Genomic DNA, 288,169 nt, shown 5'->3' on the forward strand with positions numbered 1-288,169 from the left:
CAGAACATTCAAACCTGAAACAAAAGGCATAAAAATGTGCAGAAATCAGGCCTTCAGTGTTCCTTCAGAACAACAAAGCTTCTCTAGGACTCATTTCCACATATAGGCTGTCCTGTATACGTGTGTGTTTTAAATCTCTCTGCTGCCCCCTGCTGTACAGAACATCGATGTGGTCTAGACTGAAAACTGTAACGTCAACTGTTGAAAAGCTTAGATTTCAATTTGCAGTGTTTTCTCTACTCATGAAAAAACAAACAAACAAACAAACAAACAAACAAACAAAGACAAAAGAAAAAACCCCATCTTTGACACATTTACTGTTTATTATAGGAAAACAAACCAAAGTGAGATAAAGTACAGAGTGAAAACCACTTGGGACCAGAGAACACCAAGCTTCCTCCTCCCTATATATTAATATAAACAGCTACTAGCCTATGTACAATATGTGTCTGAAACATACTGAAGATGGGAGCAAAGATTAAACAGTGTGGATGAGAAATTACTGTGAACACAACAGGGAAACAAAACAGAACATCTTGTTCAGAAAAATGTCCATAAATGCTGAATTCCTGTGTAAAAAAAAAAAAAAGGGAAAACAAACAGAAATAGCTATAAATTCAGATAGACAATTAATTATTAATAAAAATTACCACACCTAATCTGCATTCACACACTGAGATATTATAGACCAATTATACTGTACACTATCAAACTAAAAGATTTCTCAAATGGAACCAAAACAAAATACACAGGCTCACTGTAGCAAAGGACTCTGGGAGATTGAGTTTAGTGGTTTCCTTCTGTCCATCTTTCCTCTTGCCTTGAAAACAACAACAACAACAACAACAACAACAACAACAAAACCCAACTCCCTCTTTTGCTTAGTTAACATAATTTGGCACAACCGAGCAAATCCAGTTAACCACTTTAACCTCAACTAGCTCCCAGTGCTCAAGGGAATGTTGAAAAGACTCACTCAGTATCTCACTTTCTCTTAAACACTCGCACAAACACGCTGAAAGAAATGTAAGATACAGTACAGATAACAAAACACTACTGCAACAACAACAAAACACAGAAAAATGTACTCAAAAATCTACATGTTTGGTCTTTCTCCGTTCGCGCCATTTTTAATTTTATACGATTTGTTCTCAGGGAGGATTTAAAATACTGCAAATGTGTACTGCATACAAATAATACACACTGACATTAACTGAGTGACCTAAACAGTAAAAAAAAAAAAAGACATTAAATTATGCTTTACCACCTTTATACATTAGACAAGAACTCTGAAAACAGACACATCAGAAGTTTATTGAGTCATGTTAAAATGAATGGTGCAGGAAGCATGGGGGCAAAGCGGCTCTTGCTACTACTAACATGATAGCCACTATCAGCATCACTTGAGTTAGTTAGTCAAAAGGCTGCACCGTCCGCTACCATCCACAGACTGTAGAAAAGACAGAAAGAGTCTCTGTGTCTGAAAAATGAGGCACAGAACACAGAAGTACCTCAAACCTCCCATTTCCCAGAGGAAACTCCATTAGTGGCAAAAAGTCTGATTGTACAGAAGTCTATGAGAATCTCTCTTCAGCTAACTTCATTTGTGAAGTAAAGACTTTCCCAGGTAGTTTATAGTCTTATTCAATAGTTTCTAGTCTGACCTAATTCAGCACAAATTTTATTTTGTAAACTACGGTTCATTTAGAGTTAACTGGACTTAAAGCAGGGTATGCTTTGCTTATGCAAACGGGCCTTCCTTACGACCCATCCCTCAGTTTCATAGTCAGATCCATCCCTCCCTTGTCAGGTTGTGCAAAATACTCACTGGCTATGGTCACCTATCTATATGAATCTGTATGGCCTTATATCTGTAACTGCTCGCTTAAATCGTTGCACTGTCGACATGAACTTCCTTATCGGTTATACATTTTTAATCTTGCAAGAAGGAAGGTGAGGACTGATACTTGGATTAAAGTTAATGCCAACACTTTGAAGATGAGACAGAATCATGAAAATTCCAACGCTCGTATCGTTTGTCAGTTTTGGCTGAAGCTGAAATCATCGTGAAACATTTGGACATGAAACATTTATTGTTTTGGGTTTTTTTTGTTAAAAGTTTATTACTCCTAAGACATCCTGACAGAAGAACAATAAATCCAGTCTACAGTCTGCATCGATCCAGCATTAGTTCTGTAAACAAGACTCATCTGAATGCTATGCAAAACAAAGTCAGAATGAATGCATTGCTTTTTAAACATAAAAATCTTTATGGTTTTTTCAGTAAAGGTGCTGCAGTGATTGGATGCAGTGACTTCTCTGATGCATGAACCTGTTAAGTGGCCCCCATGTAAAACATACACTGATAGCTAACACTGATCTCCTGACCAGCGTGCCTTTGAATATGAACCGTGTAATCAGATCCTCTGAGCTGAAACATTAGTCTTTACACCTACATTTGATTAAATATAACTTCAGGAACAGGCTCCGCTACGGACAAACTAAACTAAAATGGTACAATCTGCCACAGGGTTATTCCACTACACAGGGTCAGAAAATGAACTATTATTGCAGGGCGCTCTTCGGTTAAATACCTGCTCAGTGTTGGAAGCACTTAAAACATTTTTTAGCAACAACCAGTGGTGACAGACAAATGGCTTTTTCCCAGTTTCCTGCTTTGCCTAGTTGGAAATCCAGCCTTGGTGTAAGGCCTCCATTTGCCCACAGTCTATCAGCTTTCACTCATCAGTGAACCTTGTTGTAACGCAGTAGTTTGGGAACTCACAGCCCCAAATGTAGATGGTACATTAAGTCAAGACAAAATGCCTTGTCTGGAGTTCAAATCCTAGCAAATTCAGACTACAGAAGACTAGACATATCAAATGGTGAGACATCTACATGTGCAGCAATGCAGTAAGTATTACTGCAGTTTATTTCTGTGAATAAAACCGACTACATGAAGCCAGAGAAGAGCTTAACACCTTCAGCTTTGTGAGTTCAAATAAGGAGATATGCAAGGTGCATTCATAAAGTTCCACAATGCCCATCAAAAATCAAAAAGGATACCTGTTTTAAATCTCCCCACAGAGATGGGCTGCCTAAGCAGGGCTCATAACTATCAGATTTGCATTTGTGTGTCACTGACGTGTGTGACCAATGAACCTGAATTTCATTTTGAGAGGACAAACCAAGTGCTGAGTGAAAATCCTGCTTTTTTAATGTTTTGCATGCTGGTGTGCACTAAACTCTGACCACGTGGTGCCCACGTTTAAATCAGATATGCTTTTTGATTTTTTTATCCACAAAATGTATATTTTGCAGGTCCCCAAAGACAAACACCGACAGGTTAAATGACACCTTGGTATTCGACACTTGGTTAATCTCCCTGTGACCAGCATCTGAGGGTCAGGCATCCATGACCTTTCCCTCTGGTACCGATTTTGCTACATATGCAAAGCACTTTGAATAAAATCAAAATAAATTTTGACCATCATGCCCATCTTCACAAAGATGCTTACAATTCTGTTTTTATTTTAAAACTGCATTTCAACATTTTTTTTGTCTCTTAGGGAACAAAAGTGGCATGATTCAGTTTTTTTCTCATGTGGCTTTAAGTTCTTTTTTTTCAGAATTTCCCACAGATACCCACCGACTGATTTTCAGTCTGTGAGCCACACAGGTTTCTTCAGCTTCTTGGCACCGCGACGTGAACCTCAGCTGACCAACATTCATATCCACAAAAAAAAAAGACCAACGATTGTGAAACTCCACAAAACAACAAAATTTTAAAATAGAATAAATCTAAAAAATAAAATCCTACACTAAAATCTGACCCTATAGCCCTAGCTCCAGTGTGGATTAATATATGAACATGAATAACTGAGAGACACAGACACAGTGCTTTACAATAATAATAATAACAATAATAATAATAATAATGATAATAATAATAAAAACCCACAGGGAAAGGAGAAACTACAAGGACTATCCAGTTTTTTGTAATCTCTAAAAGTCAAAGAGAAGGAAACAAATGGTTTAAGGCAACTTTTGGCACAAACAAGTCAAAAGGCTTGGGGTAAAGCGGCTGTAAAAAAACAGAAGAAGCTATGAAACTGCCAATGGTTTGTTCACTATGGACCAAAAGGTCTGAAGCTTGCCATATTTTCTCCTCTGAGCTGACTAGTCACGTCTCCCTCCATCATCACCTGGTCTTTCAGAAAAGGGAGTCGCTAGTGCCGTGAAGCAAACCAACAATCCCTCTGCACTGTAATTCCAGTCCTCTGTGCTTTTGTGTCAGTCTGTCTTCTTATAAGAGTCCCACCGCCACGGAAATCCCAACCAGCAGATCCCAGCAGCCTTGACTCACTGGTTGACGTGGGGCTTCAGGGCTTGGTAAAGTCCCTCGAAGGTGGGTCGGTCAGGGATATCGCGACTCCAGCAACGCATCATCAGCTCAAAGAGAGAAGGTGGGCAGAGTGGAGGGGCATAGAGGAAGATCTAGTGAGGGACACGGGAGAATTAAGAGTGATGACAGAGTCCAGTGATTTGTTAAAAAAGACAAATGTTGGTTTAGGTTTAGTAGCCCCTCAAATTTATCCTGCAGGCACTTACAAGGGTCCTGATTTCCAGGTTTGTAAAGACTGCTATGAGCTGTCTTGGATCCAGTTGCAATTAAATTAAATGTTTGCAGTTTTACTCTCAGGTGGGCAAAATGATTTAATCCAGTGACAGAAGGTAATAATCTGTGACTCTGTCCTGTGTTTCGCCTCACCTGTCTGCCCTGGTTCCTGAAGAACTCGCCAGTGTTCTCTATGACCTGTTCATCAGACAGCAGGCTGTAGGGCTGCTCCTTACACAGAGTGAAGATCTCCCACAGGGTGACTCCAAAGGCCCACACGTCACTGGCTGTGGTGAATTTACCCTGAGGAGAAAAATCACATCTGAAAGTTTAACACTCCAACTTTAAAATACTTTGTCTTATTTTCAGTGACTCTCTGAAGACAGCTGCTGATGAAATGTTGATTGCGATGCTTTGTGAGACTTACAAAAAAAATACGATACGATAAAAACGTAAAAGCTTCTGCTTTAGACCTGGTTTGGGTCCGCTTGGATCCATTGTTTTTTCGCTTAACTTTACAGCTGCAAAAGACATTAAACTTATGCAACCACATTCATGATGCAGAACAGGAAAGTTATTGAAAGAAAACACTGCAGCAAAAAAGATGTTTCATTGTTTTAGTGTGCAAACCGCTACTGGTGCTTCCTCTGGAGGGCAGGAAGCTTTTGAAGAACTCTTAGCTAAACTTCCTTTAGTGAAACAGTTTGCATTTGCATTTATGCATCTAGCAATTTTAAAGACAAGCAACTGTAAAGAGTTTGTTATTTGTTTTGTGGAAAACTGTTTTACTGCTTTCAGCCGTTGATTTTTAAAAAGGAAGATGTGAGGGGAACGTACATGTTTTTTATAAGTCGCTGAACTGATCTAGGCAAATGTCCCCAGGGTTTGAATACAATTACAAGCCTATATAAACTTCTGGAACTTTTAGCTCTTCTTCTTTTGAATATTAAAGACATTTATAGACTACCAGTCATTTGAAAAAGACTATTTATAGCATTGCATAGAGTCTGGCTTGGCTGGTAGTATGTGTGAAGTATTGGGGGTTAAAATAGGCTAAGTAGCATAATCAGCAATTTTTTTACTATTAGTATCATCATTATTATTATTTATTAGTCCTTTATTTATCCAGGTAAAAAATCTCATTGAGATTAAAAATCTCATTTCCAAGAGAGACCTGGCATCATAGCAACAAAAGTCAAAATACATGTACCACACAAGTGCATAACATTTAAAACAAATACAATATCCTGTACGAACATGTGAAAAACATACAATAATATCTGACCACCTATTTACCAGCAGATGTTTTCCCAGTTTGGAAAAAAAAGACCTAAGAACTACAACAGTGGGCTAAAATTCCTCCACAATTATATTAGACTAATAAAGTCATACAGCAAAAAAATGCTGTATGACTTTAAAGATGGTTCTTCAAGCTACTGAATCATGATTAGTGCTTACAGACAGAATCCTGTGAAAACGTATCAGCTTATCTCATATGACAGCAGCTCTCAGCTCTCTAATACAGAGGAAAGTATCATCAGGGTAACATTCATTCAAGTATCTGAAGATTTTGAATGCAGCAGCAGAATAACCGCAGAACTTCCACCAAAAAGTAACACATGACAGGGGTGTAAAGTTTAAAAGGAGCAAAATAAAGATCGCATCTTAAATCAACTCCCTTCGTCCAAACCTTACCAGCAAGATGCTCTCCCAGGCCATCCATCGTATAGGCAGCACCGCCCGGCCCTGGATACGGTAGTAGTCGCTGCTGTACAGGTTTCGGCTCATACCGAAGTCGGCAATCTTGATGGTGAGGCGGCGGTCCAGCAGGCAGTTTCTTGTGGCCAGGTCACGGTGCACAAAGTTCAGAGATGCCAAGTACTTCATCCCCGACGAGATCTGCACCGCCATATGGAGGAGGTCAGACAGGCTGAAGTGGAGAAGCAGAAAGCGATTCAAAGTGGTGAGAATCAAAAGTGCACTAACAAGATAGTTTAGAAACCTGACGCTCGATTGTTTTCATGTATGACCTGTGCGAACTGTGTGCATGGTTAACCTGACTGAAGGGATGTTGTTGGCATGTGTAAGAGTGCTCTCGATCTCCCGCTGCGACAGGAACATGTTGAGGTCTCCGTTCTCCATGTACTCAGTAACCATGCACAGTGGGTCGGACGACACACACACACACAGCAGTCGGATGATGTTGGGGTCATTCAGACGAGACATAATCTTTATTTCCTTCAGGAAGTCGTTCCTGATCGACGGACAGATAAAGGAGAGGAAGCATTTCCAGATCTGTTCTTCAACTCAAAGGAACCAACTACAGGTATGTATTTCTCAGTGTTACAGCGAAGCCTGATGCACAGATAGATCCTGCACATCCCTTAAAGCTCTTACACCAGTTTATCCTAATATATTCTCATCTACGGAGTCAAGTACTGCTCTCACTTCAAATAACATGGTCTGCATTTGTAGGTAGGAGGGCTTTCTCTGCAAAAAATAGTCAACCAGGAAATGCAGTTTGGAGCTTTCGGTCCTGCACGTTATTCATTTGACTAGTTATGGACTATATTTTTGTTTTTAGTGTATAAATAGTGAAACATTCTCATCATATGAACACATTAAAGCAATGAATACACTGATTTTAACCAATATATGCTCTCCAGGGGATGAACCTTTAACCACCTCAGCTCCAAATTTATATAGTTTGACATTGTCGCGATTCATATACACACTCATAAAGAGTACCTGGCTTGGCTGGTAGCGTCGGCCCTCAGCTGTTTAACAGCCACAAGCACAGAGTGACCGTCTCGGTCAGGGAGGGGCGAGCCTTCCCCAAGAAATTCTGGGAGTCCCTCCGCCTCACACAGGTGGACCTGCCAGGGAAGAAGATGAAATAGGGATGAAATAAGATTTTTCCAGGATAACTTTGAAGCCCACGAAACCTCCCACAAGCTCACCTCGCCAAACTGCCCCTCCCCCAGCTTCTCCCTGAAGATCAGCTGTTGCCGAGGAAACTCGGCAGCGGAGATGTCCTTCCTGGTGAGAGAGTCCACGGTGAGGGCGGGGACGGCGTACATGTTGCTGCCAGTGACGCCCTGCAGCCGCACGATGTCCGTCTCAGCGTAGTGTGGCGCATTGCTATGGAAACACTGGTGCGGCGTGCACTGGGTGATGTCTGGCTCAGCATAGCCACCTCCACATGCTGTTGGAAAGACAAGCGCTTGTTTAATTAATGTCTAATATAAATAAAAAATGAAGTGAAGCTTACTGAAAAGTACCAACAGCACAAGATTATAGTAAAAACATTAAATTACTGGTAATTTCTAGTTTTCTATCTAAAGTAAAAGCAGTACATCTTTATCATTTTACTAGTACCATTATTCTAATTGCTGACTGAAGTTTTACTAGTTTGAATTTGTTTTTTACAGAAGTTTTTTCAATCCAGGATATCCCAACCTCTCAGGGTTAGGTCCCCTCCAGTAGGTCATGAGAGGTCATAAGATGATTCATAGAAGGAAAAGAATTGAAAAATAAAAATAAAATAAAATTCCAAACTTCACTTGATTTCACTTAAGTATATGTGATCTGATTAACTGCATGAAGTCACACCTTTCAACTCTTACCACGAAGCCATCCTGATGTCATATGACAGGAAGTCAGCAGGAGGAGGTCATAGAGAGGATTACCAAGGAGGAGAGCTGGAAGAAGAGGAAACTTGGAAAAGAGGCGTAGAGAGCCGAGAGAAAAAGGAGAGAAGCACTGCAGAATAAGTATGAATGAGCATGCATGTTCAACTTCATCCGGGAAACTTAAATAGAGAGAAAAAGGAGAAAAAAAGAGCTTATTTAACACGTTCTGAAGTAAATAAACAGGAGAGAAACAGGTTGAGGAGCTGTTAATGAGTGACAGAAGATCAGAACTTTGATGGATGCTTGAAGTTTGTAGAGTTTGTTTGAAATTACTGACATCGCCACAAGGAGGCAGCAGACTCTCTTATTGAAAGGCTTTCGACCTTTTTTCCTCTACAGCTGTGATTAATCATGTCATATTGGATAGATCTGGAACATCTCTGAGGCATCAATGATTCTTAACACAAATTCCTACTACAAGCCTAAACACACGGTTATGAAGCGGTCACTCAAAGACAAACATCATGACGCAGCGCTCAAAGGACTTTCTGCTATTTCTCAACTTGTGTCTTTTTCACTAATTCTTAAATGAACGCCTGCATCGACTTCATCGTTGAAGGTGTTTACCAGATGCCTCTGCGCTCTGTGACAGCTCTGGAAGTTTGTTTCTCAGCACCGCTGGGTTCTGGTACTGAGGGTCCAACAGGAAAATTCTCTCATAGTGAGGGTCAGTGTTCACAGGGCCTGAGGAAAACAGCAGGAATCAGTCAAGGATAAGAATATCTCTCCTACAAACACGAAATTTAACACCTTAACTTTCACCAATTCTTTCTGCATGAATAATAATGGCAAACAAAGGCATGTTTTAAACGATACAAGTAAAAGAAGAGTACCAGTCGGGGCGCGTCCAGAGCGCGGGGGCACAGGTGGAGTCTGTAAAATGATGGTGTCACTGCAGGACGACAGCCGGACCGTCACCTCCTCATCAAGAATCCGACGTGGACCCTAGATTAGGATGGAAGAAAGAAAAAACATGGGGTCACAGATGCCTGTAAAGAGTCAGTCAGTTCATTCTTATTCGTTCTTTAATCTGATTTAATGCGTAATAGTCCTGATTTAGCCACAAACATAAGCTATAATCTTATTTCCTAAAAAGAAAAAGAAATGCCTCCCATCTCCCACGTGAGTTTGGGATCTAAACTGCAGCTTTTAACCTCTTTTTGAAAAATCAAAATAAATGTGTGAGGTGACTTAAAGACCATAAAATGGAACCAGGGACCTCCTGGTGGACATCTATTAGGAAATGGTTTGCATTTCAGCAGAGAATGCAGCTGTTTACAGGAACATTTTTTTAAAACCTAAAGCGATTAAGTGATTACAGCATGTTTAACACCAACGGACATGACAGGAAGTTAACAAAATAAAGGTACTTTATTAAGAAACCCCCACTTCCACTCAGAAAAACAAAGGTAATTCATTTATTTGTATCCTCACCTTCTCTAATACCTTGCAGACGTACTGACACCATAGGATGAGGAAGATGATGATGACCAACAAAAGGATGATGGTTACCAGGCAGCCAATAAGGATGGGTGTTTTCCCATCATCTGGTGTGGCACTAGCTGATGGAGCAGCGGCTGAGAAGACAGGTTAGAATACCATATACCAAAGATTTTATCATTTGTTTCTGCAAATACATTTGTTAGTGGTAGCTCCACTAAGTATGACAGAAATGCTAAAAAAAGATATACGTCCTCAAAAATTAAGAAAAAGGAAAAAAAAATGACCTGAGCACAAACTGACAAAACAGCGCCCTCTATCAGTCGCAGTTTTGAAGTGGCGACTTTAAAACGTGAAACAATTAATTGTCACACCTGTCTTCTGTGCAGGTGTTGTGATGGTGTCCTTAGTGGGTAGAGGAGATGTCATTTGGGTCAGGAATATGGTATCCACTGAAAAACAAAAAACAGGAAGTCACTTATTTTTCCTTCTTTTACTGTTCTGCACTTTTGTTTGCACGTGCGTGTTTGTTACCTGACTGAAAGGAAATCTCGCTAAACATCATCCAGACGTCAGCAAAGTAAAAGTGGCAGCGGAGGGATTTGGCAGTGCGGTGGTTCAGATCCACGGTGACGTAGCGAGCACTCGGATTCCGGTCATCCAGCACCGTCCTGAACTCCACAGGCTCCGCCTCCCATACAAAGTGGGGCTTAAACCAACAGGAGACCGAGGAGAAGATCTTCACATCGCGGGAGAACATGTTGTTGCTGTGGACCTGGATGGAGAATGAAAGTAAGAGTAAGTAGCAGAACATCTGCTATTGTTTGTAAAGCGTGAGGGAGTTCCACGGGGATCTAAAGCTCATTTATAATGGACTCAGACAAAGTGGCAATGATGGCACAGTAGGAGGAGATGCTAGCAGCTGCTGATGCGTGACTTAAAAGTAAACACATGACTCCACTGAACATTGCTGGAGCACTTGCTGACTGCGCTCCATATTACAGGAAGAGCAAATGCTGGATGGAAAGTAAGTTTGCAGTTAAATCAGTTACACAGTGATGAAGGAGAGCTGTAAGCAACTGGTTAAAAAGCTTGACCAGATATAAAGGTAGGCAGAAAATACTTTTCAATCTCTTTTATTATGTGACAATACTGTGCATGCTCCTGAAAACGTACAAAGTTAAGTTACTTTGTACGTTTTTACACACACACACACACACACACACACACACACACACACACACACACACACACACACACACACACACACACACACGTTTTCATATGTTAGTGAGGACATCTCATTGACATAATGCTTTCCCTAGCCTAACCATACCCTTACCCTAAGCTTAACCATCAAAAATGAATGCCTAACCCTGAGCCTAAACCTAACCATAACCTAATTGTAACACTGACACTAAAACCACATTTTGAATCTCCAAAATGCCTTCAAACTCGTGGGGACGGGCATTTTGTCCCCATAAGTGACTGCTGGCCCCCACAAGTATAGTAGCATGCAATTTACTGTCCTCACAAAGATGTTTAAACATGTCCCCTGCCATCAGCCTAGGCTGACGCTGACATGGTGCCGAGCAAACTAGAGAAACCCGACACTGGATCTGAACCAGAGGCAATTTCTAGGCTCTGAGTAAGTCTGGTAATTGCAAAAGCACATGTAAAAGTGCTGTCAACCACTACTGCTATGACAAAGTTTGTGGTGAGTTCATAGTACTGATGAGGTAGAGGAAGCAAAAATGAAAAACCTTCATCGAGGTGAAGTTTCTCTGCCTGTCGAACACGAACTCCATCTCCACGTATTCCAGCGAGTCGTTTTTCCAGCCCAGGTAGTCATAGCCAGGCCACACGCTGTACTCGTGGGTCCGTGTGAAGTCATCTTGGCCGATCACGCCGTCCGTCAGCTGACCCAGGCCGCCGAAAAGCTTCCTATCGGATGACAAAGCAGTCAGTAAACAGGAAACGCTGATATGTGATGTATGTACGAGTGCAGCAAAGAGAGACCCACCCCCTTTCGTGTACTCCATCATATGTGGAGTCATTGAGGTTGGCGATGGGATAACCCGGCGGTTGCATCCGCTGACCCTCTGGAGCGCTGTAGGATATCAGCCCATCTGAAACCAGGAGGAGTGGAAAGTTAAAGGTGCAATTCATCCCATTTCACTGTTATCTCACCACAATAAGATCCCACAGCTGCACTCAGAACAGCAAACTTTCAACCTTCATGACAACAGTGTGAGGATCGCACTCACATCATTCAAATTCCTGTTTTTGCTCGATATAAGGATCTGATAAACAGCAGTGTTTGTTAAATAAAAGTGTTGCTTGTGGATGAAAAACAGTTGTTTATGGACATTAAAAGCTTTTATGTTGACATGAAGAGGTTTACTTGTCTCTGAGGAAGCGTAAACAGTCTCTAATGGCAGTTGAGCTGACGAAAACGCACATTAACAAGGAAACTGTGTGTTTATGTGTCCTACCGTCCCATGAACAGCCGTACAGCTCCACTCTCATGCAGACGGTGGTGGACAGTCTGGTCACGGGGAGCAGCCGGACGTAGCGGGTGACTATCGGAGGGCGGAGGTCCTTTATGACAGAGGTGTAGGCGTCTTTGTTTCCCTCAATAATCTGTACACAGATATCAGGGATACAAAGAAGACCATCACACCAGGAGTACAGAAAGATTAAACCCCTGGAACATCTGTTCAATCAGTAGGTTAATAGTGTTGTTACAAGTTGTCATGTGACATGTTTTGACTTTATAGCCATCTTTATACAGTCCATTGATTTTCAGAGAATTGCTTGACAAACAGTGTCCTGACCAGGTGAGGCCTGTGCCCTCATTATTCAGTGACAAATGAACCAGACAAGAGATCTGGAGTTGATTCCAAGTGCTGAACTTGTGTTTGGAAGGTGTGCATTGGACCTCCCAAAGAGACATTGGTGCAAGTGAAGGAGGGATTTTTTTTAGGCTGAAAAACAAACAAACAATAAAGCTATTAAAGCAACACGTTCCCACTCCCAAAGTGTAACATTTTATGCTAGGTGACAAATAGTCGGTATATTACGATTTCAGCCACCTAACGCTATATTACGAGTTCGGAAAATGAGAACCGTTGGAACGAATCCACACATGTACGTTTATTTTACTTAAATTGCTTTGGAAAACACTATTTAACACGATTAAGGTGTCGGTTACGATTAGGGATAAGGTTAGGGTTAGGGCTGGAATACACGGCTGGAACATGTCTTACCGTGGGAGCTTCATTCTATTCGATTTCATCCACAATCCAGCGCGTAGCATAGGAACGCAGAAGGTCACCTTTCACATTCCCATGGAACACCTCAGGATTTGACAAATCGTCGGTATATTAGGCATTGGGAGTGAGAATGGGCTAATTAAAGAGATAGAAATGTTGCTATCTAGCCACTTTTATAGGTTTTGTGTTACTTTTGTTAAATCCCTTGATTTAGACCAGAAGGTGTGCATTTCAGTCACATTTTGATTGCTTGATTAAAATCCACTGTGATGGTGTCTAGAGGAAAATTTGTGCCTGACAATAGGGAGTTAAATATGCTGCAATATTAGAGAGAGAGCCCCAGTGAGCAAACAACCTGCTATGAGCAGCGCTTGGCAATAGAGACCACCGACAAAATCAAGATCAGGGAGGGGCAGCGACCAACGATTGGTGCATCTGATATCCCTGTGTTGGTGTTTTTTCTGCATCATCATAACAATGTGTGTCCAGGATCAACATTGAAAGTGACCAGTCACATTGTTGTGATGTCACAGCTTTGTATTATGGGGTAAAAAAGAAAAAAAAGGCTATGTTTATAAGAAACGCTCTGTTTTCTTTATTAATCTATACAATCGAATAAAAATATTATCAAGTTAGCTTCTGTTAGCCAAATTTAGTTTGCTCATGTAAGTTTGCTAGTGATACTTTTAAAATAATTAACTAACTTCTTGGCCAGTGCAAACTGAAAGCTGATTGGTCAGTTGCAACGTAGATCCTGGACCAACATTATTATAATGATGCAGGAAAATCTCTTTAAAAAGACAAGAAAAGCTATGCTAAACAAATACAAAACGCAAACACACCCTAAATGAGCAGAATTATCGAACAAAGTGACAAAAACCACAAAAATAATCACAAATAGATGCAAAAGGACGGTGAGGATGATGCCAAATTTATGTTCTCAAGAAAATAATATATATATTTTTTAATATTCACTTCTCTCACACAGTGCCCCTGCACAACTGCACGTGTAGAAATAAGCAGCCGAACATTCAAAGCAAAGAAGACAAGCTTGAGAGTTTCTGCTGACGGCATGCATCAGTTACTCCTCAGCGGATGTTTCCGGGCTTCATTTCCTAAAGTGAAAAAAAGCACCCTGAGAAATTTGGAATGTGAATCTTTGTGCTGCTGGGCACAAAATAACCAGAAATCTGCACAGACTCTGGGAAGTTCCCCATGTGAATGTGAGGGAGGAGCCTCAGATCAAAAACATGATTCTGGTGTTTTAAATTGTTCTAACAGTGTTGCGTAGCTGCGGGGATCTCGAATGCCAACAGGAAGCTGGCGTGTAAATGTAATTTCCTCTGATATGAATATGAATGACCAGAAGCAGCTTAGAGTGAAAAACGAGAGGAAAAAAATCCTGTTCGTTTCTTTTTTCTTCCTCTTTCTCCAGTCTTCCCTCCATCAGTCCTCACGTATTTCCTCCTATTCTTCCTTCGGCTCAGACCCTTCTCATGTCCCATTTTTCAGTCTGTTTCCTCTCTCCTCTCATTAAGTCCTTTTTGTAAGATATTTGGGTCACTCACCTCGTTCCCCTGCCGATTCCTCCAGGACTTCCACAGCTTGCCGTCCCTGCTGTAGTTTACGCGATACTCTCGGGCAAACTCATTCCCAGAGTTCCTGATATATCGTCCCTGAGTACCAATAACCGTCAGAAAGGTGAGTCTGCCGAGATCCACCTAAAAAGAAAATTCCAGCAAAAGGCTTTCGGTCAAATCTTGTAACATGCGAGTAACCTAAAAACTAAAGGCTGCATTTAAAGATAATATTGTATCATTAACGTGGGAAAATGGTTCACCCCAAAAGTATAGAGGCAAGCCGTCCACACATCTGGTTGTTAATCCTGCAATTTTAATGTCAAGAGGCATGCAGCTTCCAAATACGAGATGCATTTAAGTCAGAGATCTATAACAGGCTTCAAAGTTGGTTTTTATCGTGAGCTGAGTGTTTGCAGCGTCTCAGGATTTTTGTTGCATTTCTACAGAAATCGGCCCATAAAGAAAACTGTAAAAACTAAAGATGCTCTGTGTGCCTTTACTCAACAGTGTGCACACAAAAACCTCTGCAACATCACAAAATTATTTTCAGGTTTTAGATTTTTTAATTACTTTCCTCATTTTAACATATTAAACGTATGTCAATATACAGATATTAAAGCGACTTAAACAGAGGATTTTCCATACAGTCTTTGATGTCCACAGATGACTGTGACTCAGATTCTCTCCTTTGATATTTAAATACCTACAGCTTCACACTGCAGCATTCACACATGTGGCGCAGTATCGATACCACCAACTTTATTAAAAGATCGCTCAGTTCTGAAGGTAAGTATTTCTTTGTCTTCCACTCGTCCCACAAGTCAGCTGTTATACACAGATTTAGGTTTATATGCCAGTTTGTAATAACAGCCTTCTCTGGGTAACACATGAGCTTCTAGATTTATCCAAAGAATAACTTTGTAGACCACACACAGACTTCACCTTTAAATCAGAATGTACTGAATTTAGCTGCTTTGCAAAGCACTTAAATATTGTGTTACACTCTGAAACCTCAGATTCTGATCCACTGTGATCTTTTCACCCGTTCTCATGTTACACTGACTGTGCAGCGCCACTTTCTCCTGCATGCACGACACCTTCTTACTTATGGAGTAGAACTTCGCCACATAACAAATGCAGGTACCCGGACATGACTGAGCACGCTTCAGACACAAACCTCGAGGTACTGACTGACTGATGGCAGCGCTGCAGGACACCAGGCGCCGTCTCCCTCCTCACGATTCAACCTGCACACACACACACACACACACACACACACACACACACACACAAACACATAAACCACACTTGCACAAGTTTAACCAAAAGATGGAGTTCTAAAATCTTCTAATTTTTATTTGACTTCATTCTAAAGCATATTTAATCAATTTTTGTATCGCACAATTCCATTTCAGGTTTTTCTTTTTTTCTTTATTCAAGAGTTAAAAACAATAAAAGACACTTTTTTAAAACCAGTCGACTTAACCTTTAAGCCACACCTACCTGGCGTACTGTGGTCCTGTTGTTTCGTGCCATTGGCTGGATGCTTTGAGCGCATCATCTTTGATCCGTCGATCCTCCATGCCCAAGGGGTAGCGACAGTGTGCTGGAAAAACACATTCACAATTTTATTTTTATGTGTTTTGCAAGGACGGATTTTAGACCTTTACAAATGAAACATTTTATTGAGTTGTAACTGTTTAAATTGGCTCATTGCAGAGGACTGATTTAGATTTAAAATCAAGATGGGGTAAAGTGGGGTTTGTGTGTGTGTGCCTGTGTACCGGGATCAATCTGTCCGATGGCTGCTGTAGCTTGAAGGATCAGCAGCAAGAAGAGGTGCATGATGGTCCGCCGATCACACCAACACACACGCTACATCTCTGCGAGACACAGAAAAAAAACAACATGAACATCTGCAGCTGACAGCGAATGACGGCTCAGACAACAAGGGAATAAAGTGTTACAGTAAACCTTTTTTTGGAAACCCATCCCTCTATTTTCTTCATTTTATCCAATTCAGGGTTGTAGTCGGGCTGGAGCTTATTCCCCGGACAGGCCGCCAATCACATCGAGACAGACAACCATTTACACCTATAGCCAATTAAGAATACCCAGCTAACCTAACGAGGATGTCTTTTGACAGTGGGAGGAAGCCAAGAGTGCGTGTAAAGAACTCATTCCAAAACAGGAAAAGCGCTAACCACTGCAGCACCACGTTGACTTCTTTTGGGAAATATCTTTGCAATTTTTGCATGTTTTTAGGAAAATTATGAGGAAAGTTTCAGTAAACTGACCCATAAAATACAGCATTATTTTGTCTTTAAGTTGACATGCCAATTTGCACATATGCAAAGACCATTACTGCCATTGTAAAATAAAAAAGGTCCTATAAACACATAACTAGAATAGATGTTTAAGTCTTTGATTTTGCCCGCCATCGTCACCCACAGTTGAAAATCATAGTACATGAACGAATTTTTTACGTCTCCTGTGTGATGATGAATATTTGAAGAATTCTACTTTTGTTGATTTTTGCTGCTCCTATCCTTATTCCCTCCTTAAAATGATTTATTCCCTCTAATCCCATTTTATCCAGCAACATATTTTCATCTGTTTCTAATTTATCTACGTTTAAAGAATCATTCTACGGTTTACTATAAAATCTAAAGAGTCTTTCAGCTATCATATCCCTCATTTGAGGCTTGAATAGACGTGAATCCCTCATTCAAGCAGAACTCTGGAGATTTAGGTGTTCCATTGTGCACATTAAGAGTAATTTAACTGATTATCTGACATTAAAACATTGAAAACTGCAATTTCCTCCAAACAAAACAAAGAAAATCTTTGTTTTCGCTGTAGGAAGTCGACTGTCTCCAGCGGTCACTGTTTTACACAACTGCAGCAGGATGGATGGACGAGGAGGAGTCTGAATGACTCCTACCGTCATTTACGAGAGGACTGCGTGCGTGTGTGTGTGTGTGTGTGTGTGTGTGTGTGTGTGTGTGTGTGTGTGTTTGATTTCGCAACGTTATTGCTGTTGGAGCGGAGTAGTTTATAAACACTGGACGCAAACAGCATCCCACTCACAGAGGTTACGCAACACTAAAGAACACACACATACATACACACGCACACGAACACACCCCTATTGTTGCACACAAAGCATTTCAAGCATAAATACATAGACACATATAGAAAAACTACAACCGCTGTCTACTCGTATTGTCTTGTTCTCTACATTCACTCTGTGTAAAGTTCTCGGGGTCAGAACAGCTGGGCAGGCGAGAAAGACGGGGTGATAGAGAGACAGGAGGACAGAAAAAGAAAATAGACAGGAAAAAAGACAAAGAGAGGAAGAAAGAACGCAGACAGCGGTTTGAGGCCGAGGGCCGATAAGAAAATGAAGAAAAGGAGAGAAACACAAAGAGAGGAGGAGGAGGGAGGGAGGTGAGCAAGGTGGGGAGGACAACAATGGGTGGAAGGGAGAAGCAAAGAGAGAGAGGACAGCGTTAAAGTCAAACACGAACTTCCAGGTTTTTTAAACTCTTTTGGGATCAGAGCGGAATTTGACCCTGATGCTAACCCAGTAAAGGTGCACCACGGACCAGTTTATGTCCGACACTATTTTCACACACCGGCCTTTAAGGTGTCGCAGATAAATACAGCAAAATAAAACCAGTACTGGTACCAAAAAAGAAGATTAATTCATAACACACAGGAAAAGACCCAGGGAAACAGAGTTAACTATAAAAACAATTAAAAAAAGAACACTAAAAACCAATAAAAACCCTAAATTTTACACCTGTGCCTGAACTCGCGGGCCCAGTACCAAACAACTCACGGACTGGTACCGGTCCGTGGGCAGGGGGTTGGGGACCGCTGGTCTAGACCAAAATACTAAATTTTGCTCTACAAGGGCCTGATATCCACTTCCGAGGACACTATACTGCCACTGTTCTATCGAAATGTAAAGCGAATGTCCTCATATGTCAGTCTAATTTCTCTCAGAAACAAAAATCAGGTAAAAAGAAAAAAAAAATCTCGTAATTCTTTGTTTTTACATTCATCAGGTCCCAAGAGAAACTGAAAATGCATGCCATGAAAGAGTTCAGGTCTTAGGAGGTTAAAAGTAAAAAAGAAAGTAAACTCCATCTGCAGAACAATCACAGTGGCTCTGTCTGACTTGAGACCAGGGGGAGACACAAACTTCTCTTGATGGGGTTGCAGCACAGTTCTGGTACCAGACCTCACTTATAAAATATAGAAAAGTTACTGTAGTTAAGTTTAGTTTCTCCTTTTTTTGTCAAAGCCACAGGGAGCTTCAGATTCAAGACCCTCTGCTCTACAATGAAATGAAAAACACAAAGAAGAATCACGTCTGATGCGTCCAGTTTATGTCGTGATGACTTCAACAGGCAAAATCTGAAAGTGACCATGAATCAAAACCTTTGCTGTCTGTCCTTGTGGCAAACATCCAGCCCAGCGCTAACAGGAGTTAAAGACGGGAAGCCTTGCCATCTTGACATGGATGTGAATGTTTCGGTCTGTAGACACAACAGGCTGCAGCAGCTGATTGCAGCCCGCTTCAGACAGACTTGCATGTTTTTCTGCACATACTGACTGTTCTTAAATACCAGAGAATCCAGTCTGTTCCTGAAACAATCGTTCTCCCTCTCTCTCTCTCTCTCTCTTTTTCCCTAATGAAAAACTCCCTGCTCTGCCTTCAGGAAGTGAGTTCATTCACTTTAGCCGAGCTGAAGAAGAAGTGGTTCACGTTTGTTTTCTAGCAACGACTGGGGGAGAAGGAGGGAGCTTTATGTAATGCGTTGGCTGAACCTCAGATTCCTGCTCTGTTGCTCATCTCTACAGCAAAATCACATGACAAGAGAGTGAGAGAGAGGGGGGGAGAGAAAATAACAGAGAGAAAAAGACAGTAAAAGAGACAAAGAGAAGTCAAAGAGAAACAAAAAAGTAACCCTTGGAAGAATCTAATGAAGCCTGATACTGAACTGTTTTTGTAACAAATAAGTGATGAAAAAAATTCTGCTTCATTATAAGCAAATTATAAATAACTTCCTGGAGTATTTCTTGACCTCTCGAGCCACCATGACAAACAGACCATTTAGTTTTTTCAGGCTTGCTATAAATAAACCAGATTTCTGGAAATTAAATCGCCGTAAAACAACTTTGGGGCATCAAGCCTTGCAATTACATGCCTTACCAAAGTGTGCACATTATGTAACTAGGTCCTGCTCTCTAAACAACACAGGAGATTGTTTGTCAGTGTCTATGCATCATCCACGTCTTTGTTTAGATCTGAACTACTTTAAAGGTCTGTGTTCGCTTTAGACCACTGTTCTAGATGAGTGTGCAACATGAGAGCGATACAGTAAATGGGTCAATTGTGGACTTGGCAAAGGGCCTTTTGTGTTTTTTTCAAACTTCTCTGCTGCTGAGAGCAGCATAAATCAAGTTTAGGGTTAGCTCAAGCAGGCTACAAAGTCCAGAAAATCGCAGCAGATCAGCTGGGATCAGCCTACATTACCCGATCGCTTTACTGATACTGCTCTATGGATCCAATTGGCAAATCTCATCTAAATCGCTCTAGCATGTCCACAGTTGATGCAGATCTGCAGCCTGCTTTCAATGTCATGATCTGTTCAATTCATACCAAACCACATTCACTATCTATAAAATACTTTCGCCACTTTTACTTTTAAAGCAGCAACAGGGAGACACAAAAGAACCATCACAATTAAAAGATGACTTAAAATCACAGTCAGTATCTCACAATGGGACAAAGGCTAGGGAGCAAAGGTGTATTTTTAAATGAGATTTAAGTCTGCCTGGTGTGCAGTGGCAAATTGTGCCACAAATGAAAAAGCAACTGTCACGTCTGAGTTTTCTCTTCAGAATCAGCAAAAGTATCTGGTCTGCTGACCTGAGTGAACGAAGACATGTGGGTCCAGCAATTTACACAGATAAGAGACTTAAAAAATAAATTCAGTTTGATTCAGTTCAATTTCAAATAATATTTGAGTGGAGAGCCGACAACAATCATCTATGTGGATGAACATCCTTTTAAAGAGGAAGAAACCTCTGGCAGAACGAGGCTCGGGGAGGGGCAGCCATCTGTCTCGACCCGCTGGGGTTTGAGGGGAAAGAGACGGGAAAAAAACAGGAGCATAGAGAGATCACACACAACAAACAAAATGAAAAAAGAAAAACACTGCAGGAAAGAGCAGGCAAAAGTTAGTAACATGCAATAGCTGTACAATAAATGCAATGCCAGTGAAAAGAGGTGAGAGGAGAAGAAATGTTCAGTGCAACCTGGGAAAGTCCCCCAGCAGTCTGAGCCGACAGCAGCACAACTAAGTGATGGCTCAAGGTAACCTGATCCAGTCCTAACTATAAGCATTATCCAAAAAGAACATTTAAACCGCTCTTAACATTAGAGAGGGTGTGTGTCTCTGAGTGCACACTGGGAGCTGGTTCCACAGGAGAGGGGCTGGATTCTGCTTCCCATTCTTCTTTTGGAAACTCTAGGAGCCACAAGTTATTGATGCCTGACCTGTTCTGTAGAGGGGTCTTGCTGCTGCTTTTCCAGAGCAGAGCCTTACTGCCAAATATAAATTATTGCAGATGGAAATAACAACCTTCTTTTGACCAAAAACCTCCGAACTGTAAATCTGCAGCACTGACAGAAAGCACAAATGGGTTTAGCAGGTCTGTGTACCCACCTGAGTGTAATAGAAAACAGTGTCAGAGATCAAAACTGACACCATCACAAAGCCTAAAAAGAACATGATCGAAACTAGTGAAAGGAAATTTACGCATTTAAAAAACTGGATTCATTAAATAGTTTGATATTTTTTAAAAGCATTTCCGTTCTGCATCAATACAGAGATTATTGTGTAATAAATTAACACACAATATAGCTGAAGATAGTTTGCATCAAACAAGTATGTTATCATAAAAGAAAAGTACAGAAAGACTAGTTTTGTTCAGCGCACTCTGGTCTGTGGGGCATTTAATCAATAACTTTAAATCTTATTAAAATCAGAGTCACATTATATGGAAGCATACAAAACTGTCTTTGTTTCAATTATGCAGAACTTGCACTTTGAGATTCTTTGCCTAGCCCAGCTATGTGTGCTTTAAATGATTACATCACTGCTTAGTCACAGTCACTCTGACAAACCATTGTTTGAACATGGGTGTTTCCAGTGTAGAAACCATTGTGCAGGATGCCCAGGCTCATGTCCAGCTTATGTGCACTTTTGCATTACATGAAAAAAGACAATGTTATTTTGTAACAGATAAACTATAGATATATAGAAGAATAGCTATGTACTCAGACTATTTGCTGTTAGTACAAAAGTTCAGCATAAAAATATATTTAAAGTAGGGCTGCCACAAACGATTATTTTGATAATCGACTAGTCACCGATTATTTTTGCAATTAGTCGACTAATCAGATCATGCGTCCATTGGACGTAAAACGTACAGCTTATTGCACCAGCAGCATCTGCTCTTATATAACTACCATTAGCTTACAGCTTTAAGTGTTTAAGGTATGTGCTAACTAAACACAAAGACAAGACGATAGTTTATTAAATTTTTATGAAATTTGCAGATTGTTTCGGTGGAGTTTAATAAACTCAGCCGTCTGCTCCCTGCTATCTAAAATATAACAGGACACCGGAGTATATTCTCGACCATCTCACACTTCTGATAATCAGTTGTCTGCTTGACGTTTATTCAGCTGCGTAGAAACTATAACTTTAATCTCAAACCGATTTACTCAGGAACAAATAAAATACAAAAAAAAGCCAAACAATAACATTTGTAAGTTATCTAAGTGACTTATATATCATGTTTAACCTGAGTAGCGAAAGACGGCGGTGGGTTTGAAAACGATTTGCCGGGAGTCCGGTGTTCTCACGGCTCTAGTTAGCCTTGAACCCCGGCTAGCTATCGAGCTAGTGGGTAACAGACGTCTCCGAAAACGTCGGAGCGCTTTTTAAAATATGTGGTGTCTCGATAAACTGAGCAGATATTTGAGGTTTACACAGCTACATTCTCGTCTGAAAATATGTTAAACGTTTATTTTGTGACCGAGAAAGAATAATACAAGTAATACTAAAACTAACTAGCTGCCGCCATTGTTGGAAACTGAGCTGGGCCGCGCTATGAATTCTGGGACACAGTTTCTTCTTCTTCGGGATTTAACGGCAGCTGGTATCCTTGTACATGCTGTGCTGCCATCTTCTATTTCTGTCCGTTATTACACTCTTAAATCCTACTACTTATTGCTGCGTCTTTTGGGATCTTACAAAGCTTCAAATGACGCGTCGACTATTAAATTAGTTGTCGACGATTTTGATAGTCGACGTAATCGTGACTGGTCGACTAATCGTGGCAGCCCTAATTTAAAGTACTGCATTTTTCGCACTATAAGGTGCAGTTAAAATCCTTTAATTTTCCCAAAAATCGACAGTGCACCTTACAATCCCGTGCGCCTTATGTATGAATTCTGGTTGTGCTTACTGACCATGAACCGATCTTATGTGGTACACGGCACTCAAAAATCTGTCAAAAAATGTTTTAGTACAACTTTGGTAAGCTACGAAGCCGCACCGCTTGATGGATAGTCAGAGCATTACGGCTAGCGCTTCAGGTTCCAAAGTCAAACGAACATTGCGGCATCACTGAGAGTTAAAAACTTTCATCTGTAATAAAATGTTCAGCGTTGCTGCTTTACCAGGTGTAACAGTTACGTTTAACATCCATGGATCCATGAAAACAGAATTTATTAAATTTAACGGAGTTAGAAGTTAGTTAGCTCGCTAGTTTCTACCTAAACATGATATAGCATGTTCTGACAGAGATTTCTGAAAAAATTAAAATGTTAAACAGCTATGTTAAACACAGTGAAGCTAGAGGATGAATAGTAACTTTTTTCCACTCGATAAAAGTTAACAGACGAAAGCCAAATCAGTTCCACACCACTGAAGTTGCAGCATTTTTACAAACCAATTTTGGTTCATCTGTCATTCAACGATCCGCTTTCGCCCTTCTCATTCTCCGTCGTCGCCATGCTTCTTCTGCCATGTGCGTATGAAAACAAAGGCACTGCATATGCACTTTTTACCCATATTCTATTGCGATATTTAAATTTTTTTATCATTGCCTAATATTATACCGGTATTACTGTGAATGGTATGATATGACCCAGCCCTACATGAGGGTTCCCGATGTTTAGGGACAAATGCAATTGCATGGCAGGATGTTGTAAACGGACCAAACTTCAGTCAGGAGAACAACTGAGATAATCCATCCACAATACGAGGTTAGTCAATAATATACTGCAACAACATGGGAATAGAGCAGCTGCAAGAGAATTCAACATTAATGAATCAATGGTACAGAAGTGGAGGTGGGAGTTTGACTGACTGTTTTGTTTCGCTTAACCCTTTAAGATCTACCATAGAACCAAGTCCGCCAGAACTTATATTATATTTTTACATGCTGTAGTGCCATTTTTGGGAGCATTTCAAGTTGCTATACATCAATACAACCATTACAGCCTAAATTTTAATAATATGAATGCATCAAGTGCATAGTAATTACATAAATTGCAAAAAAGTGCAATAAACTACAAAAAAATTGAAAATCGTTTTTGTTTTTTTAACATATATTTCTAGTTAGAGAAATTTAAGAGGCTTATCCCTCAAAACTGTAAATATAAAAAAGTTGCACAAAATAGTTTCCCACCACAGGAAATTTATTTTGAGTGCCTTCATAGTTTTATTTTTGAAATACACCAATTTTTATACACTGCAGGAAAAACGAAAATAAATATTATAGTGCAAATTTGCAAAAAAGCAGCATATGCATCAAAATAAACTATTTCCAGCAGTGCAATTTTAGTTCTAAGCATCCCAGAAACGACACAGAAAGTCATAAAGTCAAACATAACTTTTAAAAACACCAGTATAAGCTCATGAGGCCCTGATGGTAAAAAACTACATTTCCGCAAAAATGATATCACTTCCGGTTTCGGGCAGGTCATGGCGGACATGCGATAGTTCGCGCTGACGTCTGTTCCAACGTAGGAAGTGTTATGAACAGCTGATCGGATCGGCAAAGTGTGTTTCTGGAATATTATGCTTTTGTTGCTGCAAGTGCTTTTTATGCAGTTTTTGCAAAGCTATATGTGGAAGGAAACTGTGACCTAGGACAAGCTGATGGCATAAGATGTAAGTACAACTTCTCTGGTTTCATATGCAAAAAAAATTATTGCGCTAGCTCACGTGGTTGCAGTGCTACCGGGATTTAAAAATAGTTACGCAAAACGGAGCATGCCCGCTCTGACCGTTTTTAAAGGGTTAATGCACCTTATAATCCATATAATCCTTATGTATGAAAAGAGACCCGTTCATCGACAGTGCGCCTTATGGTCCAAAAAATACGGTAACTAAAGTAAAAATATTATCCTCATTTCCAGTGGTTTTGGGCATTGGCATTTACAGTTCACACACTACACCATGATTTCTAAAGCCACAGTTCAGAAAAGTAGTAAACATTTTTAATGCAAACGTGACCAACAGGTGTTTAAAAAGGTTAGAATGTCAGCCACGTGGGAATGGGATTTTATAAAGTAACTGGAACCACCCAAAGGAAAAAGAAACGATCATCAGTTTAAACCAGTATGAAAAAGTTGACTGCCGCCAAAAATAGTCACAAAATACTAACAAACTACAATTATGTTCATAAATGGGCATGGCCATTAGAACGCATTCATACCTTTACTTTTACTTCAAGTACATTTTCCTTATTATACAGAGTAAACCGTCATTGTCCTTCTCTAATTCCCCTTACTTACCTCCTCTCTCCCTATTTTTCTTTTCCTCTCCCTCTGTCCCTCATTTCTCTCTCCTCCCTCCTCCCGTCAGAACAAACTGAAGCCAAAAGCCTCAACATTCCAAACATTCAACGCAACCCAGACCTCTCTCTCTCGCTCTCTTTCTGTCTTTCTCTCCTTCTGTGTCTCTCGCTCACACAAACACACAGGAATCCACATGCCTTTCTCCAAGGCTCTCTCTCTCGCTTACAGCTACACACAGGAATCTACATCTCTCTCTCTCTCTCTCTCTCTCTCTCTCTGGTTGATGGGGTGAATGAGACAGAGTTCACTGAGAGCAAAACTGAACAGACCCGCCGAGAACACAATAGAAACCATTAGTAACAAACACTGACCTAAAATTATCTGTCGTTATGCCTGACTTCACTTTAGGGAAAAGGGATCTTTGAGCAAGACTTTATTATAAACCAATCAAACACACACACACACACACACATATTCTAGGTGATACCACAATCCCACTCTTTTGTCAAGGACTATGGACACAATGTTTTAATTGTCTTTATGATGAGTTTCTGTAGTTTAAAGCCTTTAAATGCATAAATGTGTTAATTAAAAATGATTTTTTCAATTGTGATTGCTTCTATGAATCCCAGAGCCATGTTAGCTGGTCTGTATCACTCTCCATCGAATCACCATTCTAATGAACAAAAACATCTTTCTGTGTATTCTCACTAGCACTATATTATGTACCCATGTTCAACTGCTTGCTTATGCACATTTCTAATTTGCCAATTACATGGAACCAAGTCAATGCATTTAAGATCTGCTGAAGCTCAAACCAAGTATCAGACCGAGGAAAAAAACGTTTGGCAAGACTCTGAACGCAGCATGGTTGTTGGTTGGTGCTGCATATTTCAAAAACTTCTGATCTACTGGGATTTTCCCACACAACCATCTCTAAGGTATGCAAGAAAGTATCTCTGAATGTGCAACACATTGAACCTTAAAGCAGATGGGCTACATTAGCAGAAGACCACACCGTGTGCCACTTGGCACACACGGGTTCACAAAAACAGAAACAATGGAAGTAGAGACTGATGTATATACTGATATAGGATTTTAAGACCAATACTCATACCGATACTTGGTGATTCAAAAATCTGACATGTCGTTCAAAACACAAGTTGCCAGTAGGAAAGTTACCTGTGGAACATTAAAACTCATGACATGTCTGAAGGGCATTTCTCCTTTAGCTTTTAATTGGCCATTAAAATGCCAATACCATGTTGATATAGCAGTCAGGGTCTAAACAGAAGTTTGGAAAAAATGTTGCCTGGTCTGATGTTTCTCAATTTTTGCTGCGACATTCTGACATGGTCAAAATTTGGTGTAAACAACATGAAAGCATGAATTCATCTTCTCCTGCATCAACAGTATAATGGTTTGAGTGATACTTTCCATTTTTTAGCATCCTTTGGGTCCCTTAGTACCACTTTAGCATGGTATGAACACCACAGTCTGAGTATTCTTCTGATGGCTGCTTCAGCCAGGATAATGTGCCATGTCACAAAGCTTAAATCATCTCAAACTGGTTTCTTGAAATAAACCAGTGATTTGTAGTAGCTGGTAATCAAATGGCCTCCACAGTCACCAGATCTCCAGCAGAGCACCTTTGGGATGTATTGGAATGGGAGCTTTGCATCATGTATGTGCAACTGACAAATCTGTAGCAGCTGTGCGATGCTATCAAGTCAATATGAATCAAAATCTGCTGTAAAGCCTTTCTGTCACTGCAGCAATGTCTGCCTGATTATGCAACACAATAAATGAGGCTGCGCTCACACAATCATAGAGGCCTGTTGGGTCCAGATTGTAATGGAACACACCATCAAGTTGTTAGACGGTAAAGACTCCCAGCTGCTTATCAACAGAAACAACAGAGCAATTGGACGAGAAATAAAACTTCCATAATTAGACTCATGAAGAGATTCTCTTATCAAAACCGTACCACACGACCGAGAGCAGCCAAATTCAGATGTGTGCTCACCGTCAAAACATTTTGCGCCATCCTTCTTCCCAGTGTTTTCCTTCAAATAGCGCTGTAGACATATCGAAAGCCAAAAGAGGGTTTTTTCATCTGTTTGTGGGTTGTGATAAACATAGACTCATGGCCATCCATAAAACCCTCGCTTTAGGCTACATTCACAGAAAATCTGCCGCTTTTATTTTCTATCCACAGCAGTGTGAGTTAAGTTTGGTGATACTCAGGTCACAAGATGTCTAGACTTCAAGTTCAAACTGGGCTAAAACACACACACACACAAAAGAAGCTATACACAGCTTTCACAGTGCTGACCATGCTGTGCAAATCAACTGTAAAATCTGTGGAGTCCTTTCTTAAGTTCATTTCATACACAAGCACAGCTATGAGCAGAAACAGTGCCTGTTCAGTCTGTGCAAAACTTTGTGGTCATTTATTGTTGTCTGCTATAGACTGCTGTCTCTGTTCAGCGCTTTGAGGTCCATGTTTATGTTCTTTTATTAACTTTTCTCACGGAGTGAAACTGCTCTTGGGAGTCAGAAAAACGTTTAAGATGCAAATGTAACCCTGGAGCAGGTGATGGTTGCGAGGTCTGAACTCGAGCCGAGAAGCAGCTGGTTTAGAAAAAGCTGCTGGCATTTGAAGAATGTGAGGAGCGCTTGATTTAACATGTAAAGCTTTGAACTGACAGCAAAGACCAAAGCCAAGTTAAACACAATTAAATACACCGAAAAGTATGAATGGGGGACATGCTAAGCCTAAAACTGGGAAATTCCTGCTAACTCCAAATTTCAAAGACATATTTTACCCGATCTTAACTGATTTGCTAACATCACCTCTGGAAATGTTTGCATTCAAGAGTCACATAGTTTTAATTAGAGCTAAAAGGTGTGTGAAATGTGCAGCTGATGCCAGGAAATGAAAGCAAAGACCAAAATTGGGTCTTTTTTCTTATCTTTACTCATCTTGTGACATCTGGCATTTTCCTTCTAACTTCTGGGTTGAGAACCAAAGAGGTAACGAGTCCCAAAAAGAAAGGCCCATGCATGCAAGCCTCGAGATCTCCTCGCAAGACAAAATCCTCACAACCTGCAATAACAGATAAACTATTTTACCACTAATAGAAAACACTGTACAGTTACTTTTACTGGTATTGGGAATAAGCCCAACTGTATTTTAAACACATGTAGTATCCACCAAGAAATTGACGATAGATGCAGCCCTATGATTGGCAAATAGTCAAACCTTCTGCAAGACGCATTTTATTGACAATATTTGTAGTACATCTTCCTTTTTAACTGTTTCGTCTAGCATGGCTGAGTAACTGCTAAAACTTTCAGTGAGTAAACCATCACAGTTTTCAAACAATTACTCAGAACTGGCCTTGAAGCAGTTCTGAGTAAAAGATTACATAAAACTCTTCAATGTTTTGTTTTGCAAGTGTTGCTTCATTCACATCTTCTTTTTAATTGATTCAGTGCTGCTCTTCTGGAAATCAGATGGAGAATTTGTAACTACTCTGATATCAAAATGTCACTCAAGACTCTGTTGCTTAAGTCTGAATACAAACCCTGGAGACACGACAAAACACATGCAAGCAAGCACACACCTGGAGCCATTTAAAACACACTCAGGACCATACATCCTTAAAGCACTGCAGGTTTATACACATGCATGCACCTACATGCAAGCAGTACACACACAGATATACACACACAGGTATGCAGGGTATCATAATTCTGTCAGGAGTGGTTGGAGGTGGAGGGAGCAGACGACTCCTCTCTCTCAGGAGGCTCAGTGAAGTTATCACTGAGCAGACACAAGTTGACGCTGAAGAACTGTAAACTAAAATCTGTTTCTGACATCAAACAGCATTATTCACGACTCCTGTCACTTTAAAAACGGCCACTGTTTGGTTTTTGATACCCAACAGTTTACTGTTTGCACAAATTTCTACAGCACAGAGTACATTAACTTTAATGTGACGGTCCAGGCAGATGGCAGAACTAGGTCTCGTTTAGCACACGTGGACTACAGACATCCCAGGATGCACTTGGTGAGATGCAGAGTAAACCCAGTCTGTCACCAGATGATTACACAGACCACAGAGTTGCATGAGCTAAAGATCAACTGGCATATTCAAGGGCTGAAGTAAATCTGGCATTCATTTGCTTTATTTCATCCATTACTGGTGATAAAAACTCACCAGGGGCCTGTGCTAACAAGCAAATTCAACATACCCAGTACAGCCCTTCCTCGGTTGCTTTTACTGACCCTAACACTAAAAACCAGGTTTAGCAGTCACATGAAAGTGGTTAGGAACTCAGATAAATACAGATAAACCATTCAAGTCAAACTTAACCCTTCAAAAGAAAGAGGCCGTGTTGTCAGCACATAACCAGTCACAAACTTGTAGAGATCCATGTGTAGCAGCACGGCATTTAAAGCCAAGAAAGTAAGGTGTCACAAGAAAGAAAAACGCAGCCTATCTAAGATCTGACTTCAGTTTAACTGACACATTGCTTGTATTAAGGTAGCTATTCTCATGGAGTGCAAGACAATGTTCCCTTGTGTTCTTCAAGCTCCAGTTCCCGAGGTTTTAAACCAGCTGTGAGCAAGTACAAAAAAAAAAAAAAACAATTTGAAAAAGTCTGTAGGTTTACTTACTCATTTTAACTGTTCAGTCAACAGGGGAAAACTGCAATGAGTCAAGTTGTTCATGAGAATCTATACTCCTTATGGATGATTATCACGGAACGTAAGAGACTTCAGACATTCTTTAAAAACTACGTAATCTCTCACTACACAGGACGGGGATTTTCAGAAATGGTTGATGCTGTTTTCTGGAGAAGTGATGGGTCAGCAGGTGGTGGTTATTATGGGGATAAACCCTAGTAAGACTTGAATAAAAACTCAGGAGAACTCAGGAGAACTGAAAAAGAGTGACTTAACTGTTGAATATACTTATCTGCATATTTACCAGCCTGACTTGCATGCATGGGCAGGAGAGAAATTTCTTAATGAGCCAAAAAGCTATAAACCAACAGCTAACATCCCAAAGTGCATTCAGGGCATCTTTGGATTCAAACCAAACCCTTCTGCAAATCAACTAGTCAAATCCACTCAGCAGACTCATAAATGTGCAGTTCAACTCATCTTATAGACTTTTAGCAAAAGTACAGCAGCACTGATTTAGTACATTGTAAAAAAATGCACAAAAACAAGTTATTTTTTTATACATAAGTATAGGTATTGATTCTTTAATTTGATTACCAGAAGATGTAATACACCAAAATGGAGTGTACTAACAAACTACTAATTTACCTGTCTGATACTAAGGAGCAATACAGGAGCCTATGGCATGGTAATCAATTGGACTAATAGATTAGATCAACCATTACCAACCCACTTGTCACAAATCGGCTGCAAGAATCCAAACCAAAATCCAAAAAGGTGTCTCAGGGTGGGTCGTCAACAATTGGTCTAATTGATTAAATGGTAAATGGTAAATGGCCTGCATTTGTATAGCGCTTTTCTAGTCCATAGGACCCCAAAGCGCTTTACACTACATTCAGTCATTCACCCATTCACACACACATTCACACACTGGCGATAGCAAGCTACATTGTAGCCACATTGTAGCGACTTTAGAAAGAATTCTCATCAAGTTTGTGGTAACAGTCAGATAGATGCAACTACAAAAATCAAGATGCTACAAATAATTAAAATCAGTGTGCTCGACAAAATGCAAGGGACACTTACCTCATATTATCTGGATTTAATTAACAAAGCTACACAGGAAAGTTTAAAAGATCACTGAAGAGGGGAAGTCAGGAAAGGTCTGTCCTGATCGTAATCAGTCTCATAGTCACCATAAGGAGGGTGTGATACATCACTGAGGATTGTTCACCCTTTCCTCACCCCGCAGGACTAACAAAGGTGTCAATGATTTTACTGGAAGTAAACGGGTGGGAATATGACCGCTACATTAACCACAGCTGAAGCAAAACACATTCAGTAACTAGTGACTTCACATGATTCTCCAGCAAACTTTTCAGCGGCAAGTCGTTCATTTGGAAATTGAAGCTTGTAAAATAACAATGTTTTTATGTGGGTACTTTGCAGCAACAGTTAAACCAGCCATTGAGGGCTGTTATGAGAGAGTTACTTGAAAATGATTGAGCAAGAAATGGATCCCACACTGCAAGAAATATGAACAAAAGCTGTGAATGGGAGTGTCGGCGGTTGAAAAGTCCTTCTATAAGACTTCTAATAATGCAGAGTAGCTACACAGAGTATTTGAGAGTGCAGTGACAAGTTGTTTTTCTTATTTTAAAACCAGATAAGACTCAATCTCAGAGCAGACAGTGCACAAACCACCAGAGCATCCCTTTGGCAATTTACAGAAATGTAATTTTAATAAAGTTGTGATAGGCACGGACGATTTCAGTCAATATCATCTTCTCTCAGCAGCTGCCATGTTGGCCGTTCTTCTTCTGCTCTTCATGTGCCTTGCACAGATCCCCTCTAACAGATCCTCCTTGTGGTTTCTTAAGGGTTTAATGAGCTGCTGGCTGCAGCCTGGCTGGTGGAAACTCAATGCACTTAAACATGGGCTCCTTTAAACTTATCTGTAATCTGTTCCTTCGGCTCCAACCGCAGCTACTATCTGCACACGTTTCTCCAAAAACTATTGTGGAAGTTTCCTGTAAGTGTTTGTGTTTTTCAGTGCGTCTGTGGTGGGATTTCTATAAAAAGGCTTTACGTGAATGTCGTAATAATACCTGACGAGAAGGTCGAAGAATTTATGTGGTAACTTAATGACCTGAAGTTAAATTACTTTGGATAACTTTTTCTAAACTTGTGAAAGATTTAGTTGGGCGAAGGATGATATATCATATTATATATTATAGCATTATATAATATATAACATGCGAGATACAATCTAAAAAAAGGTCTACTTTTTCCTAGATTCCCACAGATAGATGGCTTTATTGGCTCCAGATTGAGCTGGATAGATTTTAGAAGAGATGCGACTCCAATGCCGTGCATATTGTAAGTCTGATGATCCTTTATGGGAAAGCCAGAGCGTTCATCGAGATTCTTGAAGATGGTTTGACGTCATCTTGTTAACGTTCAGCTCAAAGTCAGACTCAGAGTGCAGAGAGGCCAAAGCATTAAAACAAAGACTATTTGGCTGTAAAGTGACTATCCCCTGCTTTCTATCAACACATCGACGGTGTAGGTTACCACGCCAAGGTTTACAGACATCAGTGCATATGCAGATAAAAGAAAGTCTGAGCAGCATCTCTCTGCTTTCTCTTTAGCACTTTCCGCCAGTGGCTTGTTGCCACTCAGAGTCCAATTACACACTTCCCATCTGGGGACTCTCAGACAGTATCAATTCTTTCTCTGTAGCAAAACTGTAAACGCAAACATGCTACATCTTTTAGCATGAATGTGAATCGCTTTGGCTGAGCACCAATATCTTCTTTAAAAAAGGGAAATAAAAATTGAAAAGAGAGGGAAATGGTCATTACCAACAGATAGACCAAAACAGATACCCAGACTTGCTATTTAAATGTTCTTAACACCTTCTCACGTTTGACTGAAAACACAAGGTTTCATCACTTAAACAATGCAAACCGATGTAAGATCTTTACTTTGTAACAAGGCTCTGTACATGGGAAATATCTGCATTTTCGTACCTTTTTTCCTCTTTTTTGGTGCCCTTTGTTGACTCACAATGGAGCAAAGAATAATGAAGGTTAGTTTACTATTGCGCTCATAAGATGAGCTTGTCTTTGGTGGGTTTTTTTGACACCCAAGAAACAGTTTCTTCCTGTAAACAATTAGATTTGACGTTTGTCACAGTTTTACACAGAGCTAAGGTACAGACTTCTGCATCAATGCTCCCTCGGTGTTTTCCCACACTTCACTATATTAACAGCCACCCAAGTATACTTGGCAACTAATTTAAGCAGTTTCTTTGTATACAAAGGGAGAACAAATAAGTTTGAAAGTTCAGCTGCTGGTAAACAACTAGCCACGGTCTCACTGCACAGACATGCCTCTATGCCAAGCTCACCAAGATTGCAGAGCAAAACCGAGACTGTCGCCAGCTGTAGTACAAGACGGAGGAGTTGGAGAGACTCACTGGAGAGGCACCAGGTTACATTGCTATCTGTTACTTCACTGTCACAAAGAACGTGGCCAGTGTAACATTTGCAGAGTCCTTTCTGCTAGAAAAGAAATCTAAATCGGTGAAGAACGCCGCAACATCAATATTTCTTGAGAAATTTGGCTCTCGCCAAATATTTTCCCAGTTAACAGAGTTAATAAAGTTTTACATGTGGAGACTACAAAACTTTTGCAGGTCTTTGTCTCAGTTGACTTTTTTTCCACCTCCCCAAGAATCACCTCAGTATCATGTGATTTAAGGTGAAGGTTTAGGCATCATGAGCTTATGATGACAGCAGTAGCAGCGCAAGATCGGATCCTGCTTGCTATATTCTCGGCTGCTGCTACACTCAAACATGACCTATACTTCTTTAATAAGAGTAATATACTGCACAGTTGGTATAAGAATCATCAAGTTGAGCAGAGTGAAGCGTCTTTCATTGCTTTTCTTTGTGAGTGAGCTGAGGTGTCAGCTCTCACAGTGTGAGCCAAACACTGAGCTCCTGCTCTTGTGCAATCACTCTCTCCATGTAGCTCCAGGCTGCTCTCAGAGTCTCTTCAAGAAACAACAAATGAAATTTTTACCATCTCACGTCATAAACATGAAGCCACTTAAATACCTGCAGGGGTCGGATAGTCACTGACTCAACTCCAGGCTGATAGAAATAACCTTGTTCTTTGTTTGGGGGTGGGGTACTTCTCACTGTTAATTACTTTTTAGAGAAATCGCTTTATCTACAAAATGTCAGAAAACAGTGTCTCCATTTGTGTCTAAGTGTCCTAAAATATCAGTTCACTGTAATCTAAACAGCACGTTCTCTCATTAGAGAAGCTGGAAGCAGAGACTGCGTCACATTGTTGGTCGATAAGTAGTTTCCAAATAAACCACTTGTATTATTTACTGTTAGTCATAGATATTCACAAACTGGCAGTATTTAAATCCCTTTCTCACAGTGGGCTCAACTTAAGCCTGTATAATTTATAACATTTGTTGTAAGTCAGGCTGATGAAGTGAGTTTTGCTTTAAGTACCATAACTAACCAAGCTGTGTATTAAACGTTAGTGTCAAATGTTTGTGGTCACCTTCTTTGCAGTTTGCTGGTTATTTGTTGGTTTGCTGATCATTACACTGATTTGGGGACTTTTAAAGGGAGTCCGATTTTATGACTTTGCTCCCTTTCGAGAGCTTTTCAGCAGAATATTTCAGACAATAGAAAGTTTAGTTAGTATCAGTAAATGAAGGCATCGATAAATAGTCTGTATTTTAGGACTTTAGCATCAGTGTACCTAAAAAAATGCAAAGAAAAAGTTGCTTCATTAATATTTTGACACTAATTTTGGAAACTTGTGCAATGTGTCTGTGAGCTGAACAGCTATATTTTTCCACTACAAAGTAGGTTGGTGCTATAGGTTTTTACTTGCCTGTTTGTTAGAAGGATTACTCAAAAAGTCATGGATGGATTTCTTTCTTCTTCTTCAGAGGTGGGGTTTGGCCCAGCTTAGGGCAGATTAACTTTTGGACTTGTTCCAGATCTACACATTTTTGAAAGGTTCCTTTACTACTGAGAGATAAAGCAAATTTAATAACGGGACAAATCAAACTGAAAAAACAAAAACAAAAAACTGGGACACATCATCTTGATGAGCTCAAGAAAATCTCATAAACTACCTCCAGATCCTTCTGGACTCGGTTCATGCATGGTGTGGAGGGGATTTTCAGCCTTGCACCGCTCTCCTCTTTCTTGTATTCTGTACTCTCTTATTATTCCAAACATCGGCTGCTGGGGAAATGCATCTAAAGCTCACGCTTATCGAATTTCTAAATCTACATCAAACTAAACTGTCAACAGATGTTCTTTTGCTAAACCCTCAAATGTCTCTTTCTTAAGTTTAGATACTAACACATCCCCGGCAATAACACAGCTTAGATATTATGAAAGCCTGGAATTATTTACAGGCAGGGAACATATAAAATATGTGTCAGATGACTAAAAGAGAGCTGTTAACAACTTAAAAATTTGTAAGGAAAAAAGTTACAGCCATAACTGATGTGGAAACCATGTTTTTTCCATTACAACTGTGTCAATATTGTTCAAGAAGACTTTTGACCACTGTGCTGAGCCTGGCACCACTGGCTCAGTGTTTAAGACTGTCGCCTGACAGCAACAGGGTCCTGGGTTCAAACCAACCTGGGCAGGGCCTTTGAGTGGGCAGTATGCATGTTCTTCCTGTGGTTTTCTCTGGAAGCGCCAGTTTCTCCTGCCCTACTGCCATTGAAAAACATGTTGGGTTAATGCTGCCTGTGTGAGCCAGTAACACACCCACAAAACATGATTCTTAATATTAAAACCTCTTCCTGGTTAAAGGAATAAGATAACAGCGCAGTAAATAAGAACACCATGACCTTGATTTATTAATTTTCAACATTAAGTGGCAAAAATACTTGGTAAATGTAGTATCATCATCATTTTTGTCCACAACCTGCATGTTTTTGGTCATATTTGTCCATTTGTGTTTGCATTCTCCTTTTGCATATATTTACTTTTGAGCCACAGATGAAATTAAGGTTTGATGATGATCATAGCGATACGGAAAACAAACGTACTGGGGTTTGCACTTCAAGGTCTGCTGCTGTGAGCCATAAGTTCATCCTTGTAACGTGAGCTGACTCAGTGCTGAACATGAAAATAAACCAAACATGATCCCACTGCAGGTGAAGAGGTCAGCAGCAGCACGCACACATGGACCTGCATGCAAATACACTGTACATGCAAAGCTTATAATAACACAGCAGACTACAAACTTTTACACCAAAGTTCTGTAGACGCACCTCTGCATGCAGGACTCTCACAATGCAACCGAAAGTCCTGCTCTCTGATTGGCAAATCCTATGTGTGCTCACTTGAAGCAGTTAACAAGCTGTTCTAAATTAAACGGCAACAGTACCTGTCTGCTGTCTGACTGGTGACATTAACTTACTGTAAACTGCAAACACATGCAATGTCTTTGCACACAAACATGATAATGAGCTCTCTCTTTACACGATAACAACATAACCACAGCAGTTCACAGTAAAATATACAGAAGACCTCATTTACTCCTGTATTTAAGCTCTGTGATTTATGCTCACTTTGGTGTAAATACCTGGCTTTGATTAACTTTTCACTTTGGTGCTAAAAAAGGCTTCACAGCTTCTGCCATTAAAGGACTTTTCTAGCTCAGTAATGCATCTGCATATATATTATCAACAGAAATACAAACACAAACTAATGCACAGCGAGCTGTTCTGCACTTGTCTGCATCCTGCAATACTTTATTTCATTCAACACAAATCGTGCATCCCCATCAACAGCCTATAGAACTTTACCATTTACTTCACTGAAGGGTAAGGAGTCGTTAACTGGTGCTGCAGGGAGGCTGGTGCCAGAAGGTTTTTAGTATTTTTTTCACTATCATCAAGTTGTTTGCACCACTGGTTGGTATTTTGCATTAGACCAGTAACATATTTTAACCCTGGGGTCCCCTCACCCCTATAGAGTGTGCTAGTACAATTTATAAACATCTAGAACCAGATGAGGTCCAAACACGAATCTACAAGTGAGCCATGAAGTTGGTCAGTTTGTTTAAAAAAAGCTATCACAAAGAAGTCATCAGTCATCATCCAGGTTAAAACTCCTTCAGTCTGTGTGAAGCAACCTATTGTCAAATCATTGTGAATATTTGAAATCGCAACAACACAAAAAGATGTAATGAATCTAACCACATCAGAAGACAACAATCGAGCACCCCTACAGCGCATGGTGTTAAACATAATCTGGAAGAGGGATGATTGTGAAACAGGACAGAACTATACTTCTATCACCTTCTCTTTTAGGGAAAAAAAACATTTCTATACCTTGAAACTTGAAACACATCATGACCAACTGAACATCTAACCTTGTGGGCTTTTTCAATATCATACTTTTCATCTTCAAGTTTTACGTTAAACAGTTTAGTTTTGCCTTTGTCCTAAAAGATTAATAGTAATTCACTGACTATTTTATTTCCTGCACATTTTTCTACAGTATTCCCAGAATTTTCAAACTCCTCCTCTCTGTAAACCTAATCACACCTTTGTTTTCTGACATGTCTGTTGTTCGGACGGTAGGATTAGTAGGTCAATTAGTAAATATCTATTTGCAGCTGGTTGCATCATGTCTTGATTATTTTTCCTGCATCTTTCTCAATACAACAAAGAAGAGATATGATGTCCCATCTCATCTAGGCCTCAATATAAAGAATCTGATTTCTGCCCTGTTACCATCATGCACTTTCATCATCACGAGTTTTCCCGCAGCGTGGATCCTCCGCTCTCAGTCCTTTCAAACCCACAGAAAGTGTCAGCTGTTTTACCTGTCCGCAGTTTCCCTCCGGGTCCACACCAGCAGCGAGCCTCTCTCCGCTTCGATTCGTTTTTCTCAGAGTGCAGTCCGGCTTCTCTTGAGTTTGTTGTCGGAGACAGACGTAGGAGCTCACAGGATCATGGTGGACAAAACTACCTCCCGGATGCTTCACTTACGCGACTTTTTACTTTACTTCTTTTGCTCTTATTCTACTTTTAACGCAGCAGTTTGTTGAAAGAAGAAGACATACACCAAGGAGAGAGGGACAGAAAAAAAAAGTTTCTGTGTATTTACATCACATCCCGTTTCCGAAGAGGCGGAGGAGGAGGAGGAAGGCAATGAGCCCCCTGAGTGTCTGACATCTGAGCCTGGAGGACATGCGCACAAGAGCCCTATGAAAGGGACTGCGGAGGGAAGATAGGGCTTTTACATCAACGTGATGTAAAGTGCAACGTGTTATTATCATAGTACTTACACAGAGCTGCACTTTCAGCTAGTTGCTGTTGAATAGCGCCATATTTAGCGGCACAATGGCTACTAAATGTCGCTAAATATCCGAATTACGCTTAGTTCACTGTTCAATCGCACATTAAAAACCTTACAGATCCATTCATTCGATTTATTGGTTTTTAAACGCTTGAAAACAAATGAAGTTCAGCAACCAGTTAAAAAACTGCCTTAAATTACCACATGACATGCATTAGATTATAAGTACTTCATGGTTTTCTCCCCTAGTTACATACTTGAACATTGCTGGACTTACTGTTTGAAGAAAACATTTTAGTTTACACTAAATAAAGGATAATTCATAATTTAACAATTTTTACCTTAAAAACGTTTACTTTTCTGTTTATTTGAATTTAATATTCAGACTGGTAGTTGCAAGACTTTTGCTGATAAACGCCCCAATTTTAAACTTTCAAAAGTCTCAAATATGCTCTAATATTCTTGGAAGTCGTTCTTAATCAGGAGCATTTTACTAATGCACCTGGATTTTTGAAGTTAATATAAGCTATTAGCCCGATATTGAACGGTTTAGTGAAAGGGGACATACCATTGTTTACTTATTGTATTCAGTTGTTTTATAATTTTATTTATAGTTGCACCAACCGTGGAATGTGTGCTTTTTTTCAGTCTGACTGTTTTGGCTTTTATGGTCTTGTACTGCCTTCATGAGCTGAAACAGGGGATGTGCTGCGTGGGATGTTCCCTTCAGGATACTGTGGGCTTTGCTGTTACAGAGCTCCTGTAAGGACAGGAGTGCACAGCCGAGGACCTTCTGTGCTGTGCTGATGATGACATAGCCCAGAAGACCATCGACTTTGATCATCATGGATCCTGTTCCCAGTTTAATGAGAAAGGTTGTTACTCTCAACTCAAATGCTGTGTGGTTTGAAAGCATTAAAATGTCTGAAAAGAAATATCTAGACAGTCTCGTGAGAACAGCAAAGATCATTGTTGCCACCCTCTCTCCCATGCTGGAGATCTTTAACCACCACTACATCTGCAGGGCTTCCATCATCATCCAGGACACCCTCGCACCCTTATTAAAGCCTGTTTTCCTTCCTACCATCAGGGATAAGATATAGAAGACGAACCAAAACCAAAAACCTTGCGGTTCCTCAACAGGTTCATACCTCAAGCTGTGAAGCTGTGAGAATCTTGACCGTTCTTGCCCCCCATCTCTGTTCACAGAAGCATTTTATATCTGAGTGGACTCTGTGACCCACCTGTGCCTCACAACTTTGTAGCACTTAAAAAACAAAGTTGAATCTTTTTTTATGTTAAACATACTTTGCATAGTAAGTTGTTATCCTACATAAGGACTGTATTTTAACAAACATATGCAGTTATTCTAAAACCACTGTGTGTGTGTGTGTGTGTGTGTGTGTGTGTGTGTGTCTTTTAGCCAGCAGGTGGAAGCAGAGGCCTGCTTATCAGCATCAGCAAACGTACTGAACTTTTAAAATTCTCTGTTACAAGTGGAAGCCTCTCACTGGCAAATATTCTATTCAATCTTGAACAATACACACAGAAAAGGTCAAATGTGCACACATATCATGAAGCAGGAAAGAGAAACACACAATGGAAAAAATGAGTTAAAAATACAGTTAGAAAGATTTTTGTTGAAATGTTTCTTAAAGAAAATAAATATATAATTGGTAAAAATCTGTGTATCATGTGCTCGCAGGTATATGATGCATGTTTCCATAAAAAAATGACATCATTTACACTAAATCCAGCACACTGGGGAGCTAGGACATTATGTTTTTTCATCATCTTTGCATAAAAAAACTTCCATATAAACATTTAATTGTCAGCAAATAGTTTAATGTTATTCTGAGCTTTTTTGTTGAGTAATTTATTCAAGAATACAACATTTTTTTTTAGGTCTTTATAACTTATGGATACAAAAATCTTCTGTAGGTTATGTTTTATTCTCTGCTTGTCTTTCTTTAAGCAGCACATCCAGCTGGGGGAGCTGCTGCTTGTTTTTCATTATTTTCCTTAAACTCGTGTTTTGCATTACTTCACACATCACTTCCTCCCTGTGGGTCACCCGGTGTTGACAAGAGTTCCCTCAGTGTGGCGTGACGCAAGAGCTGTGTACACTACAACAAAGATGGCAATTAGAGGGGAATCCGCCACACACTCATTATTAGGGATGGGTATCGTTTAGGTTTTATCCGATACCGGTGCCAAATCGGTACTTTTGAAACGGTGCCGGTGCTTAAACGGTGCTCGAACCGGTGCTTAAAGAATGGAGAACACAAACTTTGTACAAAAACCTCTCATGTTCAGCTGGTTTTTTTTGTAAAAAGATAACAATGTTAGCCTTTTCTGCAGCTATGGGGCATATATGGTATGATTCTTGGCTGGAAGCAGTGCTTAAACAATGGAAAAAACACAAACTTTGTCCAAAAACCTCTCATGTTTAACTGTTTCCCACTTTTTCTTTGGTCATTTTAGCCTTTTTAGCCAGGGTGAAGGGAGTATCTGCCATCAAACAAGAAGACAGCCGCATGTAGCTATGATGATGTTTGCTAGTTCACCTTACATGCATTAATGTAATAACGTGGTTAGCCTACTCAACGTAAATTACACACGAACAACATGAAGCTACTCATGCAGAGAAGAACGGCTGCTGCTGCATCATCATCCGTCATCATTTCTGCTACACTGGCAGGGGTAGGGGCCAGCACTCTATTCTTCGGGTTTTTGGGGGATGTTGCTCCGGGTCCGATAACTGGCAACCCACCCGACGTGCACGGTGTGAGGTCTCGCAGCAAGCTATCAAATACGGCGCATTTCTCGGCTTTAAAAAAAAACGCTCTGCGTCGCCAGCTGTTTAATCGGATTCTTGGTGTTACCTCCTTTGACAGTATCGCAGTATCAGCTTAAAGCACTTGTTGCAGGCTGCTGAGTTTGCATATTTTGCTGTGAAGTACAGCCAGACTTTTGACCGCTTCGCCTTGGACATTTTTAATCTGTAGCTCTGCTCTAAAAGAACGCACGTACCTGGCCCCGCCTACTATCCTCGGAAACGTAAAATGATTGGCTAGAAGTGTATCACAGCTCAGGAAAAAAAAGCACCGAAATAAAGCACCGAAATGTGCGCTGCTTTTCGGTCTGGTTACTACAGTTTATGTCAGTTTATGTCAGAACCGACACCAGTACCCATCCCTACTCATTATCCTGTTTCTGTCACTTCAGGGGACGTTCGCTTACATTAAGGTGAATTCTCTTAACCTTATACCTAAACCTTACAGTCATGCATTTATAATATAATATATTAAATATTAAATGTAATGTCTACGTAACAAAAGTTTGTTATGTAGACATGGTTTTGTCTCTGTAATATGTCACAATGTGTGACAATGACTGTGAATTTTTTTTTTCTGATCAAATTCTTAATAAACTAGAAACTAAATTCTCCCCTCTTTTGGTCTTTACCATTAAATTGATTATATTTCCACCCAGTTCATAATAACAAGGTAATACATATTTAAATGCTTAAAACCCAAAACAAACCATGTAACTATGTAAATTCTTATTCAGAGGAAGTATTCACTGTTATGAGTGACAAAAACCCCACATTATTCACAGTTTCCTCATAGTGAAGCTCATCCTGATGACACGCAGAGTAAGGAGGGACCTCTTAGTCTCACATTCATGAGCTTCCTAGTCTATGTGAATTATGTTTCATTTCCAACATAAATCTGCTTGTTCTTATTTATGAGTAAAAAAACATTTCAATCCAACATATCACTAAAAATCACTGATTTTGTGACTTGGGTGCAACAACTGATCGATGACTCTTCCGGCTGTACAAGATAGAAGTGTATGAGAAAAGGGCTTTACTGCTCACTTGATCTACAACCCCAGCAAACACTTTCCTGATGATGTGCAGGAGGTTAAAGCAGGGTGTGATTTATGGAGGGTCTTTCTATGACTTCTTGTCTCAATGCAAGCCGATATATAATGAATGGGTCTCTCAGGGGCTAGTCCAAAAATGTACATTTGATTAGGAAAACATTCAGTTGTGTTTTTGATAGAAAGTTGTTATTTTGTTTTGGACATGCTCTCATGATTTGATGTGTGAGGCAACAGCTTCCAGTATTTCAATGCTTCTGCAGCTTCTTTTATGGGAATTTATGTTTAACTACAATTCCAACATTTGTTGCTGTTGCAATGTTATATGCATATAAAATATTGCAATTTTGATATTGTGTTTTGTCTTGCACTACCATATATCTACTTGTAAGAGTGGTAAATGGACTGATTCTTGTATAGAGCTTTTCTACTCTCCTGGAGTACTCAAAGCGCTGTATACAACATGCCTCATTCACCATTTACACCCACTCATACATGCACTTATAAACTCAAGTGCAATCTAACCACCCTTCACACTCTGATTAACGCATCGGAGAGCCACTTGTACTACTTAGTAGCTTACATGCAGACTGGGGAAGTCAAGGATCGAATCACCAACCTTCCAATCAGTAGCTGGTCTGCTCTACCCCTGCTCTACAGTTACGAAATAACAGCTTCCGCATATTTTCTTGGACCCATAGGCAAGAGACAGACTGAAACCGGAGTCCAGGTGATGACAAAAACTCCTGTAAGTCATCCACAGTGAGCAGGAAATGCCAAACAGCTGTTAATAACCACAACTTAGCAGAGCCGCCTTCATCTTACTGTCTAAACATTTACTTGCTCTGACTCATGCATGTAAACTTTCCCAAATCTGGTTGTAGGAGCAACTCGGTCCTCCATGCAGTAAAACATTATCGTCATTACTTGTTTGTTTCATCATGAGTTTACTCCTCCCCCTCAAATTTAAGAGTCCATCCAGTGCAAGTCATGCTAATGGCCTCAGCTCGGTCACACAGCTGCAGACAGGAAACACTCACAGTTTCCACAGATAAGACTGATGGGCATGTTTCCTGTACTTTCTAAAGCAAATTCATATTTGCTGCATTTTGGCTCTTTGGCTTGTTGTGTATCTTATTCTTATCACCATCTTGTTAGCCCAAAAAAAATTCCAGCAGCTATTTTTAATGTATGAGTCCCTTTATAATTGCGACAGCTTGGGAAAGTTACGTTTATATAGGCAAATCACTTCATTAAAGGTCAGAATCAGAAATAAAACAATTATTAATGAAATTAATTAAAACAAAAAGTTTTAATTAGAAGGTAATTTTTCACAGAACAAAATTAGTTTTGCGCTTTTTAAACGTTCTTTTGCTTATACATGAACTACAATGAATAAAAATACATTACAAGAAAGAAAAGGAAACAAAGTTAGTTGAGCTCTGTTTAACAACAACATTAGAAACTTGTTAAGTATGACCACATGCTGGTGTCATGCTCGTCAGGTTATCTAACAGATGGTCACAGTCCAGCTCGCTGTCGACTGACACAGTTCTTGTCCTTGTTTCTGGTCCTCGCACAAAGGCAGAATTCATGCTGGAGAGGAACAAATGTTCTCGTTAAATGTACAGTAAAAAAATCCAGTTTCTCAGTAAAACGGTGTATGAACCTAAAAGTGTTTGAATAAATAGACACCGTCAGAGGAGGAATACAAGATGTTTTGTCTAAATCTGCTTTTTCTTAAATGCACCGATTTGTTTTGTTTTCACTCTTTGCACTTTTTCTACATAAAAAAAGACCACCAATCATAGCAGCTTGAAATACAAATCTATGCTAAATGTTATCTGTCTGTAAGTCCTGGAACAAATTTGAGTATGTGGATATGTTCACGCTAATGATAAAATTCAAATTATTTGGACTCAAGTAGACCCTGCTCCTTTAATTCAGTCACATCAGCACAAACACAGCGATTTAAATTGGTCATCTATATCATTAAAACACTAAATGAGAGAAATGTTGATGGTACTTACGTGTACTTTTTACTATTGTAGGGTCGCTACCTTAAAATATAAAGCGCCTTAAAGTGATTGCTGTGTTATATAAATACATTTGAACTGAACTTTGACATGCACCAACCACATAAACTTTCCCAGAAACATCCTGATGGCAGCAGCTATCCCAGTAGTGAAGTTTGCATCGTCTAATGCTTTAAGAGGCCAATGCATTAACCCAGTCTTTAAGTTCCCAATATGCCAGTCTAACTAAGCATGCAGGAAAAACCCAATTGTCACAGATCACCCAACAGCTGATTCAAAAGAAGTCTTCAATTTCAGCAAGATATCAGTCAGTTTTTTATGTTATCCCTCAAGGCGCTTTATATTGTGAGGTAAGACTATAATATTAAAAGAAACCTCAGCAATCAGATCAGCCAAAGACAAGAGGATGCTGCCTATATGTTGAAGCTATTTCAGTGTTAGAAGAGGAAACACATGAAAGTGTCACACTGAAAGCAGTGTTTTATTTGCCTTAATGGAGATGTAAGTGGAAATTAAATACTGATTCATTCATGGTGACCTGATTAATTTACTCTACTGCTTACTTTCAATTAAATTCAGCTTACTCCAAATAACTGAAGATTACTGATTTTTTTTAAACATTGTTGAGTATCTTTCAATAAAACAAAATTCCAACTTTAAAAGTGAGACACAAAAAGCGTGATTACATTCACCTTTGGATTTTCCAAGATGCAGCCACCCACAAAGTGTCTATTTAAAAAAAAATCAGTTTAGTCACCCCCATATCTCCTGATAAAAACAAGGAGGAGGACAGAGTGCTTATTTTTGGGTTATCAGCCAGGAGACTCCGAGCAGTAGTCGTCACTAATGGATGCATGAAAGCTTCCTGTGGTTTCATTGACTGAATTACGACACACTCTTATCCTCGTGAAAACAAACTTATTGTGATTCATTCAGAAAAACAGAAGCAGAGTGGAGGAGGAGTAGGAGGTCAGACAAAAGCTATCTGGACACATTCCAGTTGGCTGCTGTCACACATGAAGCATGTGGCTTAATAACATCAGTTAATATCAAAAGCATAAGATGATCCATAAAACAATGTGATGGATTAGAAACCGAAAAACAAACAAACAAACAATAAGTTCAAACAAGAGTTCAAAACTTTTGCATAATCATAATTTTGAGTGGGTTTTATCTGTTTTGTAAAACTGATGTAATTCACTTTTTATACCTTTAGAACTTCTCCTCCTAATAACAGTTACGTTCACATGGTTAAAAAAAACACACCCTATTCTCATTTAGGTACAAAAGGTATTATAAAGATTAGATAAACTATTGTCCACAGCCTAATCCCATTGTCTGCCTATGCTAAGGCATGAGAAAGAAACTCTTAAATGACGCTACCTGTATGAATTAAACCCTAAACCTACGTATATCATTAACAATGAGAATACACTTTGCTTCATATCATGTGATGTCACTTTTATGACAGCTATCACGGCAGTCCTGATGAGCTTGACTCAACCACACTCTTAAATAGGGCGCTCTAAACGAGGCCATCAGCTGCAGCTGACGATGGCTGATGAGCGGCAGGTGTGGCAGCTTCCAGCGCAGGAACACTTCCGGGTTGCAATCCCTCTGCGACCCAAAACATCTGGGAGTACGAACGTAAATGAATACACACAGGGAGACAAGAGGAAAAAGGAGAGAGAGCATCCAAAGCACTGCACATGGAACATAAACATAAATACAGAAATACATGAGCCCTCGGTCCCTAGACACAGGCCATGGCAGACTGCTTGGTTTAAACATTTTCTAGGCTGTGTTGAGTAGATCAGAGACAAATGTAACAGAGGACTGTCAAAATGTCAAAAAAAGGGTAAATAAAAAACATCCAAAACATTCATCAGACACGAAAGGCCAAATAGCTTTGTTATTCTTACACTATAATAAGATCCACACGTGTGAAGAGAGATAAAATGGTAAAGAACACAATTAGAAAATGTGTGTCATTATGTGACCCTACAGTGCTAAAACAAATGGAAAATAAAATATTACCTTTGCAGGGGGATGATAAAATTAAAATACAGAAGTCATAAGAATAAATTATCAATGTTTGTACAAAGTGTGGTTCGGGTTAGCTAAGGAGATACATGCAGACGCATGCACTCTTAGAAAGGATGTTTAAAAAATGACACAAAACATGTGTTAATTAATCATTAATGAGTTAATTTAATGTATCATGTGTAAAAAAAAAACAGCGTAAATATTTAAAACGTGTAAAAAAGTCAACACACTTGATATGTTACACAGTTCGACATATTTTGTGTGTTATTTTTAAAAACCTAAAAAGCAGTTCAGTATTTATGTATTGGCCTGTTTTTAGTCAACTAAATTATACACGTGGTGGAAAATGAATCAAATTCTGTTCAGCAACATGAAATACTAGTGGCGGGAAGGTGGCGGTCTTTCTTCGCCTGGAATACTCTCAGACCCTACAGTAAGTATTCGTTACTAGCTTAGCTTAATGTAATGAAAATATGTCAGCTTTGTGGAAACTTGGAGTTTTTAGAAAGATTATTTTTATTTGAGAAGTTCTGAGTTTGAGCACAGTTAAGCTAAATAGCTAGCTAACCTTAAAATAGCAGTCGATGCTAACATACAATATCCTTCTCTAACATACAATATCCTAACTTTTACTCAACTTTTACCATTTTTGTGCATATGGTACTTTAAGTGTTTGTTTGAAATGCTTTGTAAAGCCTCTGGTGCAAATTTAATATTCAAATAGCACAGGGTTAACCTTGGAGTGGTTATATGTTAATTGCTGACTGGCAGGCTATTCTATACTTTTCTCTTGGCAAAACCGAGTAACCCACATTCCTGCAGGACTCTGTCTCTCTTTGTTGGCCCTGTGGCAGACTGGCAACCCTGTTCAGGGTGTGTCCCCTGCATCTCGTCCTGTGAAACTGGGACAGGCTCCAGCTCCACCACAACCCTGAATTGAATAAAGCGGTAGAAAGTGAATGAACAGATGGATCTGAGTCTGATCTGAACTGTAGTTTCATTTTGAAAGAAACCTGCCTGCTGATGAAACCCATCCCACGTTTGCTTCTAAGAACTGCACCAAAGAGTTTTTCTGTTTTATTGAGTTCTTTGAACTGAACGTCAGATATGTCTGAGCTTGTTTTTATCCTCCTGTCTCCTGAATTTCCCAACCTCCCCACCACTTCTGATGTTATGTCTCTGATCTGATTCCAGTAAGATCCAAATTTGTCTTCAGCTTGCTGACTCCAGCAAACATGCAATAATTATGTCAGTTTAAGCGAGTTACTTGTCTTCCTTGGAACCCTTAAAATCCCCCAAGAGGTCACTTACGTTAAAAATAAATTTGACAAAATTCAAGCCGAGCTTTAAATCTTAACTGGAAATGTAGAAGATAATATAATAAAGGTATTACAAATTGTTATTTACAGATTTACATTTCAACATTTCAACTTCTAAACGTGTATTTTACTATGATCCTTCCTTCTTAGTTTAAATAATTTCAAAGCTCTATGACAGTAATCCCTGCCTTGACTCTTACACTGTCAGTTTTTTTAAATTTTAAAATACACAAGATAGTAAAATAATCAAGGACAGTCATATAAAAAAATTAAATAACTGCAAAAAACAAAACAAAACATATAAGTAGGTTAGGATCTCAAAAACCCATGTATCAAATATGACACCCTTGTCAATAGGGAAACCTGGTCATTTCTATTATGAAATATTCACTAATAACTTGGGGGGAATTATCTCTGAAACAACATTAAATGGCATCCTCCGGATTTCCAAATGTTGTGGTTTTAAACCTTTGAACTTTTCCATTCAGCTGTCTGCTGTTGCTGGTGAATGAAATATGGTGCTCTACATGTCTGATCGTCTCACTGCCAACATTCCTCTGAGTGATGCTTTTTCAGAGGAGCAAAGTTCTTGAAACTTCACAAATAGTCTACCAGGAAGGATAGAAATCTTCATTGTGTTTACAGAAAGTCGTTTGAGCACATGACAGTTACAGCATGTCTAAAAATAGTTCATTGATGAGAGCCATGATGGTGGCAAAACATACACATAGGACTCTCAGTTGTAAAATTAATAATTTATTTGGCTTATTTTATAAATCAAATCAATACAATGGCAAATTTATAATTACAGGTAAAGAATACATTTGTAATAGAGGTTTATACTGCTACTATTACTACTACTACTAATAATAATAAGAAGAATTTGTTCTGAAATTGCAATGAACCCAAATGATGTCTGATACAAATACACATTTACTAGTTTTATTGGATAGTCATATTTTGGATTCACATCCAAATTCTACTATCATCAGAAGTTTGGAGAAAATATTATGATAGTTCAAAACATAGATAAACAGAAACAAATAAATGAAATAATACAGTGATTCACAAATAGACACTTGTTCAAAAGATTTTATTTTATTCCTGTTTTCATTTGTGCTTTTCTTTGTTCGCTAAAGGTGCGCTGGAGGTCAAAAAAAGAGAAGGAAGAGTTTCAGCTGTCTTTATTTCAAAATGTCCTTCCATTACAGAGGGAAGCTCATCTCTTACCTTGCAAGATTAGCGATTGCAGTATGGAACCACCCATTGCAATGAATACCTTAAGTAGTCTAAACATATTTTACATAACAATGAACTGAATAATGTTATCATAGCCATAGCAAGATCAGCGAGTCACATTTCAGCATTTTTCTCCTTACAATAGGTGCTGCCATATGACAGAAACACTGTAGTGCTCCCCACTGCTCTGAGAAAATGTTAACGTCATTGTTGGCATTTTCACCACTGCTTTTTTGGAGTTGCCAATGACCATATTTAGATAAAAAGCTTGACGGCTAAGCTAGCTGCTAATACTAGCAAACTTGGTTGGCAAGGCACATATCTGCTAATTAGTGCTAAGAAACAAACTAAGTGTGCACAGTTTGTTCCTCCTGTGCAGAGAGGGCTAGTCTCCGAGCACTCCAGCTTCCTGCCACAGTTCAAAGAGGTTAAATGATGATGTGAGGCATGGATAGACTGGCGACCTGTTCAGGGTGTATCGTGTCCTTTGACCTATGACATTTGTGAGAGGCTTTAACTCTCTGGATTGGATAAGTGACAATAAAAAAGATGGCTGGATTCATCATATTGCCTTCTCTTCACTGGCTCCCTGTTAAACCCAGAATCACATTTAAAATCATTCTCCTCACATACAAGGTCTTAAATAAACTCATCCTATGACTTTTGTTATATTAAAGACCTTAGAGCTCTTCGCTCTAAGACTGTTCGCTTCCTTGTGGTTCCTAGTGTGTTTAAGAGTAGAATGGGAGGCAGAGCCTTCAGATTTTAGGCCCTTCTTCTGTGGACCCAGCTCCCAGTTTGGATTTGGGAGACTGACACCCTCTCTTCATTTAAGATTAGGCTTAAAGTTTCCTTTTTGATAAAGAATATAGTTAGGGCTGGATCAAGAGACACTGAATCCTACGTTAGTTATGCTTCAATAGGCCTGGGCTGCTAATCGCTTCCCATGATGCACTGAATATTTCTTCACCTTTTTTCAATCACTATGTATTTATACACTCTCTAGTCTATCTTTTGTCCTGTCTTCCTCCCCTATGGCACTTTAAAAAAAAGGATTTATCACAATTTTTAAAAATTGAGTTTTATTATGGGAAATTTTTTTTATTAATTAATTAACTTATTTATTGATTGCTTTTTGGCATTGCTTTATTATGCAAATATTGCTTAGCACAGCTTGTCCAAAACAAATTTCCCATGTGGGATAATAAAGTTTGTTCTTAATCTTTTATAAATAAAATTTCATTGAATTAAATTGAACTGAACTGGTCGGATGGATGGACTAAAGTCATTTTTTGTTCTACATGTTAAACACGTGCATTTTAACATGAGGTTTTAGAAGACATGACCATTTTTGGTACTATACCCTACTGCAGTAGACTGTACATTAGCATGGACATTTTACAGCTAACATTATCATATGATTTGTAGGGATAGTATGAATATTATGATGTTAGGGTTTTGTAATTATTCTATTGATAACAGTGTGTTTTTTAAATTTTGTATTTAATGCACGTTATCTTCTTTGTACCTTTGTTATCAAATTCTGGTCACTTCTCTGTGGAAGAAAAGAAAGTCTGTACATGAAAAATTTTATGGCTGAAAACCGGAAAGAAATGGAGCAGATAAAAGGCTTGGATGTGACTCAGGTGTGTGAAAAGATGCATCAGTCTGACGTCATGCTTTTGGAACTGCAACTCCACAAGAAAGATATGGCAGGATAAAGGAATCGAACCACCTGGAAATGCATGATTCACCTGAGCAACTGAGAAAAGCTCTAAACTGGCACAGTTGTCAGTTCCCATCCCCTCTTATGTTTCTGACCTCAGTAAAAATATACAATAACAAAATTATACAGAGGAAATTAATAAAAATACAATGTTACTTCAAGGTAACATGCAGTATATTTTGTAACAACTTTAAATTAAATACAATTAACAATGAAACATCCCTCTTTTCTAAATGTGGATACATTTCTGACAAGTTTTCCTGGAGGAAGATCACAGAGCTGAACTGTGTGAGGAAGACAAAAAAAGAGTCATGTGCCCTGAATCACATGACTGATATTTTTATACAGCACATTTCTACGCTTTTATGTGAATTAAAGGCCATGGGGCTTTGCTTCAATATTACATTATTATTATTATTATTGATCATATAAGACTCAAAAATGACATTTAAAATGTGGGAAACACCGTTAGAGCGATATTTCTTTAAGGAGATGTAATGTCCTTTTTTTCTTTTCTTTTTTTAAATTCCAAGAGGCGTGACTCCCTTGTGCAACACACATGGGATATTCAGATGGACGAAGCTCAAGTTTCAGGATTCATAACCACGTTGCTAGGTATATCCTACTGTTGTGGTTACTCAGTTTTCAGTACCTAACAATGTATAATTGTGCATCCCAGTCAAAACCATGATGCTTTGGCAGATATCAAGACCAAGCCTGTTTGAGAGGGTGATAAAGCCTGCATAAAGAAGTGGGAGAGGTGGAATAGGTATTCCTAGCTCATTCTAATTCCTGCTGCATCGAATGTCATAGCTGCTAGAATCTCGCAGACACACCCAAGCTGTCCTTTGATGTCGGTGCAGTGACGCAATACTGAGACAATTCCGTCCCTCGTGTTGTTAAAGGATGGCATCACACGTTTTTTTCAACCACGTAAATTGGAGGCACATTAACTGAAGCATTTTAAATACTAAAGCACAACACACACATGAACTGGTCCTACAGAACAAAAAACAAACCAAAGAAAGCTGCTGTAATCCTGTGAAACCAGTCGCTGTTGCGTTCAGGTATGTTTCACTGAATGACATCAGGCTACACCCTCTTTTGTTGTTTCATAAATGCCGCCGCACCATCATGGTGGCACAGAATGTGCAGCATTGCTACCTCATGACTGAGGTATGATGGTGACATTTCAGATTGAAGATAAGATAAGATAAGATAGAACTTTATTAATCCCTCGGGTGGGTTCCTCTGGGAAATTCGACTTCCAAAAAAAGCACAGCAACGACCAAAGTTACAGTTACAGAACTGTTATATATATACACACACACACACACACACACACACACACACACACACACACACACACACACACACACACACACACACACACACACACATATATATATAAATACAGAGACAAATATAAATAAAATATACAAAGGGGATAAATAGAATAAATAGGAATAAAAAATAAAAATACAAGTGAATTGCACATTTCAAGTATTGAGTCTATTGCACTGTTGACTATTTACAAAAAGTATTGCACAAGGTATTGTACAGTGAGGTGAAGAGGCACTACAGCTTAGTTGTTCCCCCCTCCTTTGTCCTCCTGTTTCCCCTCCCTCTCCCCTCCAGAGAGGAGTTAAACAGTCTGATGGCGTGTGGGACAAAGGAGTTTTTAAGTCTGTTAGTTCTTGTCTTGGGGAGAAGCAACCTGTCACTGAACAGACTCTTCTGGTTGTTTATGGCCGTGTGCAGAGGATGCCTGGCATTGTCCATAATGTCCATCAGTTTCTTTAATGTCCTTTTCTCTGCCACTGTCACCAGAGTGTCCAGCTTCATGCCGACCACAGAGCCAGCCCTCCTGATCAGTTTCTCCAGCCTGGATGAGTCCCTCTTTGCTGTGCTGCTCCCCCAGCACACCACAGCATAGAAAAGTACTCCAGCAACCACCGACTGGTAAAACATCCTCAGGAGCTTCCTGCAGATGTTAAAAGACCTCAGCCTCCTGAGGAAGTACAGTCGGCTTTGGGCTTTTTTATACAGGTGCTCTGTGTTGCATGACCAGTCCAGTTTATTGTCCATCCACAGCCCGAGGTACTTGTACTTGTTGACCACCTCCACCTCCTCCCCCTCTATCTGAACTGGCAGTGGACCTGCTCTAGACCTCCCGAAGTCCACAACCAGTTCCTTGGTCTTTGAGGTGTTGAGTTGCAGGTGGTTTGTGTGACTCCATGCGACAAAGTTCCTCACCAGACTTCTGTACTCCTCTTCCTGATCATCCCAGATACACCCCATGATGGCTGTGTCGTCTGCAAACTTCTGAATATGGCATAATTCAGAGTTGTAGCAGAAGTCAGAGGTGTACAGGGTGAAGAGAAGAGGGGACAGCACAGTTCCCTGTGGTGCTCCTGTGCTGCTGACCACAGTGTCAGACGTGATGTCCTTCAGCCTGACGTACTGTGGTCTGTCGGTGAGGTAGTCGGAGATCCAAGCCACCAGGCAGGGGTCCACCTCCATCCTGTTCAGTTTTTCCTGAAGCATACAGGGCCGGATGGTATTAAAGGCACTGGAAAAGTCAAGAAACAGGATCCTGACCGTGCCTTTTCCCCCATCCAGGTGTGAGTGGGCTCTGTGTAGGAGGTACAGGATGGCATCCTCCACTCCGACACCCACCTTGTATGCAAACTTTAGTGGGTCCTGGGCATGTTGTACCTGTGGTCGGAGGAGGTTGAGGAAGAGCCGCTCTAGAGTCTTCATAAGATGTGACGTCAGTCATGGATGGGTGCAGATTAAATCTCTTGCCTGACTGGTCAGTTACACTGTCAAATGATATTGGTGAGAAAGTGGGAGGTGTGGGAAATATCAAATTAGCAACATCCCAAAGTTGTATGATTCTGCACCCTGCAGCCCCACCTAAACCAGGTGGAGCTGCATTTAAGTGCAGAGTCATACTTCCAGAGGCCTTTCAGATGGACTGTGGGTGTTCCCCACCTCGGAAATACCTCAAATTGTTTTCTAATCTTGGATTTATGCAGCTCTGAGGCAAAATTAGTTATGAGCTTTAAAAATAAACGAAGGATTTAAAGGAGCGGTTACTCAACATGAAGGATTGCTGCTTAAGAATACAATATCATCATGCATAAAACAGTAAAAGTTTTAACTAACAATGACAGAAATTTCTACTAGAAAGAAGAAAAGAAAAATACTTTTTGGATTTAATTTTTCTTCCTGAAATTTTAGAGTAAGCTCTATCATTGTGAGTTAGCCTGGTATTAGTTATTTTGGATCATATCTTTACAAAAGTAAAATTGAAAGAAGGAAAATTGTGAGAAATTATCTTGATGTTCTCCAGAAAATATCACAAACGAATCAGGATTCAGTTCAGAGCATAGTGTCAGGATATCTGCAGTAAGCTGAGACTGAAGAAGTCACTTGGATGAGGGACGAAATGTTTCTCCCACTGAAAACGCCGCGTCCAGATGAATAGAATCAACTTTTGGGGATAGTGTCAGGATAGTTTTCAGCCTCGGTGAAGATATTTGGTCTTTGTACATAAATACACTCTGTACATAAACAAGCTGTCATCCCTGCTGGACAGCATCTCCCACCCAATGCAGAAGACTCTGAGAGAACTTCAGCTGCAGGCTGCAGCACCCACGATATGGGACAGAGAGACTCCGCAGGTGATTCCTTCCATCTGCTGTCAGACTCCTCAACAAAATTGACCACACACATTCTACTGTATATAGTATTTTATTCTATTTTATATAGTATGTTATTCTTTTGATCTTATTCTAGTTTTCCTTATTTTTGCTGCTGTAACTTTGTATTGTCCACTTTCTGCTGCAACACAACAAATTTCCCACGTGTGGGACCTGCTGTATTATTCTTAATGCAGCAGGGTCAAATGTACTTGTTAAGCATAATAAATATCACCTAGTAAAACATCATCAAAATATAATTAAGAATACAGTTTATTTTTTTAGAGGCGTTTTCTGTTTCTTTTACCTGCAGCTAAATATAACTCGGAATAATTATGGAGGCCTTACTTGCATCAGTAACTATTTATAGCTGAGTGTTTCTTGTACCTGTGACATTTACAGGTGAGTGCTTTGAATGCCTGTGAGTCACTCTGGACAATAAACTGAGCCTTGATCACGACAAAGGTTGTGCAGTGACATAAACCCTGACAAAAAACCTGCGAACAAAGACTCACTGTGAAAAAGCAAAGCACTTTGTGTTGCTCCACACCTTCTCTGCTGTGGAAGTAATTTGCAACCCACTCTCCTCTATTGTCCCCCCTTCATAGTACGTTAACTCCCTCCAATAGCAAATTATCTGTGACACGCAAGTGAATGGAATTACAGACCTTGCCACACCTAACCCCCTAGATGTCATGCAAGCAATCATGCAGAGAGCACGTATACACCACTGAAGGCTCCAGGCACCCATCAATCCATTTTTAATACAAATAGGGCCTGGGCATGCCAGGGCCGCTGCCACCCCACCTCCTACACCCCTACAGCCAATTCCCATCATAACATCATTGAACAAAACACTGTAATGAAAGTATGTGTACTTTAGCATGTTCTTAGAAAGGGAAAAAGGTAAATTATAAGACAAAAATGTGTCCTGATCAGTGTTGGGCAAGTTACTTTGAAAAAGTAATTATTTATAGTTACTAGTTACTTCAAAAAAGTAACTGAGTTAGTAACTGAGTTACAAGATTCTAAAAGTAATTAACTACTTGAAAAGTAACTATTGTGTTACTTAAAAAAAAAAGTTTAACCCTCTGGGGTCCAGGTTATAATTTGCCATTTTTAACTACTTTTGATGTTTCCTCTACGTTTCACCTTTAAAAACTGTTTATTTGCCTTGTTTGGTATCATTCTTTTCAGCACAACCTCACGTGTCCTAATTTACAGTTATGTTTTCATTTTGACATACTGTATTAACACAATTGATCTAAAATCAGTCAAAAAACATAAAATCCGAGTAGAAAAAGTAATATTTTTTACTGTAACAACCACAAACATGTTTAATCATCATCATATTTCATAAATTTTATTCAAATATAAATTGTCAATTTTAAAATCATAGGCACAAGTTTTGCAAACAACAAAGTTATTTGCAGCCATTTACCTTTTACCCCAATCAGGTGTTCTGCATTCAATAAGATGCCGCACTCTAAAGATTTCTGTCCATTATAAAGGAGAACATCACAAGCCTGATACCTGCAGGTCTGACAGCAGCAGGTGTATCACTCCTATTTCTACCTGGAGACAGCAGTCACCTTATTGTTCTGACACACAACACAAAACTAGCCACAACACTACACACTAACTACACAAGACAACACATTAACTACACACTACAAACATGCTAAACGTCACAAATCTCAAAACTCGCTCTCTCTCTTTTTCTGCTCTCCCTCTCGTCGTCACTCCTAAAACTTCCCCCTCTTCCTAAACAACCGAATGTCATGTTGCCATATCAGTTTTTGATTGGTCGACATGGTGCATTTTTCCATCAACACGAACGGGCTGGTTTTTGTTTTGTTTTTTAATTTTTTGGTCATAAGCAGAGTGCTTGCTAGTGCTGTCCTTAGACAGTAAACGTGACGAAACTATTGAGGAAAAATATATATAAATATATATTGTTTATCATGACTCTGTTTTTATGTGGCCTATTGACACAATTCAAAAACTGGTATATATCACCTTGTTGCTTTGTCATCTTGAAGTGGTCATGTGATTGGCTTACCACGACTGCTATATTTTTCCTCAGTCAAACAGCAGCACTCATGCGATTGTTTTGCCCCCTTAGCTCCAGGTGTTGTGCCAAAAAGTGATTGTCGGGTAGAAAGTGATTGCCGTCCGCGGGAGCGCGCGCAGCTGCTTAAAGCTGTAGCGCCCAGATTACTTACAGATACTTCCGGCAACTGATATAAAATGCGGTAAGCTGAACACAGCTGCAACCGTCTGTTTGTTGAAAAATAGCAACGCGACCACATCGCATTTTCTTGTTAGTAACAGTAACGGCGTTGTAACAATAGAAATAGTAATTAGTTAGATTACTCGTTACTGAAAAAAGTAACGCCGCCGTTACTTGTAACGCCGCCGTTACTTGTAACGCCTTTATTCCCATCACTGGTCCTGATGTATTTGTATCATTTTACAAGTAGTATTTTTTGAAAGAATTATTAACCTCTTTGGTGTCTGGTCCCTTTTAAGTTTACTTGATGATATAACTCTCCCAAGCTCTCCACATAGAGAACTACTTTTGTTTTATACTGCTGGTGTTGGAGACACCTTTTGCAATAAAAGAAGTATTAAGGACTTTCCCTTACATGATGCTTCTTCACCCTAAGGCTGACCCATCGGGTGATATTGAAATCTACTTAGTAAGATTTTTCTTTCCGGTTGAAACGTCACTATTGACCAAAATTTGTTGAGAAATCCTGACTTGGTCTTCTGCTTCCGCTCTGATACAGCCGGGGAATCTCCCACTGAATGCTTGTCTTCCCTTTTTCTTCTTTACCCTACCCTGTCCTTTCCTCCACTCTTCTCTCTCTGTAAGATCTCAGTGCTCACCCTGCCCCTCCTTTCTGCTCCACTCCAGTACAAACCGGTACTTCCTACCACTGTGACTCATTGTGTTGGTATGGAGGGAAAAAAAGGGAAGTGTAGGAGGACAGCCTTCTTTTCTTTAACCCTTGTAATCACGCTCAGCTCCTTCCTTGAAGTAAACAGTAACTCATTTAGAGGGTGAAATTATGACACAAGTCAAGAAAAAATGGCAAAATGAACAAAATCAATACAAAAATAATATATTAGAGTTGCAGCAACTGATGCACAAGTTTACATTTATGTATATTAGGGCAGATTTCTTTGGGTATAATTTCTGTAATTGCTAAGTGGTTTCCATCAGGAAGACATTCTTCTTGGTGAAACCCATTGGACATTACAGGATATTACATAAATTTGGCGGGAAATGCTCTAAATAATGTAAAGTCTTAAGTGAATGGATCGTTTCAGCAGTATATCATGAAGCATCCTCAGACTGTGTGAAAGCTGTTGTTTTTAAGGGGGTATAGGTCTATTTTTTTCAACAGATTACATCTCAGGAGTATTTCACGAAGTGCCACGAGACTATGCTAAACAGCTGAAAACTCTCAAAACTTTAAACATGCTTTATCCTGCAAATAAAGATTTCCTGTAAAGATTTCTGTAAAAAAAGAAAAAGAAAGAAAAGACAAAAGTTTTCAAGCACGAGATGAAACGGTCTCGCTGACTGCCGCTGAAATAAGATGGATAAAGTGTGTTTGGTTGTTTATGGAGTGATCACGCAGTTAAGCAGAGTGCAGAGTTTCCACTGAGGCCAATGCTTCATCCACGTGTGTCATTGTATGTATTTGTATGTGTGTGTCTGTGCTGCTGTTTATTGCACATTTATTGCACGTGGGCTGTTGGCAAATGTGTGCGTGTGAGCGTCTGCTGAGATGTAAACAGTAGATTTTGTGGAGACATGCAATGCGATTGAGTTGTTATCTTATGTGGGTGAACCTCAGCAGATACGACCCATTAGTCAGACAGTCCCCAGTCAGAAGAACTGCAATAAGAACCACAGCAGGAGTAACAATACATCACGATGACTCAGCTGAAAATAACAAAACAGCTCTCAGTAGATCCGTTTACATGCAGTTCTTCCATATGTGCTCATTCAGCTGGTCATAGAGATGTCACACGTCATTTGCAAGCATCTCATGGAAAGTTTTAATCTACTTTTTGATATTTACTTTCAGGAATCTTTTCATTTTCGTCATTTCTTTCTTGCATCAATGCCTAAAACAAACTTTTTTTTTAGTTTTGAGACTTTGTTCGTTTTATAGATATTGCAGTACTAATGTTAATGCAATCGAACATTTCATAGGATATTTAAAAACTTTTAGGCTTTTAAAATGTATTGAATGCTGTACTGGGCTGTTGTGGTTGACAGGTGAGAAGGTGTGAATGCCAGCTGATGATTTATCTGTCAACTACACTTCTGTCTACATCTATGACACAAGCAGCTCTTAGAAACATGGTGAGGAGTTTGGTCATTCATGTAAGGAACAGACAATGGATGACAAGACAAAACTGTCTCTGTGCTGAATGTATGCCAATTACAAAACAACATTTAAGTAATGAACAATGGTTTATATAATGTTGATATTACGGTGCTTCTCACTGAAATGAAGTGCAACCAGCTCCTGGTTAAGGAAACTTTCTTTTTTACCATTTACTGTCTGAAGCGCCAGCTGTTAGTGTTTCTTTTTCCTCATATTACATTTTTAGTGACCGTTATTGTAGCTTGCTCTATATCGAACTGAAGGTTGTCATCTGGCCAAGAGCAGAGTGTTACTGCAGCTACAGGACTGCCTAACTGTCAACTGTCACAAATCTACAATTGTTTAATCCCAATGATCCTGAGCAGCTTGCGTCACGTTGTCAGAGATGTAGCTCAACTACCTACCACTTCAGGGAAATAAGTCACGCACTCAGACTCATTTATAAATGAACCTCGGGCACTGACTCCAGAGTGCACCTCGTTCTAGGCTATTATTTAGATTTGTCAGGTTTAAACAAATATAGAGAACAAAGAATTTAGTTTTATTTATTTAATGTTTAATAGATAACACTTAAAGTTGGACCATCCATCGTCCTTCATCATCAGTGACTTTAACGGTTTACCAACAGTTAAACAGGGGAAAGAGCTGCAACCAGTAAATGGCAAAACTTGATATGAAACTATGTCATAAGTCAGTGTCTTATCAGGCTGCAAGTTCAGACATAAAGTCATACTTTGGTGGGTAAACAGAACTCTTCTGACCTTGGCTCCACTTTTCCACAACTATTTTTAGAGCTCAGGTCAAAATTCTTCATACAAAAAAATCACAGAGTTATAGATGTTGGCACGGTTCTGTTATGGGAATCTTGTTTTCCTTGAAGGACCTTTAATGGAAAGACATTGAAGCCAAAGATCAGAGCAGGCATTAATGGCAATAGATATACTGAGACACAACACCAAGGAGCGGTGGCTTATAGATACACAGCAACTGTAGGCAGGCTAAAGCAGTTTATGTCGTACCTTATATACAAGTAGGGTGTATAGAAATATATCAGCTGGTGCTGAGATAAGCTGATCTGCTGGAATTTCAGTTAGAACTAATTTAGAAATGTTCAATAAATGCTGACCTCAGACGTCGAGCCTGTTTTGGAAGCAAATAACTGGAAAAACTTTGTCTTTTGAACAAACACAGGTCAACAGAGTGTAGACAACAAGCCAGAGGAAGCTTTGATTTAGATGATTACTGACACATGACATAATAATAAGTGTTTGTCTTTTCATCTACAGCACTGTGTAAACGTCACGAGCCACACCTCAAGTCCTTAATCTTTCTTTGCTTGCTTGTAATTACTTGATTTAGTCTTCAGGAATAGTTCTCCAGGCTTCCTAATGATATTCCAAAGTTCTTTTTTAACTGTTAGCTGCCTTTTGTTTTGTTCTCTGTCAAGAAGATCCCACACTGCTACAATAATGCTGATTTTCAGGTTTTGGGGAGTGTTCCACTGTGAGGGAGAAATGGGATGGGGTGACTCAAGACAGTACTGTATGGTTAGTATTGTAAGTTACCCCCTGACAAACACCATATACATTTTTAACAACAAGAAATAACCCCTGAACCTAAAAAAGCTAAACAAAACATTTTTTTTCAACAAGAAAAACTAAACTGAACTGGAACAAACCCGACCGGGAAAGTAACTGAGACCAAAGTTAGACTAAGACATTAAAAAACAAAAAAAAGAAACCTACATACTGGAAGAAACCAAACAAATTCTGGATCAATATCCTGCTCATCTGTAAAATCTTTCCTGCGATGTAACGTTTGCTTTGTAAAGGTGAATTATGAAGCAAAAGACTGACCACTGAAAAAGAGAACTAAGAAATTTGTGGGAACTTTCCACAGCAGCTCTGACTGGGTAAAACCGATGAGGCAGTGAGGTGTGGGCATGTTCACACTGGTCTGGTCTCCAAGCATCTTTTTATTATGCATTATGCAACATTTGAACACAGAGCTGCACATGAACAAATCTGGAGGAGAGGAGCCTTTGTTGCTTCTCATAGGTTACTTAGGAAATCATATATAACAAGTTGATAAAAAAAATGCAAACATCAGCAATTATTTCAGTTACATTAGAGAGATTTTTGGTTCAATTTAGGATCAAAGCGTTTGATAAAATTATTGTGAATATTTGGTACAGTCAGTGCAGAAGAAGAGCTTTATAATAATTTTGACAGACTGAATGTTGGCCTGTATGTTTCCATTTGTGGGAGGAGCTTTTTTTGGAAAATCTTAGCTGGGGAACCTCACTGGTCGAGACACTGGGAGATTATATTTCACTCTGGTTTGGTTCCACTGAGCAACTTCCAGGAAAGCTGACTGACCTCAGCTTTTACTGCTCTGAAACATTACATCAGAGGTTTGTTTTTTTTTTCTTTTTCCAAATAATCTGACCATCCCGTTAGAGGATCAGTGAGCAAATCCAAGTTTTTTTCATGTGCAAAACTAAAGAGTCTGAGTTATTGTAAAAAAAAATGGCTTTATTTCATCCATCCAGCCATAGTTTTTCTTAACAGCTTATCTAGTCAAAGATTACTTGAGTCCATCCCAGCTGTCATACGGTGAGGGAGGGTACACCCCGGAGAGATCACAGTTCATCCCAGGGCAAGCTTTGTTCCAAATAGCCAACATTTGTCTGAGCACAAGTGCCTTTGTGCATTAAAGTTGTAACTTACATGAACTGTAGAATAATGATGTTTAATTAAGTTAATAAAAGAGAAACTCAGCATGGCAAATACACATAGAAAGGCTTAATGGGAGGCTAAACTTTAAAACTGAAATCATAATCCTAAAGATATTTGTCAAAAAAGTGAATTAACTGCATCATTTCTAAACCAGGTCGGCTACAGTCTGGAAAACCATTGGCTGGTCTGCTAGCACATGGATTCTGGTCAATCAGGATTATGGATACTGGATCTGAATCTGAATTGTGGCTTGTTGATCTGTCCACTCATTATTGTTTCTAAATGCAAACAAACTAAAAAAGACTAATTATCTCTCCATTCATTTCATCCACTTTTACAGGTTCCAGGAGTAGCAACAGTAGTCTAGGTAGATCTCCTCTCTGTGTTGACACAGACGGATTCTTGGCCCAGCCAAGAGACGGAATTTCTCTAACATGTCACAGAGGTCTTCTCACATGATGTAATAGTGAAACATCCAGGAAACATCGTAGTCAGATCACCTCAGCTTTCTCCTTCTGATGTAGAGGAGCAGTGACTCTGAATGGCTAAGTTCCCCACCCATCCCTAAAGGAGAGCCTAGAAAGCCTTCAGAGAAAACTCAGTTACACTCCTCTTTTTCTTTTGGTTAACACCCATGGCTTGAGATGAAAGTAGGAACATAAACTGACCAGAAAATCAACTCTCTCTATATACCATGACAGTGGCAGAATGTCTATAGTTTTCAATCACCTACAGTTTCCTGTCTGTAATAAGACATATGAAATGTTACACTTGAAGGTAGGCAAAGGCATGAACATCCACCTGAGCTCAAGGGTTAGAATAAAATATTTACTGTTTGAGGCTCACCTTCATTAGATTCACTAGGTTCATGGACTATTATACCAAAGTTATGCCATTCTACTATGCAAACCTAACTTACTGATCAAAACCCCTTGGAACATAAAAACTCACTTTTCCAGAAATATCCACTTTGACTTTCACGGCTTGCTTTCCGTTTGACCAACAACCCTGAACCAGATCAGGCCGTACACTAAACAGGAAGTGAGTCATTGTTTTGCGTCTGTGACTGAACATCCTCGCAACTCTACTGTATATGTGATGTGTTTGGTTGACTTGGCTCGAGAAAGCAGTGTTTTTACTGTACATCCATAACAATTCTTCAGTAGATGTTTTTTTATCCGGTCTTGCAACAGACTTTTCTCAACTCGTGTAAAAACACAGATGGTGCAGCAGGTGCTGTGCAAAATACTGATCTGTTGGAGATAGAAGAAGCAACTTCATAGTTTACATGCTACACTCTCTGCTTCTTTAGACCACATAGGTTAAACATGGTACAGGCCTTTCATAATTTTTAATCTCTAAATGATTTTGAGAAGATTTTTGAGTCAGTGCTGTGGTCAGATGAAACCAAAACTGAGTATTTTGGCATCAGCTCTACCTGCCGTGTTTGGAGGAAGAGAAATGATGACTATGACCCAAAGAACACCATCCCCACAGTCAAGCACAGAGTTGGAGACATTATGATTGGGGCTTTTTATCTGCTAAGCGTATAGGAGGACTTTACCTCGGGTGATGGGCGAAGCTATGTATTGTAAAACCTTGGACGAGAAACTCCTTTCCTCAGCCAGAACACTGAAGATAGTTGGGTCTTCCAGAATGGCAATGACCCAAAACATGCCACCAACGCAACAAAAGATATGTTAGATAATTATCTCCACACTTTACAACTTTATAGAATTTGGGAACTGTATTTCTATGGCTAACACAGAGATGTGCCAAAAAAAAGAAAATGAGAAAAGGACAAGGACAAGAGAGAGTGATGGGACAAGAAGATAAATATATATTTTATATTAATACACAGAAAAACTGAAAAACTACTTGGGTTCAAACACATTTGTTGTACTTATCGTTATCTGATGCTTTAGTTTTGGATGTTAATACAGGCAGAAATCTGCTCTTTCACATATTGTTGAGTCAAAATGGTGATTAAATGTACAGTTCTTCAGATTGAGATTTATAACCAGAAATCAGATCTGTATTACATCTAGTACCTACATTATATCAACTGGCATGAACAACTATCTAACAATTCCAGAGTTAATGTGCTGGTTTATTTTCACACAACTGTTTAAAAAGGCCATTTGTTTCACAACTGGAATATTCTTACAGTGTCCTACAGATTCTCAGGGTCCTCCACCCCGTGCTTGTCATACTTGTCATATTACGATTTTTACCTGTGCCTTACAGTGTCAACATGGCAACCTCCAATATCAAACATCAACAGATCTTCCCCGGGTGCCTCCAGGCGATGGTTGCCCTAAGCCGGCGGAAGTAGCATGAAGTCATATAAAGTATAACATTATTGAAGCATATCATCAATAAGAATGAATAATCTCAACACTCTACTGTGTGTGCAACTGAAATGCGCAGCGGCATATTAATCATTACAATAACAAAGTACTGGGAAGGGTTTTCAGACACGACTCATTGTTGCTGTGATGTAACACGAAGCTGGAACCACTCATGACTCAGCAGCCTTCTGAAGGCTCGAGAGATAAAGCATGAAAAAAAGGGAAAGTGGGGAAAGGATTTTATTTTCCCCCTTAAAGTCTGCAGAAATCACTCTGGACTGAATCTAAAATCTCAAACACCCTTTAGTCTCTAACGTATCTGCCCATTAACAGAATTTTAGATGCAGCTGCTGAATGATAAACATGTCTTGCTCTAACTGTATCTGGTTCTGCAGACACACGAACATGAATGTGGCACCCATACTGTTGAAAGCCTTACAAATGTAAGCACACTGTGCTTACAAGTCATGTTCTTCCACACCATACTGGGAAAAGAATTCCTTTATGGTCCTTTGTCTCCTAATTCAGGCAATGACGCTCTTAGCGTCTTAGCATCTATAAAGTTAAAACCAAAGCAGCCTTTGTGTTTTAAAGTGTATATGTGCTGATTTTACTTTTTCCCTTTCGCTTATCCCAGAATCTGGATCACTGTTGACTCGATATTTCTGCATTTGTCTTGGAACTAAAAAAGAAGAAGATTTTCTACTGAGTGGTTGAATGCACTGCATCCCGTGAGTTTGTTATTCATATATAAAATGCAATGTGATAGAGCCTTAAAGGGTTTGAAAAATGACTGACTTTGATGTAGTTTTCAAACTCGATGGACGGAAATGGACTATGCAAATGATGCATATCTGCAGACTATGATCCTGTGCAGGCTGTAAGATATTCATCTTGTAAACTACACATGCAACATGTGTTTAGAGAAATAAAAATACCCAATAAACAGCATTTGGTGTGCTTCAGTAAAAAGGCAGGAAACAGGAACTTCTTTTAGACATTTTTTTATTAAAATTATTATTAAATAAATAGCAAATAATATAATAAATAACTAAATAAAACATATATACAACAATAACAACAACAGCAGTGTCAGTATCATATAATTGGCCTATAGTAGTGACAGTTTTCCTTGACAAAATTAAACATGTAAAACATTCACTTTGCCAGCAGGCCTATAATGCCGTTAGAGAAAAGTTCAAGTTTTTCTTAAAATCAAGTTTCAGTTTCTTGTCAGTATTCACAGTTCCTTGATTCTTTCGAGTGTTGTCTCATTTCTTGCTAATAGTCCTGCTTCGGCTTTGAGCGAGACTTGTTAGCCGGCGCATGGAGCTCCTTTCCCGGCTACACCGCGCAGGGCGCACCGCTCTTCTCCAAAAACTACTCAGGATCAGCTCCTGTTCGGTTCGGGTTAGGACCCAGTAGCCCTGTCTGGGGCGGTTTACAGTGAAACCAGTCCTGATAGTTTTAGTTGTCGCTGCCCAGCCTGTGGTAGACCAGCAGTGCCACCATGCTTTTCCCGGCGCTCTGCTCGAAGGACCGGCTGGTGTCTGTCTCTTGGCCGGGCTGGGAGCAGGTGGGCTTCGGGATTATCTGCTCGTTGGATGATCCGCCGTCCTCACAGCTGCTCGGTGTGGCTGACATCAGTTCGGGTTTGGCGCACAGGTCTGAGAGCTGGCAAGCCTGCTCCTCCGCTGACTGGAAGGAGAAACCCTGGTAGTCGCCGATCGGGCTCTCCGTGTTTCCCAGCGCCGTCTCTGTGCAAGGATCTTCGGTGTAGATCTGCCACAGCACCACAAGGCACAGGATGACCAGCCAGCGCTTGGCCTGGCTTTTCTCTGGAGGAGGAAGGTGCATGCGGACTTTAGCGGGGTACATGACCCGGGTGCAGCGCTTCTTCGGCCGGATGGGCACGTAGGAGCGCACGGCGGTTGCCTGAGCCGGTACCCGCTCAAAGGTAAAAACCTCCGGCTCCGTGCTTCGGCTCGTCATCCTGCATGAGGCGAATCTCTCCTGCTCAACAGTCAGAGTCGTGCTGTTTGACCGTGCGTACATTTTCTCGTAGTCTTGGGTCGCTTTCTCTAGGATTTGTTTGTTTCGCTTGTTCGTAGTTTGCTGCAAGTTAGATATACTCCAGGCGCCAAGACCTCGAATTTATACATTCGAAACGCAGGTTGTTCACTTTAACCACGCCTACATCGTTAGCCACTCCCTGTATTGCACAAGTGAGGAAAAAAAACCTTTTAAAAATTTTTTATATGTCGTATGTGCCAAGGCTCTGACCGAGCAGGCTGCGGATGGAAGCTGAATCATCAGGGCTTGGTAGAATGACTACATTCTACATTCCCCACATTAAAAGACTATTCAGTATTTGAACCAATCAAATGAGCGAATTTAATCTTAATTATATTTAAAATCACTTAAAATTATAATATGAATATAATGCTAAATATAAATGATCATTTAATTTGCGGATTTTTAAAATATTGGTTTAATGATAGACCACTAAACTGTCATATATTGTTGTTAGATATAAAATAAAAAGTTTTTTTTTCTCCCAGAATTAAAAAAAAAATCCCATATTTTCATCAACAAGGTCACACATTTTTGGTTGTTGGACACTTTATAAAAATTAACCTTCACATGGTACTCACATGACATCCTGAAATCTTTGGGGAGAGCCCCAAGGTTTCAGTTTACTCTAAACACTTTACGCTCTACAGTATGTTGTCAGCAACATGTGACAGTTATGTTAGTGGAAACTTCCTTCAAATAAACATCAGGATGTTATTGTTATTGAGCACTCAAACTCGAACCTGAGAAAGGGGAATGAATGGCTGAATGTGAAAATGTGAAAAATACTATTTAAATGTGTGCCATGTAGATTATGAAAAAAAAAGGGGAGGGGGGGGGGGGGGCAGATTAAGGGGGAAAAACAAATGCAACTTCCTTCCCACACCTTGAGTGACACACACACATTTCATGCCAAAGAGTGAAAACATATCCTGCTGTGATTAAAAGTAAACTGTAATTTACGTAAACGTAAATGCCACTTCTCTAACCTATACTTTGAAATAAAAATAAAAATGATTCACGTTCAGTCAGACAGTTCTTTTTTTTTCCTTAGGAAATCCTCCAATTCCCAAATTACAGTGTTACAGCTAAATGACTTCTCCAAATGCTGACCTGGAAACAGTGAGGCTGACTACAGTAACTTTGCTGTGGCAGCTTATTTGCATGCAGAAGAACAAGGATTCATACAAACTCAAAGTGAACAAATAACAACAAATAACAAAGATTTTGGCCTTTTGTTCTGTTTAGTTCCAGCTTAAATTTAAATTCAAGTGAAAGTTGAATGTGACAGAAAGGAAAACCAGAGACAGGCCACAAACCCCAGTTTGTGATCACTGTATTCACACATAACAATCACCAGTATGAGCAAAAATCCTTGTCTGTTGCTTTGCGTAATGCTATGCCCAGCATGCAGTTCACATGAACAAAAATCAATACAAACAAATACAAATATGTAGCCAAAGAGTCTGCCAGCACAGGACGGAGTACACAAACGTGAAATACAAAGGCCAGCATGCTTTTTTTCTCTCTCTGCACACTAGTTACACAGCGTTGTGCACTCCCCAAACTGGCCGGCTGGTGGGAGTGCACACGGGCTTTTTTAGGCCAAGTCAAACGTCCACGATAGCCTTGTGCTTGTGCAGACACTCCAAGCTTATGTCGGTGTCTTAACATAGGCCTTGGTTTCCAGCAGACTACTGCAGGCAAATCAGGGAGAGTGATTAGCAAACACAAATCTGCTGTGTTAGGCTCATCTCACTGGCATCCTTCTCTGAAGTAATCACACTACAACAGCTGAGTTCTGAACAAGCCCTGCTGCCACATGATCAAATCATCCTTTGATCTTGTGTTTTCTTCATGTGTTTGAGAGAACAGAAAAAAAAGTCAAATCAAAACTAGGATCGTAAGACATGTGAAAACGTGACTCGGAATTTTTATTCTACCCTGTGCTTCCCTATAACAGATATTGACGGAGGGGAGTTTTGATGTGTTTTCCAACATGTGATTTTTGTCACCCTGAGCTGTGGGTCATTGTGAGTGGTGAAATTATGTTATGCTGTTAGAGTAGTCCACACTCTGAGAGATAGATCTAGTGTGTAATTTTGTAAAAACTGTATTGTTGTTGTTGAGGCTGAGTTGTTCTGATTGCTGATTTGTGACTATATTTTGAGACTGTTAGAAATCTGGATATTAATACTATTAGCAGATATATTCTGTTTTTTCTTATGGCCAGTTCAGTAGGTACTCATGCTCAATTGTTTGTTAATGCAAATATCAAATCAGCCAGTCACATTTACCACATAGACATGGTGAAGACAACCAGCTGAACTGCTTGTCTACTGGAATTTTCACATACAACCATATCTTTGGTTTACAGAAAAAGGCTCATAAAAGAGAAAATATACAGTTTTTGTTTGAGGAAATGGTCAGAGGAGAATGGCCAGACTGCTTCCACCTCATAAGAGGCAGCATTAATTGAAATTGTATCCAATTCAGGATCAAAGGGAGGCTGGAGCTTATCCCAGCTGTCATAACGTGAGAGCGAGGGTACATCAGGTCACCAGTCTGTCCCAGAGCTGACACAGAGTGACAGGCAACCATTCATATTCACATTCACACCTATAGGTAGTTTAGGATAACCAGTTAACCTAACCCCGCTGACGGCATGTCTTTCAACTGTGAGAGGAAGCCAGAATATCAGAAAACCCACGCAAACATGGGGAGAACATGCAAACTCCACTATTGCCACTTCCTGTGAGGCAACAGTGCAAACCACCAGTGCCACTGACATAACAATTTGCACAATATTGCTAAAATTAGCAACACCCTGAAAAATCCTCTTTTGTTCCAAGACACTGCAGTGAGAGTACTAACTGGATGTAGAAAGCTTATTTCTACCATGTTAGTTTCTCTTCATTGGTTCCCTGTTAAATTCAGAATTACACTTAAAAATCATTCTCCTCACATACAGTACAGAGATCATCATATCATATCATAGGACCTTTTCATCCCAACAGAGCACTTTCCTCTCAGACTGCAGGTTGATTTGTGTTGAATGGGAGGCAGACACCCTTTATGATTAAGCTTAAAACTTTCCTTTTTAATGAAAGCATAGGGTTAGGGTTGGATCCCCTGCTGGAGGCTTTGTGTTTCTTCTGGAATGATTTCTTTTCGCCCCTTCCTGAGCCTGGTTCTGCTGAGTTTTTCGTTTCCCCTGTTGCCGAGTGCTTGCTTATAAGGGGTCATCTCATCGCTGGGGGTTCCTTCTAACATTGTAAGGTCTTTAACTGACATTGCGAAGTGTTATGATGTGACTATAGTTGTGAATTGGCATTAGATAAATTGAATTGAATTGAAATGGAACTGATTAAAATCTCTTATACAGCTAAGGTATGCAGAAGACAATCTCTGAATGCACAACATGTTGAACCTTGAAGCAGTTGGGTACAGCAGCAGAAGACCACACTCCTGTTAGCTAAGAACAGGAAACTGAGGCTGCAGTTTGAATGAAGCCTCAGTTTCCAAAAGTCAGGATTCAGCCTACCTTGTACCAACAGTTCAGGCTGCTTGGTCCTTAGTATCAGTTAAGCATTGTTTAAATACCGCAGCCTATTGTTGACCATGTCCACCTCTTTAATATCACAGTGAACCCATATTCAGCTGGCTGATTTCAGCAGGATAACATGCTATGACAGGAAGCTCATATCATGTATAACTAGTTCCTTGAACATGACAAAGAGTTCACTCTACTCAAATACATTGTACACAGTAATCAGATCTCAATCCATTAGAACAACTTTGGAATATAGAGCAACGGGATATTTGCATGATGGAGATAAATCTGCAGCAACTATGTGAAGCAGTCTTATCAATATGGACCAAAATCTTTGAGGAATGTTTCCAGCAGCTTATGATCTATGTCACAAAGAGTTAAGGTAGTTCTAAAGGCAAAAGGCAACCAACCCGGTACTAATAAGTCATCCAAATCAGCTTCATTTGCTCATTTCATTCAGGGTTTTTCAAGAAAGTCAAAAAAATAAAAGAAAAATGCTTGGTTTTTGAGTCAAAGTGTAATGTATAAAACTGTCTTAAATGGTCAATAGAAACTGTAAAAAAAAATCTAATAAAATAATTTTCTTTCTTTTTTCTTTTTTCATGCATAACTCATGCCTTTTCAAGTGAAAACGGTGTATATTTACGCCCTTTGTAAAGCCAACAATTCTCTGGAAGTGAATTGCATCAACCTGCAGTTTCACTGTACACTGCCAGATTATCTTTTAGCATAGCTGATCTGCCCTGTAGGGAATTCCACTTTCTTTCACAATCTAATCCAGAAAGATTCAGCTTGACAAAAAGTAAGGGTTTATAAAATTCAAATGTGAGCTGTTTCTTTTCTGTTTGTAGTTTCAGATTTGGCTTCTTGTATTTGAAACCTGCAACAAAATCTTTCCTACACTCTGGTTGAGTCTCAGTATTTTAATTTTAAAACTCCTGTAATTCCTGTCCACTGTTACAGAGGTTAGATGCTGATTTGTGCACAGACTGGGGCATTTAACATTAATCACCATGTTTTATTAATAAATTAAGGGAGAGTTTATATTTATAAGGCGTCAGCTTAGCTCTAATGCAGCCTGGAAAATGTATTTCGACCTCAAGGCTAAATCTGTTCTTCTGTTTTCAGGCTTTTCACCAGACTTTTAAACCTACCTGCAGATTAACCACCGATCTTGGCTGATGAAGGGCTTCAGCATGTTTGGAAACTGGACTCTTCAAACAAAGGGTATGTTCAACCACTAAAATGCTGCCAACTATGTCATAGGATGATTAGCCTGATGTGTTCAATCAATGAAACACCATTAACAGTTGTGCTTCAGCATAAAAAACAAAAAAAAAACAAACCTTTCTCATTGTCTTCCACAGAACAGTTTTAGATGAGCTTTAGCTATTCAGAACAACTACCGTATAAACACTTGGCATTCACAGCGTAGCTTACAGTTGCCAATCCATTTCTTGCCGAAAGTGTTTAATGAGGCTTTGTTCACGGCTCTGTGCAGGCCAGCTTTTCTACACAAAACCTAAAGTAGCTTGAAAGACCAAGGGGGGAATTGTTCTTACTAACTGGCACTATCAAAATGATGCAAAATGATGCAAAATTAGCAATTAGCAACGCTTGCTTACAATTTTAACTTTGAAACGTAATAAAACATATCACAATGGAAGAGGCTATAATCGTGTGTGCATAGACCTGACCGGGTTAGGATTTTGAGGAAGAGTGCAGCTTTCTAAGCAAATAGTGGTAAATAGGTCATGAGATCAACAGTAGCAGATTTTTACACCAAATGCAACCAATGCCACTGGGCTTGGAACCAACAGGGGTTGTACAGTAACAAGACAGTGAAAGCTGAGCTGAAAGTCAACAATAACAGGTAAGAAAGTCAAAACGCGATGGAATCATAGTGCCTTGCTATTTTGACTTTTCTCTTCTTTTTTCTTCTTACAGCGTGCAGCTGGATTTGAAACCACAATGTTTAGAAAACCTAAAAAGTGTGTCTGAGGTACTTCAAAGCACATGCATTCATTTAGGTACTTCAAGGTCATTTCACTCAGGGAGGTGAGGTTGACGATTCAAGGAAACAATCTCTTTGACTTATGATAATAATCATTGTTTGAAGGTTTCTTATTGTTTACAGCTAAACCGCCAACCATTTACAGGGGAAAAAAAGAAATCTCTTCCTCTACCTACTCCCAAGTACAGTTGGCAAAGGACTGAGAGAGATGACTTCGGCCTTTGTTTCACACGGCTGGTTTGTGATATAATGCAGAGATTATCTTTTTCGAAAGAAACTAGATGAGGTTTACGTGCATTTTGCACAGGATTTGACATTGCCTCAAAAATGAGGAAGAAACAAACTGACAACATAATGAAATGAATAACAAGAAGTATTGTGCAACTTTATTCCCATCTGTGTGTATTGTTTGAGCAGTTTTGGATATAGTTTTAGTATGACATTAGCAAACATCCATGGAGGATGTGCAAAAATACTTTAAATGGTGCAGATTTCTTTGCAGATTTAATTTTTATCTTCCTCATTTCCATCAATTTCTCCAGTCCACAGAGTCACAATAGGTATATTATTTCTTCTACTGCACAAGGAAGTAGTAGGTTAAGGCTGTGACACAGTTTGTGCACCATGTTGGCGTTTTGCTTTTATACTTTTTTATTTTTATTCACTCTTTGGGTAGATGTAGAAAGATTTTCAACCTTTTCCTGTTTTAAGACGACCACTAAAAATGCAAAAACTTACAAAAAGGTTGCTAAAGTATTACTCAAATGAGTCCTGCACAATTGTCCCTAACAAGGAACACAAAAAAGCTTTGCGTTTCTAACCTAACCCTTCTTGAATGTAACTGTAACTCTGGTTTTTCAGAATCACCCATTTTAATTAAATAACACTGAACAAAACTACATTTTTTTGTAAAAGATAGAAAGAAGAATTTGATTTATTTTCTGTCTCTGCTTTTAAATAAGCCAGAATACTAATTTTAAATGCCAAATCAAAATTTTCAAGGCCAGGGCATCGATACCACCAAAAATAAACAAAGAGAAGTTTATAGATCTATTTTGACTTATTTTGTCTTTAATTTAACAGACATGAACATTGCAGATTTGTGTAATCATCTTCAGTATAACGTGAACAGTCAGACCACAGTATGATTACGATTAGGTTAGCTCTGCTTTTCACAATCTGACATCGTAGTGATTTTTTCCTTGTTTTTTTTAACGGATTTCTTTGACGTTGTGTAACCTGCACATGCAAAGGACACCAATGGTGCCCTGTTACTTTGGTTATATCACTCATTGGCTTTATCTTATTTGAATTTGTCTGGCAGCCAAGATGCCTGTCCTGTGTTGTAGATAAAACAAAAGCAATGGAAAAACTTGTTATCATGTCTGCTCCCGAGCACACTAGGGCCACCTTTAAGCACCTGAAGATTGCACAACAAAAAAGACCATGGATGTGTTCCTCAGCCAGAGGACTTTGTTTGTTGTACTTACAGTAGGATGCAAAAGTTTGGGCAACCATTATTTTCCTGTATAAATCGTTGGTTGTTACAATAAAAAATGTCAGTTAAATATATCATATAGGAGACACACACAGTGATATTTGAGAAGTAAGATGAAGTTTATTGGATTTACAGAAAGTGTGCAAGAATTGTTTAAACAAAATCAGGCAGGTGCATAAATTTTGGCACTGTTGTCATTTTATTGATTCCAAAACATTTAGAACTAATTATTGGACCTAAAATTGGCTTGGTAACCTCAGTGACCCCTGACCTACATACACAGGTGAATCCAATAATGAGAAAGAGTATTTAAGGGGGACAATTGTAAGTTTCCCTCCTCTTTTAATTTTCTCTGAAGAGTAGCAACATGGGGGTCTCAAAACAACTCTCAAATGACCCGAAGACAAAGATTGTTCACCATCATGGTTTAGGGGAAGGATACAGAAAGCTCAGAGATTTAAGCTGTCTGTTTCCACAGTTAGGAATATATTGAGGAAATGGAAGACCACAGGCTCAGTTCAAGTTGAGGCTCGGAGTGGCAGACCAAGAAAAATCTCGGCTACACAGAAGCGACGAATGGTGAGAACAGTCAGTCGACCCACAGACCAGCACCAAAGACCTACAACATCATGTTGCAGCAGATGGAGTCACTGTGCATCGTTCATCCATTCGGCGCACTTTACACAAGTAGATGCTGTATGCGAGAGTGATGCAGAGGAAGCCTTTTCTCTGCCCACAGCACAAACAGAGCCTTTTGAGGTATGCTAAAGCAATTTTGGACAAGCCAGCTTCATTCTGGAATAAGGTGCTGTGGACTGATGAAACTAAAATTGAGTTATTTGGGCATAACAAGGGGCGTTATGCATGGAGGACAAAAACGCAGCATTCCAAGAAAAACACCTGCTACCTACAGTGAAATATGGTGGTGGCTCCATCATGCTGTGGGGCTGTGTAGCCAGTGCAGGGACTGGGAATCTTGTCAAAGTTGAGGGACACATGGATTCCACTCAGTATCAGCAGATTCTGGAGACCAATGTCCAGGAATCAGTGACAAAGCTGAAGCTGCGCCGGGGCTGGATCTTTCAACAAGACAACGACTCGAAAAACTGCTCTCGATCCACTAAGGCATTCATGCAGAGGAACAAGGCCATCTCAGTCCACAGACCTGAATATTATTGAAAATCTGTGGTGTGAGTTAAAGAGAGCTGTCCATGCTCGGAAGCCATCAAACCTGAATGAACTAGAGAAGTTTTGTAAAGAGGAATGGTCCAAAATACCTTCAACCACAATCCAGACTCTCATTGGAAGCTACAGGAAGCGTTTAGAGGCTGTAATTTCTGCAAAAGGTGGATCTACTAAATATCGATTTCATTTCCTTTTCTTTTCTTATCTTATCTTTTCTTTTTTTTTCTTTTTCTTTTCTTTTCTTTTCTTTTTTTTTTTTTTTGTGGTGCCCAAATTTATGCACCTGCCTGATTTTGTTTAAACAATTATTGCACACTTTCTGTAAATCCAATAAACTTCATTTCACTTCTCAAATATCACTGTGTGTGTTTCCTATATGATATATTTAACTGACTTTTATTTTTATTTTTATTGTAACAACCAACAATGTATACAGGAAAATAAGAACTATTAACAAGGTTGCCCAAACTTTTGCATCCCACTGTATATATGTACATTTTTTGTGCCTAATTTCTACACAAGGTGATAAAATCATTGACAGTACGTTTGACCAAGGATGTGAGTGGCTGCATCAGTGACAGACCTGACTGACTCTGCATGTCTGAACAATGGTACGGACACAGGCAACAGCTACTGGATCTGTAGGATCTGTAGCTGGATCCCCCACAAAACAGATACTTTAAACACTCGATGGCATGATAAAGCCAATGACCACAGAGGTAATCCCAGCCCAAGTGACCATCGCTGAGGGGGTGCCAGTGTAAATGCGAATGTTGTTTCTGGCTGATGGTCACACAGAGCCAAGAATTTGCCGTATACTGACTTGTGTCAGCATAACCGCCAGTGTGACAAAGATGATAATTCCCAAGCTGTGATAGACAAAGAGAGGATGATGATCATTGTGATGCATAGACTGTCTGAAGCAAGAGACTGTTTAACGATAATCATGCTGTGGTCTAAACTTTTACTGTATATGATGCTGAAGATCCTTTGGCCTTCTAGCTCATTTAGTAGCAGAATTATTACAGAATTAATTTAGCATTGGACATTTGGTAACATTCACAATGGCAACTGCACAGGCGTCATGGATAATGGCCTGTTTATGCAAAGTAGGTTGATTCTGTTCATCTGCATGTGACATTTTTAATGGGAGAAACATTTCACCACTTATCTAAGTGACTCTCTTAAAACGTTTCTCCCATTGAAAACGCTACGTCTAGATGAACAGAATCAACCTTTTGGGATGTACTTACCTGGATGATTTAGCATGCATCAAGATCTTTATACAAAGCACTTTTCAAAAATCAATAATTTGCCAAAAGAAATCCAATAAAAAGTAAAAAAAACAAAAACAAAAAAACTTAACATAATGAATATGGCTATCAGGTTTCAGCATTGGCTCTGAGTATGTCAGGACTAAAGGACATTTCTGACTCTCTTTTAAGATATTAACTAGCTTGCCATAGCAGGCCAATAGTTGGGTCTCTAACTAATCTAACATGTTTAGGACAAACTTTAACCCTAATGTTTATTGGATGTGAAAATAAGTGGTGAAAGTGAGAAGATTTTAGCAGCTAACCAGACCAAACAGGGAATGCAAAAGATACGTTTTTACAGTTAATCATCTCGGTCAAAATTAATATTTGATTGTGCCAGCACTTCTCTACTGTGTCCTAATGTAGACCATCACACTTTTAACTGATTTAATTATGTTGTTCAAAAAAGGTTTTACATGAGACATTTTAGATAGTGGCATCTTGGAAAAGACCATATTTAAATCTGGGTTAGAAACTTATGATAGATCCTGAAATATTCTTTATGAACCATCTCACTCTTCTTTTATTTAAAAGGGAAACAGACTGCTATTTCGTTTTTGTGTTTTTATGTTTTTACTCCACTATATTAAGCCCATGTGCTTTAATAGATGTACCTTGTCTTGCCTCGTCTTGCATACTGGCATTTTTTATTCCTGCATTTGCAAACTGTGTGGGCAGGAAACTATTTGCACCTACACTCCCAACAACTGCATTAAAGCTTCCATTCATTACTACCTGCACTTTCCACGTGCAGTATCAGCATACACGTGGCTGAAGCCAATTATCATCACAGATTCCCATCAGTATTACTTTGAAGTGGCTGTAACTTCCTCTTTGAAGCTGAAAAATGCCTGGATTCTCTTCACAGTATTCCTTTCATTGCAATTATGCAGTCATCACCCACATGAAACAAAGCAAGACTAAAAGAAATGTGAGAGTTGCTCAACTGTCAGCGAAATTGACAGTTGCACAACTCAGACATTTAGGTTGGTTGGCGATATGAGTTGTAAACGCCTTCATATTTAGGGTCAAGACATCTTGGAAACACAAAATTTTTGAAGGTACTTTATGAATTCATGCAGGAACTGCTAAATGGCACGGATAATGATATGGATTTTGATTGGGATATTTTCATAATTCAGTGCTCAAACATGCTGTCACATTTTCTCTCGGTTTCAGTCTCAGCAGACGTCTAAAACTTGTTCTGTACACTTCCTGCATGTTTGAAATACATTTGATTCCTTTGCTTTTGTTCAACTGTGATCTTTGGTTGGAAAAAATCAAAAGAACTTTATGCATCTTAGGCATCAAAAGCATTAGAAGCATCTGAAGCATTGATCTATCAGAAACCGAGAACACAATTAGTATTACGTCACACCGACATATTTGTACTTACTGCAACCTAAACCTGATTCTGCACTTTCATTTTCCAGTCAGTCCCAAAAATTCGACTATACTGGGATTAATATATAAGAGGAGCCTGTGCAAGAACTTACTGTTTTACCCATGTCTTGGTGATTTAATGTTAATTGATTGAAGGTGTATAAATATCTTTGGGAGTACAGATATCCACTTATAATTAAATTCTACTGAAGGGTGTATCTTGATTTTGCGCAATCGATTGAATTAGCAAGAGCCAATAGACAGCTGATGAATCTGTGTCCTTATTGCAAAATGCCTAAACACAAAGGCAAACACTCAGACAAGCAGTGGGAACCTTGACTGAATGTCTGGGTGAATAGAGGATAACATGGCTGAGAGATGTGTCACAACAAGTTTCACCTTTTTCATCAGCAGGGTGTGAGATTCCTAAACACATTCATGCTGTCAGAATCTTTTGGACCAGTCTTTCCAAATACGGCATGCGATGAGGCAAGCCACTGGTTGTCTGATGAACTGTTCACTAACAGCAAAATTGACTGAAATTAGACCTCATACAGAAATATCTTGGTGGCCAGTGGGCTGGTCCGGCTCTCTGCCCCATACTCAGTGTTCTGTGTCTGTGGGTTGGTGGGTTTATCCACAGAGGCATATTATGTTTAAGAGACATGCAGATCTTAAGGAGTTTGAATTGTAGACTGAGGCACAGTTTGAGAAAAAGTGTTTATTTCAGAAAACTCAGGTATTATGTCAGAGAAAATCCTGAAAAACTGTGAACCCGAGCACCCAAAGAGCCACTTTTATGTAGTTAGAATGGAAAAGTAAGATTAAAGTAACATCAAATTTGTTTAATAGGTACTACATGCAAGATCTGATCAAAAGTCTCCTGGACTCAACCCATACAACTCAACATTATTTCAATTTTGGCTGATCTCCCCTTCAAGGTCATCTTCTTGTGCACCGCTGAGCAGATCCCTCCATGGCTGCTGTTGTTTGTATCCTCCTTGAAAGTCCTGTTATTACCTCTTTTCTTTTAGCTGTGATCTTTACATTGGGTGTTAGCATTGTTTAGTGCTAAAAACCAACTTCAGATTCATCGTCTAGGATGCAACTGGAGTCCACTTGGAGTTTTGGTGTAACATCACTGAAGCGAGAACATCTAGCTGAAGCAGCCTGAAACCCTGTGCCGCTAACAAGAGTTCCCTTTCCTCTACTTCCAAAGCATGAAATTGAAGTTGAAGGATACACTCATTGACACAGGTACATTTCAGAGTCATAAAGAGCAGGACTTCTATGCTATCTGCTATATGCTTGTTCTGCTGTACTGTGGATTGTTTTTAGTCAGGTGTGATGTCATTTCCTGTCTTTTCAGTAAATTATGGTTTCCTCAGTGACTCTTTTTGAATACAGTGTCAAATAATCAAGTGAACTGAAACATCAAGAACACCCTGGTCAAGAAATGTATGATTAAAAATCATGAATGGTTGCTTACCTTTTTGTTTTTTAAAGTGAATATATTATCTCTAAATCAATCTTTCTCTATTCTTTCTCTGCGTCAGTATACAAGCCTAGTCACCAGTGTGATCAGTGATAAATAAATACAAACATACGGAAGTTCCTTTTTTCACAGTAAAAGTAAACTTGTCTTCATTCATCATGACTTCTTAAGCCAAAGTTGTGTAACAATTGTGTACGTGCAGTTTCATCACTGATACCAACTCAGATTCTCAAGAACTGAATGATTCATAGAACATCTAGAATTGATGGATGGATGAAGGGAGAGCAAATGCTCAGACGCACATCTTTTAAATACTCCAGGTAATCTGTCCAGATCTAGGTGATCAATTACACTGAATAACTTTGTGTACCAGGAACCCGAAAAGGCAACAAAAACAGACAAACTGGCAGAAACATGCAGCATGTCCAGCAAACGCATAGCCCACAGCTAAATCTCATCCACCTGTGGATGCTTCACTCTGTCTTGTTGCATTTGCAAGCCACACAAAATGTCTGCAAGGGTATCATCTGCCCTGAGCTGTACTTTAAAGTGGACATGAAACACCTTGGAGCCCTACTCTAAAAAGCTGTTCTATATTTAACAGTGCCAAAGGTTGCTGCTAATAGTGTAAGTATAGTGATTTATGTTAGCAAACTGGTAACAGGATCAATATCTTAGTGTAAATCAGGGACACTAAAACCAAAAACTACTAAGGGGGGGTCACTTTTGTACGGTCCCTGGCTGTATGTTAAAAAACAAAAAAATGATATACTGTCCACTTTCTCTCTCTCTTTTTTTAAATACTCACTCGCTGTCCTGAAATGGGAGAATACACCTTTTAACTGTAAATCTGGTTTCCAGGGCACTTTATAAATGAAGACTATATGGAGGGAAGCCTGTTTAAGTTAGGTGCACTGTTTCACCAGACCAAAAAGCTGAAGTCCATGATGTCTCCTCTGTGTTTAACCCTTCCCCGTTGGGTCGGGTGTAAAGGCTGAGCAGACCAGATGTTCACAGTGTGCAGTCAGCACTATTTTATGGATTAAAATATTCTCTTTGCTCAAGCACATCCAAACAGTTACAATATAACAAGTTAATACATGCACATCACATCGCAAACATACCTACTTACCTTCTTATCGCTTACTTAGCTTCTTACAGATGCATGATAGGAAATTCTTACTTCTATCAGCGGGTCTGCAGCGAAAACAAATTAATATCTGCAACAATCAGGAGCCCCTAGTGCCTTATTTTTTGTAAACTTTATTTCCTCATGTCTAGTTAGAGATTCTGATCTCACTAAGAGGAGTATCACCATGACAAATCACCAGATTAAAATGTGACTGTTCCTGCGCCTTACATGGCAGCTCCTTTTGTAAGCGTTTTCTTGTATTACGAGGTAAAAAAAAACAAAAACACAATTTTACTTTGTTTCTGACAACAAATAATACTCAATCTGTTAGTTCAACAGATTGAGTTGTAAATTTGCATAAAAATGCGCATGTCATTATTTTTAGTGAAATGCAATCCAACAATCATGTGAAGAGGTTTCATATTACACAGCAAATATGATCAAACACTTGGATAGAACAACTGTCTTTCAACAGTCAGTGACCTCCACCAGAGCCTGGCTTAGTGAGGAGGCGCATCTGCTGAGACCAGGTATGCAAAAGGTGAAGAGAAAAAAAGAGGAACATAGAGACCCAGGTCTTTCCTTGTAAGCAGACAAACAGGACAAACTGCCTGCAAGCTGAAAAAGCTAGATGACATACAAATAAGAAAAAGGCACAAAAACACCTGGGTTTTCCTAAGCTCAGCAGAGTCCTGTGCAGCTGTTTACACGGCATTGCAATCACAGAGCTAACAGAGATGTATCGTGTTTTTTCTTTTCTAAGATTTATATGTGCTAAATTGCTAACGTATGAAAGTTAAACCTCAACGATGGCTGACTAAAAACTTGAAAACGTGTTTTAAAGATCATTTCATTGTCTGCTCAGACTATGTGAGGTTGTGGAAAGCCAGACTCGGGTTAAATTTAAATAAACTTAAATGCTTTGAAGACAAAATCCCACAAAAGTTCCCATCTTCACTCAGGTCACTGAAGAAGCGATTACTTTATTCTATGTTTTTTTTTTATTACATTTGGTAGCCAGCTATGCAGTAAATGGGGTTTTGATCATTTTAGAAAGAGGTGAAAAAGTCGGAAAATATTGTTTCTCCGTAAGCTTCCTTTGACTCAGTAGTGTAACGTCTTTTCCACCCTGACAGTAACACTGCTGTGCAAAACCTCCCACATACTATTCAAATCGTCTGCTGCTCATGTTTTATTTCCGACTGAGATGACCACACAGCTCTGTCTGCTGTCTGAACTCTTTGACAGCGTTTACATATTTCCACTTTTACTGTAAAATATGACCCAGCGAAGCACAAAAGCTTTTTCTTCTTTAAACAGTTTTGTTTGCAGTGTCGACCACATGTTTCTTTTAATGTCTGCTCGTGCTTTCTCATTGTGTTTTCTTTGTTTCTGACCCTTTAAACCAGGAATCGTGGTCACTCTGCACACACATCATATTATCCGTCATTTTCTCCAGTCACATATCCGTCAGACTGACCATGTGGGTCACTGTGATGCAGTAATGCTGATCAAAGACGCTTCTAATTGACACTGCTCCCCCCGTTACTGGCGTGCTGCCATGTGAACTGGCCTACGTGCCGGACCGAGCAGCGTCCAGGCGACAGCTGCAGGGGGAGGAAGGGGTGCATTAGCACACAACCCCTTTTTACTGTAGCTCTAACAACAAAACGAATTCAAAGGATAAATCCAGCATATTTCAGCCTAGGCTGTTTCCCATGAATGGGTCTATTGTGACTACTGTACTGCTGACTTTGCAATCGTCACCTCCTGTCTAGAAATTTTGGGGATTCCAGCAACAGGGCATCCTACAGTTACCGACACTGCTTCTGTCATCACTTTTGTCTGCTTAATCCCATAAATCCATCTTTTCAGGGCAGCATCGTAGCACGAAGTAAAAATATTTGATCTTTCTTGTACAACTCACCCAACTATGGTCATCTTCTTTCTGAGGATTTGTGTATTGCAAGTTTGCTACGAAATTTAAATCTGTAAAGCAAGACAGAAAATTGCAAGAGAATGCATTTAGTGAAAAGCGTGCACATTGATGATAAACTTTATGAAAAAACACTTTAAAATGTAGTATGAAACAATCTCTCTGTTCCTTAAAGTGTTACGTTTGGACTGTTTTAAAGCCAAAAAGGAAGCATCAAATCTTTTTTGTGTGTTTGTTTGTTTGCTTTTTTCTCTTGATCTGATTGGATGAGCACGTGTGAGGGGGAGGAAAGAATGGGGCCGGGGGGCCTCAGCGAGCTCTGAGTAACCTGCTCTGACTCCGAGTAACCATCATTAACACAAATACCCAGACTCGTCTTAGCTAGAAAAACGATGGTGCTGTGTCACTCATTTTCCCCCCTTTTCCTGTAACTGCTGGACTAACATCAGCACCTGGAAAAATTCAGAGGTGTCTTAGGCAAAAGTTTGATCATACACAGTGACAAAAAGATTCCTTCTAGGAAAATGTAGCTAAATGTAGATGAATTTCTTACTGTCAGGAAACAAAGACAGTTCAGAAGAAATTATGACTGTAGTCGTTTTAAAATAGAGTTACTGACATCTTTGAAGAGATATAATATTATTTTGTAGTTGTATGAACAATCTTTCAGTTCTCCACAGCAGCTACCTGATTTTCCAGGAAAAACTGCACAAAGCTTTTCAATTGTATAACAGCTGTATATATATATGTATGTATGTACATATATAGATAGATAGATAGATAGATAGATAGATAGATAGATAGATAGATAGATAGATAGATAGATAGATAGATAGATAGATAGATTCCAAACCAACAGATCAAATGAGTTTCTCCTTTCGAAAGCTGCAGAGAATAGAAGCAGCCACTCTTCATCACCTTTATAAACCTTACAGCAGGGACAGCCGCTTCTAGAGCCTCTGCAAGATTGGTTAGCAAACCAGCTACTCAACTTCATCAACTGGAAAACTTCAGACAAGTTCGTTATCTACAGTGGAGTGAAAGAGGGCCACGTCTTTGCACCAACAGGACAAACTGGTACAAGGTATACCAACGAAAAGTGACAGACTAATGACAGACTATATCAAGATCGAGTACACGTATTCTCCTGTAAGACAGCGAAACCTGAACACTGATATGACAGAAACTGAAGTTCAGCACTTTTCATATGTGCTGCTGCAAGCATGTATTGAACATTACAGGGCAGAAAAAAATGCTTAACTACACCGGAGTGTAAGTATTCAGCACCCTGCTGAAACAGAGGTGTGCTGGCTCAGGCATGTACTGACAATGGATGATGGCTGTACTCCCAAGCATCTCCTCTATGGAGCTGGCATAGACAAAATGTTCCAAAGGCAAACCTCAGATATGGTGCAAAGATTTCTGCAAGGGAGATGTGAAGGTGATGTGCATCTGAACAACTTGGCCAATCAGCTAGGTAGGCAAAAGAGAAATAGTACACCACAGACACATCTCTACAGTAAAGCAGAAAACGGGACTCGAGTCTGTCTTTAAAGAGTCTGACTAGTTGGGACATGCTTTGGCAACCTGTTTATTTATTTATTATTTGGCTAACAGTGTGTCATGCTGATGTAATTTCCTATTATACAGAAATACAAAATTTGAATGACCGGCTGAATGAGGGAATATGAGAAGAAAATTTCATTTCGTTATGTTAAAATACCAATTACCCATTTGTATTGTTAGGTTTGATTACAGCCCCCTCATGATATTACAAGACCTTTTAGTAGAATCCTGCAGCTCTTCTTGGCTTTCTGACAAACTCAAATCTGCTTACTTATGATTTCCATCTTACCCTTTACTTACTATCAACATGGTTAATAGGATGGTTGCAGATAGCTTTCGTCAAAGGATTTCCCCAACAGGAAAAACATGAGAGTTTATGAGATAATCATGATTATTTCTGAAAAGAGTCATTCATACACAAACATGCAAAAAAAAACCCAGAATGAAAACCAGGAAGAGGAAAATATGTTTTGCATGCATCCTTAATAGAATTACTGTGTGCTTCTATTAGTTCTGGGCATTAATACACGCACAGGGACACAGGCATTAACATGTGGAAAACCCCAGAGCTGAAAAACGCGAAAAATAAAATAAAATGTGGCTTATCTAATGGCCATTTGAAGAAGGCTCCTGAGGTGAGTCAGTTGCTACATAATCTCATGTTAAAATGCTCCTTGTCTACTTTATAGTACAAATAAACATGTGTACAGCCGGGTACACAAATGCTTGTGGTCTTAATGGAGATTTTCTCCACTCACAACAAATGTCAGATATGTTAATTGAGAACCACACAATGAGAAAAGTTCAGTAAACTAAAGCCAAATCAAGGTTTAAAGTCAACAAATCGGAAATAGAGTCCAGCTTTTACAGAGAAGAGTTACCTACTGCATTTATTATTATCTCTAGTGTCTAAAAAAGCTTCCTGTTCTGATCTGATAACCTTTCTGTGTTTATATTCCTCGTACAATAGGGGTGTTTCCTTCTCTCGGTTAAGGTTGTCTGCCAGACAATGTGAGCAGTGTCATTGTTGGCTGATTGACAGCAAAATCTTCACACAGCCTATTTTTAGTTGACGAGCTTGCAAATTTTCCAAGCCGTGTCAAGTTTCTGTCGGTCACAGAGATTAAAAGTTGACAACACTTTCTTGTGTCACGGTGAACTGCCATGGGCCCAGTGCAAATGGTCTTGTACAATAATCTTTGCACACGTGTGCATTTTTGTTTTCTGTTGCATTTCATGTTAAACTGTTTTACGAGTGTCATTGGACTTTTTAAGCAACGTCTGCAAACTTTGGTAAACTAGATCCAATAAAATGATGTGTCCCACATGAAGTGGGGCATGTGGTCACCCTACTTTGCTGGGTTGGATCAGACTCTGTACACTGGAGTCACCTCCACTTCACATAATGTATATCCTGTCCACAAAAGATGTTCCAGTGGATGACTTCTGCATATTAGCTATTGCCTCCCTAATGTGTATGTGTGTGTCATATTCCATTTTTCCTGGAGCCATCTGTGATGAGTTGATCCAACCTTGCATTTCATTCCATCTTTAGTCTGAGAAAATTCCCTGGTGTAAATGTGAATGTGGGTGGTTATCTGTGTCTCTGTGTTAGCCCTATGATCGACTGATGACCTGTCCAGGGTGTATCTTGGAAAAAGATGGATATATGAGCAGATGAATGGACATTCCCTTCCCCCGGGCCTGCATGGTTATTTTATCTAGACTGGATCAGAGGAATGCCCTTCAGGATGCTCTCTTGGGGATTTCCACAAAAAATATGCAAATTTTAAAACACCAAAACCAGAAACCAGGCTCAGCATAGAGATAAGATGCTCCCAAATTTTGCAACCTTACTGAATAAATAGGGCACTGTGTGAACTCACTGTAATTATCACAGATTTTAATTTGTTTTTTTTTTTTTTTTGATCAAATGGGTAAATAGGGCAAAGGAGAATTGCAATGTTACAACAGTTTCCTTTACCGGAGTCTGACCAACTTACTAAGTGTATGTCATCTGTGCCTTAATGTGACACTGTGGGAACCAAATGAACAAAGACACAGTCATACACCTGTGCGCTCACCTGCACACACGTACACACCTACAGTAAATATTTTATTGCTCTTAAGACATCTGTGAATCATATATACACAACAGTCAACAAACACACACACACACACACTTCAATTCAATTCATTCCATTCAGTTTTATTTATATAGCACCAAATCACAACAGCAGTCGCCTCAAGGCGCTTTATATTGTACAGTAGATCGTACAATAATAGATACAGAGAAAAACCCAACAATCATATGACCCCCTATGTGCAAGCACTTTGGCGACAGCCGGAAGGAAACAAACACACACACACACACACACACACACACACACACACACACACACACACACACACATTCTTGGAATCCCTGACAGAAACCGACATTCCAGCTCATCAAACTGTCATCCTGCTCTGAGGTGACGCCATGTCTTCTTCTTCTTCTTTTTTAAAAGGCTTAAACTTTTAATCACCTCAGTAGTCACTCACAGTGCTATAGCTGAATCTATCACCTCAGCCTTTAGCCACATCTCTCTGTGTGCTTGTCTGTCTAAATATGGCTCTGTTTAGCTCAGTCATGCCAGCTGAGTGAGGTTTTACAGCTCCATTGAGGTCATAAGTTAGTGTGCTTTTAAAACACCTGTGACAAAAATGTCACATGTCAATGTTTAATGAGTCTATTGATAGTTACTAACAGCTTGCCATGTTCCTCTTTGTTTCTTCTTTGAGATTACGTCGCATGACCTCATCAATAAGCTTGAGTGTACAATTTGTGAAAGATTTTTTGTCCTCTCTGTAAACATCAAACACAAACACACTACGTAAGTGTATTCTATGATAGTTTATGATGCTTGTGAATTTATTATATGTATGCCCGATCTTATCTAAACAAAGCAAATTGTACTTTTACAATTTCACACAGAGCACTAGACCTGCTCTGCTTTTCCATGTCTTTCATCTATATACCGTTACAATGGTAGGTGTTCATACTCAACCTGAAGTTTCACACAACAAGGTCAGTGTATATACAAATACTCTGTACGAGCCAAAAGCTCATGCTTCAGATTACATGCCTGGTTTCAGACAGTTTTTGTCTTACTCTTCACATCACTGACAGGGGATGACCTTAATATGGGAATCTCAGTCACTTGAACACTATAACGTGAAAAAGGTATTTCAACAGGTGACCTTCTTTTACACTTGACAAAGCGATTGGACTCAATGTGTCTGTATTTCCTCAAGGGCTGTTTGGATATCTTACATTTTGTTCCTGTTAAAGGTGCCAAATAAAATCAGCAACAAAACACTTCTGCAGCAGTCACACAGGCACACTAACTCACTCAGCTCGGCTTGTTTACATGATTTATGGTATATTGTGGTAAATGCTGGCAGACTGGGGTAGACCTGCAGCACAGACTTGATGCGATTATTAGCTGCAGGGGGTTATAAATGCATTTGTGCACTGGTATACATGCTCCACGATCTGCTACTCCAAACCGACAGTGTGTTGACCTGCTGACGTGAGGTGATGCACATGCTCATATTGCTGAATGACACGATGAGCTCATGCACTCACTAATTTTATGAGATCATATGCAGAGACATGTAAAACAGCAAGACACAAATGCTAAATATTACGAGTCCATACTGACATCATCTTCTTGAGGCAGATGTCTTCTTTCTGTCGTTTCTTGAGGCCGTTTCTTCTGACTACTAATGTTTTGAATGTCTAGACTGAATGTGACGGTTTATGATGGTTTTCGTGTTATTTGTGCTGTTAAGTTATCATTAATTTCCCCAGTCACATAGAATCTCCTCTTGGAAAGAAGTTTAATATCATGAAATTACAATTCATTACCTTTTTTAAGCTAAATGATTAAACATAACACATTTGCTTTAATTAAATGGTAAATGGTCTGTATTTGTATAGCGCTTTACTTAGTCCCTGTGGACCCCAAAGAGCTTTACACTACATTCAGTCATCCACCCATTCACACACACATTCACACCAATTACGATTTTAAAACTGCTTTTTGCACAAAGCTTTGTACAAATATTTGCATTTACGCTCTTTATTTTATTTAATTTTAGCAGTTTTCTCTGTGCCACTGGTCAGTTTTTGTTTTTGTAGCATAATCTTCCAGTCTAAAGTTCAAAAGGTAATCCAAGTTAATGCAGAATATAAATTATATATAACGACATCAACACTGTATCAGAGAAATCAGCTGGTGTTACAACTCAACACAAGTAGACATACCGGGCATGTGCCAACACATCTACTTTCTCACAGTGATACCAGCCAGTCGCGTATTCCACCTGACAGTCTCAGACTTGTGTGTGTTTGTTATAGCAGCCTGCGTGGGCTGATTGAGGGATTACCCATGAGTCAGTGACTCAAAGACCCCTGTGCTCACAGTAAACACCCACACAGGCATTGCTCAGTTTACCTCACATAGCAGTTAGAGTGAAGATTGGTTTGAAAATGCCTCTTGCAACAATGATCAGTTTCGGAGCAGAGAACAGGTCAAACCAGAAACATGTCATCATACAAAGAGTTTTTACTGCACACCAGTGGTGAAACAAGCACTCACATACTTTTAGTCACATGCATTGAGTAAAAAATACATTATCTTTTAAGCATAACACTAACGGAAAAAGGTACTGTAAGGCATGGTCGTATTTATGGAGGCATTTGCATAAACAATTTATTCTTTATTTTAAAAAAGCAGATGATGCGTGTTAAAATGAGTGTAGCAAACAAATTACGGATGGTGCTGCTATATAAAAATACACTCTCTGAATAAATACATACTTTTTACCACAGGGTTACACACTCAGACAGAAATATTCACAAAATAGTTACAATTATTTGAAATGTTAAAATGTAAGCCTTTGACTGAACATTATTATTTACAATAGGTCATCCTGTGTCTTTGCCGGGCACTACTGATTTGCTTCAAGTCTTTGTGCCACATTGTACACCATGTAAGCTTAGGCCTTTCTCATTTCTGTTTCTCTTCTGGTGACATCTGTTTCATGCTTTCGTCCTTCTCCACATTTCCTTGTTTGTAATGTGGTCACACCAGTTTAACTTTGAGATCTGCCTGACACATCTTCAGTGGAAAATATTACCCTTCTTATCAGTTTTGACTGTACTCATCCACGTTTCACTGTCCCACATAACTGCTGTTGTCGAGCTGGAGTGTCATCTCAGTGGCGGTGACAGAACAGGTGGAGCACATTCTTTGGAAACCACCACTATCCATCCCCAATCAAACTAGCATGTAGAAATGTTTTCAAGAGGAAACCATCTCCACACAGTATTCGAACTTAACCTTGTCTGTGTGGCTATTCCTCTCTTTTACCCTTTTCTCATTCACTCTGTTCGCATTTAGTGACTTTGTCCTCCATCATGCCACCACACACTCCACCTGTGTCTCTGATCCTCGATCCACTGTTTGAATCCTCCAGGGCTCCTCCCCTGTCCATCCTTGGGATGTGCCTAGGCTCCCATCACCAGCCTCAAGTTGACACACTGCTGGATCTGGGCATTGGCTCTCAATTACTGTAAAATAAGTTTTTATTTCATATAAAGAGAGTATTGTATGTTAACACTTAATTATTGATCAAAAAATGAACAGTGTATTTGCCAATATCTTGTGAATCCACAGAATGACAATTTTAAATTCAAATTCAAAGAACAAAGTTCAACTAAAGTTCAACACTTTCTATAAATGCCTATTTAAATTCCCCTTATTTGTGGTTAAAACATGTATGGACATCTTGTATAAAATAGCCATTTAGCCATAAACCCATAACGACCCTTCGCCCAGACACGAGTAAGTGCTCTACACTAATTTTTACTGATCTGCATCAAATTCAGTCATAAAGGAGACTTTGTAGTGACTTCTGAAAGATAAAGACATTAATGTAATGATTCATTTATCAGTGCGTGTCAGTGTACTCAAACTAACCTGTGCAGGTGTGTGGCTCCTCTGTGTAGATCTGCAGGAAGACGAGCACAGACAGGAACAGAAGACAGCGACAGGCCTTGTCAGGAGCTTCCCTGAGTGGGGGCCTCCTGCTCTGAAAGGCTGGATACAGGACCCGACGGGGACGGCGAAACCGAGTTGGAGAGGGAGGTGGAGAAGAAGAGTAGGATGTTGTCAGGGTACTGGATTCTTCCAGAGGCCCCAGGGCAACAGGCACAGGTTTGCAGCAGGAAGAGAAAGGCATTGTCGACCCTTAAGCTTCTTCTTTGTCCTGCTAGTCTTATGTTTCAGCTTCTCTGTGCTTTGGTATTCTGATCTTAATACCTTTATATTATTATCAGGAAGTCTCTATTATAAACAGCTCCTGCTTCTCTTTGTCAGACTTCAGATAGTTTTTGCACGCAGCATATGCATCTGTTTTGCCCTATCTATCTTCATCACCAGTCTGGTTCTAGGTCTGAGTTTGAAGCACACACTCTTTAAATATGTGCAGAGTAGGTGTTGTCAGTCTGCCTTTGGCCAGTTGGACGCCACCCACCTCGGGAATTATTGTTGTTAGGAGTTAAGATTATTTTTGGATGCACGCAAACTCCTTTCCCCCCCAAGGAAGCTTTTCTGCCTCCTCCTCCCTACAAATCCCTGCTGTAGGGAAAATCCATGGTGCAGCTGCATTACCACCTCAAGTCAGAAGGCAAAGTTGAGGATTGCTGGCTCAGTTAAATACTCTCCATCATCACCATTCTGCCATGAAGTTTAATGAAATGTGTCTAACAGTGTCTTGTTGATAATACATTTGACTGGGGCCTTACACACGGAACATTTTTACTCACGGACTCAACAGGTCCACGTATAACGCCACAATTCCTTAGAAGGAACTTTATTTTTCAGAAGGATTTTTATCTTTGGTTTTTACATATCATCACTGGCGGATATGTTCCTTCGGCAGCACGAGCAAAACATCTTCTGGAGCTCCAACTAACTGATTTTTATCAAATAAAAGTACATTCAAGTCATGTTTTATGGTCAGCCTCTGCAATAAAGGTGAATGCCACAGAAAAAAGATGCACAGTAGACAAGCACACAATTCTAGAGCTCAAAGAGTAAAGCTACAGGTTTCCTCACCTCTCCTTGCGTGTGGGCTGAACTTGTGTCTTCCCTCTCTCCTCAGGCTTTGACCACAGAAATTTGCTGAAATTTCTGGAATGTATTCAGGGTGCTTTGATTAGCTTTTTGTCTGTATTTTTGCACGCGACACACAATATATCATCAAATGCATTACAGTAAAGCTGCAGAGTCATTTATCCCAAAGTGCTGCATGCAACAGGCAGTGAGTGGACACCGACTGTCATGCAGTGATTCCACTAATTTTGACATTATAAGTCGCATGCACTTGAAAGGCTGTTGTAAGAAAGACAGACTTTTTGCTTTTCTCTTCATTTACAGCTTCTTTGTGTGCTGTTAAAACTCGCAAACAGTTAAATCTCAAGTTGCCTCACAGAGCCTCAAATCCTTCAAACATTTCATAATCCATATGTTCTTATTTATCTGCTTCTCCAGTCAAGATTGTATTGATTACTGTGTTCTGTATTATGATGAATCAAACACATTCGCAAAGGCTCTTAAGTGATGACTTTGTATTTGCAGTTGACATGTATTAGATGTGCTGGTCTTCTGTCGGGTTCTTTTGATAAGCTGTAGTTAAACAAAAACATGTTTTGATGTTACTGTTATGGTTTTGAACTAATCGCTCATTTTGAACTAATCACAATTTTAAATGAACATTTTATATCATAAATTCTTAAAATTACTCAAACCATGACACATAATCAATCTCATATTTTGGAGCATTTATTGGAGTTTTAATCTGTTTATTTAGTATGTTAATTATATCTAGTTTGGGTTTAGTATGTCAAGTCAAAATCAATGTGTGGTCAACGCATCCTCAGTAGCATCCGTTGTTTCAACTTTCCAGTTTTAAAATCTCGAGAACACGCTATGCAATCAGAAGAAATATTTTCCAAGCTTGGAAAAAGGGTAAATCCGAGGAGCACGTGAGCGTAAGCTGTGATTCACTTAGGGAGTGTCAGTGGTTCAAGCCCTGACCAAAGGGAACAAATATTTCACTCAAGTATTGTCCTTTAGCCTATTTATATTAAGACTCATGTAATCTTTCTGTCCCCACCCAAAGCTCATGTTTGATCCACAAAGAAAGTGAAAAGGATATAAAAGACAAAAGAAGAAAAATACTGTTGAAATCCTTTTGCTGTGGTTGCAGTTAGTTGCATCAATTTTAGACTGACAATAAAAAGCAACAAAGATGTAAGATGTTAACACACTCAGCTGATCCCACAGACCACAACTGTTCAATGACTGTTAACATTAGGGTAAAATAATATAAAAATACATTTATAAATATTATTTTACAATAAACACTGTAATAAAACCAGCACCTGTATAGGTAGATAAAAAAATAAAACGTAACAGCTTTTGTCATCAGCATTGTTTAGTGCGCGCAGGAACGTAGCGTAAGACAAAGCTCATGTGCACGCGTTGTGCTTTGGAAGCATTAACGTCACTCTTTTGTTCACATAATATAGCAGGTAAAACATTCTACGGTGAATGGTTCACACGTCACACAGTTGTGTGAACACACACTACTGTGGCAAATTTAGTGTTTTTCTAAAAACAAGAAGCACTCTGAAAACACAAACCTCCACCAAAGCAGGTCAACTCTGGACAGTATTTACTTTTAAGCGACTAGTAGCCTACTACACTTTGTGTATATACATTTTATTTTCTTAGGTTTTTTTTTAAAGTGTACTTTGTACAGAAAAAATCCAATGAGGCTAGCATGCTAGATGTTGAAACATAATTGATAATAGGCATTGATTTGTTAATAGCTGGACATGAATAACTTGAGGTTGTGATATATTATTATAGGCAGCTTGTTCTCTTTCTCTTGAAAACACTTTCCTTAGAGATGTAACACATTTCAACGTGAATGTTAATCATCGCGTTCTCCTAGTTCAGATATAAACTTTTAGAGAAACCTTACTCAGCACTGTGCAAATGAAAGGAAATGATTCAGACTCTGTAGGACAGGTACTGGCATGGCTTTGCCGAGTCTGGTACACCATGCTCATCCTTCTGTCTTAAAATGAAACGGTAAATGGGTGGTGGTAATGGTAATGGTAAATTAATGTTAATTGCAAAGACTCCTTAGTTACATGTTTTGGAAAATTACATGTGGGTATAAAACAAAGAGAAAAGCAGAAACCAATATTATAAATGGCACGGAAAACTACAGACTGTATGAACTGTACAAACTATATGAAGACCTGGGTCTGAATCTACAATAATATAAAATCACATTAAATTGGACTTTCTATAGTTCTGTATTCATGTTCTGTTTCTTATGTTATATCATGGCTTTTTTGTTGTCTGAAAAAGGGCAAAATGTGATTTATTTGTATTTGAAGTTTAAAAGAAATAAACTAAAGGGACAGAGCCACAATAATTTTGATTTAAAAGTAATAGAATTGTGACACACAGCAGGATTAAACAATTTAGAAAATGGGATCTTTATCATAACCCAGTATCTAACAAGGCATAAATTTATTCATTCGTTGTTTGTCGGGTTTGTTTGTTTTGTTTTTTCAAATTACTGAAAGTGTCGTGATTCAAGGAGCTTTCTGCTTAAAAGAAACCAAACAAGTTCTGGTAAAAACTGTGTTCGTTTTTCCATCTAACTTTGTAACACTAAAATGCAAAAGAAGGATGATGTGTAGGAGATGCCCCCATCGTACGCTCAAATGCTCTTGCCCTCAAGGCTAAACCCACCGGAGGAGATTTAATGCCTCACATCCTTTACCACAAATACATCATTTTTATGATAAAGCACGCTTACTAGTGAATACTAAAACTCAGTTGCCTAATAGCATATTCTTCAGCGCAGGAACACACAGGCACGCATTCCAAAGATTCCACTCCATTCAGGTGGTTTACCTAGGAAAAGGGATCCTGGTGCGGTGGGATTACCAGAAAGTCTTTGTGTATCAGAGGGGATGCGATTGGCACAGACAACCAATACTTCCTCCCCTTCATTCTTATTTTAATCCTCCATGTTTGTCAGCAGCCCTAATGCTGTTTGATGCTTCAGACTCAGCTACACATCGTTTGTACTGGCATGGAGACGGAATACCTATCTCCTGGTTCATACCTGAGAGGAAAAGGCTCGGCCTTTGGGCTGCAGGAAACAAAAGGTTAAGGCAGGTTAGCGCTTGAAAATCAAAGTTATTACAGCCTAATGCTACAGACAAATATTTCCCTGAGCAGTAATCACAGGAGCTAACACCCTGCCCAAAGAATTCAGCTTCATTATTTAGCTTTTGTTTCGAAAGAGGGAAATTCCAGTTTCAATTCATCTAAATTGTGAAATGGGCCTCGTTCCAACTCTTCTTATAATTGGTTTAAAATGTAGGTGGATAATAACTTCATCCAACAAGATTATGGTTTGAATATCAGAACATTTCTACCTCCTCTAAATGAAACCCTCTCAATTTAGTGCCAAACTCGCAGCCTAACCAATTTACCTAACCAATTTACCTAACCAATTTACCTAACCAATTTGAGCTAAGTTTTATCCCTCAGACCACTGAAGCCATGTAAAACAAAGAGAGGCATCCAAAAAAAAAATAATTAAAAAGAACACACAGCCTACTTTGATCTTAAGGGGGGCTGGACCAGTGAAACTCTCCTTTCTGTAAATGTAAAGAAGTTTAACTATGCATTTAGTCCCTGAGATATCTTACAGTATGGTACACCTCAGTGTTTCTGCATGATAAATGTGTAAATTCAATTTAAAAGTTCTGTTTCTCATTGCCCAGTTGTTTATCTGCTACTTAATTACGTTGGTGTGATATGCATGGCCACGAAGGAGGTCTTTTTCGGTAGGAAACTTTATAAATCATATGCAAATACAGTTAAAATTCCAAGATTTATACCTTTACTCCTTTACATTTTCCAAAGCTGGAAATGTGAGTGGGCCAGATTGGAGTCTTTGCCAGGTCAACTTTGGTCCCGGGGTCTGTTTGATGGCCGTGGTCTGAACCCAACTGGTCCTCACAAAGATAACTGCAACATTATTACTGTGGTGTGATTAGGCAACATCTGTAAACATTGCATCCTTTTTATAAGCAGGGCATGTGAGAGATGCAACTGCATTACATTCATGCAAGGGCCTACTTTACATGTACTTTACAGAGTGCACCTCTATTTACAACATTTTCCTGCAGTGAATAACTTGAAAATATTGTAATTATTGTGGGAACATCTAAATGTTTCTGAGCTGAGATAAGCGAGCAGCATTCTAGTATCCTAACAACATCAGTGGCATTCAGGATGTTGTAAATGGTAAAGGTCAGGTGTAATTTGAGTTGGTAAGTGGTTTCTAAAGGTTTTGTTCTTCTTTGTCATGGCAGTTAAAAGGTATCCGTTTATATTTGTTCCAAAAGCACAACCTGTAATTTGAAGGCTAATAATAATAATCGCAGCACCAAGTGGAATTTATCAGTGAGCACACTGGGTTTCAATTGAACAGCCTGTCCGTATTTGACTTTATGGTGTTATGACAACTGATGAATGCTCCACCTCCACCACCGCCACCACCTGCCACTCTTTAAATTTGCAAACATCCACCACAATCCTCTAGAACAATTCCTAAAGGTTTTTTCGTTTAAAGTAATTTAATAAAATTCTACTTTAGAGAGTTAGATACCCATGGCCTCATGCTTTAGAGCAGTGTGATTGGATTTACTGACTAAAGGAAAATTAAACTGAAAACGTAAATGTTTGATGGCGCTGACTTTCCATCTGTTGCCAGGTAAAACTGTGTTACTACAGCAAGCAAATGAGCCAGTCTCATGCGCTTCATGTCTTTAAATCTCTTTGTGATATTGTCAGCCAGTCAACACAAAATATGAGACTAACTGGAGGAGGAGCAGAAGCTGATTGCTGTGTTCAGCAACACTTGGTGTGCTTTTAGGTTTAATTACCGGCTGCCATGACAACTGGGAAACAAACAGGTAGCATATTCACACACAGATTGGTAAAAACATTGTTTAAGCAGCTATTTCGATGTGTGCCTCTCCTGTGCTCAGCAGCCCGAGGCCTGCAGCAGATCACGTTCTCGTCTCTCATTCTTTTTATCTGTTGTTGCTGCAACTAGGACACAAACTCTAATGTTAATAGGACAGGGTTAAGGTTTAGGTGCTCTTACTGTGGCAAAGTTCAGGAGTAGTCAAGAATTAAAATATTGGTAATCAAAGGACAAGGAGAGAGGTATAAAGCTGGCTGTTGTAGCCAAAGATGGTTTGGGACCAGCAAATACCAGAAAACAAAAAATCTTTGCATAAACATGGAGACATAACTGTCACTGCAGACAGTCCTGGCTAAAGGTTTTAATATTGTGAGATATGACAAGGCATTACATGCAAGGATAATGAAGATTTTTGTATGTTTTCTGTACGTGCGTGTTTGCTCGACTCACATTAAATTTAATATGCAAATAATCAGTGATTATTTGCCAAGAGGAAGAACTCAAAAAGTTTTTTGCATCTTGCTGGAATAATTGATAACTTATAATTCATTGGAAAAAAAAAAGAATGAACCTTTTCTGAGAGTTTAATTTGTCTAAAGTTTCTATGAAATATCTTAGTGCTAGAGTTGTAGTTTTTCACAAAAGGAAAATATATTTTTAGAAAATGAACTCACGACTCGTGTCGTGAGAGCTGAATGTCTTAACCTCCACACCCTCACTTTCCACCACAAGCTGTTTTGTCTCTCTGCTCATGTCTTCCACCATCTAATCCTTTCTCAGTGAGGAAACATATCCATCTCACTTTTCGTGCAAAGAGCACATTATTTTATTTTGACAGCATCGTCCTCCCAGGGGCCGATGCAACAGAGAAAAACAGACAATAACACAGAGACAGCTGAGTTACAGTATGCCGGCCTCGGGCTGAATATCTGTGGGTGGTGGAGGTAGCGTGCAGGACACTTCACAGGTTATGACAATGTGCATAGGAGAAACCTCAGCAATGATTATGATTGACTGTACCTGAAGGTATGCAAACACAGGTGTATGCTGGGTTTGAACTCTGTTCGAGTCACACGCAGCTAACCAAACATTTTACTTTTATAAGGTCTGACTGAATATTGGAATTGATATTTTTACTTTGTGCCAAAAGAAAGATCGTGCTCAATCTTCAGAAACTGAAAACACATAATTAGTTCTAAATAATATAATTAGATATAATTAGTTTGCCCAGCTGTGGTTGTCATATTGTAACATAGCTACTGAGGTCTGTTATTTAATTAAGTAGTAAGTAGTAGTCTTCATATTAGGATTTTTATGAGACTTCACGCTTTGTTACATAGAAACTTGTAAACATCACATTCACTTTTTAAAATGTACGCCTACTGTTTCCTGCAAAAGACCAAGGATCAAGGTTATTATAGTTTACCAACTGAAATAATTTTGTAAACCTAACTAAAACAAAATCATATCACCCAAAAAATCAAATACCCTAAGTTTTAGTATTTGTTAATTTTGACTTCGGATGTCTACAAGCTTGCGAGTCAACTTCAAAAAACTAAATGAAGACTAAATATTTTCAAACAATAAAAACTACACTGGAAACATAACCTGAAACCAAGAAATTAAAGAAATTAAACTGAATCAAAGTCACAAATTCAAACAAGTGATATGAAAAAAAGAACAAAGTAAATGAGTCATTGAGATCAACTTGATTTTGTGAACTTTGTGTGTCTGTTTGAGACCAAACAGAGTAATTAGAGAAACATTTTGGTTTGGCAGCCACATGTTCAGGGAGCACCTCTATTTGCAGGTATTAATAGATCCGTGGGTTGGACGACTCTCATGGTGCGTCTTTTGTGTTGAGGGATTTTGTCAGAACTGAAGAAGAGGAAAAAAAAAAAATCTACGGACTGATAAAAACTTCTGAAGTCTTCATGTAACCTTTCATCAACCTCTGCTCTCTGTACAAAAGGTGAACAATGCAGTAAAACTGTCAAGGCTAAATTATATACACACATATTCAGTGGCAGTGAAGTGTTCATAACTCCTTCCTCTGTTGCGATGCATCTGCTGTGACTGCATAATTTGAAGGTGTAGTTACGCTTTAAAAGCCCACAAATGTAAGCCTGTTGATAGTCAGAGACCATGCATTTGTGTTCTTTACCTCACAAAGCAGTACTGAGCTTTTGTCATGGGGAGTAATGCGATCAAACCCAGAGCAGACTGACTGTCAGCCAACAGACAAGCATGTACAGCTCTGCAGCTTGAGAGGTGCTGTGTTTCCTCTGCATGTGCAAGGTGGCTCTGTAGACAGATAAGAAGCTCAGGAGCATGAAAACTAAGGGCAGTAAACAGTTATCAGTTACAGTGATTATAAGTGTCTATAAAACCATGCAATTAGTAATTAGGTGCTTCAGGATAATCCCAATACATGTAAACAATGATATAAATGACTAAACTAAACTAAAAAAACAAACTAAAATATAATATATAAAATAAATCAGTTATTATTATCACAATAACTGTATAACTGGGCATTGTTGCTAGAATTGCTAGATTTCCTTTCAGATAATTCATTAATCTCATTAATGTGACTACTAAATTTGTAAACTGAAAATCAACTTTGCAAATAAACAAACGAAAAACAAACTGAAGTCTTAAATGAACCATAACAACCAGCAGACTATATATACATTTGCATTTAGAGCAAATACATCAAGCGCTGAATATTTCAAGCGGTCCCTGAATGCAGCGTATCCTGGCAACAACTAACATCGTTTCTCTGTGCTATTTGAAAATGTGCTGTTAAAGGAGTGGAGATAAAACACAGCACCAACAAGTTTATCGTAAAAAAGGCGGAAAAATCAGCAACTATGGCAGATGAGACAGTTCCTGCTGACAGAGACAAGGCTTTATATTTGACACAAATTCAGTTCTTAGATAAGGAGCTGGAAAGGTAAGAAACCATTGCTCTATGTTGCTGCTCCTCTGTTGATAAACAAATCAGCTCTGTAGTTAAGGGATCTTTTTATCATTTGCGGATTTTAGCCAAAGTCAAGTCTTACCTTTGCAGGAACGATCTAGAAAGAGTGGTCCATGCTTTTATTACTTCACGGCTAGACTACTGCAATTCCCTCTATGCTGGCCTAGATCGTTCCTGTCTACATCGCCTTCAACTGGTGCAGAACGCTGCCGCTCGCCTGTTGACCGGTTCAAAAAAAAGAGACCACATCACTCCGGTTCTCTGCTCTCTCCACTGGCTCCCAGTTGCCTTTAGGATTGATTTTAAAATCTTATTGCTGGCTTTTAAGGTTTTAAATGGCACTGCACCTTCTTACCTGTCAGAACTCCTTAGTACTTATCGCCCCAGGAGATCTTTGAGGTCAGCCGACCTGATGCTTTTAGATGTTCCCAGGTATAAATTAAAGACAAAGGGAGAGAGGGCGTTTGCTGTGGCTGCACCCAGACTGTGGAACAGTTTACCTCCTCACGTCAGACTCTCCAAAAGCCTAGAAACTTTTAAAACCGCTCTTAAAACTCACCTCTTTTCATTGGCTTTTAGAAAGGTTTAATTTATTTGTTTTATATATTTTATTTTATTTTTATCAGCGAGGTGTTATTACGAAATTGTGTTCTATTGTATTTTTATCTGTATTTACTGTACAGCACTTTGGTCAGCCTTGGTTGTTTTTAAATGTGCTCTATAAATAAACTTGACTTGACTTGACTTGACTTGTTGGGTAAACGACTTTTAACATAACACAAAAATGGTAAATGGCCTGCATTTGTATAGCGCTTTTCTAGTCCATAGGACCCCAAAGCGCTTCACACTACATTCAGTCATTCACCCATTCACACACACATTCACACACTGGCGATAGCAAGCTACATTGTAGCCACAGCTGCCCTGGGGCGCACTGACAGAGGCGAGGCTGCCGGACACAGGCGCCACCGGGCCCTCTGACCACCACCAAAAATGTCCCAAAACTTTTAAACACGTGATTATAGAACAGCTTCATAGGTTACATGTATCTGTGTGTGCTTCATCAGCTTTTGGATCAAATGGCAGCTATGTTGTGACTGACTGTTTTTATCTTGAAGGTTTCTACAGTACCAGCTACTAATAACATGGTGCCTAACTGCTATGCAATTCTTCTTACATGTGATTTTAAAAAAATCTGAAAGACATTAAATTAAATTAAATAGTGACAACAAACAGCCTCAAATCCATAATTTAATTATGAAAGCTAAAAATTCTATTTACTGTAAAATATAGAAGAATAACTTTAGCTGACCTGGGTTTGAATCCTCCGTCTGAATCTGAGCCCGTAGTTTCCTTATGATCTTTACCTCAGGTGTAAAAAAGGAAGCAACATTACAATCCTTTTTCAGAATCAGAGTCAAGAACTTGAAACTTTCTTCAGTGTGGCAATGACATAGCATTTATGCATAAAATAACAAGAAAATTTTCTGTATCACCATCTGAATATGATTAGACCTACATGCAAATTCCAATGACAATACAACACATATTTCACAACAACAAAACTTAACAGCTACATTTGCTATAAATGCAGTCCATCAGCAGAGACTCTATATCTCTATACTGTAAATAAAAGAGTTAGTGAAAACGTGGCGCTTCCAGATGATTTTAAAGCAAAACTCTGAACATGACATGATCTGGACCAGGTTATCTGTTCAGCAAAAGTTACAATGGCAAAAAGATAACCATCTTTCAGACTCTAGGCTCAACTCACCTCCTTAACCTGTCAACCTCACCTCACCCCTCTGTAAGGACCAAGTAAATGTATTTCTTCCTCAATTATAAAATCTTAAAACTTCCTTTTTCACTATTCTGATGTACCAGCTACAGCAGTTTCAGCTCAGCATCTCATATTAGATTCATAAATTCTAAACCCATATGTCCTTTTTTGTACTGCAGGTGTCAGCTCAGATGTGACGAGCTGAAGAAACTGATAGATGACCTCAGAATTTGGTATGGAGCAATGGGGAGGGACAGGGACGATATATGTAATTACCTGACAGACTCCTCAAATGCAGTAGAGAAAAAGGTTGCGGAGCTGAGTAAGGTGTTGGAGCATCAGCAGCAAGCTGACAAAAAGGAAACCGATGAGCTCAAGCTGCATCTCAACCAGCAGAAGGAGGAGCTACAGAAGGAAGTGGACAGACTCAAGTCAAAGAGCACGTTGCAAAGTGAGATAGACGCTGAGTCAGATCATTTATTATTTTTCATCATCTTGTGTTCGGTTAAGTCAGCTGGTCTAAACATGGGGCAGAAGTTGGCCAGTCCATCACAGAGACGCACCACCACATGCCACATGCCCAATTTAGAATCAGCAGTTAACCTAAGATGTGTATCTTTGGGGTGGGGTGAAGGTGGATTAGCTGGACCCACACAGGTACAAGACGAGCACACAAGGCCCAGCCAGTCGGGAGTTTGAAACCAGGAACCTTCTCACTAAGAGGCAACAGTGCTAATGAGCTAGCTGCTGCACCACTGTGCACATTTATAGCCAGACCAGGAGAAAAATATATTAATTTGATTGTGGGTTGAACCTTAAAATTGCTGTTTTAAATTTTGTGTCTGCCTTTTTGAGAGATTTGCAAAAACATCATAACCACAGTGTCCAAACCATGATTTTTGCAAAACCGTTGTTGAGACTGTGTGAAGCTTACACTGGGATGTTTCTAGCTTCCTGTTTTCATTTGCACCTCCTTTCCACCACTCAGAGGAGAAGCTGGACCAGCAGCAGAAGGAGAGGGAGAGGATGACACAGCGACTGGCCTACGTGGAGTTTATTGAGAAGCAGCTATACACTACGAGGGAAGAATATGGAGCTGCCATCGCCAGACTGCAGAAACAATTGGATTTACAGGGGGCAAAGTAAGGTCTAGTGCAGAGTTAAATTCAAGCTACAGTTATAACTGCAGGAGGAGTTGTTCCCTCTGGATGCTGCGTCGACTTACTGACCCCTGTTCTCCAACAACAGAGTGTTTCAAGACTGTGAGAAACAAGTGTGGAGCTCCATCAAAAATAAAGTTTCAGCAATTGTTGAGGAGGAGAAGATTCAGCACGCAGAGGTGCTTAAAAAAGTCAAGGAGCTTACAGCAGAGAGCTTTAAACTCTTGAAAGAGAAATCCATCCTGCAATGCCAAGAGAGTGAACTCTGTCTTGAAGTACAAAACATGAAGAGGGACAGCCACGCAGCTAGCCAGGACATCATCCAACTCAAGGAGGTACGATGTCTGCATAGAAGGGACATAAATGTGCCTGCGTAATTCCTAGAGGTTGTGGTAGCTTGAATTGGTACATCTGCCTTCTGTTTAAAAAGTTGATGTTACATTGCTACATGCAACATACAAGTCTTATTGCTTTTTATTATTATGTAGAATGAGGCATGTGGGAAGATATGTATTGCCTTAAAATATTGTAACACTATTTTAACTGATAACTCGTTTTCATTCTTCATGTCTCCATATTTATCACCCGATTTACAGAAAGAAGATCACCTGTCGAAGAAGTGCCAGCAGCTCAAGGTTCAGCTGAATAACTACAGCCTCTTGCTGGCCAAGAAACAGGACCTGAGGTCTTTACTTCTTTACTTTTTATTTATTTCTGTTTCTCCAAGATTATTTTTTTAACTTCCTGATAGTAGCAACATACAAAAGCTTTAATAGAGACTTTAACAGAGACAGCTTCTCTACAGTCAGATGCTCTACCACTGAGCCACACCCACATTGGGTCAACTTTTATTCTGTGTTATAATTTCAGACAGCAGCTGAACTTGGATTCTGAAGTGTGCAGTCAAAAGAAAGCTGAGGCAGCTCAGCTGGAGGCTGAGCTCCAGGAGGAGATGAGTAGGAGGAGGCAACTCAAGGCAGACATGGAGAAAGCAGCAAACATTCTGAGACCTGCTGTGATGGTAAGAACACAGCCTGACAATAACTATGGCCTTTAGCCATTTGATTGCAGCCACAGCATATCATAATGTTTGTATGGGAGATAGTTCTGTGCTTGGTGGTCCAGTTTGATTGGTATTAATTGAAGACTGCTGGAAATCCTCCCTATGTTCTGCTATTGAGACAGGCATCCAAGAAACCAGGTATCCAGATATTCCACAACAGGTAAAACTCTGGCATGAAGGTATAAATGTTAATTCACAAATGATACAATGGCATCATAAGACATACACAACAATAACGATGGTATCGTGAAACAGTTATTCTGTGTGTGATACGTTAGATTAGGGGCAGGGAACTTCAGGCCTCGAGGGTTTTAGACATGTCCTTGATCCAACACAGCTCATTTAAATGGCTAAATGACCTCCCCAATATGTCTTGAAGTTCTCCAGATGCCTGATAATGAACTAATCTTTTGATTCAGATGTGAGTAAAATTCAGTAATTTGTTGCAAGTTTGTTTACTTCTATTCACATTAACCTCATTCATTTTAGGTGAAATTTTGAGCCACTGTATTGATTATTGTTTTGCAAGAGGCAAGATTTCATATAAATCTTTCACCTAACTAAGATGTAATTTGCCAACTACTGGTGAGTGCTTTGATTTTTTCTGAACACAAAAAGAAACTCAAAATTCTAACACTTTCACATTAGGTGGCCTAGGGTGAAGTGAACACTATTAACTGATTAGCCTTATTGTCTTTTAACGCTATAGTATTATGAGAACAAAATATTATTTTGTGACTTACCCGCTAATGTGTACACTGTCTCATCCACCGAGATAATGGTTTTGTTCTCTGTCCTCTGAAGGGCTTAGAGAAATTCTCTGAGGCTCAGGGGAAGATCCAGAAGCTGCGTGAGATCCTGGAAAGCAACACATCCCATGGAACAGAGTCCGCTCTTTATAATTCCCCAGAGAAGAGCAGTCGAGGGCAGAAACTGCAGACATCTGGCCCCAGAACAGTCAGGTGCTTGGAAACACTTTGCCCGGTTTGTGTATGTTAGTGTAATGAGTCGTGAAAATGGTGGCCTGATATCTGCTGAAAGCTGCCAGGTTCTTCATAGCAGTGAACTGGATCTTTGCCCGACTGAGGCCCATGAGAGCCAGATTATCTCCCAGTTGGCCTCAAAATAGTCAAAAAACAATGTACGCCTCTATAAATAAGCTTTTGCTTAGTTGCTGTGACTTTTGTTTTGGTTTCAAAAACACCATGATATGTTTTTTTCTCAAAAAGAAAAGATAAAGTGCTAAGGTAAAGTAGAAAATGATAACACGCAAAAAAATGTTAATTAATAACAACAGTCCTGTCATTCTATTTGTCCTCAGCCCAGAGACTTTGAACCTTGGCACAGATCCACTGTTTTTGTTGAGCCGCTACAGGCCGGGCGATCTTGGCTTCTTACCTCGACCCAGATGGAGGTACGTCTCTGGTGCAGGACATCAGTCCACCAGCAGCCAGCTGCCACTGGCTTACAGTGTATTAGATGGAGGAGTTGTACAGGGAGATGGCCACAGGTCGTTCAGTGGTGCTTTTAGGTAATCTCAGTCTCTCACTGAATGTGCTCCTGTGGCTAGCCAACATGTCATGGAGTGGGTGGGAGGTATTATTCAGCATTGTCTTTATCTTGGACAACATTCAACACCACCTTAAGGGAATCCAGCTCCATCCCCACAACATTACTGGCCAATCAGTTTATTGAGTCTTTTTTTGGTATCTGCGACACTGAACCTGCTCCCACAGCATGCAACAACATAGAGAATAGCACTAGCCACAACTCATAGAAAATCCTGAGCATTGTCAGACAGATGTCGAAGGACCTCAGCCGCCTCAGAAAATAGAGACGACTCATCATCATTGATCAGCAGGCAGCCGTTTGCTGAGAAAAAACTCTTACGAAAGGGAATAAAGTGGAGCATTAGGGAGTTCAACATCCTCAGTATGATTTTGGAGTGGGTAGAGGACAAAAACAGAAGTAAAAGGAGTGTGAGATTAATTAGGTTGTTGGTTGTGATGTCATTTCTCAATAATATTTTTGTGCCTCTAAGAATTAGAAGTGCTAAAAAAGAAACTGTGCGGTTGGATTTTGTTTCATTATGCTTCTTTATAAATCTCTCAGGAAACCCGGCTGTCACAAGGCATTGACCGCAGCCTCTGATGATAGGTCTAACCCATCTGACCTGGCTTCTCGGGACACTCATGCAGAAGCAGGACCCTCCACCTCATCAGTCTGCTGAACCCAAATCCAGCAAGAAAATAAAAAAACCTAGAATTCTGTTCCTGCATTTCCTCTAAATGCTGATGTATTTGTCTACAAACATACTGACTTGAGAGCACGTTTAAGCATTTAACACGTCCAAATCTGTATGTCAGGTCATGTCCACATAAAGAAAAACATCAGCGTTTAAAAATTTGTGTTCGTCTCAGGAATTATTAATGATTAAAGTTTTATTCCCACACGCGTCATAATCTGCACGGTATAGTCATCATCCAAATCTGGCAATTAAACCTCACTGTTGAAGTTTTAATCATACTGGTATGTATGTACGACAGCCCGCATAAGCTGATAGTTCAGACGACAACCTGTCTGTGCTCTTAAAAAATCTCACATGGTGTACACTGTTTAAGCTATTTTGGCCTGCATACATTTGCTGCGACCTCTGCATTCCTCCATTTATTTTTTTCGCCAAAGTGCGATTTCACGACTGGATAAAATGCACGCAGCCTCAGATTTCACTACAAAAAAATTCCTAGGTGACTCTGAGTGCACAGGAAAGCACATTGAACGGTCAGCAGCAGTGAGTGTTGGCGAGTGATGCAACATGACGTAGCAGCAGTGCTACAGCTGTATGTGTGAGTCTGTTGACTTAGGTCAAACAGGAAGTTGAGGCCAATCTGGAATACCCATACTCACACGCATACACACATACGTATACAAGTCACGAGGCTCCGATACACTTGTGGGTTTTACAAGCTTTTCTGCAGCACACATAGACATAATTAATAGCATAGACATCTGTTTTTAATAAACTGGCTCAACAGTGTTTTTCCTGCAGAGGGTGACTCTCCCCTCACAGTTACATTCACCACTCTGGATCCAAAAGCCAGAGAATTTTACACAGTATGAGTTTATTATGATTCACACACAGTTTTCATGGAAATAGACAGTCATAACTACAATAAAACAGAATTTAAAGTTCTTTAAAAAAAACTGGAAAATATATTTCTTCCGGTGCCCCCCGTGTGTGGCAGCCTGTTACAGTAGCTCTGCTCGTTCTGAGTTATCTTATATATATATAATGAGTAAAACCATACATTGCACAAATGTTTGCTTCTGTTACATCGGTGTATTTATGAATTTGTTTATTTTCTGACAGGGGTCAGAAACAACTTGCTTTAGCTTGAGTAAGGGCATAATTTTACTTTTTCTGGATTTCAAATCCAAGTTTTTCACTAATATTGAAACTACACTTGGCTTCAATATGACTGGCACAACCATACCCAAGCATGGATCTTGAACACTCCCAACAACAACAGGTAAAGGTGCCTCCGTGACTGATAAAAAAATAATGAGTAAACTGCCCAAATAAGCCGCATGTCTGTGCTTCACCACAGTTTTTCTTTAGCACAAACTCAGTGAAATTGAATTCTGTTTTATTATATAGCACCAAATCAAAGCAACCGTTGCCTCAAGAGAGTTTAGATTATAAGGTAAACACAGTACAATAATTCAGAGAAATTCCCTAGATTGAAACAATCCACTTTGAGCAAACACTTGGCGACAGTGGGAAGGAAAATCTCCCTTTTTATAGGAAGAAACTGCCTGCAGAACAAGGCTCAGGGAGGGTCAGCCATGTGCAGCGACTGGTTGGGTGGTGGGGGCTCTCACATTTTAATGAAGATTGTGCACGAGACGCAGGGGACTGTAGACATGAGGACAGTCACAACCATGCCTGGTGTCCATATGACCAGGAAGGGTTGTGCATTAATCATCAGATGATTAAGGGGACAAATTAGTTTAGAAATTATAATCAACATCTGACTATGTGGGTTTTTTCTCTGCAAGTCAGATCTGATCAAACCACAGGTTTACTCTTTAATAAAGCTGATTGTTCAGACTCTAAATGAAACGCTATCAGTGATACCCACTTTTCTTAACCTTAACTTTGAATCCTACTTATTTGGTAATAGTTAATAAAGCAAATCACGTTGCTGAAAACACTTCATTTAAGAAATTTCAAAACTAATTTAAGTGTTTATGCAATAGAACTCTGATGGATCCAATGCCAAATAATTAGCTAATTGTATCCAATTACACAGAATATTAACTATAACGTAACAAAAGCAGTTTTCTCCTTTGTGGAGCTCCCATTAGTGGCATCAGGCCTGTTCTTTCTGAGGAAAACCAGACTAGCTGACCATCCAGTCCCGCCCACGTGCCCACGTACACCATGGAATCCTGGGAAAGAGGCAAATCATCATGAGACAATGTGGATGTTCTTCCATCCTTCGTCAACAACAAGCCTTCTATCATACAAACAAAATGTGTGTGTGTGTGTGTGTGTGTGTGTGTGTGTGTGTGTGTGTGTGTGTGTGTGTGTGTGTGTGTGTTGGGCAGAAAAATGAAAGTGTTCTGAATGAGGTCAACGCACCAAAGAAATGTTGCCGTCCTCTCCTGTCCTCGCTTACAGAAAATGTCAGACTGTTCCAGGAGCTACTGAGTGAAATGGTTATTTCTTTTTTATATGGGTCTATATGAAGGCAAACAGTGCATTGTAAAAATATATAAGAGATTCATACACCTGGAAGAAAAGTGGGGATGAAAAGTTTTTTATTGTAATTTTATTTGTATAACTTTTTTTCTCTTTTTTGCACATTTATGTCTGCTGTACTTGTGTCTGAGGAATGAAAGAAAGAAGTTGGAAAAAATTAAATGTTGGATGCAAAATGTTACTACAAAGGTTCAGGTCCAGCTCCTCTCTACTACAAGCTACTACGAGATGTTACATTGGGAACAAAGCCTCATATCAGTTTTGTCTCTACAGCTTTTCTCTTAAAAGGTTTTCTATTTGGTTAAAATTGTGTCAACTTGAACCCAACCAAAAACCCTGGCCCTGAACCGACATGGACTGATGGTGACCTGGTTCACTTCCTCCTGCAGTTCCTTTGAAATTCCTTGAGAAAATTGTTACTGATGTCATCCCTCTTGGTTGGACAGTCATTAAGGAGGTGTTGAAATGTGCATCACAGCAGATTTTTCGTGTGGGTCTGATGAAATACGGGCAATCACTTATTATTACTTATTTTGTTTTGCTTCTCTGCTTGCGTGGTTTATTACCTTCTCTCCTTTCTGTCTTCCCCCATGTGACCCAAAAATCAATCTCAGTGCACTGTCATCAAGGATATCTCATTTCTAGGAAGCAAGAAAGAGGAACTAGGAGTGAAGATGCACAGACTTATCCTTCACAGAAGTCTACTTACTAAGACTTAGTCTTTTACTAAGAAATTACAACACAACAGGAACACATGATACATAAGAATACATAAGAATGATGCGTCACCTTCTGAATACAGTTAAAGATAAAACGTTTAAATGTTTAATTGACATTTCTTAAAGGTGATCGCTACAAAAGCATGGCTACTTAATTATACTTGTTGCTTCAGTTCCTCTCTCCTTGTGTCTCCGCATAAGGTAAGTAGGTAAAGAAAGGACTCGAGGTTGTAGAAACTGAGAAATGTGATGGGTCTCATTATATACCTCTGCATCATGCATTCTGAAGTGCATTCCAGCTCATCCTCACCACATTTCATGTTATTCCTTTTGTTGTTCTCTTTTTTGATAGTAAGTGCTTTGGATCACCATCATTCACCGTGTCAGGCCATGACACGTCACAGAAAAAGTGATAGCGACCTCTGCTGGTTCAGAGTAGCCCTTTGACCAAATGAGCTGATGCTGTAGAGCTCAGGGTAGCGAAAGGGCTTGGAGCACCAACCTGGATTTAGTTGATCTTATGTTTCCGGGATTTTTCCCCCTTTAGATCTTGCGAGACTGACAGGTGGACACTTCCCTCGGATACTTTGAGGCAAATCTGTGCAGGATGACTGGTCTCTATGGCTACAAGGTTGTTTCATTGTTCATGGTGTTTTTAAGGTGTGTGCACTGATATCAAGTACAAAATCACCTCTTAACACACCTGTGTACACCCACCCACACAATCATAAAGGACATATTAAAGACATTGCAGCCGACTCACCGTGAGAAACTATTTTGTTTCACATCACGTGTTTGAGTGGAGACTTTTCAAACAATCAACCCTGAGGACGTCCTGAGCAGGTTATTGCTTCAGATTTTTAAAGCTTTGTTTCAGCTTTAGGCCATTTCAACCATGAAAGTGTAGAGGTGGAAGAACTGTAAAGTTGATTTTTGCACTTGAACAACGTTTTTTAATGCTGTGAAGTCTGGATTATTTATTAATTATGTAGAATTTTATGTGATTCAGTCATGGCCAGTTCATCAACAACCACTAATTAAGCTAACATGCATGCCTTTGGACTGTGGGAGGAAGTCAAAGTACCTAAAGGAGGCACAGGGGAAAATACCACAGAAACTCGCTTCTTTCACACTGGGTTCATTTTTCAGCCCTGGAGGCACCCTTGTGGTTTGAAGTTACCTCTTTAATTCCAGCCCACACAGGTGATTCTCAAGAAATCATGTAAGGGGTTTACTTTTCAAATATTCCTCTGAAATGAGAGAGACATACATTTTTTTCCTCTTTCATTCTGAGATGAGTGGGAAAATTATATGACAAAGGAAACCAGAGGGGATGACTTCAAATGATTTAGGAGGAACTAGACAACAAATGAATCCTCAGGTGCATAGGACTTCTGTCTCCTCCTGGGGTCAAACAGAAGATCTCTAGCATGTTAGGCAAATGTGTAAACCGCCCCACTAATCTACTGAATGAGTAAGATTTGATTTCTCCTTTTTCCTAAATAAAAAATAATTTTGTGCAATTTATATATATTTTTAGTCTGTAAATAAGGCTGTGTGTACATGGTATCTTTGCCTCTGCACATTTAATCAGAGAATCTTTCCCAACCAGGTCATTTTCATCAGTGACCTGATCACTTTTGCACATATGTGGAAACCAACATATCAATGAAACATGTGACTCTTTCTCTCTTGTATGTGGCCAGATACATATTGTGTGTTAGTACTATGCCTTTTTACTATGCCTACTTTATAACTGACATATCTGTCCTGTAAGGTAGATTTCTGATCCAGGTGATGTGTAACAGCCTCTTTAGGCACAAATCTTACTTCATATGTTGGTGCTACAGCTCCACCTGCCGAATCCAACAGGTACAACAATAAAGTGGATTATTAGTATGGGTTAATTTTTATTCAAAATGTGCCAAATATAAAGGCGTAATAATTCAGATTTAAAATAAGAACTGAGAAGGCTTGATCCAGGATCACGCACATCAGATTGGTAGGTTTGATCGAAATCTCCCTCGCTAATTATCACTAAATAACAAACTAATAAAATATCAGACTTGCTAATCAAGAGCAGACAGTTACTTCCGATTACAAGTAGAGAATAATAAAACAGTTCACCCTTAGCAGAGTTATGAAAATGGAAACTGTCCAAAGAAGCCAAAATCGATTTTTGTACCAGAGCGTAAACATGTTTTTTTTGGGGGGGAAAGAGACTGGAATTCATTGTATCAAGTTATCATCGATCAAAAACTAAGCTAACATGCATGCCTTCGGAATGTGGGAGGTAAAGAAACCAGAGACAGCACAGAGGAAACATGCCAACTCTACACGGCGGTAATTTTTGGTCCTGGAAGCTCTGCAAGCAGGCGAACCTTATGGTTTGATGTTACCTTTTTAATTTCAGGCCACACAGATGATTCTGAGGAAATTGAGCAACATGGTGTAGGTTTACGTTTCAAATATTCCTCTTGAAATGATAACAACAGAAAAGTATACATCTGATCTTTCCGGCTGCCCAGTTTTCCAGCCACATAACTGACTACAGATAAATATATGAACTGCTCTATTTATAAGTGTTTAATACTTTGTTGCCCTGTTCAGAAGTCATCTTTTTTTGTAAAACAACCCTTTAGCAGTCGGTTATCCACATTACACTAACATCTGCATGGAGCAAGGCATTGCTGGAACTGTTCCTGGCTTTTTGATGCCGTAAAGTTGTGTCTTTAGTACTTTTATAATCTTACTGATCAGTCAAGTACTTTTAGCAAACCACATTTAACTACACGTACATACAATGCATACAATACATATTCATTTTTATTTATTTACACCTTAAGCACTTTACAGCTCACATCCGTGGAAAATTTAGCACCAGATACTAGTAAAACTAACATGCATCTTTCTGACTCTGGGACGAAGCCATCAGGAGGGACGTGGAAAACATGTCAACACCAGATAAAGGCTGTTTTTGGCACTTCCAGATCGGGTTGGATGGTTTATAGTTACCTTTTGAAATCCAGCCTACACACATGATTCTAATAAAATCTTTGAACATGGTGTGGATTTCAGCACATTTTAATATTAGAGCACATTTTAATATCATTTCAATATTTCCCAGAAAGCTTCAGTTTGTCAACCATATCACTTACTTCAAACATCACTTTGATGGACCATATAGACCAGGGAAGGGCAACTCCAGGCCTCGAGGGCAGGTGTCCTGCAGGTTTTAGATGTGTCCTTGATCCAGCACAGCGAGTTGCCCACCCCTGATATAGGCCCTACATTTTTTCTACATTAAAAAAAAAAATGTTCTGGGCATTCAGCCAGAGACGTGTAGCGGTTGATAGGCAACAGTTTAGTTTGGTTGTGACGCACTTTGACGTCACAACCAAGGGATATTATATCTCTCTACCTCTATCTTGCTATATATATATATATAGATATATATATAGATATATATATAGAGATATATATAGATATATATATAGAGATATATATATATAGAGATATATATATATATATAGAGATATATATATATATATATATAGAGATATATATATATATATAGAGATATATATATATATAGAGATATATATATATATAGAGAGATATATATATAGAGAGATATATATATAGAGAGAGATATATAGAGAGAGATATATATATATAGAGATATATATATATAGAGAGATATATATATAGAGAGATATATATATAGAGAGATATATATATATATAGAGAGAGATATATATATAGATATAGGTGTACATATATATAAATATACATCACTTGTAGGGCAATTGTTCAACAACATTACACCTGAGAAGTGGGATGAGTTTCTGTCAGGTTGCCCAGACGACGTCACCACAGAACAGCTCTCTAATTTTGTAGGAAACATGGTGGACCTGTGCTCGCAGTCGACAGCTGCAGATCTGAGGTCTTCCCAGGGCACCCCTGCACTCGACGTCTCCTCTGTCACTGCCACTGCTGGCAGAAAAACAGTCAAGCCAAGGCAGACGGCTCTTGAAATTGCATGTGGATGTTGGTTCAAGAATAAACTCAAAAACCTGTGGATGTGCTGCAGGCAACAGTCAAGTCCTGCCAGCCCCGTAGATGCAGTTGACCGTGCCACAGGATAGCCAATCAGTGTACCAACTTGGGAATTTCCTAAGGATTACGCCGTACACCTAGACATTTTGATGGTGTCATTTTACAGGCCAAAGAAAAAGCAGTGCTCCTCCCTGGTGAAACTTTCAAGGTACAAATGTTTGACAAACTCTGGCCTGAAGTAGAGTCTAAAGAAATGAAAATCACTGAAGACAATATCGAAAATGTATAAACAGATATAATTACAATAATCCATAATTATGTGGATATGCATATTATACAGTTTTTATTGAAATATAAGTCCTCCAGAAAGGCAGGAAAATCCCTGTAACTTACTTTAAAATGAAATATGTTCCCTAAAACGGTAGACAGAGCTACAGACCCAATGGCACCCTTAGCCAGTTAGCTAGCAGCTATGACCAGCACTACTTATACTCCCGAACGCTATCGTCTACACTGTATACCCAACTTACTGTTTTTGTTGTATCAGTCTGCGTCTCCCAATTAATTTCTGTTTCTCCTGCACCGCTTAGATGGCAAAAATGCGCGTGCTCTTTGCGAGCTCGTTCTAGCTCGTAACCAGCATCAAGGGTGATCATTGGTTAATGGTAGTCATGTGACTGATGCAAACCAGATCCTTATGTTCAGCAAAACTTTGATTAATAGTTAAATATTAATAATAATAATTAATAAATCCTGCGCTGTCATGTAACCGGCTCTCCGAACACACATGAGAACAAACTGATTTCAAGGGAAAAAAAAAAAAAAAAGAAAGCTCAAATTTTAAATTTTTTTTTTTTTTTTTAAATGCATTACCTCCTTAAGTCATTGTATGACAAGATGGATGGTGTCATAATATTTTAGTATACTTTTGAACTGAGGAGAATAAAGAGTATTTTACTTACCAATGTTGTGTACTAAACACAAATTAATTAAAAAAAGTTTCAATTTGAGTTTCAATTTAAAATTTGCCAAAATGTTTGAGCAAATGTTGTATTAGGTCATAATTGTAAGGTTAAGGATATAAAGAAGCACATTTAATGAGTTACAGTGAAAGGAATTGCCTGTAATATAAACAGAACTTTGGATTTTTCTATTGATGGAAAAATTCTGTTAATGATAAAAAAATATATATACTGTGAATAAATGGAATTTTCTGTTTTATAGCTGAAGGTAATGTCCATAAATAGTACAGAGTATACTGTAAATGTACAGAATTTTCCATTTTATCATTTATGGAAAAGTCTGTTAACTTCCTTAAACTGAACAAACAAACAATAAGAAAAATCATTCAAACTTCTGGGGTGTGTGAGCCGTTTTAGCAACACTTTGGTTCACTATTGCATGATGTAGAAGGCCTTGATTTTATTTAAGTTTTTGTTGAAATTCAAGCAATTCAAGTCTTTAAAAGTGTAAAAAGTGAGTTCAAGCGTGAATCAAAGTAAAATAAAATTTCTGGTCAAAAAAGAAAAACAACCACCAAAACCTCTATAGTTCCTGGGCTAAAACAATTCATCACTGAAATTATGTTCACTGCTCTCTTGGCAAACACACTGTGCTGCTGCACTTCTGATATATTAATGAGACAATACTCTATTTTTGGGAGGCTAATGGATAGAAAAGGTGAAAAGAAGAGAAGTAACAAAGGAAGACCGGCCAACAAGGACACAGTGGCTTCTTGTTTAGACATAAACTTTACTTTATATGATGCTATTGCTCCACCTGCCATAGCCAGCCAGCAGGTACCATCAGAGAGATTAATTTAATTTGAAAGTGGTTTTCCAAATAAGGTTGATACAGTCCAACCTTGATACAAACGCAAAAAACAAAAACCCAAGCAACATTTTGTATTTAAAATATAATAAATGCATAATAAGGACAATGACAAATTAAAAACAAAGAAATTTATTTTAGTATCACAAAAATTTTTTGCAAGCTTTCCCTAAACAGTTACATAAAATATATAAAATCATTTATTTTTCACTTCACCATTTATTCACAAAAGAACCTGAAAGACTTTCTCGTGCATTTTAAAAAAGAAAAAAAAAGAAAAGAAAAAAACCACACAACAAAAACAAACAAACACAAAACAGGAAAATAGGATGGTAAACTTTTAAATATATTCACGCTGTCAGTCATAAACAACTGTTCGAATCTGCAGTTAAAACTTGGTTTTTGGGTATACATTTTAGAAGGCATGGCTGGGGGGGGGGGAGCAGCAGCATTTTCATCTTTGATTTGCAAGTCAAAATAGTTTTACGACAGGTGTTGCTTGATGTCAGAGGTGTAGATTAATATAATATCAACTGGAGTGAGAATCTGCAGTATTAGAGCAAATATTTTGTATATTGGGGCAACATTCACCAGACATCCCACAGCTCAGCCGCTTGCTGAATGTAACAGAATATGACATGCAAACCCAAAGTTCACACATTTAAAGGCGATTTTACCCACATACCCCCGTTTTGCCTTTTCAAAAATGAGCTGCATATCCTTGGATAATTTATAACAGTTTAGTTCATAGTACTCACAGCATAGAAAAACAAATATGCATATTTAAAAAAAAAAAAAAAAAAAAAAAAAAAAAAAAAATTGTCAAAGAGGAGAAGAGTTAAGTGGATATTGATCTAAAACTAAATGGATAAGCCTTCAAGTCATTCCATTGTGGCTATGAAGAATTAAGCAGCAGATAACTCGAACCCTAGACATATTAAAGTAAAACTACGTGCATGGAAAACCCTACAGTGTTGATGCTGAAAACACAAAAATGATCCAGCATCTATGAAAATGCAATGTGCGCAAATTGCGGTTCAGGTGATTTGCATGAAACCCAAGCTGCAGCTCCAACTAAATGAAACCTGTTGTTAGCAATACACGTATGAATCAAACGTGCAACATTCACACTTCAGGTTTCACCCCTTTAAAGTGCTCAAAGTTTCCCGGGGGGGGGGGGGGGGAACTGTGCTGCAAAAATAAAACAACACACGTACACAGAGCAGAACAAGGAAGGAAGAAGGCAATAGCTTGTGGTAAGTTTAAAGAATCTCGTGGTTAAAGTCAGGCAACCAGACCAAAACTATAGTCTATAATAATGGCTTTAACTTATTAAATGATAGTAACAAAATTGCAAAACAATTCTTTTTAGCGGTTAAATGTAAGCCATGAAGACTTTAACATGCATTTTGAACCTGACAACCAGTTTTTGCTCTTAGTGCGTCATCCCTCATCTTTAATATAAAGCTTTTTTTAAAACATCAAACACAAAGATTTGCAAAAATGCTACAATGAAAATCAACTGGATCTACTTTCTTTCCCACTACTGTCCGTTCTTGACCATTTCATGGCTTGAACAACAAGATGTTATGTTAATCAAGTTATCAACAGCAAGCTGATCATGTAGAGCCTTTGGCACAGGGGAGGCAGATAAAAGTGCATTGATAGTTTGTAAAACTAAGGAATAAAACAAGAAAAGATACCTGGGCAGTTATTAGAAGCTGAAGTGTTATGTTCACGATTAAAAGTCCACCCTCTTCTAGCTTCTCAGTTGTCTTTATCCAGTTTCTGCAGTTTTGTATTTAAAAAGGAGCTCTTTGCTTTGAAGCTCATTGGCTAGTTATAAGCTGTTTAATCCAACACCGCCTCAAATAGTGATGTTTATTGCACATCTGGATCAGTCTTTAAATAGCAGCAGGAAAAGCTGTTGCTTTGTGTGATTAAGGAGAATTTTTTTTTACGTGACATGACACCAATTTTTATAAAAGACTTTGCAGGACAAGATGTCACTCAGTTAATTGCGGTAGGTGAGGAGGAAGATAATGACACCAGTCAGAAGCACCATCATCATCACCACAGATGTTAGGAGTAAGGCACGACACACCGGGTGTCTCGTCAGTCTGAACACAGTGCCGCGTGAATGACCGTGACCTTCTGCGTTCCCACTGGGAATGCCCACGTCCAGAGAGCGGTGGATGGATCTCAGAGACGTTAGCGACTGCCGAGGCCACCGACGTTGTCCGTCAGTAGACCTTAAAAACAAAAATTAAATAAATTCAAACTAAATGTTTTATGCATTTATTTAAATAATTTAGTTCTGCGCAGTTACCAGTGCAAAAATATTTAGAAAAAAACTACACAATCCATCTATACACACACCTTTTGCTGATTAATAACTGATATATTGCTCCGACCCAATTTCACAGCTCTACTATCACCAGTAAAATACATTTCAGATAAACAGCGCGACTTGTTGATTTCACTCCAAAACAACATTAAGATTAATATGAGTATTAAAATATTCCTGCTATTCAGTTTTTCCTTTGCAATACTGGGGAAATCTAGTAAGAAAATAGTTGAACTTTCAAAGAACCACTTGGACAAAAAGGCAAGAAGAAGGCTTTCACCCTCACTGACCTTTTGACCTCCAGCTTCCCTTTGCTGCGGAGGAAACGGATGCTGTAGACTCTCTGCATAGCAGCTGGAAGGTAAGACAAAACATCTGAGTCTGTGGCCAGTTTTGGCAGGCCGAGGGAAGGCAAGGGTGTAAAGCTGCGGCACAGCGGACACTGAATGGCGTTGGGCTCGGCCGACTTGACGTTCATGCGAGCCAGGCACTCCAGACAGAACGTATGCTTGCACTGCAGCATCTTGGGGCAGCGGAAGACATTGTTGAATTGACTGAAGCAGATGGCACACTCCAAGTCTGGACAGTTTTCCTCAGAGCACTGAGTTGGGAGGGGAATGGGATGGAGGTCTGTGGAGGGGATGATCACAGAGATCTGATATGAAGACGGGGTGCCAAACGCAGAGTAGGGATTTGCTGTGAAACCAGGTTCTGGGGTAGAGACTGAAGCTAGATCAGACTGAGACCTGGCTCCAACACTGAAGTCTGGATTTGAAGCTGGAAGCGGGAATGTAGAACTTGGCGATCGGACCAGGGTTTGGGGACCTTCTTGGTCTGATGAGGCCTCGTGTGGAGGAATGTTGTGGCCTGAAACTGTAGCAGAACTATTATCTGGGTGGATGACTGGAGAAGACTGATCGCACGATGGCGCTAAAGCCAATTCGTGGGGTGAACTTCGAGATGCTGCGGCACCACTCAAATGAGAATCAAGATATTCATTTCCGTAGGGATTCATGTCTCATGTGCTGACGCGCTGACAAGCTGACAACACAGGAACAACAAAGCTGCAACGAGATGAAGCTTGAGCCTTCAGCAGTAACCAGGGACAAGACGCATCAGTTATGGATTAACAGACTGGACAGAGGGATGCTGCTGCTCCCTAATCTTCAGATCATCACACCCTTTCCACACTCTAAAAAGGAAACACACTGTCAATAACCAAAACTACCACTATTAAATCTTATTGCCTCAATTGAATCTAAACACCGACATTAGCATTTCCCCTGTGTGAACCATTAAAATAAAGTTATTCCCAGTTTGATGCCAATGTTCCCTGCCCTACACTAATATCTTTTTAATATAATTTATAATAGAAATAACATTTGGACATTTTCTTCAGTGTGGTTCTACCAGCAGAGCAACAGCCAAGGTCAAAGTCAGATACCTGTAATATCGACTGGATATTTTGTAACATAGCAACCAGAGTGTCTCAGCTGACAAGATACTCCAGATTCCGAAGCACTCACAGCTGGAGTTTTTCAGCATGGTCAAAAAAATGTTTTTGTGTTAATGCACTCTTAGAAAAACCTCTTTAAATAAAAATTTAAAAAAAAAAAAAAAAAAAAAAAAAAACTCTTTAAAATTTTTTTTTTTTTTTTTTTCCTTTTCTTTAAAAAGGGACAGGGATAGCTCAGTAGGTAGAGTGGTGGCCCCATGATCAGAAGGTCGGGGGTTCAAATCCACTGAACGGCTACCCTGAGGTACCGTCCCTACACACTGCTCCCCGGGCGCCCAGTGGCTGCCCACTGCTTCACTGAGTGAATGGGTTAAATGCAGAGAGGAATTTCCCCACGGGGATCAATAAAGTATACATCATCATCATTATTATCATTATTATCATTATTATTATTATTATTATTATTATTATACTGAAAGACCAACTGTGACCCAAGAAGCGAGGTTAACACAATATTTATGTAAACACAGGTATCGAGGGGCATAAATGTGTACTGGATACTATTGTTTAAATACTGCAATCTGAAGAGGCAGAAGTAGCTTACGCATCATATTTATGGCTGTTGTGGGCACTTAACAATTTTGCTCACCTATATCAGTGCTGCTGCTGGTGAAGCAGACACAAGAGTGCTTCTCCTTAAAACATCAGATCTGCATAAAACTATATTCAACTATTTTAAAACTACCAATTTCCAAGGGCCTGTGCATAAAAAAATACGCCACTTTCTTAGAAACTGCAGAAAAGGACAAACTGACAGTTTGCGAATTCAAAATGCAACAAAAAGCACCAAAAAGCACAAAAGCTTTTCACTGAAGCCATTCCAGCTTTGCAGGCAAAGCACACTTCTACATTCACATTCATGCTGTCTCAAACACAAAGTCCACATACACTTCTCTACCAAACTTTTGACCACACGTTTGATCTTTAAGACCTCAGTCTGAAATTGATTGATTGACAGGTAATTTATTTCAACATGTGAACAATATACAAGTACATTTAGAAAAGAAATAAGAGAGAAAAAAATATACTATACAAATTACATACAAAAAACCATTCTGATTAATTTACATGTTGAAAGGGAGTGGGAAGAAGTATACACTTATTTAATCCCACCCCTTTGCCATAAATTATCAGTGAATATTTAGTCAGCTTCCTTACTGATATAATTTGTAATAAAAATAGTGAACAGATTTCTGATATACTATATACTATAATATCACATCATGAATTTTTTGTTTGTTTGTTTGTTTTTAAATAGAGACATTCACTTAATTTAAATATTTTCCTTTTCTTTATAGATCGAGAAGATCATATTTTTATAACTCTTTTTGAACAGTTTTATGTTTGGACATTGCTTTAATTCCATATTCAGTTTGTTCCATAGTTTCACTCCTTGAACAGAAACACAAAAGCCTTTTCTTGTAGTACGTACCTTCATTGTTTTGAAGTTACAAAAACCCCTTAAATTATAACTTCCTTCTTTCAAAAAAAAAAAAAAAAAAAACATACTCTGAATATTACCTGGCAGTTCTTTATTTTTTGCTTTGAATAGAATTTGTGCTGTTTGGAATTTCACTATATCGTCAATTTTCAATATTTCAGACTGCAAAAATAGTGAGTTTGTATGTTCCCTATAACCTGCATTGTGGATGATTCGAATTGCTTTTTTTTGAAGAGTAAAAAGTGAATGTAATGTGGTTTTATAGTTATTGCCCCAGACCTCTGCACAATAGCTTAAGTATGGTGAAACCAGTGAACAGTAGAGAATATGAAGTGATGTTCTGTCGAATACCTGTTTTGCCTTGTTTAGTACTGCAATGCTTCGTGATACTTTGGAATGAACATATCTTACGTGAGCTCTCCAGTTAAGTTTTTCATCTATTATTACCCCCAGAAATTTATTTTCACTGACTCTTTCAATATCAACACCATTTATTTGAATCTTTGCATTTGTATTTAAACTACTATTTCCAAATAACATCAGTTTAGATTTATTCAAATTTAATGATAATTTGTTTTTATCAAGCCAGAACTTCACTTTACTTATTTCATTAGTCATATCCTCCAATAAATTCTGCAGATCATCACCAGAGCAAAAAATGTTTGTATCGTCAGCAAAGAGAACCATTTTTAATACTTTGGACACTTTACAGATGTCGTTAATGTACAAGTTGAAGAATTTTGGACCCAAAACTGACCCTTGGGGTACACCACAAGCAATGTCCATACATAAGGAGCAACCACCATTTATTTTCACAAACTGCTTTCTGTCACTTAAATAACTCCGGACCCAATCTAAAACTACCCCTCTGACACCATAACGTTCCAGTTTTCTTATTAATATATCATGATCTATAGTGTCAAATGCCTTTGTCAAGTCTATGAATAACCCAGCCACATATTGCTTTTTGTCTATGGAATTTGTGATGTATTCTATTGAATCTAATAGTGCCGATGATGTTGATCTGCTTGATCTGAATCCGTACTGACTCTCAGTGAGTAGTTTATGTTTATCTATAAATTTTTCCAGTCTGTTTTTAAACAGTTTTTCAAGAACTTTTGAGAATTGAGGTAGTAAAGAGACAGGCCTGTAGTTTGTGAAATGGTGTTTGTTTCCAGATTTGTATAGAGGTATAACTTTTGCTATTTTCATTCTGTCTGGAAATCGACCAGTTTGAAATGATAAATTACAGATGTATGTAAATGGTTTTATAATAGCCTCAATGACTCTTTTAACCACTATCATATCAATATCATTACAATCCAAAGATTTGTGATTTTTACATTTTTTGACAATTTCAAGAACTTCATTTTCATCAACGGCTGTGAGAAACATTGACAGAAATCCATATTCTGTCAATCAGTGTATCGGGTTTTTCCTGTGCTTTCCCAGGATGAGTGATTGTTCTTGCTAAATTTGGTCCAGCAGTTACAAAGAATTCATTGAGACTATTTGCCACAACATCCATATTGTATTCTTCATGGTCATTACAAATGAAATACTTGGGATAGTTCTTTTGTCCAGTCCCACATTTTATAACACTGTTCAGGATTTCCCATAATCTTTTATTATTATTATTATTTCTATTTATATCTAATTGCTTCTTATAGTATTCCTTTTTACTAAATCTAAGTATATTAGTTAACCTATTTTTATATCTTTTGTATCTGATTTCAGCATCTTTAGTTCTCGTTCTTAAGAACTCTCTGTATAGAGCATTTTTCTTTATACATGCATTTTGCATGTATAAAGAAATTGACACAAATGACTTTAAAATATACATATAGGGTGCTCAAGGCACCTGGAATAGTTTTTAATTTTCAAAACTAAGGATTTCTAGCAGTCGACATTAAAAAACAAACAAAGAAAGCGCTTACCGGTACCACCTCCTGTGGTTCTCTCACATCAGCTCTGTATTAAACTGGCAACATGTTTCCACTGGTTTGCATAGCTTTACGTAAAACTGAATTACAGTCTGTGTTTTAATAAACAACATGGTGCTAGAGCCACGTTCCACAGAGTATCCAACTGCACAGGAATTTGCATTGTCCGGTTTATTTACAAAAGGCAAATGTCATGCAAAATAACACCGGCCTGCTCGCTGTGACAGTCTAAAGCACACTGAGCAGGAATCACCTCAGATGCTTTAACGTGTAACTGAACTCCAAAAACTTTTACATGAGTCATCCTCTATGAGGTTAGTATTTTTTCGTATTTACATAAAGACTGGCATTTCCTAAAAGAGTGGACACAAATATGAATGAGTCACAAAAGCCAGTCTGTGTGGCGTTTTTAAAATTACCCCCATAAGGAGTTCATCAATATGGATACATATAAATAATGTTGCGGCATTTCAGATGTTTTCTTATATTGCAGTAGGCCAAGTTTTCAAGATGGAAACGATGATCCACAACAAGGTGTTAGGTGAAGAGTTAAGTGGGGCATAAAGTTAGCTCGGAAAACCAAAACAAAACTTGAATCTTCATCAACAACAAAACCAACACATTACACTCTTTAACCATAAAGAGGATAAAACGATGACACCATTTACTTCATGTAAAACAGCTGGAGTGGGAATTAAAAGACAGCAAAGATCAGAAACGATCAGTTCTTTCGTCACAACTTTACACAACACAAAGCCGAATTCGACTTAAACCTTTCTCGATGTGTAAAACCTCTACGACAAGTCGTTCTGCCCAGTGTATGCGCTGGTGTATAAACAACAAACGTAAAATTGTTTGATTTATGAGTGAGGTGTGGTGAGCGTGCAGAGAAAACTGCTCTTACCGCTCATAATCATCGCTATTTGCAGCCTTTTCTTGCCCCACGCTTCACCATTATGAGTCGGTGCCTCGGATAAAACGACCCTTCGGGTTTAACTGTAACTGCCAAAGTTGGTTTTGACTTCTGTCCAGCTCAACTTCTCGCTTTCGTATTTGAATGAAAGGCGGAAACGGCTTTAGTCAAATCACCCACTGGCCCAACACTCCGGCTAGGCTGTTTAAAAGCTCATACACACCTGAACACAGTGATGCTGATTAAAGGATCAACGGAGAGGAGAAATTTTCCTCCTGGTTTCACACCAAGTTTCAGCTTACGCTCAAACCAATCACTTGGAAATCAGTGTATTTCATTTCCTCCATCGTTTCCAGGTATTCATTAAAGCGAGTTTTACTACCCACCTTCGTAAATGTCATCATCTTTATTCACTGTAATATTTAACTTTTGGGTGACAGCACAAAGACAGAGGGAGGAGAGGAGAGAGCAAAGAAAGACAGAGCAAAAAGAAGCGGGTAAGAGTCGACATGTAGTCAAATTCTCCAATTATTATAAAGCTGTAGCTTCTATTTCACCCACATTCAATTCTGATGATTTCACATAACTTAGCAGTGTTTTGTCCTGTTGTCAACTGTGGATCCCCCACTTGCTCTTATAATCATAAGATTATATTTTTGTTATTTTCTAGTTTGTAGCTGAGTGAGGAGGATGAAGAGAGGGAGAGGAGAGAGGTTGTACCAGGTGAGGAAGAATGAGGGAGGAAATACTGAAGCTAGCTGGAAAAACAAGAACTAGTTTTCACAATGTAGTTTTTCATGCGTTTCATGGATGCTTTGCGTGCTTTGCAGTAGCACACTTAAAAGAATGCCAATGGACACTGCAAACAGAGCATACTGATATGGATGGCAGCATTTAACAGGATTAACTATAAACAGGATGGCTGCCACTACATTGATGCCACGGACTACAAATCTGTTCTCCATGTGTGAAACTGTGGCACATGATGCTCTGTGCTTAGTCTGTGCAGTAAAGGGAGGGTTTGCATCAATTCAAAAACTTTAATATGAAACAACTCTGTTACCAGTTTGCTTCGTGTGCAGGTCTGTGGAGTGGCAGGGTGATTTTCCAGTGTCTGTACTGAATAATGTTACTTTAAGTGCTTGATAATTTAGTGGACTGCCTCTATGTGATCTCATCTCTCGTCTTATCTGCTTTGCCACAAATGGTTCTTTAAGTTTTTCCTCTGGTTTGACAACTAAAAGCTCCACCCTAAAACAGGTGGATTAGATTGAAATCTGATCATTCGCTATGAATTATTCTTAGACGCTAAAATATCCAACTAATTATGTTGCTTTTCAATGTAACATTGTGATATTTACCCAATTGAATTGAGGTTTGCAAATGTGAAAAGGGTTGATTACATAGTATTAATGACAAGGTACATAGTGTGTTTGGTGACTGACATAAGGAGAAGGATTCATGTAGTATCGCCCACTATCACAACTCATCTATTCTACTTTAAAACTTTTAGAGAAAAGATGTGAGGGCCACTTTTCAGATTCAATGTATAAAATCTATAGTGCTGCTGAATGTTATGGAACTGAGTGACACTGAATGACAATGAGGGGAACCATTATTTTGATTTAGAGAGGGGACTGTCCCTTTGAATGATGCTCTGCAGCTTTAGTTAACTACCTTTGTTTTGGGTTTTTTATTATAACGTCTCAGACAGTGTATGTTGGCAGGAGCTCTCTGTGGTAATTTATTAAAACAAATGGAAAACAGCAAGCAAAACCAGAAAGTAGGCAGAGATCAAGGTTCACAAAAATGTCATGACATCAGAACAGGTTAAAAAATCAGCAGGTTAAGGAACATTTGAGGCGGTTACGATAAAACGGTTGTTGTAGACTGAAAGACGAAAAACATCTTCTGCTTTTTCTTATGTTCCAATTATGTGCAAGTATAACTGCAGTGGAAGAAAACTCCAGCTATAGTGTCACTTTGCAGCATTTTTATTACTTACTATTAACTTACTGAGAAAGTAGTGCAACGTATTAATAACAAAAACAAGTAAAGAGTGTAACGATGAAGTATGTTGATCTTTCAAATCTTTTTATTGCAGTAAAAACGTTTTAAGGTACAAAACAACATGAAGGAGATATCAGAAAGAGCTTTATCTTTGATCAAACATTCTTAGTTGCATAAAATAAGAAAAGTAAGAAAATATCATTTTATCTGAATAATAAGGCAGCATGTGCGTTTTCTTTTGCTCCAATTTTTAGCAGGCTGATACAACACTTGAAGAAAGAGATGGTGATAAAGACAAATGCAGACATACATTACAACTTAAAGCAAATACATGAAATTCAAATGAAAGTGATTACCAAGCACGCGATCTGATAAATACAATGAGGTATAAATATTATTATTTATACAGCACAGTCCATAGGAATGATCTGAGCAGTGTTTTTAAACCTTGTTCGGTTTTAATGCACGAAAAAGACAAAAAACAAAACAGGTGCTCAGTGGCATGAAGACAAATGTGAAGCCAAATGTGTCCCTGAACGGATTAAAGGATTTCTTAATCAACTCTGTAGTGTGTGTACATTGTGATAAACCTCCCAAACACAGGTAGATGTTATCAAGTTTCTACAGCATGTCTTACTTGGATTAGGTTCTATACAGCCATCAGAGTCCACTTTCTTGTTCGATGAGGAACAGGTTCCCCTTTTGGTTTTGCTAGTTTAATGGCAGAGGAAAATCGGACATTAGTGAGGAGGCACAATCTGCCACAGAAGGTGTGTTTCAGACACACCGGGATGCCGGAACTCAATTCAGTCTGTTAGAAACAAGCTCCAGACAACATCTGGATGCATCAGCTGCTGTAACCAAAACGTAAATCAAAAGGAAGGAATATAAAGTTGCACTGCAGAAAATTGAAGACCACTTTGTGGAAACATAAAGAACAATCTGTCCTTTAATTTTTGGTAAAAAATAATAAGCCGGTAGACCGGAAACCTTTGGGTTGGTATCCCCGTGCTGTTCAAGTAGGATATGCCCTTTAACTTATTTACACTATGCTCCACATGTTGCACCATTTGATGACTACAGCACAGCCACATAAACATGAAAGGGTTTGTTAATGTATAACTGCAAAAGTTATTTTTGGTCCACTCTCTTATAATGAGATAAAGTTTGGGTTGATTTTGATTTATAAGATATTGACGTAAAAGCCTTGAACACCATTCCCACATTTGTCACCAAGCTGGGAATGTTTGGAGTCATTCAACCAAGGAGTCATACCTTCTCGTTAATTCTGTTTACACGCTGATGAATACTGATACAATGTCCAAAATATTTGTATGTACTTTTCACATATCTCTTCAATTATCTCGTGAGTTCCTCACATTTATTTTGCAATTTATCCTTAAAAGCAGCAGACTGGGATCATTGAACAGGTGTTTAATATCAATCAAATGTGGCAGAAATCAAAAACGGGCAGTGGGCTGTGGGGCTTCATAAGAAATTGACCTTTACTAATAATTTGTTTTAGGTAAGCAATAACTTACTTGAAGCAAAGAGTATACCTCATTATACTCCAGGATTTATTTTATTATTTAAATATCTAAACAGTTTGGATGTAAATAAAAAAAAAAGATATTTTTTGCCAAGTTTTCCCAAATTTGGCAAGTTTGGTGAAATGCTTTCAGCACACAAGAAAACAATAAACACAAATAAAAACAAACAAACCACAAAGTGTAAACCTGGAATATTATGGCCATATAAACATTATTATTGCTTTTTATTTTGGTGTATTATGGGGTATTAACAGTGGTGGGTAGTAACTAATTACATTTACTCAGTTACATTTACTTGAGTAACGTTTTGGAGGAAAAAAATGCTTTCAAGGAGTTTTTCTACACTGTACTTTTTACTTTTACTCGAGTAATAATATTATGAAGTCTTGTTACTCTTACTTGAGGAAGAAATTCTTGCTACTCTACTCAGTGTGAGTAACTTAATTTAATGAATAATAAACAATAATAAACAAAATAATAACCAAAAATGCACGAGACACAGACACAGACCTACAGTTTATGTCAAAGTGAGACTTCTTGTTTGTACATAAGGTTTGTTGTTTTAATGTTATTCTATCTGCTGAGCCTGTTGTGCCATTTGGAGAAGTAAAGTATCACCATGTATTGTTACTGGAAGTACTTTACCCAATTCTAGCAACATTTATATTACCTTCTCTAAATATTAGTTTCATAATGATTTTGAAAAGATTAGATTTATTATTTTGTAATTATGTTTTTATTTTTATATGTAGTATTTTTATTTTGCTTTTCAGTATTAAACTTCAGATTTTTGTCTGTCTGATTGGCTCATTTTTAAACATTAAATCAGATGTTATTATCAGTTACTCAGTACTCAAGTAGCCATTTTCACTAAATACTTTTTTACTCTTACTTGAGTAATTTCTTGGATGGCTACTTTTTACTTTTACTTGAGTAAAACTATGTTGAGGTAGTGCTACTATTACTTGAGTACAATGTTTGGCTACTCTACCCACCTCTGGGTATTCAGGGCGCTCAACTTTAATAAAATAAATAAACTCATTATGGGGCAGAGACCTCACAAATTTAAATTTTGTACAAATGTTGCTACAACGCCAACGACATTTCTCTCCATTGAAATGTTTTAATTCATTTTTGGATCAATAACAGTGTTTAAATAAGTCTCAACTGACTCTATCAACATACCAAAATCTACTTTCTGTGACTTTTTGGTTTTACCAAACCTTAAATTTAAGTGATGCGATTCCTCGACATTTCTCTTATAAATTTATGAGTTTTCTTCTCTGAGTATTACACCCCACTCCACCCCTGGGCCCTTAATATGGTATTGTATTAGAAGAAGCAGTTTATGATACGTTTGGTTATTCCCCACTGCCACTGTGACACAGCCAAAGTGCTGACCGCTTGTACAGCTTTCAAATTAAGAAAATAAAATGCTTTAAAAAGATTTTAAAAAGTCAATATCTTGTGCAACATGGCTTTGCTCGTTATTTCCTCTGCAAACACTGCTTTCCAGCTGGACTCCCAGGTGGACTGGGTAGCCTGTAAACATGATGACATATTGTTTCCTTTCCTATTTGAAGACAAAGCACCCGGTTGTTATCTATATTGACAGAAAGCTTTCATTAATCACCCTCTCATCCGCTGGCATCTTAAGAAGACGATTCATATACCCATCATAAGTGGCTACATTTGTTGCTGTAGTTCCCTTTGATGACACCATTTCAGAGAAAAATGTAAGGAGCTAAAGTCATGTACTCTTCAAACCTCGTCTTCTGTGTAGGTATGAAAAATCTTTGACATGAACTTCTCTGGAAAGCCCAAGCAAGCTCTTCATTGCAACAAATAGGACCTTTGAACACTTCTGGCTGCCAACATCATGTAGCTCTCCAGTCAGTAGTTAATTATTTGCTCCCAAATTTCTCCACAGAGTCCTAAATGTGCTGTCCATCAGGGAGCAGAATCTGTGATTGTCCTATACATCTGCAGGGAAGTCACCTCCACGTCTGGGACCTTGTTATTCTGAGGACGTCCCGTTGGGCTGTAACCGGCCGATCGTCCCATTGGACTGAAGCTAGTAGTGGTGCGGCCTGCGTGGGTGAAACCAGAAGATCGTGTCAGGGCAGGACGCCGCAGGAACCGACCCGATGTCACCAGGTCCCCATAGCCCTGTGCGTGCGAGAAGGCGTAGCCCGAACGGCGGGAGCTGGTGCGACGGATGCGGGCACGTCGAGTTGGTGGAGCAGGTGTTGCTTTTGCCTGCCTCACTTTGAACATAACCTAACATTTGGGGAGGAAATGAGACAGTTATAATGCAGGAGTGGGTGTTTTAAGGAAACATTTAGTTAAATAAGAAGCCAGAAGGTCCATCTTAAACATATTGTATATGTGAGAAAACCTTTAAAAAGACAAATCCTTTGAGAAACTCCTCAGAGAGCCGTGGGTTTGAATCTCAGGAGTAAACACATCTATCCAAATAAACTAGTTAAAGGATGAATCACGTCTTGTTTGTCTATCTTGTATCTCAGGTACACAGAATTCAGGTTGCACCCTCAAACTGCAATTCAACTCACTGACCCTTGATTCTCAATAAGCTCTGCTTTTTAACCTGTACTTGTTTTTGGCAAGTTAGCTGTTGAAGTACGATGAATTAGTTTCGAGTAGTTTTCTATGCCATGTTTCTAGATTACTTTGTTGTGAGTAAAACGTTACTGTAAAATGACCTTTTCCCTGTTTTTTGACACTTGTTTATTAGCAATAGTTTAAAAAGGACACTGAAGATGATTTCCTCAGAAACCGAAAGTCACACTGAGAGGAGGAAGCGTCTCACTGCCCTAAACCAGCTTCCCGGCAGATTCTTAAAAAGTCTAACACCTAAAAAAATGGAGGTGTGAGTTTCCCATGATAGTCAAGCACAGCAGGTAGAGCTGCATCTCCTCTGCTACCTTATCATTGATGGTGGGGCAGAGCTGAATCATCAGGAAACGGTTGGTAATGACGGGAAGGACACACAGGATGGAAGTGAGGAAGATCGTCAGCCAAACGTTGGGCTGGTTCAGGGAGTTTCGTGCTGTTCCTGAATAAACACACACATACATAAGGTTTGTATTATTACAGGTGTGAAGAGTTTTTATTTACAGTACTCCTGGCCCAGACTTTTATCCCTATATATGAATTCTGTTCTATTTTATGGATATCAAATTAACCTGTTAACCCTCAGAGCAATGAAAACATGAAGAATATTGGATTATTCTCCTAACAACAGATGAGTCATTAGAAAGGATAATTAGTATTCGTGGAGTCCACAAATAAAAAAAGGTAATAGGTGTAATAGCTCCACTTTACTAAAGGTTACAAATGTTCATGTTGAGGCAAAATAATCAAAACAAAAAGAAAATAACTTGGGGTAAATATCATTTTAAATGTTTAGACACACGTGAACATTTAGTAAGACCAGGCTGTCCTCACATCGAAATACTCATTTTAAGAGATTGTATTACAGGTGATGTGTTAGAGTGCAGTATCTCTGTTCTCAAATTTATCCTTTCCCCCCAAAGAGGTTTTTTAATTATCTCTTATAAATATCTTGTTATTAAAATCATTTTAAATAGTCTTAAAATTATTTTTCCTAGACAACAAGCCAGGTCGCCACAGATCATTGTGACCCAAAAAGGCTCCATTGCCTTGTCATTTCAGACCTCCTTAAATACTGACACCTCAGTATCAGAATCAGAATCAGAATCAGAATACTTTATTCATCCCGAGGGAAATTAGGGGTTACAGCAGGCAGCACGCTAATGGCGCATGCGCACTCACAAAGGAACCTTCTGACCAACTTTACACAAACATCACATTGGGGAGACATGTCAGAAAGGTAGGCTGATAGGAAAAAACAACGAAAATACACTACATGAGGTAAGAGGAGGAGAAAAAAAAACTCCACTCAGACTGAGCTCCTGGTGGGAGAACAGTTTGATAACAGAAAAAACACCTCAGCACAAAAGCACATGACTATCAATACACCATAGAAACACGAGACAAGCAACAGGGGCGGGTAAAGGGTAAGAGAGAGCCGGCGTAGACAGCGCATCCGGTCCTGCAGCATCTGCGCTGGTCCAGTTGACTGCTATCTTCCCCGGTAGGGCACAAGCATCGAAGGCGTTGGAAAGGGAGGGGGATGAGTGAGTGCTTGTCAGTGTAAGTGTGTGTGTGTGTGTGTCCAGAGTTCAGCGGAGACAGTGTCCTTCGCACTATCAGGCTAAGTAAACAGTCTGCCAGCCAACCCAGGTGGCCTTCATGGGACGGGAAGAATAGTCATCACACAGTCGTTATCAGGGAGTTGTTTTGGTGGGCTCCAGCCTTATATATAGAGGTATCTACTGTAAAACACCAGGGTGAAGCAGTGAAAGCTCTTAAGCTGGGCATGCACTGTGCGATTTTTTTCAGTCGCGTTATTCAGCTCAAACTGTACGATTGACTCGCAGGGGTTAGAAGTTCGTAGGTCACGATGCAGGGTCTCCCACTATACAGCCCGATGCTCTGATGCGACCTGAGTGCTCACACTGTGCGTCCATAAAATGAAGGTTATAACACAAAATCTGCCTCTTGCTCTCTGTCTTTCACTCACACAGACACGCACACCACCACCATCAACTCTGCTAAATTGCTAATGAAAAACATTAATCGGGCAGCTGTGATTGAGCAGCATTGTCCATCCAACTATTTTCATGGTTGTTGCGGTCGTGATAATTTTGTGAGGCCACATCGAAATAGCTCAGATGAGCTTGCCAAAGTTCTACAAGTTGTGCTTTCATCGCTTGTGTCCAGATCACACGCCGCACTGCCGTGCTGCGCCATCTTTTCACTTTCATTTCTGTGTTTGCGTGTGCGCAGTGTGAGAGGCTGCGGTGACACCCTCACGGCGGCAGACAGGATTTCAAACAGGTTGGATTTTCTTACGACCAAACGACTGATGATCGGGAGCTGGTCGTGAGGTGTTAATCACTTCTCGTTACCCCACGTATACTACACGATGCACGACACATGATGAAGGCGAAACTCGGGCCAATCACCAAAACGGTCGCACGACTGAAAAATCGGCTCAAAATGGGCCAGAAATGGCACAGTGCATGCCCAGCGTTAGAGGATTGTGTGTTACTTTAAACGGTGTCTCAGCTTTTCCCAGTCTAAAGACACTCAGACTGTCAAATATTGTTGCACATTGTGGTAGCCTAAAAAGAAAGGCCTTTAAATCAAGAAGGAGATTTTATGTAAAAAAAAGTAATGTTTCAACATTTTAAAGTATTAAAACAGAACTGTTTCAATTTAAGAAAAATTGAATGTTGATTTTGTATATAGAGAATAAGCGGGGAAAAAAAGAAGTATTTATCCCAAATTTTACAACTTTCCAAGACTATGTAGATCAATTTAGTGAGAAAAACAAACATGTTGAAAGCCACTACCACGTGACCTCATAAAGCAGACGTTCTGCAAAGATACCAAACACAATTCAAACACTGTTAGTCTTATTTGAATTACTTGAGATTAACTTTAGCCTCATATAAAAGAGTGAGCAGCCGGAGCAGACATGCAGTCAAAAAAACCACATTGTTACATTTATGGATTGGATACTCAAAGCTGTCAGAGATGGCAAGTTTGTCACTCACCTATGAAAGGGAAGGCTGATGGCAATATGGTGAACATGCCGTTACTGTACATGGTGAATGTGACAGCAAAGTACATCGCCAGGCTTCCCAACACGAAGAACGTGTTAACTGCCGTCCAGTAGGACATCTCAAACCCCAGCTATGGGCAAAGACAGCCAGCAGGTTCTATAGTTATATACGTTTTATAATAAACAAATAAACATCTGAAAAATTATGCAAAAGAAAGGTTTCTGGATACCTGGATGCTGACGGCAAACAGCAGACATGTCTGAGTGAGGAGGGCGAAGGACTGGTAGTCAGCGATGTCCTTCCCATCATCCCTCACTGTGTCATACATAGCAGCATAGGGGATAAAAAAGAGCACCAAGGAGCTGTAGCAGCTGTGGAGGGCGCATTTGAAGAAGGACTTCTTGCTGAAGTACAGGTTGAGTTGACCTGGAACATAGAGCTGAGGATGCTGGAAACTCCACACATCATTCACATCCTAACCAGCAGGGGGAGACAAAGACATTAGATCCTTTTTTAGTTGGTTTGGGTTTGTTTTCGGGGGTTTTCTTTTTCTTTCTTTTTTTTTGGGCGGGAAGGAATTAATTTGAGCTCAGATTTATGGCCATGATATTTTCATGCATACAGATGATCCCATTACCTGATCAAATAGACTCATTCCCAGTACAGGTAGTGCTGTGTACATCAGATTGTAGAGCGTTATAAACCACTCATCATACACAGTCTGAAAAGCAAAAACAGAAGTGGACCTTTAACCAACTTCTTCAATTTTGGACTCAATTGAAATGAAGTACATTAACAGACTTCACATTATCATTCAAAATGTGCAGCATCGTATTTGAAATTTGTAAACTGATGTTATTTTTTGTATCTCTTATTTTCCTTTCAAAATAATTTGGTATTTTTCTTATTTACACTGACCGTACCTAGGCTCTGGTGTAACTGGTGTTATTCTGCTTCATGTCTCATTTTTTAAAATTACTGTATAAAGACAAATCGTTAATAATATGTCTGCTGTTCAGAGTTTTAGTACAGTTTGGGGGTTTTTCTACCCCTTCCATTCTCATTTACATACTAAAATTCAGATCTCACTATGACTTCTCTAACTGGTTTGTTCTGCCTTTTCATGACACACAATGAAGTGAGTGTTTATATATAATTATTTACAGATTGAATGTCATATTATGTTTAGTCTAACTTGACTACAAGGAAAATGCAGGTTAAAGGCATTTCTGCAATGGCTCGATCATAATTTTGTAACTACTCGTCTCTCACCTGCGCAGAGAAACCACAGAAGAAGGCAAACCAGAAATGGACGAAGGTGAAGGTGAAGTTTTTGTAGAAGAAGTAGCGCAAGAACTTGCACATGCGCAGGTAGGACCAACGGCCGTGCACCAGCAGGAGGCGCTGCAGGAAACGGAACTGGGCAAAGGAGTAATCGCTGGACAGCACAGCCTGCATGCCCTCCTGGCCTGAGATGCCCACACCTATATGAGCCGCTGTGTGGGGAAAAAAATGAGAATGAAGAAAGACTAATTAATTAATTAATATATATATATATATATATATATATATATAAATAAACTTGGGAAAGCATTGGAGAACAAACAGGAGGTTCATATGAAGCAGTTTGAGTTTCTTCTGCTACCTTTGATCATGCTGACATCATTGGCTCCATCCCCAATTGCCAGTGTGACTGCCTTCTTGTACTTCTTGACCAGCTCGACCACCTGAGCCTTCTGCAGAGGAGTCACCCTGCAGCAGATCACTGCTTTGCACATGCATGCCGTCCTTAGGAACTCCAGCTCCAGGCTGTGCTCCAAAGCGTATGCCTGAGGGACAGAGGGGGTAAGAAAAAGGTGAGCTTAGAAGAAGACAGGCAATAAAAAACGTGTGACTGACAGAGCCATGACTGTTAACAAAGACTGGAACATGAGCACAAGAAAAAGGTCAGGCTTTTTTTGCATCGCTGTTTGATGATTTTAAATCATAATGTCTTTCAAAATAAAGTTTCATGGATAGAAAAAAAAAGTTCCCCACCGTAGCTACAGTACTTTTATTTTATTGGACTTCCAGAAGAGCTTGTTTCATCAAATAAACACATCTTTCATACTCAATAAAAAATTAGGCTCTAAGTAAGAAACTGAGGACAGCATTTGCATACGGCAGCAACTCGCCAGTTACAAAGTAAGCACATCTTTTAAAGTTTGAGAGTGACAGCATGCACATAAACTGAAATTGTATGTATGTATGTACCAAACTATGTCCATTGATGACCAGGCCGTACTCCCCATTCACCACCTCATCTGTGACCACTTTCACACCTTTATCCATTTCGGGTAAAAACTCTGAATTCTCAGCTGCATCTGGCTTCATGGAGGTTCGGGCATTTCTAGAAAAAAAATCAACAGTATATGAAAACCTGTCATAATGAGATAGTAAAACATGTTTAGTCTAAGATTTCCTCTGACCTCAGTTCCTGCTGGACATCCTCAAGTGAGTTGCCCGAGATGATGAAGACATCATTCATCTCTTCCCGTAGCAAGTTGCATGAGTAACCAATGTTCTCTGCGGTTTCTGCAACACAGACAATCAACATCACCGTGTGTGGACTGGAGTCTGTTCCCCATACGCATTAACTTTCATCTTATTCAAAGTTATGTACCTTGCTTGTCACCGGTCAAAACCCAGATTTTGATGTCAGCCTTAGACAGCTGCTCGATAGTCTGAGGTACTCCATCTTGCAACTTGTCCTCTATGGCTGTTGCTCCAAGCAGCTGAACACACACAGAACACACACATAATCAGAATGCTGTTCATTTTACCACACAGTTATGTTTTTACAGTATGAGCTGCCTTTATCGTCTTACCAGGAGATCCTTCTCTATCTCCTCATACAACTGGTCCAGTTTGCCCTCTCTATCCTCCAGTGCAGTGTTGGCCTCATGGTGGCGCTGTATCCACTGGTTAAAGTACTCCTCATCCAGATCCTTGTAAGCAAGAGCAAGAGTCCGCAGCCCATCCCCTGCAAATTCCTGCAGAAATTCCACATGCGTATACTTATATGGATGAACGCTGGATACTAGAAGGTACACACACACATATACACAAACGCACACACAAGCTCAAGGCATTTGCACATATAAACAAAAGTCAAACTCTTGCTCAGTTCAAGATTAGAGGAGCAAAAATGACAGCGAGAAATTAATCAGAACTTTCCCAAAACTTCCCTAAAAGAACAGACGTAGAAGAAGGAGGAATAAAGAAAGGCACTTTGAACATGGCAGCTTTTTCTGACGTACCTGCGCTACAGCTCTGCTGTTGTCCAAACACAAATATTTAAAACAAGGCAAATAAAGTCAAATGAAGCTGTGGTGGATATCTATCCCCATTTATGATGACTATGAGAACTGCAATTTATCTTATATCAAACCCACACAAACAAACTCCTTCCATAAAGCATGAATTTAAATCTTTTATTTCCTTTCCTGTCAGTAAGACAAAGAACGTACCGACACGTTTGTTTAAAAATAGTGCTATACTTACAGCACTTTACTTAAAGTATTATGTGAGAGGTTGTGCCTGTTACCTTTACAGCCTTATATTGCTCAAGAATTAATGTGTACTCAACTCCACTTAACAATCCACTAGTTTGAACTGCTGCTTTAAAATGAACTTAAAAACATCTATTATGTTATGTCTCTTTATTCTGTCAGTACGGCCTCAAATTTGGGTCATTAGTGGAGATTGAACCTGGTTATCTTTGCACTCGCTCAGACATTTTGGACAGTGCAAAGTATTATACAAATTAAGGTTTTTCATCATGATTATCAGAGATACTTGTATATAAATTCAATAATTTGTTGCTCCGGGGAAGCAAGTTCATCCCAAATCCAAATGCATGTAGGGATGAACTACATACAAATGCAGTTGACATAGCCTAGCAGAGTCAAATATCTCTCTTTGAACACACACACAGAAATAATACTAACATTAAGATGCTCTGTCGTGACATCCATCAGCTTGCTGCAGGACTGGTGCAGCCTTTCGTAGATGATTGTGTCGGCACCTTTACAGTAAAGAGACAGCTTGCCCTCTGGACTCCTCACTGCATACAAAAATGTACATACATGAAAACAAACAATGTTTCAAATTGCAGTGGAAAAAAGAGCAGTCTGTATGAGAGCTAAATAGGAAAGCATATACAGATATATAGATACATATATAGTATGTATATACCTATGACTGACATCCTCTTGCGGACATTGTTGAAATCCAGGATGGCCAGGAGTTCATAGTTGCATTGCTTTCCCATTTCCACGATGGAAATACTGTCTGGTGTTCGTGAGCGGAAGACAAATCCAAAGTTTCTGGCTGCGGTCACCAGAGCCCCCTCATCTGGCGACTGGGCCTGGTAGAAAAGCTCTCCTGGAGAACAAAAAGTTTATATTTAGCAGGGCAAATATGATTATTTATTAAAGTTCATAATTCTAGCTGCAGCAAAAAATGCTTTCACGTTGATCAGTTTCAAGCCAGAGCTTCTTTCATTGGAGGACCTCTACAATAAACTGCTGAATAAAAAAAGGACTGGAAAACACACATACTGCCTTTTAACTGCTCACTGAAACATCTGTACCGTCCTCACCTTCTTTCTTCTCCTCGGCCATGACAGTGTGGCAGAGAGCCAGCAGCCTGAAGAAGGCGTGGACCTCCGTGTTCTCCAGCTTCACCGCCTCCACCAGAGAATGGTCGTGGAAGATGAACCGAGAGTCGGCTAACGGATTGAAGGAGAAGTCTACTGTGTCTGTATACTGCAGGAGTAAATGTACAACAAGAAAAAAAGAAGTAAGAAAGAAAGAAGGATAAAGCAGAGAGGGAAAGAAATGTAACTGGACCTGCTTAGGCTGATGAGGAGAGGTGAGAGGAGTGCACACTGAGTCTGTTATAAGAACACTAAAATGTGTCAGAAACTTTAACTAATTTAATAATATAATCCTGTGAAATCACTGTAAACCTGGTAAAGAACTAAAGTTGTTTAACTGTCTAAATATAGAAATCACAGAAAGTAAAGGAGCAGCAGTCTAAAAGGAAAACTGTTCAACATACCAGGGACCAGGAATTCTGTCCAATGTTTCTCTTAACTACCTTCCTTAAACCTATCCAAAAATTCTATTTCAGGGAAACCAAACTTTACCACTGCATTGGAGACGCCATCTGTCAGTCAGTCATATGGACCAGTAAACTATTTTTTATTTATTTAATTTTTAAATCTGCATATGTAAACTCACCTCATTCATTTCTAGTCTTTGGCCTGTGTAGTCATAAACATCTCCTGCAGAGCAGAATAACATTTTTAATCAAACTTTATTATACATGAAGAGAATGTATTGAACAAAGCATCAGCTGACGTAAACCTTTGTGTGCGTGAAAAACCATCCAACTTCTCCGAATAAGGAATCCAAAAATGCATTTTTAGAAAGTCTCAGTAGAAAGTCTTCTTGTTTCAGCTTCATGACTAAAACTCTTACCATAGCATTTGCCATTAATAGTGCACTTGTTGAAGATCATGATATTCTGGGTGAGTGTTCCAGTTTTGTCACTGAAGACGTATTTGATTTGGCCGAGCTCTTCGTTCAGAGTGGTGGTACGAGCCTCAGCAGGGGTGTCATTGCGGGCATAGTACATTTTCCTGTCCCAGTCGATGTAGAAGCTGTTCCCCAGACGAATGATCTCCACACTTCAAGCAGATATTGAAAAGAGGCACGTGTAGTCATATATGCGTTTTTTTGCATTCATTTTGTTAAATTCATTGTAAAAAAGTAACACAAGGTAATAAAAGCATCATTTCACACTTATTACCTCACATAGAGAGAGATGGGCACCACAGTGTTGAGGATGATGACGTAGGACCAGAATGTGAGGAAGGATGAGAAAGCAGGATCATCCTCCAGCCTTGGCAGGAAGACAGTAAACTGTGAGCCCTCATTTCTTTCCCAGATGTAGTTTCCTATCGCCAGGACAGAGCACATGAAGGCTAGGAAACCAAAAATCTGCAGAAAGAGTAGAAAGAGGCTTTATTTTGTCATTTAGGAATACAAAAAAAACCTGTGTTGGTGTATAAACTTCAGCTACAACTCAGAAACACAAATGTCGTAGATCCAAAACAGAGACAACGAAGATCTGCTTAAGCTTGAAATAAAAAGACGTGTGAGTTTGTGATGATGTCATCTGAGAGGAGTTTCAGATCTAAAAACAAATGGTGCAGAGTCCCAGGTACTCTATGACCCTAGTGGAGGTCGTCCTGAGGGTCGTTGACCCACTATTGATCATGTGAGTTGTCACATGAGCCATGGTGTGAAAAAAAGATGTGGGTCAGTACCATCACCACGGGTTCAGGGGGAAACCACTACGGGATCTTCCTCGACCTCATCATGTGACGTTGCGCATACAAGCTTGTATATAGATGTATAACCATCTCTCATTGCCGGTAATGATAAACTACCAAAAACATGATAATTTTTTATTTTAATCAAAAGTTTGGAGTTACTTTGAAATACCATTATAAATTTTTTAAAGAAAAGCTCATTTGTTTCCATTTAATAAGTTTATAATTATCGAACTACCTCAGCACAGATGAAAACTGTTCTGTTGTTTAAAGAAGCATTTGACTAATTAAGCATGTGGAGCATCAGTGTTTGTGGGAAAGATTACCAATTTAAACTGACCGACTTCAAAATAAAAAAAATGGGGTGATCTTGTTTAAGAGGTTAAAGTTATTTCATGCATATTTTGCACAAATAAAGGGAACATTTCATACAACCATGTACAGAAATAAATACATTTATGGATGCTTTATTGATTCCACAAGGCAAATTGTAGTACTTAATGTAATTTAATTATGCGGTTAAAAAAAGGGCAGACTGTAGTTTAAAGTTTGGTTTAAAAGTTTTACATTTTTAAGAATGAGTGGTACTGATTTATCCAACTAAATTAATGGCTTTGTCTTCCTTTGCTGTGGTAGTAGCTACTCCATTGCACCTTGAAGCTTTAGCAAACTATGCATGCATCCCCTTTACGGTTTCGGATACATCACAATTTTCTTGCTTTCTCCTGTTCGCGCTGCTCTACTGCATCAGATCTTTTGATTTTAAATAAATCGTTAGTGTTGGTGAGGAGAATGTCCAATAAAAAAAAAATTGTGGTGCATTAGCAGAAGGGAAATAGTGTAATGAACTGATTTAACTGTAAACTTAAACTTCAGTACCTCAGCAGCAGTCAGCTCATTTCTTCACAAATCTCATTAAAAAACAATAAATTATTGATGACCCTGAGATGTGATAAAACAAATGCACTCACAAAGAGGACTAAGATATTCATTAGACGGTCTATACTGGTCCTCTTGAACGTGCTCTTCCCACAGTTTTGCATCAGCTTTGTTTCTGGACCTGCAAAAGAGAAACAGAATGATCTGAAGTCACAAGTTTCATAATTCCCACTACAGTAGTTCCCTATTAATGTGTGTCTGACCTCCAAATAGCACCAGTCCAAAGCACCACTCAGTGTTCCTCAGGGTGCAGCCTCGCAGCAGGATTTTCTCATTGTCAAGTGAATATTTCTGACCTGCGAAGCTCAGCACTCCTGTGAAGCGGTCGAGGCGGTTGTTGGGGGGTTCACAGCGGACCTCACCTTGAGGAAAGGAAAGACACGGCCAGGTTTAGATTTAGAAAGAGTATGACATCTACCAATTTGAAAAATCAAAATACCTCCATAACGTTCACAAATTGTCTTCAGATGAATTAAAGTTAAATGAAGGTTAAAAAAAAAAAAAACATGGGTTAGAAAATACGTGAGCCTAACATGAACTTTTTCTTTCTTTGCGTTTTCACTTATTCACTTTCATCTGCTGATCGTTGCTTTATTTCTGGCACTTGCTTAATTTTAGCGCTTTTTTACTATATAAGACGAGTTCAAGATAAAACCTTGATGAGAATAAAGAAACAGTGTAGAATAACTATAACTGTAATAGTAACCGTTACATGCCTCGGCTTTATTTAATTTTTTCTCTGTCTATTGTTTTGGGCATAACTGGTTTAGAAAATTACCAGCGTTAATAAGCATTAATGGAAAGAGTGGCATTGACTACATTCATAAACATGTATTTTGTGTAGTCAAAACATGTAAAACTACAAGGAGGCCATAAACAATAAACAACATTTCCAGATTTCTTTACAGAAACTGTGAATGAAGTTTAACTTATTTATTATGTCTTACGTTGAGTATTGCGTTGGGTAGGTTGCCATTTATTTATTATATAAATAAAACCTTCTATGTATACTGTGAGGAATAACCTTAACAGGGTAAGTCATTTTTATTTATATAGCACATTTACATTTAACATCAAAGTGCATTACACTGAAAAAATTGTGTGTGTGTGTGTGTGTGTGTGTGTGTGTGTGTGTGTGTGTGTGTGTGTGTGTGTGTTTACAGTCTCACCGTTAAAATCTGCCAGTTTTTCAATATCATCCCCCAGGTCTCCCGTCACTGGGAGGGCCTGTCTCACCTTCAGGTTAGTTTCTCTGAGGAAGAGAAGCCGAGAAAGTTAAAAAGAGGAAGAAAGAAGACGGCTGCATAAAGCGGAAGTGAAAACAGAAGGATGTGGTTAGATGTGAAAAAGGAGGAAAAATAGACGAACCCATCGAGTTCTGCAGTCTCAATGTACACAAGGTTGAGTGGTTCACTGCTGGAGAGCAACAAGAGGTCTGCCTGAAATCACAAAGAATTTATGAATGGTAAAAATGTATGTGATCAATGACAGGATTTTATTACTCAACTAAAAACTTACGTTAGGTTTACTGACATCTCTGATTGTTCTTTTGTCTTTTAGAAAACGTCAAAATTACAATATGAAAAACTTCCCCTAAACCTAATTTGGTTATGAGTCTGTTCCTTTGAACAGACATGCTAAAAGTTCACCGAGTCAACCCACAAGAACAAAATAAAACATCCAGAGGAAGTCAACAATAACACAATGAAGTACAGTTTATATTCTATGTGTTGGGGAAGAGAAAAACGAACAAATAAGAAGTACTTCCACCCTCTGATGCTCTACTTACTGTAACAAACTGGTTGTTTTCTAGTTTGATGATGTCTCCCACTTGCACATTCATCCATTTCTCACTCCGTAGCCTGAGAACAGGGAGAGGTTGGTAAGTGTGTGTGCACAGTATCACTTTCCCTTTTCTTTGAAGATGGTCAGGAAACAAATGCTCTGAGGGCTCACAAATATCCACTGAACACCAAGGTCATCCTAATATTAGTCATTTTCCTTTTGCTGGATGTTCCTGCCAGTGTCCTGTATTATCTCTCTGTGTATTTATCTGCCAATAATAGCCAGAGTTTTTAATAGTTGGCTGGAACTGGATGCTTTGCCAAGTTTCCCATTACATGTTTCTGCTCATATTGGTGTTTCAGATTCCCACAGCTGACATATTTTTAGGATGATCTCTTTCTAGTTTGTAAGTTTTCTTAATATTTGCAGTAATCTTTAACATGTCAAAACAACGTAAAGGAATAATTTTCACATCAGTTTTTCAAAGATTGTAAATAATTTTCATGTATTTTTTTGTTATCATTATATAAACAGTACAATATCTTTGTTATCAGGGTTTTCTGTGTTTTCTGTATTACTGTAGGTCTTTACCTTACAATAAAAAGCACCTTGAGGCTACTGTTGCTGGGATTTATGTATTGAAAAGGTTTCTTGGATACTAATGGCACTATTGAATTTTTTAAACCATTATTACTATTTATTGTATTAATAAAATGATTATTACAACCCTGTAATCAGTTCTTTTTAATAGTATTCAGCATTTTCCTTTTTCTGATAGGATATACTTCATTTTTCCTCAAAGTTGCAAAAAACTGAAGTACAGGAGCAAATATTAAACACAACTTATAAGAAAATGGAGCTTAGGAAATTACAATAAAATATGACAAGAAAAAAATCACTCAGTAATTTACTGATAATTTCTAATTAAACAGAAAAAAAGTACACAAAATATAGGAGAGTAAATCTAAATGGAAAAACAGAACAGAATGTAAAACACAATAAATACAGGTACTGTGGTATGAGTTTGTTTCTGAATCTCAGTAGCACAGCTGCTTCCCCAGTGACTAAACACAGAATAATGAACGGGACATATGCTTTAGTGAAATAAACTATTTACTCCAGTCCTAAAAATGAAGTGATCTTTATTTTGCGTATTTAACAGAAGGCGGCCTTGTGTCAGCAGGAAGTAAACTTTTTCCTGCAGCTGCTTGTGGACTAAACAGTGAGCAAGGCAGCCAGGAGGAAATGAAGACATATAAGTTAAAATATTTTTATCCACCACACCTTTCCTAAGTAAAAATACAAATGGGGGCTTTATCTCTTATTTGATTATAACATCATCACATCATGGTATACAGGCCTTGTGATAACATCCCATATGGCAATTTTGAGACCTTAAAACAATTAGAACCTCACTTGATGTATAATGTTTAATTGTTCTGATAATAGCCAAGCGCAGTGGATATTTTTGAACCTGTATTTTCCTTTTTGCGCTCCAATATAGCCACAGGAAGCAGCTGCAGGATGGTGGGCAGCACTTGTTTTGTTGTTGCTCTTACGTCTACTATTTCAAATATGTGAGCTATGCTCTATTTGGGATCTCACAGGCACATAAGTGACATTCCACCTTCAGAGCTGAAACATCAAATACTTTGAATCCGTGCATGAGGATATGATTCATAGCACCCACCCACCCACACAAACACACACAAACTTACTTTCTATCAATAAGGACTTGGACTTTTCGGTTGTTAACTCGATTGTCGCTCCTGTGGCGATTCTGGGAAACAGAACAAAATGACAGGACTGAGTCAGAAAAGGTCACAGGAAACTCAAACTGAGTTCACTGATTTGTTGTTGTTTTTTTTATGACCAAATTTCTCTTTAAAGGTATCAGTCACCAACTAACAGAGTATGCGAGAAGAGATGATAATGCAGTGACTGTACAAAATGAAGAGGGTTTTAGCTGAGTTAAACCTCAGACTCTTAGGCAAACGTCTACTTCCCTCCATGATGACACTTCTTTGTCTCGTCTCATAGACTTACTATTTATTTCTGTATGTGAGACAGAGAGTCTGCTACTGAGCTAAAACTGAAGGGTGGCTTCCCTTCTGAAATTATATTCAGATTACAAAAGGGTTAAATGTGGTTTATTGATTGGAAACATTTACTGTTACTACTTGTTTCAAATATGAATAAGGCCCAGCTCAGATATGGCAAACTCAGTGAAGCTTTGCACAGAGCAGAAACTCATCTGTACGGCAACACATTAAAGAGATGCTGATCAGGCTGTTGAAGAGAAAATGAAGGTTACAGCCACAATAAAATAAAGTTAATGTTGAACTTGTTCTTTCTGTGTTACAACCTGAAGAGGTTCTGTCTGGATTTTATGTTCTGCTTTCTGGGAAGTCAAAGTCTTATTTTTTTTTCACCTTTTACATTCCACCTTGTTATCACCCGACCTTTTTATTCTAATTCTTTGTGAAGAGATCACATCAAGATAGTGGTTATCCAAAACTGTTAACTTCTGTTGTCAATTCTCTGGCAATTGCTGATGGCTGTTGATCAGTTGAATTTATGACAGTATTTTTTAAACAGAAAAAAAACCTGCAATTAATTGTTTTAATGTAAGTAATTTCTAAAACCAACAATTAGTTTTCTAGCAACAACTCATATGTGAATTCTCTCATCTCCAATTATCTCATTTTTTTGAACAATTTCTTGTGTTATATTGAGTTCCTGTACTTTCTGCCGTTGTCTGATATTTTTTCCTAATGTTTTGATTATCTTGCTTCCTATCTTTAGCTTTTTTATCTGCATTTGTAAGTGTTTGCCCTACCTTTAATTAGTTTGTCTTGTGTTTAGTTACTTTTATTGTTCATTTACATGCCTTTGTCCCTTTGATTTGTCTGTATATCAGTTTTCCCTCCTCTGCTTGGATTATTTGAACACGTCTCCCTCAAGAGTCATTCTGTTGGGTCTTTTCCTTTTGTGAAAAATTTAATGGCAATTTAAGTGATTTAATAGAATAGCCTTTATTGTCATTGTACACAGTACAACGAAATTGGAGTGCCACTTCCTTGGTGCAAGATTCAATAATAAATATAAATGTAAAATATAAAAAGTACAATAAAACAATCGCAAGTACTCAAACAATAGTAAGTATGATATATACTCTCACCAGTATAAAGCAGGAAGATTGAGCAATAATTACTCACTATTGGGATGTAGCATTACTTTAAATTCATTATTACAAAGTTTGAAATCTCTGCAGCTGACTTGAAACTAACTTGTAAAACTCTCCTTTTACAACTGCATTCCAAACACCAGCCATAGTTTGCTTTTGCAAGGTCATCTACCTCACCACACTTGGTCACACCTGGAATGCTGAGATCAAATTAACCCTGAACCAAGTGACCCTGTGAAAGTAGCAGACGTTTACCAGTCAGGATCTCTGCTGCTTAACAAAAAGACTTCTGTTTCTCTTCCTTGAGCCAGTCTTAATGGTTTGGCATTAAGTCCTTTTCCACTCACATGCAAACACCGGCACACATGCACATTTGTCTGGTTGACCTTAACTGCTGAAATCATTGTTTTACAAGTGCTTTTTTTTCTGGTTTGCTTCTCACAAATTGATAAAAGAATAAGGAAACATTCTGACAATTAAATAAAAAGCCGTATCCCTTTTGAACTTGCAGCTTTCGGTCATTTGTGTTAAGCACATTGGGTTTTGTTTAATGAAATGTGCTGTCATTGTTTACCTGACTGGTAAACTGTCATTGCCATTTGTAGAGTAGACGTAGAGAGAGGGGAAGTTATTTCTTAATCAGTTTTAACTCCCAGATGATGGAATTGGCTGAAATTTTCGCAAAAATGTCTGAAGAAATATTCAATTGAGCAACAGTTTGGACATGCGTCCAATCTCTTGATTAAAAGACTGGCTTGAGTGCAGACAGCTGAAGGAAGCTGAAATAATGAAAATGAGTTGGCTATGAGAATGTGGCAGCACGCCTCTTAACTGGCACTAGAAGGCATGAGCAGATCACTCCTGTCCTCGCTAACCTTCCCATCAAATATCACTTGATTTCAAAATCCTTCTGCTCACTTTTAAAACTCTAATTAACCTGGCCCCTAGCTACTTAACTGATCTCCTTGATCCGTACAACCCAAAGAGAGCACTAAGATCCTCCAGCCAACTGCTCCTAATGCAACCAAGGTCTCATTTAAAAACCAGAGGTGACCGTGCATTTGCCATCCCTGCCCCTAGACTCTGGAATAATCTCCCAGTCGAAATCCGTACTTCGGAATCAATTCAATCGTTTAAATCCCATTTAAAAACACACTTGTTTAACTACGTTTTTGAAACAAATTAGTTTGACTTTCATTTGGCCTGCACTACGCCATGTCAATGCAATTTAAAGTATAATTGTACTATTTGTTCTTTGTTCTGCCCGCGCTGCGGTTTCATTGTGAAGCACTTTGATGAACACTAGTCTTTTAAATGTGCTATGTATATAAACTTTGACTTGACTTTGACTTGAATAAACAGTAAAATGATTACACTGAACAGTAAGCCATTAAAGCGAGTTGGAGTCCAGAGTAGAGTTACAATAATCATATCTACTCTTCTCTCAGCTTCATTGGCAGCTCCCTCTCCTCACTTCTTTATGTTGCTGCCTTTATTCAACATGTTGTTGAATGTATGTCTTTTAGGCAACAGAAGTGCCTGGATAGAGTGGAGGCCACAAAATAATGTTAAATTTACCAAATATTACTTGCTCTAGTCTCACATCAGTACTATCTAATATCACACAGACTATGCACTAGAGAGATGGTAGATTATAGTGTGAAAAAGGTAATTTTATGGTAGGACAGACAGCCACTACAGCAGTTTTAAAGGACAAGTTTAAAAAAAAAATCGAGTGAAACACAGATAAATAAGTCGTAGACAATATGTGTATAATGACAATATGTCAGGTGTCCTCTTTTTGTTAATGATTGATGCAAAGTCTGAAGTGAAGCGAGGTGGGATTCTCATTATTCAGTTTCTGAAGGAGATTCTAGTTAAAGTTTGACATGGGGGGCAACGCATAATGAGTGACTAACAGTTAACATCAGATCCAAAATCCTATTATTAAAAAGACAGTTGCATAAAAGTTGTTACCTGAAGAGGCATTGAGCTTGAGATGGGCTGTTTGATGTTTATATAAATTGACTGAATAGAGAATCCCAATAGTGATGGTTGTATGGTCTTCTTTTGGGTGTTGGGGTGCGTGGGGGATGTGTTTGCATCTTCTGACATGCCTGTTTTGCATTTGGAAGCTTAAAAGTTAGAGTGCCAAATCTCATCACAGATACGGTAACTTTGCAGATTGCAGTCGACTGAATTCTGTTTTCTTACCCCTCTTAATTCAAGCTACTTGGCTGCTGTAGAACAAACAACTCTGGCAATATGCCGAGTGTCCAGGTCTATTTACTCCAGAGGAGGCTGTAAAGATTTGTGAATGGAGTCCAATATGAGTGGATGAGTCAGTGAAGCTCACTCCTGTCTTATGACAGTGACAGTGAGGTGAGTTGCTGAGGATTTCGTAAGCTTTATTTTCGGTAAGTGTTGCGCTCAGCCTCTGCTAGCTGCTGTTAGACGGCTTTAGTGAAACTCTCTTTGAAATGGATCTAACCTTGTTGGACTCAGAGGGAAAGTGTGATTTTTAGGACGCTTCAGTCTAGCATTTGCTGCCAAAAGTTAGCTTATAACCAGCTGTTGTCTTTGTTTAGCCACTCGCTGTTAGCTGTCTGGAGAAGGGAGGGTCGCATGTCTAATCTACTGACAATAAGTAACTGTGACAGTTAGAAATGAATTAATTCTAAGTTTATGAGAAGGATAATAACAACTGATAACATATCTGTACTTGAGGTTTAGCAGGGTGCAGAATTTAAAATGTAAACTGAGAAATCTGTATTGCAAACTTAGAAGATTTGGATACAAACGTAACCTTTTTATTAGTTTCTAATTTTTCTAATAGTACAATAAAGGACATGAATTATTTTGGTTGTAGATGTTGGTTTTTTCATTGCTATCTAGCCTTAAAAAAGCAGAAGACATTTTCAAATGTGCTCACAATATCATCAGTTGCATCCTTGGCAGCGGTGACCGTCAGCACGAGGATCAGGGGGACGACAGTGGTGAACCAGGACAGCGAGGAAATCTGAGGAATCACCTGAAGAACACAAAACGCAGAGAAGAAAAACTTTATTTAAACTCAGGTTGGAATAAAGTAAAGAGCCATGGGCGTATGTTTACTTACATAATGAAAAGAAAGGTGTGTATAAAAAGGATTGTGTGCATTATGCCCATTTTAAACTTGAAAAGAGGATCTTACTTTGTCAACACAACTTTTTATTAAACAATATTATTGCTATTTTTTTCTGTTTAATTATACATGTGTGTTGTGTTTGCCGAGTAGTGTTTGAGTTGCCAAAATCTGCTTCCCATTGAAATTTTGTTTCAATAGGAAATCTAAATAAAGCTATTTTCTGTTTTGTGTACTTTGGTGGATTAGATGCACTTATTAAGAAAAAAACAGATGTTGGTTATTAATCAATTTAAACTGCAGTGTCTAAGTTCCTTTGTTATGGTACAGTGGTCACTTTAAACTCTGTCGTGCAACGTGACTGTTTAGCACATAATGAGGCAATTTCCTGTTTTTGGATTACTGCACACCCTTAAATATCACTGCAGTGCGAAGCGTGGACAAACTTTAAGATTCCTTTGATGTTTTAGGAAGTGATTCTGACAGTAAAAGCAAAACTGAACATATATCAAGTTACTGATTAAACATAAAGAAGTTGTTTCAGAGGTTAATTTTTTTGGTTTCTTGGACAAACTGGGAGAAGAGTTGGAGTCTAAGAACAAAATCCTTTTTCGGGAATAAGTCATTACATCACGTCTTTGTGTTATCTGTGGTTCTGTTGATTCGTGCAGCTGAGGATTGTTTCCTGTTTCTTTGCGTAATTATTCTGTTCCCCTTTGTTTGCATCACGCTGTCTCTGGGAGTTTGGTGTTATTCCCTCTTTCAGTTTTATTTTGGACGTCAGATCCTTATGTGGGTTTCTGCATTTTTAATTCCTTCTGTCTTTCTTTTCCTTCTTTAGTGAACAATTTAATTCATGTATCCTTCATTGTTTTCTTTGAGAAGTTAAAGATTAAAGTGTCATACACACTCCCTAATTAGTGTGTCAGGCAACTAACAGTGAGACAGGTTTGCTTAAAACTCACCTGGAGCACCAGCAGGAACAGGAAGTAAGCGTTAGCAATCCTCTGGAACTGCTCAAACAAGTTGAGAGGTAGGAAGGTGAAGAAGTTGTACTTGGAGGTTTTGATGGCATTTGTCTGTAAAAGACAGAAAGAAAAGGAGATGTGACAAAAATTTAAGAATAAAACTGACAGCAGAGTTACTTTTGAGAAATTCTGGAGTTTGTTGAATGAAAGTATTTGTGTCATTTTTTAAGGAAGCGCAAAGTGTTATTAAAGTTATTAATAGACCTAGGAAACAAAATTAGCTGTCCCTACTGTGAATTTGATGGTGAGCCTTCTGTTTAAATGAGGGTTGTAGTTGGAGAATGATGGGTGGAGGTGTCGGGTAACTCTGGACGAATGGTTAAACAGCCAGAGCGTTTTGTGAATCAGGTCAGTTTAGGTGGACTGATCTTGTAATTGCATCTTGGGCTTCCCCGTACTTGCTATGACATTTCTGCTGCATGGGCGCATGAGACTGAAAGTCTTCTGATGTGGGGGTCTACACAAAGTGCAAATGCAAGTGGTCAGTGTGGGATTTCCACAGAGTGATCTGTGTAGCCCGAGTGCTTGAAATGGCACAGAGGTACACAAAGAGATGAGCTTGACGGACAAATTAAATGAGATATGGCATGGTTTAAGCGTTTTCTGTGAGGAGTTACATCTTGGAAACTACTGGACAAATAAAGCCTTATATCCGAAGCTATAAAACCTTAATGGCTTGCTTTATGGAAATTGGGCTCTAAGTATAAATGGTGATAAGACAGTCAAATGGTAGGTAATCACATTTAAGGCTTTTAAGAAATATTTGCCTGTGCTTTTGGTCATTTGGAAACTGAATGGCTAAAATTATGTTTGGGTCCAAAGGCAGGTAGCATAAAGGAGAGTGAGAGTACAGCTTGAATATTCCTGAAAAGATTCTCAGTAACACCAACTAATTTAATAATCAGAGCACTCTGTAATCAGCCTGAGAAAGTAATAAAGTTAGAAAGCACTTGTTCTGAGTGAGACCTCATATCCCTGATGCAGTTCTGTGTCTACTCTTCTCAATAAGACATTTTCCTATGTTTTATTCAACAAACTAAAAAAATGAGCCAAGCCTCTCTGCCTTATTTCAACAAACTTCAGTGACACATCGTACCACGGTCGCGACACCAACAGAGAATGTTTGTCATGGATTATCCTGTTACTCTGGATCTTTACTGAAAAAGCAGCAAGTCCAGCAGCATCTGCAAACCAATGTGAAACATTATATTGACTTTAAGCACAGTCAGACTTTGTAATTATTGATTAAATTGATGTTATGTGACTTTTCTGACGTCCCTACAGATATCTGAAAGAGTGAGAGGCATTTTGTCTGCACCAGGTGGATGTTATCAAGAAGCCCCACCGCCTCGCTGGACTGCAGCTCACGTGTCACGCTATCTCTGCATTTCTTCCCTAAGAACAACCACCCACACGCTTGAAAGTTTGTTTTGACTGTAAAATGTACAATTACCCAAACAGAGGAAATGACTGTTTATGTCTGTTTTCATTTATTTGCTAATGGCTGTGTCCTCTTTAAGCCGAATGTTAGCATACAGCTAACACACAGCTTAGCGTTAATAACATCTATTTGAAACACCTTTTGAAAATTTTATTATTTACAAATTTTTTATTCTTTTTTTTTCAAGTAACAGCATCCTCCATAAAGAGGATTCTAAATTCTAAAAGAACACACTTTATATGATGTCTGCTTTGGATACATTTTAATGATTATGTTCACAAGACTAAAAGAACTTCTCCTTGTTCGCGTTTTGGTTTTTAAAGCGTAACATTTATTGATACACTGGTTTGGCCTTGACAGCAGCAACTCAGAGCAGAAAATGAAGGCATTTACTCAACAACAACCTCAGCTCTTTGGTTTTGGCTGACAGCCCGTATCTTGATAAAATCCAGACACATAAACACAGCCCCAAGGAGGTTTTTTTCCTGTTGTTAATATCGAGACTGACAGAAATTGTGTTTAACAGTGTTTTGTCTAAAAGATACGTGGGCGACAACATCTGTTGTTGATCTCCATCTCTATTTTAGTCATGTTTGTAGTGGACAATAGAATTTCACTTTGATGAACTGTGAGTGGAAAACTCACCAATAACACACACGCAGTGTATACTCTATTCAGCACTTACCGCATATTTAAAGGAGAGATTGTACTCGCGGTCGTTTGCTCTGATTTTCCTTTCCAGCTCTGCAAAAGAAAAGACAAAAATGAAAAAACAAAAAGCACGACCATAATTGATTTGTATCTAAATATTTTTTTTAACTGCGAGTAGATTTTTATCTTTTTCTGGCATGAAAAAATAAAAAACTGTGTAGAAACTATAAATGCTATAAATTTGTGAAACGCAAATAGCAGTGATTTTTTTCCCCCACTAGTATTTTGACTTGTCAACAATGCAATAGGGCCTTGTTTAATGATACACTGCTTTAGTGCCAAATTTAGAAATTCTTTCAAATCCAGTAATACAGTATAACTTGTTATAGAAAAACTAACTTTTATGCCCTCTTTTTTACCCCTGTTCCGTTTGTTATGATGAACGCCTGTAAAATTGGAGGCAGGTGCTTTGGAGTCTGACCTGAACCCCACTGGAACCTATTTTATGCTGAATTGGTGCTTTTGGTGGTGCAACACCAGTTCTGTCCTCATGCCATAATGGAACCAGTCCATATTTCAACAGGTTTGCAGCATTTTATAGCATCTCCTAATCTTTGCTAATTTAGGAGGGGAAAAAATAGCAAACTGAATCTATGAGCTGCCTCCACCCAGTCTTCTGTTTGCTTGTCAATAACCCAGCTTCCTTTCAGTCTGCCCCGAAGCCAAGCTAATTGAATAAACAGTCTCGGGACCTGTTTATCTGCCTCAATGACTCAATTAGGGTTCACCAGAACGATCTGCTGTAAAGCAAGTTCGACATAGCTGGGCTATTTTTGAGTTTGCTGGCTCGAGTATGCAATAGTAGTTATCAATTTCTTAGTAAATCCAGGCTTTCTGCTAGTGGGCACACTAATGTGCAATATTAATGTCTATATTCCACATTTGTCCACACAGTCTACCACTTTGTGTCTTCCTTTTATATTTTATTTTTCCTTGCTGTAAGAGCTGTAACACCGAAATTTCTCATTCCTGGGATAATAAAGGTTTATTCTATTGTATTCTACTCTATGCCAAAGAAATTTTTTGTACTGAAAACATGTATAGAAATTTATTAGTGAAAATGCATTTTAAAGTGAAACCTTCAACCTAACTCCAGTATCATTTGTGAGACTGAAATCTCTGGCTTTTGGCTTAACGTACCTCACTAACCCGTTACTCTTGCTTCCCTGACACTAACAAAAACAATCCCAGGTCATCAGCTGAAGTTCTGGAGCTTTCACTTACTGCCAAGTTTTTCGCTGTTGATGAAATAAAGTTGCTGTCGAAATGTTGTCAAGCACTGTATATAAAACAACAATAATGTTTAGAACTCTAAATATTAGAATTATTTAAACGCCATTATAAAAACACTAAATCTGCAGGGGAAGTTCTTCCAAAGCTTTAGGCTGAGACTGTTTTTATTTTTATTTTTTCAGTAATGTCAGTAGTGAAAATACAGACGGTAAATATTATGGCGATCTGCTGATATTAATAAACTAAACCTGCTCAAACCTTACCCCTCTCTTTCTTCCTGACACAGTCCAGCCCAAAGAATGACATCTTCTTTTCCTCTTCTTCCTCCTCCTGCTATCTGCCCATCATACCGATCTGTTAAGATCAAGAGAAATCGTCATAATGTGGCTTAACAAAAGATACAAATGAGTCACTAATTATCTCCCTTACAGGGAAGTAAATTCACTCTCGAATATATTACTGCCTTTCTCCTGGAAACTAAGAGTTGAAACATCAGTGCTGTTAAAGTAGGAATTGCTGCCAGCCGTCATTAGAGCATTTTCCCGTAATGTGCTCTATGAGGTAATCGTTCCTCAAAATGCCCTTTAAAAGGCATTTTGTTTCTTACCGGAAACAATTTTCAGGCCAGGGAGAAAAGGTTTAGACATCTAAATGGAAGGTGTGTTAGGAAATGGTTACAATATAGGGGGAAAAAACTGAAAAAACACAGCTCTTAGGCTATCTAATGAAGGAAAAGACGTCTTTTTTGTGCCAAAACCCCTTGCTCTAGGTCTACATCAGGCCTCTTCATACGTTTCCCATGCTGGACAGCTTGACTCAGGGGGACACTCCCCTCTTACGCCACAAATCCACTTCTTCTTTTCTCATTCAGGGCAGGAAGAGGGCAGAGCCAGGAGCAACATCTGGACGTGGTATCTGTCTCCGCCAAGTGAGGAACACCATGTGTAGCTGTTAATGCCAAATGCCGAACCTAACCACATGGATTATGTAAGAGGATACGCAGATCCCTTTAAACCAGTAACTTGTCAAAATGGATTTAGTGCAAAATAAATAGACAAATTTTATATGCAACAAGAATGATATGTCATTACTAAATCATAGAAATTTATGTAGATTTAAAAAGGGTTTGCTTCTATGACAAAAAGGTGTTTGTAATTCTGGTGGGAGCACATGGCACAATTTTAAACTCACTGAAAGAAAATTATTATTAGGATTTAATATTATTTAAGAATTTGATCAACAGCAAATGCGTAAAACTCTAATGTTTCAATAAATTTAACATCCCAAATTGAATTGCAAACTTGTAAGAGAGACCCATGATTACAGAAGTCGAGATTATTACCTCTACCAAAGAGCTGAGGTTAGGGTTGGTCGGTTAGTTAGTTGGGTTAGGGTATGGGTAAAACACTGGAGATTTTTTCAATAAATTTAACATCCCCAAACTAATTGCAAATTTATAAGAGAGAATCATGATTACAGAAGTCAAGATTATTACCTCTGCCAAAGAGGTGGGGTAAGGGTTGATTGGTTGGTTTGAACTAGAGCGTTCTTTTGAAACATGCTTAAAAAGTTTATAATGCAGTAAAAATACAGCATTTTGGGGTCAACTTGAAAGAAAAACAGATGTGAAATGCAAAAGTTAGAACTGTGAAATCTGTAATGTGATATTTAGAGTCACTTTTTGCAAGTATCGTGTCCCAAATTTTGCCAATACAAACAAATGCAATAGAACTTTAAGTGTGGTTTTAAAGACAAAAGTTTGACCTTATTTGACTTTAAAGAGGCAGTCATAGGTCCAAAGTAGTGTGATACTTAGAACCCCCATTTATCATTTCCTGACATTCCCCGCTAACATTTTTTCTAAATATTGTTTGATGTGACATTTAAACTCTCAAAATGCTGAAACATTCTTAAAAAGACAGGATTTTAAACAAACAACTTGATGCAAGTTAAAAAATGTTATGTGGAAACATCTCATACAGTTGAAGGAACCATAATGTCAGTTACACAGGAAATTATGCAACTTCATTTCTATAAGCAGCAGTAGGAATCATAGATACAGTCATGATGACTGTTATCAGCTATCTCACAGCCTTGCTTATGGCAGAGCTGGTGTTTGTCAAAAGCAAGGCGGCATTTGTCAGAAAGGTTTTGCTTTTTCTCCCTTCTCAATGTGGGACTGCATTGCTGTGAGGATGTTGTGTTTTAATGCACTGAATAAGAAAAAATCTGCTAATGTTAAAAAGCAAATATACAGCTTGTTGTGTAGTGTTGACGTGTGACAGCGACAAGACTGACACACCCACACATACAGTGCACAAAACATTTAGCAGGTTCAAGAAATGTACAAGAACAGAGCATAAATGTGGTTATGAGAGAGAAGCAAGCGTGTGTCACAAAAGTAGTTGTGGTTTTTGAATCCCGCCTCTCAGCTTTGGTTGCCAAGGTGACGTCAGCATTGGAGCTATAAATATCAACCATATGAGTTTGTTGAAGAATGTGAGGAAAGTATGGAAATACATACAGAACACACAAACACAGACACACACACACACAAAGACACTAATACAGTCGGGGTTGGGCAATTTAACATAACGAAATACAGTGTTCACATGTTTTTATTTTCTTAGTTAACGTAACATAAAAACCATTTGTAAACTATTTATTCACTGATTGAATAAAAGCTGTAACACCTCTCTTATTATCACAGGATTTTCTGTAGTGTTAACAATCACAAGATCGTGATTGTTGTTGCTAGTAACATTGTCTCAGTGTGACCCCTCTGACCAAAGTTCTTCACAAATGATGGTGTCAGGAAGTGACTGATGTGCAACTATCTTGATTTCAGTTTTGATCAGATAGCCGCCCATCAATGACTTCAGCAGCATGCATGCTGGGAAATATATGAAGAGTAAAAAAAATAAATTAAAAAAAACATCCACCGGATACTTATGCAATGCATTGTGAAACATACTTTCATCTCCAAGCATCGCACGCTGACGCTTTGTTTGAGGCATCGCAACAAAAAGCATCAGACGTCCTTCGGCTTTGTTGATTCGTAGCATCGTGAGAAGCAATATTTGATGCTGTGAGCTAATGGTCTGTTTTAAGAAGCCAGGGCCTCAGTTTTCACACAGTTTTGGAGTTTTGTGTTCAGACTTTGTTTTAGGATACTTTTAATTTTGCTTTTGCTCGCTGGTTACAGTTACGTGCCTAAAGCGGCTCGGTGTTAGTGCAAAGCAGTCTGGGTTCATCTACTCCCCTTTATCAAGATTACCCTGCAGATTAATGTTGCACATTTTAATTGCGATGTCCTTTAAAATCTCATGACCCTGAGGTGATATCGATAAAACAGAATTATTCAAATGAGAGTGGGGTAGAAAGACGAAATTAGACAATGAAACTATTTGAACGATCTTAAATCTGAATGTTTTCACATGAGGCTGTTTTTCCCACTCTACATTTGGATGGTCTCCTAGGCTGGTTAATTTGTCATCCATCTAAGACAAAAACATGGCTGATTTACTACTGGTAAATCCCTTTGCTCTCACTATGAAAATCTGGTCACTGCTGGTCTTCAGCGTCATTCAGCTGTCTCGAGTCTTGAGTCCCAGTGTCTGGCAAACTACCTCCATTAACTTGAACTGTAACTCATGGTAATAGACCTTGTTCTGCTCTGTAGGTCCACCTCAACCCGGTGGATCACTCTAACCAGACCTTGATTCATTTTAGAAAGAGTAGTTGTGCCTCCTTTTACACACACAACCTTGCTACAACCACAAATGATATATCTAATTCTATGGAAAACATTGTGGGGCGGTACTCCAGCACCTAAATCTGAAAGGTCTGTTAATGCATACTTAGAGATATTTGCAAAATAACAAGAAAACAGTGACATCCCACAGTCTGCCTAAACCAAGACATTCTTCTTTCTTTAGGCAGTCCGGGTCGGTTTAATCCAGGCTAAACTTGGTAGTTTATAGCAATGTGGTAATAATGCTCTGTAATGCAGTGGTACAGAGCAAGCTGTGGTTTTCATGGGAGATGTGAGGCACACCAAGGGTAGCAGACATTTATATTTTAGGTGATATTGATTAGTTTCGCTCACTGAATTCTATCTGTTATTCTAGCTTTAGGGATATCTTCAGTTTTGGAAATCATCCATGTAGCTTGTGACATATCTGGTTGTATCTTGTGGAAAACTCCACAAAGAGCAGTGAATCTCGGAATAGCAGCACAGGTGAATGGATCACAGCCTGTACACAAAGAACAAATGAATTATGTCACTTATTTATAAATAATTCGTTAACCCCACGGTGGACTGCTACGTTTGCCCAACTTCCAAATCCCACTTTAAACTCTGCTTATAATCTTTTTTTTTTTAAGAAGAATTTAATAGGAAATTTTACGGTGGAAATGGTGCGCTGAAATAAAAACTGGGTTTGACGCATTGCCCAACTAAAGTCAACAGAGCTTACTTGCTTTGTAATCAATGATAGATTACAAAACAACACTATCAGGACTCACTTTCACTGTGATAACAGACTAGTTTTGTTTGATGGAACAAGTGAGGTTTCGAAGGAAACTTGTTATGTCATTATTTACACCAAAAAAAAAATACCAGGAAGCCAGAGTTTCTCCACGTGTGCAGCTGTGAGAAACACAAACACTTATAATGTTCTCCCCTTAAATGTTCCAAAAGGTTGATTCTGCTCATCTGGATGTAACGTTTTCAGGGGGAGAAACATTTTGTCACCCATCCAAGTGACTTCTTCAGTCTCAGCTGACTGCAGGTTTCCCCAACCTTAAAAAGTACATTTGCACAATAACTCAAACCAGCCTACTGAAGGAGCAATGTCTGTGAGGTCTGAGAAATGTTTCTCCCACTGAAAACGCTACATCCAGATGAACAACCTTTTGGGATTTACTTACTTGGATGATTGAGCACGCATCAAGACCCCTTAAATGCTGGGAAACAAACCCCTCATTCATTCACTAAGTGACTCAGTTGAATAAAAAAAAAATCTGTCTATTCTGCAGACAAACACAGAAGTCATGTGGGTCGACAGCGAGACGCGTGTCCAGCCTGGTGAAAGAGGAAAAAAAGTTTCATTTTATTCCTCTGCAGCCATCAGGACGACTTAGCAAGATTTCAAATGTCAAATGGCGTGGATTGTTCAAGATTCTCTGATCCATGCAATTGGTTTTGGCAGACTGTGACTTTGCAAGTTTTACTGCTGCGTTGACACACCACAAAGACCAAACTGATTCCACTGAATAAGTTATGGATGGTCTGAGAGATTTACCAGCTGTTTTAGCTTAGAATGTCGCTAAGATCTGATCAATTACAACGTACAAGTACTGTTAACAAAATATAATTAAAGTTACTTGTACTCTGTAAACTGTTCATTTTTTTAAGGATATTAATGCAAATTTTCTTCATCTAGGCACTGCATGAGTCGCAAGATAAATATAAGGGTTTCTCCTACAACTATACACACCTGTATTGAATTAGTGATAAGTTTAGAGTGAATTTTCTTGTGAATTATTTTTTATATTAACTTTTTCTGATCTTTAAAAGAGATCTGGCACCAATATGATGTTTCATAAACTTTTTTTTGGAGTGACGCATAATGTTTCTGTGTTATTGTGCAGCGATATCAGAAGCATATTCAAGAATTGCAAAGAGCTTCACTGGTATAAAAACAAATTTAAGTGCAGACATTGACAGTATCAGCACAGGAGAATGTGTTTGTATCGTGTTTTAATTTTCAGAGCAGACTTATCAGTATATCCTTATCCTGTGTTAGGTTATATGCAAAGAAACTTGTGCAGCCATCACTGCTGCACAAAAGTCTTTGCATTTAGTTTTGACTATGTCTTGTAAATTCTTAAAGAAAGGCCCAAAGGTTTTATATACACACCTCCTTTTTCCAGAGGAGCACAACATTTTCCTACGTTCACTTCTTATGTAATCACAGTTTCATGGAGATATTATAGTGGTTATAGTTTTGCAGAACATTTTTTAATGTAAGTTTGCAGATTTTCCATGTTTTTATGGATCCTGTGAAGCACCAGGCATCCACTTTTGTTATGTGTATTTTGTTATATGACACATAAACAAAACAAAACATTCTTTTGCGTTTAGTTATGTAATTCAACCTGCAGGCTCATGAAACATGCTGGAGTTGTGTAATCTCTTACTGTAAATATCACATGTTCACTCACTGATAAATCATATCAAGCACGAGAAGAGTCTGATAATTGCTTTTTATACAGTACGGTGCAGATATGGAAGCCAATAGTTTCCTGGTTGCTGAAATTTCAGGTACACGGGGGCATGGATTGCGAAAAGCTTAGCTATGTAGGGAAACTCTTACAAAACTGAATAACACAAATCAAGAACAAATCTTTCAAATCCTTTAAATATTCATCTGTCAACAAAGCCAACCAAAGAGTCGAAAAGTCAAACATCCTTAAAAACTACATTTCACATTGGAGTGGATGAAGACTTCCTCCAGTTATGGTACTTGTGCTGTTTTAATCATTTTGAGACTCACGTTTGGCTTTAAAACCAAAGTGGAAAAGAGATAAGTGAGTCAAGGGGAGACGGAATATAAACATACTGTGGTTTAAATAAAACCACTTTCACAGATGAATGCACTACTGTTTGTTTTAATTATCTTCAACGTGCACACACACAGACACAAACACTCAAGAATCAATTACACTTAATCATCATCAACATAACTGCTAGCTGCCCAATTTTAATTTACAATAAAACTTGTGCTAAACTTAATTTTATCCCAACCTTCATCAGATCTTCCCACTAAAATCGTCCAGCATAGATCATACATATATAACGCACAACAGATTTATGCATCTACAACACACAAACACACCCATGCACACTTTCTCTGTGCAGTTCTCCTCTTTAAAGTGCAGCAAACACCATCATCATGCAAACAAAGGTGTGTAAGAGTATCCAAGTTGTCAGAGTCACCTGTGGCCGGTCAGAGGTCACACAAATGAAAGGCTGTCTTGTCCAATCGGTGATCTCTGGTTTCTGAGCTGAACAGAGCTCTATTATCAAAACAGACTGCTTGATTGCAGCTGAAAGAAAGACTCTTTTCCTCTGTGTGCATGAATCCAAATTACAGAAAAGCTCCCTTTGTATTTGTCCAGTCTGAAAAAGGATGGTTTTCTACTACTTAAGGCTAACAAAGCAATCAAATGACTAATTACAAAAGCGACTTGTGGATTAACAAAGGTGGTGTCTTAGTTTAAAACTTCAAAACATGTTTTTTAAAGGTTAGAGGAAACCAAAGAATTCCCAAGATAACATACGTCAGGCTTAAAATGCATTTCCGCTTCACTGAAGCGCTGTGGTTATAATATTTATGTCAAATTTATAAAGCTTCGGTAAAAGCTCTCCAACAAGCTATCAACATATCGCAAACATCAAATGTCAGTGCCATCCTGAAATAGACATCAACACTGCACATGCAGATGAGAGCTGTTGCAAAACAGTTTCCATAAAAGAACCAATCAGACGATGACCTGCAGTAACAGATAAGCCAATGCGCACAGCTGCTGTTTTTTCAGAGCCCTAAGCATGTTCCCTCTCTGTGTGTTTTGTCTAATGGCAAACAGAGCTTTGGATAAATGGGCCCTGTTTTCACTGTGGAGAAAAGGTGTGTGTAGAAAAGAAGGAAACATTTACAAAGGTTTCAGCAGTGGAAAACTCTTAATGGCTATTAAATGTTATCACAAGTTTAAGAGCTTCTCAGTCAAAGATTAAAGGAATATAATTGTTTGTCAGGTGTTTTCTGTGTCTCACAGTAACGCACAAGGTAGACTTTGGTAGCAGTACATCACACAACACAAAGAGCTACAGCGTCTCTAAAACAGAGACATTAAAGATTAAATGAAGAACGTTGGACTATTTTACGCTTTGTTCGACTCATTTACATCCAAACTCTTCTTAGCTTTATATACTAGTGTATCCATGTGGTTGAGACGTTTGCCTAATAAGAAGAGGATCCCAGCATCTGGTGTACAAATCAGACAAAACAAAAGTGTGGAGTTATGCTATGAAGACCCCATGTGTATGAAGAAGATGTTGAAAGTAGCTGTTAGATTTATACACCAATAAGAAAAGAGTGTGCTTTTGGTTCAAATGCATCTCATTGCAAGAGTAACACTGACTGATGAAAAATGATGCGTTGGAAGTGACAGAGCCTTCTCATGAATATTATAATCCAGTGACACTTTGCCACACCAGTAGTTTGACAACACTGCATTATCTGACACACAATGATGTGTGAGATGCCTGAGCCTTCCTACATCAGCTCCTCTGAACAAATCAAACTTAGTTTAGTTAGTTCCCATAGAAAGCATCGTGTAACTCTTCCTCTAATCGCCGCATGGTAGTGGTTTCATTTTAACACAGTAAAAAAAGTGAAACAAAAAACCCAGCAGACTTTTGATGAGACTGGAGTTCAGCTCTTGTTCTTGGTTATGTTTTGCTTTCACTCGCTGTTTTACTCTAGTGACTTCCTACCTGATTATGTTTAGGGATGGGAAAAGCTCACAGATCAAAAGATGAAACAAACAATGCTTAAAGCATACCTACACATCATAGGAGCAGGATGCACAAAAAAACTTTTGGATTGTTTTCTGGGGGAAGACTAGTTTGCTTCCTACACTGGACGAATTCAGACTTACCGTAGTAAAGACACAAAATGAGTCTGTTGGTTTCTCATAACTGATGCGATTGTTTTGGGTGTTTGCGGTTATTTTTTTCCCCACCTATGTATTTTTTATCAGTCATCTCTCTGACGTTGTTTTTGATTCTTGTCTTCTTATGTTTTACTGCTTTTTGTCTCTTTGTGGTTATTTAAACCTTTGAAATGACAGCAGAGATAATGGTGAATTATCTTTGCAGTCATTTCCCACCTACTATATTTGTAGAAGGTGTCATCGTGTTCAGTTTGCATATCGTTTTACTCTGAGCTCTGTGACTTTGTGACTTATAATCTCAGAATGATTAACAGAAAAACTGAAATTTGTCTTTGGTGATCCTGGTTTTCAGGGGTCAGCATTCCCAAACCTCCACCCTAGGTTTTCTCCTGTGTCTCTATCAGCAAGTACTTGTGTTATCTGTCTTTTTGCTAATAATAGCTGCCTTACAGTCTGAATGTTTCCGTACACTTCAGCCTTTTGAGGTAAGTAGAGCTGCAACATATAATTGAGTCAAAAATTAGCCAATCACCTAAAACTATTTTGGGGATTAGGAAATTATGTCTGTCTTCTTCTGTTTAGCTTTCATTGTATTCATTCATTTATTCAGTGGGTATATTGGTTGGTAGGTAACTTCAATAGATGGTAATACTCTGGCATTAACTCGGCCTCCATTAACATCATGAGGAATCTCAGAGACATTTTTGACCAGGACATGTCCTTCAGTGTGCATATTAAACAAATATTCATTCCATTTGTGCAATATCACTAAAATTAGAAGCATCCTGCCTCAAAGTGATGCTGAAAAACTAGTTCATGCATTTATTACTATTATCAGGATGTCCTAAAAACTCCTGAAAAGCCTTTAGTTAATTCAAAATACTGCAGTGAGAGTACTGACAGAGACAAGAAAGAGACAGCATATTTCTCCTACACAGACTTATCTTCATTGGTTTCCTGTTAAATTCTGAATCAAATTTAATTTTATTGAATAAGCAGAAGCCATCTTATCTTAAAGACCTCCTAGTACCATATCACCCCAATAGAGCACTTCGCTCTCAGACTGCTGGTTTACTAGTGATTCCTGGAGTATTTAAAAGTAGAATGGGAAGCAGAGCCTCAGGCTCCTCTGTTTTCATTTGGAGACAGACACAGTCGCTACTTTTACGATTAGGCTTAAAACTTTCCTTTTTGGCGACCCTGAATCCTCCCTTAGTTACACTACAATAGGTCTCTTCTTCACTAACCTTTTTATGTGTTTATCCACCACTCTGCATTTAATCATTATTTATTGTTCATCTCTGGCTCTCTTCCAAAGTGTGTCTTCGTACTGTCTTTCTCCCCTCACCCCAACCAATCACAGCAAATGGCCGCCCCGCCCTGAGTCTGATTCTGCCGGCTCAAGAGTTGGGAGGTTGCTTTGTAATCAGAAGGTTGTCGGTTCGAGCCCCGGCTTGGACAGTCTCGGTCGTTGTGTCCTTGGCCAAGACCCTTCACCCGTTGCCTACTGGTGGTGGTCAGAGGTGGCGCCAGTGTCCGGCAGCCTTGCCTCTGTCAGTGCGCCCCAGGGTGGCTGTGGCTACAATGTAGCTTGCCATTACTAGTCCTTAGGGACCAGTAAAGCACTATACAAATAAATTTTTCCTTTCCAGCGTCGCCAAAGAGCTTGCTCAAGAGCTTTCTTAATTTTTTTGTATTATTGCCAGGTCTTTTCCTTACTATATAAAGCACCTTGAGGCAACTGTTGTTGTGATTTGGCACTATACAAACAAAATTTTATTGAATTGAAGTAAAGCGCTTTACCAAAGCAGAACTATACAGTATTAACTACGCTGTGCAGTCCCATGAAAAACTAAGTACACCCTTACTACTTCTACAGGCATTAAGAGGGGAAGTAGCAGCCAGGTGCTGTTAATAAAATGCACTTGATTAACTGATCATCAGCCAGTGCGCACACTTCTATAACAGCCATGTTGGAGAAAGCCAAACACAGGATATAAACAAAAACCCACACTGCAAAGCACGGTGGTGCAGGGGTGTTAATGTGTACTTGTTCTGTAGCCACAGGACCAGTTATTTGACGCAACTGTGAACTTCTCTGCACACCAAAGTATTCTAAAGTCAAATGTGAGATGTGATTTATATTTTTAGGAATTCGACCTTCTCTCTGTTTTCTTATTCTGTTCTTATGGCTAGAAGGAAAGGCTCCATGGTATTATGTTTTGTCTTTATAAAACCCTCTGTGTTAAGATTTACTCATCTGTACAAGTTGTCATTTGCGTGGAATGTTCTGAGTGCATTCTGTGGCCATGGTTGGTAGATAACTTTGTTATTCTTTGTCAAATACCAGTAGTGCTGCTGTACTCTGTATTGTTATTTGACCCCTTTGCAAAGGTAAATTATAACCTTACAAAGACAAGCCAACTGGTTTCAGCAGATGCCGCCCACCCTGAGCCTGGTTCTGCCGAAGGTTTCTTCCTGTTAAAAGGGACTTTTTCCTTCTCACTGTTACCAAAGTGCTTGGTCATAGGGGGTCATATGATTGTTGGGTTTTTCCTCTGTATATATTGTAGCGTCTACCTTACAATATAAAGCGCCTTGAGGCGACTGTTGTTGTGATTTGGTGCTGTATAAATAAAATGAATTAAATTGAACTTATTTCTCTAGATAGACATATCAGATTTTAAACAGCAAAATCTTTTCCAAAATTATGTTATGCAACAGGGCAACGATCTCACCCCGGCAAATCTACAACGGAATGACTGAAAATGAAAGGAATCAGGGTGTTGCAATGGCCTACTAACAAGCCAGACCTCAGACCTCGAAAAGCTGTGGGATGTCAAGAGAACCCTCAATGAACTGAAAGAAAGAAGAGTGTGGCAAATTTCCTCCGCACAAATAAGAGCCTCATAAAGTCAGACAGAAAACAATTAAAGTTATGGGTGCCAGTGGTGGTGTATTTAAGGGTTGAAAAGTTAAAGAAGCAATGTATAAATCCAGCCTGATGTTACGCTACACACGAATGATCTTACCCTAGGGTGAAGAATAGTGCTTATTAATTTAGCCCACTACAAGTAAGAGAAGCTGTTGGGGGGGTATATTTCAGATTTCTGTCCCGAAAACTGTTGCAGTAACTCAACAATTGCTGGAAGTAGTGCGATCTTGTAAAATGCCCTCAACAGCAGAAGATGACTATAAGCCAAATCAGATAAATTCTGAATAAGTCTTAAAGACCAACACCCTTTCATGCTTCTACACACACTGACAGAGACTGTTATTTTAATCTTTCACTCGTGAAGTTTTTAACAAAGTGATTCAACAAAGAAAACATTTGTGCATTTTTGAGACCTCACAGTGTTTCACACTGGTCATAAAAACCAGGAGATATCAAGAGATTTATCAAAACAAAGAGATGAAGTAGTGATAAAACAATAAGAATTCTAAAGTGATTATCAATCTTTTTTTCCCCACTATCACTTTATATCTGCAGGAATCAGCAAGGTTTTTGGTGATTCGATTCTGAACAGTACATTTGAACCCACTTCCTGACAGAATGAAACCAAAAAATGCTCATTAAAATGTATCTAGATCATTGAGTACAGCAGTTTGTAAAACTTTCACTCGGGCTCTGGATGTCACCTGGCCGCAGTTAAACCACAGGTTCAGCGAAACTGACACTGAGTTTGATGACTCTGACGCACGGTGGTCTGGATGGAGTCGTAGAAAACTAGTTTCATTTACAAGGAAAGAGTAAAGAAACTACACAGTGAGTGAAATTAAGTGATCCCCTGCTGAATTTGTAAGAGAAATGAAAATTTTTTTATGGCAGCTTATGTTAACATCTCAGGAGAGATTTTGGCCCAATAAGACCTCGAGGTGCCGCAAGATTTCAGTCCATTACAGCATATTGTGTTGCTAATGGTGTTTTTGACTTCTGGTCCCAGCTGGCTTTAGATCTTTCACAAGCTGCTTTTGTGTAGGTTTGGCTTGATTCACCACTTCCACGTGGAAGTGCTCTTGTAACGTATTTTAGCTTCTGAAAACCAGTTATGTTTCTGTGGAACAGCTTGTTCCAAAAACTTTAGTAATAAAGTTCTTTAGCCCTTTGTTACCTGCATTTCCATCGTGGGCTGAAGCCCCGTGAAGATTAAAGACATGAAATAGCTGATCTTTTAAAAAAAACACTAATCTTTTTGGTATTTTATTCATGCAGCAATACAGAACTATTATGGCCAGAGGAAAAAATAATGTAAATGTTAAAACGCTTGGGGAAACCACTACCATAGTGGAAACATTTAGCAATCTCTCGCTTTAATTTCCCTTAGATGCTTATTCCTTAGCTGCAAATGTCTACGAGGGCAAGTGAAACCACAAGTAACCAGACGCGTGGAAATAACTGTTGGAAAGATTCACCTTTGCAAATATCCAACACCAGCAGATGCATTTCTACTGTAGGAAGCTGTGCATGGTGAGATGGCATGAAGTGTTTAATTGAATGAAATCCATCCATCCATCCTCTTCTGCTTATCCAATTCAGGGTTGCGGGGGGGCTGGAGCCTATCCCAGCTTAGGGCGAGAGCTGCGATACACCACGGGCAGGTCACCAGTCTGTTGCAGAGCTATTGAATAAAATATATGACCTAAAAAAGTTTTTAAAAAATAAAGAAAATGCATTTTTATGCGATTTTACTATTAATATGTTTTAATAATATTTTGTGTATTTAATTATCTGGGCTGTATTTGAATTTTTTTTTTAAAGAAAAGAAAAAAAAGGAACCAGAAGATGCTGAACCAAGACCAACTTCTTGGGTGGTGGCTATTGCACTGTTTCCCTGCAACCAAACCACAAACACCTTATCTGAAAATATTGGTGTCTGCAAATTCTGAGAAAATAATAACAATAACGTCAACTTTAAACATAGCGAATAGTAGAAAATAGCACCTTAACAGTTTTATTTACAAGTCAATTCAATATGGGATATAGAACTTTGTTAGTGTTGCTACACAAAGAAAAACCCTAACTTTTTTTTTTGTTTTTGTAATTAATTGTACAGTGCAGCCTGAGTCGGTTCCTGGCTATTGTTTGTTAATTTCCCACTTATCTGATTTCTTTGTTCCTCCTAACGTCAGTCACGATGTGGTCAACGGACCAAAAAAAAAAAAGAAAGAAAGAAAATTCAGTATGACCGGGAAATAGGTTGAATAAACAAATAACAAACTGGGTTATATGTTGGTTTGTTCAAGGTTCCTGTCAGTTAATGATTAACATCACTCTGCTCAGTAGCTCTGCATGAATCTGTGATCACATTCTCATGACTGAAAACGATCACATCTCTCTGACTTACATTTTTTCTTTTTAAAAATACAAAAAACCTTTAAACAACATCCCTCCATCTTGAGACAACGATGCCTTTAAAAGCCTTAAAAAACTGAACAGATTTCTTGCTTGTTATTTGGATAGAGGTGCATTTACAATGCAAGCGTATGCAGTGACCTGAAAAAGACCCACTGGTGACAGACATTAACAAAGCAAGAATGGGAAAGTGTTATGACATAAGGACACAATACAGTATCTGTGCTTTGAGCCCCGAGAGCTGCACCAAAAGACCCAAACAATTAACCTCTGAATTATTCACCTGACCTCTCAGGCCACCGAGCCACTCCCCATCTCCTCTTACATGATAAAACACTGACATTATGACTGACCTTTTAAACCTGATAAGATTCTCATTGTAGCATAAAGACTCAGATGTTTTAACATTAAAGACCTTCAACATGTGACAAAATGGATTTTCATGCGTGATAAATGCATTTGCGTAAGGCTGGACATTACTGAGACCTCACGTGACCTCAGTCAAAGTTTAGTCGGGGCAGCTGACGTTCAATCACAAGTTTCACATCTCGTAGCATTTTCTGATTAACCAAACAGCTTCAGTTTTCTCTTCACACAGAATCAGTTTGTAAAGGTTTTTTTTTTTAAATCACTTCTGTTCATGACCAGCTTGACTAACTATGTTTTGACACCGATTGCTAGCATCATCAGACTGTTTATAGACACACTTCTTTGGCTCAGACAGAAATTTTTTCAGCAACTTCTAAACAATTCGTGAAATGTTTCAACAACATTTTCTCATCACTGTCAAATATAGACTTTATCCAACACTTTCATACATCATATATTAACAAAACTCACCAAAGCTTCAGATCGTCTTTGTTGATATTCACATGTTCTCATAAAAGTTGTTAAATCGGGCGACTGTGAGGTGGTAATGGCGGGGATGTGATGCAATTTTACGTTGGACGCAACATTAACACTAATTGCTCATTTGTTTTGGGGGAACAGAGAGCACAGCAGACCTGATTTTGTGCACGCACACAGGAGTACGAAAAGAAAGAGAGATGGAGAGTTTATTTTCCACTTCATTATAATGAGAAAAATGTATTGATACCAACAGAAAAGCATCGACTAATACTTAACCTTGTTTACACACAGCAGTGAATGATTAAGCCTACTTTGCTAAGTAGAGTATCAAAGGATAACACAAATAAAACAGTATGAAACCGTAACTTCTGCATGTTCCTTTTTTAAATGTTTTTTTATAGTTTTTTCAATATGTTTTATATGTAAAAACAGTTCACATGAACAGTGGACCAGCAGGGGAGTCATCTTAAGTCGAGCATGCCACAAGACAGTTGCAAATATTAGCGTGTCAGCGCCGTGTATTTGAAAACATAGACAAACAACATTACATCTCTTTATCATCAGCATTTAGCTAAACTACAGAGTCACGTAGTCATGCCATCTTTCCTGTTTCACATTTGAGTCAAAATTGTTATTAGCACCAGAATTAACGGGATCACTGTGGCCCTCTGGATTATTTTTCATCTCTAATAAAAAGATGGAGCAAACAAAGCATTGTTGTAGTCTCGTGACATCTGTGTAAGTGAAGAGAGACACTGAATAAAGCCTGAGCCCATTCACTCATTTAAACTGTGAATGGCTAAATGGCTCTTTTCCTACACAACAGAAGACTAGAGTTAGGTCATAAACTAAACGCACTTAACTTGGTTACATAAGTAAATTGCAATATAACTGCAACTACAGATGGATTGGGCAACCGGTATGAAAAGAGTAAACATTTAGAATCTGTGACAATTTTTAAGTGGCCAGTCGGAGGAAGAACCCGGGGGTTACAAAATAGGCCTGATTATACAGAAGTAGATGTGAAATTAACCGTAAGTCTCACCACGTGTATGACCTTAACAAATCCTTTCCCAATGAAGTCTTATTTGATACAAACTGATGTTTGGTTTGTGATTAGTGGTTTCATGGAGAGCAAAATAAACAATAAAGCCCGATATGCTTTAAAAGTGGGATCATCTTGTGACTGATTGTCATCTCTCTTTTCAAAACACCAAGATGACTTTGACTAAAATACTTAGTTCAGAACATTGGGTCAGATAACTGAGGCCAATGCAGAAGACCTTAAACCTCTTTCTTTATCTGAAGGCCAGCAGCTGGCAATAGCTGTTGTTGCAAAAACACTTCCAGCCCAATAAAAAGTCTATGAGAAAACGTCTTTCTGTCTTGAAATCCATAAATACTTTCCTGTTAAGTTTATGGGCTCTGTCACTCATTTTTGGCCACAATGTATAAAACAATAATAATATCCATCCATCCATCTTCTTCCGCTTATCTGGGGCCGGGTTGCGGGGGCCACAGCCCGAGCAGAGAAGCCCAGACATCCCTCTCCCCAGCCACCTCTTCCATCTTGTCCGGGGGAACACCAAGGCGTTCCCAGGCCAGCAGAGTGATATAATCTCTCCGGCGTGTCCTGAATCTGCCCCGGGGCCTCCTCTCAGTAGGAGATGCCCGGAACACCTCACCTAGGAGGCGCCCGGGAGGCATCCTTGTCAGATGCCCGAACCACCTCCACTGGCTCCTTTCGATGTGGAGGAGCAGCGGCTCTACTCTGAGCCCCTCCCGGATGGAGAAACTTCTCAGAAATTCTGCCCATAAAATTATGAACAGAATCAGTGACAAAGGGCAGTCCTGGCGGAGCCCATTACCCACCGGGAACAAGTCCAACTTATTGCCAGCTATGCAGACCAAGCTCTTGCAATGGTTGTATAGGGAGTATGGGGTCCAGACACCCCATAATAATATGTCCATCTTTTAAATCTTTGTACTACTGTGTTAGCTGTGGTATACTATGAAACCAGCTCATTGGATAACAGCTTGTCAATCACAATTCGTTAGCCAATGAGCGTGCAATTTGACAGTCAGGCCCATCCTTCCTTGTCATATTTTTTGGGTATGGCAGCCTTCAAAGATGTCAAAAACCAGTGGATAACATCGCACTAACTACATCCATCTTTTACACCATTTATGGTTTGAAATCAAAATGAAAGCGAGACCGACCATTGAACTGAGAAATCAGCCTGTTTTATACAAACAAATTCAGAAAGAGGCAGCGAGCTTGCCTCATGCTGATCAAAGCTTTTTTTTAAGTTTCCTTTCCATGTAAGTGGTTACACCCTAAAACATCAGGCAGGCTTACTGTTCAGTGTTGAAAAGTGTTTAAATGCTTTCGTTTTTATCTTGTATGCAGTATCAATCAAAACCACACTTTAGTTTATCTTCATTCAAAAACTGAGACAGGATGGCTGAAATCCAGACAATCCAACAGTCCATTTCTAAACCAACACAACAGTCCTGGTACAATGTAAACAAAATGTTAATGTGCCTGCTGTAAAAACTCCTTTTTAGTTGTTTGTTTTTTAAATGGGAACTCCATCCATTGAGCCAAATGTTGTTAATTTGGCCTTGCAGTTGTTGAGATGTTTCTGGGTGAATTTGGGAGATTCAGGTGGTAATTTATAGGGCTTAACGTCCAGTTACTTTTTTGCTACGCCTCTGTGTTTTGAACATACACCTCCTCAAAGTCACAATTAACACTTTAAACACCTCAGTGTTTGGCTGGGAATAGAAAAGTAATGCTTCTGCACCGTAAACACAGGATGACTTCCTCGCAGTCTTCCGCTCTAGATGATGAAGAAATTACTCATCACTGACATCAGTGCTAAAACCGCAAAATGTGCTGACACACAATGTACAGCCATATCTTCTCAAATGATCAGTGTCACTACAGTTCCCAAGAACAAGAAACAATTCTTATTATACCAGGTGGTTTCTTTCTGAAACCAAAGAGGACTAAACTCGGGATCTGACAGCTGAGCAGTGCTGCGTGCTCAGACACCGTCTACAAAACAACAAACACACTCTTACGAGGAGCGCGCTGATAGAAAGTTGCCTCCTGAAACAATTTTCGGGAAACAGCTTTTTGCTAAACCGACACAACACAGAAGTAACCCATTGTTGTGGAAGCTTTCACGATGACTGCTACTGCAGTGAGGAGGGGAAAAGAAAGCGAAGCCGATATTTTCCCTTTCGACACCCAAGAATGCCAAACTTTTCTCTCCCACCAAAATCTTTCCGTTACTTTTTTGGGTTGCTTTTCCCTGGAGAGCGCAAAGGCAGAAGCAGTGGAGAGACAGCTCTCGCCTGTTCACTGCAGCTTCCCGTTCAGCTATCTCGCCTTTCTTCTCCATCTCTTCCCCCAACTTCATCTCGACACTCCCCCACCCTCCAGCGTCTCCTTGACTCCCAGACAAGGTCAGCAATACTTGAGCAGCGACGCGGTACTTACCGTGCGTCCTGGCTTGGTGGAGGTGCAGTCTGAGCTGTGGCTTCCCTGCCTCTTCGACAGTGAAAAGTATCCCAACTACGTGAAGGATTGAGAGCTAATGTTTTCCTCCTGTCCACCAACTCGCTCCTGCCTCATTCCCCTCCTTCTCGTACGCTCTCCCCTCCTCTACTTCCGTCTCCATACACTCCTCTGCGAGGGCGCACTGTTTATTCGCTCAGATTCAACTCACCAAAACACGGAAATTTACTATGACAGAAAGTTCTGAACGGAGAAGAGGCAAAGCAGCAGACTGGTCACGTTGTGTGAAAATTTAGTCAATCGTTGTGGCCCAATTGTGACCTCTAGTTGGCGAGCCTGAAACAAAACTTTTAAAAAGAAAACAGGATACCGGTTTCCTAAAAACCCACTTCTTCTAGAGGCAAAGGCAATTTAATGGTTTTCTATATGAATCTATAGGCAGCAAAACGGTGTCACACCCCCGAATAAAGGCTAAGGGACCAGGAACCAGGAAAAGAAAAAGCCAAAACACAGTAGAGTGTAAAACAATAAAGTTTTATTGACAATGACTCAACTACTCAAAGAAACACACCGCTATTTCAACCAAACAAGAGACCCACAACCTAAAATATCCTGCTAAAAAAAAGGAAATGATTCTCCAAGTAAAAGGGAAACAGTCCTGCTGCAAGAAGAGACTAGCTATTCACTATGCTTGTGTAGTCATCCAGGTCATGGTTGACTAGCTAGTCACTAGTTTCAGACATACCCTGTAAGCCAACGCTACAAGGTGACCGACTCACTGACTGAGCAGCTGTTCGCCAGCTTTTATTCTGCTGGGTGGCTGAATGAAGCCAGCTGTGCACTCCTGAGCTCCTCCAGAGAAACAGGTGGCAGCTGTGTTCAGGAAGAGATCGGGTACACCCTCCCAACACAGGCCTGCCTGCTGGACTGTAAGAACCAAAACTCAAATGAAATTCATCTTTCAAAGAAAAAACAAATATATATTCAAAAATGTTATTTTATATCAGTGTTTATAAGTCAAAAAAGAAAGAAAGAAATAACACGTCTCTTTAATGCTGTTTTATAAGAATCACAGTCACTGGCTGCATGCACATAGTAGCTTGTTTAAGTGGTCGCAACTGATTCTTTTCTTTAAGGACGAGTGCTCTCATTTTAATCTTTATTGAGATATACTTTGTAAAAAATAAATGCTAATAATAATCTCCCCAAACCTCAGCTGACACCTTTCAAATGCTAAAGGGGTTTGAATAACTTTAACTGAAGGAGAGTTCAGTTAAAGTTCAAGAAGGAAGTGGTGGGAGGACTAGCCTCTTTAAACTGCACACCTGTGACGCTCATTTCCAGACCTGTTTTTATTCTTGATGTGTAGAGTATCTTTGCCTGATTCAAAGTTCAAAATAATCCTTATTTATTACCTGGCTGCTCCAGACTGCTTTCCGTTTAAGCCAACACTCTGACTTGCTGCAACTTGCAAACACAAGGTTTGAACAGCAGGTGGGTGGAGCTTCACGGCCTGAGATGAAGATTCAAATATCTCCTTCTGTTTATTTACTGTGATACAAAGTGAAGAGTAGGAAAACGTGAAACTGAACTTTTAGAGCAGAAACAAAAACATCTTTATTTTATCATATTTGATAAAAGCACCCACATAGGCAATAAGGAACAACATGTCAGATGCATTTTAAATGTTTGTCTTTTTAAGGAAAGGCACGTTTTCTCACAGGTTGCTAAACTTATCTGACGTGTAGCTCCTAGTAAAACAGTGACACATTTAACTGTTAAAATACAGCTTTTATTCCAGATTTGCCAGCTTTAACAGTTCTTTTACTTTTATTCTGCTGCAGCTGTGGTAAAGAATGTTTCATTTTTTTCATTGTACAAAGTAAAAGCTGACCAGGTTTTCTATTAGAAAACTCGTATTTGTTAAACTGGTGCTAAATGTAGTGTAAAAATGGCAAACGCTATCCGAGTAGTTAAATTGTCTTTCACTTTCTTTAGCTGCTGCACAAATCTGTTTAGTACATTATTGAAATCTTCAGGATGTCTTGACAGTTTTTCAAAGTCTCTTCTTTCTTACACCTTCATTTCCTGAAACTGGCATTTACGACTTTGTTTCCTTTTGTTTTTACACCACTGACATGTTCCTTTCTTTTTCATCTCAGTTTTGTTTGGTTGAAAGTTTCTGCAGCATTTCTCACAGCTCCCTGTCTGAGGTTTCAGTTTCCTGAATACCAAAGGAGGAAACCACTACTGCTTAAAGCCTAAAGTCTAACGCAACTCCAGAAAACTCAGAGAAAGGTTGCAATGTTCAGCAGCTGCAACTAAATGATTTTTATCAGTAATTGATTATTATAAAGGTGAAACGTGCCACAGTGATGACTGCATAGAGTATATGTACCAGTAGGAAAGGTTGAGGACAACATTTTATAAGAATGTATAAAACAAAGAAATTAAATGTTGCCATATATTGTAATCTAACAACGTATTAACACTGTTGTGTTCGTGTGTGCTTCTGTGAACTGAGATCTCTACTGCAACAACCTTCTCACATTTTGGCTTTTTTATGGAATTCAGGCTTTCACGTCACTTCTCGTCATAGACCGCCATGCACAATGCTGAAAACAGCATTGTGCATGGCCACAAGGTGTCGCTAAAAACATATTTTTAAAAAGCACCTTCATGTTCAAAGTTTCATATGTTTTATTCTTCATTTGTTTTCAGTAATCATCCTTTTCAGATGGCTCGCCTTTACTTTACACACATAAATTATTATTAAAAACATAAAAATCCATCAGCAGTCAGTGACTGCAGCCGGGAAATTCTTAACCACTTTGGTCATGGTCTTCCTCTAATTCTTCTTTGTCTTCTTACTCTTTTCCAGGAGTGAACACGTCATTCAAATAAATCATTTGGACACATTTGAGTGGTTAAATGTCTCTTTAGGTACTTTTTTTTACTAGTAGCTTGCCACAAAAGACAAAATGTGTTCCCATTTCTTTAGTTGAATCTGATCAAAATGCCAAAGATAGTTTGACAGGAATACATTAGTATTTTTACACCAACAAGGTGATTCCCAAATAGCTATTCACAGAACATTGTGTGTCCTTGAAAAATATTTAATGAAACAAGTGAGTGGCATATTAAAGAAGTGGCAGGGCTAAAAGTAGCTGATGAATAGTATCTGAAAGTCAGGTCCTTGAGAAATAGGGAGAAAATCCAACAAGGACAAGTTACAGAACCTGAGAGATGCATCAGGCCTTCAGTTGATCCATGTACAGTTCACTGTAGCATCATCAGAAGGGGTCTCAGTGGAAGTGTGGCTGTGAAGAAGCTATTTCTAAGGAAGGGAAATGGGGAAAAAAGACCGGGTACACCAAATTATACAAGAACTCAACTGAAAATCAGTGGCGACTCATATTGTGGAGTGACAAATTATGAATGCAGAGAAGTACACTGAAAAAGGAGACTGGCTATTTCTTGCAAGTTGTCTTGTGTTTTAAAGTTAAGTGTTAATTTACCTCAGTTGTTTAAGTTGCTGCCAAAGAAAATCATTTGTGCAACCAATGTCCACTAGTGAATTAAGTAAATCCAACATGTTCTTTTTTTCAGTGTATGGTCAGAATTTTAATACTATCACTACTATCAGGAAAGCAAATGATGGACCTTACAATGGCTACATTTTTCAGCTTGACACAATGAAAGAATAAATAATAAAGGTTCATGTTGTTCAGTTCCTCGAATTATAGAAACAGAAACATGTGCGAGCTTCTTCACAACCCTGTGAGGAGGGCTAGGTAAGTTAAATAAAAATTTGAAGGAAGTTTAAATTAATCAAATGAATAATGTGGCTCTTCATGTACTTCCAGGTTTTTCTCTAAAGAGAGATTTGTGTTACCATTACACATCGTACAGTGGAGAAGATTATAAAAGGATTGGTGACAAAACACTTTATTTCTTCATCACGTCCTCTAAAGTCTGGAGAACTTTTGTTTTTTATGTTTAGAGTATGATCCAAAATAAAACAGAAATAAGAAAAAAGTACACACAAATTAAACAAAAAAACAAATAAAAGAAAATGTATTTAGAATATACTAAACACCTCTAAATTCTACGTGCAAACATGATTACCATACAATGAAATGAACATATTGGTTTGTTTGTTTGTTTTTGTTTCTCAAATATATTCAATGTAACAAAGCCAAAGAGGTGTCTTTGCAGTATTTCCATGGATGAATGAGCAATATGTGATTCTCTGTTGAAGACAAGTTTAACTTACAGTGAGATGCAGGAAATCATGCATATCTTTGCTAAAACAAGACTTGTTTAAGGTTAACATGAGGAAATAAAATGGAGTGATAGTGTACAGGCATCAGTATACAATCCTCTGAAAACAAACTAATCCAAACAACATCTGATTAAAGGTTGAAAAAAAGGCTACAAGTTACTGTCAGAAGGATGGAGGAAGGCAACAGTTTTAAAAGATGTTCAAGAACTAGAAGACCTAAAGGTGGGAAAAGAAGGAGTGCAAAGAGCCTGAAAACAGGTTCAGATAAGCTGTCAGATGGGCCAGAAACATTTTCCAGCCTGATCTCAGCGGAGAAAACAAAAAAAGTTTTCTGTCACTAATTACAAGTAAATGCAGAGAATTTAATCCTTTCACTGCAGTTTTCACATTTTACAAATCCATCCAGTGAACTGAATTAGATCCTGTATGGGTGTAGCTGCATGCCTGAAGGCCTTTATTATGTATATACACAATTCTGAGCCTCATTTTTACTTAGAATCATTCGATTAGAATCATTCTCATTTCCTTCACTATTTTCACACCAGCACGTTAGGCTGCATTCACCACGGTTTGACCACTAGATGGTGCTCTGCCCTCAATAATTGCATTTACATACAATGTCAACAAAAAAGTAATTCAAGATTAAAGTAATACATTTACACACGTGGTTCTATTTACCAGCATCTTTTCGTTAAAAAAAAACGTGTAAAAACTAAATTTTAAAACGTTTTATGTATTTTCTCAAAATGCTAAGAGGCATGTGTGTTTCAGAGATTAATCCTTTCATTGTCTTTGGTGTTGTATCTTATCCACCGGTGAGTGTGTCTAGTTTGGCATTCTATTCACTTGTGACCCAAGGTTTTTCTTCTTGCCTTAAATATTCAGTTTGCACAGCTCACAGCACACAGAGGAGTGTTAATAGCATTACTAGAGACAGTAGAAAACATTAACATGCATTGTATTTCAAATCAGTGACACTACTTACCCCTTCTAATCTCGTTAAACTGATTTCATTAACTGTCACATTGTGCATACTGCGATTACAAAGGTTCTGTAGACTAAATCATTGACTTTAAACACATTTCTCTGTATTCTACTTATTTTGATACTGCTTCAGCATTTGTATTTTAATTCGACGTGTCATACGGGTAAACACAATTAAGACAGTTGATACTTTTATGACTCAGTTTGGGTTTTTCTGTGCCATAGAGTAGCTAAATATACAACTTAACTGGTATTTTCTTCAATAAAAATGAAGTTAAAGACCACGTTAATTACTTTGTAACACTGTTTATCTTTTTTCACAATAATTAAGTTTTTTATATATATATATATGTATATGTAATCGTTGTGGGAAAATATCATAAAAGGTGATTATTGGATGACTTGTGTATTTAAAATTTGTTTATCGTGAATGTTTATCATTCATGCGTTGATTTTCGTCTGCTCCCACACGGTCCACCTTTAAAAGAAATTTCGTCAGTCGACCTTAAAAAAATGAAACTGTTGGGGCTCGGCCCAAGTTTTAGTGACGTAAACGCTTCCGATTGGGTGATATTTATATGTAAATTTGGAGGCGGGCTTGTGGAAACGAGTAGGTGACGTCAGTTCGCCTGTTGGCAGAGAGCGAAACAAACATGGCGATGGATTCGAGTGGCTGGGGATTTACGTTAACTTTATTCGTGTTTTCATACGTTTTTGCGACGAGGCTGGTTGAAGCTTCGGTTTCAGACTCGAGGGAAACCACGCGGATACTCGGCATGAGGCTAGAGAAGAGCGACAAGCCAGCCGAGACCACCGAAAGGGGAGATATTCAGGTGACCGAGGGGAGCGACATCTCCTTAAGGGTCTACGGGCTCCACTTGTTCCCCAACAGCTCGGATATCATCGGGTTCGGTAAACTGTTCGTCAGTAATAAAGAAGATGATGATTTCTCAGATAAATGGTTAAACAGGACTTGTCCCAAAGATCAGAATGATATTGATGTTAGGGGACCCATGAAGGTAAACGACGAAAACACCTCAGGGACAGTCTCCCTCAGCATCAAGCAGCTCCGTAAGAATGAGATGGTGAAAGTGTTCGGCTTGTGCGTCCTGGACGCCCGGGATCAGAAGTGGTACCTGATGGACGAAGAAGACGGCAGGCTGCGCGTGGTGGAAGCGAAGAAGTCCCTCCTGCCCATTTGGCTGCAGATTATCCTCATCTGCTTCCTGCTGGTGCTGTCCGGTATGTTCAGCGGGCTCAACCTGGGACTGATGGCGCTGGATCCGATGGAATTGCGCATCGTGCAGAACTGCGGCACAGAGAAGGAGAAGAAGTACGCGCGGAAGATCGAGCCCATTCGTAGGAAGGGCAACTACCTGTTGTGCTCACTGCTGCTCGGTAATGTCCTGGTCAACACTACGCTCACCATCCTCCTGGACGACCTCACCAAGTCCGGGGTCGGAGCAGTCGTCGCCTCCACTGTCGGCATCGTAATATTTGGCGAGATTGTCCCCCAGGCTCTTTGCTCCCGACACGGATTAGCAGTCGGGGCGAACACCATCGTCCTCACCAAGCTGTTCATGCTGTTGACTTTCCCTCTGTCCTGGCCCATTAGCAAACTCCTCGACTGCGTGCTGGGCCAGGAGATCGGCACCGTGTACAACAGAGAGAAGCTAGTGGAGATGTTAAAAGTCACCGAGCCCTACAATGACCTGGTGAAAGAGGAGCTGAACATGATCCAAGGAGCGCTGGAGCTCCGGACTAAAACAGTGGAGGATGTCATGACGCCAATCAACAACTGCTTCATGATCCACAGCGACGCTGTGTTGGACTTCAACACCATGTCCGAGATCATGGAGAGCGGCTACACCAGGATACCCGTGTACGAAGACGAGCGCTCCAACATCGTGGACATCCTCTTCGTCAAGGATCTGGCCTTCGTGGACCCAGACGACTGCACCACCTTGAAGACCATCACCAAATTCTACAACCATCCGGTCCACTTCGTCTTCCACGACACCAAGCTGGACGCCATGCTGGAGGAGTTCAAAAAAGGTTTGTGGAAATCTTGGTGCTGGTGATATGGTGTGATAACACAGGAGTGAAACCTGTGATTTGGTTCAGCAGTGTACGGTGCCAGCAAATGTTTCTGGTACAGCTTCATCCACTTCTTAGGTGCATGGAGGAGACGATGAAGTAATCAGAGCTCCAGCAATGTTTTCGCTTATAAGACCTCTGAAAGCCACATGCTGAAAAATGCAGTAGTCAAGCTGGTGTTTTGGCATCTTCAAGTCAAAGTCAGGGGAATCTGTACCCACAGAGTCAGGGGTTAAGTTTGCTCTCAAAAATATGACTGGTCGTTTTTTCAACTCTTTTCAGTAGAAGTGTGACACTGGTTATTTAAACCTTTCCCTTTATCAAATCGCTTAATTTAAGAGTAAATGAAAGTTTAATTCCTGAGATGTATCCTACCTGCACCACAACTCCTGCATGTGGGTCAAGTATTTTGTCTAGAGATGGTCTCTCAGTGGTAGATGCCCTTTTTCTTGAAAAACGTATTCGTTCAAGTTTATCAAAGTGTCGTCTTAATCATTTGCTATATCTGTCTAACAGAAGGTTGTTGTGAGGTTCCATAAGTAGGTTTATTTCCCGAAGTAGTTGTAGTTCTATTGATCACTTGACAGACAGAAAGTTCTCTGTTGAAAGCTAGGCAGGTTTGTGTTTTGAGATACCATAACACTTCCCAGTTTTACTTCTCTCTTTTGCCTCACACACACACACACACACACACACACACACACACACACACACACACACACACACACACACGCAGGCTCACGTGTTCACACTCGCTCTCAGGACGATTTACAAACACTGACGCTATCTCCCGCTGCAGTATATTTTTCCTTCCTCAGGCTTCTCATCTGAAGGTCAAAGACAGACACACACACATACACACTGGCTTACTGTGTCTAAATCTTGTAGTATCATTAATATCCTGTCATTGGACTTTGTCGGCATGTTGTCTCTTTCACTGTAACAATTCATTTAGCTCTAATCAAGTGTTGGAAATTGAGTTTTGAGTTGCTGTAGTGGTGCATAGTGCTGTGTGATATTTGGCCAAGATGTATCTGCAGCTCATCGAAGTGAGCTCGGCTGGCAAGGTGGGAGGCTATGGTAATAAACTGCAGTGCATACAAAAACACACACACTGTAAATCTAGGTGCTTACAGTGTTGAAATCTTGACAGAGAGATTTTCTTTAAGTAATTTTGACAATATGAGAAGTTTGTGTGTTTAAAGTCTTCAGTTTGAAGGTTACAGTGGAGAAAATGTTCGGGCCTCTCGTTGCTGCTATGAGTCATAGTTGATTCCAGTACCGGTACTTATTATTTTTGCTCTTCTTTATTTCTCCCTCTATTGTGACAGAAAAAATAACCATACATTAAAATAGATTTCAAAGACTTTGATCTCTTCTCTTTATCACGCCATCTTGTGATTAAAAATTTGAGCCAGAGCAGAACTGATGTAACACAACAGATAAACATCTGTTTATGACATCTGTACAAGTCGTCTTATATGCTGACAAGCTGATGAGATTTAGCAAGGGCAATAAATTTGTGCATCTTTTTCTCTCGCCCCCGCTAGTTTCGGCAGATGGCCACCTTTCTGTTAGGTTTCATTTTTTCTCCCTGCTCTTGCTAAGTGCTTGCTCATGTGAGGTGGACGGATTGCTGGGGCTTCCGTCTATAACCTTCTATGATCTTCACCTAATCCTAAAAAGTGCCCTGAAATAACTGTTGCGGATTTTTGGGGGAACTTGACTAAACCTGTGCAGAGTTGAATGCTGGAACAAAAGAAACACAGCAGTCTGACCTTAAGGTTAATCATCTTTTTAACACAATTAGAAACACTTATAAATTAACTGGAGTATTGTTTTTTTTTTAACCACATTAAAATGTTAAGTCAAATAAGTATTGCTCTGCCAAGCAAACGTTATAGTCAGTGTAATTTAATTAAGGACATAATTTGAAAGACTCTCAGCAGAAAGTTAAACCAAGTACTTTCAAATGTCATGCCTTTTATGTAGATTAGCCTGCTGTGAGTAAGACTCAGTGCTAGTCACTGCATTTCTCCTTGATGACATCCTAGTCATGCAATGTGGAGGGGCCAGGATTTGCATGTAGGTTGTTGGGAAAGAGGCTTTTTTCACACAAACTTCAGCCAGTGTAGAGAAAATCTGGGTTAGACATTCTTTGAAGCTGCTCTTTCCCCACACGTAACACAAAACCTTCAGGTGCATTCTCACTACTGTTTGGTTTATGCTAGAATGTCTCCTAGAAAGAGCATCTAGGTGGCAGGGCACTTGATGCCCATCATCCTCTTTGTTCTTATATCAGAAGCTGGCCGTATAATGTCTGCTCTGACTAAGCTGAACATTCGGTTCTCACATCTGCTTTTCTGGGAAATGCAGAGAAACTTTCAGGGCTGCGGTCCACCTTGATGTGGTGAGCGATTTGTTCCATAAAACCTAGTGAAATTTGTCTGTAGTCACGAAGAACCATATCATTTCTGAATCTGTACTTTGGGTCAGTTGGAGTGGGGGTTCACAGTGGGATTCACGGAAACAGCTGAAATGCATACCTAGCTGTTCTGTTATGGTTTCAGCTAATTCAAGACAGGCAGCACAAGTAATGTTATTTACAGGAGATGATAATCTGTGGTCTGAGAGCTGCTGTTATGCGAGTTGATGTTATCTATTTCCGCTAACACATATCTGTTTGTTTTTATATGACTATTGGTATGAAAGCTGGACAGTTATAAAAAAAAAAAAAACCTCAAACGTTCTTTAAAACTGTTTTTAACAGTAAGGGATGATTTAATATTTGCTATGTTGACATTCTTGCAAATACTGCAAAAACACTGCAGAGTCTGAACATACCTCAGAGTATTACCTTTACCATGTCAGCCTTCACGCTGTGACTGAGGAGCCTATGTTCAGGCTGTGGTGGACGGCTTTAACGTGGTTATAGTATGTGCAGGCTTAATTTCCTGTGCACCCCCTGCTTCTCCTGTGACCCGGCTCCCTGCCTGCAACTCGAGTTCCTCTCACTGCAGCTCGGCATCAGTTACCACAGCGATGGCATCCTGCAGCTTCGAAGCGCACACACAGATTTTTCACAGGGTTTTGCTCCACGTAATCAAAACCACTGAATTTACATTTTGATTTTAGAGTTTGGCTATTAAGTCATAGTCAAGACTGTTTTGAATAGATACCAGTGTCTGTTACACACTCACACACACACAGGAAATGAGTGTGTGTGTTATTCCCACTAGCCTTTTCTGTCAACATGACGTGACATTTCAGATGGACTATGAAGTGACCTTATTAGATGAGATCAAATTTTAATGACATACTGGAAATGGCAACAGCAGACATTAAAGGAAACTTTTATTTATACATGATATTCATCCTCATCCCAACATTTTCTTCCGCTTATCCACGTTGCGATGGCAGCAGGTTAAGCAGACATTTGTTTCCCTAGTAGCATTTTCCAGTTTCCCGTGGGAGATTTCTGAGGTACTCGCAGGTCGGATGAGATTAATAATCTCTCTAGTGAGTTCTAGATCTACACTGAGGTCTCCTGTCAGCTGTGTGCCTGGAAAATCTCCACAGTGGAAGGTGCCCATAAGACATTCTGATTAGATGCTCCAGCCACCTCAGCAGGCTGCCTTTGACACAAAGGAAAGGTAGCTCTCCTCTGAGCTTCTGGATATCTGGAGATCCTGGTATCTCAGGAGACAAGGATTGCACTCACTTATTTTACATAGCCCAGCCGTCCTATAGAAGAAACTAGTTGCTTCTGTGATAATTAACTACTACAGACATAAGTCCGAACACTCACTGGTAAATTAAAACCTCTCATATAAGTTTATGGAACATGGTTAAAGGCCATACTTCTATTACTCGTTCCTCTATAATTTAATGAAAAGGTGATGGTAAAATGGCCTTGCTTGTGGCTCTTGTGTAATTGGCTTAGTGCACACTGGACATCAGGCAAAATTTAGAAAGCACACAAACACAAGTGAACCGCGAATTTCCTGGAGATCCACGTGCACTCTGTCAACAGACTCTCACATGTTGTAATTCGTGTATTTTATTGGCTTGCATTTTGCCCCTGAGGAGTTGTCTTTTGAAAATGCCATTAGGATTAAGTGACAAATGCTTTAGAAAATCTTTATTAGGAATACTAATCTTGTCACAATGAAGGATCGCCACAAGCAATATCATCATGCACGAAGTTGTCATTTTAAGTATGAAGTGAGTTTACTAGTAAAATCATTATATTTTGATACTTGAATTAAGCAAAATGATCTTTATAACCATCCAGTGAAGTAACGGCACTGTGGAAGATTGATTGTGTGTAATTTATGACATATAGATTGTTGCCATCTAACCACAAGCTCAGTGATGCAAAATCTCCACCCAGTAACCACAATAGCATTACTTTGTGGGGTTTTTTCTTGTTTTGTTTGCATGTCTGGAGACAGATTTTTGTCAGTGCAATAGTGTCTAGTAGTGTGTAACTGTGCAATATAACTCAAGTTAGCCTCCTACAAAAGCACAGACCTGTTTTTCCAGATGTTGTCCAGGGTTCTTGTGTGAAATGCCTCTGGTCTCAGGTGTGTACAATAATTCAAAGCCAGATAAAGGTTTGAGTTTGAAGATGGGTGTGGCTGGACACACGAATGCAGAGTAAAGGGAACCTGTATGTCCGTCCTATGTTCTCTTTACTGTATTTGTAATTCTTTGATGTTTTCTGACTTGTGTATAAACCTATAGTATTTTTAACGATGGGTATGATCTTGAGTCTCTGGTGCTTTTGTTGGTGGTTGTCAAGGCCGTCCACATTGTCTGCAGTTTATCGGCGTTCGGGCACTTATCTGCCCCTCCCACCCACCCTGTTATTGTGTGCTCTGGTTTAATGACCGTTTGTCTGTTAGGCTGTGGGTATATTTCCAAAACAGATTAAAAATGAGATTTTATGGGCCATGTAGTGGTTAGAGTTTGGTGTAAATGAAGGATTTCTAAAATAAATTCATAAGATTAGCTTGAAATTCAAACCCTGTGAGGTGAGTACTTTTAGAACAGCTGACAGCTTTCTCCACCTCATTTGGACATAACAAGAAAATCGAAACTTCAGAAGTTTGTGATGGTGGGTTTGCACTGTTTGTTTACTTTTTTTTTAAAATCCGTGAATTACTCGGGTAACTAAAAAAATTAAGAAATAATTAAGTAAGAAAACTATTGGCAAATAAGGATGTAGTTAAAAGCCACAGATGTCTGTATGCGTTTCTAACATCCACTGTATAAAAACATTGGATTTAATATGAAAGGCACTGATGATGTTCCATATGTGCACATAGTTTCAACCACCTGACAGCACGAGCAGCTCCTGGGACCACTGCGTTTGGGTCAAAGCCATGAAAAAGAAACAAAGTGCTGCCGATAAAAAGAACAGGGCCAAGGACTCTTATTACACTGCATTACATTCTCACATGAATGCAGTAAACAACATGAATGTCAGGTTCACTTTTCTAGCAGGCGGTTTGTTTGCTTTGCAGACAGCTCAGCGTGAAATTAAGAACTGCACGCTGAGTCCACGCTGACCCTCGTGGTCCCTCGCAGAGGGGCGAGGAGGATATTTGTTTTCTTTTTTGTTTAATCTAAACTTAACTGTTGGCTTTGACGTGCCCTGACACATCAGCCTCTTAACTTCTGTGCCTGTGAAGCAAGCACAGATACACTCGTGCTGGTGCTTGTGATACTCCCTGCACATTTGCACAGACATGGATATACAGTTGTGATCAAAGACATACACACATCACGGGGTGTTCAACAAATCCTTCTTAAGATGGCAAAGAGAAACTATTAGTTGTAATCAATCATGATCACTAATGAAAAGTAAATAGGTCTTGGCCTTGTATAGTTAAAAGACCTTGTAGAACCTTCAGCACCATTTAAAAAGGATTTAAGTGAGTGCATGTATGTAATCGAGCCTGTACGTATGCTTTTGATGCTGTGTGGATTAGAGAAAGTCTGAAATAGCTGTGAACATGAGCCCGGGAACCTGCAGTATTTACAGCTTCTATTTGAGCCTCTAAGGAATGTTTTATGATGTTGAGTAAAAGATTACCCAATCTCAACATGATAGGGCTGTCAGAACAAACCTATGTCCCCACTCCTGTTTTTATGGTGGGTGTGTCTCTCGTCTCCCGCTTTCTCGCTCTGTGCCCCCCCCATCACTGCCTCCAGTTCTTTCCAGTTTCCTAGTTTTTGCCTCTTCCCATCTGTCCTTGTTTTTTTTGTTTTGACTTTCTAGAGAGGAAGAGTTCCTGTAACTCCTGGTAGAGATTGGGTTTACTGGAATACAAATAGTGTTATGGTTCTAGAAAAATGTGCAGTTTTGTAGAAAGCGGTTGCCAGGTTGTGCAATGACTGTTAGTTACAACTAAAAGCTGGAATTGTGCAGATAACTGAACCTTGTACAGACATTCACACAAAAAAAATTGGTTTTTAATTAAATGCTGTTTATGAATCACTTTGAAGTTGGACCTACTTACTGCCCTTGCATTCGTTTTGCTTTATGTGTTGTAAAAATATTATTGTCTTCTCCCACTCTTTTTATAACATAACAAAACAAACTTTAATCTTACATTATATTCATATTTTTCTTTTATTGCTAAATGTCACGTCTATAAATATGTGAATAGTCCACTTTAATGGAATGCATTTATATAGCGCTTTTCTAGGCACCCAAAGCTCTTTACAATTCCACGATTCATTCACTCTCACATTCACACACTGATCCAGGCAAACTACAGTTGTAGCCACAGCTGCCCTGGGGCAGACTGACAGAAGCGAGGCTGCCATATCGCGCCATCGACCCCTCTGGCCAACACCAGTAGGCGGTAGGGTAAAGTGTCTTGCCCAAGAACTCAACGACCAGGACAGAGAGAGCTGGGGGATCGAACTGGCAACCTTCCGGTTACAGATGAGCTTCCCAACCACCTGAACCACGGTCGCCTCCCCTTTAAGACACCTACATATTTTACAGTCACAGCCAAAAGTTTTGAAAAATGAGTTTGCTGCTTCAGTGTTTTTAGATCTTTATGTTGGTTGTTTCTGTGATGTATCATGGTTAATTACACGCACTTTATAAGTCCTAAAGGCTTTTATTGACAATTACATCACGTCTATGCAAAGAGTCAATATTTGCAGTGTTGCTCCTTCTTTTTCAAGACCTCTTCAAATCGCAATGGCATGCTGTCAGTCAACTTCTGGACCAAATCCTGACTAATGGCAACCCATTCTTTTTTTAATAATCAATGGTTGGAGTTTGACAGAATTATTGGGTTTTTGTTTGTCCACTTGCCTCTTGAGCATTGACCACAAGTTCTCAATTGGATTAAGGTCTGTGGAGTTTCCTAGCCATGGACCTGAAATATCAATGTTTTGTTCCCCAAGCCACTTGGTTATCACTTTAGCCTTATGGCACGGTGCTGGAAAAGGCATTGTTCTTCACCAAACTGTTCTTGGATGGTTTGAAGAAGTTGCTGTCGGAGGATGTTTTGGTAGCATTCTGTATTCATGGCTGTGTTCGTTGGTAAAATTGTGAGTGAGCCCACTCTGTTTGATTAGAAGCAGCCCTACAAATGGGATGCTTTACTATTTGCATGAGACAGGACTGATGGCAGCACTCACCTTTTCTTCTCCGGACAGTCCTTTATGCACTTACCCCAAACAATTGGAAAGGGGCTTCATCAGAGAAAATGACTTTAACCCATTAGCAGTCCACTCGCTGTATTTTTTGCAGAGTACTAGTCTTTCCCTGATGTTTCTTTGTTGTTGTTGTTGTTTTTTTCCACAGCGGTGGATGCTCACATTAAACGTGGTCAAGGTTTCAAATGATCGGGTCAGTGTTTGTGTCAGCAATCCTAATGAGCCAAAAGCTCAGGCTTCAGACTACTCTAATCACTGTTTTAGATTTCAAGCTAGTTTTTCCCGTACTCCTGTCTCTGTATGATGTCACAGAGAAAAGGATATGCCGCAAATGTCAGTCTCAGACAAACCACAATCTTCCTGTTCAAATCTTATCTTTGAATCATGCAAGTGATCAGAAAAAAGCCGGCCTAAAGGAAGGGGTGGCCTTAAACGGAGATGAGCTGCGGCACTGTTTGCCTCTTTGCACCTGATTTCCACTAGCGACAGCTGCGACCTCCAGTAACAACTCGCAAACTTCTCAGCAAATACTTTTTTTTTTTCCATAGAAACCAGTGTTTCATTTACTGGTCTCTAGGCCTTTTTAATGGTTCTCTGACAGGGCTCGTTTCAGGTAGTGAGCGAACAGACCAGTTGCCCCAAATCCATTGAAAATAAAAAATGAAGTCCCCTTAAATAATTATTTTGAACTGTACCGTGTATTTTGAATTTCCCCTATAAATCTGTAAAGGTCCTGTTATTATTTGGTGGCTGCACATACTGTTCTGTCTTTTGTAAGAAAAAAGAGCACCTTTTCTTTTTCTGCTAGCCAGAGCTCACCATTTTTTATTTATTTATTTTTTGGTAAGTGTGCATGCTTGGCACTTGTCCATGTACACACACAGACCTGATTGCAGTTTGCAAATGGGTATGTGCAAGGTGGTGGTTTCTTGCGGTTGCCCGCTAAATGGGTTCCTTTGGTAAGATAAATATTGTTATTTATCCAGGATTTTGTGTCTTTTTAACATGGCAGTAATGGAGGATTACTGGTGTCGAAGCCAAACAAGTTCACACTGTAATGCTGAGGTTTACAAAACCATCTTTAGCTTCTGAAGTCTGTATATTTGGCCATGTTAGAGTTTTTGGACAAAATATTTACCTACCAACTAACTACCCAGCTGGCGCTCAACTGCAGTCTCCAGTCCTGTCATTTTTTTTAACAGGTAGTTGTGCCTGTATTCATCTGTTAACAAATATTTGGCTTTCTATTTTTAAGAGACAGACCCTCAGGTGTTCTGCTGAGTCACAGAGCGTAAATGCACACAAGCACACACAGCGACGCATCGAATTTGACTCGCTCACACGCTTGTCAGCTGACTTTAGTGTCTACAGTGACTGAATATCATTTATGGGGGATTAAACCCACGTGAATGATGGGTCTACAGCCATTTTATGGCTCTCTCCATAAAAGGTTGCTTAATCGAAAAGACAGTCAGCCATCCAGACGTGAAAATATTTGATCTGTTAAATGGGTTCAGTGGAAGATGAATTCAAAACCCGTCCTTACATTACATTTTCTATTTTTAGGCTATGATGCTAAGCATATTTCTCTCATAGAGCAGTGTTCCCATTATGAAAGAGACCAAGTTCTTACACATCTATAAGGTCAAAACGTCATGAACACTTTTGAACAAATCCTTGTCTGTGCTGGCTTAAAATTGACATGGAGAGTTCCTTCTTGTACTTGGGAGCAGCAGTCATAACAAACTTACTACAACACGATAAGCGTTATCAATGTACTGCATTAAAATTGTCACTATTTGCAGCGGGAGACAGAAGTGGCAGGGAACTTGTGGAGAACCTTTGTTTTGTCTAATCAGCACTTATGCAATCAACAGAGTTTCTCTGTTCTTATCAGCCATCCCCGTCTTTCTCTCTTCCTGTCTTGTCCCTGTGGCTGTGGCTTGAGGTGCTGACAGTGCGACTCCAAGTTGGTGTATATGTTTTGTGCACGTGCGCGTGTAAGTGTGTCACATCAACACTTCCCGGCTTACTGCCAAAATGATATCAGTCAGCACGAAGAAAGAGCAACTCAGCAGAATTGTATTGTGTCTCAAACATAGCCACACATGATTGCTTTGTCTGTCAGTTCAAATTACCCGTAAGTGATATAGCATGTAAAATAAACACAACATTGTCATTCCTGACATGTTTTGGATGAGAAGAGTGAAGGTTTTGGTTTTGGATTACACCGGCTTGTTTGTATTTGGGAGTTTTTTGGCATGTTATAAGTTCATGTGCAGTTTGGCCTCGAGGGCCGGTGTCCTGCAGGTTTTAGATGTGTCCTTGATCCAACACAGCTGGTTTAAATGGCTAAATTAGCTCCTCAACATGTCTTGAAGTTCTCCAGAGGCCTGGTAATGAACTAATCATTTGATTCAGGTGTGTTGACCCAGGGTTGGACATAAAACCCGCAGGACACCGGTCCTTGAGGCCTGGAGTTGCCAGCCCCTGGTCTAGTCCCGCTCAAGCTGGTTGCTGAGAAGATGCTGTCCAAATCTCTAATCAGTTTTGGACATTCTCACCCATTACATCACTCTGTGAACACCAAAAGAAGCTGTTTCAGTCACAGACACCTACTTTGTGCCCACTGTCATTACGCCCACGTATCACGTCCCTGAAGGGGCTTTCAGACTGGATGCTAAAATGTCACCTTTGCACTCTGAAAATTATTATTTTCAAAGGCTTGTGCCAAGCAAGGTGTAAACATGTTGTTTCGTGAGGTTTGGGAACTCGTGTGGATCAGGATTCGCATAACTTGAGCTTAGACAACTTAAGAATGAATCCTCCGTAGTCAACAGGAACATCCAGGGCATCCAGCCGACAGCAGGCAGGGGGGACAAAATATATACTATATGTGCGAGGTGGATTCTCATGCTAAGCACAGCCAAACATTCAAATGATGAGCTCAACATATCTACATATAATCCCTATTCTGCTCTAATTTTTGGTTTCAGACAGATGTTCACAGATGTTTGATGTTGGAGAAAGGGGTTAATGCATAACACACCTTCAGCTCTGCCAATTGGAACAAAGTTGGCTGAAAGGGAGGGTGGGAGGCAGGAGAATGATTTCATTCAGACAATGAATGAAGTGAGGGTACCATCAAGTTCATGTTTGAGATAAATAGGGGTTATATTTTGAACTGTGAGCCATGCAAAAACTACTCAAGTAGAGTCTATGAATAAAAGCTTGAAGTGAGCTTAATAGATCTCTCGTTCAAGGCAGGATGGTGGAGAGTGGACAGGGAAACTGGGAAAGAGAGGTGGGGAAAGACATGGAGTAAAGCTATTAAAACGTATTAATTAAGATAATGAGCAGGAGAATTATAGTGCGGTGAGCCCAGTGATGAGAGGCGATACATGTATCGTGTCTGAAAGCAGTTAACATGTCATTCTATTTTTTATTTTTCATAAGTAATTTGTCTCAACACTTGGTCATATTTTTAAATAATCTTCTACACTACAGTACTTAAAAGCCATTTGTGTTTATTACCAGATTAAATTGTTTTACTGTGCGAAGCACTCTTAATATTCGCTGCATTTCATTGTAATTTTGCTGCTTAAAGTAGAAATGCTCAGGAGGGTGAATAAAGTAGATTCTGTCTCTCTGTCGAGGGTTTTGTTTATAAAAGAATCCGCTATGCTCAGCAGCCATTACTTTCCAGCCCTGCTGTTCCCTAAGATCACAGTAGCTCTATCTGCACGGGGTTCCAGTTTTAACTGGAAAAACGGGTTTGAAGAGTTTGACCTGTCCCACATAACGAGCAAGTGTATGCATGTGTGAATGTGCGTACATGCGTCTGCTGCCGTCCGGGTTTGTTTCAGCCTCTCACAGTGGATATGTTTTGAAGTTGTTGGCTGTGGTCCTGCTGATATGTGGTGGGGTGTGTTTTGTGTGTGGGTAGAATAAGTGTGGCATTCCTTTCTCATTGCTCTCCCCGTCATCTTTTTGTCACCAATATTTCATGTCAACAAGCAGGCCTGGTTCACAGGCTGGTGACATAGAAGCTTGAGGGCAGAGAAACGAACTACACTGTCATCTGACCTGCTGGGACTGTGTGTGTGTGTGTGTGTGTGTGTGTGTGTGTGTGTGTGTGTGTGTGTGTGTGTGTGTGTGAACGGCATTGATACATTCAGTTTAATTAGTGATCTATCAAACTGATAAGAGCAAACTAATTTTCAGATGTCGTATGAAAATAGAGCAGCTGCATTAAACACTTTGGTACTAAATGCTGTGGAAGTGCTCCACAAAAAAGGGAGAAGCTGCAGTTAATAGTTGAGCAGAGCTCAGTTCTTATGGTAAAGGTCAGATTGTTTCTCAGTTCCTGTTTTAGCAAGCTCTCCTCCTGTGCTTTCGCATGCTTTGCTTACTTTATCTGCAGTTCTAGAGAATGTCTGTGATTAATGTTTTTTCTCAGGCTCAAAAAGAATTTACACCATCTGGCTGTGGTGGGTTTTTTGGAGGGTACAGATTTATCAAAACAGTCTCCTGCTTTGTAGCCTGCAGTCGTCCTATTCAAATGACTGAGGACATATTATGTTCTAGCCGTTTTTTTTATTTTATTGTTTTCTCTTTTTTTTAATAACGAGGTTCATCCGTTTAGTGCTGCAAGTAAATGGCATTTTCAAAGCCACTGGACAAGCTGAAAATAAAAGCTGCAGACACACTTGTTCTTTGTGAGAAAGAATTCACTGTCTTGTCTATTGGATTATTTTCTTTGAACAGGCCATTTGGTGGGTGACATTCACTTACCAGAACTTAACTTTAACCACACAAACAAGGTCTCCACAACACAGCACTGGCTAGACATTTACTTAACTGCATTTTATAAGCTAACCATTGTGATTTCTCAGGGTAGGGTAAATCACTAAATTAGCAAAGTTAAAGACAAAACGTCCAGAAAAACCAACCTGGGCTGGTAGCTGATATATTTGTACAGTTGTCCAATAAATATTGCATAGATTTGAACGGTACTGACACTTTTTTATCGATATTGCATAAGAAATTACCTTGTTACCTGTAATAGCTGAGTGCTAAATCTGTTTAGTCACTTGTAAATCACTGAATTCAGAGTTTGTTCTCTGCCACCCCATTTTCACATGTCCAAGACTATGAGAAACTCAGTTAACCTCAGTTTTTCCCATGGTTGTTGTATTATTTATTCAATTCAATTTTAATTTAGTTTAATTTAATTTGTATAGTACCAAATCACAACAACAATTGCTTCACGGCAGTTCATATTGTAAGGTGCAATATAACCCTAAAATAATACAGGAAAGACTATAACAATCAGATTAAGAGCATCGCTTGACAACAGTTGGAAGGAAAAACTCCCTTTTAACAGGAAGAAATTTCTGGCTGTATTTTCACTTTTACTAAATAAAATAATTTAAGTCATTTTTTGGGGGGGGAGTCAAAGTCTAAAGTTTTTAAGTTGTCAAAGTCAAGGAGCTCCTAAGGTGTCAACTATCACTTCAATGTAACAGTGTCTCTGTGTAAAACAATGACAGAGGGATGGATTTTTATTAGAAACACTGCTGCCATTTCTGATTCACCATTTGATAAGTGAGATCTGAGTGTTTTTGTGGGAGCCTGAGGTGAGAATGCTGCTCTGTTATCCTCTTTTTTTTTTTTTTTTTTTTTTTGGTGACAGATCTCAAAAGAAGATCAGCTGGGCAGACAGATGGTACGGATAGTAGCTACGTGTGTTTATTTTTTTAACCGTAGCCTCAGCTCACACAGCTCAGATAATGAATGCATTAAGCAGCCAGTGTTCGGATGAACCTCCTTGTGTGCAAAGTTTTTCGTGTCTGTTAATATCTGTAGACTCTCCAGTGACTCTCAAGTAACTGGGGCTAAGTGTATCTCCTGGGGTCCTACTTCCTCTGAAATATTGACTTGCCAATACAGTGTGGGGTCTCACACACACACACACACACACACACACACACACACACACACACACACACACACACACACACACACACACACACAGAAACATACACACACACACGGAGCATCTTTTTCCATTACAGTGCTTCTGTTTTCATTGCTGCAGTGATCTTCTGTGGAAAGAGCAATAATCAGCTAAAGAATGTATACTTCTCAAATACCCAAACCACTCTGTTACCAACATTTTTTCCACTCATATTTCGGGATAGTTTCACAGAGAACAGTTATAGATAATATGGTGGTCTCTGCAGCTCTGAGTGAGCACAGAAGCCCCGCCCATCACCTCTTCAAATCTTCTGTTTTCAAGGGGCAGCCAGTCAGAAGAGAGTTGATGTAAAAAAAAAGGGGGGGGGGGGGGGGAACCAAGGTCCACTGTAGGATGGATAAGGATAATACTGAACTGTAGATCATGCAGATCGACTCAAGCACAGTCCAGTAATTGATACAGGGCTAAATATAAAGCGATTAGCTTATCTTTTCTATTGAGGTTTCTTAAAACTATAAAACACTACTGAGTTTGTTATTTTAATTAGAGGTTGGCTAAAATGTTAATTACTAAAGAAAAGATACAACTGAAGTGCTGAAGTAGGTAGGATAGCTACTTTTGAAGTTAGTTAAGCTGCTCTCATATTACCTCAAACTCAAAGTTTTATGGCTTCTTTTTCTTTCAGTCATAACACTTTTTTGTTTCTTTCATTTTCCCATACAGTTGAGAAAATGTAATCAGGAAGAATTTGCGTGGGAAACCCACAAAAGGGAACATATAAAATATTGTGATAGATAAATGATGACTCAAGATGAGATCCTGCCAAGATGAGAACTGCTTGCAATTTCTGTGAGCTGACATTGAACAATGTCTTCCGTCTCTCACCCCAACCGGTCTCCACCCCTCCCTGAGCCTGGTTCTGCCGGAGGTTTCTTCCTGTTAAAAGGGAGTTTTTCCTTCCCACTGTCGCCAAAGTCCTTGCTCATAGGGGGTCATATGATTGTTGGGTTGTTCTCTGTATCTATTATTGTAGAATCTACTGTACAATATAAAGCGCATTGCGGTGACTGTTGTTGTGATTTGGCGCTATATAAATAAAACTGAATTGAATTGAATGTTGAGCTTCCTCATGAACATCCAAAATAAGTAGACAGACATCATCCACCCACCCCTACTTGCCATGTCTTCATATCAATGACTTTTACTGTAAAGCCGGCCTAGTGGGACACATTCTTCAAAGCTCCTTTATTTTTAATCGTGAGTTAAAACCAGGCAAGGTCAAAGCTGAGACTGTGAAGTGTGTGTCAGTGTGCCAGCAGCATCCATTTTGCAGGACAAACAGCAAGGACATGCTCCCGGAGAGGAAAATCCCAGTGCCTTTGGTCTACATTTAATCACTGGTCATTTGTAAATTCCATTCATCACACGCTTCCCAACAAAGACCACTGATGGACCTGTGTGGTTTCTCGCATTCAGAGCCTCTTCTAGTGTTTCATCCTTTATCACAGCTTAAAAGCTTGAAGTTATGTGAAAAATGTGAATAAATGTTGTATTTATAGTGTAGCAGATGGTTATTTAAATGTTATTTAATTGACCGTAAAGATAGCTCGCCTTTTATTTAGGAATTAAATTGTCAGAGTTGTTGGCCAGCAGCTCAGATCTAATCTCTTAATGGCTTGTGTGTGTATGACTGTGTGAGAGATGGAGTACTGCAAACTAGCAATTTGCATGTCAATCTCTATGTTATATATGCAAGAAAAATAAGGATTTGAGTCCAACTTTGACATAACACATCTCTATCCAGTTGTTATTAAACACATTGGATTTGAAGTTATGTGGGGTGGAAAAGTAAGTTAAATGGTAAATGGACTGATTCTTATATAGCGCTTTTCTACTCTTCCGGAGTACTCAAAGCACTCTACATAACATGCCACATTCACCCAATCACACCCATTCTCACAAGCACTTTCTCTATACATAGTGTTTTCTAAGTACATTCACACACATCCACACCGAAGGATACTTGACATGCAGACTGGAGGAGCCAGGGATCGAACCACCAACCTTCTGATCAAAACTTTTATTTATCTATTTTTTACCAGCATAACAGAAAGGAGAAATTTATGACAATTCACCCCAACAAAATTGTTTCATCTGTATTTATGGGATGTCTTGAGGGCCCTCTTCAGGTTGTTGCATCACAGCTGGGTACAGTCAGGACTCTAGCTGTTCAAAAACATTTATTGCAGGCTTGGCCAAATCAAGGCTTCAAAGGCCGGTGTCCTGCGGGTTTTAGATCTCACGCTAGGTCAGCACACCTGAGTCAAATGATTAGTTCATTATCAGGCCTCTGGAGAACTTCTAGACATGTTGAGGAGCTAATTTAGCCATTTAAATCAGCTGTGTTGGATCAAGGAAACATCTTAAACCTGCAGGACACCGGCCCTCGAGGCCTGGAGTTCCCCCACCCCTGTTATTGGTTTATTTATGTGCTTTTTGTCTTGTAGCATTAGCTTCTCCCCCTCTTCATTTTATTGAACTGACCAATCAATGGAAAGAATAAACTTTGTCAGCCATCAGAGTTTGTATGCCTTTATTTGAATAAAGGCTCGAGTTTGTCAGTCATTGAGACTTTTCCTGCCAATTTTGGTTCTTCTGGGTAGAGTCAAGGAATTTACCCACTTGGGGACCATTGCTACTATTCTCTGATGCTTCTCTGTCAGGGTGGTGAATAATTCAGAGCTTCCCAAGGCTTGTTTGGCACTGCTGCCAACCAGTGACCATCTGCACTGTGACGGGTTCTTCATTTTAGGAGTTGAGCAGGGGACACATGTCTCATTGTGTACGTGTGTTCTTATGTTGTACAGTAACATTCATGACCAAAGTCCGGACCTAACTTTAACTGCAATGACCTGTACACATTAACAAGCTATTTGTGGTGCAAGAGAAAGGTGTGGGTCAAGGAGTTCATGTTAGAAAAAAGTTGTTATCAGATAGGAATACTCCGAAATGATTGTCTTGATAGCGAGACTCTGACGGGCTTTTATGTTGCAAGATAAAGCTAGACGTTGTGTCGCAAATATGTTTTTTTTTTCACCCTCAATAACTATGACTGAAAAAAAACTATTAATACAATAATAAAATAAAATATTGATATTTTATATTGCATGATCGTTTAAAAGAGCATGAATGAACCAGTGAGCATGCATATTCTTTTTAGAGGTTAGATAGAGCTGAAACAATATTTAGCTGTTAACCTGAATTTATTATGTCAGCATTACTAAGGCATAACTACATTGTTGACATCATAACTAGATTTTCACTTTATTACCTATCTCTGTTTATGGTGCAGTTTATCGAGTGCCAAATCAAACTATCCTCCCTCATCTTTTTTTACTCTGTTTACAGAAGAAACCAAACATCATGGGATCATAAACAGTGAGAAAGGAATTTCGAGTAAAACATGTGTGGTACTAATACTGTCTGTAATATTTTAAATCATTGCATCATAGGTAAAAGAGCTCCATGCACCTCTTTGTTGCAACTCTCCTACTCCTACTCTCCTGCTACTCTATAATTAAATTCATATAAGTTTTTAATCAGTTACAATAGGACATTTAGAAGATTAATGAGGGAAGATGTTTTATCCCTATTCTTACAACCCTTCTTCTTGTGGATTTAATTATAATGCCTTACAGAATGGTTAAAGTAATCCTCTGATAATCCAACTAATGAGGCTCATTCTCTGATTTAGGAAAATCCCACCTGGCCATTGTCCAGAAGGTGAACAACGAGGGGGAAGGAGATCCTTTCTACGAAGTGTTGGGGTTGGTCACCCTGGAAGACGTCATAGAGGAGATTATCAAATCAGAAATTCTGGATGAATCCGACCTTTACAGTGAGTTTGCTTTTGTTTGTCTTCCTTTATCACTTTATACTAAATTTGTCTTAACTTTCAGTTTAAGTAACACTATTAAATCTTTGAAGTATTACTGTTCAACCTTTGGGATGAATACCTGACAAATGTCAGGTTTCTGTTAACTGAATGAAGTGTAAATTTCACACACGTGTAGATATCCATATTTAGTATACACATTCAGTAATGCGCATACACTCTTATATTGTACATATATTTATTCATATAATTCTCAGATTTACCCGTTCTTATACTTTGCCTGTTCTTATGTTATTGTATTTTTACACACCTCTGTTGCATGTGAAGCTTGCACACAAGAATTTCAGTCGCATGTACTGTACCAGTGTACCTGCACATGTGATGTGACAATAAAAGTGATTTGATTTGATCATTAATAAATGTTGCTTCTTCTGTTTTTGATTTTTTTTTTGCTCTTCTTAGCTGATAATCGCACGAGGAAAAAGGTGGCACCCAACAAAAACAAGAGAGACTTCTCTGCCTTTAAACATGAGAGTGAATCTAAGGTGAAGATCTCTCCTCAGCTGCTGCTGGCTGCCCATCGTTTCCTGGCTACAGGTGAGAAAGGAAGTGTGGAAACAGGAAATGACACACATTCACTGTCAGTAATCGCAGTGTTACGTGTACTCAGTAGATTTATGGTAGGCTTCCTTCATTTTGATGGATGTGTTTCAAAAAAACCACCATAATGTAACTTTATTTTATTTTATCATATGAAATGCACAAAAAACACCTTTGGGATGTCGGTAAGTGAAGGATTCTGTCATGTGACCATCTGACAGGAAAGACAGGTCTATGCATGCAGTGATGAGTGATTTATTTACTTTTAGGATCTATTTAAGACCGATCAACATGTCTGCCTGTGCCTGCCATCAACTCTGGACAGACTCTAGCCAGCTGCATGTAATGCTACCAATGACACACATCTCTTGAGAAGTCGTAGGAATCTATCTGCTAAGTGTGTGTTAGCTGATATGATGCAGTGGCTAACTGCATCGGGCAGTTAGCCACTGCATCTGGCAGTTAGCCACTGCTAGCATGACATAGCACTTCCTTCCCTGGCACACACTGTGGTATTCACGTCTGCTTTGTCTGGAGGCATAACGTCAGTGTCTGCTGACTTAGTTTCTGTTTTCTTTCTGAGGATCTTGGTCTAATGTTGCTTTTTTGATTCATCAAACAGGAATAGTTTTTTTGTTGTTCCATTTATCTCTGTAATGTGTTAAAGTTTCCATGTTTATTTGGTCCTTCTTTGTTATGTTCACATTAATGATTCTTTCCCAGCAGATTTGAGAACATGTCTCTAATGCCTTTGTGCACTGCTGCATTCCTGCAGTATGACTGATGGTCGACAGACACATTTCAGACAGTAGAACGTGCATTATCACATAAATGCTTCCGTGTGGGTTTAAGGACTAATAACTGTTAGCTTCACCAGTCTTGACGACTTTGCTTTTTGGGTTTTTTTTAAGGATATTAAAAGCCATTAATAGTAGACATAAAATTTAAAAGCTACACCTTTGATTTACGAAATCATTGAAAACACTGAATCCCAGCAACAGCAACAATACAGATGAACACTCTGACTAACTATGTAAACCATAGTGAAAGGAGGTTGTTTGCCTTTCCGATGATGAATTCTAACATTGGCAATATACAGTATGCCTCACTTCTCAGTGTGCAGTGACCATAGCTTTGTTTGCAGTTTGGGTGGGGACCAAAGCACTTACAGCTGAGCTCTGATTGCAACAGCCTGACGGTTGAGAAATCCATGTAAACCAAATATATTTCAACAGTTCTTCTTCTTTCTCATTTACTTAAAAAAAAAAAAAAAAAGGAATGCCAAAAAACAAACAAACAAGGACACCATGCATTAAACATCTCTGCAGCGTTTTTGCTCAATAAACACTTAAACCAAGTGTTTAGTTATCAAAACAATGTATTATTTTTATAAAACTTTATTTATTTTTCATTGAAAAAGTGTTTCAATTGTAGTTAATTCAACTATTCAAAAGCTAACATTAGTTTAAAAACAATCCTTTGACAAAAATGTGTCGCAAAAACAAATCTTATTAGATTGTTGGACCATGAACAAAATGTAATTATCAATTCGTCCTTACCTGAATAATCTTTAAACCTTACAGCTGTCACCAGGCGTTAAGAGCCACACATGGGTAACACAATAGTGTCATATTGTGTTTGTTTGTCTGCAGTTTCAGAATTGTTGATTTTCATTTAAGTACATCTGGATCCTTTAATTGAATAGTTGGTGGCCTACCTACTGACAACGTAACATATGATGCACCTTAAACTCAGCTTGAGTAACCTGTGTTTTCATTATGTTTATGCTGGACTGTAAATTATAGGTTGGCCTAACATGTGGATGAAATTAACCAACACTGTTTAATTTCATGTTTACTATTTTAAGAGATGCCTTGGTCTGTTTTGGTCAGACTATATACTTAAGAGTACTTACATTTAAAAAAAAAAAAAAGTGTCCTTTAGTCTTCACTAATAAATGGTGTAAAATATCTGTTGTTCTGCTTTTTCTCTTTCGGCAGAGGTGAGCTTGTTCAACCCATCTCAGATTTCAGACAAGGTGCTGCTGCGAATCCTGCGTCACCCCGATGTGATCCAGGAGATCAAGTTCAATGAGAACGATAAGCGGTCGTCCCATCACTACATCTACCAAAGGGGCAAGCCGGTCGACTACTTCATTCTCATCCTGCAGGTACTCAGTGATTCAGGGAAATACATGTGTATTTGACTCCTTTGTTGCTTCAGGCTAGATTTGGAAAAATGGTTGGTCCGAATCCAAAAATCTGTAGTTGCTCACTCTGCTGTCAGATATTTGCTTTGAACTCTTCATTGACAGCACAGCACCAGGATTTTTTTGCATTTTGTTTAGCTGTTGTGTCAGAAAGACCTTAGAAGTACCTGTTGCTGAAGGAAACTGTGGTGTTCTATATGACAAGAGTTTTATCAGCAGATAGCATTTGTTGAATGAAAATATTGTATATCTTTACTTGATTAACAATTAAATTAATTATTAATGATGATTAATTAAGCTAGCTGTTCATCTCTGTAGTTAGGCATAGAAGAAAAGATTTTTGCCCAAAGCTTTAAATATGCTTTTACCGTTTAACATTTAAGCAACATCTTCACATCAGTGGCGGGAAAAAGAAACTCAGCAGAGACATATGATTCGCTTACCTAGGCATAAGCTGCTACGTTCATGGCACACCTGCAGTAACAGGAGATGAAACATGAACCGCACAGTTGAAAACTTCAAATTTTTCCGATGCTTTTCGTCCAGATTTTTCATGAAATATTTCAGCCTGTGTTTCATGCTTCTATTTATCAAGAAAAGACTTGTTACTCTTGTGGCAAAAGGTATAGTAGTATAGGGAATGAAAAGAAATTTGCACCCAAAAGTACTGGGCCACACGCCTCTTACCAATAGCAATAGCAATTTGTGTTTTCAGTCTCATTGCCATAGATCTGTAAAATCAAGTACCTTTCCATTCAGTCTGCTTCAATTAACATTTGTTTCAATTCAAGCTTGGTACTGTAATAAGATGGCACTGTGGCAACAAGGGAGCTTGTGAAATTCCTACTCTCCTAAATAATTTATTGTTGACTTCAACTGGTGTGGTTCCAAAGTGGAAGCATTTAGGGACAGAGCAGGGTTGCCAAATGTTGAGGATTCATCATTTACACTGCAGAGTCTCAAACCTCCTCTGGTGTTAACATTAGCCCACATGCTTCATTTCTGGATTTCCTGTAGGTGTAATGTTTAGATGACTCTGTACTTTTATCCACAGTGGGAATGTGTTGCCATATTGTCGTCTGTAATTCAGTAGTAATTACAAATAGTGACCTAATAATCAGGTTTGATTGATTAAAAGGGTGAAAAGAAGATTTCACAGTGCAGTGACCTCGGACAGACAAGCGGTGCCGGTAGTAGGGCTGCATTGGGGTCCTAGACGACATGCATTATATGCCTGGAGGAACTGATTACATCACAAACTCGCTGCTGTCAGATTGCTTCAATACACCAATCCCAAAACTGACATAGACACAACCATTTTCATCTTGAAAACCACCTTCTTCTACACGTCCATACTGTAGCGCACAAAAAAGTAACTTGCCCTGATTTTGCACATCTGCTGCACTCACTCTGTGTACATATAGACGTGCACTCAAATCCCAAAGGGTGGGAAAACTACGCTTCATTGTCTTAATGTCACTCTTTCACACACACATATTTCCCAGAGATCGTTTATGTCATTGTTCCCAAACAGTCATTAGCAGGGTTCACTAATCCAGAGATCTATTTCAGCTTTCTCCCCTCCATTCTCCTCTGTGAGATTTTCCCGGTGGGAGGCCGGATACTGTAGCTTTTGTGGACCCCACATGTGGAATAAGTCGGTGGCATTTACTGTAAGCATGCGGGGCTTACAATTTTCCACCTCTGGTTTCTGCATAGAAAGATACCACAGAAGCCTCTAACTAGGGACCAAGCAGTAATGCTGAACCCACAGTACACAGTACAGTACTTTTCTGATGTGTGCAAACACAAAACAGAGATTTGTGAAGTTTGATGGGTTGCCTCAAGTTACCAAAAAAAAAGAAAATCCAGGGATATGGATTTGGAAAGAGCTGAGATTACTTAACCTACAACATCCACACTAAAACATGGGCAGGTGCAAGCAAAAGAAAAAAAATGGCTTGCACTCGCCGGGGTTCCGCTTTAATTTATTTATTGCCCAAATAAAACTGCAACACATTGTGACACATCGGACTTTCCTGGCTCGAGCCCTCATTAAGCAATACAGAGTACATAACACCAGATTCTATAGTTGATCCCATACACACTATATAAAAGCGGGACATAGGAGATCGCCCACCGATCTGTGTAGTCTCATTTTGAAGTCTTGAGCTGCCATAATGGTTTTCTAAAACCAGATGCAGCAAGCGAGAAGTTGGTCTGATTGAGAAACCAAGGATATTACGTGCTCATGTGGTCATGACTTGCCAGTCTCAGCGTAGGTCTGGCCTAAAGCATGCTGTGCTTTATTGTCTACTTTGCTCTAAATGGGACCAAAGTTTAGAAAATGAACATTGTGCTATACTAAATAAGACTTGCAACTAACATTTGAGACTTCAAACTCATGAGAATGTTTTACTGAGATTATAAAGCAAGTGAGAGACAGTCGTTTTCCCTTTTACAATCTGACATGTCTTTGCAACTTGAGAAGGAGGTTAATACGATTCTGCATTTGTTTTGTTTTTTAACCCCCCCCCCCCCCCCCCCCCCCCCCCTTAAATAATGTGTGCCTTTTAGCTTGTTTCAGTCACAAGGCTGTAAAGTCAGTACCAGAAACTGCAGTTCCCTTAATGGCCACTTGAAGCGAGCCCTAAATGCGAGGTCCCATTGACTGCCATATTGAAATAGGTCGTCCATGAAGTTTGCTTTTGTGTGTAAAATTCTACTATTTTATTATTGTTCTTCAGCAGTTCATACGACTTATTGACCAAGCCCACTCGCCTTAGCTGATAACCATCTTCTTATCCAAATATGGTCTTTTCTGACTTCAAAATGCAGAGTCCAAAGACGGTTTGGGACGTCTTTAGATAAGGGGAGAAATACTTTCAATAAATCTCTGCTTGTTTTCATAGATTGACTCACTGCACATACTTTGAACTGTATGTTTATATGCAGACGTAATTTTTTTTACTCTTATGTTTACATCAACATCCAGTGTGCGGTTGACTCGTGAGAATAAAAAACCTCAGATATGATAATTCGCTGCACTTGTTCCACTCCTTTTATAGGGTCCACATGATTACTTTGCATATGTGTGTGTTTTCCTGGCAGTGATCCTTGCTGTCAGCAGACAGCCTATTTGTTTATGACCCGAGTGATTTATGCGTCTATAAAGATGCTTAGTGATTCTCACAAAACAGTCAGTATCGCAGCCCGAGTCCAACTTCTGTTGTGTTCACAGGGTTCACTCAGCTTTAGGAGATGTGCAGGCATCATCTGAACATTTTTAGATGGTGTTTTATTTCAAGTATAAATTTTCCTGTTATGTTTTGATGTTGTACAAGAGGTTTGATCATTTTATTTTTGAGAAATCTCTGTTATGCATTTGTTTCATGGACAAACTAGTTTCTGAAGTGCTGTACACGCAGTACATTCCAGGGTAATTACATCACATCATTATTAGAGAGAAGCTCCTTCCTGTTGTGAACAAGAGATGGAAAAATGGAGTCCTGTGAGAATAAGAAATATTCCTACACTTAAAAGGAGGCAATCTTTGTGTGTGAGTGTGTGTGTGAGAGAGCGAGAGATGGAGCCTACACCATCGACACGTTAGGCTGGGGTTGAGCTTCTTGTTAGTTGACACTGACTCACACTGTTAAATCCCACTGAGGAAATGTTTGTGTGTGTGTGAGTCAATCAGTTTGCACAAACTGTTGGAGGAAACTGTTCAGTTTGACATCAGCAGTTCATTTTATGACAAACACATGCTCGCAAACCACTAAACACAAGAGGCTGGCAGGACATACTAGGCCTCGCACGTGAAAGCTCACAACCACAGTCTCCCTCTTACACACACACACACACACACACACACACACACACACCACAATCAATGTCAGGTGGTGCATGTGTGTGTATGTGTGTGGTTTGAGGCAGAGCCCCTGCAGGCTTTGTTATAAGTTATTAACAAACTGGTGACAGTGAATCCTCAGACCTCTGCAGGGGCTCTACTGAGCTTCACACAAACACAAATGCAACCTACACAGCAGGAAGGATCCTCAGACAGTGTGGGTCCTTATCACCTCAATGTGCCTCTGAATCTATTTTCCAGAGTTGTAATAGTCACACAGAATGGCATTTACCTTTCTTTGTGACTGCAACACACAATTCCATCCCTCCTGTAAGGGATGCCTTCTTGTTTGTGACTAGATAGCTGCAATATTGTTTATTGGTTTTCTCTCTTGTGGGAGACATTATGTTATCCCAGATAGGGCGGTTCGATATAACGATATATATCGGATGACGATATAAAAACATCTGTTGTTTCATTTTACGCTATCGTTTGTTTCGTGGTGTCGCAAAATAAACTGTTTATGGCAATATTTTTTGATCATTTTGATGGTCGCTGTAGTGGCTATATTAATGTCCTAAAGTTCTCTCTTTCTCTTATATTTAATATAACCACACTACAGATGGACAAGCGCCTGTTTTTATGCGTTGTCGTTAGCAACAACGACGGTAAAACCATCGCGTGTCCACTTGTTTAGTTTCCACATAAACCTTTCACAATAAAGCTCAAGAGACTTTTCAAAATAAACTGAATCATGTGAACTAGTATGCAGAGTATTGACGGATGAGAAGCAAAAAAGACCGTCAGGTGCTAAAAAATAAACCTTAGACTCAAACGTTAGAACAGGCTTTTCCCCGCAGCACGCCGTGCAATAAATACTCACAAAGAAAACGGCGGCCTTTACAACTTATGTCTAAAAATATATATTTTCACGCTACTCCAGGTACACCACGCCCAGCTGGAAACACTTCACGCAAGTCGAGCTGCCTGAGATTCACAGAATTTACAGAAAATGTTAAATTTTTGTGATTTATATCTTGTTATCGGGACGATAGATGTCTTATATCTGGATATGAGATTTTGGTCATATCGCACAGCCCTAATCCCAGAGTGTAAAAGTAGGAGTGAGGGTGGAGATGGCAGCAATGATTTTCCTTGACTATAAGAAACAAAAGCAGGTAGTACAAAAATAAGAGCTAATTAGAAATAAACTGTTGATATACTTCATATTAGGTTTTAATAAATATTCTGCTCTACAAGGGTTGTCTCCTGTGGAACTGGCTCCAGATTTGGGTTCAGGAGGCCTCTCTATTTGAAGATTAGGCTTGAAACTTTCATTTTTGATTAAGCTTACAGTTAGAGCTGCATTGGGTGACTTCTGCCACCCAATGCAGCCACCCTCTGTTACACTGCTATAGACTTAGTTGCTGCGGGGCTTCCCCTGATTTCTGATAAAACGCTTCCGGTCGCCGTGTGTGTATCTGAAACTGCTTCTCTTTCCTGAACCTTAAATATGTCACAGCAGATGGCTGCCTTTCCCTGAGCCCCTCCTGTCTGTCCTCTAAGGTCCTCAAAATGTTTCTTTAGTGACATCAGGTCCTCATTTCAACTCTGTGCCAGGACATCCTCTCTCACCTTGCTCTCTTAAACCTCTTAACCTCTGCTGTCATACTTTCACTGACTCCTCCTTTCTTTTTGAAGTCCTGCTTCCTTGACACTGCCATTGCTATGCTTTGTCACTGAAGTGTTTAGCAGTCGCAGCACAACATAAATGATCATTCAAGTTCACAAAGATCGGTTTGATGCATAAGCTGTCGTTACTGACAAATATCACAGTGCTGATGAGTCCTAACGTGGCCGCTTGAACTTTGGCCAAGACCCACCTACAGTTCAGCAAAAACACACAACCAGAAAACACACCTTCGTTGAACTTTAAGCTGAATAGCTGAACAGCTCAAAGTTAGTTAGAAATGAGCACGAGATGTGTTGCTCTGAGGTTTATTACCACCCTCACCCAAATTGTGGTGTACTAACACATTGTGTTGTGGGTCTCTTTCTTCTGCAGTAAGGCCCATATGATGTGTATGTTTATGAATTATGGCCTGTGAGAGCTCCATGTAGTGACAATTGTTTCTGTTGTCCTTTTGGAAGGACAGGCTCCGTCTCTGAGACAAAGAGAAGTGTGTAACTGTTATAGGACACTTTTTTTTTTTTTTAAATTTTTCCTTTTTTCCTCTCAAGTATCACTCGTCAGTCATTCAGGAACTGTGTGTGAAGAAAATTTTAATCAAAGTGGTTTTCATGTATTTGGTGAAAGGACAAGGTGCTAAATATTAACTAGAAAACAAATGAACATAAAAATTAATCATTGTTAAAACGTCGCTTTTCACGAATACTGGATCAGACATTCTAAATTCTGAAGATTATTCCAAACTTTCCTTGAATGGTGATCTTCAGTGAAGTTCCTTTTAGCCTGAGATGGGCCTTAATTTTCAGCTAGTTGCTGGCTGAAAATGTACTAGCTGTTTGAAACTAATATTTAGGGGAGAAATATTCAAAGCCAATGTTTTCAGCCTTTTTTGCAGGTCTGCTAAATATACACGTGTTTTATGCATAATTCCTTCATCCACAGCTTGACCGCAATTTCCAGTTTGACTTCTACTAGATTTTTAAATAAAGGTTTAAATAATCGTTTGCTTCACACAGTAACATGGTCATTTTTTACAGTTTTGGTTATTTAAAAAAAGATGATCGGCATGAAAGTGTTTCTGTGCTGCATTCATTTTTACAGTTAGACTCTTAAATGTTTCCCTTGTGTTTTAAAGCAGTGCACCTGCCTACTCCTTGAGCCTTTCTTAAGAGTCCTCGAGCAATGAAGCACGTCAGAAAGAAAACATTTTGTGCAACAGGGCAGATAAGACTGATTCACCTGTGTCAAAGAATTTGATTTATGGAAGTCCAGTGAGTATCAAGATATGTAAGAGATAAACACCAGAGAGAATATAGTTCCTAATAGTACAGAGTGCTCACAACAACATTTAAAGATTTATTTTTTTTTCTGGAAATATAATGTTACTGCTCTTAAAATGTATTCTCAGTGGTTTGATCACCACGAGGCTAGTGTCACTTATGGTTCTCACTCACTTTGTTTTGGGCAGACTAGAGCAGAAAGTCTGAGCTTTTATCTCATACAGGAGCTTAAGAGGGTTTCGTAATTAAGGTTTGAGACAGTTTTTACTGCAGATCTGACTGAGACTTTTAAGAAAGACTTTCTTCTCATATCCCAAATCTGAAAAAAATGACTTTGATACCTAATAAACCAGCACTGGTGGACGGCTAATGAAAGTGCTCTGCTTTCATGATGTTTTCATGTCATGACTGTGCTTTTGCTTAACGTCGGGTCTGATCAGAGCACCGGCAGACTTTACACCTCTCGCGTTTGTCCTCTGCCTCCCTCTGTTTCTATTCTTTCTCTCCTCCCTCCCACGTTAACCTCCATTTAAATTAAACACCAACCGTCCAGCAGCGTGTGTGGCTTATGTCGCTCGGAGTCAAGCTTCAGCATGTTTCTATGTGTGTTTCTTTTTTGTTTGTTTGGTTTGGTTTTGTTTTTAGCATGCATATGTTTCAAGCTCACTATTTGACCTTTGCCAGTATTCACATACACACAGACATGACTAACATGCCAGGAGATGATTGACATCTTTCACAGCTCTGATATACTTGTAAGAGGCAAAACGCTGGTGGCAGAGCAGGTTTAACAATTTCATTAGCAGTCATAGAAGGAAGTCTCGCTACTGTAAACCTTGTATACTTGTGGGGCAACGGTAGAGGAGTTGTTCGAGGGATGTCGAATCTTCCTGGTGGTTGTTTGTTTTCTTTTCTGCTTTGCCAGTAAAGGAGAACAGTTAGAGGAGGCTTGCAGCGAATGTCTGCTCGTCTTTCAGTAGCGGGTTGTCCTTGATTAAGGCATTCGACCTCCGATTACTCTGCAGGAGCCTGTGGGTGCAGTGAGCAGGTGTGAATGATTCTAACCAGACAAATTTGGACCAAGACATTTTGCCAAAGGGAGTCGTGCCAAGTCAACGTAGCCTTCAAAATAAAGCTAAAATGAAAATTCGCCCACTGAGAGGAAGGATTGTCCTGATTTGGGAAATGTAGTTTGATTTTGCCCCCATCCACCCAAAACATGTTCTTGAAATACAAATTTAATCTAAAAGGTCAAATAGCATTACATGTTAATGTTGGCTTGTAAACTGTAGCATGCAGCCATGTGGGAGTATCCAGGACAAGCCTGAAGGTGTGACTGTACCTGAATACCAGTCACCAAAACATGTTTAACATTTGCACAGCCATTTGATCTGACTTTTGACTTCTCCCTTATTCACAAGGAGTCGCCACAGCAGGTAGTGCTGCATATTTAATTCTCTGCTAATGCAGCCCTAAATGGATTCATGTCTCCTCCTGGGATCGAACACGTGATCTTTCATTTGTTAGATGCACTAGTGCAAAACTATAATTTGTAGGTTTTTTTTAATCACAACTCTCACTGGAATACACTCAGACAGGTCACTGTCAGGACACCCCCACTTCAAATACAAATACATTTTCTTTAAATGAAACTTTACCAACACCCTCATTCAGTATATAGAATATAAAATATAATAAATAAATAAAACATAATGATTCAAATAACTGTTACAACTGCTGCTTGTCTTTGGCATCCATGAATCGTCCTTCGCGGTCTACGTGGGCCTTTGATGAGCGAATAGGTCGGAAGTGCAAAGCTGTGAAATGGGACCGTCTAGCCTTCAGATTTGCGTCACCAGCTGTGTCGGTGGACTTTAATAAACTCAGCCGTCTGCTCCTTGCTCCGTAATATATAACAGGACACTGGAGCAAATTCTCGACCATCTCGCACTTCTGTTTAATCAGTTTTCTGTTTGACGTTTATTCAGCTGTGCGAAAACTATCACCGTCATCTCTTTGTGCTCAAATCTGCTAATCTGCTGGCACTATTTGCAGTTATCCCCAGTAGGGTGATAATTGGTTCACTTTTGTATGACATATGATGGCGTGATGGTTAAAAGCTACACTTCAGAAAAGCGTCTGCCAATTAAAAAGTCGCACATTGTCTCTGGGATGGGGAAAGGATAAAAATGCTGTGCAGTTTCAGATAAAGAGGAACCTCGAGGCACCCTGTGCTGCAGTTAGCAAGCAAACAAAGTGTCAAATAATTAATCACCTGACAGGTCAGCAGATGATTGGTCATTGTTTATTGTCCTTTAGATGTTACCCCCTCTGCACCCTCAGTTCGTCAGCTCGCTGTATAACACACAGTTTCACAGGAATACACATCAGCACCATATGTAACGAATTTAACCCAGTTAACCTCAAATCGTGTGTGTGTGTGTGTGTGTGTGTGTGTGTGTGTGTGTGTGTGTGTGTGTGTGTGTGTCTTACTGTTACTGTTTTCTTTCACTCTTTCTCTCATCTGTGTTTATGTTAATCAGCATTTTTATCCATTCAATCACCAGATTAATCATTTAATTATTTGCAGATCAAATAAAGAATTGGCACAGCAATGATGAAATAGTCTTTTTTTTTTGAGAGCAAACAGAGTATTTTAGGAAGAGCGAGACCTCAAAAAGGTAAACAAGACTAAATATGGATACACGAATCAGGTTGTATGTGGTTGGTGTCCTAATTGTTTCTAGAGTGTTAGGCTGTGGTGTAGATTTCTGTTCTGATCACTTTTGACATCAGTTGTGAAATGCTTCAGACCGATGTTGTAAGTTTAATTCACCAGAGAGTTTGCGATCGAAACCGCCCACCTGCTAACTCCAGTGACGGATACACTCTCTCTCCCTCTCATCTCTTGTAACAACAAAGCCAGGTTTCTAAATTGGCACGCGCCCTAAAATAGCACAATGGATGGTTATATCAGACTAATTGTGTTTGTTGGCTGCTCGTGGTGAACCAGGAGGTCTTAAAGGGAAATCCACAGATAATTAAGTTAAAACAATCATTTCTGATTGTTAAGTTTTTATGATTTTGATTGCTGAGTTATTAATCTGTGTCTGCAGGTTTTACATGCTGATGATATGCATTTCTATCCACATAAATCCTTAATAAACTCCTGAAACATGAATGCAAACCTGCATTTTTAGAGCAGTGCTTACCTTCTGTTTTTGGTAAAGTTGACACTTTATTAATGTCATTTCAACATTAAACTGAAATATTAGCCAAAGACATAAAATATTTTATGGCTGCTGTGTTTGGAAGCTTTAAAATCTGCACAAAAATTCCAAATTAGGTTTAATCAACACTTAACAGCAAGCTCATTCAGATGTTAGAATTTAAGTCCTAAGCTAATTGTCCTGCTGTATTTGTCACTGCTGTAAGCACGGCCCACCCTCTGTCCTGTGCCCATCTCCTTCTTTTGTTGTCCTTTTATTTTACCACCTGTTATGTTTTCATCAGCTCAGTCCATTTGCAGCGGGGTGGGAGGATGGAGTGAAGGAGGGATGGCAGCATGGATTAACTGTGCTGTGTTGTTGCTGCAGTTCACACATTCCAGCAGGACGATCCGGGCCAACAGCCTCCAACACAGAGGCCTCCTTAACCCCCTTCTGTCCTGTCCTCTGTCCTCTTATCCCTCCATCTCCCTCTGTGTGCCCCTAATCTCTCTTCCATATCTCTTTACAAAGAAACGTGTGCTACTCTAACTCCCCTTTCTCTCCATTGCATCACATCCTCCCTCTGCAGACAGCAGCACTGCCAGATGTGTATCATGTTTCACAGTGTTTATTGACGTCTGATCAAGCCCAGAGTAAACCTATTTCTTCCCACAAGTGATGCAAAACATCTCCCGAGTATGGTCACTAATAACTGCTATACGGTTTTTTCACCTGCTATTGCACCGCCCTCTAGAGGCCAATTTGTATAATTTCACAGAAAAGAAAAGAAAGGTCAGGGCTGCTCAGCAGAAATTATGATCTTCCAGTGCTTTAGGACTTAATTAGGGGAAAGGATTGACTGATTTAACAGAAAGTAAATCAGTATCTCCAGTAATATTTTTAATCAAAATGACCAAACATAGCCAGTGAGTCTGTTTTTAAATATCAGGAATTCGTCCTTTTTATTGTCATACATGATGGCAAACTGGATAAGGCTTTGAAATACTTGATGGACAAAATCAAAGTAAATTTTTTATTTTTATTTTTAAGGTGCGCCACACACACACACACACACACACACACACACCACTGCTGTGTTGTTATATAACCGACACTGGGGTTAGCGTCTTACCCAAGGACACTACAGCATATGCAGGGACTTCAAATTCAAATTTTATTTGTCACATACGCAGTCATACACAGTACTATATGCAGTGAAAATACGATAACAGTGACTTGTTAGCCTGTGATTAGCGAGAACAGGAATAATAGGAAATAAATAAATGCCTTTTAAATAAAAACTCTCTCTCCTTCTCTTTCACACATATGTTTAATCAGTTTGCTGAAAGTTTAGTTCTGTCGTGAGGATATGACCTTGTCTAATACGCACAGCCCCAAAGGATTCACTACAGAACATTTACATGCCTCAAGTCATGAGGCAATTTTAGAGCCACGTTATGTTTCGCTGCATTTATGTCAAAATGAGTAAGGTCTTTTGTATTATTTTGGCATAGAAACATTAGCTTCAGATTAAATGGATAGCTGGAATCTAAGAACATAAATGTTCCGAAATGCTGCGGTCATTTAAATAGAAATAGATATTTTAAATCATCTATTATGTCTGCCTTAATTTTTCATTGGTTCTGAAATATTGCATGTGGCTCAGCACAAGGCTTGAGGATGAGTTTTCAGAGTAAATCCACATGAACAGTTGCAGCCTTAACTGTTAAAAAACATAAACGTCTGTCTTGATTTTGCAGGGTCGAGTGGAGGTGGAGGCTGGAAATGAGAACATGAAGTTTGAGACCGGACCTTTCTCATACTATGGTATCATGGCACTCAGTGCTCCCACACTGGGTGAGTCCAGAACACATTACTGTATTTCACACACACACAAAGAGCATTACACCAATATCTCAGCTGGTACAGACGGACAGCTTTGCAACATTATTATGTGGCCCAGGATTTCTTTTTAGTGCCACACAGCATGTTGCTTATCATATGTAGTATATGATAAGCAAATTAAATACATTTAACAGCTGACTACGTAAAGTTCTATTAGTTAGTAGTATTAGTATTAGTTAAATAGCAAGAAGGAACCACTACAGAGCAAAGTGTAAACATTTACAGGGACAAAAAAGAAAAAGCATCTAAAAGTACACAAAAGTACACAGCACTCTTCTTTGGCCCGTCCCCCAGGTTCCTGAAATTCAGTCTTGTTTTTAAAAAAAACAAAAAACAAAACATACATATCACCAATCAGATTCCTGCACTTTATTCCCACCTTGGAGAGGAATTAGAAGTCTTCCAGCTCCACCTGGTGCACAGTTTAAAACATTACAGTTGGCAACTTCAAAGGGCTCGTAAAATACAGTCTGGTGGCAAATTAAAGGAAAAAAATAAACCCGTGAAACTAGAGCGAGGAGAGCTTTTTGGTACCGTGTTTTGTGTTACTGCAAATCACTGACCTTTAACTTACATTAAAACATTTTTAGCTTGATGGGAGTGGTGTCTTCCAGAATCATAGCACCACCAACATCAGGACACTAGAGGTCACTGAATGTTTTGAGTATGAAAATGATCTCAACCAGTGAATCACCTGCAGGTCCCATACGTTAGACAGCAGTCTAAGGGATGCACCAATGTGTGCTGATACCAGTGTTTAAACATCACACCTTGACCAGTGTTGAATGTTATTCCCACGTGACTTTAAGCTCTTTACCGCACAATACTTAAACATAAACAAGCACAACTGATTCAGTAACAGATAAATATGATGGGCTCTCTCATTTGCAGATACCGACTGATATATCAATAAATATGGTGAATATTGGCCAATAACAATATTCTATTGACATTTGGTGCCTCTGGAATCTGTGCCGAAGTCCAGTGAAACTGATCTGGATGCATGAACACAGTTTAAATTGTTTATTATTCAAAAAAAATTAATGTTATTAAAATTGTTGGCTGGCAGGAGGGAACGTGCAAAGCAGCTTGTCAACCATCATGTGTCACAACAGGAAACTGTACGTGTGCGAGTTTCTATTACTGCTTTTTTTCATGCACACAGTCACAAACGTTTTGTGCTTGAGACATTTTCATCGGATTCACATAATTTGTTCATAAACACTTGGTGCACCTCATAGTAACTTATTACATGTTTCATATTTGAAAAACAAATCTGAAAACTCGCTGTTTGTCATACGTGAACTGCTGGTAAATTAGAAGTAACCATAGGTCACGTACTTCATGTAGCTTAAGCGTTACAAACATGTAATGCACGCTCACGTTTCTCACGTCCCTTTAACAAGAACTATGTCTTCATTGTACCATGTGTTTCTGCACGTATTCAGCATTAAAAAAAATAATGTTCTGGGTTCACGGAGGCCATGGGATATCACATGTATCTGAAAGGAGAAATGACTGCAACAGTGATTGTGAAACAGCTTTGTTGATGACTTTTTTTTTTTTTGCCTGTCACGTTTGGCTATTTTGCCATCAGAATTATTGTCTAAAGGCAAAGAAAGATGCCCCACGGATTTACTTTACCAAATGGACCATCCCAGCCTTGCTGTAATGGTCTATTTGATTCACCTTTTATTGTTTATTTTATTTTATTTTCACTTGTTAAATACGGGACCGACTTGACTGGGGAAAAGAAAGGGAAAGAAAAACAGCAGGGAAGAGGGATGGGGATAAAGGGCAAAAAACAAAAACCAACAAAATAAGCAGACAAAAAATACATATATCAATCACCTGGATCACCTGTTGAGAAAGAAAAAAGAGAAAACAAGCAGGAGAAAAAGAGAGCAATACAATAAACAACATCACGATGATCTATGGGAATATAACAGTAAATACTAAATATTAAACATTATTGTGCAGCACGTAAGATCGACAGCGCACAGTGTGCTGTGAGGTAGGAGCCAAAAAGGGTGTAGTTTGTGTGTGTGTGTGAGCATCCGTGTGTACACCTGTGAGCATGAGCGCGCCACAGCCCCATCCTCCGGGGCATGAAGCAGATATGGAGGAGATCAAGACTCCAGACATCCAGAGTCCCCCAGAACACAAGAGACCAAGGAAGACCAACAGAGGGGCAGCCGCGCCACTGTCCCAGAAAGAGCTGAGGAGAGCCCCAGACCCAGGTAGTGTTACCCTTTTCCCTGGGGTGGAGAGAAGCAGACTGCCCCGGCTCGGCAGCAGCGGGGAGGCCCCACTTTCCAGACCCCGATCGGGCGGCCATCTCCTCCTCCTAGCCCCCCTGCTCCGACAGGCCGCAGAGAACGGGGGTGTGTGAAGACTCCAAACCTCCTTCCGCCCGCTCATATGTAGTGTTGATGCATGTGTGTTCTAAGGTGCATTTAAAACCCAGGAGGGCATTGAGCTACCTGCCAGAGAGCAGCAGGTAAGCGCATAGCCCCTCCTGATGTTGTTGATGACTTTTGAACTCTCTCCCTTCTATCATACAGTGTCTCATAAAGTCATGCTTTCAGTTCATTCAAAACTTGTCAAGAACCGTAGTTCAGCAGAGACAATACGCCAAGGTGCACGCAAAATAAACTTTATTTCTAACTAAGCGTGTCCCAGAAGGGTTAAAGGAAAACACGCCGAGTAAATGGGAAACAAAGGGGCCGGGAGATAAGCAACTCGGGAACGCCGTAATCAGGACCATGAGAGCCTGCAACAGAACGAAGAGGGTGACTGGGGAGCAGGGGAATAACAGCATACACAGGGTAGAGTTATTAATCTTACGATCAGGGCTGGGCCGTGGGAACCGGAGGGAGGGGTGAGGGTCCGTGGGAGAGCTGCAGGGAAACAGAGGAGATGATGACCGGTGGTGATCCGAACTCCAGGCGGGCAGGAGGAGGCTCAAAACATGCCGAACGGTTACCTGAGCACACAATGAAAGGATTAGCGTTGTTCAGAGCAATCAGAGTTTCACAACCACCATCACCTGGGCACCAAGTTACCGCTGAAAGGTGACTAACGGACTGACGTGAAGCAGCTGGCTGAGCGGGGTTAAATAGTCCACCTGATGACTTCCTGGAATGGGATGCAGGTGTAGAGTCGACAGCCACACCCGTGGGCATCCCATAAGCTCCTTGGACACCGGGCCGCGGACCATGACAAAACTTCCTTCCTTTCTCTGCCAGTTTTATACACAGTGTCTATTTCTGCTTGTATTCAGTTGCCAGCTTATATCTCTGCTGTTCAATCGAGCCGCATCAGTCTTTGCAGCACATCTGTTCAGTATCTGCGGGGAAAATCTCGGTGTGCTCACCTTCGATGCTGGGGTCAGACAAGATATCAGCCTGATAGCAGCTTGATCTGACAGATGTGGGACGTTGCATCAAAAATCTCTCTAGACAACTTACCAGAACCCTTTTTACATAATCCAGGAAAAATACACTCAATCTAAAATACTGCGAGGCTGAACGGGTTCAAACTGAGCTTTTTCAATGTGTTTAGCAGAAAAGCAATATAACAAAAAATGTACATTTATAAAACTTAGATAAAAGAAATTAGCTGGTAATATGCTTTAAGGACTAAAGAAATAAATTCATTCTGATATTAAATGAATTATCATTTAATGTTATACTTTTTTCCCCCCATAACTCTGTTAATATATTGGGACCCAGATGAAGAGATAACACTGTGTTAGTACTGTGTTACTATGATTTAAAAAATGAAGAACTGAAAGTCTTTTGTTTTCATTCCCAACAATAAAAAGTTGTGAGAGAGAATCAGTCAGCTTTCTAAAATCATCATATGCACACACATGAACACACACTGGCATTATGAAAATATTGGGCCAGAACACCCCTTCAAAGCTCTACCTCCTCCCTGTATCCTGCAAAAACCATAGCCTTGATTATTTTTCGTCATGTTTTGAATTTGAGTATATTTATCATGACGCTCAAAAGTATTGACAGCTATTGATTACTGAAAAGTGTCAAATGTGAGCACCAAATTAATGCCGGGTTAGATTTACAATGTTTTATTATTTAGTAGAGATGGACCGATCCGATATTACGTATCGGTATCGGTCCGATACTGACCTAAATTACTGGATCGGATATCGGAGAAAAATAAAAAATGTAATCCGATCCATTAAATATCACGAAAGCACCTCGCAAAACTTGCAACACGCAGTAACTCACCTCAGAACGTCAGCAGTCTGAGCAGTATGCATCACGTGATAGAGCAGCTGTGGCATGCCGGACCTGTCGGTGGTCTGGATAGCATGTGGAGCTTCGCTAGCAACCTGGCATTTCATCTCCGACAAAGTTATCCCCGAGAGAAGTAAAGCAAGTGTGTAAGTCCATCTCTGAATGTTTGTAAAGCATTCCCACGTTAAGCTTAACAAGCGACTGCCTCTCGCTCTCCGGCTGCTACTTCAATCATGAAACTGCTTAAATGATCAGCTGATCGGCTTTTCTGTCGCGAGTCCGTGTCTCTTGTTTGTTTTTGGCCCACTTTGCACCAGAAAGAGGAAACCAGCGGCTGAACAACAGCAGAACGTTTAAGCTTGATAAGCTGTTGTTAGAATTTATTTAATATTTCTTTCTACACCAGGATCTTTTTCTACGTAGCTGACGCTGGTAACTGTGCAGGGGCGGATCTAGCAAAGTTTAGCCAGGGGGGCCGATAGGGCATGAACAGGGAAAAGGGGGCACAAAGACATACTTTTCTTTCTTATTCTCATTTAAAATGTCGAGCTTTTAATAAATAATTATCTGACACCCAAAGTTTTAATTTGATGTAAAATGAATAGAAGTCAATTACTGTATATAGTGACTATTAAGTCTAATATATACCCTAGTAAGCTATAGTACTTTTTACTTTGGGAAGGTACCATCTGTGCAGTCTGCAATTTTGTTGAAGAAAGATGTTGAATCTATTTAATATTTCTTGAAAAATAATTGATTTCTGTGCATTTTTTTTCACACTGCATCAAATTAAGGTTGATTACGTCGATTAAGCATCATGAGGTGGCGCGTGAGGGGTGGTTCCTTATTTTTTATTTATTTATTTTTGTTGTTGCTGGGAGTTGGAACCCTATTAGTTAGGTTGCTTAATATTTACGCTAAGTACTCTTTAAAATACCAGAATAGGGAGGATGGTGTAGGTCTAAGTTTATTAGATTGATCAGTATTGCTGAACTATGAAATATTTTTTTTGTATACAGGTATAACAGAATAGCTTTAGTGTAGTTGTTGTTTTAAACTTGAGTATGAACTTGCAGACTTGCAAAATGCAGCAAGATATTTTAAAAAACAGTTTTGTTGATTAAAAAACACTATATCGGATTCATATCGGTATCGGCAGATATCCAAATTTATGATATCGGTATCGGTATCGGACATAAAAAAGTGGTATCGTGCCATCTCTATTATTTAGTACTTAGTATTATTAAGAAGCTCTATAAAATAAAAATAAACACTGTTTTCAAATGTTGTATTCATTAGTTCTGATCTGATGATCTGACATAAGATTTTCAAGTTGACCGTACCCTAACTGATTCTAATAGATAAAAGCTTTTTGGTGCTCAAATTGGCATGTGAATAAAAGTTAAGCTCCAATTCTGTCTGCTCGCCATTGCACGGAGACTGTATGGACAAAAGCTAAAGGCTACCTAAACATTACACCTATAGGAAGTGCTCAGCCACTGACTGACTGTACAGCTTTTGTGCTGATGTTAATACCAGAGAAAGATGGGAACTGTGTGGTTATTGAGTCAGCAGACCAGTAGCACGTACACACTAATGCTGCGTCGCAGTGTCATGTGGTCTGCCACTTTGTGGCTGATTTGCTGTGGTTCCTTTATCTTCTATTTTGGTAATACCACTTACAGCTGAGAGTGAAATACTCAGAAGCATGGCCCAATACTTGCATCCACATAGTGTAGGCTGTGAAAACCCCAGAGCAGTGATTGAGTTTCCGTGTGTCTAACATTGCCACATTAAATCACAATTTAAATCACAATGAATCAGCATCTAATCTGACATAAATAATCTGATTTCTCTTCTGTATTTCCTTTCAGTTCCATATTCAGAATAAGTGGTTTACTCTCTCGATTGCCTCAGATGGTGAAACATGTGAAATACTTGTATTTTCTTATTTTCCTTTGTCATCTTCTGTCACTCATTTCATCAAATTTCTGATCAATCAGACTTTCAGAAGAAGCTGAGTAACGAGAACCTGAAAATTTCACTTCACCTTCAAACGGTGTAACCCGACGTGTGGTGATTCTTTCAGTGGAGCAGAGTTTCTCCCGGTTTTGCATGTCCTTGTCCAGACTGGAAGCAGATCTGTCTCTCACTGACTGTCCCTCCCTCGCCTTCATTCCTCTGCCCCCTCTGTCTCTCCTCATCAATATTACCTCCTCTATCCTTCTTTCCTTCCTTCTCTCCTCTCCCAGTGGCTGCACATCGTCCTCGTCGCCTCTCCTGTAAGAGGTTTTCTCTGTTCTCTCGGTTGCCAGGTAAACGCCGGCATGTCTGGGTCCTTTAACACAAAGGACACATGGGTACTGGGTGGATGGGTAGAGCTTGAGTAGAGGGGGGCACTAGCTTTGACTCTGTTGTACATGTTGGGCGAATTGATGCCGGATCACTAAGAGAAGAGAAATTCTCATGGCAGTGCTCTTTGTGGGTTTAAATAATAGATCACAGATAAGACTTTTATATACAGTCCTGTAATTTTTGCTCAGTCCTCACCTGTCCTCACATCACCATTTGATTGCCCAAAGGTGCAGCACGTTGAGGTTTCAGCCCACAGATCAGAAGTACAGCGTTAGCTTTCTTCTCTGTGTGATTCAAGGCGGATTTGCCCTTTAAGGAGAGCAAAGATTTAGAGGTTAACAGCTACTTTTTGGCAAAGAAACTCTTTGATCAACCAAAGCAACCTCAGATCAAACTACATCTGTATTTTATTGTTACAATTTTGGGCAATAAATGAGCAGGAGGAAAGAAGAAGATGATAAATCAGTGTTTTCTTAATGTAGGCCAGCATTAAGTTAAATTTACTTCATTATAAACAACTTAATCTCTGTTTAAATTAACTTATTTGTAAAAATCCGTTAAATCTTTTTATTTTTTTCTCTCTCAGCCTGAACGGTGTTGGTTTGTGTTGTTACCACAGCCCACTTTGTGAACTCGAGAATGAGGCAAAGTAGGATTTTTAAATTGATTGAAACCCAGTGAACTCGATGCCCCAGTCAAAAGTCAGGTTTTCTGGTAATCTTGGGAATGCATTAACCGAGGAAGTCATCTTGGATTTTCACATATATTATCATAGGTGAATCTGCTCGGAGGCTAAGGGACAGCACGAGCGACTGCCAGTATTTCTAGAGTGTTATGCATTCATTTAAAAGAAAAAAATGATTTTTTTTTAGTACTCATAGCTTTGTTTAGTCACAGTCACATGTGTAACCAAAATGGCAATAACTTACCTTTTGACAACCTCTACACCAAATATTAGCCATAGCTCGTTTTTAACCCCTAAATATTTGAATAGGCTCTGCTTTCAAAAAGCAGCATCAGTTATTTCAATTATATGAAGTGTAAAATAATCCCAAATTGCCTTTTATTTGTCTCAAAAGTGTCTTTAAGGGTGTTTTCAAAAACGTTTTTGGATAGTTTGCTTTAGGCTGTTATCCATGTAAAGTATGTTTAGAGTGTTTTAAACTAGATTGGAGAGACTTGAAGACGGATGATGGAGATGTGGAATATTGTGACTTGGTGGTTAGAGAAAAAGAATGATTTTGGTCTGTACAGTAAGCTAATTTTGCACATTCGTTGATTCATAGTAGCACCGAGGCGATGCAAGTGTGAAACTGGCGTCTGTCGAATTTTTTGAAATAATGAAAGTTGATCAAAGAGTTTATCAACCAGAATGTCAGCACGCATCTTAAACTGGGAGGGAATGCGGGGGGAATAACACGATCACGTGGCATATCTAAAATAAAACTCAGAAGGACGGGACAACATCATGAGATGCACAGAAGGGACATGAATCCCCTCGGGGGTTAAGCTGTCTGCTCTTTGCACACTGCTCCTGATAGCTTCAGATGGGGTTGTCTTCTGTTGGCATCGCATGAGTTTTTAAGTATAACTGCTAATGCAATTTAAAAAAGAAAAACACAACGAGCTCCCAAAAGATCGATTCTCTTCATCTGGACGTACTGTTTTCAATGGAGAATGTGGAGCTATTAAGAAGCAGCATGTGAGCCTTTTAATTCAGCTCTTTTTGTTGTCCTTGACCTGACGATGTCACGAAAACACTCGTTTCAAATCGACTAAAGAATATTAATAGCTGTAATAGACTGTAGTGTTTTTAAAGCACAGTAAGAAAAAAAAATTAAAATGGGTGTATGGTGATTGTTATTTAGAATTTGGTCCAATCACTTGTCTGCCTTACTGTTAAAAGCACCGATTCACTGTGCGAGCACTACTTCACAGGTAGAGGGTAGTTCTTTTAAAATTTTCAGAGTTTTGTTCTCAAAGATCCAGTAGGAGACTTTTTGGGGGGTTTGACACAGTGACCAGGGCCCGTATCCCTAAAGAATCTTTGTGCAAAAAGTGGCTCCTAGCGGCCAAATTCTAAGAAAATTCTCAGAGTCATGACGTTTTCTTAGAATTTCCCCTAAAAGTGACACGACAATCCCAGTTAATATAAAAGCTATTCCTCAAGATTCCTAGCGCTTAAAAGGGCTCCTAAGGCAAGATCTGCTAAGAGCAGGGAAGAGGACTTTTAGTGGCTTAGGAGTTCCCCTAAGCAGCTGCACAAAATGGCCAACAGAAGAGGCAGGAGTGATGTCCTGCAAACACTGGATGACAGGGAATTATTGAGATGCTACAGATTGGATCGTGCAGGAATCATGTTTGTGGTGGATCTCCTTAGAGATGCAATTACTTCACCAACTCGACGCCACAACGCTATTACACCGGAGACGAAAGTAATCACAACCCCGAGGTATTTGGCAACCGGGAAAATGCAACAATGCAGCAGTGATGACTTGGGTCTGCAATCACAGACATTGCTAAAAGCTGAGCCATGTTACCCTCGTTAAGACCACACTGGACTTGTAACGTTGTGATTTCTACTTCATTAAGGACAGCCCCTTGAGATAGGCCATCTTGTTTTCAACGGGGTCCATATGGGAGTGAAAGTACAAAATATGCCAGCTAGGATATTTATATGAGCAAATAAGACACGAATCATTATTTGAACAGGGTGTAATGAGTTTAAGTTTTCACATATTTTAGATTCTAATGGCTATAACCCCTACAGCTTACTATTCATTTTCCAGATATTTTCTTGAATGTGAAATATTATTTACAATTACAGTCAGCATAAGATTAGAGTATATAATATGTTTATTGATTTGAGGGTACATCCTTTGCTCATTATCACCAAAAGCTCATTTCCATCAAACTTGTAGGATCAACCAATCACGGCTTTTGAAATGATGACTCATACCTAGCAACGGGGTCAACCACACCTCCTCACTAAGATAGGATTTTCCATCCATTCCTTGCTCAGAGTTCACTGAAAATGTTCTGGAATCACTTCTAAGCTAAAACTCCTGGCAAGGAATTTTTAGGTTAAGTTAGGAGCTCTCTGAGAGGATTCTCAGAATCTTTAGGGATACGGGCCCAGATCTCACAATAAGGTTTAAAACTTTTATGTTTTTAGTACACGTGGGCACAGTTTTATAACATCAAAGCATCATTAATAACTCAATCCAGACTAAAGAGTGGCTCTGTTCATCCTACCACTGAGCACATTTTGAACACAGTAAGTCAAGAAAAAGGTTAAAAATGACACTTACTTATGTCATTAAATGAGTAATAATGAGTAGAGAGCTATCCCTGTCCCCACACCTCTGAAATGGTTGTAAAACTATGTATGTGCTAGGCAAACAGCATGATTGGTTCATACTTTTCCCATTTAGTATTTAGTATTTAGTATTTATTTATTTATTGTCATTGTCAAGAACAATGAAATTGCGTTTGGGGCTTCCATACAACCCAATTGTGTCTTTCCAGGGAGGGCCGGGGTATCGCTATCTTTAGCACTTGCGTTTTTAGCTAGCAGAGAGCATATGTATGGGGGAGAAACTTATGACCTCATTAAACACTTTCCTTATGAGCTTCCTGTTTCATTTTCAAGTGTAATTTTATACATTAAGAAAAAAACCATCATGATGTATTTAGGAAAAATTTGACAATAAAGCCGGATATGCTTTATCATTCCTCTCCCTTGAGATAATCAGATCCACTCCTTCATTGTTACATGACAGTTTCACAGAACTAAGATGATGCAAGTTGAGAATTCATAATTCTCACAGATCAATGGGATAATGTCTTTTTTTTTTATAAGGTACTTTTATATGTAAAGAAAGATTTGAAATTAAATAGGGTGCTAACTTGTGAGTGGTTGAGTGTCGTTTTCAGTTGTGGCTGCATAATAAGTTGACAGGATACAACTAAAGAAAGGTTCCCTACTGGATCTTAAAATGATTATTTTAGACAATTATTGTTTCCTGATGAAGTGACATCTAACCACTAACTTAAAAAGTAGCCATAGACAACCAGGATTAACTTTAGAGCTCAATTTCTTGAAAGCTAACACACTTGACATGTCTAGGTAAAACCGTTTCCTATGACTCACTGAGGCCCCCTACTGGAAGACTCACGCCAACTGGTAATAACACACATCTGGTAATGAGCTTGCGTGTGAAGCGCGTGTGTGACACATCCAGGAGTATCATCAGCTGGATGACGTCCGTGAATGTCATCATTGTGATTACACTATGAGTGAGCAGAGGGTGAACATAACAAGTCTGAGGGAAGTGGGAGGTGCATGCTGCATGTTATGGCCATCTAGAGCTAAAATGAGCTGAACTAATGGCTAAGCTGTACTGGTTACATTATGATTGTTATTATGTGTCACTTTATAGAGTTCCGTGGAGGTTATTGTATGTAACTCTATACGTCATATGCTCTTGAGTTGAAATAATGTGTCATTTAATCCATTAGTTTATTATTGATTAGCTCTGACTGGGAGTATTTATGTTTTTCTCAGTTTTATTTCATTCTAAGTCAAATCTTTTACATTTTTCAATAGGACTTAAATTTCTGTGACTCTCAACCAGTTGCTCTTAGAACTGAAGAAGCTTCTTGGATGAACTGTCTTCAACAAAATTAAAGAAGTCCAGTCATTTTTTTAAATATGTCACACAGAAATATTAATTATTCTAAACACAGAAACCTTTCTTCTATCAAAAATTGAATGTAGGAAAGTTTTGTCCAGGGAATTTCCACCTGGAAAGTTTTACAATTGTTGACTAACCAGTGAACAGTAAAATTTGAGGTTTTCAGCAGTTTGTTGTGAGTTATCACTTGAAAATGTGACACATATTTAAACATTGACTCACACTTATGTTTAACAGATTACAGCGTCAAATATTGCTTTCAGCTCTCTTAATAAGTCCTTAATAAGTTTGATGGTGCTCTTGGAAAACTTTTAGATGTTGTTGGCTTTGACCACAGCAGGATGCACGTCTTTGCTTCGGTGCTTAGAGTGGATTAAATACCTAAATATTAACTACCTTTTTTCTCCTTTACTTTCATAGGTTTAACTTTATTTCTGTTTAGGTGTTACTGCTGCTATTGCTGTGCATCCATTACACATTGTGTGTCAGTAATCACTCTCACTCGTTAATTATTCTTTATATTAACCTGCATTTGAAGCTACACTGCATCTTGTGCCTCTGAGGTCTCCACCATCAAAGGCTTTGAAACAGTAACATCAAGCCCAACCAACGGCATGGTTGGCCCGATAGGTGTTTATCACACAACCCTGTCTTTAAATGCGTAACAGGACCTGGTGCTATTAACCTTTCCTGCATGTGTGTGGGTGTTTGCAGAGTTTCGTTCACCATCCCATATCAGCGGCTTGAACCGAACAGCCTCGATGAGCGGAGCCGACCGGATGGAGTCACTTTCGGTCAGCGGCAGCAACAGTCAGCTCAACAACAGCATCCCCATGCAGCAGTACATACCAGACTTCTACGTCCGAGCCCTCACTGACCTACAGTTTGCCAAGGTTGTTTTTTGTTTTTTTTTCTTACCTCCAAATTAACAATCAAGGCCTTTTGTCACCACATAATCTTTCTCCAGGGACTAGAAACCTTTAGGGGAAGTCTTTCCGCCATAAGGACCAGAGTCTAAATTATGTTTTAGAATTCCATTTTTAACTTTTTAACCAGTTCATGGGGAGTGGGTGGAGTGGGTTTGAACAAGCCTTTCCAAAGTTCATGCAGGATTTATGGTCCTGTGTTGGTTACTATCTTTGGCTATCTAAATAGTGGTCATTCAACCAATGCAGTAGCTTCAGAACATGATGGTGCTATGAATATTTATCTCTGTGAAGGTTCTCAGTCATCCGGGTCATCGTAATCTAAGGAGCTTGGAAAGAAAAGCGTGTGGACTTCTTTGAGTTGCTTGAAGACGTTTCACCTCTCATCCGAGAAGCTTCTTCAGTTCTAGGGTCAAATGGTGGAGAGTCCCAAAACTCTTAAACACAAACTTAACAATGTGGTGTATGCTGTACAGTGCAGTGAGGAATGCCCAGACCTCTACATTGGAGAGACCAAACAGCCACTTCATAAACGTATGGCACAACATAGAAGAGCCACCTCCACGGGACAAGACTCGGCAGTCCATCTGCATCTAAAGGACAAAGGTCACTCTTTCGAGGATGCCAGTGTTCACATTTTGGACAGAGAAGACAGATGGTTTGAAAGAGGAGTGAAAGAAGCCATTTATGTCCACTGTGAGCGACCATCTTTGAACAGAGGCGGGGGTTTACGACACCAACTGTCTGCCATCTATGATCCAGTTTTGAGATCCCTTCCCAGACACCTTAACGCCCACTCACATCCTGGACCATCTGACCTCAGGAAATCACGTGATGGGGTGGGGCCAGTTTTCACAATGAGCTCACCTGAAACCCTGGCTGATTGTGACCCACACCCATTTTCACACCTTGGCTCATGTGATTAGTTAGAGGATCATTAGGGGGTCCATTGTATCTCTCGGTGGGTCACTCCCACAGAGCTTAAATCTGGGACTCTCCACCATTTGACCCTAGAACTGAAGAAGCTTCTCGGATGAGAGGTGAAACGTTTTCAAGCAACTTAAAGAATTCCAGGCGATTTTCTTTCCAAGCTCCTTAGACTATGAATTGTTATCATTCTTACTGGGTGAAAAGCTTGCTGAACGGGAAAAGGGGTTGAAGAGGAAGAAATGCATCAAAATCATATATTAGAAGCAAAGACCGTAACCGCAGTGGACACTTTTAACGGTTGGTTTCGCATCACTGCAAAGAAATATATCATAAATATTTTCTTCTCTGCAGAACAGACCAAGCTAAAGGACCTACACCAATACAGTGAATGAAATGAGCTTATGTTACCAGTTTTTCTGGAGATTTGTGACACTGGTGACGGTAAACAGCTACAATATGTAGACATGGGTCTATGAAGTTCTCAAAAGTATAGGAGCTCTGGGAACAAGTGCTAAAAATAGTTCTGATTTTTATATCAGGTGGCATTTAAAATAAAAATAAGGCTTTGACCTATCAGCGAAGCATTGCACTTGATTTACACTCGCCATTATTGCCTTCACAAACAGATGTGCATGCAAGAAGTGACATCACAGCTGCTGGAATGGTGTCTTTGGTGTCGTTTTTTACTACTTTTACTTCTCATGCTCCTCTCAGTTCTGATTACCTGGTGCAACCGACACAAATGCCTGATTGTGTGGGTCTTTACCAGCATTTCAATGGAGTTCAGAGATTCCCAGTTGATACAGATGGATTTGAGAGTGCAGCTTTCTTTGCAGAAGACTCCAGCAAGTGTGGTGAACGATGGCAGTGCTGTGGTGATGTCCCACAATCAATATAGTGATAGGGAAAAAGTCTAACAGATGGACTGACCAGAAACATACATTTCCTTGCAGCGTCAGGAAAAAACTTTTCATCACACGCAGCAAACAAAGGGAATGATTCACTTTAGCCTCTTTGTCAGTAAAGAAGTACAGAGTTTCCTGGACAAATCACACAGTTACGTGCACTATCCTTACATTGATCCAGTTAGACATCACAGTGACGTTATCCAATTTCTCGTAAAGTCAGACAGAAATTCTGTTTAAAATGCAGGCACACCTTTGGTCTTTAAAATTGAAATTTCCAGGACATACAGTTCTGAAAAGTTCTGTTGGCATGCAGTTTTAAAAGTACTCAGTAACTGATAGAAATACAACTGTGCAGGTCTTTGCTAACATATTAAGAATGATAACTATTCTCATTATCCCTCATTTTTTCAGATCACACGAGCTCAGTACCAGAACGGCCTGATGGCATCTCGCCTGGACAGCACGCCGCAGTCCCCCGAGAGCAGCCACAACACTATTCGTATGGATCAGACGCCTCCCACCACCATCGGTAACACCACCATTACGGACCTGGGAGCAGACTCCACCCCTACGGAGAACGGCCCGGACGAGACGACGCTTCTCCTCCTCAATGAGCAGAACTCGCCACACACAGGCAACCACCACAGCCAGGTGGAGAACAGAATCTGACAGCCTCCACTGGTACCAGCCCTCCATACTCCTACATTGGCCCACGTGCACTACTACGCCCGGTTGTATGCCGAGGAGGGGAGGATTGTGTGTGAGTGTGCGTGTTTGTGTGAGTGGGAATGCAGGCACAAGCTGATGAGGCCCAAAGAGTCAAGCCACGTTCATACTGTGTAAATATGCAAAGATTAAACACACACACACACAATCGCGCACACACACAGAGCAAACACACACTGATGAGCCAAAACATTTTGACTGTGCTTAAAGGATGAACAGGATATTTACGGCCATAATGTTTGGGCTCATCGGTGTACACACACATACCAAAGTCTCCACACCTCTACCGATCGATGGAACTAGTATCGCGTCAGTGTTTGCACATGCCTCTTGATCTGAAGGACCTGTTTGTCTGGACCAGAAAGCTCCTCCATTTCTCGTTCAGAGGTGTTACCGATTATTTAAGTGTGTGTGGTGTAGTGTGTGTGAGAAAGAGTGTGCGTTGCTTCTAAATCACTGTCCCTAATCAGAGACTCAGGGAGACTCCGCCCTCCTCCTCATTTCCGGATGTACGTAAAAGCAAGTGTGGTCGAAAGCCCCAAACCAGCCCATCGCCGCATGTGTAGCAACCTGCATCCCCCTCCTCCATACAGCTAGAGGACAAAGACAACCCGAGCATGTCTGCGGAGTTCACACAAAGTAATACGTGTACCATAGAAATTTATAGTGAGATATTTATTGGGGGGATATTGTGGTTAAATGAGGATGGGGATGGGGTGGATTTCTATCTATAGAGATATATTTTCTCTTCCTTGTTTCCTGCATAGAAACAGCTGGTAGCCCAGAGCCTTTATCCCAGAGTTGTTAAGAGATTTGCCGCTGATAGACCACCAGTCTGTATTGTGAACAAGACAATCAACATGAATATTTTGAATGTGTTAAATTAAATATATAGGGTACGTTAACTGTGGCTGCCCTGCTCTCCAAATGCCATATCTGTGTCACCTTTAATTCTGTTCCTCTGAGGACAGACGTGGAGTTTCTAGATGGGTTGCAGAGACGAAGGCGTTCGAGAGCAAAGAATCCTTTCCTACTTTTTTTTGGTTTTTTTTGTTTTGTTTTGTTTCTAAAGACGATGGGTAGTCTGTGTCTGTGCGTGAGTTTGCGTGTACGAGACCAAAGCTGGCCATCATCTGACTTGTTGGGAGCAGAAACCAAAAGTGAGAAGCTTGATCACCTCCTGACTGGAAAATACTTTAAGAAATCTGAGAGTTTATTTATTGAGTTTAATGTCTGTGTATGCGTGTATATATTCCTGTTGATTTGAAGGGGAGAAAATGCAATTTTATTTCACCGTTTTGGGAGATTTTACATGTTAAAATGTTTCTTTCCATTCAGTGATTATGTTCGGGTTTGCTTTTTGTTTTTAATGTAGGAAAAGGGGGTCACTCTAACATAGTTTTTGTATTTGTGTCTCCAAATGCAACATTAGCCACATTCTGTCCGGTTTTTTTGTTTGTTTGTGTGTTTTTTGGTTATATTTTACCAGTTATATTTTACTGTACGCTCAGACAACGTCTTAAAGAAGAATCTGAAAATCTGTTTTCTGGTGGATTTTTCTTTCCCTGAACTCTAACAGGAGCACAACCGTGTTTCGTGGGTATTTCTTTATTTTGTGATACTCTGCTGCTTTTAAGACACCCGTTGTAGAATTTTATTTACACACTAACAACTACATGTAACAGATGTTCACTTTTTGGTACTTTTTATTAGGCTATACTTAAAAGATGGTCATAGCCTTTAGGTTTGAAATATAAGCCCAATGTGGAAGTGCCTTAATCCTGTGTTCTTTCTAATGGCCAGCAGGGGTGACTTCTCTGGTTGCAAAGAAAATATAATTATATAAAAGTTTATGAGGAAATAAATCTACTTTAAGACCACAGCAAAAAGGTTCCTTTTGAGTTTGCAGTCTGAATTGCAAGTTTTTTATTTAGTATAATTTGATGTTTGTTTAGTAAAACAAGGTCCCAATTAGAGTAAAATTGTGAATGCATTAGCTCATGGCTGTCTTTTGATAAACAGGTTGGCAGTCCTTGGGCTCGCAGTTCCTCCAGTTGTCAACAGTAAAAATAAATGCACAACTTCATTGAAGATGAAGATGATATAAAGTTTATGGTTGCACCGCCTTTACTTTTTCTGTCATCTTTGAGTAGCAAAGATTTTTTTACAAGCAACAAGTTTCCAGCTTTGCTCTAAAAGATGTGACCAAGTCTTCTGGGATATGCAGGACACCAGGAGTATGATACGAAGCAAGCGAAAGGAAAGATGATCACAAGCTGGTGTTAAAAAAATTGATTTTTCCTTTTATTGTTGCGGTTTTTGAGATCGGGAGCATTAACATAACACCCAGCAGCAAAAATGATTTTGAAATTTGAAGAAATTAGTATTACTACATCTACTACTACTTGTTTTCTGGATGAGGAAATCTGAAACCAAAAGCATTTCCGTTATTGTGGAATTTCCTATCTTGTTGAAGTGAGATGTCAATGAAAGTGAGTTTCAGCAGTGGTGGGAAAGGCCAGAGAGGTCAGTAAATTTCCAAAACTTCAGCAAGTGCAACACATGATTAGAATTTTAGTGTCTTTAGAAAATAAACATTTTTGACGTAGTTACATGTAGTTGACTTAATGTTGTTTCACAAATTATTATTATTTCATTTCTTTCACCAAATACAAAAGTGATCCTCTAACATTTCAATGTTAGATGATGCATTTTATGTCTCAGTTGGCAAACCTACAACTTTTTGCACCAAACCAGGTGCTTTGTGAGTGTGACTTGTATATTTGAATCATTTATTTGGCAGGTTTAATTGCATGTTACTGCCTACCAAAGACTAAAGTACAGCACTGATGCTGCTTATAAAGAGGCTGTGGCTGTTGGCTGGCATCTTCTGTGCAAATATTGCAGGTAAACAGTTTTGGGGAAATGCATTTCAAGCAGGCTGTGAATGTATTTGAGCACATGGAAATATATTTAGAAGGGAAAAAAAGTGCTGCTTGAATGAGATTTTTCATCTCTTTTTCACACTTAAAATGCCACTAGATAACGCTAATGGGAAGGATTGTCAATAAATGGTAACTGAAGTCATCTATTTAATTATTCATCAATCAACTATCCAGGTTAGTTGACACCAATTTAAATCAAATATTGAAAGAAAACCAGCAGCCTCTCCAACGCTTTAATGACAAGCCCCAGTGAGTAAACACTAGTTCTACTTTTGAATCTGCATTAGCTTCATGTGCTCATGTTTTACTCCGTTTCCAAGAAATGTTTGTATTTCTTGTCTTTTAGGCAAAAAGTAAGAATTTTGCAAGTGACAAAGATTCAAAGAGTCCATGGTTTTTGTGGTCTAAAAACAGAAGCAGCACACAACACACAGTTGTGTCACAATGCTGCTGGTAACCCAAATTTCATAATCATATTATCACTGACTTCATCAAGTGACTGCAATAATTTCACTCCCCTGTCCACACAGAAGCTAAAGGACTTTCTCACTGCTGTGTTGGCTTCACTACTTTTTAATGACTGTACTTTTTTGTGTGTTCATTCCTGTTTTTCCTTTTTCTTCCTTGTTTTTTTTACTTAAACACCACAGAGACACACGCAAACACACACTCCTATTTCAAAGGACTGTATTTTTTTCCATGTTCATGTTGGAGTGGCCCCCCCTCCCACAACCCCTGCTTTAAATTGTTCTGGGTTTGGATTTATTATGGTGCACGTGAATGTGTTTGTCAGTGCCTATATAATGTGTGTGTGTGTGTGTGTGGGGGGGGGGGGGGGGGTTCTTTTTTTGTACCTCAGAACACTGTTAGTGATTGTGGTAATAAATTTTTTTTATTTTTTTATTTTTTTTTGTCTCGAGTTAAATTTGGGAACAGAGCGAATGGAGCGACTGGCATTTGGGAAAAAATACTGATTGTCCTTCATTCTCTCTGGCATGCTTTAACTTAAATATAAATAGACACAAGGTGTAAATACTGTTTTATAATTTCTGTCTTAATGAGTTTTGAAAATGAAGAAAGTTATTAATAAACCTGAGATATATTTCTCTACAGAGCTTTGTGATTGCCTTGTTTTGTTTCTGGGGCTGATCTGACATTTTTTTTCCCAATAATGGACACATACAATACAATGCTTTTTAGTCCTCTATACTGTTTAAAGCTATAAATATATTTAATGCAAATCTAATTTTTCACCACTGACTCACAGATTTGACTTCTTGTTTTTGATAAAAACAAAACATTGCCTCAGCAATCAAAAACATATTCCTCTAGCTCAGAGGTTCCCAAAGTGTAGGGCCCGCCCCCTAGGGGGGGGGCGCAGAGCCATTGCAGGAGGGGCGCAGTATGGGGGGGAAAAAAAGAAAAAAAGAAAATGAATACTTGGACACTGCTAGCATAATTGACAGGTTTTTGACGGGGCTCGCACGCAAACGCAAAGCAGGATATGAAGCATCGCCAAATATGTTTCCAAACCAACTTCATTCTAAGCCAAAGACAAGAAAATATGGTGAAGCTTATCTTCCCTTTGGCTTCACCTGCACAAGTGTCAAGGCAGGTCTCCCCTGCAGAATTGGTTTTCCCTTCGTCGGGAGCAGCGCTGGGCTCTCCAAATAAACAGAATCCCACATTCTTGATTTTTAGTTCACAAACACTTCTTGGCTAACTACTCCTGACATTTTGGAGATGTTTGCTCTTTATACAGTAAAGTTACAGCGGGATACAAATAATATCAGGCTGATCCTGCCACAATTTGTCCCGCGGTTCAAATCACGGACAAACAGTATCCCACAGTTGTTTATGTTTTTAAACCCATTTTGCACAGAGAGGCATTTTTTGAAAAATGTATTGATAGCAATGTTGAATATTAGTTATTAGCCATGAACCATGAAACAATTGGAAGAAAATTCTATTTTTGGAACCTTTTGATCTAATACAAAAAATAAATAAATCTGAAATTGCATAAAGAAGTTCACATTTGTATCGTATTTACTACATCAGGCATTTATTATTTAAAATGCATTGTGCATTTTTTTTTATTTAATTTTTTCAGGGGGAAGAAATCAAACGGATGATGTAGAAGTCTTAAATACCTGCATTTCAAAAATGATACACTTGGTTTTGAATGGTTGAATTTAAATGGTTAGGATATGGTGCATAATTTTTACAATAATTCCAACTAGTTTTCAGAGTTTTCAGAAGCACAAGTCTGGATTGATCACATCTGCATCTGTAGATGTGATAAATGGGGAAGAGTAGAAACGCAAGGAGAAGAATAAAACCAAAGAGCCCTTTGTGGTATTGGTCACCATGTTTTTTTCTTCTGACTTGGAAAGAAATTAAATGATCATTCGTTGAAGCCACAATAACGCTCAAAAAATCATTTTTTTCCATCACAAACAAAGTTAGACTTTGGTTAGAGTAAAATGCAACTAAAAAAATGTAAAAACAAAGATTTACTTTAATAATTAATCATTTTACATGAGTGAAACTCCACTTTATGCCAATGTAAGTACATTTAACTACACAATCCTTGATTGTGTTTCTTAGCATTTTGTGTGACACCCCTGCAATTGCCCCCATGGTGATCAATCTGTAGAGAAACAAAATGAGACAGAAAGACACACACCAGGCTGTCAGGAGGTTATTAATTTATACAGAGTGGCCTACTGTTCCTTCTCACTCCCAACTTTATTCAAGTGTTCAGCTGGAAAAAACTGGTTCTCCCCAGTTCGCTGTTTATTGCTTGTAGCCGCGTCACTCTCAACGGCAACACTTCAGCGTCTCACCACATGCCAAAACGTTCCCCTTTGATGGATGCTGTTCGCTTTGGATGTACCCATACACACCTGATTCACCCAGGCTATGGTGCGTGCACACACACACACACATTCTCGTTTTGCTATCTTAGTGAGGACATCTAATTGACCATAACATAATTGGAACCCTGACACTAAAAGCAAATTTTCAGTTTAAAAATGCCTTCAAGCTCGTGGGGACAGGCACTTTTGTCCTCATAAGTGACTGTTGGTCCCCACAAGTATAGTAACGTTCCAATTTATGGTCCCCACAAAGATGTCTAAACAGGCACACACACACACACAGAGCTCACCTTTTTTGTGCAGCTACTTGAACATAAAATCTGAGTCACTTATTCTCCAAAAACACTGTTTGTTGTTCCACTTCTAAATGCATGAATATATGGAAACTCAAATGAAGTGTCCTATATTGCTAATCTCATATAATACTCCAGCATTTATTAGTATTTATTTTATAATGATTGTTCTTCAAGATGATCAGTGATATTTTCAGGTCAGAGCTTTTAATGTTGTGGTTAACCGGTATTGATGAAAGCATACATTTTCCCTTTTTTTTAAATGACCAATAGAATTACACTGAAACTATACTGAATTGGTGTCTAATGTCTTTTAAACGTAACCTTGTTAGGTCAAATCATCCACTCGGGTTTTGTTCTGGTATTCTTAAGTTTCCTAGGAGGCTAATTGGTTTGTGGTGAGCCTGTTGAGGCTTGAAATTTTCCTCTTCCGTGTAGTTCACCAGTCATCTGTTGTACACAAGCACTTCATTTTAATGATTATCTGATGTTTCCTGTTGCACCGGTAGTGGGAGAAAAATTTCCCTTAGGGTAAGGCTTTGGAAAGGCAGCGATGAAGAAAGGTTTCAGCTGATGAATGAGTCAACCTACTTTTAATTCCTGTGTGAAAACTTAAAGTCAAGAAATTGAGGTTAAATTTGTTGGAGCATTAAAAAGAGCCCAAGAGCGTCTTACAACTAAAGTCTGATGTTGTCAATTCTAATGAAGATGCAGTCACTTTGGAAAAGCTTCTTTTGTTTTAAACTTGATTCATTTGCATAAACACTGATAGGACATTTTTTTTAATTTTATATTGTCATTTTTGCAACATTACTTGGTATTGCTACAATTGAAATACATTAATAAAGTAGTTGGAGCTGTGTCACCTCGAACACTATTTAAGTAGATTACGTACAGTGGCTGTAGACTAGATTTTACTGGAAGTTGCTTATATCTTTTTCTTTCCTCCTTCCTTGTTGATGATTCTCAGAAGTTGTCTAATACAAAAGATTATCAGCTGAATCTGATACTGAAGCATGGATTACACACTTGTCTGTACTGTCCATTATTTGTTATTGCTAGAGCATGGTGTATTATATAGGAATGATGTGAATCAGTTGTGAAGGAAGTAGAAGGCGGATTGAATTTCAAACCGAAAAAATTCCAAAGCTACTGGCTGTGTCAACACCAGGGATTTTAATTGTGAAAATAGCCTAAGGGAATAATGTGATCTTGTATAATAGAAACAGTATCAGGTCTGATACATCACCTAGACCTGCTATTAGAAGGTGGAGAAAGGAGAGGAGTAATGATAGCTACGGGGCCAACCTCATCGTATTGTCATTAGCCGTAGTGTGCCAAGAGAGATTTCCGGATGATTGCAGTTTCACTGTGATGCAATCTAACCCTGTGTTGCAGTCAAACTCAACTGGCTATATCTGGTGTGCTCAGGAAGAGTCTGTGACCAAAAAAGGAGTTTGTGTTGGAAAATGTAACAACATGTGTAAACACACCTGTTGCCCTATGTAGTTTGAATTATCACTGATAATAAATTACCAGCAGTCTAAATACTTTACATGTTGTCTAGGAGTTAATTTAACAATACCCTACACCAAGGGTGTCAAACATAAGGCCCAGGGGCCAGAATCAGCAGAGCAAACATTCCAGTCCGACTCATTGGAAATGCTGTGGAAAATGTAAAGGATTGCATAGATTTTGCACTTTTTACTATATTTTAATACATTTCACAGCTTAGAGTGGCTGGAGGGCCAATCTAGTGATCAAATAGCAAAATTTAAAAAAAAAAAAAAAATTTCTGAAAATGTCATGTTTTTTAAACTACTCTGCCACAGAGGCTTATAGTGTTTACCAACACAGCAATGCTGTTGAACAACCTCTTTTTTTGGACATCAGGAACATCAACAACTAATAACATGCAGTCTTTCGGAAATTGCCCTTGGGTGAATGGCTTTCCTGCTTTGGCGATTGATTCACTAACTGCATAACTTCCATCAACAGCAGCATCAGTGTCCTTAATGGCTTTGTGGAAAAGTTCTTGTTTCTTCCTTTTGGTAGCTGCTCAGCTAGTTTTTTCCTGTCATTGATTATATTCCTTCAGTATGGCAAGTTACACATAAGGCAGCTCGCACTTTCACCAAACTGCAATGTCCATCTTTCTTGAAATATCCGGTCTTGGTCTGTCTGACATGTCTGATTTTGCTGCTGCCTACTTTGATGACATAGTCATTTTCAGTTCTACCTGGGAAGAACGCCTGCAACACCTGGAGAAGGTATTGGCGCGTCTTCAGTCTGCAGCATCGCCTGTAAATCCAGCTAAGTGTAACATTGCCAAGGCTGAAACTGAGTACCTTGGGTTTGTGATTGAAAATGGAGTGAGAAAACCTCAAGTCAATAAAGTCACCGCCATAGAATCCTGTCCCTTGCAAGAGACCAGAAAACAGGGTGTAGTTTGTGTGTGTGATCACCCGTGTGTACACCTGTGAGCATGGACGCGCTTGTTTTTAAAAGGTTCCTTCATGTAATGATCTGCTAGAGGGTGTGGGGAGCCACAGCCCCGTCCTCCAGGGCATGAAGCAGGTATGGAGGAGATCAAAACTCCAGACATCCAGAGGCCCCCAGAACACAACAGACCAAGGAAGACCAACAGAGGGGCAGCCGCGCCACTGTCCCAGAAAGAGCTGAGGAGAGTCCCAGATGAGATCTCACTCAGCAGCCGTGGAGCAGAAGCCAGGGGGGGTTGCAGTGACGCGCCCGTGAGCTCCACCGGCAGCCAGCTGTGCCTGAGTGACCGAGCCCCAGGCCGAGAGGCTGAGGGCACCGCACCCCCGAAGTGGCCCGAGCAAGCCCCAGGCTCCAGGCCCCGACAAGCAGCCACCAAGGAGTGAGCTGGTGGGTACCTGGACGCCCATCCCCAGACACAAAGAACCACCAACTCATCGATGTCTGAGGGCGTTTGCCACCGGCAGGGGAAGTGGGGGGGGGGGGGGGGGGGGTAGATAGGCAAAAAAACCCTCTTAATACTCCAAAGAAACACATGACAAGCAACAGGGTTGGGTAACGGGTGACAGACAGCCAATGTAGACAGTGCATCCGGGCCTGCAGCATAAGCGCTGGTCTCCTTGATCCACCGTCAGCATCGGAAGGGAATAAGCGTCGAAGGCGTTTGGAGGGGGAGGGGGGATGAGTGTACATCAGCATGTGTATATATATATGTCTCTGTGTGTGTGTGTGTATATATGTCCAGAGTTCAGCTGAGACAGTGTCCTTCGCCCTGCCAGGCTAAGTAAACAGTCTTCCAGTCAATCCAGGTGGCCTTGCATAGAACAGGGAGGAACAGTCTAAACACAGAGCCCAGTCTTGCACAGCCCTGATTTTGAGAGACATTTCACTCTTCAGACGAAGCCTCCGAGAGAAGTTTGTGAGCTGTTCTGTTACAGGGACCGCTTGGAGAACGTCATCCAGTGGCCTTCATCAGCCGCAAGCTGTTTCTGAGGGAAGTACGATACTCAACCATCGAGAAGGAGGCACTGGCCATTAAAATGGGCCCTGGACTCCTTTAGGTATTATCTTCTGGGACAGAAGTTCGTATTGGAAACAAACCACAATGGATAGAGAAGATGAAGGACACAAACGGAAGGATCACGCGATGGTACCTTGCGATCCAGCAATTCCGATTCACCATCAACCACATTCCCAACAAGCATAAATGCACTGCAGACTGTCTCTCTCGCAGTCCCAGTGAGACAAGAGGGGGAGTGTGTGATGGGCTGCAGTGACAGCCACACAGTGGTAATATCCACTAAGTATTAGTGTAGAGGCTTATACATAACACAACATTCACATTTTTTCTTTCTTTAAATATAGGATTTAATTCACAGGATAATAAATGACTGGTTTTGGTTTAGAATTAATTCACATACTCGCATAACACTGTATTCTAAAATATGTGTGCACGTTTTAGTTTATACTGTTATCAGAAATAACAAATATATTCAAAATAATCACTCCAGCTGTTAACACATTTTTTAAAAGAAAAGAAATTTTAAAAATTAGAAAGAATGAAGGCAGAAAGAGGCAAGAAAGCTGATTCAGCAGCCAAATGAAAGGCCAAAGACACAAACAACGTAAGACAACTGAACTGCATCATCCCATTTCCTGCAAATGTTTGTGAAGACAATGTTTGTTTCTGTCCTGATGCGTGGTTTTCAGAAGAGAGAACTGAAATTTTAGGGCGCAGGAGGAAACAGACAGAACAGAAAACGGTCAATAAGTCAAACCAAAAAACCCCACCTGGTAGAAGTTTGAGGCGCAGTACAGCGAGCTAAACGGACTCTATGAAAAAGACCAAAGAGAAGACAGGACTATACCTTATAAACACACTGAGTCAGTGGGGATGAGATGTAAGACACAACTTCTACAGTGGAGTGGGGAAACAGCCAAACTGCACATGCTAAACAGTATAAAGAAGACTCACACTAAACATAGCAGAGACAAAAAGGACAGTGGGACGCGTTGAGTAATAAAAGGATCAAAAACACATATTAAACAGATAAAACTACAGTTTTATGTGAAATTTAAACTGTTTTCAGCAAATCCATGCATGTCCTCACACCCCCCACCCCTTCAATTCACCTTCCTTAACCCCTTACCCAACTGCAGATTGGATGGCAGTGAGCCTATCCCAGCTCACGCTGGGTGAGACATGACCTAACATGCATGTCTTTGGACTGTGAGAGGAAACTCCAGAGTGAAAGCCCCAGCTGAGCAAAAGGTTTAAAATCAGGATCCTCGAGATATAAACCAGCAAACCTGTCAGCTGCACTGCCTTTCACTTCCTATGTCAAAAAACATTCTAATGAAATCTAATATATTTTAGTGGAAGATACATGTCTGGTTATCAAGGATCATATCCTCAAACTCTGTTTGCCAAAGTTTGTCGTATCTCTGTGTGTTTCCCTTTGATTTCATCATAAAGGAAATGAAAAAGTAAAGTGAAACTGCCAACCAGCAGCATAATGCTCATTTGCTATAACTGCTACCTTTAATTGTATTTATTTATTGCTTAATTTAGTCTCTTCTTCTTGGCTAATGGTACTGACACACAGTCAGGATTTGTTTTTGTTTTTCTTGCTTTTTTTCCACCGTGATTTTCCAACAGTGTTCTTGTATGTCTCTGTATGATTGTTTATTTTTATTTTTTGGTTATCTGTCCCAGATCACACACGTCGATTCATTTTGTTAGTAAGAAGAACCAGTGAAAATTCCAGGCTTTTATCTTTAATTGTTTTCAAGTTATTCACGTTGCCCCAGATTTCAATGTGCTGGAAAATAGCCTGAAAGCGGGTCAGCTGACCATTTAAAAATCTATATCTTGAAAAGTATTTGCTACATGAAGCTAGAATTTCACAGCACTCATTATATGCTTCCAAACTTTGGACCATAAAACCATTATCTGTTCAACGCTGATATTACTGAACCCTTTGTTACTGTTTCAATAGCCTTTATTTACCTTCAATATGCTCAAATCATCTCCTTAAAAATTCTGTTTTTAAAATCATAAATCTGGAGTCAAATGTGCCTATTATAGCTGCAAAACTAGTCACACAATGAAACTTTTATTTGGAGCTTATCGGAAGATCGTAGCATTTTTAAAGTTTATATGAAGCAACAGGATGTAAATATCATAAACAGTATATTTAAGTGGAGCCCTTCCCCTGCCAGGCACTGATAAATTACTCAGAGCTTTCAACTGTGACAACTATGCCTGACACACTCGGTCAATAAAAAGGCTCTAAGAGCATGTGGCAGCAGGGTGTGGTTTTGGCTCACCTGCAGAGGAAGCACCAGGAAAGTGGAGAAATAAACAACCCAACTAAACCACATTAAACTGTATCTGACTGTATGTTGAGAATTCTTGGTATCAGCTTTGTAACATACCTAACACAAATAGCACCAGTTGCACTACACTTCCTATTTTCTTTCCTCAAAAAATATCAGCAAAACCCCACAGAGTGCTCAAATAAGTGAGAAAAAATAACAACTTTCAAACAAGTAAATGTTGGGTTTCATGTGACGAGCCATGCGCTTCATCGGCTTTCTGTACTTTCTGTTATTCCCGCTGTGACTCCACATGACTTACACTTTTAAGACGCTGATATTACTCAACCCTTTGATACTGTTTTAATACAGGGCCAACAAAGAGTTTACAGATGCCAATCTTACACCTTTATTTACCTTCAGTATGCTTAAATCACCTCCTTAAAAATTTTGTTTTTAAAGTCATAAATCTGGAGTCAAATGTAGTAACTAAAAAAAATATAAACGTACAGTTCTCAGTATTTTGTTGCTTGTTGATTCTGCTTTATGATTCAGCGGTATAGCTTCCTACTTTCAATATTGCATGTGAGGGTTTTCAGGCTGTTCAATGTAACTCTACTTCAAAAAAGGAAAAACATTGTTTTCCCCTTAAAAATATAAATAACATAATTCAGTGATAGTTATAGTTTATTTATTGCTAGATACTAGGGGACCTTCAAACATGTCAGTGTAATTCCAGTATTTCATCACTGAAAGCACCGGAGCTCCACTCCTTGTTTGGCTCTAGAAATTCCCCAATAGGAGGAGACGAGGGAGCGTATAAAACTCCTGCCAGTCAGGTCAGTCAGACAACTGCTAACAAAGCTCACTGACACTGAACTGAACTACAGGTTTCAACAGGTAAGCTGTCAATTTGTTGACAGTGTTAATGTGGAGCAGATTATAAGGAGGATCCTTTATAGAGTGTAGTTGTTTTTTGCTAAGGTTTCATTCATAGATTAAATTCACAAATTGGTGAAGCAAATGTCTATATTTCTTTAATGCATTATATAAAAATGTCATGTTTTTTTGGTTGAATAAGAAACAAAAATAAATAAAATAACTGATAAAAAGGTAGAAGACATATTTAGATAATGTGTGAGTGAATGAATGTGAGTATAATAGAAACTGTTTTTTGGGCTTTAGCAGATCTTAACTCAGTAAGAGATGGACTTCAAAATGAGCTACATGGCTGAGGAATGGAGCCTCAAGATGCCCAAGGGACTGGACTTGAAGGTTTTACATCATCCAGTGACAATGAAGAGTGTAGCCCACCTAATCATTGCCGTGAACCGGTTAATGACCAGCACGTCAGGGTCAGTGCTGAGCACAGACTTCCAGGATGAAAACCTGCTGCCCATCAGGTTGAAGAGCTTTTTGGAAGGTAATCACACAGACAAGACTTCATTTAAATAGTGGAAAAACACTGAACTATTATATTATATACTATTATCTATGTCTTTTCTCTGATCTAACTAAAGCCTTTGGTTTAAAACAGCATAACAACACAGTATTCAACCATGAACGTCTGTTTTTTTTTCCTCCCCAGAGGAGAGTATACTAGAGAGGACAGGTCCACCACCTCAGTTCACCAGCAGGGGTGAGATTGAGTGCACTGTGACTGACAGCCAAAAGAGGAGCTTGGTTCTGGTCCAAAGCAGCATGGAGCTCCATGCAGTGATGCTGCAGGGAGGCAGTGATGACCGCAAAGGTAACTACATGTGACACTTAGACGTTTAAATAGTTGAAAATAGTTGAAAATCGTTCTCGATGCAGAATCATCTGTTTTACATCATCCGTGTTGTTAGAAACATGAAGTAGAAAAGAACTAAAATGCCATAAAGTAGAAAGGATAGGTAGCTTGAATTTATTAAATTGATTCAATTGTGCCTCTAACATTTTCCTGCTTACGTACGCTGCCATGATTTATTAAAATGACCCTGTATCCATCACTCTCTCCACAGTGCACCTGAACATGTCGACCTACGCGCACCCTACACCCATCGCTGAGACCAGGCCTGTCGCTCTGGGCATCAAAGGCACAAACCTCTATCTGTCTTGTCACGAGGATGACGACAAGCCAACCCTCCACCTGGAGGTAAACTTCTTTCAGGACTCTCACATGAAAAGCACACCATTTGTTATAATCTATAAGACACTGCACACATGTAGATGAATTAATATTTGATATCAGGCCTAATTTTGTTGACTGAAACTCTCTGACATGGATGTTTGCTCTTCTCAGGAGGTGACGGATAAAAACAGTCTGACAAGGATAAGCGCTGAAAGCGACATGGTGCGATTTCTCTTCTATAAACGCGACACTGGGCTCAGCATCAGCTCTCTCATGTCTGTCCGCTGCCCCAACTGGTACATCAGCACAGCGCAGGACGACGACCAGGTGGTGGAAGTGTGTCAGGAGACCGCCCCACGCTACAGAAGCTTCAACATCCAGCGCCAGAGTTAAAACCCATTAAGGATTCCCAAGATGAATTTTGGAGCTCTATTTGCGCTCCAGTTTGACCTTCTTAAAGTATGTGCTAGGTACATAAATTGGAATGATTAATGATGTAAAGTTACATCACAAGGTAGCATCATTGTGCTCTCTGAGCATCTGGTGTGTATTTATGTATTTATGTATTTATTTTTATTTCCATTTTTATATCTTATGTCTTATTTTTCTTTAGAGTTGATTGAAAGGTATTTGATATGTGAGACTTAAACTTCACATCAGTCTTTTTATGTGTTTAAACTGTGTACTATAAAATTTTCATGCAATGAGAAGGCTGTAGATTTAAGATGGAATGACGTACTGTAATACTCTTGTCTAAAGTTGACACATTGTTTTAAATCTTTTGTTCACCTTGTGTAAAAAAAAAAGCTCTAATAATATGTTTCTTGCAAAGATCTAAAATAAAAAAATCAATATTTTCACAACTTCTGCTCTGACATGATAACTGTTAAATAAGAGGAACTTCTCCTTGTACTATACCTGCTTTTATAAATGTCTAGTACTCCAAGTGTTTAAATAATTAACCCAAAACTGATATATTTTCACAAGTCTATACAAATCCTAATTTGAATTTGAATTTTAAAAAATAATTAATAAAGGAGTGCGTCACTAGAGGTGCGCAGCTGCATTTTAAATTAACTGAAGCCGGTAAAGAGAAGAGTGTTGGAGGCCCAAGTAGAGGGAGTTACAGTCGTCCAATCTGGATGTGATAAATGCGTGGATAATCTTTTCAAGGTCCTTTAAAGGAAGGAACGGCTTTGCTTTAGATATCTGACGCAACTGGCAGAAGCTGTTTTTTCCCACAGTGGAGAGCTGTTTCTCAAGTTTAAAAGAGCCATCCAGGAACACTCCGAGGTTTCTTACAGTGAGCGAGAGATGGCTAGCGAGAGGGCCAAGGGCATCAGCTAACTGGTCTAGCGGAGTGTGACTACCAAAGACTTCGATTTCGGTCTTATTCTCGTTCAATGTAAGAAAATTATGTGACAACCAAATTTTAACTTCATGCAAACAGTTGAACAGATGTTGCAAAGAAGCAGACACGTCAGATTTCAAAGGTGAATAAATCTGGATATCATCGGCATAACAGTGAAAGGAGATGTTGTATTTTTAAAAAATTAATCCCAACGGCAACATGTACAAAGAGAAAAGAGCGGGACCGAGCACGGACCCTTGAGGTCCCATAGCAGCAGAGAACGACCTCTCTGAGAGATAGGATTTAAACCAAGTTAAAACCGTACCTTTGAGACCAACATCATGTTCCAATCTTGATAGAAGAATGTTGTGGTTAACCGTGTTAAAAGCAGCAGTCAAGTCAAGTAAAACTAAAACCACGGAATAGAGGTTTAAAACCAGACTGAAACTTTTCATTAATACCATTTGCATCTAAGTTATAGATCTTAAATTCTGTGTTGGAATCTTAACAGTTTGTTTACAACCACAAATCTAATGCTCCTGTTGCTACTAGAACCTCTTTAGGTTTCTCTTCCTAAAATAAATAATTGCTGTTCTTCGCTGACACTTTTGTTAATTCTTCTTTTATTCCAGTTCTTTTCCTTTCATCTTGTCTCTCTGTTTTGTTTTCTGTCTGTATCTTAAGTTCATATGTCTTAGTCCTGGTCTCAGTCTTCAGTATTTCCAGTCTTATGATCTCTTGTCTCATGTGCTTTAGGTTTAGTTCTGCTTCTTTTGTCGCTTTATCTGTTTATCTGGTTAGTTTCAGTTATACTTCCACCTGCTGCCTTTTCCCTTGTTATCCTGTGTGTGAATATATTGTCTGAGTCTCCTCTGATCCTTTTGTCATGCTCTCCCTCAGAGCTGGATTCCTCTTGGTTTTGTGTTTCCCTAGAAAATGTATAATTCTGGTTTCCTTCTTTTTGATCTGCATTTTTTTTTTTTACCTTGTTTGAGCTCAGCATACTTTTAAGTTTAGTTCTAGTTTTTCTTCTGAGCGCTGCATTTCTGGGTGCAGCTACTGCCTGACACACAGCCGACTTCGACTGTTTTTTTATTTTGTCTTTCTGGGAAGCAGTTTGTAAGCCTGAAAATTACTATGAAAATAAACATTGTTATTTGTTATTTTTATAGATAATTGTAGCATTTTTATTCATGAGGAAATCCACTGACAAGGATTGAAATTATTTCAAACAAACGAAGCCTTATTGCCAGTGTTGGGGTTGAAGTAATGCAGCATGTTACTTGATTACTCCATAGAGAAAGTAATTTGTTACACTACTCATTACACTATTTTCTTTGAATGACTTAAAACCCATTTTCACATAATTACCAGTTAACAACATAAACCTTGGGCTACAATCCCACACATGGACACAAACCCTATCCTAATGAGGACAAACATCTTTGTATTAGTGTTTACTGTTGGGTTCATTCTTGAGAAGGAGAAGACAAATATGCTCAAAGTGCATTTTCTTCAATTTATTAAGCAGTTGAAGGTTAAGTAAAAAATCTTTATTATGTGTGATGAACAGGATACTAAGCCACAGTTCTTCTTACTTGGCTGTGATCCAGCGCTTCAGCTCATGCTTCTTCTTCTGCAGCTTTCTGGGCCTTATTTGGAAACACCGCTTCACCCATCACCATGGCAACCACCTCTTACCCTCCAGTCAGACCTGCATAGAGAGAAGAAGAGAAGGGGGGGGGGGGCTTTTTCTTAACCTGAAATTTACAGCCTTGTCTTCTCTAACAGTGTCAGGCTAACGGTGTGTTCACACCGAACGCGATAGATGCGATAGGCCTCCACTAGTGAGGCAGCCCTCCCAATCGAAATTTCTCTCTTTGGGGCCTTTCTCTGTAATGTCTAATGTTGTCTGTGTGTAGCAATCTACTTCTAAAACTACTCTATAATACTTAACTGTGTGGTAAGTATAAAACATGTGTGTGATGTAATTATGACGTAGTTGTGAGACATATAATAATGAGGTATATTTGTATTAAAGATGACTAAATTCCAACATTACGTATGAACATAAAACACAAGGCAAATATGGAAACCAGCCCAAAGACACCTCAAAGCAATCGCAACAGTGATTGAACAGGTAGAAACAGAGCTGCTTTTATTACCTGTTGAAGTTCAGGGTCTGACTGCTGGGCTGGGGTTGGCATTTACTCAGCTTTAACATCACTCTGGGTTCTTGGCTATATTTGTGTTAGCATGCTGCCTGTGCAGATGCTAGCAAAGAGCCCAAGTTGTGGCTGTTTCTGTCCTGGATGAAGTTTGCACTTGAACGTTTCATTTTGTACAATAGAAATAAAGTTATACAAAGAAGTTATAGTTATACAATGAAAAACAGAAACTATTGCTGCACATGTTAACAACCCCATTCAACAACAAAATCCATTTTATAATAGGTAAATTGTGTTTACCCAGACCTCCTTCTTTCCAGCCACCTCCTCCAGCTTGTCTGGGGAAACACCAAGGTGGTCCCAGGCCAGCCGAGAGATGTAATCGCTCCAGCGTGTCCTGGCTCTGCCCTGGGCCTCCTGCTGGTGGGACATGCCCGGAACACCTCACCCAGGAGGCGCCCAGGAGGCATCTTTATCAGATGCCTGAACCACCTCAGCTGGCTCCGGTTCTACTGTGAGCCCCTCCCAGATGGCTGACCTTCTCACTCACTCTTTCTATCTCTCTCACTCTTCTCAATCTCTACGGCAGAGGCCAGCCACCCTTCACCTCCTGGCCACCACCCGACTCACAATGAACCCTAACCTCCTGCGGTGGTGGGCCTGCAGGAAGATGGGCCCATGTCCGTTTTTTGGGTGGTGCCCGGCCGGGCTTGGCCACCAGATGCTCACCCTCAGGGACCCTCCCCAGGTCTGGCTCCTGAGTGGAGCCCCGGTAACCCTATCCTGGGCAGGGTAAACTGTTCCCTCGGTGGTCTTCTAATAGAGAGGAGAGTATACAACATGCCAGATAACAGACAACCTTGCCTAATACCTCTCCAGACAGGGAGATGTAAAGAGAGGAACTAGTTTAGGACATCCAAACCACAAATGTTGCAAGGTCTCCTCAGCTTGAAAAAAATACAAGCTTATAATCTTTGACAGTCTGCTCTACCACCTGAGCCACAGGTGGTAGAGCAGATAGCCAGTCTGCTTGCCAAATATCCTTGGGAAGGTACTAACCCCAAGTTGCTCTCCAATGCAGCCATCAGAATATCAATATGTGTGAATGTTAGATAGAAACACTTAGACAGAAAGAGTATTTAAAAAAAGTGCTGGTGTGAATGAGTCAAGTTGTGTAAATCACTTTGAGAGCTCAGTTAGCTTAGATATAAGAACCAGTCCATATTTACAGTGACTACGTCCCTTTAAAACCCAAACCATGAAATAACTGCCAGAAATCTTCATCTTTTGATAATGGAGTGTTTGTTGAACCCCAAGACAAAATATATATAAAAATATATCAAATTTTAATCTGCATATGAGTTTTAATTTGTATCACATTTGCTACATAACCCATATTTTTGCAATTTAGTCATTAAAAATGTTTCATGCAATTTAGATCATTTTTTGAGGGTAAAAAAAAGTCATGCTGATGATGTAGAAGTCTCAAAAACTCACAAAAACACATGTAGCAGATACGATACACTTGGCTTTAATTAAGCGCCATATGTCTGTTTGTGGTAACTCACCTGTGCGCTATCCTCAACTAGAGAGCTAGGGCCCCCTGGATTTTTTTCATAGGGGTGGCCATGGGAGCCACTAAAAATATTGGGGTGGCATACCAAAGCCGAACCGTGCAGGGGCTCAGCGAATGGGAAGAGGTGATGGAAATTGTGAGTGACATACAAAGTGACACAATACGAATGAGAAAAATTGTATATGCAAGAATAAATAACAAATTATTGTTTCAACTCACTGTAAGATGTCTTCCTCTCTCTCTTGCGCCCACGTTTATTAAAAATATTATGAACATAGGACACTGGGGGGGGGGTGGCGGCTAGTGAGTCTCTGCAAAACCCACACTAGGCACTTGCCAAACGAATCCAGGAAGGGCAGCAGCAGTTTTCCGCTGCTCTCCTGATCTCAGCACTGCCAGTTTTGTCAGGTCAGATGTTGCTAGGACTCTTTGCATGGTAACAAATGCTACAATTATTGATGCTAATAGAACCAAGCAAGCTAGACTGAATAAGAGGGTTGAAGAACAGGGGGTCTTCCCCCTGCTGGCATAAACCTCAGAGCAGAATCTTTTAACACATAACACTTTGGTTCAGAGTGGTAGAAGGATGAAATCCCTGAGATGTCCGTACCAGTCATCATTTCGATCCACATCTGTGGTTTGGGGTATAAGAAATGCTGAGCAGTCTGAAGACAAAAAGACCTAATGCAATTTTTTATGTCAATGAGTCGCTGTCCACCTTCCCACAGAGGTAACAAAAGTGCTTTGGTAAAAGTTGCCAAAAAAGGCAACCAGTCTCTTCTCTATTTCCTGCATCAGTGTATGTGAAGGCAGGAGCAGGAGCATACGGCATGGCAGATAACAGACAACCATCCCTAATGACTCTCCAGACAGGGACTGGTCTGCTGAGTCCCCTCCTATCTTCAACAAAACAGCAACTCAAAGCATGAAATATTGTTTTTTCCACAAACCTGCATCTTGAAGTGTCCTAAACAAATAATCCACTCTATCAAAAGGTTTTTCTTGATCTAACCAAAAAATCCAGCTTTTGAAGATGGAATTTTGACTTTAGATCACAGATTTAGACAGATCCAATTTGGCTCCAGTCATTTCCCAGCTCGTGACATTTGGATCCATTCACAGCAGCTTATTTTAGATTTACAATCTGTCTTCCTTATCTAAAATATTTCATCCTTTCAAAACTGTATACTGAAATATCCTAAATCTGTAAAAGCCATTTGAGACATTTGTAATATGCTTAAATTTATGATAAATCTTTCCTTTTTTAGTTAAATATAAAACAGTGACTGTCAGGAAGCCCTCATCTATCAGTGAGGGCTGATATAGAAGCTTAAACTGGGAACATTAAAGCAGAGGGTTTTCTGTCTTTTTATTCAGTAATGGCAGAGATAATAAAATTCTTTATTATTATTTTTTGGAGTTAAAGTGAAAGTAAAAAAAAAATAGGCTAAAATGGTTGCAAACAGTGGGTTTTTTTGTCTTTTGGTTTTTGACGTCAAAACACTGATGTAAACTTTAGCCTGAGCGTGATAAACGTGCCTGACACACTCACTCATGTCCCAACAAGCAAATCTAGAGTTATTTAAGCACTGTTACACAACTCCACCTAGGAAGTGTACTGGAATTTTTTTTATCACATTAAAATACCCCATTAAAATTTTTTAAAGACGTATGAAGAAAGTTTTTAAATTTCATATGATGAGTTTTCACCTGCTTTCTTGAATTTTTTGTTATTTCTCAAAGATGAGGCAATTTTTAGTCCTGTGTCATGGTGCTGTCGGTCATTGCTCTATTTTAATAGTAGATAGTCTGTATATAACAATGGACATGTCAATTCCGTTAAATTTTATCTATAGAGCAAAAATCACAACAACATTTACCTTAAAGCGCAGTTGTTTTGATGATCTGGGAATGATGGCTGCTCATGTATGAATCGGACTGAGAAATCAAGAGACACTTAATGCTCACAGAGCAGTGACTTGTTACTCCTCTCATCCATCGCATGCAATGCAGCGAAGCGTGTTCGGACCACCACTCAATAAATGCATGGAAAACCCCACTAGGGTTTAAATACCTGGGACTCTTCAACAGTTGGTTTTTAGAACTGAGAAAGCCTCTGGGATGAGAGGTGAAAGTGCTTCACAAACCTTAAACAAGGCTAGTTGCTTACTTACTTACTTAGACTATCATGTCCTGGATATTCATCAAACCTACACAGGCATTCGGGTGAACGTTTGATGGAGTACTGCTGTGTGATCGAGTGAAAGTGCTTTTAATACCTAAAATGAATATAGAGGTACTTTATAATTGCCAGTCTATTTATCCTTTACTTATGACTCTTCTGTGCAGATGCTTCAAGCTGTTGCTTCACCGCCGACAACCTGTACAACTCCACTAAGATAAGATAAGATAAGATAAGATAAGATAAGATAAGATAAGATAAGATAAGATAAGATAAGATAAGATAGAACTTTATTAATCCCTCGGGTGGGTTCCTCTGGGAAATTCGACTTCCAAAAAGCACAGCAACGACCGAAGTTACAGTTACACTATTGCATCATAATGACGTATGTGTTGTATGCAATACCAAAGTTCCCTGATGCGGGGATTTAAAAACCCTGCCAGACAGCACAGTCGGGCAGAACAACACTGACAGAACAACAGTGAACACAGCACATTGAAACAGCTTCTGATCTACAAATTTCAACAGGTAAGCTCACTTACAATGTTCGTTTGGTTTTTTGACAGTGTTCATCTTGAGCAAAGAAGATCCTTGCTTTGTAACAGTAGAGAGCAATTTTTTAAAAATGCTATAAAAATGTAAATAGTAACAGAAACAAAATAAAGAAAGTATAAGATGAGTAGAAGTTCTGCTGAAAATCCAGCTGTGAGGATAATACAAATTATTTTCTGTGCTTTAGCAGATCTTAACTCAGTAAAAGATGGACTTCAAAATGAGCTACATGGCTGAGGAATGGAGCCTCAAGATGCCCAAGGGACTGGACTTGGAAGTTTCCCATCATCCAGTGACAATGAAGAGTGTGGTCAACCTCATCATTGCCATGGAGAGGTTAAAGACCAGCAAGTCAGAGCCAGTGCTGAGCACAGACTTCCAGGATGAAAACCTGCTTTCCATCATGCTGGAGAGCATTGTGGAAGGTAATCACAAGTTTAATACTGGAAAAACTCATAATGAGCCATTATCTCTTCTATAAAATATGAATTAGGTTTAGCTATTTTGAATTCTCTTTAGATTAATACACAAATAGTGTATCTTTCCATTTTACCATCCTAGTCATAAGTAGACAGAAATCTAGTTTAACACCATATTCAACCATGCATGTCTGTTTTTGTCCCAGAGCATAGTGTGATCGAGAGGACAGGTCCACCACCTCAGTTCACCAGCAGGGATGAGATTGAGTGCACTGTGACTGACAGCCAAAAGAGGAGCTTGGTTCTGGTCCAAAGCAGCATGGAGCTCCATGCAGTGATGCTGCAGGGAGGCAGTGATGACCGCAAAGGTAACTACATGTGACACTTAGACGTTTAAATAGTTGAAAATCATTAAAAATATTCAATCATCATCCATGTTGTTAGAAACATGAAGTAGAAAAGAACTAAAATGCCATAAAGTAGAAAGGATAGGTAGCTTGAATTTATTAAATTGATTCAATTGTGCCTCTAACATTTTCCTGCTTACGTACGCTGCCATGATTTATTAAAATGACCCTGTATCCATCACTCTCTCCACAGTGCACCTGAACATGTCGACCTACGCGCACCCTACACCCATCGCTGAGACCAGGCCTGTCGCTCTGGGCATCAAAGGCACAAACCTCTATCTGTCTTGTCACGAGGATGACGACAAGCCAACCCTCCACCTGGAGGTAAACTTCTTTCAGGAATCTCACATGAAAAGCACACCATTTGTTATAATCTATAAGACACTGCACACATATAGGTGAATTAATATTTGATATCAGGCCTAATTTTGTTGACTGAAACTCTCTGACATGGATGTTTGCTCTTCTCAGGAGGTGACGGATAAAAACAGTCTGACAAGGATAAGCGCTGAAAGTGACATGGTGCGATTTCTCTTCTATAAACGCGACACTGGGCTCAGCATCAGCTCTCTCATGTCTGTCCGCTGCCCCAACTGGTACATCAGCACAGCGCAGGACGACGACCAGGTGGTGGAAGTGTGTCAGGAGACCGCCCCACGCTACAGAAGCTTCAACATCCAGCGCCAGAGTTAAAACCCATTAAGGATTCCCAAGATGAATTTTGGAGCTCTAGTTGCGCTCCAGTTTGACCTTCTTAAAGTATGTGCTAGGTACATAAATTGGAATAATTAATGATGTAAAGTTACATCACAAGGTAGCATCATTGTGCTCTCTGAGCATCTGGTGTGTATTTATGTATTTATGTATTTATTTTTATTTCCATTTTTATATCTTATGTCTTATTTTTCTTTAGAGTTGATTGAAAGGTATTTGATATGTGAGACTTAAACTTCACATCAGTCTTTTTATGTGTTTAAACTGTGTACTATAAAATTTTCATGCAATGAGAAGGCTGTAGATTTAAGATGGAATGACGTACTGTAATACTCTTGTCTAAAGTTGACACATTGTTTTAAATCTTTTGTTCACCTTGTGTAAAAAAAAAAAAGCTCTAATAATATGTTTCTTGCAAAGATCTAAAATAAAAAAAATCAATATTTTCACAACTTCTGCTCTGACATGATAACTGTTAAATAAGAGGAACTTCTCCTTGTACTATACCTGCTTTTATAAATGTCTAGTACTCCAAGTGTTTAAATAATTAACCCAAAACTGATATATTTTCACAAGTCTATACAAATCCTAATTTGAATTTGAATTTTAAAAAATAATTAATAAAGGAGTGCGTCACTAGAGGTGCGCAGCTGCATTTTAAATTAACTGAAGCCGGTAAAGAGAAGAGTGTTGGAGGCCCAAGTAGAGGGAGTTACAGTCGTCCAATCTGGATGTGATAAATGCGTGGATAATCTTTTCAAGGTCCTTTAAAGGAAGGAACGGCTTTGCTTTAGATATCTGACGCAACTGGCAGAAGCTGTTTTTTCCCACAGTGGAGAGCTGTTTCTCAAGTTTAAAAGAGCCATCCAGGAACACTCCGAGGTTTCTTACAGTGAGCGAGAGATGGCTAGCGAGAGGGCCAAGGGCATCAGCTAACTGGTCTAGCGGAGTGTGACTACCAAAGACTTCGATTTCAGTCTTATTCTCGTTCAATGTAAGAAAATTATGTGACAACCAAATTTTAACTTCATGCAAACAGTTGAACAGATGTTGCAAAGAAGCAGACACGTCAGATTTCAAAGGTGAATAAATCTGGATATCATCGGCATAACAGTGAAAGGAGATGTTGTATTTTTAAAAAATTAATCCCAACGGCAGCATGTACAAAGAGAAAAGAGCGGGACTGAGCACGGACCCTTGAGGTCCCATAGCAGCAGAGAACGACCTCTCTGAGAGATAGGATTTAAACCAAGTTAAAACCGTACCTTTGAGACCAACATCATGTTCCAATCTTGATAGAAGAATGTTGTGGTTAACCGTGTTAAAAGCAGCAGTCAAGTCAAGTAAAACTAAAACCACGGAATAGAGGTTTAAAACCAGACTGAAACTTTTCATTAATACCATTTGCATCTAAGTTATAGATCTTAAATTCTGTGTTGGAATCTTAACAGTTTGTTTACAACCACAAATCTAATGCTCCTGTTGCTACTAGAACCTCTTTAGGTTTCTCTTCCTAAAATAAATAATTGCTGTTCTTCGCTGACACTTTTGTTAATTCTTCTTTTATTCCAGTTCTTTTCCTTTCATCTTGTCTCTCTGTTTTGTTTTCTGTCTGTATCTTAAGTTCATATGTCTTAGTCCTGGTCTCAGTCTTCAGTATTTCCAGTCTTATGATCTCTTGTCTCATGTGCTTTAGGTTTAGTTCTGCTTCTTTTGTCGCTTTATCTGTTTATCTGGTTAGTTTCAGTTATACTTCCACCTGCTGCCTTTTCCCTTGTTATCCTGTGTGTGAATATATTGTCTGAGTCTCCTCTGATCCTTTTGTCATGCTCTCCCTCAGAGCTGGATTCCTCTTGGTTTTGTGTTTCCCTAGAAAATGTATAATTCTGGTTTCCTTCTTTTTGATCTGCATTATTTTTTTTTTACCTTGTTTGAGCTCAGCATACTTTTAAGTTTAGTTCTAGTTTTTCTTCTGAGCGCTGCATTTCTGGGTGCAGCTACTGCCTGACACACAGCCGACTTCGACTGTTTTTTTATTTTGTCTTTCTGGGAAGCAGTTTGTAAGCCTGAAAATTACTATGAAAATAAACATTGTTATTTGTTATTTTTATAGATAATTGTAGCATTTTTATTCATGAGGAAATCCACTGACAAGGATTGAAATTATTTCAAACAAACGAAGCCTTATTGCCAGTGTTGGGGTTGAAGTAATGCAGCATGTTACTTGATTACTCCATAGAGAAAGTAATTTGTTACACTACTCATTACACTATTTTCTTTGAATGACTTAAAACCCATTTTCACATAATTACCAGTTAACAACATAAACCTTGGGCTACAATCCCACACATGGACACAAACCCTATCCTAATGAGGACAAACATCTTTGTATTAGTGTTTACTGTTGGGTTCATTCTTGAGAAGGAGAAGACAAATATGCTCAAAGTGCATTTTCTTCAATTTATTAAGCAGTTGAAGGTTAAGTAAAAAATCTTTATTATGTGTGATGAACAGGATACTAAGCCACAGTTCTTCTTACTTGGCTGTGATCCAGCGCTTCAGCTCATGCTTCTTCTTCTGCAGCTTTCTGGGCCTTATTTGGAAACACCGCTTCACCCATCACCATGGCAACCACCTCTTACCCTCCAGTCAGACCTGCATAGAGAGAAGAAGAGAAGGGGGGGGGGGGGGGGGGGCTTTTTCTTAACCTGAAATTTACAGCCTTGTCTTCTCTAACAGTGTCAGGCTAACGGTGTGTTCACACCGAACGCGATAGATGCGATAGGCCTCCACTAGTGAGGCAGCCCTCCCAATCGAAATTTCTCTCTTTGGGGCCTTTCTCTGTAATGTCTAATGTTGTCTGTGTGTAGCAATCTACTTCTAAAACTACTCTATAATACTTAACTGTGTGGTAAGTATAAAACATGTGTGTGATGTAATTATGACGTAGTTGTGAGACATATAATAATGAGGTATATTTGTATTAAAGATGACTAAATTCCAACATTACGTATGAACATAAAACACAAGGCAAATATGGAAACCAGCCCAAAGACACCTCAAAGCAATCGCAACAGTGATTGAACAGGTAGAAACAGAGCTGCTTTTATTACCTGTTGAAGTTCAGGGTCTGACTGCTGGGCTGGGGTTGGCATTTACTCAGCTTTAACATCACTCTGGGTTCTTGGCTATATTTGTGTTAGCATGCTGCCTGTGCAGATGCTAGCAAAGAGCCCAAGTTGTGGCTGTTTCTGTCCTGGATGAAGTTTGCACTTGAACGTTTCATTTTGTACAATAGAAATAAAGTTATACAAAGAAGTTATAGTTATACAATGAAAAACAGAAACTATTGCTGCACATGTTAACAACCCCATTCAACAACAAAATCCATTTTATAATAGGTAAATTGTGTTTACCCAGACCTCCTTCTTTCCAGCCACCTCCTCCAGCTTGTCTGGGGAAACACCAAGGTGGTCCCAGGCCAGCCGAGAGATGTAATCGCTCCAGCGTGTCCTGGCTCTGCCCTGGGCCTCCTGCTGGTGGGACATGCCCGGAACACCTCACCCAGGAGGCGCCCAGGAGGCATCTTTATCAGATGCCTGAACCACCTCAGCTGGCTCCGGTTCTACTGTGAGCCCCTCCCAGATGGCTGACCTTCTCACTCACTCTTTCTATCTCTCTCACTCTTCTCAATCTCTACGGCAGAGGCCAGCCACCCTTCACCTCCTGGCCACCACCCGACTCACAATGAACCCTAACCTCCTGCGGTGGTGGGCCTGCAGGAAGATGGGCCCATGTCCGTTTTTTGGGTGGTGCCCGGCCGGGCTTGGCCACCAGATGCTCACCCTCAGGGACCCTCCCCAGGTCTGGCTCCTGAGTGGAGCCCCGGTAACCCTATCCTGGGCAGGGTAAACTGTTCCCTCGGTGGTCTTCTAATAGGGGTCTTCTGAATGGCTCTTTGTGTCGTCCCCCACCCAGGACCAATTTGCCATGACAGACCCTACCAGGGCACAAAACATAGCCCCTGGGATCCCTGGGACACACAAACCCCTCCACCATGAGTAGGTAGCAATTTGCGTAGGAGGACCCAATTCCTTTCATCTTATTTCTCCTAGTTAACCATTGTTGCCTGGCCTGTAAGAAAATTGATGAGAAAAGTCTGCTTCCGCTGTGCTGCAGAGTTTTAAGGGCCATAAATAAAAACTCTGTCACCCAACACCTGTCCATATACCCAGCCAACAACAGTTGAGGTAATGTAAAGAGAGGAGAGTATACAACATGCCAGATAACAGACAACCTTGCCTAATACCTCTCCAGACAGGGAGATGTAAAGAGAGGAACTAGTTTAGGACATCCAAACCACAAATGTTGCAAGGTCTCCTCAGCTTGAAAAAAATACAAGCTTATAATCTTTGACTGTCTGCTCTACCACCTGTGGCTCAGGTGGTAGAGCAGATAGCCAGTCTGCTTGCCAAATATCCTTGGGAAGGTACTAACCCCAAGTTGCTCTCCAATGCAGCCATCAGAATATGAATATGTGTGAATGTTAGATAGAAACACTTAGACAGAAAGAGTATTTAAAAAAAGTGCTGGTGTGAATGAGTCAAGTTGTGTAAATCACTTTGAGAGCTCAGTTAGCTTAGATATAAGAACCAGTCCATATTTACAGTGACTACGTCCCTTTAAAACCCAAACCATGAAATAACTGCCAGAAATCTTCATCTTTTGATAATGGAGTGTTTGTTGAACCCCAAGACAAAATATATATAAAAATATATCAAATTTTAATCTGCATATGAGTTTTAATTTGTATCACATTTGCTACATAACCCATATTTTTGCAATTTAGTCATTAAAAATGTTTCATGCAATTTAGATCATTTTTTGAGGGTAAAAAAAAGTCATGCTGATGATGTAGAAGTCTCAAAAACTCACAAAAACACATGTAGCAGATACGATACACTTGGCTTTAATTAAGCGCCATATGTCTGTTTGTGGTAACTCACCTGTGCGCTATCCTCAACTAGAGATCCAAGGCCCCCTGGATTTTTTTCATAGGGGTGGCCATGGGAGCCACTAAAAATATTGGGGTGGCATACCAAAGCCGAACCGTGCAGGGGCTCAGCGAATGGGAAGAGGTGATGGAAATTGTGAGTGACATACAATACGAATGAGAAAAATTGTATATGCAAGAATAAATAACAAATTATTGTTTCAACTCACTGTAAGATGTCTTCCTCTCTCTCTTGCGCCCACGTTTATTAAAAATATTATGAACATAGGACACGGGGGGTGGCGGCTAGTGAGTCTCTGCAAAACCCACACTAGGCACTTGCCAAACGAATCCAGGAAGGGCAGCCACCACTTCCTCCACCAACTTCCGTAGGACAGACAATGACTTAGGAACTGGCAGAACCGGCTGAAGACAGCAGCAGTTTTCCGCTGCTCTCCTGATCTCAGCACTGCCAGTTTTGTCAGGTCAGATGTTGCTAGGACTCTTTGCATGGTAACAAATGCTACAATTATTGATGCTAATAGAACCAAGCAAGCTAGACTGAATAAGAGGGTTGAAGAACAGGGGGTCTTCCCCCTGCTGGCATAAACCTCAGAGCAGAATCTTTTAACACATAACACTTTGGTTCAGAGTGGTAGAAGGATGAAATCCCTGAGATGTCCGTACCAGTCATCATTTCGATCCACATCTGTGGTTTGGGGTATAAGAAATGCTGAGCAGTCTGAAGACAAAAAGACCTAATGCAATTTTTTATGTCAATGAGTCGCTGTCCACCTTCCCACAGAGGTAACAAAAGTGCTTTGGTAAAAGTTGCCAAAAAAGGCAACCAGTCTCTTCTCTATTTCCTGCATCAGTGTATGTGAAGGCAGGAGCAGGAGCATATGGCATGGCAGATAACAGACAACCATCCCTAATGACTCTCCAGACAGGGACTGGTCTGCTGAGTCCCCTCCTATCTTCAACAAAACAGCAACTCAAAGCATGAAATATTGTTTTTTCCACAAACCTGCATCTTGAAGTGTCCTAAACAAATAATCCACTCTATCAAAAGGTTTTTCTTGATCTAACCAAAAAATCCAGCTTTTGAAGATGGAATTTTGACTTTAGATCACAGATTTAGACAGATCCAATTTGGCTCCAGTCATTTCCCAGCTCGTGACATTTGGATCCATTCACAGCAGCTTATTTTAGATTTACAATCTGTCTTCCTTATCTAAAATATTTCATCCTTTCAAAACTGTACTGAAATATCCTAAATCTGTAAAAGCCATTTGAGACATTTGTAATATGCTTAAATTTATGATAAATCTTTCCTTTTTTAGTTAAATATAAAACAGTGACTGTCAGGAAGCCCTCATCTATCAGTGAGGGCTGATATAGAAGCTTAAACTGGGAACATTAAAGCAGAGGGTTTTCTGTCTTTTTATTCAGTAATGGCAGAGATAATAAAATTCTTTATTATTATTTTTTGGAGTTAAAGTGAAAGTTAAAAAAAAAATAGGCTAAAATGGTTGCAAACAGTGGGTTTTTTTGTCTTTTGGTTTTTGACGTCAAAACACTGATGTAAACTTTAGCCTGAGCGTGATAAACGTGCCTGACACACTCACTCATGTCCCAACAAGCAAATCTAGAGTTATTTAAGCACTGTTACACAACTCCACCTAGGAAGTGTACTGGAATTTTTTTTATCACATTAAAATACCCCATTAAATTTTTTTAAAGACGTATGAAGAAAGTTTTTAAATTTCATATGATGAGTTTTCACCTGCTTTCTTGAATTTTTTGTTATTTCTCAAAGATGAGGCAATTTTTAGTCCTGTGTCATGGTGCTGTCGGTCATTGCTCTATTTTAATAGTAGATAGTCTGTATATAACAATGGACATGTCAATTCCGTTAAATTTTATCTATAGAGCAAAAATCACAACAACATTTACCTTAAAGCGCAGTTGTTTTGATGATCTGGGAATGATGGCTGCTCATGTATGAATCTGACTGAGAAATCAAGAGACACTTAATGCTCACAGAGCAGTGACTTGTTACTCCTCTCATCCATCGCATGCAATGCAGCGAAGCGTGTTCGGACCACCACTCAATAAATGCATGGAAAACCCCACTAGGGTTTAAATACCTGGGACTCTTCAACAGTTGGTTTTTAGAACTGAGAAAGCCTCTGGGATGAGAGGTGAAAGTGCTTCACAAACCTTAAACAAGGCTAGTTGCTTACTTACTTACTTAGACTATCATGTCCTGGATATTCATCAAACCTACACAGGCATTCGGGTGAACGTTTGATGGAGTACTGCTGTGTGATCGAGTGAAAGTGCTTTTAATACCTAAAATGAATATAGAGGTACTTTATAATTGCCAGTCTATTTATCCTTTACTTATGACTCTTCTGTGCAGATGCTTCAAGCTGTTGCTTCACCGCCGACAACCTGTACAACTCCACTATTGCATCATAATGACGTATGTGTTGTATGCAATACGAAAGTTCCCTGATGCGGGGATTTAAAAACCCTGCCAGACAGCACAGTCGGGCAGAACAACACTGACAGAACAACAGTGAACACAGCACATTGAAACAGCTTCTGATCTACAAATTTCAACAGGTAAGCTCACTTACAATGTTCGTTTGGTTTTTTGACAGTGTTCATCTTGAGCAAAGAAGATCCTTGCTTTGTAACAGTAGAGAGCAATTTTTTAAAAATGCTATAAAAATGTAAATAGTAACAGAAACAAAATAAAGAAAGTATAAGATGAGTAGAAGTTCTGCTGAAAATCCAGCTGTGAGGATAATACAAATTATTTTCTGTGCTTTAGCAGATCTTAACTCAGTAAAAGATGGATTTCAAAATGAGCTACATGGCTGAGGAATGGAGCCTCAAGATGCCCAAGGGACTGGACTTGGAAGTTTCCCATCATCCAGTGACAATGAAGAGTGTGGTCAACCTCATCATTGCCATGGAGAGGTTAAAGACCAGCAAGTCAGAGCCAGTGCTGAGCACAGACTTCCAGGATGAAAACCTGCTTTCCATCATGCTGGAGAGCATTGTGGAAGGTAATCACAAGTTTAATACTGGAAAAACTCATAATGAGCCATTATCTCTTCTATAAAATATGAATTAGGTTTAGCTATTTTGAATTCTCTTTAGATTAATACACAAATAGTGTATCTTTCCATTTTACCATCCTAGTCATAAGTAGACAGAAATCTAGTTTAACACCATATTCAACCATGCATGTCTGTTTTTGTCCCAGAGCATAGTGTGATCGAGAGGACAGGTGCACCACCTCAGTTCACCAGCAGGGATGAGATTGAGTGCACTGTGACTGACAGCCAAAAGAGGAGCTTGGTTCTGGTCCAAAGCAGCTTGGAGCTCCGTGCAGTGATGCTGCAGGGAGGCAGTGATGACCGCAAAGGTAACTACATGTGACACTTAGACGTTTAAATAGTTGAAAATCATTAAAAATATTCAATCATCATCCATGTTGTTAGAAACATGAAGTAGAAAAGAACTAAAATGCCATAAAGTAGAAAGGATAGGTAGCTTGAATTTATTAAATTGATTCAATTGTGCCTCTAACATTTTCCTGCTTACGTACGCTGCCATGATTTATTAAAATGACCCTGTATCCATCACTCTCTCCACAGTGCACCTGAACATGTCGACCTACGCGCACCCTACACCCATCGCTGAGACCAGGCCTGTCGCTCTGGGCATCAAAGGCACAAACCTCTATCTGTCTTGTCACGAGGATGACGACAAGCCAACCCTCCACCTGGAGGTAAACTTCTTTCAGGAATCTCACATGAAAAGCACACCATTTGTTATAATCTATAAGACACTGCACACATATAGGTGAATTAATATTTGATATCAGGCCTAATTTTGTTGACTGAAACTCTCTGACATGGATGTTTGCTCTTCTCAGGAGGTGACGGATAAAAACAGTCTGACAAGGATAAGCGCTGAAAGCGACATGGTGCGATTTCTCTTCTATAAACGCGACACTGGGCTCAGCATCAGCACTCTCATGTCTGTCCGCTGCCCCAACTGGTACATCAGCACAGCGCAGGACGACGACCAGGTGGTGGAAGTGTGTCAGGAGACCGCCCCACGCTACAGAAGCTTCAACATCCAGCGCCAGAGTTAAAACCCATTAAGGATTCCCAAGATGAATTTTGGAGCTCTATTTGCGCTCCAGTTTGACCTTCTTAAAGTATGTGCTAGGTACATAAATTGGAATAATTAATGATGTAAAGTTACATCACAAGGTAGCATCATTGTGCTCTCTGAGCATCTGGTGTGTAGTTATTAATCAATAATTTAACATACTGTTGATGCTTTTATATATGTATTTATTCATCTATTTATGCTATTGCAAGATGTTAATTATTTGTTTGGTTGTTTGTTTTTACAAACAAGTATTTAAATGATCTAACAATCTGAAATAAATTTTTTATTCCCAATTTATATTTGTGGCTGATATATTCTTTAAATATCTGGTAATCCACTCAAATAGGGATAAATAACAGACAATAACAGTCTCTCACCACAACATACAGCAAAGTTCACAAAATGTTATTTGTGAAAATAGTCAGAAATCAACCACTGTTCCTCAGCTCCGTGCAACGCGGTGTTCTGTAATAAACCCCGAGTCAGAATAGAGCCGATGACACCGACAGGCTACACACTGATCAGTACAGCCGGTTCTGTGATTGGCAACTAAACAGACATTAACCATCATAACCCTGATCACTTTCTGCCCAACTTATTGGACAGGCAGATCACTTTATCTATCAGACTCTGCTGATCCAAGCACAGATACCTTGTGCAATAAATCTTTACAATGCAAGATTTCTGTTCTGATATGAGTTTATTTAAACTCTGCCCAATCCAACACATTGTGTGCACATTAAGCCACTTTATTGCAGTGTCTCCTACACGTTTCACTCTGTTACGGTGAGAAATTTGTTGGGTTTCTGACATTTATTTTATATATTTAGTAAACTACTTTTATTTTCTTATTTTTCTTAATCCAATTCATTGAGTCATCTGGCTAAACTCACTGGAGTTACTTACTAGAGCCATTTAATGGTATTTTATTCAGTTTTTGCTTTGATATTTTGCTTACTGAGCTCCTTCAATTTTACTATATATCCTGTATTTAATTAAGCATTTTTTTCCTGTTCTGAGATTTTTTTTTCTATGTAGTCTACCTTAATAATTTATCTTATCATGTATGATCTTAGCCTACCTTCTTCTTCCTGTTCATTTTACTAGCGATGGGCAAACAATTCAATGGTACATTGTCGCCACCAAGTGGCAGAGTGGACTAAAAGCATTCTTACCAAACAAATTAGTCTGTCTAAATCAGTGTATCTTAGTTTTTGTTTGTTTGGTGCCTGGACTTAACTGCTAATTGTCTACAATTGATTATGTATGATTTTGACTTATAAGGGATACAACGTCTTCCCAGACGCCATTATGTTGTCCTGCCTTTAATTTTTTAAATTTGGATCACTAAGTAATTTAAAATAAAACCTATGTTTCCAAAAAAAACCTCTCATTTCAGTCTCCACTTTAATGAGCTGTATCGTACCTTCTTATTTATGTCGTCTACGGTGATATTTTGAAGAGTTTTTATACAAAGTTTGGTCATATAATAAAGCACAGCTGACACATCATGTCCAGGAAATGGTGCGCCTGCCTTTCATTCATTTGCACAGATGATTTCTGCTCTAATCAGCGCAGGAGTTTTGCGCAAGTGTGTTGTTTTCCCCCGAAATTTCAAATCATCCAATCAGAGAAAGGAGGCGTTAACTCCCGGCAATTTCGAAAGCGGATGCGCGAGCGCAGTTATTATGGGCGACGTTAACGTGTTTGAAACACGTTTGTTTAGCTGATTTCTACAAACTTATACGACGAAAACAATTTCTATTAGAAATGGAAGAAGGGGAATCCGAGCCAGTGCTTTCCAGAAAAGGTTAGCGAGTTTATTAAGTTCCATAAAAGCTAGCAAAGTTTAAACGGTTAACAAGACGTTATGGCTGCGACTTCGGAAACGTTAACTTACAGTACAGTTAGTATTAGCAATTCAGGGTGGAAGAAGACGGATAGAGTTAAGTGGGTGGTAACACTAAAAAGTGACTTTTATCCGCAGCTGAGGTGCCTTTTGAGTATTTTAACCGACCTTCCTAATGGCGGTCTGTCCATGCAGGAGTCTGCTTTGTTTGTTTTGTTTAACACGTACAATTCATATTCATGCTTTCATAGCATTGTCCCGGTCAATTCCCTCATTGTATCAACAACAAATTACGAACTACATATTCTTTTACAATGTATAAATAACTGGTCTGACATTAATAAATAGAAGATTGATTCTTAAATAAAGTTTGAGATCCTGGATAGTGTAACAGCCAAAATGATTTAATGCATGACTGTGAAAATGGCAAGGAAACTCTGGACCTGTTGGAATTTATTATATAACCAATTTATAACCATACAATCACCCTGTTCTCACTTCTGTATGTGTAACAAGCACAAAACGTGCTATTGCTATCTTTCCTGTATTCAAAACAGTGGTCGAAGACGTACATGTGTGGGACTCACAATGATTTCCCTCACTCGCTGAAATGGCATCTTAGGCACCTTTATAATCTTATTATGACCCACAATCCCACTTTTGATTTGTTTTATTCTCAGTTAGCTCAGAATAAGTGGATTGGAACATTTTTATTGTTTCATTTTCACGCATTGTGGGTACTTGTTCTTGCAGGAGCAAAGACAGGGAGCGCCACATGTAATGTACTCACATTAATAAAGCACATTTCTAGTCTTACTGACCACTCAAAGAGGTTCTAAGTCCCACTTTAATTCTACATTCATACACCACTTATCTGTACACTTTCAAGCACTTTAACATCCACAGCAAATTTAGAATCACCAATTAACCTAACATGAATGTCTTTTAGCCAGAGCACCTAGAGAAAATAAAGAGGACTGAGGACCAACTGCTTGTTCTGAGTGTTTACATCTCTATAAACCTATGACCTCTGTTCTGTATGTGAACCACATATAGTTATACTAGATAAGATGAGAGAGATAAGATAAGATAAAACATTATCAATCCCTCGGGTGGGTTCCTCTGGGAAATTCGGTTTCCAAAAGCACAGCACCGACAGAAGTTACAGTTACAGAATATTATATATATATATATATATATATATATATATATATATATATATATATATATATATATATATATATGTATATAAACACACACACACATATATAAATAAGATATACGAAGGGGATAAATAGGAATAAAAATACAAGTGAATTGCACATTTCAAGTATTGAGGTCTATTGCACCGTTGACTATTAACAAAAGTATTGCACAAAAGGTATTGCACAGTGAAGTGAAGTACTACTATGCTCCTACACTGTTTGGAGATTTTCCCATGATCCTTCAAAGACCAGCAGGTGTCAGCCTCTGCTTGAACCTGCACAAATGTGGTGGGAACACATATGTTTCGTATTACAATTTCAAGATCCCTCTTGAACTCTCTCCCTTAAAATATACACACATATATGACATGTACAATTTCAACCGTCCCCAAAACCACCATTTTCATTGATTTGACCCAGAATAGCATCAAAGTACAAAACTTTTTTTTATCACCTCCCCATTCAACTAAAATATTCCCATGTATTTGTATATATATTGTATATATTGCTATAGCGAACAGCCAAACCAAGAACAACACAAACAACAAATACATGATGTTGCTTCGTACTAATCCTTTAGAATTTTCAGTTCAGGCATTTCATGAATCTCAAGTTTGGCGTTTACATGTGAGTATAGTGAAAAATCTTTATTTGATGGTGCTTAATTCCTGTATGTTTTCTGTCACAGAGATCCGTAAGCAGAAGCTAATGGAATATCTGGCAGCAAAAGGAAAGCTGAAGCTACCTGAAGCAAGGTAAGAATAAAACTGCATGTGGAAAAAAATGTTTTATGAAATGTTGCTGGGTGTTGAAAGGAGACAGCCCATCACCAGGAATTTATTATCTGGGACTGTGCCAGGTTTAGAACTGAAGAGGCCTCTTGGATGCAGTGTTGATTTTGAGAGCTAATTTTGATTACGTTTTAGTCAAGCTGTTTTGAGTAAAACGTCATTTAGTTTTAGCCATAAATTATTTAAGTTTTAGTTGTCTAAATATAAGATTAAAGTAGACTAAATCTAAAGTTGAATCTGGTGAATAAAATATAAAGCATAAAAAGTTTCTCGTGTTTTTACTGGTGAGAGTTGCTCCACACGGTTTAAAACGAGTCTTATTGTCCTTGACATCAAATGCAAAATGTGTCTGTAAGTATGCTCTCTCTTACTTGCAGGCGTTGGCTCTTTTTTTTTTCGATGAGAAACATGAGCATGGGCACTCCAACCTGTTTGTTGAGGCAGATCAAATTGTACATGTCTAACATTGTTTGACTGATTGGATCACTTCCAAACTCATTCCACTTTTCATTTTGTTATTAAATATTATCAAGTGTCAGTACATTTCATTATAGTTTTTGTCCTTGTGTATGAGTTTTTATTTAGTTATCATTGTTTTCGCTTGCATTAGAATCAAAATCTCAAAAAAAAAAAGCCCAGTTAACCTCTTTTCAAACACCCAAGAAAATGTGAGAATGAAACACTCCCCTATGGGTATATATGGTAATCCATATAACAAATCAGACTGATTTTTTTCTGGGATTTAAATCCCCCACAAAGTCTCAAATCTTTCATATTTTTAAAGTATAAAAATAAATAAAACATCTAAGCAGTGAACATTGCATCTATCTATGTAGATATATCATAAACCTATTGACCTATATTTGCATATACTTATTTACAAATCCACATTCCATTTAATAAAACAAAAAGAGGTCCATTGGGTTCATGGATTTTATGTGCACTGACCATGAGTCAATGAAACCAAATAATTGTAATTATTTTTTGTGTTGTATGAACAGATGAATGATAAACATAGGGAGAAAATAAATTCTTACCACAGACTTTAACAAAAATAAAATCAGTTAATGATCAACTCTAAAAGGATATCTGGTCATCATTTGGAAATTGTTGAAGCTCATTTTCTGTTTTGATAAATTAAGTAACTGATGTTTCACTCTTTAGGTCAAACCTAATTGGAAACTCTGTGAGTAAGAAGCCTGTGACATCTACACAAAAGGTACAGCTTGAATGCACGAACTGTTACTCACAAATCTGACAACAAAATCTTTAAATAATTCAGTGTCAGCGAAGGAATCTGAAACAGTTTGTTGGCTGGACAGAGATGCTGTTTGGAATCAGGCTAGTGTTGATTCCCTTTTTGTTAATTCGTAGTTTTTCTTTCACAGGTTGTTGCAGGAAAAGAAAACAAAGCTCCAGTTGACGGATTCAAGCGTAATATCACAAAAGGTCAAAGCGTGACAGCTCAGGCCAGTCGAGGCCCTGAAAAGAAAGCATTTGGTGTCAGTAACAAAGGAAATGTAAACGGCAATATACTGACGGCACAGCAGAACAACAGTCGTCCAGCACAGCCAAAACATAATCGAAACCCTTCGCTCACCAGAACATACAGTGTTGTGTCCTTCAAACCTCACCTGAATGGAGCCGGCCATGTCAACAAGCAGGCAAATGCAGGAATTCAAACTTCAGGCAAAGCCCCTTTAAACACAGCTCATACAGTCAGAGTCAAATCAAAAAGCAAATTCAGCTTTGGCCCAAGTTCTGCCATATCAGGTCCAACGATGACGATCAGTACCAGGATTAGTCTTGGCCCCCTTGTCAAAACAAAAACAGGACTTACTCCTGCAGTGATCCAGTCAAGAGCCACAAAGCCAAGCCTACCACATACCTCTGTCACTGCAGCTAGTACAACTACCACAAATCAAATTGCGAAGAAGGTGCAATCCAGCAGCAAGTCAACAACGTCTGTTTCGCAGAGGTTTGCTGCAAATATTTCTTCAACTATGGGAGCTAAGAATAAAGTTCAGGGTCAAAACAAACTTAACTCTAAACCTGTTCTAGGTAGTCATTCTCAGCCATCTAAAAGTCAGTTATCAAGTGGACTGAAAACAACATACACATCTCTCAAGTGCACGGTTGCGTCTTTTAAGCCAGAGGTAAGAGTAGCAGCAAAAAAATCAACTGGTCAGCCTGCAAACAAGTCCACAAAGCCAAGAACTGAACCTAAAGGGGAGAAGAGCCAGCCATGCAAAGCTGCCTTCCAAGCATTCTCGAGGCCAGCTACCACATGCAACTCTCGACCTGTCGGTGAGCCTGCTGTGACTGATACAGGAAGGAAAACCAAGATAACTAAAGAGACAGCTGGCAAGACAGAAAATCGTGCTTCAAATGCTCCTCCGCTCAAATCTGGTGTAAAAAGTAGAGTCGCTCCACTTATTTCACAGACAGTCCCGCCACCTTCCAGGACCGTCCGTCTCACAGGCCAAGCCACAAACACGAAGACCCCAAAAGTCCAGAGTAAGGTCTTTCCTCAGACTGAGGGAAAGAAACTGACTGCTGCCCAGGTGGAAAGAATGTAAGTAGAACAGTACAGGTAACTGTACTACAAAATTGTGACATGGTACAGTTTGCTAGATTTCCAATGTAGTTCACAGTGGGATTAAGTTTGCCTTGTGACTTCGGCCCCAGTGACCTCAGTTCTTTCTGTATGTGATGAACACCAAAAGTTATCTGTAGGACGAGATAACTTTTCAGTATTAGTGACTGACTTTATTTGGCTTAAGCAGATCCAAATATAAAAACTATTATCTCGATCGATCACGGATCGATTTCTAGGTCAGTTTGTCACTGTAGACATTCCAAGCTCTGTTTTCATAGTTACATGTAATATTGCTCATTAATAACTCATCTCATTTTGACATAAAGGAAAAAACTGCAGGAATGGCGGGAGTCCAAAGGCATTACCTACAAACGTCCTCCAATGCAAGGCAAACCTCAGGTCAGGCGCACGGTCTCAGTGCCTCAGCCTTTCTGGGCCTCCATGACTGAAGAAGATGAGGCCTACTCCCTCATCTGTGCTGTAGATAGATCCCTGGCTGACTGCCTCAAGTTACTGAGAGAGGTGTGTGTGTTGTATTTGATTTGATTCAGTGTCACTTTTCATTTAACTGCTCACCTGAAGTTGTGTAGTAAACACAGAGAACAGACTTGAAAGTTTGTCGTCTCGGTGTAGTCATTAGATAAAGTAAGAAAAATGCATTTGATACAGAAAATATTGTCTCACCTTGTTTGAAAGCAGATGTGCTTTTACCTGGTAAAACTTACAAGAAGAATATAACAGGACATCAGAGAATTTCAACCCCTACATTTAACTTTTTCTCACACCGGGTTAGTCATTACGTAATGGTAGTGTAAAAAAGTTATGACTAAAGATAAACATAAAATAAACTCTTTGGAGTATCCTGCCAGTTACTTGAGAACACGTTTCACACCTGCAGGGTTGCCGAGACCAGGTGAAGGAGGTTCTCTCCCGCCTGCCTGCTGTTTCCCAGAAATTTGCGAAATATTGGATCTGTCAAGTCCGCCTCATGGAGCAAGAAGGAAACTTCGATGTCCTACCCATGTTCGAAGAGGCTGTTCGTCTTGTGTTGGAGGTAAGGCAACAGTGATATTCAGACTCTCAAGGTCTTTTATGTATTAAAAAAGCATCTTCCTCTTCCATCTGTAGTCTTGTGCACACCTACATAAACAAAACAGGGCTCACTCAGAGAAAACGAAATTTTATAATATAACAGAGGCCAAAAATAGCATAGCAAATCTTAACTTAAATGACTCTGTTGTTGATGCATCAGTGTGGGGTTTTCAGCATTTTTGGGGGGTGGGTGGGGAGGGGGGTTATGTCATGCATCCTGTTTGTCTTTAGTGCAGTATTCCAGATAACTCAGAGGCCAGAATTAAGTGAGTTCCAGTATCACTGTTCGGGGAAAAAAAAACAGGTTTTTGTTCGGCTTCTTAGCTAGGTAGAGCAGTTCAAAAACAACACTGCTGCAGCATGTTCATGGATAGAGGCTGATCAGTGGTCTGCGTAGCTTATTTAGCGAGTCACAAATACACATTCCAACTAGTAGCTTGGAAATTCTGACTGCATTTGGAAAACTGTCTTTCTCTTTAATCAAGTTTTCCTTTTATAGAAACGTTTGTATATGTTAGTCACTTTTCATTTTTAATTGGTCTAGCATGAAATTGTGCCATATAAACAAATTTGAACTTGATACGCGTATAGTTAACTTTAGCTCAGAGCAGGATGTGAAGAGTTTGTCATCTCTGGGGAAAGCTTTCCAGTAATGTATAATAATCCTGTTTTCCTGTAATTGTATTTTGTTGTAGCCAGTAGATGAGCTGCGGATCGTGGTGTTTGACATTCTGAAGAAAAAGGACGAGATCCAAGGTAACTCACCTTCATGACCTTGGTGGGGGCAGCGGCAGCGTTAAGATTTACAATAGATAACTTTAGTTCTTAGATAAGGGGTGTCAAACTCATTTAATTCATGGGGAACATACAGCCTAATATGAAATTAAAACCGTTGCATAATAATATACGTTTCCTTCCTTTTTAACAAAAATACGACCATGAATGTTATTTAAAATATGCACATTTAATAAGATGCACATTTTTAGAGTATATGATTACCAGTCTGAGGTACTGGTATGGTATCCAAAGCCTGGGTATTGTCTTTGTCATTGGAAGTGTAAATGTGCAGCTACTAAATGCACACATTTTCTACATCAAATCAAGTCCTGTTAATTCTTGCAGGATATTTTCCCCAATTAAATTTAGTAAAACCCACATTTTCATGTTGTTTTCAGCTAAAGAACAGGACAAAGAGGTCGAACATATTCCAACACCTGAAAACACTCCAGACTGTGGCAGCAATCCACTGATGACCCCCAAACCTGTCAGAGCGCTCATTTATGGGGAGAGAGGAGAGTCGTCTGTGGTCAAGTACAAGATCACGGCAACCCCTGGGTATGTTCGAGTCATCGTGTCATTTTCTCCATGTTACTGTTCTCTGATGTATTTGTTTGGTCGCTCAAAATTTTTTAGCATTAGTTCAGCTCTAATCTGTTTGATGACAGAGCCCATGAGTTGTAAGCTACTGAGGTTATGAGCCATCGACTTTTCATGATAACAACGCCAACGGCTCGTTTCCTTTTTTGCATTCACGCGGAAATAAAAGCATTGCATAGTTAATAATGGGGGGGATTTCTGAATCAGTTTGCAAAGAGCATGAAGAGAAGAACAAAATGTGGGGAAAATGGGACATTGTCAGTCAATCCCATTTAATAATCTCAAGGCACACTCTAGATTATGTGTGCCAAGTTTACTGTGTTCTGTAGATACTGTGAGTAATGTAAATCTATATAAAGAGTGTTTGTCGTGCTCCTTTGAACACTGTCCCGCAGACAACTTTTAAGAGATCACTCACTAAAATCACTGCTGGATGCACAGTTTGAGAAAGGCTAAGTTGTTGTGTTGCTTTGTCATTTGAGTGTAAATATTGAAATGAGCTACACCCAGGCTCTGTGCCCTCAGCTAGAAAAGCTGCTTTGCTCCTTCCGTGTGTCTCTGGCAATAAGATATTTCCTCGTTGTTTTTTATTCGCGTAGGGAAGCACGCTTCACAATACTGAGCTGTTCTCTTCACATAAATTAAATCCAGTTTTCTTAGTCATCCGTTCGTTGACCGTGGGTTGTCTCCCATGACTTGTCTCCCATGACTTACCGGAGTCTTTCAGTCCTGCTCTGACACATTGAAATGACATGTTTGAACCATTCAAACCGTCCTGTGTTTTTGTTTGTTGTTTTTTTATTCTCGACCCGTTTTTGCAGCTAAGTAACTTCTTCATGCAAGATATAGATTTGTTCTTATGGTCCTTATGCTATTATTTTATTTCTTCAAACAATACAGTGTACACAGTGATGTAAAATTAGCTTTTAAAACCTGTGTATGTTGCGTGTATGGTGCTGCGGTAATCCGTGCATATATTTAGAACTAAACAACAGCATTTATCAAAAGAGGTCCAAAAGCAAACACTCCACTAAAACAGGGTCAGATAATTCTTTAAGTGATGTTGATATTATAATAATGATACTGTTAATTTGTGTTCAGGCTGCTGTAGAAACACATGTTAAACACAGTAAGCTGTAATGTTAGAACCTTTTTCACTGATCTGTGTGCTTTATTTGGTTTCACCTTTTTCCTTATTCTGTTTGAAGTATGCTTTTTGTTTTAATCACAAGTCAGAAGCAATAAGAAAGAAAAAATATGCACAATGAGAATCATATCCAAGCAGCTTAACAAAGAAATGAGTTATTTACAGTTTTTACAGCAAGATGTTTTTTTTTCCTGTGGATTATAATTAATTATGTTTTATCTTCACTTAGTGGCCCTCCAAGTCAACAGAGAGAGTCAGTAAAGGTCAACGGTCAGGAGATTCGCTTCTTCACCCCGGTTAGGCGGTCAGTGCGAATCGAGAGAGCCTCGCTCCGATACCCCTCTCCCCTTCAGGACCACGACCTGTGCGTTAACTCGTACAATGACCTGCTCTGTGAGGACGAGAAAGAAAGAAGTGAAGAGCAAACGGATTGGGAACCCAGCCCGTCTGAAAGTGGTGCACCAGTGTACGTTTACAGAGAAAACGAGGCGCTCAAAGACAAAGTGGTTGTCCAGCTAGTCTGTGACGACGATGATTAGCTTCAGTGGTTTATCAATATTACACCATTTGTTACTTTTAATGTGGAAGGGAGGGTGAAAAAAAATTTAGTCTGCATGCTTCGATGCTTTCACCCTTCTGTGATTTGAGAATATGAGTTTCCTTGTAAATATATTGGCTGATATTTTGGGGAGATTGTTGTTTTTTTTCATAATTTGGTGTTTGACACTTCCTCATGGAAAACCTGTTGTGTTTATTTGGCTGCTCTGCACACTGTTTATTCACATACACGCCCTCCTGTTCATATACGCAGCACACTTCTCACTACCTAAGTACACATTCTCTTGATGCCGTTTCTTTTCAGTTATGACCTCCTCTTGTCTCTCATTCCTTTTAGTTACGCCTGTGACTCAATGACATGACACATTTGACCTTTTCAAACACTCAGTTTTCCTTTTTTTCCTTTTTGGATATTTTTAATATTTCAAGTATTTGATATACTCCCTTATGGAGAAGATGTTGAGCTTATTGTCCTGACTTTGTTATTTTTTTATTTTCAAAGAATGCAATGTAAATAGTAATGTAAAATAAATATTTTCCCTTTAAAGCCTATAAATCTGTATGTGTATATATTGCATGTATAGTTTTGCAGCACTTCTTGCATAACTTGGGGACTAAAATAAACAGCGATGGATCAAAAACTGCTGTGGCTGTTGGAGCTGGAAGTATAGAACTAAGTTGCTCTGCACAGCAGGTCTGCATCATAAATATGTACAAATATGGTATTAATACGGAATAACAGAAACTGAGAACGTGTTTTGCCACATTTTCTCAATTTAAATGAATAAAAATACAAGTGGAAAGCCTTTACTGAAAGTCTGGGTGACTCATATTCAGGTATTGGGTGTGAGAACAACTTTAAAATTGCTATTTAAGAAACATCAGTCAAAAAAAGAATAAGATTTGCAGACTACATTCAATAAGAAATGAATTAAATTTAGTTTACGCCTGTTTGATACTCAGTCGGACCCTCTTTTGTCTTCAGAACGTCCTTAATTCTTCGTGGCATCGATTTAGCATTCCTCCAAAATTTCATTCATATTTACTGGCAGCACAGAGGTGGTTTCTTGGCTCAGACTTTTTTCTCTGTGTGTAATTCTAAACAACAGCTCAGTGTTTAATAATGTTTAGAATAAAATGAGATAACCTTATCAATACAGTGCTAATGACTTTCCGGTGTTTATAAAAGAACTCATTGTGCTCCTAAGTGAGTAATGCTCACTAAACCTATTCCCACGTTCAATTCAACTATATTTTTGTAATATCAAACTGAATTTTAAAACCTCACAGTTTGCAAACCAGCCACTAAGAGTTCAAGAGTTAAGTCAATGTTACATACCGTCTGCACAACAAGCTGTTGATGCCTTAGAAATGTGCAGATATAGAAAAACCCTCATTTGGTGCCACATAAAGGAACTTGTGTGATTTTTTTATAGTTTGCACGTAGTCTTTGCTCCCTGTGAGTAGGCTACACCCACAGTGGAACTGACTCACTGCTTGCTCTTTCTGTTTAAAGTAGTAGTAGTAGTAGTAAAAATATTCATACTCAGTGCTTGTTGTTAATGAGTGAGGGGAACTAGTGAGCCAAAGGAACTTCTGTGGTTACACATCATTGATAGTATTAAAATGTCTGTAGTGATTCACTTCAGTGCTCTTCAACTGGAAATCCTTGGCTCAAATGGACCTGTAGCAGTAAAACACCAGGACAAAAGTATAAAGTGTAAAGGTCTTTTGAAAATCAAATCCCCTCAAAAATGTATAAGTACTTTGAAAAAGTATTGCTTCCCCCCATTTCTTTACATTTTTCTTCCAAAGAACCAGAATTTCTTGTGAATTTTTCTTTAAAGTAGTGTTAAGCAATAGTTTTTATTTATTTATTTTAAAGTTTTGGACATGGGTTCTTTTTTTTCTAGCAAATGAATCGTGTGCTGTTCACTGAAGCCTCATCAAAAAAGGGTCTCTGTGGAAGTTTGGCTCTGAAGAAAGCAATCTTTAAACAGAAAAGAGAAAAGACTAAAGTATGACAGATCACGCAAGAGGTGGATTAAAGATGAGCGTAATCAGGTGTCATGGAGTGATGAATTTGTGGTTCAAATCATCTTCAATCTTTACAGAGGAGTTCAGAACAGAGGTATGACAGGGGGTGTCCACAGCCATCTGTAAAGCATGATGGAGGCTCTGTCATGGTTTAGTGCTTTTTAACCGTTGGTGTTTGGGATCTTGTTAAACTTGACACCATGACAACAATCCCAAACAAACTGCCAGGGTGGTAGAGCTAAATAGAAAGAGACACAGTGGAGCAGTACTCGTCATGGATTGGCCTCCCCAGACCTCAACATTACCGAAGTGAGATCATGGTGGCGTGGAAAGGCACAAAAGTCAGCCAGAGAAAAGCTTTTAATGTTCTTTGAGAACCCCAAAGAACTCCTCAAATAAATTAGCAAACTTAGCTAAATACTTTTAACTTTAACTTAATATATATAATTAATATATATTTTCAAGGTCACGAGCTTCTTCTTACAAGTTTCCCATATCTGGAAGCACAACAGTCATGCTCGACACAGAAAGGGCGATTTGCCATTTTGGCCAGTAGAGGGAGTGCTTCTTCTTGGATCATTTCAAATTGTTAAACGCGTTTTTGTGTTTGTTTTAAACGAGCATTTTGCATCAGAAGGAATTCGTTACATCCTAAACATCGGTCTTCTCCCCTTTTAAAATCACCATCCATGTCACCTGTTCTGGGTTTTCTGAATCTTCACATCTATCTTGAACTTATTTGAGATTACAATAAGGATGGGTACACTGAAATCAGTAAATTGCACTGTAAATTCAAGCTGAGGTAGGTGTGTATATATATATATATATATATATATATATATATATATACATACATATATATATATATATATATATATATATATATATATATATATATATATACATATATATATACATACATATATATATACACACATATATAAACATATACATATATATACATATATATATATATATATATGTATATATACATATATATATACATATATATGTATATATATATATATATATGTGTGTGTATATATATATGTGTGTATATATATATGTGTGTGTGTGTATATATATATATATATATATATATACACACACACACATATATATATACACACATATATATATACACACACATATATATATATATATACATATATATATACATACATATATATATATACACACACACATATATATATATACACACATATATACACACACACACACACACATATATATATATATATATATATATATATATATATATATATATATACACACACACACATATATATATACACACATATATATACACACACACACACATATATATATATATATATATATATATATATATATATATATATATATATATATATATATATATATATTATTATTATTATTATTAGTTATTAAAACACCGTGTTCAGGTCGCCAGTCTAGAATGACAGAAACGATAAACCCACGTCCAGCACTCCCACGTCACAAGCTTGCGCAATGACCACAGATTACTCGCCTCCTATTTAAGTCTCCTTTCCGGCACCGCGGGCTAAAGTTACAAACTGCGCTTCTACTTCAGACATCATCACAGCCGGTAAGTCACAGGTGCTTTAATTTGTGCATGCGCAACAGCGTTCTTTAGCTGTTCTCAGTTCTCAGTACTGTTCTCAGTAAAGTGGTTTAAAAATAACGCAGGCTGCACTGCACTCTCCGACAGCGGTGTGAAAGCAGCCTGCAGCAGTCGCTGCAAAAACTATCTGAAGGTTTATTTGTCATGCGCTCCCGATTTTCTCCGTGAAATAGCTGTTGTTTACACAGGGCTTCATAACTCAAGACTCCAACTTGGTAATAGTTCAATAAAAGCTAAAATCTGTTATATTAGCTACTCAGACTCCAGAAGTAGCTGAATAAGTAGATAAATATTACACTAAACGTATTATTATTATTATTTAAGAGTGCTATTATGTGTTTTTGCAAAATTCAAACGAACAATATGCTGAAATGTCCCCCCTGCATCATATTTTATTTTGCTCTTTATGTTTGTTTCATTCTCCATAAGAAATTTATTCAAGAAAGGACTTTTTTTAATCTCTTATCCTCTAATTTTAAAGATGGATATATCAGTAATCACAGAAATAAATCACAAGCTGGAAACCTTCAAAGCTGCAAGGAACTTAAGATCATTTCCAGAAAGCATTCATGAACTAGGAACAAACATTTAATCCTATTAAGTCAAATTACTGAACAAGGAGTCCAGTCTGTGTACCTTCTATTGTTTAAGATCTCTGCTGGTCTTAACGTTCTCCTCCTCGTGCCAGAACCCCTCTGAGCTGACAGGATGAATTCACGTGTTCTGAAGATTAAAGATGGGAAGTTTGTGAAAGTCCAGAAATTTTACGATGGACTCAAGCTGTGTGCTGTTGACTCCCAAACAAGTAAGAATTTTAACAGCAAAATCATTCAGATTTGTCTAAGTGGCAATCCAAAAACAGGAAACAGCATTGTTTACACTGATAGCTTTATATGTGCACTGATTTATTGCATGAAATGGGTTATTGTGTCACTAATAAAGAAGTAAAGTTAATGTTATTTTGTTTGGTTTTTTTAGATGATCATACGGTCTACATAGAGAAACACCGCTCATACAACTGGATAGCTTTTAAATTCAATCTGAAGCGTGACAATATGGTGAAAGACTATTTCCTAAAGGGGGACAAACACTCCCTTGAGGTAAATAGAACAATGCATTTTCTCTCTCTCCGTCTCCCTGTCGATCATTCAATCTAAAACTACAGATGTAGACTTGTATCAGTTACTTTTTTTTACATCTCTACGTCTGCTACATCTCTTTACAGCTGGTTCAGCTGGATCAGCTGGATAGTGACTCAGTGGAGTACTGGTTTGAGAAGCACAACCATGGAGGCAGCGAACACTACAGCCTCAAAACTGCGTGTCAACCGCAGAAATACGTCTGCATATCTCAGAAATATCTCAGCCTCAGTGACACCAAGCGGGATTTGGCTGAAGTCAAAGATGAGGCAAAGTAGATGTATGTAAGTTAGTTTACTTAGTTCTTCTTTTTATGTTCCCTTTAAAATGTTCCCAGGGTTAAAATGGTGCAGGTTCACTATATGTATCTCACATTCTTTGCAGCAGCCTTCCCTAATTATTCCTCTGTGTGCTCTTTGTCCTGCAGGCATTCACCAACAGCCTTTTGCACACATTTACTACAATCCGCTCTGTCTACAAACTGAAGAGGAAGACAGTTTATCTTTAGCTAAATCCAAGCAGAACTCTCTCTTCCTGCTGTGATTTGATAAAGTAGCTGGACTAAGTAGAGCTACAAACTGGAGATTAGTCTGGCTGGCTAATTTTGTGTTCTTGGTATAGGGAGAAAAATGCTTTGGTAGTTGGGTTGGGTGGTAAAAGCACAAAATAAAACTTTGCTCTTTTTTTCATATTGTAAACTACAGGTGGTGCAAAGGGATGAGACTACTGGCCAATCTCAAAGAAACTGTACAAACATTGTCCATATGTTTTTAAAAAGAATTTATTACAAATCCCAATTCTTTAGATTTTCGTATTCATCGTTCCCCTGTGATTGCAATATACACTCTCTGTTTGTTTCGCATGCCACGCTCAGCGACAAAGGTTTGTTCTCGGCACCACAACAAACATAGTGAAGAATTCGGAAAAAGCACTACACACCATGTTTTTGTACGATATGAGTTGTTAGCCCCTAATATGATCAGACACTGTGGCGCCCGAAGTTGGTGTGAAATTTGTTTTTGTTATAAGGAAAGTTCCCAGCGACACACCTAAAATAAATTTCCTGGTCTCACACTCTGAAATGTTTGGCTTGAATAACAAAGGAAACAACTGCAGCAGAATTTATCATGATAAGAAAGGAAGGGCGGCAAAAGCATGCAGAGTGGCTGCAGTACACGAGGTTTTTTAGAGATTTGACAAACCTGGCAAAAAGTTCTTAGTTATTACTGCCGTCAGTAATATGTGGCACACCAAGGAATGTGGTCTACTGGTGGTTTGTGTTGTTGTTGGGTCTTTTTCCTTCGCTCCTGCATTTTGTCTTGAGAAGGCTATAATCATAAAAGATAAACAACTTCTGTTTTATAAGGTGGAAAATAAAGTGTAAAAACACCTCTGCTGCCATGTGTTTGCTTCTCATTTGTGTTATTTTAGAACTTTATGATCTTACCAGCTTTAAGCAGTTCTTGCCAAAGTGAGTAAAGTGCTCATTCATCTTTTTTTAATGTTTATTTATAAGATTTTAAGTTCGAAGTTACATAAAATCACACCAGACAAAGGACACAAGATTCAAAAACAATAACATTCAAGCACAGAAAACAAACAAACAGGAAAACAGGAAAGAAAAGAAAAAATACACCGATTAGCCAGTACAAATCAAAAGTTCAAAGAAATACCAGTGTCCAAAGAAGATGATCTTCTGTGTGAGGTCTGTATTTGTATAGCGCTTTACTGGTCCCTAAGGACCCCAAAGCGCTTTACACATCCAGTCATCCACACATTGGTGATGGCAAGCTACATTGTAGCCACAGCTGCCCTGGGGCGCACTGACAGAGGTGAGGCTGCCGGACACTGGCGCCACCAGGCCCTCTGACCACCACCAGTAGGCAACGGGTGAAGTGTCTTTCCCAAGGACACAACGACCGAGACTGTCCAAGCCGGGGCTTGAACCGGCAACCTTCCGATTACAAGGCGAACTCCCAACTCTTGAGCCATGTTAGACAGGGCAACAGAGAGTTCACCAAGTCCAGAAGATGTGGGGAACAAGACCAGGAAGGAATCAGGGTCTGGCAGAAGTGCAGTTTCACACAAACACAAAGTGCAGTCAAATGGGTTAAAGTTTATGTTGAATCCCCATTAATATGATTGAGAGAGGGCCCCAGATTTCAACAAACTTAAAATGAGTGTCAGCCAGACAATAATGAACCTCTTCAATATACAAACGTGCAACCATCTCACGTAGCCAAACCCTAAACAGTGGAGGAGATGGTGATTTCCAGGCTCTAAGAATAAGTCTTTTAAGTGCTCATTCATCTTGAGGATTATCTTACCTTCTCTCTCTCTTCATGATGAATTCTGCTTGTTCAGGTGGCTTTTCCATCCAGGGAGACTGTGTCACTGAGCATAGCACAACCTGCAGTAAGTATCTGGAAGACAAATAGAGCTCCCAAAAAATGCCTCATATTTTTTTCCATATCCAAAGAGCTGCTGGAACAGACACAAACTCTGCAATACGAATCTGGATCAACACAGTACCGCGCTGGGACCTTTATGCTTCGTTTCCTGTTTCCCTGGTTGCAGAGGTCATCCGGCTAGGTGTTTCTTTTTAAAGTTAAAATGTCACACTGCCAGTAAATTGACCTTTTTTCATGGCAGCAGAGTTTCCCTTGAATGTGAAAATGTTCCTTAAATGCTCTTTGCATGCGTCAACAGTGGATATCTAGGCTAAAGAGTATTTTCTTACATTTGTGTAACTAGTAAGTACATTGTTGCAAAACTGTTGGGCGGTTGTTATGTTGCAAAACTGTTGGGTGGCTGTTATTTTTGTTTGTTTTTCCACAAAAATGTCTATGGTGATTTTTTTGAGAATATTTAGTGATGTCCAGCTATAGTGAAACTTGCTTAATACTTCAATATATCCACCCAAACCCAAAAGAATGAATGCATTTCACAACGCTTACTCCTGAAGGTTAATAAACAGATATTTCTTCTTGATGGAGTCCTTTACACGGGTAGATAGGTATGAAGTTATTTATGTGTAGTGAGTGAGGTCAGATTCCAGTCGGGCCCAGTTTCCTCTCTCGTGTTGCCACTGTGCTTTTGTGTAGCTGTCAGTGGAAACTTTTTAGTCTCTTTGACATAACAAGCATCCTAAAACAAAACATACACAATTGCATTTATTGTTAAACAAATATGAGAAAGTCAAAGTGCATAAAAAATGGCCATAAAAGTAAAGGTTTACAGTTTCTATCTTTTATTGTTTTATAACCATTCAAACCTGACAATAATCCTGGACGTGTACAAAAACTTTCATACGTATTCGGACAGTGACAATGGTAAAAAGAGAGTGTGCGCTCTTTCAGCTTTAAGGTTTTACATTCCAGGACACAAACCCAGCTGGATCTCACAGGTCCTCAGATGAACCTTGGAATCACTTGGAATATTACACTGCCAAGTCAGCTCATGACGCTAAGCAGAAAGAAATGCAAAACACATGACTGAGGTTACAGGGCTCAGTTTACAGTGTTTAATGTTAAAATTCTAAAATTCTCCTTCCTAATACTAACTGGAAGGTGACTGACTGTCCAAAACTCAGCAGAAAACTCTGCTGCTGTTACGGTTGGAAGGAGGACTCAAGCGCAGGACTCCGGTACTGATGCTTACAAGAAGAGTTTATTTACAAGTCACCAGGTGTATATACAAGAATGTGCAGGGGGGTGTTATATACAGCTGAGTGGGGGAAGAGGGGGTCTCCAGGGAAGTCCAAGGGAAAGCATACGTTCTTCAGAATATCCACTCACACGATCACAGGTTCACACTCCAACACTGCCACACGGGAAACACACGGGGAAAAATCCAAGAGGTTCTATAGACAGGGAGACAGGGTTAAGGACGATGCACAGAGGAAAACACTCTTCACTAAACTTGCTGTAGCTTTGACTTTACTAACGCGTGGTAGACAACGATCCAGCGACGAACAGCAGTCACCTCCTGGCTTAAATGCTGCTCCCCTTAATGAGACACCTGGGTCTCATCTCCCGAGGGCGTGGGCCAAGGGCATGAACCCACAGTGAGTTCCGCCCCGGCGAGAGAGAAGAGGAAGAGAAACAGAGAGGGCTGATCAGCGTGCAGCTGATCCGCCTGGCCGTGACAGCTGCAGGCTGCAATTAAGATAAAAAATACTTTATTCATTCCATATGTGAGAAATCCTTTTGTTATAGAGCCTGAAATGACATTATTACACCAGTAAAGGGATCTGCCTCTGTGTGGAGTTTGCATGTTCTGCTAGTGTTTGCACCTTTAATTAAAGTTTAACTAAAGCTTTTAGGATTTATTTATTTATTTATTTCCATGATTTCTTTTTTTTTAACTCCAACTACTCATTTGTACTATGCTTTTATTTCAGAGTGCAATGATATAATAAACTGCATAATTTCCAATAAAAAAAATGATGCGATGGCAGCTGCATCCATCTATACTGTAAACATTTTATTTCAGACTTTATGATGGTGATAATAATGACTGATATTTTTTCTCTCATATAACAGTGTTGACTAAACGAAGCTAATAAACCTATTGCACAATGCTTCAGATAACACCAAGGTTTAAAGACAGAAGTCACCCTGCAGGAACCGGGCGAGACAGTGTGGAGCAACACACAGTTAAATATTACTCTTCTGAGTCTGACTCATCAAGAATTTTTTTTCTGTAGGTTGTGGTCTCTTTTGAAATTAGGACTCAACTTTTGATAACATGTTTTCATTTTTTTTATTACTTTACATTTACAATCTTGCTTCAGTGCCATGACTCCCAGTCGTTGTAGTGTTTATCACTTGAAAAAATGATAAGCGTTCTTTGAAAGTGTTATTTTCACCACCGTCAATAAAAAACAGCCTGGCTTTGATCCTCCCGGTTTAAAAGCTGCATGAATGCTTTCTTTGCTGTAAAATCATTGATTTTATCCTAACAGCCTGCATGTGGATTGCTTACTTTATTGCACAAGTGTAACGAGTAAGGAGGAAATGCCAGAGCTCCACACTTCAGTGCTACCTTTAGGCGACTGTTGCTGTGATTTGATGCTGTATAAATAAAACTGAACTGAACAGAAAGTGAACTGCATTACCTCCAGAGACATCTGCTTCTTTTGTAACTATTTTTTTAAAACTAATTAGCCCTGAAATGGAAATTGAGCACTAAACGTCTGGGACACACTTAAACAAACAACGGAAGACTGGATAGATGTTGTTTGAAAGCTGTCACCCTTATAAACTTTCAGCTGTGACAAACCACAGCAAGTAAACAGGAAAGTTCCTCATGCCACAAGTGGACAAAACACTGCTGTAAAGTGGAAAAAGGCCTTAATCCAAGCTAAATCCAATTATGTACTCTTCTTCCATCAACCTTAAAATTATATGTTACACTGCTTGCCACCTTGACCAATACAGACCTTACTTTACTCTGGATGTGAAGTGCTTTATCTCACTCATCCACTCACAGAGCATGTGAGCCTGACATAGAAGGCCCTCAGAGAGGTGAATAATAAGAACAGTGTGTTGTGAGGAAAATCATGCGTAATTCTGAAGGGTGTGGACACATTTGACACATATTAAATCACTCTTTTTTATTACTTGTAATGGGAACATTTATTGGTATTTTACTGGTATGCAGTAAATGCTATATGTGCAATTCTTGTGCAATTCTTCTTCTGACGAAGTTGTATTCTTGTATTTTCCTACTCAGTTGTATATAGTATTTGTATTTCTATTTTATTCTATTGTATATATTATTCTATTCTATTTTATTCTATTGTATATAGTATTTTATTTTATTCTATTGTATTTTATTGCATTCCAGTGTTTTCTCATTTCTGCTACATATCTTTGCACTTTTGCTGTAACAAAACAAATTTCCCACCTGTGGGACTAATAAAGGTCATCTTATCTTATCTTATCTTATCTTATCTTATCTTATCTTATCTTATCTTATCTTAAATGTTATGAACCAAGTTGAGACTGTGGACCTGCTCCTCAGTTGGTCTAAGCCTGCAGGCAGTCAGGATATTACAAAAAATGCCAAAAATGAGTGCATCTGGTTATCTGGGACTGGTGTGCACATGCTTTAAAACAGTCGAACTGAGATAAAACATTGAGTGAATTAATTATAGGAATTTGGATTTTTAGGTTCTAGGTATCTATCAACGTTTACATCGCTGTATTTAAGATTATTTAAGATTTTGACAGTTTTACTGTTGATCAAAATGTTATTCATGCATAGTATTTTCCATTCGTGTTGCTATATAAACATATTTTAAAGCAATTAGAAAAAAACAGAAATAAAGTACAAAACCACCAATCAACTATACAAAGCCAATAATAACTGATCAAGCTTTGCATGACGCAGGGCTATATAGTATGTCCAGAACAGGATCGTCATTATGCTGTTAGATCACATGTATCGGTGTCTTTTGTCACCGCAGTTTTAGATAAAGTGGCTATTCAGGATTATATTTTTTCTCACCTGCTTCACAGTTACTGTAAAGGGAGAAGCTTCTTGAAAAACTAATATGAATTATTAGCACTCAAAACGTGCGGCTATCCTAAATGGGCGTTCTTAAAGTCAGCAAAGAGGCACAGAAAAGAAGACCAGACACCAGCGAGGGAGGACAGACGCAACAACATTGTCATCCCCTATGTAGCCGGTGTATCAGAGAAACTCAGGAGAGTTTTCTCCAAGCATGACATCCCGGTGTATTTCAGACCCAGCAACACGCTCAGACAAAAACTGGTTCACCCGAAAGACAAAACGCCAAAACACAAACTTAACAATGTGGTGTATGCTGTACAGTGCAGCGAGGAATGCTCAGACCTCTACATTGGAGAGACCAAACAGCCACTTCACAAGCGCATGGCACAACATAGAAGAGCCACCTCCACAGGACAAGACTCAGCAGTCCATCTGCATCTTAAGGATAAAGGACACTCTTTCGGGGATGCCAATGTTCACATTTTGGACAGAGAGGACAGATGGTTTGAAAGAGGAGTGAAAGAAGCATCTATGTCCACTGTGAGTGACCATCTTTGAACAGAGGCGGGGGTTTACGACACCAACTCTCTGCCATCTATAATCCAGTTTTGAGATCCCTTCCCAGACGCCTTAACGCCCACTCACATCCTGGGCCATCTGATCTCAGGAATTCGCATGATAAGGTGAGGCCAGGTTTCACAATGAACACACCCGAAACTCTGGCTGATTGGGACCCACGCCCAGTTTCACACCTTGGCTCAGGGGATTAGAGGATCATCAGGGGGTCCTTTTGTCCCTCTGTGGGGGATACTCCCACTAGGTGGATTTTGTGAATATGAACAATAATATTTGTCTTTATTTATTTAACCTTTTTATAAACCCAAAAAATATAGCAATATATTTCCGATCTTCTTGATTATATAGGGGAGATGGTCTGTGGTCCTAAAGGTAAGCCCTCTTCCTCTCAACTATGCAAGAGGTAGTGTTCCCAGATGGTCCGTGACTTCCCCCACAGTCAGCCATGGGATCCCAAAACTTCCAACAACAAATTCTTGTGAAAATCAGAAATAAATCGAGGTGCACACACATAGATTGACTTTATGAGTTGTATTTGTCTTTGCAAAGGGATAAAGCAACAATAACAATGTTATCGACCAGCTAGATAATTCGGTATTGTGTTGTGATCACACAATACATTCAGAAAACAGTGAGCAAAAGATCAGTCATATATCAACATGTGGTCTGTCTGAAAGATTGCATGGAATGAGAAAAAGTAAGATTTTAGTAAGATTAGGAATTTAAAAAATTGAATGACTGTGTCTAATCAGATCAAGTAGTTGGATGCCAAACCTCACAAAGCAGGAATAAACCAGCAAACATTTGTTTAACTAAACCAACGAATGGAAGGAATGCAGAGTGTCAGGGTTTCTGGGTCTTTGACCCAGTATTCTTAGTTCATGTTCACTGTTTATATTCTGTCTGCTTCACCTCCTGTTTTATTGTGTTAGCCTTGGTCCATGTGCATTATGTTCCGTCCTCTTCCCGTTTATCATTAGGTCATTATGTTCAGCTGTGTACTCACCAGGTTCTAATCTCTCATCACTCAGCCTGTGTATTTATGTCCCTCAGTTCAACCAGTCCAATGTCTTGTCATTGATGTTATTGTGATGTTGTTCTCGCCGCTGTTAGGTTGTCCTCTGTTCAGTTCCGTCAAGTCAGCCGGTCAGTTGTCAGTCAGTCTTTCATTCATCCATTCAGTCAGTCGTCCAGCCGGCCAGCCGTTTCCTACTTCTGTTCTGTTTGTTCACTCCGTTGACAATAAAACACCAATCTTCACCTACCTGTGAGTCCAGCGTTTGGGTCCTCCTTCTTTCGTCCACGACCTCATCCTGACACAGAGAAACTACTGAAGGATCTGGATTCGTGACATTGGCAATTCTGAAAACTGGTTTTATCGTTTTGTAAGGGAGTACGTCTACATTTAATCTTTAATCCTTTAATCTTCTAGCCTATTAGTGTTGGGTGGCATGCCAAATGTACTTGAATACTGATCATAATTTCATAATTCATATTATGTCTGTGAAGGTTCTCAGTCATCCAGGTCATCGTAGTCAAAGGAGCTTGCAAAGAAAAGCGTCTGGACTTCTTTAAGTTGCTTGAAGACGTTTCACCTCTCATCCGAGAAGCTTCTTCAGTTCTAAGGTCAAATGGTGGAGAGTCCCAGATATAAACCTAGTGGGAAGAAGCTTCTCGGATGAGAGGTGAAACGTCTTCAAGCAACTTAAAGAAGTCCAGACGCTTTTCTTTGCAAGCTCCTTTGACTCCTGGACCCTTCACACAGACACTGCTATCAGGAAAGCACGCCAGCGACTCCACTTCCTGAGGAAGTTTGGCATGAATGCCAACATCATGTCAAAGTTCTACAGGAGTGCGAACGAGAGCTTGCTGACAGGCTGCATTACAGTCTGGTATGGGAGCTGCTCTAAAGGCAGCTGGAAATCACTACAGAGAGTGGCGAAGGCTGCAGAGCGCATAACAGGCATGAGGCTTCAGGACATTCAGGACATTTATTTCCAGCAGTGCCTCTGTAAAGCATACAGCATTATTAAGGACCACAGCCCCCCAGCATGCCAGCTGTTCTCCTTGTTACCGTCTGGCAGACGTTACAGGAGTCTGTCTGCTCGGACTATAAGACAACAGTTTTTACCACCAACCAATTCATCACCTCAACTACAACGCTTAAACACACACCACACTTCACAGGATGCACACAGAAGAATCTATCTATCTATCTATCTATCTATCTATCTATCTATCTATCTATCTATCTATCTATCTATCTATCTATCTATCTATCTATCTATCTATCTATCTATCTATCTATCTATCTATCTATCTATCTATCTATCTATCCATCTCTCTCTCTCCATATGTATATATACATATAGAGAGTATACTGTTATACTGCTGAGAGACTTGTGTTCTGTTCATCAAAGACATTTCATTGCAATGTTGACCCTTTGCTAACTTGCATATGACACATAAGGCGGAAGCTGATAAAGCTGAAACTGAGATGTCTCTATAAATATTCTATGTTTACAATTCGCCCTCATCAGAAAACATGCAAACGTTGACTTTACTGTTATTTGACTCATTTGCAAAGGCAAATAAAACTCATAAAAAAACAACCTGCATTTGTGTACACTTTCAGTTATTTCATCCATCTATTTGGTTGGGTTTAGGCAAAGATGGTGAATTGGACTGAAACAGAGCCATGTCACTGTCAACTAAAAAAAAAAAATCCCCAACATCTTAAAGATACTTTACCACCAAGGAGTACTGAACATGCATATGTGATGAGTGAAGAGTGAAACCAGTCTCACTTTGCGGTGCCAAATGTTTTGTGCCACATATTCCAAGGTTCACTACTTATTTGTAGGGAATGAAGACTGGCTTAAACAAAATTCTGAATTAGCATTATCTCCTGGAATGTTCTTCAACTCTTATGTAAGCTATCAAGAAAGGCATTACTTTATAAATGTCAGGGTTCCTGGGTCGGTGACCCAGTATTTTCAGTTCACGTTCACTGTTTATCTTCTGCCTGTTCCACTTCCTGTTTTATTGTGTTAGCCTTGGTCCATGTGCATTATGTTCCGTCCTCTTCCCGTTTATCATTAGTTCATTATGTTCAGCTGTGTACTCACCAGGTTCTAATCTCTCATCACTCAGCCTGTGTATTTATGTCCCTCAGTTCAACCAGTCCAATGTCTTGTCATTGATGTTATTGTGGTGTTGTCTCTCCGTCTGTATGTTCAGTTAGTCAGTCAGTGCTTCAGTCAGTCGTCCAGCCAGCCATTTTCTCCCTTTGTTCTGTTCATCCACTCCTTATAATAAATCGTCACCTACCTGCGAGTCCTGCGTTTGGGTTCCTTCTTCCTCGCCTCCACCCAACCGCTGACAATAAATTATTACCTGTCTGAAAACCCACTTTTATTCCTTGGCTTTTAAATCACAATGAGTTTGTGCTACTTTTATTCGTCTTATTTCTTACTCAAATTTTCTCATTTTATGCTTCTTTTTCTTAAATTCTATCATGTCTTCCTATGTTTTTATCTCTTCTGATTGACTTAAATGTACAGCAGCTTGGTCAACAGTTGTTGTTTAAAATGTGCTAAAATGCATTTCCTATAGTGGTCTTTTCTAAATATTTTTTCACAGGTAGATGGACTTGATGCCAGAAACCACAATCAGATCACTTAAACTGGTAGATGCAATCCAACAAAAACACATTTCTCCAAACAGATCTAAGACTGTCGAGATATGTAGGGAGTTTTGGTTCGAATGGCTAAAGTTTGGATTATATTCAGGACATTAAATATATCTGGGACTCTCCACCATTTGACCTTAGAACTGAAGAAGCTTCTCGGATGAGAGGTGAAACGTCTTCAAGTAACTTAAAGAAGTCCAGACGCTTTTCTTTGCAAACTCCTTTGACTACGATGACCTGGATGACTGAGAACCTTCACAGACATTCAGGACATTAAATTTTCTTTCATTTCCTTACCATAAAATGCCATAATTCAAACAGAATCAAGCTTTTATCAAGCACTATCTGGTCTTCTTGAAAATGTTACAAATGAGTTATGCAGACTGGATGGCTACTGGCAGCAACCTGAAATTCCCCAAAAATACAGCTAATAGAGAATGGCCAAAAAATAGCAGTTCCCAGAAAAGAGTCGATGCAGTCAGTTTTCCATTTGTAAAGCTGATCACAAACCAATGGAATGTGAAATTTAGAAAAAAGAACTCATTTATCTGGATTCTGTTACAGAAACAGTGAACAAAAGCCATTTATTACACCGGCTCATTCCCACAATGATCTGGAGAAAAGTTGAACAGTTAAACAGAACATTGGTGGCAAACCAAAAACATTGTGCAAGCGCAATAAAAAAAATCACAACAATAACACTGTGTGGTCACTGTTTAGATTCCGAGTTGATGATAATCAACCAACAGGAAAGCAGCTGGGCATTCAGTGGAAATATGACGTACATCAATATCCTTCTGAATGAACCATCTAACACGGCAAAAATGAGAAGACGAAAAGCCAAAAATGACTAAATCACTTCACAGGTTGGCAGGTTGGGCTGCGCTCTCCCCTCTCACATCCCTGCTGGAAACTTCAAGGGTGAACCTCTTGGATCCAATCTTCTGAACTGCTCAGCTCACAGGAGACAAAAGCAAAGAGCCCTGAATCTCTTTTATACCTGCTCACGCTTTCTCCACCTTCTCGACCTGGCCGTCACATCTTTACATTTTGGTCATCCAACTGAATCTACTCATCCAGTGTCCACCTTATCTGTCTATGGGACTTAGAAGATTTAACACATAGTTTAAACTTTTAAACTTTAAAATCCCATTTTTTTACATGGAGAATTCACATTCATTCACATATGGATAAAATTCACTTCATGTTTCATTTTATGTAATTCTACTTCAATTAGAATTGTCTTTAGCACATTTTCACATTAACATTCATTGTTTTCAATTAGAGGAATACTTTCTTTTACTTTTTAAAACTCTGTGTTTGTCAATCACTTATTTATTTTTAGCCACTCTCTTTATTAAATCATACATTTTGTAAGGCAGACATTCACTAAGATTAGTTGCTCTAGTGTGTCGTTTTCATCTCCACATACTAGTTAACTTAAATATATCTATTTTAATTTATTTTATTTATATTCAATATGCCAGTATTGAGCAATTGAGCATAATTGACCCTCACTAAAACCACATATGAGTTATGTAACTGGTACATATTTATGTTTATTATGTTGGGGTATATATTGATAATTGTTCAAATCAAGTCAAGTGGCTTTTTATTGTCGTCTCACTCTGTACTGTATCACAGTACAGAGTGAAACGAGACAACGTTCCTCTGAGACCCTGGTGCTACATATGACATATAACAGACAATCAAAAAAGGACTACGTAAAGTGCAATGTGCAAAAATATATTCTGCAGATAAGTGCTTGGTAGGGACATGTATGAAGCTGTGCGTGTGTGTCATTCCAGTCACTGAGTGTTCAGGAATCTGACGGCTTGGGGGAAGAAACTGTTCGTCAGTCTGGCAGTGAGGGCCCGAATGCTCCGGTACCTCTTTCCAGAAGGCAGCAGGGTGGAGAATGTGTGCGGGGAGTGTGTGGGGTCCTCCACAATGCTGGTGGCTTTGTGGATGGAGCAGGTGCTATAAGCGTCTGTAATGGAGGGAAGAAGGGCTCCAATGATCTTATGAGTGTCATGGTCCTGGGTCGTGCGACCCAGTGTTTTGTGTTTTAGCCTATTTTGATGTTTATTCTTTGTTTAGGGTCACTAAGGCAGTCCAGCCATTTGTACATATTACCCATGTATTAAGTCTCCCTTGCCCTTCGTGTGTTTATGTCTGCGTGTCTTATATTGTCAAGTCCATGCTGTCAGTTATGTCATCTCCCCTGTACTACGTCTCCCCGGTTCATGTGTCTTGTTTAATCTCCATGTTTCCTGTTTTACTTTGAAAGTCTGTATTCACGGTCAGTGTATTCAGTTTCACTCCTTCTGTCCTGTCGTTAAGTTCAGCTGTGTTCCCATGTGTGTCTCCACTTCCCCTGATCACCTCATGTGTGTATTTAAGCCTTCTGTTTTTTGCATGTCATTGTCAGGTCGTCTGTTTGCATCCCCATAGTGTTTCGTCATAGTTTACTCAGTGTTCATAGTTTGTCATCGCATTTTCACTGAGTTTCTTAGTCCTTTAGTTTTCTGAGTTTTCACAGTTTTCTTAGTTTTCATAGCTTCATGCTTTTTCGTGTGCCAACATCCAAATAAAGGATCGTCTTCTGTTCAGCCAGCAACTCCGCCTTTCAGCATCTGCTTTTGGGTCCTGTTTCCATTCACATCGGCGCACCCCGCCGTAACAATGAGCTGCTCTCACTATCCATTGTAGGGTATTGCAATCCAATATGGTGCAGTTACCATACCAGACAGCGTTGAGCAACAAACTGGGTTAACCAGCAGTAAATAGATAAGTCATGGTTCCATTAACCATTAAAGCACTTAAAGTAATTTGTCTGATTCAGGATTACGTGTACGATGATTTGGTGACATAGTTCTTACCTTCCTGCATGCCTGGAGACACACACAAAGCCCTCAAATTTATATATATATATATATATATATATATATATATATATATATATATATATATATATATATATATATAAACCTGCTGAGTCTGAAACCAAATGAGCTCAAGGAGCAAGGAGATAACTAAATGGGGAGACAGACATAGAAACGTACTTTATACAGGAGAACTGAGAAGAATTTCTCTTCAAATAATCACTGAAGAGAAACCTGTGCACTAACAACATGTTCCTGATAAGATACAATCAACCTATGAATAGATAAACATGTACACTGGTCACAGCTGCCTTAACTTACCGACACAGAGGTGCAATGAGTCATTGACTTAATGTGGCAAGTCCCTTTGTCATTAACCAGTGGAGGAGAAGAAGGAAATGACAAGTGAATTTTTTCTACAAATTATTTTTGCCATGGTGACACTCCAAAAACAAAGCCAATAATATTCTAATTATTGCTTAATCGGAAAACTCAATTTGATTCTTTCTAGATTTAACAGGTTCTGTGTTTACGTGTATTTGACTTTCTTAAAACCACAGGAATTTGGGCTTTTTGAAATTTACTTAGGGTCTTTACACATCAAATCCTTTTCAGACACATATTCTTAGTGCAGCCATTCACACTGACCACATAGTTTTGCTGGAGGATTTTGCGGCATTTATTTTTAAATCAACCAAGCTCGATTTTTCAACTGACCAATCAGCATTTGGCAACATATGCTTGTAACTTTATTGAATATAAAAGTAGTTTTTACCTCAGCGCACAGAGAGATGCTGCTCTCTGAAACCATGTTTCTGCCTCCCTGTGTTCCCAACTCTGCCAACAAACTGCCTCACTGACACCCTGAAGTATGTATGAAGGCAGCTGTGACAGAGCTTCAGTCCCTGATTCAAACAGTAAAATGTGAGAATTGGATCAACCCAGAATCTCAGTTTCTTCTTTTTCTTGTTCAGAAACATCAGAACCTGCTCGTCATGGCTCGATGTCGACTTTATTATTTTTTTCACAGCGCGTATTTTTGGAGACATTTTTTTTCCCCCAAACAGCGGGTTCAGTGTGTATATATTTAACACGACAAGTTCGGATCATGAAAATTCAAAAAAAAAAAAAAATTTGAACTCACTGTAACGAGCACAGATGCTAATAACATGCTTATAACAAGGTGCAATAATAATTAATGTGCAATAATAACAGTGTGCAATACACATACACTTATTCTTCTTTTTTATACTAAGTTAATATACTGTGTTGTGTTGTTTGTTGCGTTGTGATGTGTCATATCGTGTCGTGTTCTGTTATATGTAGTGCCGACGTAGGACAGTTTTTCCAATTTCATTGTACTACTGTACTATGTATGACTGTGCAATGACAATAAAGAGTTATCTTATCTTATCTTATCTTATCTTATCTTATCTTAATGCTAATACTAGGTTGGCCCCTCATTTGCCTTCAGCTTGAATAGAAATTACTAGAAACTACGTAAAGTACATGACAAGAAAGTGTCTTACAGCAACTACAGAATATAAACAGAGATTCACAAGGGATAAACAAATGGCTAAATACAAGTGAAACCTGTCTTGGAAACTGTCAGTGTGAATCATATGCAGGTGTTGGGTGTGGACATGACATAAAATGGCTATTTAAGAAGCTTTTCAGTCAGCCTGAAAGTACTTTCTGACAAACATTTTGACTGATGCTTCTTAAACAGATTTTATGTCAAGCCCACACCCAATTCCTGTGTATGACTCACACTCTTTATCAACTATCCAAAAATTTGTTTTGTTTTCATTTGCGCACAAAAAACAAAACAACAAAATAGAATTCGACTTCCTTGTGCACTTGTCTATGACGTGTTTTACTTCTTAACTTTAAACGTTACTGTAAAAAATCGACTTTTAAATTGTTCTCTCATTCACCTGACAGAACAATTCTGCAACAATGCGCCCGTATACAAATGGATTGCATTTATACCTCACTTTTCTGATCTCAACCTCACACAGCGCGTTACGCTACAAGGCGCATTTACTCCTTTGCACAAATTCATACAACCCAACATTCATCCCTCAATTTTCCGACCCTTTTATCTAATTCAAAATCAAATTCAAAATCAAATTATTTAGCGTGACTATAATGTTATTAATCATCAAAAAGATCAAAATTTTCCAAAATTTTACTTGTGGGTTATATTATGTTGTAACTAGTGCTGTCAATGTTAATCTCATTAAAATGATGTTAACGCCATAACTGCATTAAGCTCCATTAGCAAGCTAGCACGGATCGCCCAGTGCGTGGGGCTGCACGGCACTAACATGTTAACGAGCTAACTGCGCTAACGCCTTGACGCAGTGCAGTCCCACGCACGGGGCGATCCATGCTAACTCGCTAACGGAGATTTGCTGCGTTAATACGGTTATGACGTTAATGTCATTTTAACGAGATTAACGCTGACAGCAACAAATATGCAACTTCTGCTTTCTTGCTGCTAGGTAAACTCTAAGGTCAACGTAGAAGTCAAAAGGCCAACTTGAGATAAATCATGAAGTCCAATTTCATGAAAACCAGGTGAAACAGTTT

General features: G+C 39.2%; 12 protein-coding genes and 1 long non-coding RNA gene across 27 annotated transcripts; 8 read left to right on the forward strand and 5 right to left on the reverse strand.

Annotated features, from left to right (window-relative positions):
- Window positions 1-304: 304 nt before the first annotated feature.
- Window positions 305-38,451, reverse strand: ddr2l (discoidin domain receptor family, member 2, like). Of its 2 annotated transcripts, none has more exons than XM_082554261.1 (19): window positions 38,092-38,451; window positions 16,390-16,488; window positions 16,109-16,211; window positions 15,783-15,852; window positions 14,594-14,746; window positions 12,246-12,393; window positions 11,774-11,879; window positions 11,514-11,694; window positions 10,285-10,525; window positions 10,125-10,202; window positions 9,745-9,887; window positions 9,144-9,255; window positions 8,878-8,994; window positions 7,579-7,823; window positions 7,367-7,494; window positions 6,675-6,872; window positions 6,314-6,548; window positions 4,772-4,921; window positions 305-4,497 (listed from the first exon to the last, which is right to left on the reverse strand). In XM_082554261.1, exons 2-19 carry the CDS (start codon window positions 16,448-16,450, stop codon window positions 4,363-4,365), a joined length of 2,604 nt encoding a protein of 867 aa, XP_082410387.1. In that variant the 5' UTR covers window positions 16,451-16,488; window positions 38,092-38,451; the 3' UTR covers window positions 305-4,362. The 2 variants fall into 2 exon arrangements, with proteins under 2 accessions (XP_082410387.1, XP_082410388.1); XM_082554262.1 differs by lacking the exon at window positions 38,092-38,451 and adding an exon at window positions 25,497-25,597.
- Window positions 38,452-65,014: 26,563 nt separating this feature from the next.
- ier3 (immediate early response 3) lies at window positions 65,015-66,218 on the reverse strand. The gene has a single exon (XM_082553211.1). The coding sequence runs from the start codon at window positions 66,079-66,081 to the stop codon at window positions 65,494-65,496; it is 588 nt and encodes a 195-aa protein (XP_082409337.1). The 5' UTR covers window positions 66,082-66,218; the 3' UTR covers window positions 65,015-65,493.
- Window positions 66,219-87,108: 20,890 nt separating this feature from the next.
- On the reverse strand, window positions 87,109-103,197 carry LOC309718811 (uncharacterized protein). Of its 9 annotated transcripts, none has more exons than XR_014280083.1 (9): window positions 103,051-103,197; window positions 100,361-100,489; window positions 99,617-99,671; window positions 97,486-97,625; window positions 94,228-94,357; window positions 93,230-93,470; window positions 90,347-90,421; window positions 89,207-89,326; window positions 87,109-88,797 (listed from the first exon to the last, which is right to left on the reverse strand). XR_014280083.1 is itself a non-coding variant. In XM_082554386.1 (2 exons), exons 1-2 carry the CDS (start codon window positions 89,466-89,468, stop codon window positions 88,643-88,645), a joined length of 417 nt encoding a protein of 138 aa, XP_082410512.1. In that variant the 5' UTR covers window positions 89,469-90,325; the 3' UTR covers window positions 87,109-88,642. The 9 variants fall into 9 exon arrangements, 1 of the variants encoding a protein (XP_082410512.1); XR_014280084.1 differs by having other exon boundaries at window positions 93,444-93,470; window positions 94,228-94,393; XR_014280085.1 differs by having other exon boundaries at window positions 94,228-94,393.
- LOC309718809 (uncharacterized protein) lies at window positions 97,641-104,679 on the forward strand. 2 transcript variants are annotated; one of them, XM_082554380.1, is made up of 9 exons: window positions 97,641-98,277; window positions 100,264-100,535; window positions 101,073-101,226; window positions 101,333-101,579; window positions 101,841-101,929; window positions 102,115-102,265; window positions 103,112-103,269; window positions 103,629-103,721; window positions 104,420-104,679. In XM_082554380.1, the coding sequence occupies exons 1-9, from the start codon at window positions 98,195-98,197 to the stop codon at window positions 104,535-104,537; spliced, it is 1,365 nt and encodes a 454-aa protein (XP_082410506.1). In that variant the 5' UTR covers window positions 97,641-98,194; the 3' UTR covers window positions 104,538-104,679. The 2 variants fall into 2 exon arrangements, with proteins under 2 accessions (XP_082410506.1, XP_082410507.1); XM_082554381.1 differs by lacking the exon at window positions 103,112-103,269 and having other exon boundaries at window positions 97,642-98,277.
- An 8,988-nt stretch (window positions 104,680-113,667) lies between these two features.
- On the reverse strand, window positions 113,668-122,046 carry LOC309718741 (uncharacterized protein). Its single transcript, XM_082554263.1, has 3 exons — window positions 121,832-122,046; window positions 116,318-117,219; window positions 113,668-115,932 (listed from the first exon to the last, which is right to left on the reverse strand). The coding sequence occupies exons 2-3, from the start codon at window positions 117,040-117,042 to the stop codon at window positions 115,695-115,697; spliced, it is 963 nt and encodes a 320-aa protein (XP_082410389.1). The 5' UTR covers window positions 117,043-117,219; window positions 121,832-122,046; the 3' UTR covers window positions 113,668-115,694.
- A 48-nt stretch (window positions 122,047-122,094) lies between these two features.
- On the forward strand, window positions 122,095-127,419 carry LOC309718561. The gene is made up of 4 exons (XR_014280008.1): window positions 122,095-122,196; window positions 122,281-122,337; window positions 122,511-122,563; window positions 127,331-127,419. It is a non-coding gene; the product is annotated as an uncharacterized lncRNA (long non-coding RNA).
- On the reverse strand, window positions 123,989-169,749 carry LOC309718560 (phospholipid-transporting ATPase ID-like). The gene is made up of 28 exons (XM_082553933.1): window positions 169,358-169,749; window positions 151,169-151,259; window positions 149,647-149,705; window positions 147,458-147,571; window positions 146,301-146,399; window positions 141,900-141,961; window positions 140,186-140,258; window positions 139,765-139,835; window positions 139,566-139,648; window positions 138,600-138,758; window positions 138,429-138,517; window positions 136,932-137,122; window positions 136,601-136,809; window positions 136,361-136,404; window positions 135,718-135,883; window positions 135,312-135,500; window positions 135,065-135,180; window positions 133,943-134,107; window positions 133,738-133,849; window positions 133,544-133,649; window positions 133,329-133,464; window positions 132,721-132,904; window positions 132,348-132,571; window positions 131,713-131,796; window positions 131,305-131,550; window positions 131,067-131,205; window positions 128,346-128,476; window positions 123,989-127,680 (listed from the first exon to the last, which is right to left on the reverse strand). The coding sequence occupies exons 2-28, from the start codon at window positions 151,209-151,211 to the stop codon at window positions 127,351-127,353; spliced, it is 3,624 nt and encodes a 1,207-aa protein (XP_082410059.1). The 5' UTR covers window positions 151,212-151,259; window positions 169,358-169,749; the 3' UTR covers window positions 123,989-127,350.
- A 5,475-nt stretch (window positions 169,750-175,224) lies between these two features.
- On the forward strand, window positions 175,225-227,909 carry LOC309719004 (metal transporter CNNM4). The gene is made up of 7 exons (XM_082554723.1): window positions 175,225-176,699; window positions 194,162-194,305; window positions 194,765-194,899; window positions 196,903-197,072; window positions 208,901-208,997; window positions 221,077-221,255; window positions 223,538-227,909. The coding sequence occupies exons 1-7, from the start codon at window positions 175,298-175,300 to the stop codon at window positions 223,793-223,795; spliced, it is 2,385 nt and encodes a 794-aa protein (XP_082410849.1). The 5' UTR covers window positions 175,225-175,297; the 3' UTR covers window positions 223,796-227,909.
- Window positions 227,910-236,611: 8,702 nt separating this feature from the next.
- On the forward strand, window positions 236,612-238,762 carry LOC309718186 (interleukin-1 beta-like). Of its 2 annotated transcripts, none has more exons than XM_082553212.1 (5): window positions 236,612-236,686; window positions 236,972-237,209; window positions 237,375-237,536; window positions 237,790-237,923; window positions 238,071-238,762. In XM_082553212.1, the coding sequence occupies exons 2-5, from the start codon at window positions 236,993-236,995 to the stop codon at window positions 238,290-238,292; spliced, it is 735 nt and encodes a 244-aa protein (XP_082409338.1). In that variant the 5' UTR covers window positions 236,612-236,686; window positions 236,972-236,992; the 3' UTR covers window positions 238,293-238,762. The 2 variants fall into 2 exon arrangements, with proteins under 2 accessions (XP_082409338.1, XP_082409339.1); XM_082553213.1 differs by having other exon boundaries at window positions 236,628-236,686; window positions 236,975-237,209.
- A 6,861-nt stretch (window positions 238,763-245,623) lies between these two features.
- On the forward strand, window positions 245,624-247,698 carry LOC309719810 (interleukin-1 beta-like). Of its 2 annotated transcripts, none has more exons than XM_082556192.1 (5): window positions 245,624-245,704; window positions 245,916-246,153; window positions 246,354-246,515; window positions 246,748-246,881; window positions 247,029-247,697. In XM_082556192.1, the coding sequence occupies exons 2-5, from the start codon at window positions 245,937-245,939 to the stop codon at window positions 247,248-247,250; spliced, it is 735 nt and encodes a 244-aa protein (XP_082412318.1). In that variant the 5' UTR covers window positions 245,624-245,704; window positions 245,916-245,936; the 3' UTR covers window positions 247,251-247,697. The 2 variants fall into 2 exon arrangements, with proteins under 2 accessions (XP_082412318.1, XP_082412319.1); XM_082556193.1 differs by having other exon boundaries at window positions 245,638-245,704; window positions 245,919-246,153; window positions 247,029-247,698.
- A 7,114-nt stretch (window positions 247,699-254,812) lies between these two features.
- Window positions 254,813-256,757, forward strand: LOC309718981 (interleukin-1 beta-like). Of its 2 annotated transcripts, none has more exons than XM_082554685.1 (5): window positions 254,813-254,895; window positions 255,107-255,344; window positions 255,545-255,706; window positions 255,939-256,072; window positions 256,220-256,757. In XM_082554685.1, the coding sequence occupies exons 2-5, from the start codon at window positions 255,128-255,130 to the stop codon at window positions 256,439-256,441; spliced, it is 735 nt and encodes a 244-aa protein (XP_082410811.1). In that variant the 5' UTR covers window positions 254,813-254,895; window positions 255,107-255,127; the 3' UTR covers window positions 256,442-256,757. The 2 variants fall into 2 exon arrangements, with proteins under 2 accessions (XP_082410811.1, XP_082410812.1); XM_082554686.1 differs by having other exon boundaries at window positions 254,829-254,895; window positions 255,110-255,344.
- A 1,354-nt stretch (window positions 256,758-258,111) lies between these two features.
- On the forward strand, window positions 258,112-267,841 carry ckap2l (cytoskeleton associated protein 2-like). Its single transcript, XM_082553934.1, has 9 exons — window positions 258,112-258,274; window positions 260,207-260,273; window positions 261,474-261,528; window positions 261,698-262,884; window positions 263,235-263,430; window positions 263,807-263,962; window positions 264,696-264,756; window positions 265,176-265,335; window positions 266,754-267,841. The coding sequence occupies exons 1-9, from the start codon at window positions 258,235-258,237 to the stop codon at window positions 267,061-267,063; spliced, it is 2,232 nt and encodes a 743-aa protein (XP_082410060.1). The 5' UTR covers window positions 258,112-258,234; the 3' UTR covers window positions 267,064-267,841.
- A 2,763-nt stretch (window positions 267,842-270,604) lies between these two features.
- On the forward strand, window positions 270,605-273,293 carry LOC309719697 (uncharacterized protein). 2 transcript variants are annotated; one of them, XM_082555993.1, is made up of 5 exons: window positions 270,605-270,728; window positions 271,453-271,569; window positions 271,743-271,864; window positions 271,990-272,187; window positions 272,331-273,293. In XM_082555993.1, exons 2-4 carry the CDS (start codon window positions 271,473-271,475, stop codon window positions 272,179-272,181), a joined length of 411 nt encoding a protein of 136 aa, XP_082412119.1. In that variant the 5' UTR covers window positions 270,605-270,728; window positions 271,453-271,472; the 3' UTR covers window positions 272,182-272,187; window positions 272,331-273,293. The 2 variants fall into 2 exon arrangements, with proteins under 2 accessions (XP_082412119.1, XP_082412120.1); XM_082555994.1 differs by having other exon boundaries at window positions 271,990-272,183.
- The last annotated feature ends 14,876 nt before the right edge of the window (window positions 273,294-288,169 follow it).

The sequence above is a fragment of the Aulonocara stuartgranti genome (genome assembly GCF_965226115.1).
Source record: "Aulonocara stuartgranti genome assembly, chromosome: 12".
Classification (NCBI taxonomy): Eukaryota; Metazoa; Chordata; class Actinopteri; order Cichliformes; family Cichlidae; genus Aulonocara; species Aulonocara stuartgranti.

Excerpts from the sequence above, each read along its gene's own strand:
- LOC309718560 (XM_082553933.1), bottom strand. The coding sequence starts at position 151,211 with ATGTCATTCTTTGGGCTGGACTGTGTCAGGAAGAAAGAGAGGG. Across the intron at positions 134,108-135,064 it reads TCACGACAGAGCATCTTAAT|GAATTTGCAGGGGATGGGCT; the intron begins GTTAGTATTATT and ends GAATTTCTGCAG. Across the intron at positions 131,551-131,712 it reads GAATGAGTCTATTTGATCAG|GATGTGAATGATGTGTGGAG; the intron begins GTAATGGGATCA and ends CCTGCTGGTTAG.
- LOC309718186 (XM_082553212.1), top strand. The coding sequence starts at position 236,993 with ATGGACTTCAAAATGAGCTACATGGCTGAGGAATGGAGCCTCAAGATG. Across the intron at positions 237,210-237,374 it reads GTTGAAGAGCTTTTTGGAAG|AGGAGAGTATACTAGAGAGG; the intron begins GTAATCACACAG and ends TTTCCTCCCCAG. Across the intron at positions 237,537-237,789 it reads AGGCAGTGATGACCGCAAAG|TGCACCTGAACATGTCGACC; the intron begins GTAACTACATGT and ends CTCTCTCCACAG.
- ier3 (XM_082553211.1), bottom strand. The coding sequence starts at position 66,081 with ATGTACGCACGGTCAAACAGCACGACTCTGACTGTTGAGCAGGAGAGA.
- LOC309719697 (XM_082555993.1), top strand. The coding sequence starts at position 271,473 with ATGAATTCACGTGTTCTGAAGATTAAAGATGGGAAGTTTGTGAAAGTC. Across the intron at positions 271,570-271,742 it reads TGCTGTTGACTCCCAAACAA|ATGATCATACGGTCTACATA; the intron begins GTAAGAATTTTA and ends TGGTTTTTTTAG. Across the intron at positions 271,865-271,989 it reads GGGACAAACACTCCCTTGAG|CTGGTTCAGCTGGATCAGCT; the intron begins GTAAATAGAACA and ends ATCTCTTTACAG.
- LOC309719004 (XM_082554723.1), top strand. The coding sequence starts at position 175,298 with ATGGCGATGGATTCGAGTGGCTGGGGATTTACGTTAACTTTATTCGTG. Across the intron at positions 176,700-194,161 it reads GCTGGAGGAGTTCAAAAAAG|GAAAATCCCACCTGGCCATT; the intron begins GTTTGTGGAAAT and ends TCTCTGATTTAG. Across the intron at positions 197,073-208,900 it reads ACTTCATTCTCATCCTGCAG|GGTCGAGTGGAGGTGGAGGC; the intron begins GTACTCAGTGAT and ends TTGATTTTGCAG.
- LOC309718981 (XM_082554685.1), top strand. The coding sequence starts at position 255,128 with ATGGATTTCAAAATGAGCTACATGGCTGAGGAATGGAGCCTCAAGATG. Across the intron at positions 255,707-255,938 it reads AGGCAGTGATGACCGCAAAG|TGCACCTGAACATGTCGACC; the intron begins GTAACTACATGT and ends CTCTCTCCACAG. Across the intron at positions 256,073-256,219 it reads AGCCAACCCTCCACCTGGAG|GAGGTGACGGATAAAAACAG; the intron begins GTAAACTTCTTT and ends TGCTCTTCTCAG.
- LOC309718811 (XM_082554386.1), bottom strand. The coding sequence starts at position 89,468 with ATGCCTTTCTCTTCCTGCTGCAAACCTGTGCCTGTTGCCCTGGGGCCT. Across the intron at positions 88,798-89,206 it reads GGAGCCACACACCTGCACAG|TAATTGAGAGCCAATGCCCA; the intron begins GTTAGTTTGAGT and ends CTTATTTTACAG.
- LOC309719810 (XM_082556192.1), top strand. The coding sequence starts at position 245,937 with ATGGACTTCAAAATGAGCTACATGGCTGAGGAATGGAGCCTCAAGATG. Across the intron at positions 246,154-246,353 it reads GCTGGAGAGCATTGTGGAAG|AGCATAGTGTGATCGAGAGG; the intron begins GTAATCACAAGT and ends TTTTTGTCCCAG. Across the intron at positions 246,882-247,028 it reads AGCCAACCCTCCACCTGGAG|GAGGTGACGGATAAAAACAG; the intron begins GTAAACTTCTTT and ends TGCTCTTCTCAG.
- LOC309718741 (XM_082554263.1), bottom strand. The coding sequence starts at position 117,042 with ATGAATCCCTACGGAAATGAATATCTTGATTCTCATTTGAGTGGTGCC. Across the intron at positions 115,933-116,317 it reads GGGAAGCTGGAGGTCAAAAG|GTCTACTGACGGACAACGTC; the intron begins GTCAGTGAGGGT and ends TTTGTTTTTAAG.
- ddr2l (XM_082554261.1), bottom strand. The coding sequence starts at position 16,450 with ATGCACCTCTTCTTGCTGCTGATCCTTCAAGCTACAGCAGCCATCGGA. Across the intron at positions 9,256-9,744 it reads TCTGCAAGGTATTAGAGAAG|GGTCCACGTCGGATTCTTGA; the intron begins GTGAGGATACAA and ends ATCCTAATCTAG. Across the intron at positions 4,922-6,313 it reads CCTGGGAGAGCATCTTGCTG|GGTAAATTCACCACAGCCAG; the intron begins GTAAGGTTTGGA and ends TTTTCTCCTCAG.
- LOC309718809 (XM_082554380.1), top strand. The coding sequence starts at position 98,195 with ATGGCAGATGAGACAGTTCCTGCTGACAGAGACAAGGCTTTATATTTG. Across the intron at positions 101,227-101,332 it reads TTGGATTTACAGGGGGCAAA|AGTGTTTCAAGACTGTGAGA; the intron begins GTAAGGTCTAGT and ends CTCCAACAACAG. Across the intron at positions 103,722-104,419 it reads TTACCTCGACCCAGATGGAG|GAAACCCGGCTGTCACAAGG; the intron begins GTACGTCTCTGG and ends TAAATCTCTCAG.
- ckap2l (XM_082553934.1), top strand. The coding sequence starts at position 258,235 with ATGGAAGAAGGGGAATCCGAGCCAGTGCTTTCCAGAAAAG. Across the intron at positions 260,274-261,473 it reads CTGAAGCTACCTGAAGCAAG|GTCAAACCTAATTGGAAACT; the intron begins GTAAGAATAAAA and ends TTCACTCTTTAG. Across the intron at positions 263,431-263,806 it reads GCCTCAAGTTACTGAGAGAG|GGTTGCCGAGACCAGGTGAA; the intron begins GTGTGTGTGTTG and ends TCACACCTGCAG.